The sequence below is a fragment of the Sinohyriopsis cumingii genome, unplaced genomic scaffold (assembly GCF_028554795.1).
Source record: "Sinohyriopsis cumingii isolate HCF-2022 unplaced genomic scaffold, ASM2855479v2 utg002530l, whole genome shotgun sequence".
Classification (NCBI taxonomy): domain Eukaryota; kingdom Metazoa; phylum Mollusca; class Bivalvia; order Unionida; family Unionidae; genus Sinohyriopsis; species Sinohyriopsis cumingii.
The window spans coordinates 402-288759 of NW_028316239.1; the positions used below are offsets into that span (position 1 = coordinate 402).

The following is a 288358-nucleotide window of genomic DNA, read 5'->3' on the forward strand; positions in this document are numbered from 1 at the left end:
ATTATTAGGATTTCTGTCTGTAATTCTTGGATTATTTTGGGATTTAACTCACCATATCGTAAGTATTTTTTCTTCTCATTTTCACTTTGTAATCTAGGGAAATAAATTTGCGAAATTTTACGAAGCTTGTTGTCTTTCCCTCTTTTCTGTTAGTTATTTTAAGACCATAGACTCGTAACATAATCGACAAAAACTTTCCAGAAGTCAAACCAAAATGGATGGCATCGATCATCAATGGCAAGCCGATTTAGCTGACGTTTCTCATTTGGTAGAGTACAATCGTGGTTACCAATATATGTTGTGTCAGCTTGGGTCGTTCCTTTCATTTCTAAAACAAGTTTCGAATTCGTACGAGTTTTAAAGCTTGTTTTGAAACAAAGCTTACATCACCCTTATACGATGGCAAACAAAGTAACCGAATTTCTGATTCAAACTTTTGAAAAAAGAATTGAAAAAGAGGTACATGCATTTTTCACTACCAAGAATCCAGAACGAAAGGCAATGTCGTGGAATGTTTTCAAGGAACTGTAAAAGAACGTATGTAGAAATATTTTACAAATCAACACACTTCCAAGTATATCAACGTGTTACCACATTTCGACAAAAACTACAACCAATCGAACCATCTGATGTGCACCTGAAGATGTGACTCCTGAAAATGAAGAGATGGCGTTTTATCGATTGTTTGGAACCTCACCTACTGGCCCACTAAACGGAAGAATGAACGGTGAAGTCTTAAAGGAACCTTTAGATGCCTGAGTTACAATGACTGACCAAAGAACATGATGTGTACGATATGGAAAGCATTTTCGATCGAAGGGCAATGAAACCGGCTTAAACAAGATCACCTCGTTTGCTCGACTGCCTAAAAATGTTGTTGTAGTAGGGGTTTAACGCCATTTTTCAGCACACGATAGGCTATACATGACGGCCAGTATTAATGGTGGAGGAAGAACCCGGTAAAACTCCGGAAAGAACCACCGACCCACGAGAAGCTACTGGCAAGCTTTCTCACATACCCACATTTGCTGAATCCGCGACTCGAACCCAAGCAGACAGAGGTGAGATGGCAGTGATCCGTAACGGAGGCCTAAAAATGTCGAAGTACGTTAACACTGAAGTTGTTGTTTATAAGCATTTTTCGAGGAATTTATACAAAAAGCTACAATGGAATTTGGATGGACAAGGCACGAAATAAAGAGAATAAACGCCATTTGAATGTATGTGTAATCAACTTGTCATAGGTGACACACGTAGCTACAAAAAAGTGACTTAGACTGCGTACATGAGCTATGTGACTTGAACAATAGAGTATCGACTGAATAACCTTAAATTTGAAGCTTCGTTTTGGTTCTTGCATGTGGGCCATTAAATCTTAGCATTATTTGGAAGCTTGCATTTCTATAAAGGTCAAGTATATATTAACTGATGTTTTCGCTGCAACCAAATAAATTAATTTTGACATATACCAATCTGACTATATATCCACTGCATCGTGTGTACATATGGTGTAGTGACAAAATGAAATAAACATTTAATTTTGATCATATGTTCAATAGAAACATCAAATTTCACCATATTTATGCATCTTTAAAAGACCTGACAAACAATTAATGAATTTTTGACAGAAGACACTTTTTAAAGATATACAATATTATACACATGTATATTTAAAACGTAGTCTTGCTTGCGCTCCTCCTTAACAATGGATAAACAAGACAAACTGTATTCTTAGCTCACGCCTTATGTCCCTCACCATATGGTCCCCACAATTCAAGTAAAAAGTATCACAGTCTTTTTTTCTCCTCTTTCTTTTTATATAAAAAAATTACATTAAAATGTTGCCTATCATTGGTATTATTTTTGTCTTTTTCCTGATCTTGTTTTGCGATGTTCTGAATATTGAGCTGAGGGTTCGTTAAGTACAGAAGCGCATGAAGGTAGTCAACCCACGACAACAAAAAACAGCTGACGGTAGTATTTTACTAACAGGGTCTACAATATAATAGAATGATGATAAAAATTATAATACAGCGTATCTTTCCTATTTGATGAATTACTTCTGTACACAGCTTCACGGTATCCTCTGCTGAATACTACAATGTTGAGTTGACAATAAAACGGGAAAAAATCTGAATGAAGTAGTTAATGAAAAAGTATTTGTTGAAAAGAGCGATATAATAATAATAATAATGACAACTTTGTATAGCGCCTAATCTTTAGAAGCTCTAAGCGCTTTACAACATTGGACAACACCTATAAGATAAAAAAACATCTAATGATATGATTTCAAAAACAAACACCATGAAACTAGAAAACATTAAAAAACATGCTGAGAATATTTAAGGTAGGAAACATTATTAGGTCTTTAAATTTGTTCTTGCAGTTGAAATAAGTAAGTTTTGAGAGCCCTCATGAATGTGATCATTGTGTCTTTGTGTCTAAGTTCAGTGGGCAATTCATTCCACGTTGCTGGGCCCTGGTATGCAAATACTTTTCTTTTTCTTTCTTTTTTCTATTTATTTTTAAATCGCAGTGTCCGAATCGCTCAGTGAATATATCCTGTATTCACTCTTGATAACACGTTACGTTCAAACTATTAATTTGACAGGCTTGTATGACAACCAGCTTCAGTAATGTGTAACAAAATATATACTGCTATTGCCAAGCTGAAAAACATGCATTAAAAGTCCAGAAGTATTGTTAAAGACTGAAACAGCTACGGTAAACATTGTGATCAACTCAAATGTTTATAACGTTTACTTGAATCTGGAGCACCTCCAGTACTGCTTCACAAACTGCAATTCCAAACCCCATGGAACCCAAAGGCTTCTTGATATCTCTCCGCATGATGTAATCCATAAAGAAAAAATTCATTTCTCATGGGCAGTGGCGATGGCAACGATAGTTCTGGCCATGTGACACATGATGACATATTCAAATCAACACATGATGACATACTCAAATCAACACATGATGACATATTCAAATCAACACATGATGACATATTCAAATCAACACATGATGACATACTCAAATCAACACATGATGACATATTCAAATCAACACATGATGACATACTCAAATCAACACATGATGACATACTCAAATCAACACATGATGACATATTCAAATCAACACATGATGCCATATTCAAATCAACACATGATGACATATTCAAATCAACACATGATGACATATTCAAATCAACACATGATGAAATATTCAAATCAACACATGATGACACCCCCTGCCAACCATAACCAAGACCTCATCTCAGTAAGTCAAACCAGTTTTCAGTAAGGTGTAACAAATTATCATGTGCTGCTACTATTAAGCTGGAAAACATGTATTTAACAGTCAAGTAGTGTGACCCAAGACTAATGCAGCATGGGTAAACATTGTGTTCAGCTCAAAAGTTTGTATGGTCTGTATGAAACTGAATTACCTCCAGTACAGTTTCCCAAATTGCAATTCCAAACCCTATGTAGCTGAATGGCTTCCTGATATCTCTCATCTTGACATAATCCTTAAAACAAAGAATTTGTGTGCGCCATGGCAACATCAGTCATGTGACATATTCAAATCAACACACAATGTCCACTAAACAAAATGTTTGCCCTTTCTGACTTTTCCCCCCAAAATCTGAATATTCTTTTGTACTCTTCTGTACTATTAAAACTTTTCAAGAGGTTTACTGTCCCTTCTGTCCCAACGTAACACTTGTTGGACACCATTTATAAGGAAGAAAAGCAACAGCTTGATCATGCAGACGATTTGCATCACAAGATGCATGGCAGCACAAAATACCTAAAACTAATCCAAAACTCTATGAAAAAGTTCAAACTGAGAAATATAAGGATTCGTTATCTTAGAGAATGAGGGACAGAATGACTGAAGCATGTTGGTAGGAATGTTTCTGGATGAAATAGATAAACAGACAGTCAGACAAACAGACAGATAGATAGGCAAATATAAATGAATGCACAGATATATAAACTGAGGTTATGAGAATGGAAAACAACCAGCTAAAAAATGGAAGGAAAGAGGAAGAGAAACAACTATACTGCTCCATAAATATCTAAATGGGCAAATAATGCGTAAACTGATTCATAGGTGCATATAAATCGAACTAAAATCACCCTGCACAAAATGTAGTCAAACAATATATGTACATAAATTTTTACATTGCTGAAACACTGGCTTCATGTATACGAACCATCAGCATTCTGAAACAATCTGAACTCTTCAAACAAATTTTCACAATCTGAATGAAGCCACTGATTACAAGAGTGACAAAGAAAAAAAAAAGCAAACTGGAACACAATTCAAGTGACCAGAATCACCAGACAAGAATGTAGTTCTCGAGTGGACTGACGATCCCCACTGCTTCCCTCACAATGGCCTTTACGCCTTTTCAAAAGAAACAATATATTAAAGGAAAGAAAAAGAACAAGTTCATTGTACTGTATGTCTGTATGTTGTGCATTTTATTTGGTACACTCACAGGTGTTAGTATAGATACTGAGTTTTGGTGTTCAGTTTGTAATGTGTTGTTCTACAAGATCCTGTTAAACCCCTCTCTTTTGGATATTCCAAGTTGCCCTGTACTACCTCATGTTAGCCAATAGCATTGGCGTCCCACCTTCATTATACTCTACTTCAACGGGTCTAATCCCTGTCCCTTGTGTTGTTTGGTGATATGCGAAATCTTGTGCTATGTTTTGTTGTTAGGCTATGTCAGTGCAAGGTGCATGATTTTATTTTAGTATGTTAATACTCCTTTAGTAGTTCTCTTCCTCATGCCCTGGTGATGCTAGCCATCTATTGTCTTGGAAATCAGTTTCTGCTGAACCTTTCACATTTGATCATACAATATATTTTTTGGTTTTGCCATATAAATTGTTATCTTGTGTATATGGCTTGTTGCTAACATCTTGCTACTGAACATTCGTATTTTATCCCAAATTTTCTTTATAACCATATCTCTTTCAGTTTTTGTTCATTTACAATTTATGATCATATGTTTCTTGGAGTATACTCCTCATTTAAAGAAATATTTTTGTTATTAATAATATAAAATAAGCTTTTGTCCTGAACTATGTCTAATCAAACAGCTTTTGTTGCTGATATTTTGAATTTTTTAATTCTTCTCTATACGAAGTATCAACATTCAGCTATTATTAATGTACAAAGTGTATTCACTACATTTTTTTGGCTGAAAACATGAGTAACAAATACATAAACTGCCATTTCTGGGGTGATTCTGGCAAGAATATAACAGAAAATCAGGGCTAAAGATTTACATTGTGCAAAGCATTTTCATTGAAAACAAAAATAGTTGTCAGATGTAGTCACCTAAACCTAATGGAAATATATACATCATTTATACATTGTTTCAAAACAAATATTAACTTTTGTAACTCTTATCAATGACTGTTATGCACACTGTGTTGAAATGCACAACTGAGGATAGATCGTTTTTGGCAATATGCATTGTACAAGCATTTTAACCTACATATTTACAATCCATGAATATAGGTTCCACAACTGAGAAGAAAACCATGCTAGGCAATTCAATTGTTAATTTCCTTTATTAAAAGTGACTGTGAACAAAAATCAAATACATACATAAGGAACAGAAATGGCCATATTGTATCTATATAAGTTTCGTATGGATCTGAGTATGGGCCGAAAATGATTCTTACAGTATCAACCCATTTATGAAAATCTGAGTGTTTGTGTTTGTATTTTTGGGCATGTTTAACATAGCTTTAACAATTTTCCAGTCATATCACTACAATGTCTGCAGTGTGACAGTCGATAGTAATGTCTAGTAGTGGGGCATCATGTCACAGACATGTAGCATCATGTCCCATCCAGTCACATTATCCTGACAACAGGCCGACCAGTCCTAACACTAACCTCTTAGCGATGCTGAGCATCAAGCGAGGCAGCTGCTAGCACCATTTTTTATAAGTCTCAGGTATGACTCAGCCGGGGTTGGAACCTGTGACCTCCTGCATTAGAGGTCGATGCTCTAACCACTAGGTTACTGGAACGCTCTATGAAAATCAGAACTCTTGCCATTTGTGTTTAAACTTTTATTGACACCTACTAAGGTACATGTGCCGTTATTACTAACTACATAAAATAAGATAAAATATGTCCAAAATATCCATTAAAGTATAAGTTTATGATAACTCAAATATGCTGATTAAAAATGACGTCTATAAAGAAGTAAAATATGGATAAATGCACAAATTAATATACATGTTTAAAAACTGGCAGTACTGCGCAAGAGTCAAAGAGGACTAGTGACAAATAATTCATATTTACTACTGTACAGTGTATAACTATGCATATATGATCAAAGATGGACAAATAATACATATTTACTACTGTGAAGTGTTTAACTATGCATATATGATCTAAGATGATTAGTGACAAATAATATATATTTACTACTGTGAAGTGTTTAACTATGCATATATGATCTAAGATGATTAGTGACAAATAATACATATTTACTACTCTGAAGTGTTTAACTAAGCATATATGATCTAAGATGGACAAATAATACATATTTACTACTGTGAAGTGTTTATGTGTATATATGATCAAAAATGATTAGTGACAAATAATACATATTTACTACTGTAAAGTGTTTAACTATGCATATATGATCTAAGATGGACAAATAATACATATTTACTACTGTAAAGTGTTTAACTATGCATATATGATCTAAGATGGACAAATAATACATATTTACTACTGTAAAGTGTTTAACTATGCATATATGATCTAAGATGGACAAATAATACATATTTACTACTGTAAAGTGTTTAACTATGCATATATGATCTAAAATGGACAAATAATACATATTTACTACTGTGAAGTGTTTATGTATATATGATCAAAGATGATTAGTGACAAATAATACATATTTACTACTGTAAAGTGTTTAACTATGCAAATATGATCAAAGATAATTAGTGACAAATAATACATATTTAATACTGTACAGTGTTTAACCATAGTGTTTAACCATGCATATATGATCAAAGATGATTAGTGACAAATAATACATATTTACTACTGTACAGTGTTTAACTATGCATATATTACATGCAAATATTTGAACACTAATAATAATCCACTTTACATATTTCTAATATACAAGTCCAAACTGGAGCCAAAGACAAAAACTAGATAAAGCCAGTGCATGTAGAAAAATTTCAATGTACAGGGCTTTCAGTGATACATAGACCCTGACACAGGTATTTTAACCAAATCTGCATTTTGTTTGCATTTCATTTGTTCTTCATTTACATCTGAAATGCAATTGAAATTTAATTTCTGTGCATATTATTTGCAACTGCATCTTGTTTCATCTCATCATTATTTCATTTATGGTCTCAGAAATGAAAAATGAGTTATTTAATGTTTCTATTCATCACTTCCTCTTGATTCCATTCGTTTGGAACAAGATGGAAATGTGTTTATCAAAGTCAGATATTACATTTTCAAAACTGTAAAAGGGAGGAAAGTATTACTTTGGTATGCTGTCTTCATTAAAAGTGTTTTTTAATAAAATAGCAAATATATAAAATAAAAATGAGAGCATCAAATGCATGATAATTAAAAGTCTTATCACAATGGATAAAGAGCTGTTTATTTATCAGTGAAAGTAATCAGTCCTGGTTTATCATGTGAAAGAGCTTTTAACCATTGAAATTAGGCAGTAGCCTGAAAAAAATTTATTTTCAAATTCATTCAAGAAATTCATTTCCATTTCTTAAAATATATATACAAGATTTCATTTGCATACAATCTGCATTTTCATCTGCATTTAAAAAGTAGAGGAAAGATCACTCCTCATTTTGTAAGAATAATTGATATTTACTACTTCTTGGTGATGCCAGTGGAACACTGGCCAACCATACTACTAGCCATGTATGAAGCAATGTAGCTCTCTAAGTTCAAACAAACAAAACTTAGAATAACTGGCAGTTGTGACATGTTGAAATTCTTTATAGTTCTACTTAATTTTATTACACTGAAAGGCCTTAAGCCACCACTACAAGCATAATTAGTAGAATTACCAATAATGTAGTTTTCAGGTAGGTAATGACTACCAACATCTGTATTAGTGTTTCTTCAAAACAATAGAATGTTCAGTAGTTTTGATGTTTTAATTCTGCCTATAATTTATATTGCACTTCAATTAATACTGCACAGGATTTACTAAAAAATATCCCCTGGAATCCTAAAATATTGCACAATTTTGCCAGAATAACTATATACAAAATATATTCTAAACAAAAATTAAAAAGTACTTGGAACTTTAAATAACCAAGTTCCCTGCCTGTAGTCATAACACTCACATAATTACACATACCACTGACAAATGAAATGCAAGAAAATAAAATGAAATTAAATAATATATTAAGACCCAAAACTTCAAATTTTTTACTAATTATCATGATTTTGGCCTGTTCAGCATGATGATTACAGTGGTCTCCCTCTTGAACGGTCACCCCCTTATTGGTGGCCATCCACTTTTTATGAACAGAATCCCTTGACACTGACAAGTTTGTGCTCAAAATTACCCATCTAGAATGGCTATCCCTCTAATGCAACCAGCAGCCAGCATATTAGTACAAAATATAAAACGTTCCCCTCAAAAGTGGCCACATTTTATTTTAAATGTGTCCAGAACCAATAATTAATTCATATGGTAAGTTAAATAATCTGATTATCTCTACCGATACCCGTCTCCTGATGTCAGGTTTCTATTACTGAAAGAAGCATTGGCTATAGGACATGTAAGACCAAGATATTATACCATTATCTACAAAAGCCAATGTTTACAGGAAATGGGCTCAACATTGTTGTGATACAGTTCTGGACTTCACACAGCTGCTGAGTTCTTATCTTGGATGATTACAACCGACACAGTGGTCAAGATCATATCATGGTCAGCATAGGCTAAATATTGATTCTATGGATTAACAGACCTAGAGATATTAACCTTGCACTTATCAGGCTAGCAGACAAAATCCCCAAAAATCACATCAGTACATTTATCACTTCCTTTCTAAAGAAGGCATTTTGTCCACTTTACAAAAGTTTCATCTACATAATTAAATTGCAGTACTGTACATTAGCAGCATAGGAATAAATCATTACAAAACTTTAACATGTCATCACATAAACAAAGACTTATTAACTTAGAAAAAATTAAAATTATTCGACTCAATGACATTAGGGAAGGGGGGGATTTGCTGAACAGTTTTATGCTGAAAGCACTCGAATAAACAATGTCATAACTGATAAGGAGAAAATTCAGTAGGTGTGGGAAAATGGAGCAAATGGAAAGAGAATTTTTTATGAACCAAGATTTAAATGATGTTTTTGAATGGTTTTTCAATGTGCATGACAACAATACCTCACTCACAATTCATGCTTACATCAAGGATAAGAATTATTAATGTATGTTATGTTTGAATAATTAACACTACTTCGAAACGAAGAGGTGTGCTTTGATGTATGCAGCTTTCTTAATATGTACTTTATATATACTTCTCGAAACATTTTTAATCCCCCTCTGGAAAGGCCACCCATCTTATAAGGCAACACTCTCTGCATATTGTGGGTGGCCATGTAAGACGGGGAGCACTATACTAAAACTTTACCACAGTACTTGCTACAATAGCAGACATTAATTCACAGTTTTTCTTTAAATTCTATTACACTAATAGACGTGTTAGGTGCCAGGGAAATATCAGCATATACATAAGACTGTAAATCAACATTACTCACTGTAGTCATATTATCCTGTAATAAATTGATGCTAAGGAGGATTTCATTTTGTCCTTTTTTTTTTCTAAATACATCACCGTAAAAAGTAACTAAATACATCACTGTAAAAAGTAAATAAAAACAAACAGGCATGACATTAATTCAAAAGGAAAAGGAAACCATATAGACTTGATCACTTCTGTATTTTCATTTTAATATCCTGCCAGGTTTGTACTGCCTTGGTGCAAATTAGATTCTCATGATGTTTGCTTCCTCAAAATACTGTTGTGGTCCATTTACTGTGCATATGATCAATTTATGCCCATATCTGGAAGAAAAGTGATTTGAAATTATAGGTTGTCTAGGTAGCATTACAGCTACACAACTGATGACAGAAATGTGTTATGTTCAGTCTTTTAAAGATAAAACGTTTTGTGAAGACATAAAACTTATAATCAACTTAATCAGTATTGAATTTGTCTAGAAGAAGGTTTTCATGATAATTATAGATAACTGACCAAAAGGAGATTCATAAAGTTGTTTCACCCCAAAGTTTAATCTCAATAACAGGTCAAATAAATTGGTATGAATACAATAAGAATTTCATCCTGTTTGTGTTCCAAACAAAATGTTAGAGTGCAAAACACAAAATGATCTTGTAAATCCGTTAAACATCATTACATTTTCTTAAATCTAGGGCAACGTTTTTACAAATTAGTAATGGACCAAATTTATAATCTCTTGCATTCCTGGTCTAACCTGTAAGTCATACTTTTGCAAATACAGATTCCACACTAATTTTGCCAAAAGTACATCTGTGATGTAGGGTGTGAATGATATGGAGTCAATAATCATAAACTAATTGCTTTTATACTTCACACACTTAAGAAAGATATAAAATACTGAACAAACTTCACATCTGACATGATTTATGTTTGCAAAACTTTGTATGCCATCACCAGTCTACCACAAACTAAAAAATCAAAGTCCAAAAAGTTAAAAAGTTTACAACCAAAATTGAAAAATTTGTCCTAAAAGTTCTATTGCAAGTCCAAAAGTAAAAATTGTTCCTAATGAATTCCAGTTATGTTTGAATGAATTCCAGTACTGAATGTGCTAATAGTCTTGATGTATCACAATGATATAATCCAAAATGGCCTTGACTGAATTCACAATAATCACAAAATAGTGATTTAGTCTGAAAATATTGAGCACTTTTTAATTCCAGTGAATAATTTAAATAAATCCTCACAAATTAAAGACTGATTGCAACAATATGACATATTCTACTTTTGATGTTAAGACAGGAATGAGTAATTCTGATATAATCAACATTATTATAAAAACCTAGGTCACAATTTAAGAACCTGGATGAGGGTCAAAAGTTAATTTCCAGAACATTCTAAGACATGAACAATCTCATATAGATCCTCACAACTATGTCATCTTTAAGGACATTTTTATCAAACTGTAAACAGAATTTGTTTCTAGAAAATTCTAAGGTGAGAACCAAGGCTGTATCCAGAACTCACATCATTCTCACTAAATGGCTGTGATCTGGTATTAGGCCAAGTGTAACAAATGTGCAATACCTCTAGTGTGATCTAGAGTGTGGTGTTTATAATTTTCTTAATGCATGTCATCCATAATTTATTGGGTTTTTCCTGGTCACCAACTATAAATTCCTTGTATGAGTAAAGAAAAAGATCACATTCCTGGCCCTTAGCTAGCAATTTACCCTTAACTCCCTAAATACCCACACAGACCGTTCCTCAGTTATGCGTTTAGTATTTGATATTTTGGCAATTTAAACATTTCACCCACAGGAAAGGGTCGTGCAAGGAATGGCTGCCACAGATTTTTCATTGATACACTCATGAGCTTCTTTAGCAAATAACTGAGGCTATTTCCGAATTGTACCTGGGTGGTTGTTTTTGTGGAATATTCACAACTGCCTCTCGAATGTTCTCTTCTGATCTCAGGCATCCCTGGCAAGTGTTCGATAGTCTCAGCTGTTGCTTCTGTGGCTTTAGCCATCCTTACAAATGGTCCCAGTTTCTGTGGTTTTCTGCGGTTTCACGTGGGTTTGAGTATAGGTACAAACTTTTGTTCAAGACCCATTGAGGTCTTCTCATGCAATCTGTTTTGGCTTATCATGGTACACCCTTAACACTAATGCAGCTGGCTGTAACATCACGGATCAGTTCATTGTTCACAGGCAGCTCTTTTTTGTTGTGTCAGTCAGCAAACTCTGCTATGGTACAATTGACAGGTTTTGACATCATGCATATTACAAACTCTGCTATGGTACAATTGACAGGTTTTGACATCGTGCATATTACAAACTCTGCTATGGTACAATTGACAGGTTTTGACACCGTGCCTATTATCATGGTCATGATCCATCTGGAGACCACTCTAAAGAGATGATTAAGAAAACCATATTGTTCCTGGTTAACCTCTGCAAACATATTCCAAAATTTATCTCACCAGTGGTCAGCAACACACCTAGTCAATCAATTTTTGCAAGGCCAACAGTGTCAACCCACAAAAAATATCATGTTAGTTGTCCCTGATCAATTTATGCATGTTTACCTATCATTGTCACATAGCTCATGTCTGTGTGTGTGTGTGTGTGTGTGTGTGTGTGTGTGTGCTGGCTCCAGGAAAATATTCTTAGGGATGGTCAAGCATCACATCATTATCTTCCAGATCAAGGTTGTCAATGGCAGGGACTTAACTGATTGAGGAAAAGACCTCAGTGGTGGACAATGATGACATCTATGATGATGCAGGTGCTTCTGTGAAATCCTGAATACATCATAACAAGGTTGATCATCTACAAAAGTTGCAATCAAGCACTATCGATCCCAAATCAACTATAGCACAATCAGATTAAGGAACAGCTGAGTTTACTCAGATCCTGCAAGGCCAATAAGCAATGCACAAACCATGTTTGGAAACCTATCACCATGCTTGTATGCCTCAGGCTCCACTGATGCAGAGAAGTCAATGACAGTACATGTACAATCATTTCCCTTTAGTGATGCCATGTTGAATGTAAATTATTGTACAACTTATCACGATCCTTTCATACTGTGTGTGATGCAGCATGAAAACAATAACTGCAAATCCAGCATTCAATGGCCAAGTCCAAATTGCTGGAAATTGCATCTGATGTCAGCTGAAGATGCTTCATACTTCACGGTCTAACAAAAAAACAACTTGACAGTGACAGCTGCCGCATTAAGAAAGCTACCTGTGACACTGTGGAATAAATATCCTGGTGAAAAGCATAGCCCAGTATACAACCACCATGGGCCTGGAACATGGATATGCCATAACCAACCATCACCCAGAGGTTAACCTATAAACCACACAGATACTGCATGTTACTGACAATATCTCACATATAAAACATCAAGCAATATCCATGTGCATCAATGTGCTGACATGAATCTCATCCATGACTTTAATGCGAATACTGGAAGACCTAAAAAATAACTAGATGGATCATCAAAAGGCATTATGAGACCAAGATTGCATTTGGTGGTTGCTAGCATGGTATGATCTATCAATATATTTATGATTTTGGATCAAATCAATATTCAGGTAAAGCCAACAGACTACCATCCAGTGTTGGAACCTTGACATCACACAGCCTCCTAGTAGGGCATTTGTGCAAGATGAATTATAAGTTGTTCCCACAAAAACACTATTGCCACCAAGATTTATTTTGGAATCCATACATGCTCATATGCACTAGTGATAACATCATGAAAAATCCACAGCAAGGTAAAGAAGGCATCAATAGGTGGCAATAGAGTACCCAGCAGGAAGAAACTCACTTTGTACAATATTATACAACCAGGCAACATGTCTTTGCACTAATAAGATTGGCTGTACATTTGAATTTGTGCTGCTCATGTAAGCACTTCACATACATGTCGTTTGGCACTCAGCATTAAGAAGCTGTGTTATAAATGGTTGGACTGGTGCTAGACTTCACTATAAACCACCACAATGCAGACGTCATAGTGATATGACTAAAATTGCTAAAACTACATTACAAATCTAAATCTCACACACACGCACACAATACTAATGAACCTTGTGTGTGTGTGTGTGATTTGGATTTTTAACATATCTTTAACAATTTTTCAGTCATATCGCTATGATGCCTACAGTGTGGCAGTTTATACAATTGTGTAGCACTAGGGCATCATGCCACAGACATGTAGCATTATGTCCCACCCAGTCACATTATCCTGACACCAAGCCTACCAATCCTAACACTAACCTCTTAATGCTGAGCGCCAAGCAAGGCATGAGTTAGCACCATTTTTATAAGTCTTTGGTATGACTTGGCTGGGGACTGAACCCACGACCTCCTGCATCACTAGGCCACTGGAGCAGTTGGTAAATAAACTTTGCATGCCTTAACAAAAATATTGCGTGAAAGAAATGTAATGTCTTCAATGTGTATGTATTTATCTGTGTATGACTTGATGTTTCCATGGATTGTGTTGGAAACTGTTTTGTCAGGGAAAGATTTAGTGTGCAAATAGAAGTCATTACTACTGTACACGACACACTATGCCTATTTGGATCTGATAGCAAGGATACCAATCTTTCTGGTTATGTTAACTCTGGTAATGACAATGTCACATCTATGATACCAACAACTGAAGATGTCTGTGAAATTAGTGATTGCCAGGAAGCAATTGATTTTTATTCTTTAATTGAGAATGATAAGGAGTGCAGTGACGAAATTTATCAAATATTTTTTGTAATTCATGTTTATAAAATAACCCCTATTTTGCATTAATACAATTTTCAGTCAATAACACTGATTAATAAGCAAGTACATATAGTAGTATATCTATACTGATACTTGCAACAGACGGTAAAACCTGTTTACTACGTCTCCACCAACATCAATATGGATACAAACATAAACATTTTTAAAAATAAACTATGAATCAGGATACAACATTTCTTGGTTAAACTGTTATAAAATCCAGTCCCATAAGAAATATTATAAACAATCTTTACAACAAGCCTCTTACTGTAATGCTAAACTGTACTGTTGTTGAATAATGACTGAAATAGGACCATTTAAGATCAAGGAGGGAAGTGATTTGCTGTTATAATCAAACATAATACTCCTGATTTGCAGTGTAAAGCCAAAGATAGCACAGGTTTCCATGAATATAGGGCTTATGTACTTTGTGCTCTGTATTTTCAAGAATGACTCAACTGGGATCACTTTTTAACCATTAAATCAAATGGTTTACTTCAAAATATAACTGAGGCATTTTACATCTGCTAAATTTTTCATCTCAAACACATTTTCGTGGTAAATACATGTATCTGTATTATTTCTAGTCTAAATGAAAGCTTCTTTACGCATTTTACTGTCGGTAAAAAATCAGTCCCATCTGAATCTTTCCAAAACTATAGTATTTTCATGTAAGTGTATTAGCAAGAAACTAAGTATCAGGATACAAATGGAATCTAGCAGAGAAATTCTAGAAATTATGCTTCTATGTGCGAATTTTTTATGGAATGACTATTATGGATATCATGAGAATGGATGGTGAGAACATGTACTCTAAACCATTTACACTTTTCAGTTCCCAATTTTCTTATAATGTACATATATGTACTAATGCATGGTTATCTGCCCCCCCCCCATAAAAATATTAAAATATGTAATCACTGCTTTAAATATTTTAAAAAAAATATATACATTATTAAACTTTGGCAATTGCAATTATGAAGCCCATAAATTCCTGCTCCCCCTACCTTTTTGTATAATTAAGGGGAAACAGGTAAACTAGTTTTCTAAGTCAAATGACATGTCAGGATATTGAATGTTAAATAACATGATGGCAGTTTGTAGATCTCAATAATTGTGTTACAGTGGGTTTTCCTGGATGTGGTCTTGAACTAAAGTAAAAAAGCAAAAATCATTGTTTTCTTATCATGTGTATTATGACCATGATATGTGACCTTTAGACACCAAAATGTTTAGGTTTCTTTTTCACCCTGAGTGTATGCCATCCAAAAAGTCTGGTCAAAGAAACTGCTCAGGAACAAACAACATTCTCCAAAACCCGATTTCTTAAAGCCACAATGACCTTGACCTTGGGCCTATCCACCCCTCCCCATCAATAAGCCTCAACCAAATCTTGAAGGCGAGCCCTCCACAAACTTTGATCAAGGTAGCTGGTCTAGAAGTAAAGTTATTATGCAAAAAAATATTTTTGTGTCATATTAACCTTGACCTTTGACCCCAAACCAGTAGGTTTCTTACTTACCAAACATACACGTCACTCATAAACTTTGGTGAAAATATACAGCTGATACCTGAAATTTGTGTGAAGAAACAATTCTTCTTTCTTCTGTCAATGTGACCTTGACCTGAGACCTTTTGACTGCCAAATAAGCAAATTCCTTACCGAGGAGCAAGCCATCTTCAAAATTTGCTCCAGGTCTGTGATGTAAAACTACAGCTATTGTATGCAAATAATTTATCTTTTCTGGGAGGTCAGTGTAACTGTGACCTTTGATCCCAAAATTGATAGACTTCTTCCTTACCCCAAATGTAAGCCACTCACAATTTAACAAAGTCTGGTATCCGTAGATGGTGAGAACTATATTGTGCAGAAATGAAATTTGTAACTGATATATAGATGGATGGATGTCATAACATAATAAATTACATCTTATGGCAGGCATATAAAACGGAAAAAAAATTTAGAACTGTGTTCATAGCACACAGACACCCAACCTGAAGCCTGAAAAAGACCTCAATGTTTATGGCATGCATACAGAGCAGAAAGGAGAGAAAACTAGAAATATGTTCATAGAACACATACACCCAACCTTAAGCTGAAAGAGACCTCAATGCTAAACCTAAGGTGTGACATACTGACATGGTAACATTATATGCCGTACCACTCATGTGGTGGGTGTTATGTACATTTAATTGATATTGTGTGCATGACCTTTGTCTGTGATGGAGGACAGAATTCTGGCCTACTTGACTATTGCCACTTTCCTTGAAGATGTTAACAGGAATTTAAGTTCAAGTCCAAGCCTTGATTATGATCTTAGAAGGTTCTGGAAGTGAAGTTGTTTACAATTTGATGTATTTTCCATTTAAGATGCTGGAGTTTCTTTCACCAAAAATTCTATCATGATATAGGTCAAGTTGGGATGTGTATAAAAAGAATTTTATCAACTAAGTCCTCATTTCTATTTTAAAATCAGTCTGTGGAGTAATTTACAGTTGTGTTCAGATAGAATTCTAGAGGAAGTATTTTAGTCATTCATTGATTTTACTGAAGTGCTCATTGACTGGATTAACACTAACTTGAGATTACTGCAAATTCATTTACTGACATGTTGGATTACATCATTGTAGCACATCAGGGAATTCAGGACCATTGGAATTCATTTGGGATATTCAATACTTTTGGACTTGTAATAGAACATTTAGGATTTTTTGGGACTTAATTCACACAATATTGTAAGTTCCTTTCAAATTTTTACTTTGTAACTTAGATAATTAAATTACTTATTGACTTTGCTAAACTTTACTGCTTTTGCTTCTTTCTATAACTTAGTTTAAGACAAAAAAGGATCACATTTATCCAGGTAATAATCACATCTCATTGTGAACAGTACTAACCCAGACCTACTACTATATAATGGATTAATGCTGTTTGCTAAAATCACAGATCCTGATATGCTAGTCACTAGATATGGATCTATTTTCTTTTTGTTACTGTTTGATGGAAATGATAACCAAGTTTAAAAGTTGTGATGACAAACCTTCAGAGTGTTGTCCCAGCTGCCAGTACAGAGAGCAGTGCCATCTGGTGAGACTCCCAGGCAGCTGACCCTGTTTTCATGTGCATATATTATAGTTACACGTTCTCCTTTTAATACATCCCAGATGTTCACTGTATAGTCATTATAGCCACCAAATAAAAGACGCCCTACAAAACAAAACAACAACAAAAAATGGTCAAACTGCAATTTGACAAACAGACTCCAGTCTTATAAGCATCGGTTATTGAATTGTCCTGAATAATATCTGTGGCCCAATTATTATGTTACCTCAGACAATGTAATTATTTTTCAATACAATTTCAATCACATACAGTAGAACCTGTCTTGAACAACCACCCCTTCTGCCAAATAATAAAAGTTTCTCAAGACTGGTGGTCTCTCATTACAGGTCATAACATTATATATGAATAAATCCATACACTGAGAATCTGGTGTCCCAAGACAGGTGGTCTCTCTAGACAGGTTTAACTGTATGATATATTTTAAACCAATAAATAAAATATTTTTTGTAACACCATCAATTAAATATAAAGCAAAACATAATGTTACACACACAACAATATATATATATATATATATATATATATATATATATATATATATATATATATATATATATATATATATATATATATAAACACACATACACACCACAAACATTAAAATAACATGGCATATGGCATTTAAAGTGTTGGTATAATGCAAACTGATATACTAATACTATTGGTATAGTTGGTACATATATCTCAAATTGTGATCCACCCATGGCACAATAATACAAATATATAAACATTCTTTCAACTACAGGCCTATAGATCAGTGATGAATTTTTCTATACATTCATTAATCATAAATAACATATATGAAAATAACAATAAAAAAGGTATTAATAGTCCCTGTTTTCTAAATGAAATTAAAATGGTAAACAATTTCATCCAAATCCTTTCTTTTTTCCATTCCTCTCTCCCCTCTTGGGCATAAGGTTTAAAATAAGCAAACATATGGAGTGAGAGAGAAAAACATTGCATTGGATGAAAACATTAAAACTGAACTTGCACCAAGTAACCTACAGTAATCTGGTTCATTGTAATGGTATGTTTATGCTTTCCTTGGAATCTATCTACAGTGTTAATAATATCAATGATACAAAGTTGCAATAGCCAGTTGACACTAGGCCTACATGTTAAATTTGTCGGTTATGAGGCACACATACTATAGCGTATTTAATGTTTTGTTGAAGTTTCTTAAACCTATTATAATGTTCTAAAAATCGATTATTAATTATTAAATATAAAAGTGTCCAAATGGTACCCACCCTCTGGATTATCGTAGCTAGATATGGACAAAAATCCATGAAAATATGAACACTAGGGATTTTTGCTTGTGTCATATGATGATGTCTCTCAACCTATGAATGATGCTAAAGTTTAGTCAAACCATTCAAAGGAGGAGAGAGAGAGAGAAAATTGTAATGAAAAATTTATACATCTCGTGGCATATAATTGATACAGTGTACATATTACACATATAACCATTCCCTCAATAACTGGTGAACAACAGGGTCCAAAAACATCTACCAAATTATAAGTGAGGACACAAGTTACTGGGGGACCTAGAAAAACCTAGCAATGTGATGGAAATTGATGGGAGGCAAAAGTTGAAAAGAGAGTGGCAGGTTTACATTGTTGAATTCAGTAGTCGTCCTATTATATGGTCACCGCTGCTGCACCAGGATAGTGTCCATGAAAGATCGATGGCCTTTCCAGAGGGGGACTGTATTTGTGAGAAGGACAGTGTAAAGCTGGTATAGCATGCTCTGTTATAATCATGGTGTGGATCTTGAAATTTCATACATAAGTATTTTTGTCTTACACAAAAGAAAATTACTTTTTCTTCTTAAAATTTCAAAAAAGAACTCCAACTTCTACCCTTCTGCTCATGCATGAGCAAAATAACTAATGGAAAGAGATGTTTCTAAGACAACAAGGCATTAGGCTAATGGAAAATCTGTTGGAAGTCAATGTATTAGGATGTATTCAGAAATAGCCCCCAAAACATGTTTCCTACTCAAATTTCAGGCAAAAATGACAAAAACCTCCAGGGGTTAATGAGTTAAGCGGTGACTGCAATAACACGTGCACCCTTCATCAGATTAGGTGTATATATTCTTCAATGAAAATGAAGCCACATTCATCAACTAAGTCAGCACCAAACTTAAATAAAAACAATGGAATCTGATGGATTGTTGCATTTTCCAAAACAACTGCAACGCTTTTATCATCGTGTGAAAGTTTCCTTATGCAGGAAAAACGTTGACTCTTATGATTGCTACCAATGGTGGCACAAATGCAAATTAAATTTCCAATCTTTTGCAACCATAGATATCTTGCCATCAAGTTAAATGAAAGTGAGGCATCTTGCAAATATGTTTTTATACTTTTAAAATCATTCACATGTTTTCATTTCCATATGAACTCCCTCATTCTTTGGGTAGCCTTGGCAAGATGATGGCCATCTCCAGATGACTAAAATCTAGGCCAATCATGTACATTTAGTATGCACGGGTGACAATGAATATCACAGTAAATTATTTAGTGTTACATGTCTGACTGATATTTGAATTTTATAAAATGTGATTTATACTTGGATATATGGATTTTTTTATATATATTTACAATGCTTAACACACTGGACTGTACTTCACAAATGTAAATTGTCAATATAGAAGTGTATGCATCACTTTCTTCAACTAACTGACTAACAACATTGAAGAAATCATTAAAAACATTATTCCAGATGGCTTCTGTAGGCTTAACATCTACCACTAACCACAATGTGTATAGCTTCACTACTTTTTGAGTTGAATTGAATACACTGTAGTTTTATTCTTTTTGAGTTGAATTGGATACACCGTAGTTTTATTCTTTTTGAGTTGAATTGGATACACTGTAGTTTTATTCTTTTTGAGTTGAATTGGATACACTGTAGTTTTATTCTTTGCTCAAATTCGAAAAAGTTTTCCTTTCTCACTGTATTGTGGATTCAATGTATATGAGTGATGAGGTTTGCAGGTGAGTACACGGCGTATATACTCAAGTCACGCTATACATTAGACCATTTATATATAAACAGGATTCACGTATATGTACCAATTCATGGTTCTCTAAATAAAGTAAACTATTATATTATGTCTTCTCTGTTTTCACTACATGTGTATTTCTCATTTAATATGCATCAATATAAGATGGTAACTGTGCCGACGAAGCACATATTTTACTGTCCACATTTATTACCCCACCCACCCCTTACACAATTTTTTTTTGGGGGGGGCATTTTCTTCAGCTAACTGAATTGGTTGCATATAACACGGTTCAGTATATAATCCGGTCGGGTTTTATGGCTCCCAACTACCATGTTATAGCGGGGTCACACTATTTATTCCTTAAGCTCCTGTAAATTCAGTCATTAATATAATCAGGAAAGACTAGATATAATTTGTGTAGAAAACTGTGCCATACTACTGCATTTATGTCGCAAAAATATTGAAATTTTACATGAAATGATTTGGTGCATTATAAACATACAGATATACACCATAGCATTTTATCTTTATGAAGTCTGTATTCCAGAAACCTGGTATTTCAAATAAACTAGGTCATGTGGCATCGAATTTCAGTCTGACTTGGTAACATGTTTCTCCTTCTAGCCATATAAACAATCAACTAAACTTTGAAAAGGCATACACCAGTTTAATAGTAAGATTCGAACAAGTAAACATGTAAATCTGCAAAATTCTGGTGTGAAAAAGTCCAAAATGTTTTATATGTACATCATTATGGAGTTCATGCATAAGTACAATTTAGATACTGGTATATTCACATGTCTGTGTACACGGCCAAGTGCATGCATGCACATGCACACACACACACACACACACACACACACAGAGTCCAGGGACATCTAGACTTTTTAAAAAGGGGTTGTTTACTCGAGGATAAGGAGAATTTTCCATCAGTGGTGAGACCCGCAATCGAACTATACGTTTATAATTTGATCTGAAAAAATGGAACAGCTATAGCAGACCATCTCGCTCGATTTTGATGATGCACAGAAACATATACAATTGTATTTTAAGTCATAAGACAAAACAATACAGGTACACAACATTCAAAATCCAGCAACTGAATATCAGCAAAGAAGATAAAAATAGATCCCAAATGGTTCCTTCCCATCAAGTTTCCTTTTGCCAATCTTACTGCTTCTCTCTTTCTCTTTCCACACACACATACACATAAACACACAGGAATGGTCAGGAGCAAAAGATCTGTGCTACTCAGCATCAGCAAATAGTGAAATTATAAAGAAATTAAATCGATAATCACAAATGTAAGCAAACAGTTGAATTAGCAGTATTAAAAAACAAATTAATTTCAGGATTATTTTTAATCAAATTAAAATCTGTGGACAGATGATACTAGAAAAAAATACAGAAAGAAAGAAATAGTGCATGAGGAACAAACTCGCTGAAGGAAAAACAAAAAATAAAGCGTATTTATATATAAAAATCTAAAAAGACAAAAATTCTTTGTAGGTTCAAAGTGCTGACTAAAGATTTTTTAGTCATGCTGTATACCTCTCCACTACTTGCATGCCTTAAAACTGATACACAAATTATTATGTACTGATAGTTTGTTGCTGTGTGGGGCTCTTTTGGGTATGACCAATCCCTCGTAAGAATTGTTACCCCATTTTTAAACAAATATCTCATACACTTCTTTGCATTACAGGTAGAGACAAATTCATAACACTGCAATATAACCCATTCTTTAAATAAATATTTATTCAATAACTATACTGCAATTTTGTATTTTTGCTCTTTTATTGTCAGTTGGAGAACAAAATCTAGTCTTCAGCAGAGAATACTGTGAAGCTGTGTACTGAAGTAAGTAAACAAATTGGAAAGATTCATTGTATTATTATTTGTATCATCATGTCATTATGTTTTAGATCCCATTAGTAAAATAATATGTAAACTGCATGTTGTCGTTGTTGTTGATTTGCTTCATGTGCCTCTCTTACATTTAACTTAACCTCATCCAATGTATTGATAGTGTCAACTGCCTCAATGTATTGATAGTGTCAACTGCCTCAATGTATTGATAGTGTCAACTGCCTCAATGTATTGATAGTGTCAACTGCCTGGGGTTTCAAGTCTGGGACTAGAGGTATGAAGGTTGGGAGATAGTATTCCACCTTGTCGCAATGCAAACAGGTCCACCAACAATCGGTCAAACTGGGTACATATCTGAAAGAAAACCAAGGGATGAAAAGACCATTCTGTCTGTATTAATTGACTGTTCCAGGACAAAGCTTCAGGAGTCCTGGAATATGATGAACTTGTACGTGGATTTGTTGTTGACAACACCACTTTATAAATTCCCACATCAGGACACAAAGACCTTGGAACTTGGTTCCTCCTTGTCGTTGAGATAAGTCACGACTGTAGGACATGCTTGTTGTTTGAGATGAATCGCCACTGTAGAGTTGTCAGACAGAATGAGAACTCCCCTGCCACCAGTGAAAGACTTTTACAATGGATATCATCTCCAGAATTTATTGATATGAAGATGTCCTTCCAGGTGAGAGCATACAATGCTGGCTCCTTAAGGGATGATAGTAAGCGTTCTCTCCAGCTTTCTGTACTTGCATCGGTATACACTGTAATCTCTGGTAGATGTATACCTGCCGTGAGTCTAGTTATGTTGCCCTAATACCACAGATGGTGCCTCCATTATGTGCAGATGGTGAGAGGATGGTCCAGTGGGCAAACTTTAGGCCTCCATTCAAGCAGAAGAATCATTAACAATGGGCGCATAGGAAGGCAACTTAAGACCATGAGGTCTGCTGCCATGCTGAGCAACCCTAGTAGACGAAGAATTTCCCATGTGGATAGAATTCATCAAAAGTAAAGGTACTACCATGGTTTGTACTTCAATGAATGATCATGAGGGAGACAAAATATGTTGCTTGTGTATTGAACTCCATATCTAGGTGAACAAATGACTGAGATGGTACTAGATCATTCCTTGTTGATGAGAAGTCTGGATTGGTAACAAGAGATATCTTGACACACGTCAGTACTTGATTCATCAGATAAATGAAGCCCCAGGGGCCAATGCTTAGCCCCAGTGGGAGTGCCCTGAATTGTAAAGATGCTGTAGGCAAATCGCAGGAATGTCCTGGAAGAAGTGTAAATATGGACATGATGGATTGCACCATTTAAGTCCACAATAATGGTAAAGTCTCTCTCATGGATGGCATTCAAAATGTGCAGTGGTGTTTCCACTGAGAACCAAAGGGCATGGATGAATTGATCAAGGGCATGTAGGTCAATGACCAGACTCAGAGTGCCGTTTGCATTTGGGACCAAGAAAAGTCTTGAGCAAATGATAGGACCCTGTCAATGCTTTATCTGCTTTGGTCTGTGAGAGCTGTGCTTTTCACTGGATGAAGCTTTGATAGGACAGTTTCTGAGGTTTGTGTCCAATGAGTGGCACTAGGTTCCTTTCGATGATTTATAACTGAAAATGGTGGAGAGAACTTTAATCACTGCTGAACTGAAAACTGGTTTACATTATGCAGCAGTGGAAATATGGAATGGATGGAGAATGCTAATTACAGCCAGATGTTTATACCCTGATTTTGTTCACAAAGTATTTAAAGTATTCAAATGGTTTTGCACACGATTGATGATTATTCCAAATTATTTTAAATAACATCATGTTTTGATACAAGTTTAGTCAAATTGTTTCCATCAAATGCATGTGATTTTTAAATGAAAATTTTAAATATTTTAAAATTAATTATGCCTTTTTTGCTTTATATCAGAGTGATTATCCTCTAGAAAGGACATCCTTTTATATGCTATGGTTGTGAGAGAGAGAGGGAAATTAGTCTCCTCAGTGGCATGTTTGTAGACATTTTTAACCTAGTGTGAAACAGAAGGTTAGAGTATGAAGGCTGTGCTCTTAGCTTGTCCTTATGGTGGTCCTTCAGGAAGTGCAGGCAGAGATCACTACTTTGCATTCCGCCAATTGTAAATTTGTAGCTGCGCTTACGGCACTGGCCAAAGTGTGTTAAGCGGCTCTATTCACTACTCAGGCCATTCTTGACATCCATGCACATGCCCTGAGGTGGAAGAAGATAAGCCATATTCTGTCTTTTGGAAGATAGCCATAAAAGTGACAGTCCAACATCAAAGCCATGTCAACTATTTTGCATACTAACCACCAAGTGTCATCAAAGCCATCCAGTCCATACGTATGGAGTGTGGTTTTATCATCTCCAAAGCAGCGATACCAGTGTCAACTGCTGTTGTTTCCAAATGATAGACTGGTATATGACTGGTATATGGTAAGGTAGAACTTCTGATGAAGGCGAGTCAGAATGTCTGTAACTCTCCCAAACTGCAGAAGTAATTGAAGTTGGAGTCTTCCATTCCATTGTTAGTTCAAAAAATGTAGCTCTGGTCCAGGTTGTTGATGGAGTAGGAGGACAAATTTCTGGGGGTGTCAAAGGTGGAAAACATCTTCAATGGAGGTTCAGAAGGCTGAGTCTTCCCATGCTGATGGATAGTGTAGAATATATAACAGCACTGGATAACAGCAACATCATCTTGGTTGCATGGGGTGAGGCTAAGGTCCCCTGTAATGCTTGAGACTTAGCTGGTGACAAGTGATGAGGTCTGTCACTCGCTGAACTCTTAGAACATCCTGGACTAAAAACCGTGACTTTGAGACAGTCACCAAGACTTTCTTCTCATGGCAGAGTGTTGAGAAATTACGAAGCGACATCTGTTGAAGTGAGAGGAAGTATTCGTGGCATTGTGCCGAATGAGTGTCTTGAAGTGATATGAGGGTTAGACTGGTTCCTGCACATGTCTGCAAAAGCCAGGTCTGATGTACTGGAAGCTGGACTGTTTTAGCCTGTAGTATTGATGTTTTGATCCTTTGTGATCCCTAATATATGACCTAGGTCGGTAACAATGGAAATAGGCCATCCATGTGGGGAGGATATCATTAGGGTCATCTGTTGGGGTGGGTTATTGGATGTTTGATCTGTGTAACCTGTCCTATGTCTGTTGAGTGAGAGGGAACTTGGCTGTTGGTTAGCTCTGTCCCTTGCTGTTCCACAATAGGAATCAAGTCAAACCCCCTGGAGGTATGGTAGACGAAGTTGCCAAAATTGCTGAGGCATGACTGCCTGCACAAGTTACAACAATGAAGTTGGCATCCAGATGTTACAAATGCCTTGGAACAGAAACTCACCAATATGTACCCTTTAGTAATGATATTACACATATATTAGAAATTTTTATTAGCACTATAGACTTGCATGTATATATAAAAATTATAGCCTGTACTTAATGTAAAGCCTCGTACAAGTATCTAAATGTGTGCCGATGACAAAGTGTTACAAATTGTCAAGGCAGAACTTTTTCTGGATAGGAAGAGAAAAAGTTGCAAATATAGATGGAGTATACTTTCCTTAGAAGTAAGATACTCCTCCAACTTGTAATGGTATATCTTCCATGTGGATTCTAACTTCTGTGTGGTCTCTCGTGACAAGGGCATGTTTCTCAGCACAAGTGGAAGTAGTAACTCATGTATTCTAAGGTCTCACTGGACAGTTTCGTATTTTGACACCCCCCTAATTTTTAAGGTAGAAGGCATGAACCTAATTATCACAAGCCTAGCATTTATAAATTCACACATAAGCTAAATCTATAATGTGGTTAGATTTAATTTGAGTTAGGCTTGGAAATAGGTTGGCTTATTGGTGACTGCCTGTCACAGTTAGATTTGCATTGGAGATCAAATGCGCAACTTGGGCTGCAAATGAGTTGTCGACTTGGCTTACATATTTATGTGTGTCTGTTACAGAGGTAAATATCTAAAAATCTAGATGGTTGAGGGGTGATGAAAAGTATGCTGATTTGTTATCATACTAGTGAACTTTATTCATGCATAAGGCACATACTGATTCTTTTAGCTGCCTTGTCACAGAAAAATATTAAACATAGCTATTTCTTGTCAAAAATGAATGTAAAATTTAGGGGTTGGTGGCAGTGTTGGTTCAGTATAAAAACCACCAATTGCACCAGGAATTAACCTGATTACTGCAGTCAAAATCTCACATGTATGCTTTCTATAAAAATCATTAGTTTGTTTTTATTTGTATATTCAGTGTAAAATTATTCCCATTTTTCTGAAATTGGTCAATGTCCGATGAAAATTCACCAGATAAACTGTCCAGTGAGACCTTAAGAACCGGTGTCATTTTTTCAGTCTTGTCAAATGTGATTCACTGTGCCATAAATAATTTCCTTATTACCTGCATATCTTGAGTCTGACATAGTTAGGTATTCCAAACATACACTTCATATAGATTTGATAGCAAATAATCATAGTAGAAGAAGGGAGTTAACTCAACAGTTTTAATGCTACCAGGTATTGCTCCTGATCCATTCTCCTAATGAACAACAAAAGCCTTAAAAGTTTCATGCAATGTGGTTTAATTGAAGTATTTCACATAGTTATTCAGTTTATCAACATTTTCATTACAAACTTAGTATATTTTCCTAATTTTATGATGATTGCCTTAATTTAATGCTCTTGCATCCATATCTACTCATGATGTAATGTTTCAATACATATATTTCATCTTATTTACAGAAATTTAAGTTATAATGACCTATATATAAGAAGTTCAGGGTTTTATTTTATTGTAGGCCTCAAGGTGTATGGGAGCACACCTGCCGAAGTGATATTGCTAACAGCAGGACATCAACAATTTATTGGGAGTCAGACATGCCAATTGTTGTGGAGATTTCACAGGAACAAGTATATCTGCACCAGTTTCATTGAAGTTTTTGGTTAGTTATGTTAAATGGATGTCCCTTTTTACACTGTGTTTTTTCTCCTCCCCTTTTTTACTTTGCATGATTTTCTATTTGCTTTAGATTCAATTCTATGCAGGTGACAATCACTAGCAAAACAAACTTCTAAATAGCAGCAACTTCAAGAACATTATGTGCCGGCTAGTATGAAAATGATTTAAAGGTGACCTTCTTAGTGTTCTTAAAATACATTATCCATGCATATTGTTTTATCAACAGATGGGATAAATCTGGGTATAGAATTTCATTGTTTAAGTTTCCCAACTGATGTGGTTCAGTTTACAAAGATTGGTCCATACTTTTGATGTTACCTGATGAGTTGCCTCCCTTAAGTCTACCTTGGATTTCTCTATTCTAGAATAGATTTGACCTTCTTCATGAAATCAGTGAGAGAGTTCTGGTCAGTTTATATATGCAGTGCATCGTTATTATTCTTTCAAGTACTTAGCATGTTCATTCTGCAACTATTGTACATGAAATTCAGCTTGGCTTCTTTTACATCTTTTATTCACTACTATTTCAGATTGCATGAAGAGTTGTATTATTTGTGCTCTCATATATCTCTGATATCACCAGGCACTAACAAGACAGGGTGTATTAGCTATGAAAAATGAAGAAACTGACATATTATAAAGAAATTGTATGTTTCAGAGGGGAAAGTAATACATGAAGTATGAAGCTGTCTCACAGCTGTTACTTTGTTTGATAGCTTTTGGTCATCGATAAATTCAATAAATCATAGGAAACAAACAATTTTGAATTTTAAACTTCTTAAGGTTGCGTTTTATTTAGAATTGGCCAAAGTTTTGAAAATAAGAAGATTTTCCCTTAATCAGACTGCTATTTGAATTCTTAAAGTCTCACTGGATAGTTTCGTATTTTGACACCCACCCTAACTTTTAAGGTAGAAGGCATGAACCTAATTATCACAAGCCTAGCAGTTATAAATTCACACATAAGCTAAATCTATAATGTGGTTTAGATTTACTTTGAGTTAGGCTTGAAAATAGGTTGGCTTGTTGGTGACTGCCTGTCACAGTTAGATTTGCATTGGAGATCAAATGCGTAACTTGGGCTGCAAATGAGTTGTCGACTTGGCTTACACATTTATGTGTGTCTGTTACAGAGGTAAATATCTAAAAATCTAGATGGTTGAGGGGTGATGAAAAGTATGCTGATTTGTTATCATACTAGTGAACTTTATTCATGCATAAGGCACATACCGATTCTTTTAGCTGCCTTGTCGCAGAAAAATATTAAGCATAGCTATTTCTTGTCAAAAATGAATGTAAAATTTAGGGGTTGGTGGCAGTGTTGGTTCAGTATAAAAACCACCAGTTGCACCAGGAATTAACCTGATTACTGCAGTCAAAATCTCACATGTATGCTTTCTACAAAAATCATTAGTTTGTTTTTATTTGTATATTCAGTGTAAAATTATTCTCATTTTTCTGTAATTGGTCATTGTCCGATGAAAATTCACCAGATAAACTGTCCAGTGAGTCCTAATACTTTGCCACAAAGTCTTGCTCCTAAGGGGAGATCACTCTGCCCGACAGTCACATATGTCAGCAGACAACTTTTAGCTCCCTTTAGCTAAAAAATAGTGTCTGGGAGGGCTGCATTTGCGAGGTAGTAGTAGTTCTCCAAAGGCATTACGATTAGGTAACATATTTTAAGAAGAATCAAGATGTCACAAAACACAATCACAAAATGGAAAAAATATTACAAACAACAGTCATCATCAGAATGCCAATTTGTCTTAAAAAACAAAAGGGTATTTTGTGGTAATTTTGTACAGGAATTTTGTTGTCTAATTAAATGTTTATTTCATGGTTTCATTATACCATATGTATTGTCATGTTACAGTAAACAGTCATTTTCCTGATTGTCAAAATTATTGTATGTGCTCACTGAAGCGGAAATGTCAGTTTAGATGTAGTGAATGCTTGACCATTATGGAGATGCAAGGCACCAATGAATGATGATGCAATCCAATTTTTTTGTTTGTTACAATGTCCATATGTAACAACCAAAAGGATGTTCTAGTAAAAGGTTGTTCACATATACCTTTGTATATGGTGAAATTATGAATCTGGTTGCTGAATGTGGATGGCCTTCATTTTTACAATATAGCTCAAATGTTAGCAAAAAATGGCCATTTTACAGCCAAATGTGACATCGTGACCATGTGCCGATGACATCATATCAAATAATTTTTAAAAATCAATTGCAATTTTAAGTTTTTAAATGCTGATATATATTTTGATATGGTATTATCAGAACAATTACGTTTCTGAAAATTTGTGAATTTTTGGTCCAAGAAAAGAAACATTATAGTACCTTCCCATTTTTACCTTCTTCAATGCATGTTTTAGCCTTTGCTTAAATTGAAGGTAATGTCCAAGTATCCACAATGTGCCAGGAAATAGAGGGTATTTAAAGCATTATTATAACATGCCCTTGCTTCCATAAACATTAGTGAATAAAAGCACAGTTACAAATTGATAAACAAATGTTTCTAAACACAATATCTATAATTATGGATTAAATACCTACAGATTGCATGTTACATGCTAGGTACTTTGCATATAGTCTTAACTGAAATATACCAACAATTGCATTTAAAAATTTGCTTATATCATTGTGAGGAAAAATGTCTGTTGGTGCTATCATAGTTGTGATATTGGTTGTTTGACCTAAATAAAGATAAAATATGGTATTTTAAAACAATTCAATTCTTGAATTCTAAAATTAGAATAAGAGACTGATCCAGACAAGGAGCCAAGGAAAACCAAACAAAGGAATGAAACTTTAAATGAAACATTAAATCTTAATTTTTTACTAGAACATGTCGACTGGTCTAAACATGTCTTAGTAGAATTAAATAAGCTTGTGCTTTTTAATCAAAAGGCATTCAAAGTTTCCTTTACTTACAAATGACATGCTTTGTAAAAAGATATAATTGCAAGCAAAATACAATCACTCCAAATAAAACAAACTGTCTCTCAGTGTTGATTCCTGAGGTTTCTCTATATCAAATACGATTTTTAAACAATATCCTTTTAATTGTAAAATAGATTCTTTGGGAAAAAATACACAAATACTTTAGCAGCATGCAAAATATGTGGCTTCTACATGAAGTGATACTACCATAAAGCAGTATTTTTTGTGGATGCCAACTTTAGCAATTTCATCCCAAAGATGAATCTTACATTTTGGCCAGTAATACTTTAGTAACTGCAAATTTAGGGAGGATATAATATCTAAGATGATATATTTGTATGTGATTAACTTTTGTAATCTCCTTCTGAGATGCTGAAAGCTAAAGTTTTTCTATCAGATAAAAATACCTGCTTTATGGTATGTTATTTCAATCATAAATACCATGAGTACAAATTTATACTTGCCACTTATAGAAAAGTCTACTGCATTACAACCAAATATTATACTTTCTTTCTTGTAGCAGCTGACTTCCCTATCTGCCCTTAGATCAAAGAGTCGGCACTGCAATTAGAAGTTACAAGTGTGAACTAATCAAATGATTCAAGTGATCCTGATATTGTTTACTTGGCGTACTGACATGAGATAGCTAGATCTGAATGCATTTCACTTACATCCCCAAGTGTAGCAGTACAGTTCCTGAAATGGGTAATTTTACCACTGAAACAAAAAGAAAAATAGGAACACAAACAGAATGCTGAATGAATGAAATACCACTGAAACAAAAAGAAAAACAGGAACACAAACAGAATGCTGAATGAATGAAATACCACTGAAACAAAAAGAAAAATAGGAACACAAACAGAATGCTGAATAAATGAACACAAATGAAACACAGAATGAATGCAAATGAAATGCAAAACGAACACAGGATGATGAACGCAGAATGAAGAAAGAGTCCCTCAAAGAGACTGACGCTTTACTGGGACAACAAAACTTCCAGGTATTCAAGATAAAACCCTTTCTTTCTTTTTAACTGCTGAGCGTTGAAACCATCTGATATTCATGATAACAGGATTTTCAAATTAGCTGCTGTTGTGGACATATTGGATGTGATATTGGCACCATTTTCATTTAATTTCAAGCATACATCATTAGAAGTCTTTTAGTGAAAAGCTACAGGTCAATATGACCATTCATTCTGAGGAAGCAGCAACAGCAGGATATTCAAGACACTCATCATGAGAAGCCATACTGAAAGTATGATTGGCACCATTTTCATATAGTACAAAGTAGGTAAGTAGGTATCATATTGGTGAAAACCCCATGTTCCTACAGCTGCCCATTTCGAACGAGGAGAGATAACAATGTATTCATGACAGCCACCATGGTGGCAATATTGAGGGTAAATCTACATCAATTTCTTTAGGACCAAGTGGATACCATAACTTTTCTAATTAATACCCGATGTCAAAATGACTTTCCATTTAAGAGAAGTGAAAACAAGATTTTCAAGATGACTATGATGGTAGCCATATTGGACATCAAATCAGTACCATTTTAATTTAGGACCAACATTATAAGAAGTGAAAAACCCATGCTGATATGACTTTCCATTTTGAAGGAGTAACATAAGAAAGAAACTTTTAAGATGGCTGCCATGTTGCCCATGTTGGATATGAAATGCACACCATTTCCATTTAGGACCAACTAGATATCTTAGAAGTCTTCTGATCAAAGCAGGATGTTGATATGACCAGCAACCCAGACAGAGCAATAATAATTTTCAAGATGGCCATTGTGGCAGCCATCCTGGAGGTCATATTTGCACCATTTTCACTGACAAGCAACTGGACATAATAAGAAGTACTTTTTTTTAAAAAACCATGTTAATAAGACCATCATTTCAAGGTAAGTAATAATAACCTGATTTTCAAGATGGCCACTGTGGCAGCCATAACATACATATTGGCACCATTTTCATTTAGGACCAACTAGACATCATAAGAAGTTTTTCAGTAAAATACCATTTTGATATGATCATCCATTCAAGAAAAGTAGCTATAATAAGATTTTCCAGATGGCTAATTTGGTGGCAAATATTGGATCTTTAAGCATCAATATTTTCATTTTTGACCAGCTAGACCACTGGATGAATATGTTTGTAAAGTTTCATGGCAATTCTCCAAGTAGCTTAGAAGGAGGTGAAATAATAAACTTGTAGTAATGGATGGAAAGATGGACACAAAACTATCTGATAAGCCTTTTTGGTCTAGGACCAGTAGAGCAAAAACCAGGGCAAGAATGATGAATGAAAAATAAAAAATGAATTAAACATGAATGCTTTCATAAATGTATATGAAAATCATTTATTTTCAAGCTGCCTCTAAATTTCCACAGGTGAAGGGTCAATTTGTATATCAATTTTTCATCCCCTAACAAGCTATGACATTGTTCTTTTGACAGCAGACATAATTTTTTTTAACCCCACAGATCTAATTATCGCTAGTGACTTTACCTGTAGAATCTTTACTTGAATAAAACAAAAATATAAGAAAAAGAACTTGCAGGTAAATGCTCGACAACTATATTTTAATGCTTATTGTAGTTAAGGTTATATTTTAATGATCATATATTCAAAGCTGTCTTTTAGTTTTAAACATTTACTATTTCATTCAAACAAACATTTAATAAGAAAAGATATGAATCCTATAGTTATCTCCCATTAGACTTAGTCTTTAAAGCAGAAAAAACTACTTCCATTTCAAATGAGTAAATATGAAATGAAACAATGAACAAAAGTAATAAATGCAAATCCAAAGCCTAGTAAGAATAGCATATCTTATAGTAAATTATGTTTCTCTGAAAATACTTACTCAATCAAATTAACATTGCAAATTGTTTGAGGTACCTCCTGAATCTAGCCCGCCCACAAACCTGAAAATGTCTGTCTATACAAAATTCTTACTGATTGTCTCCCCTTATCCTACTAAGTGGCACTCCATATACTGGATATCGTCAGTTTTAACTTCTGCACTGTCTGAGACCAGATGCTTGCATTGTGGGGAGGGTTGGGAGGAATTTGTAGTAATGTGACTTGGTAAGGAAGAAATCCTGAATACAAGGACCTGAAATTGAATATTTCTTCCTCTAAGCAGACATATTTTGGGTCAGAAGGAAATATAGGGATGTGTAGATAGGTATCCTGAAAGTTGATGGAGACTGCCAAATTGGATGGGGGAAGAGCATTCCAGATTCAGGAGGTTGTCTCCATCCTGAAAGGTTTCTCAAGAAGAAAATGGTATAAATTTGGGAGAATGATTATAATGTTAAACATTCCACTTTTCTTAGTAACCAGGAAGATACAGGAATAGAAGGCAGATAACTGATTGTTCAGAACCCCTATTGACTGCTCCTTTCTGTAAAAGGGTGTGCACATCCTACTTCAGTTTTACCAGATTGGATTGATGAAGAAAGATGGGGGTCCTGGATAGAGGAAGTGATTCCTGAAACTGGAGTCACAGACCTGCCAACACTGATGAGACCGTCTCAGTAAGGCAGTTGATTTTTCTTCATAAGTTTGACCAGTTTTCAGCAAGGTGGAACAAAATATAAACTGCTATTCTAAAGCTGGAAAATGTATTTAAAAGTCTGGTATTCAAAACATGCAGCAAATGATAAACATTATGTTCAACTGAAAAGTTTGTAAAGTACACCTAGACCTTATTTACCATTAGTACGGTTGCACAAACTTCATTTCCAAACCCTATGCAGCTCAATCGCTTGTTGCTTTCTTTCAACTTCCGTAAATTCTTGAAAAAATTTCTATTTCACATGAAGGCAATCATATCTCCTGCAATGAGACATACTCACAAAGACGTGTGATGTCTAATAAAAGTAATTCTGTCCCTTCTTGCTTTTATTCACAAGAATCTGAAAATTCCTTTATCATTCTTCTGTGCTGATGACTAGCACTATTTAAGAGGCTTACTTTCCCTTTGGTCTTCAACATGCATCGCTTGCTGGACTCCATTTTTAAAAAATTCTATAACCGAACAGTTTGATTGTGCCAATGCTTCGCATGAAACATTATGTGTAGTTTAAAGCATCTGAGGTACTGCTTTAAAATTAGTTTGGTCCCCTGACTAACTCCAGGGAATCAATTATCTGCATTTTTCAGTAACAATCATTTTTCTGTAGATTTTGCTTTTCTTTTGTAGGCCCACAATTTATGGGTCATTTTTGTAAAAATGATGGCAAAATCGTAAGGGTTGGCAGGTCTAGAGTTGATAGACCTCGCTCATGATTGAAAGGACCCAACTATGATCCATGATACTTGACTTAAGTTCAGAAAAGTGGCCTCAGTGAGCACCGATGGGAATGTGTCTGGGAGAGTGATGTGCAGGAGGACAGAGGCCTCCTTGAAACCAGCCACCTTACAATGTGTGTTGGAAGCTACTGCCAAGGTGTTAAACTCAAAAACTAGATCTCCGTGTCAGTTGGGCTCCAAGAGACAGAAAAATGGGTTCCTGAAGGATGGGTGGGGAGACAGTCTTTGGGACTCTAGCCCACCTCTCTCAGCATACTAAAAGAAGAAACTGATTAGAGGTCAGCAGGTAAAACTATGGTTACGAGTAGTGTGATTTGTTCATGGCCTCAATATGTTTAATTGAAAAATTTACCCAGCGCGACTAGAAATACCCACCTTGGCTGACTTAAGGAATTGTACCCAGTAACTGGCAGAAGATACCAAAGGTCTCAATGTCAAGAAGGGAATCGACAAACCTAAATGTTGCAGAGTCAATGTTTTGGCCCATAGAAAACCTCTGAGAAAAATCCTCAACAAATGCAGAGTAAGGAAGGAGGAGGAGTCTGGTTATATTTGAGCCCACAAGGTCTTTTCCAAACTGGAAATGATCTTTATGCACTGTGTGCCAGACGATTTATGGTGCAAGGGAAGGTAAGAGGCAATAGATTTTGTCAGTCACCTCATCAAAGGACCATACCTCCTCTTCCATCTCCAACAGAGAAGAAGGAACAGGTGTAAAAGTATGCATCATTTGAGCTTCCTGTGCATCAAACTCATTAAAGCTCTTGAGATGCGAAAAAGTATCATCCTGATCTATCACACACTAAGTTGGAGAGTGTGCGGGCATCACAAAGTCCCTTAGCTGTCCCTCAATTAGAGCACTCTGCAACATGTCCCACATTTCAACACATGAATGGGGGCTAAAGGACTAGCATTTACAGTGTCTGTCATAGATGATGTGACAAATCTGGCAATCCAATTTGTTTCCACCTGGTGATGATGTGATGGCAAGACACAAGCAGCAGCACTGCCTCTTCTATGAGGACAGGGTCGAAAAGCCCAAGGGGGCATATAAGAAAAGGACTGTGAGGTGGAGAGCCACATATCCTGTAGGGATTCATTGGAATAGTAGGAAAAGGGGGGGGATACAGAATCGATCCCCTAGTCTGAGCCTGTTGGCTTGACTCTCAATGTTGCTCATAATGAAGTGGTGGAGGGGAAGATACAGGATCATCAAATGATGCATCACCGGAAAAGGTGTGGTGTTGTGGGGAGGGTGTGACTCACTACCTCTGAAGGGATGCAAGTGGTATATCACTTCCTCAATAGGAGGTAGAAACATGCTACAATAACAATGCATATACTATACTCCAAAGGAGGCAGCTACACGTTATGATATGAGCGGTTCATCTCCTTCAAAATGGGAGACAGGAACATGACAAAAGATGAGCATTTCCTCCACAATGGGAGGCAGCAACACACTATGGGATAAGTAGTGCATCTCCACTTTGAGGGGCAACAACACAACAAGAGATAAGTGGTAGCAGTACACGATGAGGTGGGCAGTGCATCTCCTCCAAAATGGGAGGTAGCAACAAGCTATGGAATGAGCAGGGCATCTCCATTGGAGGCAGCAACATGTTACTAGATGAGCAGCATATCTCCTTTTTTTGCAATAGGAGGAAGCAATGCATTGGGAGGAGTCTTCTGTTCAGAAGACTCAAAGAAGGTTCTTGCAGAGCCCTGCAACAGAAAAACGGGGAAATTCTGACTCTTAAGAGGGACAGCAAGGTTCTAGTTTTGTAGGTCATGATTTTCAAAATGCACATCTTTCACAATTTATTCCTTATGTCTTTTGAACATTTAGTGCAGTTTGGGTGAGTGTCCTAAGAGGACTTTTTGTGACTACACTTTCCCATAGAATGTGATGGCATTAATCTATGTGAATGAAAAATGACAATACTTAGTGTGACCCCACCAGAGCATGCTCCATTGTAACCCAAATTCAGATATAACATGGTCGTGGCGTGGCTATCAAAATTTCATATGCATATTTCTGATATGCAAAAAAAATGTTTTTTCTTCTTCATAGTGCGAAAAAAAAAAGAAGGAAAGTTTACTATCATTTTGAGGAAAATATCATACATGAATTCTAATATAAAATGATATAAAACATGTTCTGGCTACTGAAATTATGTAAGCATGTATTTTTCTTCAACATGAAACATTTTTTCTTCTTATAACTAAAACGCGTAGAAAAAAGATTATTCAGGCATCGCACTGAGCTTCGCCAATGTTGCAAATTGTGATTTTCTTTCTTATTGGCAACAAAATATATCATCTGGTAATTTGTTGGTGACAATAATTTAAGCTGTTTAAACTTAGTCTATACAATCTTGGGTTTGGAGTGGAGAAATTCAAATGCACCATGAAAGGAAGCCACAAACTTGGATATAAAATGCAATGGAATCTATTGTAACATAAATGGATCCCTTGTTCATACTGACAAAACACCTAAACATTGCATTGTTACATCATATTCCTCTTATGCTGATATTTGGCCTGAGTACATGTATACTGTTGATCCACTCAAACAGTCATGATATCTTACTAGCTACAATCGACCAACTTCTGATGACAGGAACAGGAATGGCAGGTCTGGAAATACTATGACGTATTGGAATTTTCTATTCTAGAACATTCCAAGATGATTACGAGACAAAATCTGTTACCAAAATTATAATAATGATGTGGTAAATATTAGGCAGGCTAAGTATTTTTATGGGAGAATTCCAATAACCATTACCCTGACCCAAATAAATATACTCATAGTGATCCTATTATTTAACCAAAACTCGTAGAAATAAATATCAGCTATGTAATATTAGTTTATAATTTGTTTACAAAAATAAAAGTGAATTGATTTTGGATAAGGTCAAACACAAAATACAGTTATAACTTATAATCATGGAGAATAAAACGTACATATGCAAATTAAATTAATGTAACTCAGCATGTGATGTTATACAACGAACAGATAGTGTAACACCATTATAGACAAATAATGGATAGGCCAGGTTGCAAATGCGGTTAAAAAGTGCTTCAACAGCCAAATTCTTCGATGAATCATGGCCCATGTCTGAACAATATAATGTCTTTGAAAATTATGAACTATCTACACTCGTTCTGTGCAAAACCTTACCAAGGACCAAGCAAGTTACACAAGTGGATTGCATCATACTGACAATTTTTCACTCTTGAGTTGGATATATCCACATCAAATGAATGGTGGGTTTTCCAGCACGAAAAAGAAAGCTAAACAATAGATAAGGGTAAGCAATTGCTGTTATTAAATTTTCATTTATTATGGTACTTACTACAGTACAAGTTTTAGTTGTTGTTGTTGTAGGGTTTAATGCCATTTTTCAGCACAAGATAGGCTATACATGGCGGCCAGCATAATTGGTGGAAGAAGAATCCTGGAAAACCCTGGTAAGAACCACTGACCAACGAGAAGCTACTGGCAGGCTTTCTCACGTACCCATGTTAGCCAAGCCTGAGACTCGAACTCACGCAGACAGAGGTGAGATGGCAGTGGTCCGTAACAGTGAGCGCTTTAGACCACTCGGCCACTCAGGGCCCCTACAATTTTTAGTACTTAGTTTTCTAAGGTGTTCCTAACAAGCATTCTGGATAAATTACCACAGGTGTTACACAGTAAATTTAATAGAACATGGACAAGATGTGATCAGTTGCCATCTGAAATTAAAACGTTTTGTGCATAAGACTGACACTATATTGGAATTTTACATTCCAGGACTTGGGCTCATTAAGATTTAATTTTCACCCCTTTCAAATAGTGTTTTATGTATTTTATTTAATTCCTTCTATGACTTATCTTTTCAAACAATAATTCACTGAGTAAATGAAAAATTACAGTTTTCTGCAAGTATTTTTTCTTCAATATTAAGTCTCTGTTGTCACTGATTAGCCTCACTTTTGCTGATCAGCAACTCTGAAATGAAATGTGGCAAACAACTGAACAAACCTTGAATATTTCATCAATCTTAATTGGTCTTACAAATATAAAACTAATACACAGGTTTCATTATACAACATACGCACTGTTGCATCATCAGATCCAGTGGCAAAAGCATCTCCACTTGGGTAGAATCGTACACTGTTGATGTCGGACTCATGACCTTCAAACACCTGTACACAGTCTCCAGTCCTCATGTCCCAAACCACGGCAGTCTTGTCACATCCCTTGAAGTAAACAAACAATTAAAATCAAGAGACTGAGAGTTTTCTTGAAAAGGAGACCTGTACCATCTTGCCTACAATAAAAGTATAAGACGGCACCAGAACATTCTATACAGAACTCTGTGTCTTCTGAATGATAAAAAGAACACGACCTACCTCTGCTTTTCACTCTTTGTGATACCTAACATTGTTTTAAGCCATAATTTTAAGTCTATTTAATATTGTAATAGTTGACTCATAAGGGAAGTAACTTTTCACTCTTTGTGATACCTAACATTGTTTTAAGCCATAATTTTAAGTCTATGTAATATTGTAATAGTTGACTCATAAGGGAAGTAACTTTTCACTCTTTGTGATACCTAACATTGTTTTAAGCCATAATTTTAAGTCTATGTAATATTGTAATAGTTGACTCATAAGGGAAGTAACTTTTCACTCTTTGTGATACCTAACATTGTTTTAAGCCATAATTTTAAGTCTATGTAATATTGTAATAGTTGACTCATAAGGGAAGTAACTTTTCACTCTTTGTGATACCTAACATTGTTTTAAGTCATAATTTTAAGCCTATGTAACATTATAATACCAGTAGTTGACTCGCAAGGGAAGTAACTCAAACATTATTTCCTTTCACTGGGTTGAAAAAAATTAATCAAGATTGATAGAGAAAAGTTTATTTTTTAAAGTGTGACTTATGTACCACAGACTTTTAGCATTGTAATCATTTTATCAATAAAAATGTCTCCTGCAGAATAAAATCTATGTGACAAGTCTGATTATAAAGTATGATTATAATTATACATTCACTACTGCAAACTGAGATCCAGTTCAACATTTTACTGAGTATTATATTCTTTATGGAGGAAGGATAAAAGAAAATCAATACAAACTCAACCTGCATCACCATAAACACTTTTATGTAATATTTAATGCAGCTAATGCAACAGTTATCAAAGTACTGAAAATATTGACAGCTTGGATCAGCAACCCCACTGCATGGCATACCTCGCCCGTTTTCCATGGTCACCAAGTTTTTTCATTTCTGACTAACTTTCCTCATTAAAGAATGTCATGAAGTATATACACCTCTACCTCGATAACTTGCACACATCAGGGTCCAAAAACACAGACTGCACTGTAAGCGAGGGTGCGAGTTACAGAGGGACCTAAAAAAAAAAGCACTAGACATCCATAAAAACCGCTGGGTTGGTGGGGGGGGGGGGGGCCAGGCTGTTTAATGGCTGAATCTTCGTTTTATTATTGAGACAGGCAAAATTGTCAGTAAAACACCTTTTCAGATGAAGTTGTTTGTTATTCTCTATAAATTACATTTATTTTCAAAATGTCCAACGTCTGAAAAATTGATAACATGATTGCAACTGGTTTCAACAACAAAACATGGTTCGTGAAAACATTTGTGTATTACATCACGGCTTTTTGTTTTGTTGATTAGTCTGGTTCCCATAATGATGTACAGTAGTATTTTGCAAAAGTAGGTTCTACGAAGCAGGGAACCAAGCCAACTAATGATGCACTACCAAACAAGATTCCTTTTTATCAAAAACACGCAACATTTATTTCAGGAGACAATCGTCTACATCAAACTAAAAAAAATTTATTTTTCGATCAGTGAAATACTGATGCCATGATTTCATTGCAAGTAATAGTGAAGCTTCTTATCATCCTTGAGGATATCTCTATGTGCGAATTCAGGAATTCTCTGGAACTTGTTTTTCCCACAATAATCCTTATCTGTGAAACGAAGCTCTTTATTTTACGAAGTACCGTATTTTCTGGCGTATAAGTCGATACTTTTTGACTTGAAAGTTTGGTCTTCGTCTTATACTCTGAATCGACTTATATATGGATTGTGTCATTGAAATTGCTTCGACTTATATATGGATTACAGTATCCGGTATGCTACTGACATTGCTCTATAATCGGCATAATCGAAAACAGGTCACATAGAAGTACAAATTCATGTTAAATTACTATGTCAATAAATTGTCATAAACTAATATGACTGCGTTTATATTTGTAAGTTTTGTCATTATTTATTTTGCATTCTGCGTGTTTTTTCTTACTTCTCAAACATAAAATAAAAGAAAACAATTTACCGTACTGGTAAAAACTTCACCGGAAAAAATGTAGTGAATTGTTTCCTAAATCCCAAGAATGATCACTGAATGCTGTATAAATTTTCTCAACAAGAAAAATATGATCTCCATTCCCACGAATGAAACTTACATGAGTCAACACCTGGCAATATTGGACCGTATATATAAGCATAAATTCACACCCAATTTAGGGATTCTTTCACTCCTGTATTTTGAGAAATAAATAAATATTATTAATTATGCAAAACTGTTTTTGTTTTTTGCTATTTCTTGTTGCGGAGTTTAAGTCTCTGCAGCCGTAACACAGATTGATGGCAAAAGGAAAAGATCAATGAGTAAAATGCTGCACTGGCAACATATAATTGTGATTGAGATTTTTTCCATTTGCTTTGTATTTATACGCAGTAGTCGGTACTTCAATGGTTATCAGTTTTCTATGAAGGTTCAGCAAAGCTTTTGTATTGGTATATATAAAAAAAACAAAAAACAACAGAAGGATTAGCCATTCAATTAATTGTATCTGTTCTATTCATGTCTTCAGAAGTTGGTCAGTTGTAGGTATTGTTCGGTAGCATGATTGACTGTATCACAGCATACAGTACTCAGCCCAGATGTCAGCATAAGCAGATTATGATGTAACAATGCACTGTAAAGATGGGGTTATCAATATGAACAAAGGATTGTTTGTGTAACAGATTGATTCCAATGCATTGCTTAGTCAAGTTTGTGGCTTCCTTTCATTCTCCCTTGTAATTTATCCAGTCCAAATCCATAATTATATGTACAAATTAAATAACTAAAAAGTCTTTCGCCAAAAAAATTGCCAGATGGGATATTTTTGTCGCCAATAAGGAAAAAATCACAATTTGCGACATTGGCGAAGCCCAGGACGATCCCTGGGTAAAGGTTATGGTAAAAATTGGAGTCCCAACATCAAAAGTTGCAGTCTCTTCTTTCTTACAGAATCAACACAGACATGAGAGAGAGAGAGAGAGAGAGAGTGAGAGATGAAAAAAAATGTCCGTGTACAAGATCATTCTTTTATTCAGGTCGGTTTTTATTTGTAGCTTTTGCAAAGAGAAAAAAGACGGTATTTTGAGTTACCTGACGATTGTGATAATCCTCATGTATTACAAGCCTACAATATTCCACTATCAATAAACACCTCTAAATCAACAATTCATTCTTGTTTTAATTATGATGTACATTGTCACAACAACCACATGGCTATACAGTGTTATTTACACGGTAATTAAACATGCTTAGCGCTTTGGCTGTAATTGAAACCAGACTGAGGGCAAGAATCGACAGAATAGGTCAAATCAGCGAGGCTGCCAGTAGGGAAATGAAGCTTTTTTTAGGGAAATGAAAATCTGTCAACATTTTATTGAAGTCATTGTACATACAAAATTTGTTATAAGGACAAGAGATCATACCCATTACTTTGTATTCGAACTCGCCGATAAAGATAATAGTGGGGTATATCATTGAATAGATTAGTAATAAAATGTTAATTATATCCAAGTCCAAACAGAACAAACACTTAAAAAATAGTATATATATATATATATATATATATATATATATATATATATATATATATATATATATGTACACAAATTGATTTAACGGAGTCCGTGACTTTCAAACTTACGATAGAAAATGACAAGTTTGTATAAGTTACGTTCGTAACTACAGGTAATAAAATGAACTACAACATGGATGTGCTTTCAATTATAATAAAACAAGCATGGACTGTTTATTCAGCTGTGTCAATTGACAACAAAATATAGCAGTTCAGAAGTAAAATCAGAAGCATGTTAGCATCGGTAATGCAATTTCACGATTGCCGGTAATATGGAATATCATACAACGATACCATCAATATTCATGCAACCGGAAGTTACTAGTATAAAATACAAAGCCAAGTTATTGACCTGGCCTCGTCTTATACTCCGAATCGACTTATATATGGACGAAGGATGGAAAATTTACAAAATTGGTCAATTCGACTTATACTCCACATCGACTTGTAGGCCAGAAAATACGGTACTCATTTTGCTTGGTTGCCTTGCTATCTTTAATCACAATTATGACTAAGTAGGTGAATTTAAGGTAGATTAATTAGATTACATACACAATAAAATTTATCTGTGTTTGACTGATCAACTGAAATGAGTTACCCGATGTACAACCAGAGCCACTGTTTCTTAAACATGTAGGATTTGCATGCCTTTTAACTTCTTTTTTTATTCCACTTCCTTTATTTGATTCAAAAGACATAAAAACCATGAATAATATAAAAGGAGCCTTAGTGCACCAATACAACAAATGCTTCTGCTAGTACAATATCAAAACACGGTGGGCACTTAATTAGGTTCTCAAAGAAATGCTCACGGTCATAGCTGTTACAGTAGATTGACACATTTTAAGTTTAATTACAAGAGGACACATTGCATTTATGATGATTACACTTAAAAGGAACTAAAAGATAGAACCAGATCACAAATTTCAACTGATAATTTTTAAAAATTTAATTGGTAAGTGACATTTTTATTTATGAAATGTCCTTGAATATCATTAATTGCGGTTTACTAATGTCATTTGAAAAGAAAATGTAACAAATTATTTTACATCTTATTGAAAGTTGATATTTCATAATGTTGATTAAAATGTCCAGGTCCTATCTATAATTTACGATGATAAAACGAGCGATACATCAAAGTTTCAGTTACCAATCTTGATCATGATTTTCTTCAAGTTCAACAAATTGTGATACATTTTTTAGCATTTTCTGGTTTAAAAAATGGGATCCATGCCTGACCCTGCGTTATAAGCAGGTTCGTGAGTTTTCAGGTCACGAGTTATCGAGGAAGTGGTGTATGACAAAAAAGTCAGTAAAATTATCTTTCTAAATATGTATTAACTATCAGTTTATTTATTTGGATTTACAATTTATTGCTGGCTGAGATGTAATTATAATCTCCTTACAGAAGTAAATGTTCAGTGACTGGTGCGCAATGTGTCATTCATTTGGAAAATTATGCAACTGGATTAATGACCGCCCTCCTCCTAGTAAAAAAAAAAACAAGCTGGCTGACTCTCTCTTTTTGGAGCAGTTTCCGAATCTCCTGGACTATGGAAATTCGATAGGTGGCAACGTGGTTATTCCTGGAGATTTCAACTTTCACTTTGTCTGTCCCGGAAACCAAAATACATCAAAACTCATAGATTCCATTAATGTTTTCAACCTGAAACAGTCAGTTAACCAACCCACCCATAAACACGATCACATTTTAGACTGGATTCTTCATAGACCTGATGATAACATTCTACGGTCCTCCCTGGTATCCCATGACCTTGCGACAGATCACCTCTGCATTATATGCCATCTTGACGTATCAGTCCCTAACCCTCCACCTTTATCTGCTACTTAGAGAAACCGCCGTATGATAAATAGAACCAAACTAATGCACGACATTCAAGCTAACTTAACAACTTGCTTACCTCCTACTGCAGAACAACTCGATAACTGCCTGTGTTCATTGCTCGACAAACATGCACCAGCTACCAAGTGCAGAGTATCAATTCAAAAGTGTTCTCCATGGTATAGCAGTGTTTGGGACCAGCTTCACACTGCTAAAAGAGACCGCCGTAAAGCTGAGAGGCTTTGGCTTTCCACCAGACTCACTATTCATAAGCAATTCATAAGCAAATCTATGAAGCCTCTAAGAAAAATGTCACAAATATAGTCCATGCAGCGTAATCAGCCCACTACACTACTAAGATCATGGAAAGTTCCAGCTGCAAAGAGCTTTTCGAGATTACTAACAAGCTAATGTCAAGGAACAAATCTACACCACTTCCAACTACCTTCTCTCCAGTTGACCTTCCAGACATGTTTGCAAATTTCTTCCGTGACAAAGTACAAACCATTAGAGATAAACTTGACACCACAATTTCAATTGACTCATCACCAAACAGTTGGGATACAGAATCTGAGCAGCAACAATTAGCAGCATTTGAACCTGTCTCTATGGATTTCGTACGTACAATCATGATGAAGAGTGCACCAAAGTCATGTGAACTTGATCCAATTCCAACATCACTGCTGCTTGAGTGCTTAGATCCAGTATTGCCTTCACTAACTGATGTTATTAATACCTCTCTCTCATCCGGGGAATTCCCATCATTTTTCAAAACTGCCATTGTAAAGCCTCTGCTGAATAAACCAACACTAGACCATAACGATTTAAAGAACTACCACCCAGTTTCTAATCTCCCATTCATATAAAAAATCTTAGAAAAGGTTGTTCTATCCCAACTTGTATCTCATCTAAATTCAAACAGTCTTTTTAGCAATGTACAATCTGCATATCGCACTTGCCACAGTACTGAACTACTCTTCTTAAAGTAGTTAATGACATTTTATCTGCGTTGGATAGCGGAAAGATTACAGTCCTCACCCTCTTTGATTTGTCTGCAACATTTGACACAATAGATCATGATATATTACTTCACCGTCTCCAGCATGTATTTGGCATTCATGATACAGCCTTACTGTGGTTCAAGTCCTATTTGATCAACAGGACACAGATTGTATCTGCAAATGGAATACACTCCAGCCCAGTTGATCTATGTTGTGGTGTTCCACAGGGGTCTGTTCTTGGACCTGTTCTATTCATTCTGTACACTCAGTCGCTCTCAAGTGTCATAGATCATCATCCAATGTCTCACCAATTGTACGCTGATGACACCCAAATATACAAATCTAGCCACCCAACTGAAGTTGATGCTACCATCCAAGGTGAAGAGAGGTGATTTCTGATGTGAAATCATGGATGATATGTAACAAGTTCCAGATGAATGATGATAAAACTGAGGCCATTCTGATCACAACATAAAGACTTTCTCATTCATGTCCTTTACCTCAAACAATAAATATCAGCAGCACCAACATTAAATTCACACAATCAGTATGAAACCTAGGTGTTACTCTGAACAGTACTCTCACATTGCACCAACATGTCATGAACATATGCAAGGCTGCATATCTTGAGCTGAGACGCATCAGCTCAATTCGCAAATATCTTTCAGTTGATGCCACTAAAACACTTGTGTGTTCATTAGTACTTTCAAGACTGGACTATTGTAAGTCAATTCTGTCTGGTTCATCTCAATATCTGCTCCAGAAACTTCAAAAAGTTAAAAACACAGCTGCTTGGATCATACTTAGAGTACCACAATCAGAGCATACGTCCTGGCTGCTCTGTACCCTAGACTGGCTATCCATTCATTTCAGAATCAAACACAAAATTTGTTCTCTGTGCTACGTTTCACTGTCAGACTCTAGTCCAACATATCTATCTGACCTCACCCATGTGTACACACCAGCAAGATACTTACGCTCCTCTTCTGACAATCGTATACTCATTATTCCCACTATGAAAACAATGTCATATGGACAGCGTTCTTTTGCATACCAGGGCCCAGCAACGTGGAATGAATTTCCCACTGAACTTAGACACAAAGACACAGTGATTACATTCAAGGGGGCTCTCAAAACTCACTTATTTCGACTGCAAGAACAAACTTAAAGACCTACTAATGTTTCCTACCATAAATATTCTCAGCATGTTTTTTAATGTTTTCTAATTTCATGGTGTTTGTTTTTGTAATCATAGCGTTATATGTTTTTTATCTTATAGGTGTTGTCTAATGTTGTAAAACACTTACAGCTTCTGAAGATTAAGCGCTATACAAAGTCCTCATTATTATTATTATTCATGAAAATTTCCAGCAAACAGAAAAATGAATGATAGTTAGTGCAGAGTATGAAGAATTAAAGTAAAATGCACTAAGCTGAAAATAATTTGATTTAAATTAAACAACAGATCAAAAGCAATTCTCCAAATAAATAAATATTCTTCACATACCATTAGATTCTGGACATTCTCATCTTTAATTTCAAATATAAAATAGTTATTGCAATGGAGATTAAGTGTGCTGGATCTTGCTTCCAAGCATGGGTCACATCATTTCATGAAAATATTGGCTAAGGACTTTGTAAGGACTTTATAAGGAAAATGTCTTGAATGTAAGGACCAAACATTGTCACAACTGAGCTGATTCTGTACCACCACACCTGGATTCTTTCAAGGTATTTCAATTGGTATATGGACTTCCATTTCCTGTTTCTAGTGAGTTCTTTGTTTATCATTCAATAAACAAAAAAATGTTAGTAATTGTCACAATGAAGCTGATATGACTTATGAAAAAATTACAAACATAAAAATGACTTTTAATGAATTTTCATTTTATTTAAATGTAAGCATTTTTCCAGCCTTACAAGAGTTTAATAAAAAGTAAGCAATTTCCCATATATAAAGACTAGTAAGAACCATGTCAAAGGTAAGAAATATCTGAGTTTGTCAACTTTACCAATCATGCGATGTATATGCCATCCTGAATATTTTATATTGTAAACAACTGTTTGTAACCTGTAGTTTAACACTATATTGATCAATAAATGACTTACAGCTAACAAATAAAAGAATCTTAATTTATTTATAGCATTTATTCATTTATTTTAAATGCAGTCTTTTCTTTTGCAAATATGATGAGACAACCATTCTTCAAAACCATTCAAAATTGCAGTTAATATATAAAAAACGGGGGGGGGGGGGGTTTAGGGAACTGGGCTGTTTAATGACTGAATCCTTATTTTACAATCACGTCGATAATAATTTTTAATAACATGCTTTTTTCTAATGAATTTGTTCATTATTCTGTTTAAATAACATTTATTTTCAATATATTCAACATATGAAAGATCGTTCCAACTGGTTTGAACAACCATCACATGTACACAAAAAATCTGTATATTACATCTCTGTCTTTTGTTTTCTTGATGAGTCTGGTTCCCGTAGTGGTGTTTAATAGTATCCTGCCAAATGGGGAGTCCAAAAGCAGGGAACTAGACTAACTGTTGATACACCACCAAACAAGATTCCTTTTTTCAAAAACACGTGACATTTATTTCATGACACGTCTATGTCGAAACTCATTTTTTTTATTGTTCAATTAGTACAATATTGAAGTAGTAATGAAATTTCTTATCATCCCTGAGGATATCTCTAAGTGCCAGTTCAAGAATTATCCGAAACTCGGTTGTCCACAATGGTCTGTGAAATCTAGCTCTTTATTTTAAAAAGTATTCATTTTGCTTGGCTGCCTTGTTATCTTTGATCACAGTTATGAAAGAGTCGATTAATTTAAGGTGGTTCATGTTACATACACAATAACATTTATAACAGTGTTCAATTGATCAAATGAAGTGAGTTCACCCCACATACGATCAAGGCCACTAGATTTTAAGTTAGTAGGATTTTCGTGCCTTTCAACTTTTCTTTTATTCTACCTCCTTTTTTTATTATTCAAAAGACATAATTAACGTGATAATACAAAGGAGGCCAGCTTTTAATTCAGTGCAACAATACAACATATACTTCCTCAAGTCAGTTATCAAAACAATGTCAGCACTTAATTAGGTTCTCAGAGAAATGCTCGCGGACATAGCTGTTACGGTGGATTGATGCTATTTACGTTTAATTACAAGAGGACACATTGCATTTATGACGATTACACTTAAAAGGAACAAAAAGAGAACTAGAACACAAATTTCAATTGCTAAAAAAATTATTCAATTTGTACTTATTTATTAAAGTACTGCCTCCACTCGGTGTAAGTGACATTTTCATTGTGATTATGTGACCCTCATACGGGTATCTAATTTGCGTCTTACTTAGATTGTATAACCTTTTCCTATAGAGAATTTAGTTAGTTGGGCATTTTGACACTAAAAGGTGTTTTGTTGTGACCAGTTGATTTTAAATTTTATTTTATGGAATTATTATTTCTTTTCCCAATAATATTTTAGTGCTCGTACAGAAATCTTGGACAAAGACAATTATTGAAATTTTATTCAGATTTCAAAAACCAGAATATTATTGTCTGTGGATCAACAAAGAACTGTTGACACGTTGATACTATACTGGCTATAGTACACATCATCACCTTCCAATTTGGATTTTCATCGGGACTTGAACTCAAATTCATTAGAACATTTTAATACTAGGACTTATTTTTAATTCTTAGGTTATTCTCAAATTATTTTTGGATTTGATTCTTAAAACCAAGTTCTTTTTTTCATTTTTACCGTGTCTTTCTAGGGAAATAAATTATTTGTTAAATTTTACAAAGCTTGTTGTCTTCACTCTTTTTCTGTAACTGTTTATTAGAGCCTAAACACTGTAACTATATATTTTATTTCTTGATTCGTTAAGGAAGCGTTTGCCTCAGATATCATATTTTCTGGCAAGTTAAATGAATTCATCTATTTTCAAAAGGTCTCATTGTTCCTGGGTAAGATTTGAAAGAAAGATCTCTACTTTTGATGACATTATAAAAAAGCTGCTGATTTCACTAAAGATTTCTAAAATGAAAAATAATGCTTGGGATTTAAAAAAATTCAAAAACATGGGGAATTTGAATTTAAAAAAAAGTTTTCTGAAATATTTAGCCAAAATTCATATATCCCAGATGAGACCCCAATTTTCTTTGTTACATGTTTAGGCTCTTACAAAACATAACAAGAAAAAAGTGAAGAAAAAATGCTTTGTAAAATTAAACAAATAATTTATTTCCCTACAAAAACAAGGTAAAAATGAATAAAAAGAACTTATGGTTTTACAAATCAAATCCAGAAATAATCAAAGAATTAAAACAATAGAAGTCCTAGTAATAAATAGTCTTAATGAAACTGAGTTTGAATCCCAATGAAATCCTAAATGGAAGGCCATGACATATGCAGTGGTCAGCATCTTACTGACGTGTCAACAGGTCTTTGTTGAATCACAGAAAAATAATACTCCAGTGTTTGAATTCTGTGTAAATTTGGATAACTGTCCTTGTCCAAGAATTAACTTACAGCACAAGTATTTCCTGGGGAAAATAATCTCTTGGAATCCAAATAATTTGAAGAAAACAAAATAATTAGCCTCAAAACTGGTCACAACATAAAACACTTGGACATCTCAAGTGTTACGGCAAGTAATGACTATTCTTTCTCAAAACATTAATAATAAAATCTAGCTACGATGCAAAACGGATGCCTGGATGTGGGTCAATCCCCTGGAAAACCTAATTAATACATGTTATTTATCATGTACTCCATGTATGGCCTCAATTTCACTTATTAATCTTACTCTGAGAAAGAATAAAAAAAATTGAAAAAAATTGTTTACATTAACTCTTACTGGTTCTAAATCAAGGTCAGGAACTAGGTCAGCATTAGATACAAAGTTTCTATTATTAGTTGTTTATGAAAACAGCTAGGTCAAACAGAACTGAACTGGATTTCTGGACAATGTCAAATCCAGTAAATAAAGTTACATTACAACAGCATGTAATGGAATAAAAAAAAAATTTTAAACCAACAAACGAACAAACAATTAAATTAAATCAACTATAAATTAAATCAAATATACACAACAAAAGAAAGAGAACTAATATCTAACTCTTTTTAAATAAGCAAATAGTTGAGTCTCTTTATGGTTACAAATGTCAACTACACTGTAAAACATAAAATCTACTGGTTGCAACAGCTCAGTCATCAGACTGACTTGCTGGCCAAACTGACTTAGCCTATTTCATGAGAAAACAAACCAGCTTAAGGGAATATATAAACCCCATGCCAACAAAGAACAGCAATTAAATGAGTAAAGTTAATTACAAAACTGGCAAGGTATAATGATGATACTGTAGACAAGAGAACATGTGGCCAACTGTTATTTCAATCACTTAGTTCAATTTTGAAGTAACATATTGACTAACTGCAAGACATGATAAAATTTTCTTCTTTCCACCTGTAACTGCTTCTGTCAGATGTCACAAATATTACAGCTATTCAATTTTACATATGCCATCCTATTACAATTTGTGTAGGATATACAAAAGGTCATCAAAATCTAACAGCAATATTGGCCAACAATGTACGAACCATCTTTTGTGATATGATCCTTATTTGTCCATTTATATCAAGTCCAGTCATCGCCAAATACTTATCTGATAAAAACATTTAAAATAAATAAATACTGTATAAATGATGTCTTACCCCTGAGACAAAAAGATTCCCTGTCTCACAAGGTGAGAGATCCAGACTCATTACATCACCAGCATGGCCGTGGAAACTCTGGATCAGCTGACTACTCTCAACATCCCATAATGCACAGGTACTATCTCCACTTCCCGTTAAAATCTAAGTGAAACAACCATATATATATATATATATATATATATATATATATATATATAAAATCTAAGTGAAACAACCATATATATATATATATATATATATATATATATATATATATATATATATATATATATATATATATATATATATATATATTCCCACGAAAAAGAACATATATTCCAATCTTCAATTCCAGTTTCTCATTTGCATCAATTCTTGTACATTTAAATAGCTGTTTCTCATTTACATCTTTTCTTATACATTAATACCTAAGAGGGACCCCATGTGGCTGAGTGGTCTAAGACATCCACCTCTACAGACCACTGACATCTCACTTCTGTTCATGTGGGTTTGAGTCTTAGTCACAGCCGAAGTGGGTATGTGAGAAAGTTTGCCAGTGGCTTCCCATGGGACAGTGGTTCTTCCCAGGGTTTTTCCAGGTTCTTCCTCCACCAAGTATACTGGCTAACATGTAGAGCGTATCATGTGCTAAAAAATGGTGTTAAACCCATAACAACAATCAATACCTGAGGACAAGTAAAACTACAGCAACTGTAATGGCTTGCAACCACAATTCTCTATATTTTATATTGCATATTCCTCCTATTCACCCCACCTCCCAACAGTAACCAGGCATCATAACACAAAATCTGTCACATATGGTGTCTATTCCTATGATGGAATATAAATTAAATAGAAAAATAAAAGTGAACATTCTTTTTAAGATCAGACCTTTTACCCTTCCAAGGGATACCAGGGATAGGAGCCAAGGATGACACTCTTGCTGATGGTTACTTCAAAAACAACATACCTAACTATAAAATTTGTTGAATTTCCACATTGCATTTAGGAGATTTTATAATAAACAGATCAACAAACAAATGGAGAGAGGGTATCATCATATTACCAATCAATATATAATATAATATTAATTTCTGACAAATATATATGAATTCACCTGACCTGGTGTATGTTTACCTATCCTTTCATTATATATCAAAGAAGAATTTCCATGTTTCTTTGTCAGTGAAACATTTGTATACACAAATCATCTTAATACACGATATTTCAATTATTATTGATACCACTAAAATCCTTATGCAGCTCCATACATGTACCTAGATTTACTAGCATTAAAAAAGATGTCCAAATGAGCCTAGAAATATCACTCACCTTGCTTACATAACCATGCTTGACCACTTCATCAAACATGTTTTATGTAGCATTATAAGAATATTCTTTGAAAACTACATCCCAAACTTTTATATGATGTTGATTTTATCTATTTTACTATAGCATATCTTGATTAAACAATAATTTAAAATATAATGGCAGAATTCTCTTGCTCAAAACTGAAGCACATCCAAGATCTTGATGATATAAACACCATCTACCAAGTTACCAAGAAATAATAGTCCCTTGATCTAGAAAGGTAACAAGCTCAGCTAATCAAATGCAAGGTTTCTCATTAATGTACACTGATCTCACTTATTACAGAACTTGTCGATGACAATATTAATAGAAGCTTATGGTGAAGCATAATCAAACTGGAGTTTGGTCTCTAGATTGGTAACAAGCTCATCCAATCATAATACAAGATTACTTGTTAATATGCGTAGGTCTTGCTCAGAATCAATCTAATCCAACATCTTGATAATATGAGACTATTTAGCATCCAAGATGTTGGATTAGTTTGATCAGAAATATTGCTACTAGATTGTTGACAAGCTCAGTCAATCAGATGCAAAGTAACATGATTGATATGCATAAATTTCACTCTGAATCATACTCAACTAGGACCTGATGACAGGCCTGTTTACCAAATCTGATCAAAATCATATATAAAATAAATTCTCTAGCATGGTCAAAAAAATATCCATGTGAAAGATTAAATGATTAACTAAGGACTGGACTTGTTCATAACAGAACTCATCCAACATCTTGATATTAGCTTATTTAGCTGGCATGATTACAACTGGGTCAGAAATACAATCTCTGAAGTGGCAAGAAGCTCAGCCAATAATACGCAAGATCACCTGCTAAAATGCGAAGATTTTTACTCATAAGAAAAAGCATAGATTGATGATATAAATGTAAAGTGTGATCTCTCTATAACATTGTGGCTGTGATGCATAGAACCCGACCTAATTATAGACAGAACCGTGTTATTACCAACCAAGTCAGTTTTATATTAAATTATAGCCAGGTGGAGTGGGGATGGGTTGGGGTGTAATAAATGAAGGCACAAACATACATGCTTTTGATTAAATGAAGATAAACAAGTCTGAAAAACACTAGTAACTAACATCTTACATTTGTGAAGTACAATCCATAATCCGTTAAGTACTGTACATGTAAAGAATAAATCCATGAATTCGAGTATAGATCACATGTTATAAACTTCCTGTATGGCTTACATCCATTAGAAAACACAAATAAAACATATATATATTTGGAAGTCTACTTTTGATCTGTATTCAACAATTCACTATAACTGTCACCAGAAACACGTGGCTATAGCTGTTTACATGCTACATGTGTATGTACTTAAATTGGCCTAGATTCTGGTCAGCTGGAGACAGCTATCATCTTGCTGAGGCTATCCAGGGGATGAGGCTATTCATAGGGAAATGAAAATGTGAACAAATTAAAAAGTTTAACAAACATCATTGCAAGATACACCATTTTCAATTAACCTGATGGCCATATATATATGATTTCAAAATATTCAAAATTTAAGCTGCCGTTGGTAGCAACCATAAGCATTATTTATTTTCCTGCAGAAATGAAACTTTCACAGCACAATTAACGTGTTCCAGTCACTTTGGAAAATGCATCAATTTATAATTTATTTAAACTTGGTGCTGGCTTTCTTTGATGAAAGGTTCTTTCTTTTTACTGAAGATGTAGTCGGCTTTCTTTTATGAAGAGTGTACATGTTATTGAAGTTACATTAAAAGACAGCTTTGGAGGACCAAACAAATATCAGTTTCTTATTGCAAGATCAAATAATTGTAGAACATTGTTGAGACTGAACTTTTTCATTTGCTTAGTACATGTATTTATGCAGAATGATTGGTGCTCTAAACATAATCAGTTTTCTTGAAGTTCCAGCAGAACTATTTTTTTGGGGGGGTACATTTTAAAAACAAAAGGAATCAGCCTTTGTTTGGTCGATTGTAACTGTTACTGTTCCTGCCTTCAAAGGTTGGTTGATTGTAGCTAGTCCCAGTAGCATGACTCCTGGATAGACCAACAAGTAGATCTCTGTTTTGTTTCTTTTTGGGGTTTTTTAAATAGGTTTTTTACTTTTCAGGTAGCAGAATGATGTTGCCTTGCATCAGAAATGTTTTATAAAAAATCCTATCATACGATGAATATACAGGTATTTTGTTCTGTCGGGGATTACTACAGAAAATGTGTGTTCTGAAGGTTTTATTTATGTGGGTGAAAAGAGGAGTTCACTACCATCTACATTCAGTGGTCAGTCTAAATAAATATATTAATTACCAGAGAGCAACCAATAGTCCAAGTCTGAAAGATCCAGTATGAGACAGTGCCTCCCCTAGTTGATCTCCACTACCAGAAATGTCAACAACAAAAATGCATCTCAAATCATACAATGCTCATACCAGATGTCAGAATAAGAGAATTATGATATAACATTATTAAGATGGTTTGTTAATATGAACAAAGAATTTGTATATGTAACAACAGATACAAATTCCAGTGCATTATATATCAAATTCATGGCTTCCTCTCATGGTGCCTCTGAATTTCTTCATTCCAAACCCACTTCAAATCTGGCTTCAAGTGTGGTAATAAACTTGCTACACAATTTGCTACAGGTTATTCCAGAAAAACTAAACCCTATTTAGTTGGTTCTGTGTACAGACCCTAATCATCACAGATTAATTGGTGTGAATACTTCAGACTCCAAATAGATCAAATTTCAAGAGAAGAAAATGAATTTCACATTCTAGATGATATAAACAGAGACCTTAGGTGAGGGTTATTATGGTTGGGGTGTGGTGCTCCCAAGATTTTATGTAAACTATTATGGAAGTCCCACCCAGGCTCGAGTTGGGTTGGAAGTTAAAATAGTGAAAGATAGATGTTAAGCTCTGAGCCCCCAGTCAGCAATGCCAATGGTTAAATGATTGAATATACAAAAAGTGAAGTTCAAAGAATAACAATTTAATGACAATTCAATAATCAAATGATTAAAATTTCCCAAGTACTCTCCTTCTGCTCGACCCTGTGATAGCCTATTCCATCAGTTGATTAATGGTGTTAGATAGCGATGTAATTTGGATTTTTAACGTAGCTTTAACAATTTTTCAGTCATATTGCTATGATGTCTGCAATGTGGCAGTTTATAGTGATGTCTAGCACTGGGGTATCATGCCACAGACATGTAGCATAATGTCCCACCCAGTCACATTATTCTGACACCAGGCCGACCAGTCCTAACACTAACCTCTTAATGCTGAGTGCCAAGCGAGGCAGCTTTTAGTACCATTTTTGTAAGTCTTTGGTATGACTCGGTCCGGGATCGAACCCACGACCTCCCACATCCAAGGCTGATGCTCTAACCACTAGGACACTGGAGCAGTAAGGTGCAGTATTCTTCTCATCTTTGTATTCTTCTCTCCTATTCCTGAAATTCTTTTTCTTCCTCCTGACTTCCTCCAAATTCCTTCTCCACCTAGACTTCTCTATACTCCTCCTCCTTGACTCCTTTTCCTCCTCCTCCTCGACAATCTCCCCTGACTAGACTTGTCGACTATGACTGTTCTGCTAGTCTCACTTCTGTCTCCCTCTTAGAGACTCGGGACCTACCTGAACTGGAAGTTTTGTCTCCCCAAAAGCTTCCTTTATGCAGCTTTGTATATCCTTAGAATCTCATCTCAAAGTTTTACTGCCAAATTACGAATGGCTTCCTCTGAGTAACCCAATCTTGCTCAGCAATCTTCCTAGGCAAGTCTAAATTTTTGCTTGCTAGTTAGAAGTTACAATTCGGATTGAAATTGTTATCACACCTTCCATCTCAATTCCGATGGGGTGTCATTGACCCAATCCAATCAAACTTAGCATACAATGTCCTTCTTGCTGTCTGTCCACGTGGAGACAGATTTATAACACGACCTGGTTCCTCAAGATTCCTCTGATCTTACGACAAAGCTGTAACACATAGGTGGGAAGTCGTGCTATCTAACGCCTGTGCCGATTCAAGATACCAGATGGTTAAATGATTGATCTTCTCTCTGGTCACAGTAACCTTGCATAAGAGATTAACTCTAGCCTGCAGCAATGTTCAGACATCAAAACATGGCTTGTAATAATACCTTAGTTTATACACGACTTACAAACTGGGGCTGAGCAAACGTGACAACTGCATTTAAGACCAGCTAAATATAGTAAGAAGTGCTTGAGTGCAAAATCACATGTCGTTATGATCATTCCTAAAAGTTATAAGATTTTCAAGATGGTCACCCATGTTATCACTCTGAAAATCTGAATGGCAACAATTTTATTCAGTACCAACTAGATATCACAAAAGTCTTTTAATAAAAACCATATGTCACAATAATTACATACCTATTCAGAAGAAGCAGCTATAACAAGATAACATGTCAATTATAGCAGCCAGATCAATACATTTTAGGACCAGTTAGACATCATAAGAAGTCTTTCTGTGAAAACCCCATCCAAGATGGCCACCATGCTGGCTATATATCGCATTATACTGGCATCTTTCCATTTAGTACAAACCATAAATAAGAAGTACTTTTGGTGAAAAGAGGAGAAGTAACAATATAAAAATTTGGTGGCCATGCTGAAGGTATGATTGGGACCATTTTCATTTAGTACCATGCCATCCCAAGTAAATATGACCCTCCCTTTAAGAGGGCAAGTGATAGCAAACTTTTCAAGATGTCCAAAATGGTGGCCATATTACATTGATACCATTTTCATTTAGGACTAATTGGTCATCATGTGAAGTCTTTTAGTGAAAACCCTAAACTGACATAACAATCCATCCAGGAAGAGTGTGTGTGTTTTTTTGATTTTTAATGCAGCTTTAACAATTTTTCAGGCATAATGCAATAATGTCTGCAGTTTATAGTGATGTCTAGCACTGGAACATCATGCTGCAGACATGTATCATGATGTCCCACCCAGTCACATTATCCTGACAACGGGCCGACCAGTCCTAACACTAACCTAATGCTGAGCGCCAGGCGAGGCAGCTGTTCGTACCATTTTTTTAAAGTATTTGGTATGACTTGGCTGGGATTTGAACCTTGGGTTGCTGATGTTTGAAAGAATTGGTTTTATTTAAGCATTCAATATGTACCAGTTCTGCAGACATCTATCTCAGTATGATTACCACATGGTTAAAATGCAAAATTATGCACTCATAGTGTATGCCTGATTTTATAACCAAAAATGTGTATGAAATGTCTGATATGAAAGCATATTTTACAAGTTCATGAGCTAGATCTGAATGCGTGCAGAATAATTCTGCCTAAAAATATGACGAAAACATAAACAAGAAACAAAATTTTTTATTTAGGATCAAATGAGATGAAAAGATCCCAGTACTGAGCAGATAACAATGAAAAAAATAAACATTATTCAAAAGACATACGTGTGAAGCAGTGAAATACATGTAAAGATTGCAGCATAACATGAAGGACCTGAAGCCAATTTTCAATAATATGTTTGTTATTATAAGAATACAAAAGAGCAAAAAATTACAAATTATACCCCCTTCCTGCCCAATCATTACATGCTATAATCATCAATTGTCATTACTGATAGGACATTGGTACATTTCACACCATGGTTACATACAATGACATTAAATAACAAGACTCGGACTTGAAATTAATATACATGTCATACATTATAGGGTTTCAACTATCTTCTCTGTATATTTTGATGAGGTAAAAAGTCCTGTTCACTTTGGACATGGGGCTCTAATGACAGAACTTATTTTTGGCCAAAAAGTACAGAAAAATTGTGGTACTGTGTCACAAATGCTAAGGGTAAACCTTTCTATATTATATTTGTTACATATCTGAATACTTTATAATGTGAATATGACATTTTCCATCGAAAGTATAGGTCATTGCAGAAAGAATAATTATTTTAAAACATAAGAAATTACATATTTTTTATTTGTAAAAGTAAAAGAATTAAAAAAAGAAGTAAAAGCTCAATTGTCAAAGCTAAATGGAACCTCAAAGAACATTAAGGTTCCCCTCAACATTTCATATTTTGCCCAAGGATGAATTTCTCAGTAACAAGTGAATTCAGACATCTGAACAACAGGATCACGTGTTATTTAAAATAGAACCCTAGAATGCTGGCACGAATTAGATTTGTTTAAACATTCAACATGTAACAATTGCTGCGGATGTCTGCTCAGTATGATTACCACAGGGTTTGAATGTGAAACTATGCACTCAGAGTGAATGGCATGATTTACAAAGCAACGGGTGTGGGTGTGATTTGGATTTTTAACAAGCTTTAAAAAAAATCAGTCATATTGCTACACTGTCTGCGGTGTGGCAGTTTATAGTGATGTCTAGATTATCAGAATGTAGAAGCCAAATATACAAGGAAGAGATATTGTATCAAACTCCAGAGCATAACCTCAGGGACCTACCATACATCATAAAAGGAATTTATTGAAAACCCCATGATGATATGACCATCCATTCAAATGGAGCTGACCAATGTGGCAACCATATTGTATTTCAGTTTACAAGTTTGCCACTGTAGCAGCCACATTAATGGTTCAATCAATACCGTTCAGTAAAAATCCCATGACTATATTACCATCCATTCCGGAAAAGTTTTGATACAAAATTATCGATCTAGCCAAATTGGTGGCCCTGTTAAAAGTCTGATTGGTATCATTTTTATTCATGACAAACTGCATCTTATAATAAGTCTATGAGCTCAAACCTTCGAACAATACAATCATCCATTCAAAAAAAGCAGCTATAACAAAATTTTCATGATCCACAACTGCAGCCATACTGGATGTCAGGCTGGCACCTTTTTATTTTGGAGCAAACAAACATCACAATAAGTATTGAAGTGAATATCATGTGTCAGTACAGTCATTTGTTAGGAAGAGCTAGTTCAGTAGTGATAAAAACAAATTTTTAAGCTGGCCACCATGCCAGTTTATTGGATGTGATAATGAAACCATCCTGATTTAGGTCCAGCTAGTCTTGATTATAAGTCTTTTAGAGAAAACCACATTTTGTTATAGACATCTGTTTAGGAAATGTAGTGATACGATGTTTTTTTATAGCAGCCATGGTGACCATGTCAGAGATCAGATTGGCACCAATTTTCATTTTGCACCAACCAGGCATTTGAAGTTGTTTAGTGAAAACACCATGTTGAATGAACAATCAGTCCACAAGCATCAGACGAAAATATTTTATAAATATATGATAGTTGGAAGGGAGGTCTGGGTTTTCTCTCAGGCAGTGTCTGAGGGGGCAATGAATTTATTTTTTTAGGAGCTCTGGGGAAATGGTAAACATCTTAAACTGCACTCCAGGCACCTCTTTAATTCATCTTAAGTTTTAACCAACAGTAAATACTTTCCTTTAAACCAACTGGGCAAAGTGGCCACCATGGACAGTGCACATTCTCTTCTCCCCCCAGTCTTAATACAGCCTGGGAAAACTTGTCACTAGCAACAACGTAGTTATTTCAAGATATTCAACATTATCAACATGGGGGCCATATTGGTTGTCTGAGGCCCACCATTTTCATTTTGGACCAATTTGAGATCAAACAAAGGCTTTAAGTGAAAACCCGATGTGAATGTAACCTTTTGATCTGGAGGAGTAGCAGTTTTTTGTTGATTTTCACAATGGGTACCATGGTGGATTAATTGCATATCCAAGAGCACCATTTTAATTTAGGATCATATAGATATTGGAATGAAAGTGCATGTACAGTTTTGTGGCAATCCTTCCATGTTTAGAAGGAATATCGATAATGTACTCATGTGACAGACAAAAGAAAGGGAGGGACAATAATATCATACAGGCTAGAGACAAAATTTGCAGTGCCCATTACTTTGCCTACATGCATCAACCAGCACACCCTCTCAAACTAAGCATGCATCCCCAAGAAATGATACAAAAGAGTTGTTAATACAAGCATTCATATGTAACAGACACACTTGCTTGATGTCCAAGTAATTGATTCTCTTTTATTTACAGTCAGTCTGGATTCCTTTGACAGAAATCAAATAATACACAAGTTACAAAAAATGTACCAAATACACATACATCATACGAGCATAGTACAGTGTGACCCTGCTATAGCGTACTCTGTTATAACACGAATTTGGATATAACACAGTTGTGGCGTGGCTCCCAAAATTTCATATACATGTACTTTTCTCATACACAAATGTTTTCTTTCTTTCTTACAAGTACGAAAAGTAAAGTGTAAAAAGTTTATTATCATTTTTGGGGAAGAGGTTGTGTATGAATTTTAATATTAGACAATCATGGCATGGATCTTGTAATTTCATATACAGGTATTTTTCTCACACTCGAAAAAAAAGCTTTTTCTTCTTTAAAGAATGGAAAACATGTAAAAAGTTTATTCAGGGATCACACGGGTTTGCCAATGTCAGATTGCAATTTATAGTCCTTACTGGTGATAGAATATCCCATCAGGCGATTTTTTCCTGACATTGACTGTTTAAACTTGTATATACAGTCTTAGGTTGGGAATGAAGAAATTCAAAGGTATCATGAAAGGAAGCTGCAAACTTGATATAAAATGCACTGGAATTTATCAGTTGTTAGATAAACAAATTCTTTGTTCATACTGACAAACCATCTTAACACTGCACTGTTATATTATAATCCATTTATTTTGACATCTGGCCTGAGTACTGTATGCTGTGAGATCTCTGCGTTTTTTTAAATAACATTTCTGGTAGTGGCAATCAACCGGGCGAGGTACTATCTCATAATGGATCTTTCGATGAAATAGTGTCAAATTATCTGCCGCTCACTAATAATTAATATACATGTATACATTTTGACTGACTTCTCTATATGGATGATAAGTAAAATTCCTCTTCTCTTCACTCATAGAATTAAATCTTCAGAACACTCATATTTTCTGTAGTAATCCCCGTCAGAACAGAACACCTGTGTATTCATTGTCTGATGGTCTTTTTTAACAAAATTTTTGGTGCATGTGTGGAAGGCAACATCATTCTGCCACCAAAAATGTTCAGAAAAAAAAATACCCCACCCCACCACAGGAGTTCTACTTGTTGGTCTATCATTACTACAGGGACTACCTATAAACAACCATCTTTTGAAGGCAGGAAAACTGCAAGAATTGACCATAAAATGGCTAATTTTAAAACGTACCCAGACAAAAAAAATAGTTTTGCTAAAACTTCAGAAAAAAACTGATCACTTTTGAAGCACCAATCATTCTGTATAAATATTAATGAATGAAAAAAGATTTAGTCTCAATGTTCTACAATTATTTCATGTTGCCGACGCAAAAGAAATCTATTTGTTCCTCCAAAACTGTTCTTATGTGGTAACTTCAATAACACATGCACCATTCATCAAAGAAAGCCGACTACAATCTTCAATAAAAACAAATAACCTTTCATCAAAGGAAGCCAGCTTGAAACTTAAAAGAAAAGCAATAGAGTACGACTGATTGTTGCATTTTCGAAAGTGACTGGAACACGTTTATTGTACCATGAAAGTCTTTACCAATGGCTGCATAAAATGCAAATCAAATTTACAATCTTCTGAAACCATAGATATATGGCCGTCAAATTACCTGAAGATGGGGTATCTTGCAATGTTTATTAAACTTTTTAATTTGTTCAAGGTTTTATTTGCCTCATCCCCTGGGTAGCCTTGGCAAGATGACACTGTCTCCAGCTGACCACAATATAGGCCACTTTAAATACATGTACATGTAGCATGTAAACAGCTACAGCCATGTGCTACTTGTGACAAATGTAGTGAATTGTTAAGTGGCAATCCAATATAGATCAAAACAAGGACTGCCATTTTTCTTATAAATACATGGTATTTGTGTTTGCCCGGGTGTACATATTCCAAGATTATACTTGGAATTTTGACTTAAAACCTTGGACATCCAAGGTTTTTCCATGGTTTTCCAAATTTAATCTGAAAATCCTGTTTGCTACGCTAATATAGAGCCTGCGATAATAAAGCATTGGACTGTATTTGTTATAAAAATTTGGAATGATGGTCCCAAATTCAAAGAACAGTTAGTTATAGAAATATAGCATTTTCAGGTTTAATGCTTTGTTTTCAGAAGTAAAGGATTCCAAACATGATTTGTAAATTTAAGGCTGCCAATAACAGTTCTGTTATATGCATACTGTTTGTTTTATTAATTAATCACATTTTATATTTTCAACCAATATTTTCTTTTTACTGGAATGATCCAAAAGAAATGGCAGAATATTAAAGAGGTAATGATAAACAAGCAAATTAGTGAAGTGTTAAAACCGTCATGAAACCAGTATACAGATGGAGGGATTTTCAAAATTAAATGGATAATTTGGATCTAAAGAAATCTTATTGGCATTCTTGATATTTGGACCTTTTAAAAAATTTATTTGTACGTGTTGAACAAATTAAAAATAAAATGTATTCTTATATTCTGTAATATCTGCTTCATTATTGTTGGTCTGATGTTTTATGCCAGGGAGGTGTCCAAGGAATCCTTGGATGATATGTCTGAGGACACCCCAGATGATATGTCCTAGGAATCCTCGGACAATATGTCCAAGAAATTTTTAGAATCTTTGAAAACCATGGACATGTCCAAGGATTCCTAGGAAGCCTCGGTGTACTGATTAAAAAAACCTTGGACACTGGTTTTAAAAAAATTTGTCCTTAGACTATTACCTCGGAAAGTCAGTAACCAATATTCCGAAGTTTTTCCGAGGAACATTTGTCTGAGGTTTCCTAGGAAACCTCGGAATATGTAAAGCCGGGTTCAAACAAAATGTGAGCCATAAATGAAGTTTATAATGTGATCTATACTTGATTTCATGGATTTATTATATACAAATAGAGTACTTAATGGATTATGGATTGTACTAAACAAATGTAGTTGTCAATATGCAAGTGTTTTTCTGACTAGTTTGTCTTCATTTAATCAAAAACACTTCTTTTGCGCCCGCTTTTATTACCACACACACACACCTGCTCACCATATTTTAGGAAAATGCATTATTCTCTTCAGCTAACTGACTTGGTTGGTTATAACAAAGTTCGGTCCATAACACGGACAGGTTCTATGGACCCCAAATACCGTGTTATAGTGGGTGGGGTTACACTGTAATTTGGATGTCAGTAAAAATCAGAGGACTTCTAGCATATGACTGTGATGACTTACAAATAATGTAAAACTCTACCTGTTGGTCAGAGGTAGTAAATGAACAACAGGAAAGATAGCTGGTGTGTGTGGCCACAGCCTTCTTCTTGCTGGCAATGTCTGACTCCTCTAATGTCACAGGGTATATAGTGCACTTGTTGTCCAAACCCCTGAAATCCAAAGTGGTTTCACAGTCAAAATGTGATTTTTTTAAGGCACTAAGATGTAATAAATCTGAGCATCTTTGATACTGGGTACTACAATTTTAACAGCTATTAAAACAATGAAATTCATAATAAAAAACAAGAAATATGATGTACCAGTACATGTTTTTTAAATACATTTCTACTGCTATACTGTCTACAATGTTTTGTTCAATATTACACACACAAATTAAAATTATATTAAGATTTTGGTATGTTTTGTTCCTAAGAAAATAATGATAAATATTTTGTATAATGGCCAGTACTGTACACCTAAACAAGAATCCAAACTTTGGTTGATATTGCTCACCCAGGGTAACTGATATATATCAACTTGTGAATTAAAACTATAGAGGGCAAAGAAAAAGCTTGGAGCAAGTTGTTACATTGTTTATTATTGTTGGTTTTTAACTTTCCTAGAATATACAGGGCCTGAAAATGTCACCTTTGACCCACTGGTATAGGAGCCGTAGAACCTACAAGGCCCAGGTCAAACCTGCCAACACTAACAAGATTCTCTCAGTATGACAGTTGATTTTTTCCATAAGTTTTAGTAAGGTATAACAAAATATCATATAATCCTGTTGTCAAGTTAGAAAAAAGAGTATTTAATCAAGTATTTGTTGTTATCTCTCAACCTGACATAATTCTTGGAATTTTTTTTTTCATTTCACAGCAATCATATCTCCTGCCAAATAACATACTCTAATCAACATGTGATGTCCAATAAACATAAGTGTGGCCCTTCCTGTATTTATCCAAAACAATCTGAATATTCCTTTTTATACTTCTGAACTGATTGTAAATCTTTTTTATGAGCTTTTTTTTATCCTTTGTCTTTAACATATATCTGTACTTGGATGCCATTTTTAAACAAATCTGTAATCAGCAGTTTGAGAAGATGCTTCATGGTCCTACCACAAACCACACACCCATTCTTGTATTTGGTGGATATCAAGGATATGTGTATGGAACCGTGTACCGAGGACATTTGTTCTGGCAATGTTAGAGCATAAAGATATACTGTTTGAGGCAGTAAATTAATAGCAAATGGCGATGTATCAAGGAGGGAACTGTATGATCAATTGTAAGGAATATGAAATTTAGCAATGCAAGCGAGGATGCACACGTTTACACAAATATTCTGTATAATCCATGTAAACTAAGGACGCACACTATTTGACAAAATCATGGAGACCGTGGACATTGGTACATTATAACCAACAAGGACATGTTTGCATATCTAGTCCAGTCTTAACAATCAATATGACCACTCAGGTGGCCTGGATGTTAGAGCAACCACCTCGGATGCGGGAGGTTGCGGGTTTGAACCAAGGTCGAGTTATAACAAAGACATGAAAATGGTACTAACAGCTGTCTTGCTAGGCGCTCAGCATTAAGAGGTTAGTGTTAGGACTAGTTGGCCTGAAAGAGTGTTAAAGATACGTTAAAATCTAATCCAAATCACATGCTAGTTTTAAGTAACTGTAACCTCCATAAGGGTTTCATCTACAACTGTTCTTTAGGGCAATTACATTATTATTTGAATATATATCTTGTTGTTATTGACCGATTGGTGAATTTATTGATTGACAGATTGTCCTGCAATCAGACTTTAATACAACATAACATGCTTCAGACTAATCTACCTCTTTGGAGATCATATTGTAATAAATTTGGAGTATGCGCATTTGGTTATAGCATGTCGTTTTAAGGAATTCTTAGATTTGTGTGATTACTTGTTTGATTATTGGAACTTGGTGCAATAGAAATATTCCTTAGCTTGGAATAATTAGCCAATTAGGAGCAAACGTCACGGAATGAAGTCTTAGTGAGTTTCCATGATGCCATGGTTGACTTTTAGTGAATTCAGGTCAAAACCGCATGAGTGTCCCTGGTGTAATATAGTCCCTATTAAAACCTAATGGTGTACATTGGTGGTGTGACTGCAGTGGCAGGGGGCCCCGAGTGGTCTAAAGTGCTCTCCGCTACGGATCACTGCCATCTCACCTCTGTCTGCATGGGTTTGAGTCTTGGATTCGGCTAATGTGGGTATGTGAGAAAGCTTGCCAGTAGCTTCTCGTGGGTCAGTGGTTCTTTCTGGGGTTTTCCCGGGTTCTTCCTCCACCATTAATACTGGCCGCTATGTATAGCCTATCTTGTACTGAAAAATGGCGTTAAACACCACCACCACTGCAGTGGCAGTATTTATGGTAGGAGACTGGTAAATTACACAAAGGAATAAACAAGAAGGGACTCTGCAGATACCGTTTATGTTATCATGGTGGCAAATGTGATGCAGCTGTACTGGCGAAATGTGCCTTGAAACCATGAATTGACTGGCCTAAAGGTGGTGCAGTAAAAATAGTTACCTGTGTTAGGGGGTAGTTGTATGGTTTCTATGGGTTGAACTGCTGATGGTATGGAAAGTTGATGAAGAGAAGCCCTGCAGATGTGCGGTTGATATATATTTGGCAAGTTTTGAGATCTGTGATCTTGCACTGATTAGCGAAAAATTAATGTATAGAATGGACACATCAGGCTTTCTAATTTACAACTGAAGTTGTATATAAGTCTTTGGAAATTTGGGGTAAACTTATGACTTCTAGTGGAATCGTGCCAGGGTTTGACACCGCTCGGTCAAGCAAATACCCCTGGCTTGTAACAATACTATCTGGCTGGATTTGAGCATTTACGGCAGGAAACTCACCTTACCGGCAATGACTATTTGCTTTTTGACAAAATAGAGTAATATCTTTGTTGCATAATATGCGTATAAATCTTCTCTCTTTCTCTATCTCTCTCTAGGGCATGTGCAGATGTAATGTTGGAAATAAGAGTGAATATTTGTGTTACCCATATTGTGTATTTCACAGAAACGTATTTTTCAAGTCACTTTGGCTGAATAAATCGATGATGCATACAACATCCTTTCTGGTGTAATCTGCATAGTGTTTTATCCCAACCTCAACACAAAGAATAATGATAACTAAAACATCAATAACAACAATAACAACTTATCTATGTTAACTGAACTGAAACCTCCTAAACAGCTTTAAAGTTCAGTAATTGCGAAGTGAAGAACAGAGTTCTATGAAAGTACACATATGTATAGAATTAGTGGATGGGGATAATTTTCTTATACCTTTTTACAAATATTTTATCCTGTTTTATTGTTTTGGAGCCATGAATGAACAAGAATATACTTTAATGGTACAACACTCTCTTGGTTCACCTTCCAAATCACTTAGTTTACACATTTGCTAATTCAAGGTACCACGTAAAGGTGTTTTGTATTGCTGATTGGAATGTTGAAACAGTTTTTTTTCCATGTCACCTTCTGTATAAAACATACTGAAAAAGACTAAATGAGTAAGAATATTACAGTCTAATGCAGCTCTAAATAAATATTCTGTTAAGTTATAAATACAAGTTGGTCCAGTAGAACATCCTGAGCATTTTGGCTATTTTTAAAAACCTCTTTAAATTTGGGAAAGCGATATCGATTGACCCCTTGCTTTTAAATGTTGTCTGTTGTTTTAATAAGACTTCGTTTACAACAGAACTATCGATACAAATATAATTCATATGTTCAGCAAAGTCATCAAATCACCAACTGAAGCAAGTATATACATTTAAAAGAACACTGAATGCATTCAACAGTTTATGATTGCTTGCATGTTTAGTTGCAGGTCTTAAAAACATATTGCTGTAATTAAATGTTTCAATTTGGGACTGATCATCTTGATGATAAATGTTTGACCTCTGTATAATATATTTATCTGTCTATATATTTACTGAAGTTCTGTGCATGTAACTTCCAAATTCGGTTAGTGATAATTCGATCTCACCGTAACATGATTTTTCACTTGATTCACATCTGTTCTCTCCTGTTTGAATACTAAGTAGGCAAATGATGAAACAGGGGCAGATGTAGCTCATCTAATAATCATAAAAAAAATTTTGCATATCAGGGATGTTTTTTCAATATCTTTACGTATGTAAAATCACGCTGCAAATAGGATGTTTTAACTTTACTGTTGGTTTGGATAATTAGCAATATTGGTACAACTCTACATTGAATTCATGCATATTTCCATTTGCATTTTGATGTACTTTTTTGTACATGTATATTTATTTACCTGTATCAGACGTGTATGGTATGAATGCATTGTGAGTTTTCCAACACTACTGTCTCACATGCATGAAATACTAATACAAAATAGAGAGGACTGTTATGTGTACTAGCCTATCTTCTTCTAGTTTAGCTAAGTAGTTGGTTTCTGATGCTTGGAGATAATGTTTTTTGCAATGTGTAATTTGATAGTGGAGAATTCTCTACAAGTTTTCCATCCAGCAATGGAGGACATGGTTTCGGGCGTGTGTATCACCAGCTTTATAAAAAAAGATACACTCCAAAATCATGAACAAGTACCAAGAGTGTAAACGGGGACCTTCCTAAAAATCATGATTAATCATAGGCTAAAATAATTGCGAAAAGCATGATTTTATAAATTTTCCAACAGAGGACATCCTTGGTTGGAGGTGTGTCCTCGGTAAGTTGGCGCGTAATCACAAATGTCCTCAGTTTACACCAAATACAAACACTAACACACAAACACACACACACACACTCAGTTTTATTTCATAAACTGTGGGTGTTAGGGTTAAAACATATATACAATAAAGTATTTAATATTACTCAAATGCACTCAAATGAATCTGAAAATCTCAAATTAATCTGAACATGTGCATGTTTTTATAAGTTTCCTATGACAGAAACAGACATGGGTCATCGGGTAGTAGTTTGTTCAGAACAGTTAAATAAGAAATTTAGATAATAGAAGAAGTCATATACCACCTTTTTGCTTTGTTTGGTATGTGTCAAAATGTATTAATAGACAATGCCAACCGAGGCAATGGAATGTAGAAAGCACAGTGGATTTCTGTAACAATATTTCATTCCTACAACATAACCATTACCTTCTCATTCTAACAAGAAAAAAACTTTATAAAAAAAAAAAAAGAATAAACCATACTGCTCCACCTTTCGCTTTTAATACAAATGTTTACCCTCAATCTTCCAAAAATATGTATTTAATTCTTATCCAGAATTACTTTATTATCAGTTTGATAAAATTACCCGTTATATTGACTGATCACAAAGTTAGAAAATTTGTCTAAGATCTTTGTTATACCATACCAATTTACAGTGTACATAGCAAGTCAGATCAAAATCTGTCAAAAAATATTCTCTCAAACATGTTCACAAGTTCAGACAAAGCAGATGCTGCATTACCTTATTAATATCTGAGACAATGCTGGAATCAAATATTTGTGTGAAATGATCTCCCTATTAGTCAGATTATGGTGAAGATTATGAAAACAGGGATAAGTATGTGTGTCTGATTTGGATTTTCAGCATTGATTTAACAATTTTCTAGTCATCACTACAATGTCTGCAGTGGGGCAGTTTATAGTGATGTCTAGCACTGGGGCATCATGCTGCAGACATGTGGCATCATGTCCCACCGAGTCACTTTATCCTGACACCAGGCTGACCAATCCTAATAGTAACTTTATAATGCTGAGTGCCAAACAAGGCAGCTGCTAATAACATTTTTATAATTCTTTGGTATGACCCAGCTGGGTTCGAACCAATGACCTCCCGCAACTGAGGTAGATGCTCTCACCACTTAGGCTACAAGAGTGGTCGGGAAAAGGGGGTGTAGAAATTTCAGAATTAATAATGTTCAAAATGGTCACTTAGAACTTCTGTTTTTAATATTTTCTATGTCATGTGGTTTAAACTATTTCTGAAAGTTGTGAAATACTACCTTTTTTTTACTTCATCATAGCAAGCGTATAACATAGTTATGGCAACCTCAAATAGACTTTACAGCTGAAAAACTGCAACTATTTCCATAGCAGGTATCATCTTTTCATACATTGTCACTGAATAAAGTATACCCGGTACACAAAAATGATCTTATTAGTAACAGACCTGGATATGTTGACTGAGTCACAATTTACTTCTGATTTGGCACCGCAAATAAAGTTTGTTTCTAAGTTGTTTTTTTTCAAGGGTCATGTGTGCATTATTTTGGCAATTCTGAATATCAATCTAATTTCTGGCATTTATGATCATCAAGTTGGTACCAAAACTAACTACACTTCATCCATTTTTTCAAAAAATTTCCAGCTATCTCTTTACAGGAAAAATGGATAGAAAGTCAACATTTTACTTTGATATTAATGCATTGTATTAAAAGGGATGGGGGAGTGAAATCAAGGCAAGGCAAAGTGACCTTAGCTCTTTTGGTATGTTTACAGAAAATGAAAGATTCAAAGGGCAACTATTTTCCCTGAATTGCCCCTCGGGTGGACACTGTAACATGTGCAGATGTTGCTTGAAACTTAAGTAAACAAATATCTTGATATAAGCTTACATACCCAATCAGATCAGATTTAATAACTACCCTCTAGAGTGTTAACAAGCTCATCCAGAGCATATGCGGGATCACATGCATGGATGTCACTCACAACTGAACTCATCCAAAATCTGGATGATATAAGCTTCCCTAATAAATCTGGATGATATAAACTTACCTATTAAATGTGATCAACACCAGATCAGGATTAAAACCTCTAACATCTGCAAAAGCTCAGTCAAAGCTGAAGCAAGATCACCTCATCAACATGCATGGATGTCGCTTATTTGTTTATAACTGAAATCTTCAAAGATCTCAATGACACAATCTTGCATAATAAATCTGATCAGAAATGTGACACAAGCACAGTCAAAGCAGATGTAAGATCACTTCATTAATATGCATGGATCTCACTCATAATCAAATCTGCCTGAGACAAAAACATGTGACAGAAAAGACTGGCTAGGTCAAGACAGATAAGGAGATCTGACCCCAAAAGAGGGAAGATTTTCATTGAGAAGATCTTTAGGATGCAAATGGATAAATATTACAATTGCTATTGAGCATATGTTTAATATCAACATCTCATTGTCTCGTCAAATCAGACCCTTCAGCAATTTCTGTTGCTATTCATAGTCGTCTTATATGTATCATGAGCAGTTTTAGCATTTCTTAGATCATTATTATATTATACTGGTGGTAGTCCTTATTGTTATTGATCTTAATATTTGTTGTCATGGTTAATCTGCTTTCCTAAGATGGTGTTTCTGCATGACACATTATGTCGTTCTTGCCAGTGTAACAGACTTTAAAATCAGCTTTACAGGAAGAGCAGAAAGCATATTCATGTCCCTTTGAACCTGACTATAATAAGTGAAACTTTCAACAATCACTGAATTTCATATAATGTTTTGGTTGCATGGACTTGGTGTTTTGGCACTGGCACACACAGACATCTCCACAAATTTTAAACACCAAAGTCAAACTAACCCACATTCATGCCACTTAAGCTCTTAGGAAGTCTAACTATAATCAATTAACATCTTTAATCTAGTCCAAATTACTTTTGATCATACTCTAATCTACCTTGACAATCTTAAACATCAAAGCAGAACATTCTATGTGGAAAGAAAGTAATGCTTATTGTTTTATGCTGAATAAGTTCTTTAGTAACCCAGCCATAGTCATTTAATATTTTAATCTATTTCGAATTACTTCTACTCCGTGACATACATCCACAGACAAACCTCAAACAATGAAGCCATCCAATCATGCTGACACTATAAAAGGATGAAATTAGCAATTATACTGTCATGTTGTTCTTAAGCTAGTTCTTAGTCACATGATCACAGTCACTATTATCAAAACTATACAACACTAAAACCAAAATATGAAGAAAAAACAAAGGAAAAATTTAATTTTTCATGAACAATTTTGTATAAGTAGGAGATTTCAGTGGAAGGGATGGAAGACACCCTCAAGTGCAAGAGGTTCACACATATGCTGAGATCTTCATGCTATAAGCTTACATAAAAAATCTGATCAAAATCTAATCAAAAATGACCTATGGAGTGTTCATGAGCTCAGTCACTATGATGCAAAATCACCTCATTAATATGCATGGATGTCAATCATAACCAAATCCAAACATGTTCTTGATGATGCAAACTTAAGTCCCAAGTCTGATCCAAATCTGGTCAGAAATTAACCCTCAAAACCATCAAGACAAGTTTTGATGGATGGATCAAAGATGCATAATGGTCAAGGTCCATGTCGTTAAGTTCACTTGGCATTTTGTCAGGTGAGCTAAATAACTACCAATTATGTGCTTGAAATCCTATATAGTGTTTAGAAAACAGGTAGTACCACTGTTTCAGGTGGTGAGATATCGCCAGAACTGAAGATACACCTTCATGCATGGTATCAAAATAGAGAGCAAAATCATAAGTTCTAAATCTGGCATCAAACATGTATACTTTTGATATATTGTACAATGTTACTGCATGCTGAGAAAGCAGGAATTTTCTTACCATCTTTTTGTATAATAATACAACTCTATGGTCTTCAAATAAGTAATAGAAAAGAGTAAGAAGCAACAAGCTTTGTAAAATTCAACAAATGGTTTCTTTCCCAAGAATACAGAGTGAAAAAATGTAAGAAGAACTTATAGTATTGAAAATTAAACCCCAAATAATCCTAGAATTACAGACACAAGCCCTAATGATTAAAGTTCTGAATAAACTTTAACAGAAATCCGTATTAAATCCAATGCTTGAAGTGCTGATGTGCATATGAAGGCCCATATTATGGTGATGTGCACACAGTTTCTTGTTAAATCACAATAACACAACCCAATATATCTTTATTTGAAATTTCACTATCAACTCAAGTCTCAATTTCCAAAAATGTTATTTCTGATGGGCACCTTATATTTCCAGTGAATAAATAATTTGAATAAATAAAGTTCCAGCCCAAATGAACAAATGGACATAAAACTTATACAACTCAAATGAATAATTTCTAGAAAAACAACATTATATACTCCTCTACTTGACCTTGGGTTACAAGCACTTTTTTTTACTATTACCTAATGGAAAATAACCTTCTAGAAGGTTCCTAATGTTTACAAATAAAATCTTAGTTATTATTAGAATATATAATGCAGTAAACACAATGTCCTTGACTCGGGCCAAGATAATAATCCTAATAGTTAACCCATACTCACAGGAAACTATTTGCTATCTATTACTAGTTTACAGAATTTCTTTTTGGACAAAGTAAAGTTCAACATACAATTTTCCATAGCATATAATGAAATATAAAAAAATAAAAATATAACGATGCAAATTAAATATACATACAGTAATAACAAAAAAGTGTCAGCAGTACCAGGTTTGGAGTTCGAGTTGGCATTTTTGATTGGCCATTATTACATACAAATCAGCCTGATAAAATTATCAAACTTCGAGAAAAATATATGAACTAAGCAATTCTCAGAGATCCTGGAAAAGTAACAAACATCTTGAAATAAAGAAAAGCAGTCCTGTGCATATCTTCATTTGAAACAGCCAATCATAAACAAAATCCAATAGCAATACATGCCTGAATTGCCTGGATCTGCTAAGAACTGATAAATAAATAACTTTTTCCCATAGCCCCATCTCAGCTGAGGCTTCTAAAACAATTACTAAATTGTTTAAAAAATCTACAACTATAATATGTAATGCAACACATTTCCTTATATATAATGCCAATCAATAATAATTGATCCAAGGACAGCTTTATGCATTCTATTTTAAGAAAAGAAGGAAGCACTGAAAACTTCTTCAATAGATATATTTTGCTGACAGTAAGTGCAATCATGTGCAGCACTAGATGTAAACACAATGAAAGCATTTACTTTGATGCATATTGATCATATTATTGTAACAACTTTCGTTTTTGGAGTGAAACATACATGCATGTAAACAGTAAACAATATTCATACAAGCCACCCAATTTGGTCTCGATTTTAAAAAAAAAATCTTTGCATTACTAGCAAATTTGTCAATTGAGTTAACAAATTTATTTTCTATGATTCTATGTTTTGTTTAGACAGCTCCTGTGGCCTAAATGGTTAGAGTGTCTACATCAGATGCAGGAATGCAGAAGGTCACAGGTACAAACCCTGGCTGAGTCATACCAAAGACATAAAAATAGTACTAGCAGCTGCCTTGCTTGGCACTCAGCATTACGAGGGTAATTTTTAGGGCTGGTTGGTCTAATGTCCTCCAATATATATAGTCGAACCTATCCTAATTTTCACCTGGTCACAATGGCCATTCCAATTTATTCCCATTGCAAAATCGCTATGTAAATGTCATGTAACCAGTCACCCATCTTCTACTGTGGGCAGCCATGTGTTTCTTAACCAAGCAGTGGTTTTACACCATCTTCAACAGTCACTGAAGCATATCAGCAACAACTGCTCCAAGTATACAAATTAACTTCTTTTGTTTGATGAGCAAGGTAATGGTATATATAAAGGAGGTATATTGAGAGTTAATGTTTAAACGTTTCGGATTTTTATTGTACTTGCCATAGCACAGAAAGCAATGAGTATAGCACCTTAAGCAAAAAAAACTGCATTGTGGAGTTGATTTTCTGAAAGCGGGGGCCCCTAAGGTGGCAGCCTCATTCGCCTTGCCCTAGGGCCAGGCCTAGTTATGAGCGACCTCAGCTATTAGTGACCACCAGTCATTTCCGACCACAATCGTAATGCACAAATCGATTTTATTAAATAAACACTCTGTCATGAGCGACCACCAGCTCAATGTGACCAGTGACCACGACGTCTTGGCAAAATATGCATTTTGACTCTGATTTGAATGATCACACTGCAAAAACGGGAATAAACTCCACCGAGTTTTACTTAATCTAATGACCGCTTATACAGAAAAAAAAAATTAAAAAAAAAAAAAAAAAAAAACAAAGCTGGCTGCCGGTATCTGAATTTTGTAGATATGCTTATAGTTTTGTAGATATGCTTATAGTTTTTTTATATGTTGTTGTAAAACGGACTGAAGTACCTGTAGAATACACGTAGCATGGTTCCCGGCCTTTTTGTAGCTACAAGTAGGACCCAGTATCCAGCTCTGTGAATGACCGTATAGAGAGAACTGAGACAGACACCAAAGACTTTTATGTAATCATTTGTAACGGCGATCGCTTGAATAGTAAGAAGGATGGTTCTGATAAAAAACTCGCACAAAAAGAATACAAAATAAAAAATTAAAAAATAGGATGCTGGCTACTGATGGTACAGTCCATAAACCAGGTTAGCAAATTGCCATTGTAGTGCCCAAATTAAGGTAGTGGTCACGTATATTGTTTGTCTTTATAGTTAATCCATATTGCCTGGAAGTGAACAAGGTCTTTATCTATTAAACCAGCAAGTGAGAATCGTCTACAGGATTTGACTGATATTGTTAAAGGCTTGTGGGTTTTTATTATATTCTGTATTCCTGATGTTACAGTGAACATTCCAGTCACCAAGCTGTCATCTATTCAAGTTGGTGCGACCAGGTTACACACTTTGTTTATAGAGTTAATCTTTGAATTAAGCTGTCGACTTTTGTCTCTGTGTAAATGATTCTGTTTCTGGATGAGGTAACTATTTCTTTTTATTTCATTAATCATTAGCTATGCAATGCATATGGCGGCCCCGAGTGGTCTAAAGCGCTCTCCGTTACAGATCACTGCCATCTTACCTCTGTCTGTGTGGGTTTGAGTCTAGGATTCGGCCAATGTGGGTATGTGAGAAAGCTTGCCAGTAGCTTCTCGTGGGTCGGTGGTTCTTCCTGGGGTTTTCCCTCCACCATTAATACTGGCCGTCATGCATAGCCTATCGTGTGCTGAAAAATGGCGTTAAACCCCACAACAACAACAAGCAATGCACATGTATAGATTTTTCATATTTTCCCAATGCCTAGTCAAAACCATCTTTACAGTTGATTTTTCAACTGAGCAGTACCTTGATAACAATGGAAGACGGTTCTAACTAGGCTTTGGGAAAATATGAAGAAAAAAAACATTGTTAGACAATGGTACCTGTAGGATAGGCCCAGTCATGTTCTATACAGGCAAAATCAGCAAAGTGTCATATATAACTATGAAATGGAAGCTAAAACAAGATAACATAGAAAACTTACCTGTATGTATCCAGGCATAGTGAAAATGATACAGCAATAATAAATGAATTTTCTATATCACACAGCAGACCTGCAGTTATTAATATAGTAATAGCAATGTTATGGAGTACCATTGCTACAGTGCACGTATGTACTAAAGTGTGTGAAGACAGCAAAGTGATAATACTGAAAAGTTAGAAACTTGCTCTTGATTATAGTGGAAATTTTAACTGAGGATTTCATGGATTTGGTGCCAATCATGTTATCAAGGAGAGATCACTCTATCTAAATGCCACCTAGGTGGGCAGACAACTTTTAGCTTTTTAACTAAAAGTTTTTAACCTGGGAGGGCTGGATTTTAGAAGCTGTAGTAGTTCTCCTAATGTATTATGATCTGGTAATGTTTGAAGAAAAAACAACAGCAACCAAAGTTGAAATTAATTTTTTTTTACAAATATTGTTATATTATTTTTTTAAATCCTCCAATTTTATTGCAAGTAATAGTGAAATTTCTGCTCATCCTTGAGCAAGCCTATGAATGCCAATTCGGGAATTCATTACAAAATCTGAAACTCCCTTCTCCATTGTGCAAATTTACATAAAATAAAAAAGATGTCAATATGGCCCATCAATTTCTAGGTCAATATAAAATATTTTTCAGCATCAGCATCAACTTGAAGCCAATTAGCTGAAACATCAAAACTTTCAAGCTCATAGCTGCCAACCCCCGAATAAAAAAATACTGACTTCTTGTCACAAAAATACTGATTTTCAGGAACAAATACTGATTTTTAAAATTTTAATGCATACGTAACTAATTACAACATATACAACCATCAGTAAATTAAGACAGTGCTTTACATAATTATTTAATGTCAAAGATGCATGTGTTGTACCATATTCCATTCGGGTGCCCATTCAGAAGGTGCAAGAGACTCAGACACATATTTTTTATAGTAGCCTTTTCCACACCTTATTTTTTCCAATCATTATCAATTTGAACGTATCAACTTTCATTGATGATCTCAATTCTGTGCGATTTTCTTATTGAACTGTTTTTGTTCTAGCATATGAGTAATCCTTTGCGATTTTACTGTCTGGAAAATGTGTGCGAAATAAATCACCAGCAACACTAGTAACTGAAAGAGGAAGGCTAATTTCCAAAAAAAATTGAATAAACTGAATTTTGATCAAATTACATCGAGGTTCTCTGTTAATTTTATACGTCATAAGTTCAGGTGGAGTTGTGTTTGATTAAGCAGCAAGCTGATGTTTATTAGCTTTTTCGTGTTCTTTATTTCATAGGTGCCCAATAGCGAAATCACGTTACACAATTTGCAAAACGTAGAGTTTTCTCCTTTACTAGATGGTTTCACAAATCTAAACAAGACGGCACAATTGTCCTTCTAGTTCTGTTTTCTTGTCTTTCCTGGAGAAAATTCTGAATAATCTGCTTTCCTATTCAACATGATTAGAAGTTGAATATTACGAAAATGAGATACAGCGACAGCGGTAACTTTTTGCAAAATCCAATATGGTGGATAGAGACAGGCATTGTAGCCTCGATTTTGAATGAACCAATCATATTGTAGAACTGTATTCCTATATACATGCGATACATTTATATCAGAATGGAACCGAGTGCCCGTTCTAAACTGGAAATTGCAAGGAAATTTTAAAATATTTTTACAAAAAATAAAAAACGTATTTTTTGCACACAAAAAATGTACACCCGTATTCAGGTCCAAAATATGGAACAAATACGGAAAAAATGGGACACTTGGCAGCTATGCAAGCTTCTATTCCTGTAAAAATAGTCATATAAAATTTTTTAACCTCAACATTTTATGTTTTCTGTTTGCCTTGTCTCTTGTCTCTGTTTTGTATCTGCATCTAAAATCCATACAATCCTTGCAATAAACTGATCTCAAATTCTTACAACACTGTCTGAACATAAACTCTGGGTGTTTAAAAAAGGTAACGTCAAAAATCTATGATTTCTACCACATATGAGTGTTTGTAATTGTGAAGGTAAAGTGAGGGACAAAAAAATGTCTTTTGAAACAGAATGTTTCTGCTGGCTATCACAAGTCATGGTAGATGTGAAAATGTGCAAAGCAAGAGTAACATATGAAGTGGTTTTTACTTACCCACAAGCAACAAATTTCCCTGTAGGTCCATAGGCACAGGCCATTACCCAGGTGGTTGGCATTGTAACAGCATGCTCCTATAAGAAAAAGCATGAGAAAATAATCCAAGAGAGTCAAATAAAGCTCCCAACTCTTTTTCCAATTCTATTTCATGAGTAACAATAAATACCATATATAAGTAGGTTTTTGTGATGGAAAAATCTCAGCAATTTAGCTATCTCACATAGAGACTGCAAAAAATTAAAGTCATCAAAATTGAACATTTTATGTGTTATAACAACCTCTCTAGATCTGCATATTAATTAAAACCTCCCATTTTTCAAACAAAATTTCTAAATCTTATGTCTCCAAAAATACCCACAATACATTAACTCCAAAAGAGCAAACAGGAACCCAGACCAGAGTACCATGAACAGCACAATTATACACCTGCTCAGTATTTAATAGTCCTCTACATTGGTACTTAACACACTATGCAGAAACCACTATTTTTTTAATTAAACTTATCAAGACTTAGACCTCTAATGCTTATACCTCAAAATCTACAAGTTTATTTATGACTCCATAATTAACAGCTCTCTTGCATTCCTTAATTACAAGCCATCCACACACTTTGGTCAAGGTACATAGTCTACAACAAAAAATATTAAGCAAACACTATTTTTCTTCTTTCAGTCAATGTGACCTTAACTTCTGACCTTTTGTCCCCAAAATCAATAAGTTTCTTTATTACCCAATGTGAAAGTCATCTATTAACTGTAGTGAAAGAACACGGTCTATACCTGAACGTTTTCTACACAAATCATTATTCTTTTTTCACTAACTGTAATCTTGACCTGTTTGATTCTGATCCCAAAATCAATAGACTTCTTTCTCACCCCTAAGTAAGCTAAGGGTTTGTGATGCAGAATTAATGTTTTTATGCTTAAACAATTTTTCTCTCATCAGTCGCAGTTTCCTTAACGTTTTACCTTCTGAACCCAATATCATTACTTCTTCCTTACTCCAAGTGCAAGCCAACTACAACATTTGATGTAGTAGATTAGTGCAAGGAAACCAGTTTTATTCTTTCAGTCACAGTGACACTGACCATTTATCTTCTGAACCTGAAATCAAAAAGCTTCTTCTTTACTTAGAATCCAAGCCATCAACAAAATTTGTGTAACTGTAGATGGTGGAGAATATGAGCTATTGTGCAGAAACCATTCTCTTCTTTCAGTCACAGCAACATTGCACACTGGCCTTATGACCTTCAAACTAAAAGACTTGTACCTTATCCCAGGTGCAAGTCATCCACACTGTTAACTACAGGTGTTTCTTTTTTATTTTATTTTGTGTTTTGCAGGTTTAACACTATATTTGAACACATGACTGGCCAGTATATTTGGCGGGGGAAGAACCTGGGAAGAATCATTGAGTTATGGGAAGCTACTTGCAAGCTTTATCACATAGCTATGTTGGCTGAGCCAGAGACTCTAACCCAAGCAGAGGTGAGATGTGAGTAATCAGGAGAGGCAAGTGTCTTAGATTAAATGAGCCCTCAGGGTCTCCTGTAGGTGGAAACTCAAGTCATGTTGCAGCAACTATTTTTCTACTTTCAATCATGGTGACCTTGACCTTTTACTTTTTAATTCTGAAATCAACAGGGTCCTTAATTACCCAAAGTGCAAGCCATCTGCAAAGTTTCGTAACTGTAGATGTGGACTGTTTGAGTCACTCTGCAGAAAAAAAATAAGTAGCACAGATGGACAAATCGACAGATGAACAGACAACATCATAACATAATATGTTCTTCCTTATAGAGTGTGTATAAAAATTAAATAAACTTGCAATCAAAAATAGGCATAAGGTAATCAGGCATCCAAGTGCAAACAGTGCAAACCCAGATCCAGTGCTGCACAAAACATCAGATCAGGGTCTAAGATGTTCACTCTAATTATGATTTGTCATGTTACTGTATTTTATCACTGCATTGTATCATTATTGGATTCAGTGCAACACCAGAAAGAACATTGATACCACATTCCAATTCAATGCAATACAAAGCACTAACAGAGTAGCATTCTTATATCTGTAAAACAGTATAACAGTGACATTTATCACAATTATACTGTTCAGAAAATGGTAATATTGTGATGCAACTTTAAGCTCGCAATAACGTCACTAATTATGCAATGATTTAAAGAAAACTGCATTAATCTTATCTTCCAGTACACACACATTTGTATTCATGTACTTGTGAGGACCTTGACATATGACTACATTTTGAGGACCTTAAGAAGGAATGAAAGTATATACGAGTAATTTGAAGGTAAGCTTAACTGCAATCCAGGCTATATCTGTACCACTTCCTTTTTGCCGTATATTTCTTTAAACATTATGAGGACTACTCTTACTTTACCATCATTGTGAGGACGTCATTGTGAGGACTAATTACACACAATCAGAGACCACCATCAACCTGAGAACCCGAATATTTTTTTTTCTCTTATTGTGCTTGTCTGGCAAAAACATGAAAAGATAATTTTATAAAAGCTTAGGAGCTTATTTATCTTCATTTAAACTACAGACAGACAGATATACAAGCTTAAATGTTCATATATTATAAAAATACAGTTTTAAGTTATTATGCCAAAAACAACACCTCAGGCACTGTTTTACAACTTCGTGACCTCTTTTACTGACACAATCGAAAATTACCATCCAGTTGGGAAATGAGAAATATCTATATAGCAAAAAAATGCATCAAGTCTAGACTGTGCACAATGTAAATTTAAAAATATCAAACCTATCTAAATTTTCAATTCATTATTAAAATTTTTAAAAAACGAGATTATAAAAATTTAGGTTGTCACCAAAGCAACCAAAATTTCACGAGTCAGTTTACCCATGGCAAATTCACTGGAACAGAACTTGCCTTTGGGAGATCTGCGCTTGGCCCATTATTTGACAACAATATATCACAGCTAAAGTTTAAAACTTAGGCAAATTTTATAGGGAAGTTAAGGAAATTGCGTTACATTCATTTTGCAATTAATTTGTTTTTCTTTTTTGTTTATGCCTTAAAAGCATATGCTGATAACTAATGTTATCAAAAAGAGTAAATGAAGATAAATATGTACGTGAGAAGAAAAGTAGGAGTTAGAATGCAGATATATGCATGTGTATATACATAGATAAATATATTATGGTTTGAGACAGCTAGAATTGAGAGAGAGAGAGAGAGAGAGAGAGAGAGAGAGAGGATTGAGAGAAGGTGGTGTTAGGTAAAAGACACTGACCTGAAACAATAAATATTTTTCTTTGAAAGGGTTCTTTTGATTTGCTTTTGGAAATGCTAAATTCCCTTTTCTACACCTAGATATGCTACCAGATTAATATGTACAATAATGATAGCTAGACTTTATGGAATGATTTTTTCAAAGGTAAATGATTTGAAAACATTCATTATCCATGTGCTTAACAATTATCACCTTGAAATTGGCAACATGCATTAAAACTATCTCTGACAAGCTGACTTTTGAGAAGGAGTTTAGAACACTTATTTTTATTGAAGACATTTACTTATTTTCCAAACAATATATAGTTATTGGCCTTCTGTTTTCATGTAAACAATCAGATAATAGATGATAAACACCGACTGGGGTGCTAGATGTTAGATTGATTGATCAGGCATTCAAAGAAATAGAAATGACTAATCATTATGGATAAGTGCTTTTTATGCATACCTGTAAAATAAATCTCACACGAATTACAGCAGTATTAACATATACATGTATCATCTAACTGCCTTCAAATAGGCGATATGCATCAAAATAATCTTTGAGAAGCAGATAATTTAGTCTGGAAGCTTGGCGTATAATGCAACTCGCAAACTTTCCATGGCTGGGTTAGGCCCTGAAGTCTGTGAATCCCGTGTGTATTGAAATGTAACCTGACAATTTAAAATATAAATATGTAGTACCTGTTTGTTAAGACAAGCTTCAAACATATAAATAATGATACTGCATTTTGATGATAATGAAGCATACTTTTGTTGAGTCTTGGAGATGAAATGGCAATTTTTACTATGCTGAAACAAGTTCAATTAAAAATATCTGCTCTAAATCATGTAATAATTATTGACAATTTTTTCCTGTGAATATAAAGTTTTATAAACCAGTAAACATATCATAATGACCTGAGCTTTGCATCAGTCAGTATTTGGTTTACTGATTCATGTAACTTTATATTCACAACAACAAAGGTCAATAATCGTATAACACAGTTAATATGAAGAAAAGAATTTAGCAATGCAATCAATTTTACATGTATTTTCTTCATGGTCTTATGAGAATTACTGATCCCTCTAAATCATCAAATGTCATATTTTATAAATTGCCCCTCCTTTATACTAACCATACTAACTTTCATGTAATGGTAATATAAAAAGACATTTTTACATGATTCCTATATGATTTTTTTGTTAATGACTTGCCTGATAAAGGTAAAGAAAACGAGGACTTGACTCTTGTAGTATCATACAAGCTGTTTCCTGTTCTATAAAGGAATTACTTCCCCCCAGTTATCTATTTGCTAAACAACACATGGGAAAAATATATTAAATCTTCATTAATTTTAAGCTGAAGAAGAATAAGAACTGTAGATCTGTTTATATAAATACATCATGTTATATCAACTGATTGACAACAATTTGAACTTCCTATGTTTTTCACATGTCTTTAACCTCTGATTCATGATTTAATCCACCTTGAACAGGAAATCCTGGGGTCTGAAAACCATAATTATTTACTGCATATATTATGTTTTTTACCCCTTCTGATGTGTTTGCATATATTATCCAAAATACTTACAAATGTCACAGTCCTTAAAATAATAATTTTAGTATCTCCTGTTCACCTTTCTGACTGCCAAGGAGGAAGCCAAAACATTGTTAGTGTATAGCAGTTGATTTTAAAACAGGTCTTCAATACAACAGAGAATAATGGAAAGATGACTGATGAATAGACAGACAGACAAACTGATAGATGGGTAGAAAGGTCTTTATATTTCAAAAATAACTATCCCCATCACTTTGTAGGGGAAGACATAGAAAGGGCAAGTGGAAGAGGGTGGGATGGCAAGCAGATGAACCTCACCTTTGCCAGGCAACTGTAAGTTCTATCGAGTGAAAAACTGAAAAGTTGACATTTTTATGAAAACAAAAATAATAAAAAAAATCTGATTGAACCCTTTCTGAAAATATTCTGGATACCATTGCTTATGGTCTTAAAACAACTGCCACTGCACATACCTTATTTGTAGTAAAAGCATCCCATACTAGCATCTTGCCATCCTGTTAAAACACAAAAATATGAATTTTTAAGTTTTAACTACAATAGGGAACCAAAAATAAAATATTATTTGGACACGTGTGAGGAGTACCAGAGACCAAGGCTGCAAACTAATTAGTTTTTTTTATGACAGCACTAGCTTTCATAATTACTTCCCATCCAACATGACTTTCATGTGGCTATATTACATCTTCACCATATGAGTGCCCAATACTATATTGATCATTGATGTACGTTAATATCGGAAAGAGCTTTGAGAAAGCTTTGTAGAAATGAAACTAAAAAGTCAACTCTCACCATCTAAACATTTGTCTATGCATATATCGGGCTATCATTCAATCTAATTAATACTGAACACTTCAAGGGGTATAATTCACTATCAATGCAGGTGGTATGCCTCAAAATCAGCAAATGAAAATGACAATATGTATGATGTCATCTTATTATAATTAATCATGTCAGACATCACCTCATCTCGTTAGCCAATGAAAATGATTTTTCAGTATTTGGGAAAGTCTCAATCTGGCATTACAACAAATGCTAACTTTTTAAACAGAAGTTTGTGTGGCAAAGCTCAAACAAGAGCTGTATGATACTCTGGTTCAACAAAACTAATTAAATACTTAGGTGTGAACCATTTTTCCAGTCATCTTCCAATAACATACTTTTAGGAAATATTGATAACAATAAAAATTCAATGATTTCTATTAAGATTTTTTCAGCAACATTTTTCAAAAGTAAATGCATTTAAATTTTAATTGACAGAACAAATCAGTATGAATGGTATAAGTTATCATTTGAAAGATTTTTCAATGATGTATGGGGAAAATAAAGTTAAAATAAAACAGGGGCCAGTTTTTATCAACAATGCCATGCTGAAAATTGTCCACAATGACTTGCAAAATAAGGCTGATTTTTTGCAAGAATTTTAGCATTTTGTCAAAAAACCAGGAAGTTATACAATACATGCAGAATGGATTTTGGATTACCCACTTAGAATGATGGATGCAGACACAGGGGGCAAGGGATTAAGTATCCACTATTTAACACATTCCATGTCGAACAAGCAAGCATTGATGCAATAATCAAAATGAACACACAAACAATATTTGCGACCACCCTATAATTATTACAAATGGTTCACAATACACAGGAAATAACTGGAATTTACAACATTTGAAGCCAAAACTTCTTCCACCTAAAGTTCATAGAGAAAGAAGCTCTTCCAGGGATACCTGTTTAAAGCAATTAAAAATATGAAGCCACATAGTATAGCAATTAAAAATATGAAGCCACATAGTATAGCAATTAAAAATATGAAGCCACATAGTATAGCAATTAAAAATATGAAGCCACATAGTATAGCAATTAAAAATATGAAGCCACATAGTATAGCAATTAAAAATATGAAGCCACATAGTATAGCAATTGACTCAATAAGAAATGGATTTTATACCCTTGGCCAACACATAGCTTAGCAATTTTGGCCGTTATACAAGGAATTATTTACAGATTATGCAGATAAATACAGTACAAGTTAAACAAATATAAAAACAAGTAAAAATAAGTTATAAGCACAAAGAGATTCAAATTTTATGATACTAAAGCTAAACTGACCTATAAACCTTTAGGCTACTTATTTTACAGTACAATACAACTGTATCTACTGCAGAGACTCATTTCACTACTATGTCTGTACAATAGCTGACATTTCCAATCAATGGAATACAGTAGTGAGTTATTATTAAACAGGTGGTGCAAGTAAGCTCACTAAAATTCGACAAAATCTTGATCAAACAATGCCTATTAATTGCTGTTCATGAGGGGGCATAAGTTTCCTACTGACATAGACTGAAGGGAGATAAATGCAATACGTGTAGATGCAACCACAATGAAGAGCTGGGTTCCATCCAAGTTATTTGTTTACAAATGATTACATTCAATTAATAAACTCACTGATCTGTTGATATTTGACAATGAGTTCTTCAATATAATCAAAATATTGTCCAAATTTTGTATTCCTTAATATTGATTTTTTCATTCCTAAAATGACTGGCCCAAGTCCTGATCCCATTTGCCCTATAAATATATCTACTCTGGGTGTGTGTGTTGTTTAGTTTTTCATTTACATACCTGAGATGAGCTGACAATTCGGCGTTTATCTGATGACCAATCCATGCAGAGTACTTTCCCCTGGTGACCCTTTAGGAGGCGTCTCTGTTTCATAGAAAAATTAGCAATGCAGTCCACCTTGCCAGCAACACAGCTCACTGAAATTGAGCACAAAATGAAACTAAAAATCTGTATTCCTTTGCTTCTGAAATATGTGGTCATGCACATCTGTAATACACAAAATCTGACTTTGTGCAGCTTACAAGTTCTTTGCCAACTGCAGTGTATTCATGGAGAAAAAAAAAAACCTAGTTAATTTTAAAAAATTGTGGATTAATTATTTTGTATTGGAAATGCAACTGTTTTGGAACATGTAGTATAAATCATATAACTGCAGGTCGAACAGATTCAAAACAAAGTATTAATGCAACAAATTTCCAATAACTGATATTAAATTGATCCAAACTGGTGCCATTTAGCACATTTTCAAATGCAATAACACTAAGGCAATCAGCAACAACATTTAAATGTCCACAGAATGTCCACAGTTCATTGTGCTTTCAAAATTATTGAAAAATCTTGGTCCTGACGAAAAACATATGTTGTGGGTTTTCAGTACATGTAGGCTTTATGGTGGCCAGTATAACATATAGAGGAAGAACCTGGGAATACCCCAGTAAGCACCACCAACCCATGGGATGCTATTGGCAAGCTTTCTCACATACCCACATTTATGGAAATAAATAAATTACTGTAGGACTGAGACAGATTGAAACAACCTGGTCTGTACCAAGTCCATCAAAAGGTTCCATACAAATTAGCAGAAACTATGGACAAACCACTTCGTACGATATTCAATAGCAGCTTTAGTACTGACAATTGGAAAATTGGTCAAATATCAACATTATTTGAAAAAGGTCAAACAGATTGTCGAGATCATATTTGATAATGTCTACATCATCTTGAGATTGGGTGTCTCTATAAATTTTTGTGTTAGCAGCAAATAAGAAAACTGCAGAAGTACACAGTTGGGCAAATGCTTAATAAAGATTGCAAACAGCATTGGGCACAGAAATGATCTGTATGGTATACCACTAGTAACACTACTCCATGTAGAGTAACTGCCATTGATATGAACTGGTTGTTTGTTTATTTTATTGCTAAGACAGTTCTGGATCCAAGTTTAATTAATAATACCATATGACTTGAGTTTACCAAGTAAATGTTTGTGAGGAACTTCACAGGTAAACGTTTGTTAGGATCTTCATAGAAAGCCTTCATTAAAACCATATATATCATGTGTATAATTCCACCACTGTCAAATATTTCTGTTCATTGATCAAGAACTCTCAATAGCTGGAGAGAAGTAGCTGTACTATTGATGAAAACGAAATGCCACTAAAAAGGTTATGTTTAATTCACAGTTGTTTTCTTGACTATTTTTTTCCATTAGTTTGCATATTCCAATGGTTGCACATGTAGAAAATACAAGACGAGTAGATGGAGGTCTATGATGGATCAATGTCATGACACAAGCCTCAAACTGTACTCGTTATTCTGTGTTTCGCTCACTCCTGATGTCGCCAGACATAATCTTTGATCTGAATTTGAAAACATTTTTTTTTACATGGACTAAACAGGTACCCTAAAGCTAGTTTTATTACCCGAGTAATTATGAATTGAGTACCCGGGTACCCGTTGACACCTTTAATGGAGATATAACAGAGACTTTTAAGATCTTGTCTAAAACTGATGATCAGACAGCATCAGTCGGCTTTTTAAGTTAACCCTAATACAACTACTCGTGGACAAAAACTAAAAGTTTAGAACAAACCTACGGAAACATTAAACCGATCAAGTAGCAGACCTAGGGAACTGTTTACCACAAATGGAGTCAACATGGAAGAACCTGGGAAAATCCCCGAAAGAACCACCAACCCACGAGAAGCTACTGGCAAGCTTTCTCACATACCCACATTAGCCGAATCAGAGACTCGAACCCACGCAGACAGAGGTGAGATGGCAGTGATCCATAACGGAGAGCGCTGTAGACCACTCGGCCACTCGAGGCCCTGTTGTGCATCTGGAGGTAGTGCCCTACTTCCGAGCTCAGTAGTGTCAAGGTCACTACAATAAGTATGGTGAGTTGCCTGGTGGAGTTTGCCATGTCTTGGTCAAAATATATTATAAAATTGACAGAATTTTAATATTTCCAGGTAGGAATAAAAAATTTCAAGGAAAAGAGATACTGAAATATTTATGAGAGTAATAAAGGACAAGAAGCTCTTAAGAGAAATCCTAGAGAGATATCAGGGTTCATGCACCTAGGCAAAGTGGGTGACAAAGTCGACTAAGAAATGGAAAATTTGGCCTTCCTTTTTCTGTTAGGAAAGTGAAAAATTTGTCCGTACATTCTGAAATGTTCCCAAGCCTTAGCCAGTTATTTCTAGGATTGAAAAGATACACCTGCACCCCATATCATATAATTCACAATACAGAGCCTGTGATATGATATATATCGATACACAAATGACCTTGAAGGTCTTTCCATCTTTGGAAGGTAGGCGGTGCCCGTTTATGTAAGCTAACATTCTGGTTGTATTTCCAGTATGCAGATTACAGATTGAGAAAAAGTTATCATATATTTATATGCATTCTCATTGATGACAAGAAAACAAAAATACTTTCTAACAGACTACATGTTGGTTGTCAATGAGTTTTATTCAACGTTTTAGGTCATTTAATGGTGACTCCATTCAGTGGCGTCACTCGGGTTGGTGTCACCCAGTGCGGTAACTCATGGTGTCACCCCCATGGTCCTCCTTCCGTAACAGACCATACAGAATCCTTAGTAATGTCATTTTGGTGTCACCCCCTCTGATGGTGTCACCCGGTGCAGTCCGCACCCCCCGCATCCCCCTAGCGACGCCACTGCTGTGCCTGCTAGTCATGTATTTAACTATGATCGGTTATCCGCTTATGAAATCCGACTAGACCGAGCAGTGTGTGCTCTGTAAAATTTGCAATTTTTCATTTTGGTGTCACCCCTCTGAGATGGTGTCACCCGGTGCGGTCCGCACCCCCCACCCCCCTAGCGATGCCACTGACTCCATTTAACTAACTTTAGCCAACAGACCCTTTGTTTTGCATCACATATTAAATGCTTTGAAAACATCATATTACCAATTTCATGTCTCACTTAAATTTGGAAGACATTACGATGTTATCTTCAAAACAGAATAAAGCAATTTCCTCTTGCAATGAAAATATCTAGAACAAATCCAGGCATGGGAATGAGGATGAATACCAATAAAATCTATCAAATTGTACTTCCTGCAGATGCTAAAGGCTGCTGTGGCTACAGGTACTGGTATCTGTTAATAAAGAAGGAAAACTATTGACAGCACTCAGTCCTATTCTGTATTTTTTTTTTAATTTATAAAAGGTGATGACTTCGAGCAGTTTGAAATCTGCCCCTTGCTATTTCTGTGCTAATTTTATTTATTCCATCAGCACTTTCATTTACTGAAAAAATATCTGTGCATAAAAAGAGAAGTTCCACATTTGTTCCCAACATACAGTTTACAGAGAGATGTTGCCAGGATTTTATCTTAAGTGGGACTTCACCCTTTATCACTGAAAAAAGGGGAGAGTAGAAACAAAGGAGGTGGGGGGGAGGAAACTGTAATAGTTCAATAATTACTAAACATTTCGATATCTGTCTCTTTTTCATCCTGCTCCATTTTTTAAGAGCTCAGCTGAAATCAAAATCTTTAAAAGATGTCACCTCTAGTTGCATAAGTATTAATCTGTTAATTATTTCTCAACACACTCTGTTCTTTATCTGTGCATGAATATTTTTCTGTGCTTCCTTCCACAGAGGCATATACATAACTAGATTTGTCAGCTTGAAGATACTGGGGAACTGATCTTTGTGCTGTTATTTACAATTTTCTGAGCACACAGATATCTTTTATATACATCCTCTCCAAAATAGGATTTTTCACTAACTTACTTTATTGACTAACATACCAGATTTCCGATCTGTACCATTATGCCATATTACGGTTTTTAGCCCATCAATGCCATAGTCTGCCTAGTGTGCAGCTAGAGCTACACAAATAAATACCTTTACTTTTTAATTTCAATTTTTTTCATCCTTATTTATTCAGTTTACCTTAACTGTGATATGGATATATGGTTTTGTAGCATAGTATCTGCAGGGATAAATTTATGGATAAAAACATGAAAATTGCATTCTACTTTTAAATTGTATGTATTTTAATTAGGCAAGGTATTCTGCCCTTTCTACATTTAATTTAAAAAAACTGCTGAAAGCAAACAAGAAAAACAGATATACTTTGCTAAGCACATTTTCATATATGGGACTTTTAACTAATTTGCAAGAGTTTTCATGCATCACTGTTCTCCATGTGCGCGAACTCGTACAAACTTTGCAGATTCACACAATTGCATACCCTGATGGCACCTCTGTTTTAAATACTTTACATATCAATGACTTTTGCACAAAGTTTTTCTGTTGCTTTACTAGTAGTTCCTGTCTGTCACACAAAGAATTCCAGATTGGTAGTTATTATTTAACCTGGACCAGAGCACGCAATAACCATCAATGAGATTTCAATGTAACACCATTAATGTTGCTTTCAAATCGACCAAAGTAGACATGATAACATTCAATGTAGAAACTGTGGTTATTAAATGATGAGTAAAGTACTTCATTATATATATGCAACATGACCGGAATGTCTCCTATATGCTGAACATGCTAGCAGTGTGGGTCAGGGTGGGGGTGGACATACCTTTTGGGGGTGACCTACCTGGGCCCTTTTAAGGCCCAATTCTACATCCAAGACCTTCAATAATTATTGATTTCTTAATTGCCAAAAGCCTATCCAAGCCTTGTATGTAAGCACATTTAGCAGACTTCACTGTGGTGTTTTGAAATCAAGGGGTAAATTTATGGGGCTATGTACCAATCTCTTTTTAAATTGAACATGCTATGAAAAAACCACAATGACCCATGACAAAAAATTACAGGAATAAGGCCTAGCATGTCTCCTCCTGGGTGCAAAACTAATAATGGGCCATGCACATTGCTAGGTTTACTGACATGTGACTGTTTGATGTTCATTTTAATATATGTGCTGATGGGTTGCTCAACCAAAGATGAGCATGCAAGACCCATGCAATATTGAGTTGCTGGATCATGTAAATTGATCGCAATGAATCCATGTGGAGTTCTCTATCCATGTGCAAAGAAGTTTTTAAACTTATTTATGTCCATGTAGCCGGGACTGATGGATATTAAGCAGTGTATGCAAAATATCTTTGTTGAAGATAACCAAAAAGCTATAGTTATATCTGATCACTTTGGGAATCTGAGCATACCAAACTGAGGTAGTTTTCACATAATTTTAAATAATGATAAAGTCTGACAAAGCCATATCTGAAATGTTTGTTATTTTATAAACTGTTCATTTGACTGATTATCGAAACATATGTTGATAAACACAACAAATCTGTTGACATTTCATAAGGTCATACAATGCCTGACAAAAAAGCAATAGTAAAAATGTGTACTATTGTTGTATGATGGTTTTGCCACAAAAATTAGAAAAAGAAAAATGTCAGATTTACTACATACACCATAATGAATGATTGGTACTTCGGAGACAAATTTCAAATTCACTGTTTCTCAAAGATGCATACAAAGCCTGACAAAATCTTAACTGAAATGTTTATTATTTTAAAATGTCTGGATCTGACAAACTAAAGTCAAAGGAAAACGTGACTCTGCACTCATAATGGACAGCCTTCCAGGCATTATCTTGTAATTTTATTCCAAACTCATTAATTTATGTAAATAACAGTAAAGTATGGTAAAATTTATGATCAACGACACTACATTCCACCTTATATAATTTATAATATCATATCTAATCAATTTAATCTAATAAAGAATGTTCAGTAATAATTACTGTTTGTTGTTTATTCTTTGAATTACAGTCCAAAATGTATTAATCATAATAAGATTGAAAACAAAAAAACTAAAAATGGTCGGAAGAACAGCTGCAAAGTCTCTTTTCCTCAAAAGTGAGCTGTCTTTAAGCACCTGCTCAGTTACTTGTGATTGTAACATGTGTTGACGTGAGTTAATTGAATTACTGTAGCACTTCACTACCGAATGCAGTAAATTTTAAATCAACAGTAAATATATTCCAATATTGTAACTTCAAAAACTTTCTATCCTTGTACTGAGATAAATAGATAATAAAATTGGAGGTGACACGGCCCGTAGTCAGATAAACAATGCAACAATACTTAGAGCAGGTTACTGCAAAAACTTTCGTACTGCGGTATGCCAAAATAAACCAAATTATATCCTTAATTAGCTTGAGAAATAAGAAAAGAAAATATTTCAGCTAAAAAGAAGATCAGTCATATCTCTATCATGCAATCACCAAAATATCAACTTTCATATCCTCCCAAATATTCCCCTTTCGAAAGACTACAACTTTTGTATTTTCCAGATATTTCATGAATTTCCGGATGGTGCAAATAAACTTGTAAATGTGTTCACAGTGTGTTTATTGTCAAGAACAACATCCTTATTAAAAAGTGGACAAAATTTCACTGTACATGGAAGACAAACCAAAAATGGATAATAAATTTTATTCAAAATTTCTTTAGCTAAATTTAAAATATAGATAAACAATTCTTTACATTGCATGATACAAAATCAAATAACAATAATTAAGAACTAACACTTATTTTATCACTTGTTTGTAAAGTTATGTGATTGTTCCATAAGTCAAACTGAAATAATTTTCTTGGTGCAGATTGCTTCATAAATTATTACATTTTTAAGAGACAAGCAACATTTCTATTATATATCAATTTCATACAAAGATATAATTACAGCAGTATAGAAATGTCTATCTTGTGAATTAAACTGCATTTATTAGCTTATCTAACTGTTATTAGAGAATGTTTTAAGAAGAATGCACAATGAAATGAAGAAAAAACAGAATATGCCTACGACATCAAATAGGAGAAAATTTGACAACTTTTATGGGAATTTGTTCTGCAGAACTATCCATAATTTATACAGGAAATCCATGATAGTCACCATGCCTCATCTGCACAGGATTCTAAAGAAAGAGAATTAGATGAATCATTATCCACCAACTGTGCGGAGGCTGGGATTCAGGTACAAACAGTAACTTACAGTCACTGATTACATGTATGATCAAAAATGGAAACATTCCAGGACTCACACAACTAATTAAATTTCCATAGTAAACTTATGCAAACATCATGATATTCAAAAATCAGTAACTTTAAATTTATGAATGCTCATGATTAAAGATGCATTCTAGATGACAGCTTCTGTGCAGAGAAAACCATATCAGCTGCTGCATTTTCTGGATATACTTACGTTTGAAACATGTGCTTTAAATTCCACACCAAACAGTCAAGTTCTAAGACTGTTAAAGGACTCAAATTCCATTAATAAAACAATGTGTTTGCTTTTCTTTAAGTTATCACATGGATGAGCTCTCAAAAGAGTAATTTTACTAAAATCTAACTTTTATTATCAACCAATCCTGGTCAGCCAAACCCATATATACTCTGATTAATCTTCATGCATTTCTAGACTGGTTTCCATTTTTCCTTACCATGATTAACCTGAGTAACCCAAGCTTGGTTCCCATGTATGATTCAAGTAGTTTATGGTTCATTTTTGGTGGGTTTCCAAATTTCAAACCAGTGGAGTGAGTCATGCTGTGTTTGCTAATTTATACAAGGCCAGAGGGTGTTTTCTTTGTTACTGACAAAAAAATAATTGTATGTGCCTCATACAGCTGTCTAAGATGAATTCTCCATTTAAATAATAATAGCATACTCATCAATTTTACATTATTTTTAATACGATGACTTGAACTTCTTTTCCTTAGCAAGGTAAGATCTAAATGAACTTAATGAACAAAGCATTGAAAGGTTAAATCATATATATATATACACACAAAATCAGAGCAATATACATTGCACAAGTGTCATGCAACATTCAGACATATTTAAATGCTTCTAGTTTATCATTGATTTGCTTGTCCAGATCCAACTGTTCTTCCAGGTTTTTTTTCCACAGATGTCCTTAAGCTATTTGATGTGCTGATGAATGTAAGGTTCCTGTGATGTTCAGCTTTTAACGCATGGTCATCAGCTAAACTGTTCATTGCTTCTTTATCATAAATTAGTGCTAATTTTTTTCTTTTTCAAATCCATGATTTCCTCATCCAATGCTTTTCTTTTCCTAGTTGTTGTCTCAGTCTCCTTTTTATTCTTCTCATCTTGAAGAAATGCTTCATACCTGCTGTATGCGCTGCTGGCACTGATAAGCAGCCTTGGGGTGATTTCAATTTTATTGATTCCACCAGCAGCTCTATGACGACAATAATGACCCTTTTGGCAATCAAAGATCTTTCTGCTACATTTATCTCTTCAACTTCTTTATTTAATGAGAGCCCCCTCTCAACAGTGGCTTGCCCATGTGATAAGAGAAGCAAGGTCTTCACAACTTGCCAAAGGTTGGAATATTGCTGCTGATGAGCAAGTCTGTCATAAAGAAAAGTGTCAATATGTTCTTTCTTTCCTGAAAAAGATCCAAGCGATCCATAGCTAATGGCAGAGTCAACAAATGCTGAATACTCATTAAGACCAGCATCACAACAACTGAACTTTCTCTTTCTGATTAACAAGTGCACGATTCTCTTCAATTCAGCCTCTGCTTGTGCTTTACTTTCTAAAATGGCAGCAGGGTCAAGGCATGGCATGTCTTTCACTAAACCATAGTGAAGTGGAGATTTTGTGAGGAATTTTCCAGCAAAACAAACAAGAATAATTTTGTATGCATCCTTAAATTCTAAGATTTGTAGTTCACTCATTTTTTTTGTGCCTTTTTTTAGTTCATTAATTATAGACTATGCTATAAAACCAACAGCAACCTTGTGTCTGGTTACACGATTTAATGAGTCAGTCACTTAAAATGTACCGGTAACCGTGTCTTTTGTTGTTTTGATTTCCTCAATCTTTTCTGGGCTAACAAACCTCATTAGAAGGCCTATGCTAATAGCATTTAGACCATGATAAGCAAATTGTAGCATCGGTGCATCAATTTGGTATTCTGTAAGGTAGGGTTCTACTTGCTTGGAAAGTGAAAGAAATAAATGCCAACTTAGGTGCCAAAAATTCATCCTTCAAAATGGCTTCTTTCACAATCTTAAAGGACTCAGTCATCCGGTCAGAAACACTTGATTTCATTACCTCACCAACATATTTTCTTAAGGTTCTACCAGACTTAAAGCCCTCTGAGCAAAGGTGGTGTTCTCTAACCACCTGTGTTTGCAGAACTGATGAGGAAAGGTGGAAGTACCAGTAACATTTACAAAATCTTCTCTTCCTGCAGGTGTGTCATGAAAAAGCTGGAAAAGGGATCTCAGAATTTTATCTCATTTCCAATTAACATCATTCATTGCTGTCTTGCATGCACCATGGACACTGTGAAGTGAACACCTTTCTGCATTCAACAATGTGACACCATGTTCAGTGGCCAAAGCAGTATCAATCTTCTTATAAAAAGCCCAATTAACATTTGGCCCATCAATAGATAACTGAATCATAGTGTTCAAATTCAGGTTTGCTGTCACAAATTCAAATGCTGAGACCATATCTGAGGCAGTACAATGACCAAGGAAGTTCGATGTTAAATACCTGGTCTTGACTGTGCCCTGATCCCAAAACTGAACATGGAAAAATCCATATATTAAGTTTAAAGGACATCGTTCATGCTCTCATCAAAGAGCAAAACAAACTCTTCTCATGTTAGCAGATCCTCCAAAAGAGATGTAAAATATGGAACCAATCCAAATGAAGCCAAATATGATGTTTTCCTGTCTGGGAGACTGAATGTTCTGGCAACTGCACTATCAGGAAACATGTACTGGAATACTTTTGTTATTCCGGAATTGGATGAAAAGCTGCAGTGTTTATCCATTGTATGCAATGTCCAAATAATTTCTGCTTTTAATATGTCTTCTTTTGCTACGTGACCTTGCACAGATGCTGAGGTAGCAGACACTACTGAACAGGATGGTTGAGAATTCGGATTTTGTGGTAACAGTATTTTTCCTGAATCAGGCTGTTGAAGCTAGAAAAAGAAAAGAAACAACTGAAATTTTACATTTATATATCATTAAGAATTTATTAAATATTATTTTATTGTAATTTAATTCTGCCTTTTTCATGGTATAATTTTTATACTGCTGGTACTTTCTACACATTCAATATACTGCAATGAATACCTTGTCAGAAGAGTTTCAACGCAACTATTTACTTTTGTAACTTGATTTAGTTTTATCATTATTAATTTGAATGAAGCCCACCGTAAAGTAATAAAAGGTAAACGCCTTGAATAATTATATATAAACTGTAAATTTGAAATTATGGGAGGTAAGCTTACTGTTACAGTCATGACACAGTTGTTTCCCTTTTAATACCCTTATACATATTTATGTCACAGATAACAATGATAAAGCAAAATTATGCAAAAGTAAAGAGCTGCTGTTGTGGGGTTTAACGCCATTTTAACCGGAAGAACCCAGGAAGAACCACCAACTCATGAGAGAAAGTAAAGAGTGTATATATATATATATATATATATATATATATATATATATATATATATATATATATATATATATATATATATCCTAGAAAATACAAGAATAGTGAGTATTTTGAAAAATTAAAACCTCTCACTAGTTTTTCTTTTTGCTCCCAGTATTTTCCTTTGCTCCGGTCAATAGTATGACTGGCTTCAAATTCAATGAGATTTCTGCAAAATTAGTTTTGACACTATAATTCAAACAAAGAGAAAGATAGACAGACAGACAGATAAGGTATATTTATACTCACAAGTCAAGACTTTCTTCAAGTCAAATGTGGATGATATGCTGTTTGCTGTACTCATCCGCTTCATGTTTAATTCCTTTTGTGCCTATTCCTAAGCCACTTCCACCCAATCTCATAATAATGAATGATTTTTTTTACACAATTTACATCTAGCAGAAAACACATCATCTTTTTCCATCCAAGGAGTGCACTGCAGTTTGGACAGCGAACTCATTTGAAAACATGTCTTGCTCACCAGTACTGCAAGCCAAGAAAAACTGGATGACTTTGTGCAAGTTGCTGATAACCCGGATGTACAACTGTAGTTGATTGCCAGTGCAGCTTACGTTTTTTTTCTTGATCGTGCAGTGCCGACTATTTTGTATAAAACTTAAATTTACCTTTTTACTGCTGATTCAGGTTGAAGAATTTTACAGTTTTCTTTTAATTTATAAGGTTTCTTATCAAACTTTTAGGTTTTTTATTTTAAGTTTTTAAGGCTCCCTACGAACCCTGCATATATATATATATATATATATATTTTTTTTTTAATTGTTTCACCACTAATTAGGGTACATCTTTTGTTTGCTTTTGTTTATGGACCTGAAGAAATTATTTGATGGCCTTTTGCTCTTTGTTCATACCATCAGGTAGATTATTATAACTGGAAAGTTGAAAAATATTTACAAGAGCATAATTTTAAAGATCACAGTTAAAGATGGGATAAATCTTTTGCCTGTATGCTGAGTTGTTTGTAGTAACCTTAAATAAATTAACTGTCCTTCAAATCAGCCTGCTAATATGCTTGTTTAGGAAAAATATTGTTACATGCTTTGACTGAAAAACCATATTAGATAAAGATATACTAAAGGAAATCATGAAACGGATGGCAAACACTCTACACTTGATTTTGTTTTATAGATTTTTTTGTTTTTAATTTCAGGTTTTACAGAAATGGACCACATCAGAGATATTTTGTTGAACGACAAGATGTTGTTGCTCAGAGGCATGCTTACTTGCACAAAATTAGATAATTTTGGGAACAGGGCAAACATATTTAGATAAGACTTGGCTCAACGATAACCATGTAGTTAAGGGTTAGTGGATTGTTGTTGTTGTCATTGTTGTAGTAGGTCTGGAAAAGCAATTTACAAATGTAAGACTTTTTTTCAGAATTTCAGACCTGCGTGGGAACCCTGAAATAAGTCTCAACATTATATTGATATTGTTATTGGAATATATTTTCTACGATTGCCAGTGAAAGATTATGCTGCTATATTTTCTATGATTGCCAATAAACCGGCCCGGCCCAAGGATCTGTGGGGCCCAAGGCAGCAAGCAATGAGCTCTGGGCTTCAAGCATAAAAACTGCATTGCAAGTTAGTGCAGGGCCCATGGCGGTTGCCTCATTCGTCTTGCCCTTGGGCCAGACCTGCCAATAAAAGATTTAAATTTATAATTTTCTTGTTGCTAAAAGATTGTTGTTGTTGTTGTGGGGTTTAATGCCATTTTCAGCACACGATAGGCTATGCATGGCGGCCAGTATTAATGGTGGAGGAAGAACCTGGGAAAACCCCAGAAAGAACCACCGACCGACGAGAAGCTACTGGCAAGCTTTCTCACATACCCACATTAGCCGAATCCTAGACTCGAACCCACGCAGACAGAGATGAGATGGCAGTAATCTGTAATGGAGAGCGCTTTAGACCACTCGGGGTCCCCAATAAAAGATTTACATTTATAATTTCCTTGTTGGGAATAAGCATGCCAATGTGTGCAAAGAATTGTCATCTTTGGTTAAAGAAGAGTACTTTCCTTAAAATAGCTTCATTTTGCTCATAAAAACAGAACGACCTATTATTCAAGCCTGTCCAACTCCTACCATGGTTTTGATGCACAACCCCTAACAAGGAGTTGCTACACCTAAGATGACTTTATTTATGCAACATAAGGACCCATAACAGTTTTGCCACCACCACCACCTTGATGTATTTATTCATGATGGAACTACAGTTTTGAATGTATATGGGTCCCGTTGTTGCATTGCTTATACATGGTGATGCAATTCCAAGTTATCAACAGCTGTGCCTAATTTTCCCCTGCCACAAAATTATGCCAATATTCTTTTTCTACATGTATGAAGTGTGGTATACTATTTAATTCATGCTTGTATGTAACTTGTCTGCATACATCTTCAATGTATATTTAAATTTATGTATTACTGCTAATCAACACAGACTGTTTAGTTTGAATCAATTGACTCGTCGTCACCATACAGTTGGGATACAGAATTTGAGCGGCAACCATTAGCAGCATTTGAATGTGTCTCTATGGATTTCGTACGTACAATCATGAAGAGTGCACCAAAGTTATGTGAACTTGATCCAATTCCAACATCACTGCTGCTTGAGTGCTTAGATCCAGTATTGCCTTCACTAACTGATGTTATTAATACCTCTCTCTCATCTGGAGAATTCCCATCATTTTTCAAAACTGCCATTGTAAAGCCTCTGCTGAAGAAACCAACACTAGACCATGAAGATTTAAAGAACTACCGCCCAGTTTCTAATCTCCCATTCATTTCAAAAATCTTAGAAAAGGTTGTTCTATCCCAGCTTGTATCTCATCTAAATTCAAACAGTCTTTTTAGCAATGTACAATCGCCTTTGCCACAGTACTGAAACTACTCTTCTAAAAGTAGTTAATTCTCTCTGCACTGGATAGCGGGAAGATTACAGTCCTGACACCCTCCTTGATTTGTCTACAGCATTTGACACAATAGACCATGATATATTACTTCACCGTCTCCAGCATGTATTTGGCATTCATGATACAGCCTTACTGTGGTTCAAGTCCTACTTGGTCAACAGAACACAAATTGTATCTGCAAATGGAATACACTCCAACCCAGTTGATCTATGTTGTGGTGTTCCACAGGGGTCTGTTCTTGGACCTGTTCTCTTCATTTTGTACACTCAGCCGCTCTTAAGTGTCATAGATCATCATCCAGTGTCTCACCAATCGTACACTGATGACACCCAAATATACAAATCTAGCCACCCAAATGAAGTTGATGCTGCCATCCAAGGTGTAGAGAGGTGCATTTCAGATGTGAAATCATGGATGACTTGTAACAAGCTGCAGATGAATGATGATAAAACTGAGCCATTCTGATTACAACATAAAGACTTTCTCATTCACATCCTTTACCTAAAACAATAAATATCAGCAACGCCAACATTAAATTCACACAATCAGTATGAAACCTAGGTGTTACTCTGGACAGTACTCTCACATTGCACCAACATGTCATGAACATATGCAAGGCTACATATCTTGAGCTGAGACGGATCAGCTCAATTCACAAATATCTTTCAGCTGATGCCACTAAAACACGTGTGTTCATTAGTACTTTCAAGACTGGACTATTGTAACTCAATTCTGTCTGGTTCATCTCAATATCTACTTCAGAAACTTCAAAACACAGCTGCTCGGATCATACTTAGAGTACCACGATCAGAGCACACCTCCTCGCTGCTCTGTACCTTACACTGGCTATCCATTTGATCCAGAATCAAACACAAAATTTGTTCTCTGTGCTACATTTCACTCTCGGACTCTAGTCCAACATACCTATATGACCTCACCCATGTGTACACACCAGCAAGATACTTACGCTCCTCTTCTAACAATCGTATACTCATTATTCCAAGTATGAAAACAAAGTCACATGGACAGCATTCTTTTGCATACCAGGGCCCAGCAACATGGAATGAATTGCCAACTGAACTTAGACACAAAGACACAGTGATCACATTCAAGAGGGCTCTCAAAACTCACTTATTTCAACAGCAAGAACAAGCTTAAAGACCTAATAATGTTTCCTACCTGAAATATTCTCAGCATGTTTTTTATTATTTTTTTAAAATGTTTTTCTAATTTCATGTTGTTTGTTTTTGTAATAATATTATTATGTTTCTTATCTTATAGGCACTTAGAGCTTCTAAAGATTAGGTGCTATACAAAGTCCTCATTATTATTATTATTATCATTATTATTACCCACTGGTGCAGCTGTTAGATTTAACCTTCCAGTTGATCATAATGAAAAATGCAGAAAGTATCTACTTCACAGAAAGTATTGTTAATGAATGCACAGTGGCTTGTATCCTTGCTTACAATTTAACTGTCAGTCATATACATAGTATTATTTTATACCATGTGTTTGACTGAAAGTTTAATTGTATGCTATGATATGAACCTCAGTGAATGAGAGTAGACAATTAAATTTTACATTGTGCTAAATGTCAATTTTAATAAATGGCATATCCAGTTAAAAATAAAAGGTACTTACAAAATACGTATGTTGCTCCTCTATCCCATTCTGTGTTTAACACCCACACAAAACACGAATCAAAATCCATGTGAATTCTTATTCACGTGACTGTAACTTGATTTCCCCTGCACTAGCAAATGGGTAAAACGATACTGACAATCTTGACCCGGTCTAATGCCAAACTGCCCTTGTAAAAGTCCATAGCAATTGATAATATACATTTGGACAATTTTTATGACAGTTATTGTACAGGTAACTCAAAAATCATGATTAAATAAACTTTGTTAGAACTATATTACAATTTTGTTTTAAATAAAATTTATTATATATCAGTAAATGTGCTTACATGAACCGTGTGACTTGTACTATAAACAGGTAGCAAACAGACTTAACATAAATAGTTTATCTTCAATTACAAATAAGTGATGACCATCGAAACAAAAGAATTCAGTGAGGAAACAACAACTTTCTCTGTACTCTCGATATGATTGCTTATGGCTGAAATTGAAACCAGCCTCATGTAAGATTTACGGACCAATAGTTTTCATATATGTTACAATAACATTGTTGTGCATCAACAGCTATACACTATGTTAATACACATAACTGAAATTCTATACCAATTTGTCCTACTTACATGCCTTAGGTAGTCTTACTTAATACTGACATTTGATATTTTAACAGTACAATCAATATATTTATTTCTGACAAACCTGTGTACAAATCATGTGACACTGATGGAACGGCAGTCATTAAACTTTATTACTGTTTAGTGATTCTTGTGAATTGTTATTTTTTAAGAGGATAGCACTCACATGTACCTAATTATACTAATATACTGCATTTCCAATTAAGGATTTTGTATAATCTAATTACATCTAATTAACATATGTGCATCTTGCATAGCATTTATGGAATAGAATTGGTAGTCATAGTAACTGATTCTGCTTTGCTTAAAATCAGATTTCGAAAGAATTTGAGTACTTTGAAGAGACCTTATAGCAACAGCAGCACCAGGTCATCAATAAGGACATCAAGTGCTTAGTTCAGAAGCGACTCTAAGTATGCTGGCATGCTACTGAGCGTACAGAAAGCCAAGAGGTGCATGAACAATAAATACTATATATTGCAAGTGAAAATAATGCAACAAAATATAAATCTTGGACTATATCAATGTTTTAAAGTACATACATGTATAATAACATCACAGACCCAACACAGCAAATAATCAGTACAACTGTACATAAATATTTCTGTTTTATTAAAGTACATCAAAATTACCATTGGTGGCAAAAAAGATCAAGAAAATTGGCAAATTAAGGAGTAAATTAATGAAGAAGCTGAATATAAAATAATACGAACAGATGTGGTGTAGCTAATTCCAGTACCAAACCTGTCAATCGCTGGCTCCCTAATATTTTATGAAATTTACATAGAGAAATAAATTTTGTTTCTCCATCCTTGTTACACGAGTTACTCTTTCTACCTTAATAAAGTTTAAATGCCAGTTTGATGGAACCTGAAATAATGATGTATCTTTTTGTTGTTTTGTACAAATTGCAAATGGTCACTAAAATCTGTAAAAAATATTTAAAAAAATGTTTCACATGAGAATATTAGTATATTCCTAATGTACTGCTTGAAGTTGTTACTTGATGGATAACAAGTTCATGATAAATGGACACATTTCATATACATGGACATCTTGACCATACAAATGCTGCTGCTGCTTTTAATCATTAAGTACTTGCAATAGATTTATGACATGATCCAGATAATAAAAGAAATCATCAGTTAAATATCTAATTTGTCAGTCCTCTTATGCGAGTTACAAGATAATGACAGAAATGATCTGATAAGCAGTATTTGGAAAAGGAAAACTGAAACTTATCTTCCAATTGTTATTTTACAGAAGATGGGTAGTCTTACAAAAATTTTACAATGTAAGACATATCACATGTTATTTATGATTTAGTGCTCAACCCAAAATATAAATATCAAAAACGAGGTCTTACACTATAGGACTAAGAACATGGGATAACAGACCACTGTTCCATAACAAATTTGATGTGAAAATGAAGCATTAAAATTTGGGGTATATTAGTCCTACGTGTAAGACCTCGACGTTGATATTTATGTTGTGGGCTTCAAGGTCTTACAGCCTTACTAAGGCACTGTGTAGCGTATTTTGATGTCAATCAGTATTTACCTTGACCCTCATTTGCGCTTCAGAGAACCCTAAATTTTTAATATGACCCCAAGTTTTAAAACCAAAATTTGTTTTTAACTCAGTCTGACCCCAATTTTGACACCAAGGTCATTTCTGACTCTCCGTCTTGCACCCCTAGGGGATACACTGCTGTCAACTAACATTGTTATGAAAGTCAAATTTTCAGGAATATTTCACACAATTGACAACTAAAATAACAACGCTTTTCTACAAAGTAAACTCATAATGTTTTAGTCGGACTTTACTTAATCTGATGTCTTTTCTCTAATAAATTCAAATTCTCACAAAATAAATGGACCTGTTTTCAAGTTTCGTTGGCCTACATTTCAGTTGGCCAGAAAGCAATGAAAGCAGGAAATGCCGAAATCGGGTTAAATTGAAATATTATTCTTTAACGAAATGAATAAAAATACATTATGCCTACTGGAACTGTAAGCAACGGTTCATTTCGTTCAAAAAACATCCCCAACATGAACCTACTTGAACTTACTTCAGCATACCTCGACTACCGTCGCATTGCAACAAATTCAAAGGTATGTCAATGAAATGTGAAAATGCATCCATTGCTAGTATCATATTTTCATTCCACCAGGATAAAGACAGCACAGTAGGTATGTTAACTACACATAAATTAGTGGATGTAATGTCATGTGATTTTGATTTTTAATGTAGCTTTAACAATTTTTCAGTCATAATGCTACAATGTCTGCAGGCAGTTTATAGTTATGTCCAGCACTGGGGCATCATGCCGCAGACATGTAGCATGATGTCCCACCCAGTCACATTATCCTGACACCAGGCTAACCAGTCCTAACATTAACCTCTTAATGCGAAACGCCAAGCGAGGCAGCTGTTAGCACCATTTTTGTAAGTCTTTGGTATGACTCGGCTGGGGACCCACGACCTCCCGCATCCGAGACAGATGCTCTTACCACTAGGCCACCGGAGCGGTCATAAATTAGTGAAAGTGTCGATATAGGCTGCCAAGTGTGTGAGATGTTCCTGAAACTTTGATTACTCATTCCGATGTCAACGACATCGGAACACGCTATACAAGGCCGTCATTTGGAATGTAAGACATAGCACTAAATCAAAAACATGTGAATTGTCTTACATTGTAGGACTAGGGGTATATGTCCCATGGGATTGGCTGAAGAACACATTCCGAGTCAGCAATAAATAGAAAAATGGATATAAAAATCAATTAAATCCAATTTTATTTTGGTTTTTTATCAGTATTCAAACATACAAATCTTAATACATCTATCTTCATGAGTAAAATGGTAAAACTGTGTATTTTTGGTTTTTGATTGTGCAACTGGTATCCATTTGAATTGAGAAATGAAGTATTTTTGATTTATATTAAATAACAAATTAAAATAGTACAACATTTTTAAAACACACTGAAAATATAAACATGCTAAATGATTACATTAGCCTAATGTCAGCCATATTGTGATCAATGTTGATTCTAACGGTGAAACAGGAAGCATCACCGTAAGTTAACCCGCCAAACCCCTTTAAAATCACAGGGTAAACATTATATACGTTACTCTTGTGGACGCACTTTCAACATCTTTCACTTTTGCTTTCTCCTCTTCGAGCCTCCGTTTCAATTCCTCAGCCTCTCTGTTCAGAGCATCCAAAGTGTCTTGATTATCAACTCGAAGAGCTTCGGTCGCAGCCATCTTTATTTTAGTATTTTTTGCTAGGGGAAGTTACTTTCAAACCAATATCATTTACCAAAAATAGACTCAATTCTATTTAAAAACATATCGCTTGTGAATTATTAAAATTCTATTACTTTTATTTACAGATCTCATAAAGCAATGTAAATGAGAATTAAGTGAAATAATTATAAGAAAATAGTAATACAGGAAACGGAAACACTTACGTATCCCTTCCAACCCTCAAACTGAAAATACAGGGAGTACTCAGTATCATTCTTTTCTGAGCTTAACTCCATAATGGGCAAGCCACTGGCAGGCTTTTCGTTTTTTGTACAGTACTCTCACAACATCTCGTCTGTTTGAACCCGTCTACCGATTTTAAAAATAGGAAGGTTGATTATTGAAAAATAAAGCTTTCTACGAAAAATGAAGAAGAAAAAAAATAAAATAAGGTCAATAACGTCAAACCGAAGCCACTAACTGACCGAGAGTTTCTCTAATTGGGTAAGTTTATTTTGTTACTCTATCTTTGTCGTTTGTGTTTTTCACAATTTGTGCGTGGTTTTGTTTACCCGCTGGACGTTTCATTGAGGTCGCACCCTCTCTGCTGCTATAAAATGTGTGCGTAATTAAATCATTATTATATAAATAATGGAATCTTATACTAGTAGAAATTAGAAAATATATTCCTATTCGTGACGCTCTCAAGCAAAAACTGCAAGAACGTCAAGAAGCACAAGTTGAATATGCAGAAGAAAAAGAACGATTTTTAAAACTGTTATAAAGGCTACTGAGAAAGTTGCGGAAGTTACTGAGAGTCATCTTCCAGCGTTAAAACAAACTGATAGCAAACTAAAAAGATAGCATAAAGAAACAAACAGACAAAAAAAATTTTAAGAGATCATCCAGCTGGAATAGCTGCTGCTGAACCTCCTGGTAGAGAGGAAGAAATACTTGAAGGTATTGGTGAAATAAAAAAAGATCTTACACCAAAATCTAAAGTAAGAAAAGAAAATATTGCATTGATTAATAAATTTAGAGAAGGTGTTATTAAAGATCTTACTAATAAAGAAATTATTACAGAGGAAATATTACCTAGTACTGCAGTGTTGGATTTTCTATGAACTTTTAAAGCCTGAGTATGCTGGTGTAAATGTTGATAATTTCTTTAATGGATTTATCATATATATTACAACAACAACAAAAAAAAAGGCTAGAAATGATGATCCGAAATATAGAGAATATATTGAAAAAGTAAATAACTTTATGCGGATTTACGTGAACAGCAATCTCAACCTGAGCCACAAAATCCTCAACCAAAAATTTCTGAGCCACACATTTTTAAAACAAAAAAAAAAATTCAAAAACAACTTCAAACACAATCTTTTAAACTACAGTCTCCTAAACCACACATTTTTCAACCACAATCTCTACAAATAATTAATATTAAGAATAAATTTACGACTAAGGGTTTAGGCCGTGTCGCGAAATCAAGATACAAAGAGGCAATAAATATTTCCGCACATGGATACCATCAAACATAAAAATATGCAAAACCTGAATATGCTGATTCTTGGAAAGAAGATGATTGGGTTAAAGATGTATATTCCATATTTACTAAAAAACTTGCTGAAGATAATGAAACTAAATTTAATAAATTTAAAGATGATGCATAAAGAGAAAAAGAAAAGAAGAAGATTCTCCTGGTTTTGTTGGAAGTGGTTTTTCTAATCAAGGAAACGACTGCACTACTTGTCCTGACAGTGTTCTTGCCGATGTTGACCGACTAGAAATTCTGATCGGAGGAAAACGCGCAGGAAACAATTCTCCAGAAAGTATTAATGAAATATCTGATATTTGTCGAAGATTATTTAGAGGCGGCGTTATGGATCGTAATGTTTATCATTCTTTCATTAATGACATTGTCGATGATTATTACTGCGACTGAAAACAATTAATTAATCATTAATCAGCATGTAATTTAAAAATGATTATACATCATGCTCAATGTGGGTCTGTAATAGTTAGGGTAGTAAACTCACGATTGCCAACTTACAAAGCGATTAATGGAAATGGACTTGCAAAACAATTAGGGCTGAAAGCTATTGAAAGCTATTCGCGATAAAGGTATAAGTGCTGTTGGTAATGTTGCCGAAAAGCATATTCAGCAATCAAAGAACGATTAGCCCGTTTAGTACGAAGAAAACCACAGCCATTAAAATTACCCATCACTGACGTTTTGCCTGCAAATATCAGCAAAATAATAAATCAAGCTGCAAATCAAAAACTAAGAGTTGGCTAAAATACCCCAGTCAGAAAAATAAAAAAAAAAGTATAACGGCAAGTTTAATAGCAGGAAGCGGTCTTCGTGTTAGATGATAATAATTTTAATAAAATTTTCAAGCGTATATCCGATCCAGCGGTTGATATAGACGCACCAATTCTTTAAGATGAATCTATACGTGAGTATCATTATTATTCTTACGATGCACGACAACCAAATCAGCGTGGCCGAATTTAGCTGCAAGTTCAAGATACAAGTAGATATTTCTTACCAGCTGAAGCGTTTATTGAAGTCGAAGGAGAAATTATAAAAGCAGATGATACTGCGTATGTAGCTGATGTTAGAATTGGTTTTGTTCATAATGGCATTATGCCGTTGTTTGACAGAGCACCCAATATTACCGACGGAATAAATATTGAAACAATTAAAAAAGACGCTGGTGTTGCTACAACGATATTGACCGACTAGAAATTCAGATATTCATAGGATTATTCAAGAGCAGCTGTTCCGTCAATGGTGTTTGCCAAAAACACTTCTGACTACTCTGATAACAGACAGTATACTATAAGACGACCAAAAAACAATGATGACACCGCTAAAGCTGCTGTGTGGCCGGTGGTTCATGGTGTTAATCCAGAATTTAAATTAGGATTTGCTGCACGTAAATCAATGTTAAAAGGTGATCGTAGAAGATTTTCATGCTTAATTCCACTATCACATATTTTTTGATTTTGTAGAAATGTCAGAAATGTTATTTTTGGGGCGAACAGACGATTGTACTTGTGAGAAAAGCTACTGATGATGATGCACTCTGGCATCCTATCGGTCATGCTGGTAAAGTACTAATTACAAAAAACTTTCATTGTGGATGCCAGTAAAGACCCCAACGCTTGCAGTAGAAGAAAAATTAATTACGTTTATGAATTCGGGTAGAAAAATCGTTGCTATCATGGTTGACAATGACAACAGATAGCGTTCACAGTAATGTTAATGGTTTATTTACATGGCATATAGCATCACAGCAAGGAGTTTCTGCACCACGACATATACGTATTGCTTTACAAGATGCTGCACGAGTAAACTCCCAAACACATAGCCATAGGATATTTGATAATTTAATGTTAGTGATGTTTCTTTAAGGATAAACGATAATCAAGAACCATCTGAAGATATATTGTTAAATTGTGATCTGAATGACGTAGCTCGTGCATATCATCGTTTAATGACGTTTATGGGACGTGATCAAAAAGATACCGGCTTACAAATGTCACAGTTAGATTTTACAAATCTGTATCCGATATATTACTTTTCAATGGAACATGTAGAATTATTTAAACAATCTTTTGTTGATATTCATTTTAAAGCTCTTGTAACACCGGGTGGTGTTAATTACAGAGCAATTACATTATACGCAGTGATAAAGCAATGATACTTGAAAGTGTTGGTGGACGAATGAGAGTTATTGACGCTCCAGTAGAAAAAATGCAATTAAATTGCTCTAGATATTTACAATGTCATATCATCATTTTATCGTTAGTCTGACTCCTGGTCAGATTAGAAAGCTTCAATCGAATTCAGCAAAGAACTATGGAATAAAAATATCGCTTAAAAAAGCATCAGATCACAGGTGGTCAAAATAAACTATCATTGTCAGACATTTCAATAGCGCCAAAACAATCAAAAACAGTCGTTAGGCTCAATCTTTCTGCCGGTGCGGTTAAAGACTCAATTAAAACAAGCGGTATATTTGCACTTCTTCAAGCTATACCAGCGTTAATTGCCGCTGCAGCCCCAGCTGTTGCAAAAACAGCTGCACTTGGTGCTGTTGGAACTACGGTTGGAATGGCATTAAAGAACGCAACAGGACAAGGATTTAAAGAAGGGGAAGGGGTCTAAGATTACCAGGAACTCCTTATCGATATGGAAAATGTCTGAGACTTCCTGGAAACTTTGTTAATCTTACCAATTACAAATTTTGATTTACTAAATTATTAAAGGTAGAAATTTAAGAGGTGTTTTTATGCGTGATCAATTACCAAAACAACCGAGCAATATTGAAACATGTATCATTAATCTTGATAATAGTTCTGGTCCTGGTACTAATTGGGTAGCATACGCAATTGATCCACGTGGAATTATCTATTTTGATTCGTATGGGTTGGCTCCCCCAAAAGGATTTATAAATTACGTAAACACAGTAAAACTCCCGTCTAGTATTCAACATTACCAACACAAACAATAACCGCCCCACGAATATGTGGCTGTGAAGTAATTTCTGTACTCGACACTCTGTCATCATCAACATTACCACCTCATAAAGTCTTGCGCGAATATACAAGTAGACGCGTCGTTTTAAACAGATCTTAAAGTATAATGGTATATATTTAGGGAACAACATTATCAGAACTGAGATCAATGATCGTTTATTAACCGCAGGTGATACAATGACTGGTTCTCTCAATATGACTAATAATAAAATTACTGGTCTTGAAGATCCAGAATCAAGCGATGACGCTGCAACAACAAAAATATGTCGATGACACAAACATTCCGATGATGAATTCGTTATATGACAATCAACGATGGAATGACCACATTTAGATCTGAACACTCTAATCATGCACAAGCGTTTACAAATTTTCGTTGAAACATAAATATAAACTTTAACGAATATTTTGGAAATCCACCCGACATCGACATTTAAACTCTATTATATAAAAACAATTACCAATCATGTAGTATATACGGTAACATCTGGATCAGCATTATGGTGACCACTCAATAAATCCCTTAAACATCGCGCTGAGGTTGCCTTGTTAAACAGGTTATCAGTACTTGGCACTACGACATTTACGATATCCACCACAATACCACGGCGTTATCCAATTAACGAGTTTACTGGATGTTATGTTATGTTGGATCAACACGATGAGGGAATATTCGTGGTCGAACCTAAAGAAAAGGGCAACCCCTTGTTGTATTATTGATGTCTTAAATTATTTGCTAAATTCCCACCTACTTAAAATATAATGAGCTCCCCAATCAACGTTCAACATTACAGATACAATTAAGCCGGTGAATGGCAAGCAAAACTAAAAAATATCGTTGACGAATATACAGTCAAAGTATAAAAATATCGCAGACGTGTAATTGCTGTTGCCATAATTGTATATTCTGCGTCTACTGTTATTGCCGGAACTGGAGTATTATTATCAACACTAACAATGACATCACCAGCAGCTGTAACAATTTGTGCTTCAGCGCAAAAAACAATTGCCGGTATTCTAAACAGCATCGCAAAAAAGTGTACTAACACAAAATTACATGATTATATAATAAAATTACATACAGCGACGTTATCGTACTCCAAAATTATCCTTGTTATTATCAACAAGCGTTGGTGATAGAAAACAATCAGATTTTGAGTTCTTGGAGATGATTAAAATTTACAAGGAAGTAATGACTTTGATAGAATCCATGCCTGATTGTTTTTAATACAACTCAGCCAAAAAACTACGAGGATACCAGTGAGCTCAATTAATCCAGCGAAAGAAATAGCGCTAGCACATTCACAAGTGTATTACAGCTGGCCAAATATCAGATCAAATTCATTTGGTGGATCGTCAGGAAATAATTTGCTTGTATTTGCACCAAAAAAAAAATAAGATGATAGAACTCGTGGCAAGTTGTCAGAATTCCTAAAGGTAATTCTCAGATTGAATAAATCAATGAATAATTCCAGCGCAGAAACAAATCTATAATAAGAAAAGAATAAAAAGTAGCTATCACCATTCAAGAACCAACTTTATCAGCTGCGATAGAAATAAATTCACAAGATTATGTTGTAGACACCTATCAATCATCGATGATAAGTGTGTTAGGATTATCAAGGACCACGAGAACCAAAACTTTCTAATTTCCTCACAGACAAGAAAATATTTATAAATCTTCCAGAGTATCGAAATGAATAACCATGGACTCATATAGGACGAATAAGAAGAGTTCCTTCTCATCCTGAAAATTATTTTACTACATCTGATGGTAAAAAAATAACTTCTTAAATTAGTCAGAACAATACATGATTTTGAAGACGAAACGCTTTATCCAGTTATCGGTGAATACAGATTTTTCAGCTATTTTTCTGACGATATTAAACCTGAATACACACGTGTACATGGTGACCTACGAAATTTATTTACTGATATCACGCAACACTATAATAACGATGTAAAACAACAAATCATCGAAACAATATAACATCTAAATCAAGTTATATCAAATCTTGAATATGTCAACTGGATTATTGTTGACGAGGGGATGTTTGATGAAGAATTAAGTGGAGAAACCACAAAAGGTATTAAATTTACTACTACACTGAAAAATATTTCTCGATCATTATAAAATTACCGAAACAGATCTGCTAAAATTTGTATTACCAGAATTTTGAACTGACAAACTAAAAAAGTCAGTCATTGATCTTATTAATGAAAACTTTCCGCAAATCGTCGAGTCACGGAGAAAAATAGCCCCACCATCAAATATACTCAAATATAACAATGATCCATACGATGGCGGCAGATATATTTCACCAGGACTTGTTAATATAACTTCAACAATCGCAGTCAATCTTGTATCTAATGCAATTGTTGGCAGCTATCAAATAGATCCTATACAATTTAGTTAGGCTCAGCAAGGATATATTTTATATACATTTACATGTTAAGTAACTCCTGGATATTTGAACGTACGAGAACTGACTAATCCGGTCTATTTGTGATATCATAATGTGCTAATAGCAAGGATACATTTCAAACTTACTGATCAATCAGGACAGTTACTTGATTTAACAAATAACAATTTGAATATTAATCTCTATGTAAATTCTTAACGATTTCATGGGTATATTCAAATTATCCAAAAAGTTGCACAAGTCAAGTTATTAATTTTTTATTTTTCAGGTAGATAAAGTCAAACGATAATTAACCATCTCGGTGAAATTTAGACTGGGAGTTAAAGGTGGGGGGGTCCGTTGTTCTTGCCAACGATGGTGTTCCATCTATCGTTTGTAAGGCACCAGTTTTATTCCTTCCATTCGATTTCAAGCGTGTTTGAAATGTTTGGACTCCAGATGTCCTTTTTATCTTGCTCCCACGAGTCCTCCCAACGTGGTTCCCAATACTCCTTTCAGCAAAGGTCATAACAATAGAGGCAAAATTCCTCCGCTTTGGACCAACCTCTTCTTCTTTTGACGAATGGGGATTTTCTTTTGAACCATTTGACGATGAACATGAAGATGTTTGACTCAGCGTTGTTTCTGTTGTTTAGATAAAGGTATCCTGCCTTTCAAGACATTCAAACAACATTCGCACACGGTATCGATGACATCTTTGGAGGCAGTTTGAATGAGGTTTTTTTCTTCCGCATGGGTGGAAAAACTTTGGACAGGACAGACAACATGTATCCATGTTTGACTAAACGAGAAGGCAGTCATTTCCTTTTCTTTCCTTTGAGTTTAGAAGAGGAATGTTTTCTGGAGGATGACATCTTTGCTTGTTGGTTCCGGGACACACACAAAATTCACTGACGTCGATGTTTTATCACACACCCTTTTATCTTTTATTTTTTACTTTTGCTTCGTCGAAAAGGTGACAATATGTTTTCCAAAATCGCGAAAGAAATCCTCCCCTTTAGTTACTCCTCTTTTTCTTTGGACTACTGTGTCTTTTCTGGGGTTAAGGTCCATGCATGACTAAGCGTTTCTTCGGATGACGAAACTACCCTTTTCTTTTTCCTTTTGGACAGGAGAATGACGGTAGTGACGGAGTGCACTTCTTTGAGGTGACATCTTTTGGCGTTCAGGATAACAAAAACACTGATTCCATCCTTTTGTCACAAGTCTTTTTTATACTGGAACGCGTCGCCACTGATTGTCTTTAAGTCGTATCAACTTGATGACAGGCATCACGCATCGTAGAGGGGTTCGTAACGGACTAAATCAAGACAGTTCTTGCTTGGACAAATCCAGTAAACTCTGTAACATACCCGATCTCTCTTGTACTTTGATTTTGTGAGCAGGTACTTTCTGAGCAGCTGCCACTGCAGCTAAAGAGGAGGAAATAGTCACCACTGGAGGTGAAGTTTGCGGAGACGCGGGTTTCCATTGTTTCATCAACTGAGGAAGAACGGGTGTCAAATTGGGTTTCGTAGGCGTCACCATTAACGGAGAAGTGGAAGAAGCTGAGGCTACAGGATACGTCGTTGTTGCAGGTCGTGGTTTGCAAATGTAAGTTTGCGTCCTGGCCGAAGTGTCTCTCTTACGGTTAGAAACTGTTTTCTGAGGGCTTTACTTTGTTGAAACAAATTTTGAGTAATGTAAATGACACTGGCATTACGAAGATGCCCTTTGCGCGTAAACCAATGTTTAATTTCTTCGTTTTCTCTTAACATGTCGAAAATGACCAGATGGGTTTGAGTGGGGTCAGACACGATTCCATCGTCTTCGTTAGGAATACCTTCCACAAGCACGATGGAATCGCCTTGACTTTCTCGCATGAGACTGTACGCCGATTGCCACTCTTTGTAACACCAGTAGTTAAGTGGGCCACTATACGTACAATGGAAATTAGCATTACGGAGACCCCTGTGCGAATATACGTACAATGGAAATTTAACATGGCGAAAAATCGTGGGTTAATATACGTACAAGGGGAATTAACATGGGAAAAAATTGTGGGCCGATATACGTACAAGGGGAATTTAACATGGGGAATAGAGTTTGGGGGTTGTTTAGGGACAAAGGGGAATTGAATATGGGATTTTTTTTTAAAAAAAAAAATTTTTTAAAAAGGTGTAGGCAATGGAAAGGCTATCTCTTTTCGAGAAATATGGCTGGCCCTGAAAAGGGCCTTTGGGTTTTCTTCTTCTTCTTCTGCTTCTAGTTTCTTCTTTTTCTCCACCAAGTTCTTATTTTATCTCCAACACTCTTTCTCTTCTTTTCTTTCTTTTTTTTCTCCTGCTCTTCTTTCTTCTTCTCTTCCTCCTCTTCTTTCTTCCTCTTTTCATTTTCTTCTTCTTTTTCAATTTTTTCATTCCATGCTCTCATCCTTATCCTTTCCTCTTCATCCTCCTTCTCCTCCTTTATTTCTTTCAACAGATCACTGATGATTACCTTCATTTTTCGTAAATTGTTTATCTCCATCTTCACTCGATGGGGACTATAAGAATAGTGATCCTCGTTTAGGTTAACCAACATTTGCTCTATCATTCCTAAATTGTCGAGGACGTTTTGCAATTTTTCCATTTTGTCCATTTGGTTAGAAGCCATCTTCTTTTTTTATTCTTTGCAGAATGGTTTGAACGACGAATACTGTGGGCTCTTATACGAAAAGCGCGGACGTGAAGGAAAACATCCCCCTACTTTTTCATTTCATATAATAAAACCCTAACTATACTCTCCACATTCGCTAAGAAACAATAAACAAAATCCATAATCTACTATCCACACAATCGTACGTGAGCGGTTACAAAACCCAAACTATACTCTCCACATACGCTTAGAAACAATAAACAAAATCCATAATCTACTATCCACACAATCTTACGTGAGCGGTTACAAAACCCAAACTATACTCTCCACATACGCTAAGAAACAATAAACAAAATCCATAATCTACTATCCACACAATCGTACGTGAGCAGTTACAAACACAAACACACAAACACATACCCTCGCACTATGAAAAAAGAGTTAGTGTTTATAATCACACTACTCTACCTACACACACACACACACACACACACACACACATTGGCAAATCGATAGTTATTTCTTTTCTAGAGTATTGGGTAGCCCTTAAAAGGGCTGTTTTTTTTTTTTAACTCCAGATGCACCTATCTAATGGTTGCACCTTGCTGGCCTGGCGCCACACACGCATCTTCTTCCCCAGTCTCATTTCACCTTTCTTCTGGGGAGCGCAGAGGGAGGATGATTCGCTTCAACACCCCAATCCTCTGTCTCGGGAATATTGTACGACATCCTCTCTTCTAGTTTCTTTTCCTCCTCTTCCCTCTGTCTTCTCTCCTCCTCTTCGTTCTTCATTCTTTCCTCTTCTACTATAGCCTCCGCGGCCAGTTCATTTAACAGGTGCCTGACATATTCCAGATGTATCTGGAGTTCAAGAAGTTTGCTTATTCTGCTATTCATTCTTGTGTTGAACAATCAACAAGGGTAGCTAGACTGCCCAGCGAGTTTCAATTTATAGTGAAAGCGCGGACGTGATGGAAAACATCCCCTAAAAACATAAAATTGATCTTACCTACATCATGACCAAAAAACAACAACGCGCGGACCTAAAAGAAACACTCACTCACTTTTTATGCTACCCATCACTATTTTAAATTTTTTTTATAAATCACTTCAATAGACTATCCACATACTCAAAGCAATCCAATCTAACCCCAAATTTACACCTCAAACACCAAAAAAAAGGCATCATTTTAATCTACTATCCATACCAACTTACTTAACCACTTACAAACACAAACACACAAACACATACCCTCACATTTTTTTAAAAAAGAGTTAGTGTTTATTTTCACACTACTCTACCTACACACATTGGCAAATGGATTGTTATTTCTTTTCTAGAGTATTGGGTAGCCCTGAAAAGGGCTGTTTTTTTGTTTGCTATGGCATTCTTTTTTAGTTTCTAAGAATGCGATGTCCTCTGATGATAGACTTTCTGGCGATAGGTCTGCTTCTTCGAAAAGAGAAGAAGAACTCTTTGGTGTCGATACGACAATCGACAAAGCCTCTGTCAGCCTCAGGTTGCTGCTGATGTTGTTGTTGTTGCTGCTGTTGCTGCTGTCTCTGAAGTCTGTACTTCTCCGTCCATTCTTCTTTCTCCCTGTTCATTTCTTCTCTGAAGAGCTCTTCTATCAGGTCTTCAGTGAATTTTAACATTCTCACATTCTCTATTTCTTCTGGCTTCGGTATCAGACTGTGTCTGACCCTATGCAAATTCACGTAGGCTTCGTTGAGTTTAGCTAGTTTTAGCACATCTTCTTAGGAGGATGAGTCGACAATGGATGGTTAGACTGGAAACAACCCCGGTTCTTAAAGTCAAAGCGCGGACGTGAAGGAAAACATCCCCCATACGGTTTTCGAGCCGCAACGTTCAGTGAGTGTCATGCGAGGGATAGTAAGAAATGAAAGAGCATCAATCCAACATTCTTATAGCTAAACAAACCACAAAGGCATTTTTCTTCAAAACACAACATTTTTTATTCAAAAATCACTTAACACTAAACAACAACTCTAACATTTTTAACAATAATCCAACATGATAACATCAAACAATTTTTTTCAAAACACAACATTTTTTATTCAAAAATCACTTAACACTAAACAACAACTCTAACATTTTTGACAATAATCCAACATCATAACATCAAACAATTTTTTTTTCAAAACACAAAATTTTTTCCACAGTCTCCTCACATTCCGTCTTTAAAGTTTCTCCACTAGGTAAAGAGGGATAACAGTCTTCCATGGTTTTTAGTAATCTAGGATGACTTCTCTCAAACTGTTGATTTCTATGGTATTATCGAATTCTGCATACAGGATGACGTTCACCGTTTCATCAGGGTCTCGGTCTTTAAACTGAATTTCCACACGAATCTGGCCGGATTTTATAGGGTGGAAATGTCCCTCGTCGCTGCCTTGGTCTGGAGTGAAATCGAAAGCCCACAAAGCGTAGCCTCCTGCATAATCCTCGTACGTAATACCGTGACTGGTATTGGTTCCTAACTGTCCGGTGGCTTCGTACAGGGACAAGTACGATCTCAAGTAATTCTTCTTGGTAAAGTCAGGTTCGAAAGGTCGGGTACACAAGGTCTTGCCATCGCGACTGACTTCGACTTTGGACACGCCAAAGTGTTGAAAGTAGAAAGGATTTTTTTCGGCAGCTCCGTTGAAGGCTGTATTCTCGACGATACCAACGATCAAACGTTTGGGTAACTGTCCTTGGAACAGATGATCTTCGATCATGGATCGCTGTCCCTTGGGAATGGTGAAGGTTTTCACTTCCACGCGTCGTATGGGATACTTGGCAGTCGTTCTGCTCAACGTCTGACTGATGTCGTTTCCCACTTTAGGTAACACTTCCACACGGCGTACGTAGAGTCTGGCTTCTAGGATTTTGGTTTTGTAACCGTCACTATCAGCCATCAAATGGAAAGCGGCACTGCTACGATTCAGTCTCAGGCGGACATCCACCCCGTTCAGCAAATACTTTTCTTGCAACATATATGTCCAAATGCAAACGATCCATCAGTTCTAAACTTGTGTCGGCTCCCGTGATTCTCTTTCTTCGTTCTACAAATCCATCATTGTTGTCTTTCTTTTCATCAGTTTCCAATATTTCAAACTTGGTAGGTTCGTCAGCTTCCCATACCACACAGGCATTGAGATGAGTGTTCTTGGCATCTATTCCGTACGTCAAGAGATTTTCCAGGTAGGCACGATAAGGGTAAGTATCCATGCTGCTACTGACCAGTTTGTTATTCAAGTACAAGTCCACTCCACTGAACAAGGAATGCATGAAATTGTTGACGGGAGCTACTGCTTCATCGTCTATAGCACCTCCAGTCTTATCTAGAATTTTGACTTTCAGGTACAAGTAACTGCTATTCAGATCGATGTAATCTTCGGGCTGTCCTTTGATTTCAAACTCGATGGGAGCGGAATCGGTCAGTGAGGAGACGGGGTGAAATTCCACCCACTGCGATTCTTGCATCGTCATCATCGTGGGGGGCATGGCAAACAGATCCAGTTCCGTCTTGGAACAAGCGCAAGATTCTCGGTGCATCATTTTTTTGTCTCTTTTCTCAATAATCGAAAACGTCTAAGTCTCGAACGGTTCTTCTTTTCTTGGCCTTTCTCGCTTGAAGTCTGGTGAAAGGGTGTTTTCTTCGTCGTCTCTTTCTGCCTTGTCCTTGCCAAATGCCTGACTCGGTAGCGTGCAGGGCATTTATAGGTGTTTCTCGTTGGCCTAAAATGTCTTTGCCCGTTTGCAGCAAGACATTTTTGCCTGCCCTCATGAAGGCTTCTTTAGGGTTTTGTTTGTCGATGATGACATTTTGGAGAAATTCTTTGCCTTGCGTCAGTACCGCATCTTTCAAGGCGTGCAATCCGCGTGTCACCATCGGTTTCAACACCGGGGCCACCGAACGAAAGGCCGATTTTAACATATCTCCTAAGCCGTGTCCTCGCTGTCGAGCAACCCCTCGGTACACTGGATACATGACTTACGAATCGTGAGAAAACCGTTTTCGAAAATGGAGTTTCACCGTGACTTTTCCTTTGGTGAATGGAATATTTTGTCCCAAATCTCCTTTTATAGTAATGTTGACCGTGTCCAAATACGACTTACTGACAGGCAAATAGTGAGGATGGACAAATTCGCGGTGGACGTGGTAAGTGTTTCCACCTTCCTCGTCAGTGTTCGTGGCAGAATCCACTTTGAAAGGAATGACACGCAGTAACGGTACGGAGGTGTGTCCCACCACGTTATACTCCACCACATCGGAGTACACAAACATCAAATTCAGTCCTTGGTTCAGTTCTACCGGGGCACGAAATAACTTGCTAAAAGACTCGTTGTCGTAAACGATGGGTAATTCGCTTTTCTTCATCATGCTCATTCTCAGGTTCATGTCTCCGCCCAACATGTCATACAATTCAGGACAAAATAAAATGGACAGGATTTTACTCCGTTCAAATTTCATTAAGAAGCGACGAGCTGTTTTGTGGTACTCCATGGTGACACTTTTGTTAACATGCTCCAAAGCTTTCAGAAACACGGCATTAAACCTGGAGGCTATGGTGCTGACCAAATGTTGACCACTAAAATAATAGCCTCGGGAAATGAACAAGTGATAGGTGGTGTACTTTTGTGTACGGGTTTTCTTGTCATATTTGACATTGCTATCCATCCACTGTTGCAATTGTTCGTCATGAACTTCCACATCAAAAAAATTTTGATTGGGAAGGACATTGAGGACTTGGGTCGGGTGAATCATTTCTACTAAAGCCACTTCCCAATGGGCTTCGTGATCTAAGGGGATGGCTTGAGGTAATTTGGCCGTGTAACAGCACAACGTGTTCTTGGGAAACACCTCCATGGAACTGTCACTGGGTAAGGTTAAGTAAAATTGGTTTTGGTGACTCATAATTCCAGAGTTCTGTGGCTGTCCGAGGGGTTAGTGGACGTCAGAGGCGTGTCTCCGCCCAAAATGGGGTTCTGGTTGTGGTTGGAGTGGTGACTGGCACTGGCACTGGACACAAGGTTCCCGGGGTTCCCGTTCGAGGTGAATTTCAGGGAGGGATTAGGAAGCAGGTAACCGATGCAACTGCTCAATAAAATGGTCCACAATTGTTTGTCTCCTTGTTGCAAACTCAAATTGGCGATGGCTGCCCCGATGACACAATACAGCACGAAGAATTTGGCAGAAAAAGACGATTTGCGTTTTAGGCACACGTTCTCCACACCACACCCACAAGGGTTGTTTTTGTAAATCTTGCACAGAAGAACTAGGGGAAGAAGGAGTGGTCGACGTAGCTGCGTCTGTGTGAAAAGGCATGATGATCACTTCTTTTTATAGTCGATGACTTGCGAAGCGTCGATCCATGAATCAAAACTGGGTGGATATCCTTTCCAACGTACTTTGACTTCTTTGACACGTCGTTTGCCCACTTTACGGGTTCTGCGTTCGAGAATGCTTTCGATGTCGTACACGTCGTCTTCTTTTTTGGTGACACGTTGTAACTCGGGCAAATAAAACGTTCCTTTGAGCACTTCTCCGTTCATGTCTTCCAATTTATAGACGGCAGGATGACGGCCATGCACTCGTCCAGTGACGCGAAACAATTCGGTCGTCCAGTTAGGTAAGTAACCTTTGTCAAAAGTGCGTTTGGTTTTGCCAATGCGCACCCAATCTCCTACGGCCAACTCTCCACTTTTCTTGGGGACAGCTCTCGTCGGGGACGTACCAAACAGGCGCTCAAACACCAACACTTCGTTGTCGGGAGTCACGTCTTGCGGGGCACGTCCAATGCTTCGATGGTAAGATTGGTTGTACGCTTGCACCAGGTGCGGTAAGATGTCGATGTACTTCAGAGTGTGGTGATGCGTAAAATATTTCCACATGCGTTCTTTCAAAGTGCGTTGAAGACGTTCCACGATGCTGGCTTTGGTTTCGGGATTCTCGGTGGTAAAAAAATGAATGTCACGTTTCTTTAATTCTTTTTGGAAAGCTTGGTTCAGAAATTCGGTGCCTTTGTCCGTTTCCCATCGAAGAGGGTGACGACCGCTTTGTTTCAGCACTCGTTGCAGGGCTCGCACTAACTCGCTGCTCGATTTGGAAGTCAAGGGTACGACCCAGGCAAATTTGGAAAAGACGTCGATGACACAAAACAAATATTTGTAGCCACGATTGTAGCTGGCCAAATGAGAGACATCGGCTAAATCGGCTTGCCATTGATGATCGATGCCTTCCACTCGGGTGCGACTTCTGGCAAACTTGCGTCGAATGGGTTTGTGTAAAGTGTAGGTAGCTTGTTCTTGTAACCATCGTTGCACTTGAGGTAAACGGAGACTTTTCAGTCGAGTTTTGGCAGCACGATACAATTTTTGAACTCCTGCGTAACCTGCAGGATGGGAGGGATCGTAGTAAATGCTGGCTAAGACTTTTTCCATTTTTTGTGTTGGTTGGTGTGTTAATAAGGCACCCACTCTTGGAGGATGCTACTCTTTTTCTCTTGGGGTATTTTCTTGGATTGCAATGCTTTGCGTGTGCGACCGGCAATAGGTGTTGAAGAGGAGGAGGATGTCTGAGCGGGGGATATCGGTTCTTGTTTCACTTCTGTCTTCACTTCTGTCTTCACTTTCTTTTTCTCTTGTGATGAAGAAGGGGTGGTCATCATCTTTTTAATGCATCCAATTCTGGAGGTAGGTGGTGTTGTTAACTTGCGTACTTTTTCTGGTGGAGTTTGAAACCCTTCTTCTTCTTCTTTTCCTTTTTCTGTCTTGGTCACTGGTACTGGTACTGGTACTGGTGATGGTGCTGGACTTTTCATCAAGGTCTTAAAATCTTTCAGAGTGGGTAGAGCTGTTTCGTCTAAAGCTTTCTGGTGAAAGAGTTGCAGTCGTTGCAAGAGTTGACCGTACTTTTGCGATTTTTCTGTTTCGGACAAATCTTGGCGATCCATCAAGGACTGCAGTTCGTGTTGTAACTGGAACATCTCGCTCAAATGGGGATTGGGAGGTAAATGCGGTGTGTGTTGTTCTTGCCACCGATGGTATTCCATCCATCGTTTGTAAGGCACTAAAGCTAGTTTTCGTCCTTCCATGGGGTTGTCAGCGGTCGATTCTGAGATCTTGGAACTTCCGAGGCCTTTTTATCTTGCTCCCACCAGTCCTCCCAACATGGTTCCCAAGACTCCTTTCAGTATGGGGCCTAACAAGAGAGGTAAAATACCTCCACGTTGCACTAACATCTTCTTTTTTTGACGAATGGGAATTTTCTTTTGAACCATTTGGCGAAGAACGTGACGATGTTTGCCTAAGCATTGTTTCTGGTGTTTGGACAAAGGGATCGTGCCTTTCAAAACGTTCAAACAACATTCGCACACGGTATCGATGACCTCTTTGGAGGCTGTTTGAATGAGTTTTTTTCGTAGGGGTGGAGAAGCTTTGGACAGGACAGATAACATGTCCCCATGTTTGGCTAAACGTGGTGGCAGTCCTTTCCTTTTCTTTCCTTGGGGTTTTCTGGAGGGTGACATCTTTGAGTCTTCAGGAGCACCAAAAAACACTGATACCCGACTTGGTCACAGGCCTTTTTTATACTGGAACGCGTCGCCACTGATTGTCTTTACATCGTATTAGTTTGAGGACAGGCATGACACGTCGTGCAGGGGTACGTAACGGACTAAATCGAGCCAGTTCTTGCTTGGACAAATCCAGTAAACTTTGTAACATGCCCGATCTTTCTTGAACTTTGATTTTGGGAGAAGGTACTTTGTGAGCAGCAGCCACTGCCGCTAAATTGGAAGGTCCTGCCACTGGGGAAGTTCTTTTGGGGGTCATCAACGGAGAAGTTCTTGGTGTGATCAACGTCTCCAAGTACTCTTCAGTTCTGGGTGTCATTAACGGAGAAGTGGACAAACGTGAAGCTGCCGGAGACGCAGTCACCGCCGTGGCAGGTCGTGGTTTGCGAGTGTAAGGTTGCGTCCTGGCCGAAGTGCCTCTCTTGCGACTAGTTTTCTGTGGACTTTTCTTTTTCTGGGGGCTTCTTTTCTTTTTCCGGGGTGGTGGTGGTGTCTGGTCAGAGGAGGGTCCTGCCACTGGAGAAGTTCGCCTTGGGGACCTGGTCTTTTTCTTCTTGGGGCTTCGTTGGACTTTTGTCTTGGGTATAACTTTGGGGGCATTAGGATCCCATCTTAAGAGTGAGCGAATGATGACCCCTCCTAGAGTACCGCTCCCTCCAGGTTTCAAAATGATTTGTTTTTTGGTTTGAGTGTCGATGCGGGGATCGGCCAGTTGGACCAAAGCGACTTTGTTTCGATCGAAAAAGCGTTTGGTTTGATGAGGAATCTGAATGATTCCTTGGAGTAATTGACGTGCCGTCACCGTGAACCATCGCAAGACTTCTTTGAGACTAGCTTCTAAGACACGAGCTCGTGTTTGTGGATCTTTTTCTCGACTGATGCCATACAAGGCACGAATCAATTTGACGGGAAGATGCGACTGAAGGGACGTCATGTTCGCACTGAGAGTGAGACAGACGAAAAAGGGTCTGAGCTTTTATAGATTTTTTTATGGGGAGTGAAATGAAGTCGAGGACGGAGACGTGTACAGGACAGGCCCTCCGTCTTGGCACCAGTGGTGAAACAAGTGGGTACGAAATCGCAAATCCTCGGGAGTCGTAGGTTTCAAATCGACGAGTAAATAGGCGTGTGGAGTTTGAGTGGCATCGTCGTACGCCTGAGTCAGCCAAGGCGTTCCTAACTGTTTGGCTAAGACTTGCACTTGCGATTTATCTCGAGGGCTTTTAAACAAGACCACGTAATGCGCATTGAGACTGATGGTGCGATGGGCTTTACTTTGTTGAAACAAATTTTGGGTGATGTAAACGACACTGGCATTACGGTGATGCCCTTTGCGCGTGAACCACAGTTTAATTTCTTCTTCGTCTTCTCCTAACATGTCGTCGAAAATGACCAAATGGGTTAGACGGGAGTCAGAGACGATGCCATCGTCTTCTTTAGGAATGCCTTCCACAAACACGATGGAATCGCCTTGACTTTCTCGCAAGAGGCTGTACGCCGATTGCCACTCTTTGTAACACCACACGATTCGTTGAGGGGGTCGATCGATCAAATGATGTTTATGTTCGATCAAACGTTTGACGAATTCGGTTTTGCCTGAACCGCTAGGTCCAGCAATGAGCATGTTAAAGGGATGGCGAAGATACAAAGCCTCCCAACTGGCACGATCTAAGTGTTCGTCGATGACTTTGACAGTAGAGGAAGAGGGAGCAGAGACAGCAGAGGTAGCCATGGTGTGAGAAATGTCACTTGTGACACGAAAAACAAACAAGACAAGAGTTTATATACTTTTTCAGAACACGTTTATTGAATGTTTTTTTCAAACATGAATACGAAAGACAAAAATACATAAAAGCCAAAGGCTTAAGTACAAGAATAAAAGGCACATGATAACCATGAACGTGGAATAAACACAAGTGTCTGTACAACATGTTTTGGGTAAAGTTCTAACCAGTTCTATAGTAGGGTAAGGTCACACAAGTGTCCTCCCGAAAGGGTCTTTCAGGCCTGTCCACGACAGTCCTGTCCTGGGTGACGGGTTCTTCTGGCACCGTCACTAACACAGGTTGAAAAGTAACTTTTTTCCTTGAATAACTCTCGTGCATACTGGGTCACCTCTTGTGTCCAAGCCTCAAAACCCTGGTCTCGGTGATGTCCAACATTTGACTCCTAACCAATCTGGTTTCTTCTTCGTCAAAGACATGGTAAGTTGCTTCAATGAACAATGAACTATCGATCTTGCCTAGGGTTCCTTTTTATATACAGACCAATACCGACGTGACCGTACGGTAAGGTGAAGTGATTGGGAAGTCGCACTCGCTTCTGGTATACAATTTGATAGACTTTTTCCAAGGGTGGACTGACGATGTGGTGAGTGGGTAAACGTACAATCTTGTTCGGTTGATAGGTGGTCACTTTAAAGTTTCCATCCTCTCCCGATTGCAAGGCTTCTTTCAATACCCCAAAGTTGACCACTCGACTGGTACGATGATTCAGAGTCAGTCCTTTCACTTTGCACGTGGTGTGCACTTCTCCTTGTTTGTCCCGGTATTCGTAGCCGTAATTTTTGGGACCACCACTGACGAAACTTAGAATCTTGTCGTCGGGATGCTCGTCTGTCCAGGCTCCTAAACGGTCTCCTTCGATGTCAGGGTGCTGTTGAATCGGGTGATGAATGTAAATGCAACTGTCCGTGTCAAAGTACAGGACGCGTTCTTCTAACAGTTCTAAAACTTCGTACAATTTTAACCGAGCATGAGCTGTCACGTAAGCCGCAATGATGACATTTCCAAAAGGGCCGTCTTGTACAAAGTCCAGATCTTCTTCGTAATTGACCAAGATCAAATCCTCTCGAACGACGTCCACGTGTTTCATGTATTTGGTTTTGTCGTGAATCATCTGGAAGTAGCGGGAAGGTTCTGTCAAATATTCCGTCTTGGGTACACACGGTCGTTGTGCCATTTTACCCCACAAGCAATTTAACATCACATTGGCAAACGATCGCCTGCCTTCGTTTTTTTCGATGTGGTCTAAAGAGATGCCTTCTTGTGCATAGTATTTCTCTTTGAATTGTATTTGGTCTTCGGGAGTGTGACACCAGGAAGGATAGCCGCTGGCTTCTTGTTTCAGTTTCAAAAAGGCATCCACGTAGTCGGCGAAAATGCCTTTCTGAGTAGGGTCACCCTTGGGGTACTGTTGTGTCTTGGGAAAGTGGCAAATTTCGTACACTTCTAACAGTTGGTATCCCATGTCCAGAGCTTTGAACAATTCCACGCTGACCCAGGTTCCCGTCAAGGCACGTTCCTCCTGGCTGTGATGGCAAGGTTGGTCCTGGTTGCACGTTTCGGCACAAGTACGGCACAATGGAAACATCAGTTTGCCTTGACAATGGTGAGGTAAGACGGGATGGTATAGGTTCGTGGGAGGCAAAACTTTACACTTGATCAAGCCTTCGTGTTGTCGAATGTTTTTCAGGTCGATGTGTTCCGTCAACAATTGCGGGTGCCCTACAGGAAAGCGACAATATTTGCACACGTAGGGATACAGCGAACACACGTCCAAGTATTTGATTTCTTCTCCTTTCTCTTCGTCGGCTTGGTACAGCAAACAGGTGGCATTGGTCCTTCCTCCGTACAAACTATCCCTCGGGTTCAGCGGGTCCATGAACTGGTAACTTTCCACGAGGCGTTTAAACTCGGGATCGGTTTTCAAACGGTGATCGTACTCGTGTTCCCACATTTCCACCACTTGGTATCCTTGCTGTTCTAACTTTAGGCGTCGCTGACAAGTGTCCTGGTACAAGTCTTCCATGGTTCGTTGCAAAAACTGATTTTTAGTGTCACGGTCAGGGTAACAGACGGGACATCCGTGAAATAAGCAACCGTTAAACTCGTACACGATCTTGGGGTTTTCTAAGTCCCAGCCATCGACCGAATACGTTCCGATGGTCTTTTCGCCTCCTCCGTTGCGGGCATGCTGAATCCATTTGTCTTCCTTGTCGCACAAGTAATGTAACCAACGTAGGGCTTTGACCGAGTATTGACGCTTGACATAGTGGGTCGTTTGAGGACTGATGACAGCCACGGTGTTTTCAGGCATGAATCGTTGGCGGTACACTAAGGAACACGCTTTGGCAATGGTGCAAGCTTCTTTCAAAGGATCGACCCCTCCGTGTTCCATGAACAGTTCTCGAAATTTTCCACAGCAACGCCGTAAAATGTCCACGTCGGAACGACAATACTTTAACATTTCTTCCTGAAAGTCGAAGGGGTCAGAGGCATGAGCCTGGTACCAAGCGTAGAAAGCTTCTCGTTGTTCGGTACGCATGTTGTCGGGATCGTAATAGTGAGCCTCAGGCAAATGGGGTAGAACGGCATGTTGATTGGCTTCCGTATTGAAAAAGTGTGGAAAGTACCCTTTAGCCATTTCTGTCATTCCAAACGTTTTAGGCATTCGACTCAAAGGCATGGCCAAGTAACTCATCGAATCTTTAAACTGCACTTGTCCCACTTGCATGAAAATGATTTTGGCTCCGTTCAAAATCACTTTAGGACGTTCGGTGCCATGTTCCGTATAGTACCTCAAAAGAAACTGTCCATCGTATCCGGAGAAATTGTGAGCCATCACCGTGGCATGACGATGACAATCTCCGTAACGTTCGATGTCCTCTTGGCTCCACGTCTTGTCGATGGGGTCTAAGACCCATCTGGCAAAATCGGCTAACGTTTTCGGTCCCCGAAAGATTTTTTCACGTCCTCCAGGAATCTTGCTGCAGTGAGGGCAATGACTGAAGATAGGTTCTTGAATGCACTTCTCGCACGCTCGATGAGCCACGCAGAAATTAGGAATGTGAATGCCGGTCTCTTGCATGCATTCGAAATCGAAAAAGATGAAATTGCCTTTCTTCTTGTGACCGTCCTCTTTCTCTGGTGGGGGTTGGTATTTTTGCACGTAACATTCGTGTTCCAAGTCCACGATGTGGTGACAAATGTGACATTTTTTCTTTCCTCGACGTACGTGTGCCTTGGCATTGTTGGTACGTATGCCTTGTCTACACGTAGGGCACAATCTCAGGAGTTGACAAGCACATTTCTTCTGTGAACCTTGTGTTTTCAAATGTTGTTGGTAACAGGTAGGGCTGACAAACGTGCGCAGACAAGTCGAACAAGGCACTGGTTCTTCGCTCAGACAGGGTGGAGAGGCCAAACATCCTGGGCATTTCCATCCACAATGCTTGTGTTGCTCTCGATTATTATAACCATAGTCACATTTCTCACAGTAATATCTGTATCCCAGGAATCCGGTGATACTGGTAATGGTATCGAAATGGTCATCGTGATGATAAACATGAATGTATTTTCCGTCCTTAAAGTCTTGGCCTCGAAACAACAGAGACCCGCGCATTTCTTGAGGGTGCACTTTGAAGGTGTAGCGTGGAGCTAGGGCATCTTGCAATTTTTGCATCTCAGGAATGCCACAGGGTGTGTCTTTGGACAGGCCAGCTTGTTGCAACAGGAGTTCTGCTTCGTTTGGTTGTTTGGCTCGATCGGATCGTTGAATAGTGTTCCAGGTTCTTTTCCATTCTGTCGTGTCGTTCTTGTTGGCATAGGTTCGTCCCACCACGATGGCACGGGCTAAACACATCTGGTCATGAGGATTGTGAATTTGGACAAGACTACGCTTAATGCTGCGAAGCTCGTTCACTAATAACATCTTTTTGCGTCCTGTCCCTTGAGGAAGAGAGACGTGGGCCATTTTCAGTGTGGCTTTACCATCGGTGATGTCAAACTGGTCATTAGATTGTTGTACGTGTTGAATCTTGTCCATGATTTTGAAAGGGGTTAGTTCTGTATGTCTGCTAAACTCGATCCAAACAGGGGATTTCAAACCGTCGTGATCTATGGATAGTGTCAAGCGATCGTCTTCTTTGGGTTGACATTGTCGCTTGAGTGCGGTGAGCAAAGAATCCCACATCTCGGTGATGAACCCTTCTGCTTTCTCCAAGGGTACGTCGTCCTTGAAATCTTTAAACTTCACCGTGTAGGTGTAAGCCGTGGTTCTAAATTTTCTAGAGGAGCGCTTTTCCGTCTCTCGAATGGAATAGTATTTTTCAGGGTTGACTAAGGGTGACGAACTTGGTTTAGAGGTTTCAAATTCTGGTTCACTCATGTCCTCTTCAAAATCACTGGCATGAATTTGTGCCAAGATTTCAGCCCTGGTACGAGGCGATAGATCACGTTTCTGCCTCTTACTTTCTTCTTCTTTCTTCTCGAATGAATGGGATCGTTTCATCTTGAGTGCAAAACGTCAAATGACTCAAGTTTAAACACCATAGACTAATTTATAGTCTTGGCAAACCAGCGTATATAAAAAGGGTGTGTGTCTTGTCCTTTCACTATTCATTTCACTCTCAAGCCGAGCACAACGATGGAAGAGACTACCCAGATGGAACGTTTCGTCAGAGCTTTGCGAGGGGTCATTAGAAAATTCTCTTCAGACCAGCCGACGGACTACTCTCCTTCCTTTCGAGATAAAAGTCAAGATACTTGCTATATCTGTCAGAAGAAAGGGCATTGGTCTTCAGAGTGTCCAGACCGTCAAAAAAGAACAAAAACAGGGACTAAAAGAGACAAAAGTCAAGATACCTGTTATTATTGTAAAGAAAAAGGACATTGGTCTCCAGATTGCCCAAAAAGGAAACAAGAGGAGTCAGAAGAAAAGAAGGATTCTTCAGAAGAAGAGAGGGATTCTTCGGAAGAAGAGAGGGATTCTTCAGAGGAAGAAGAGGAAGAAAGAAGACAATTCTATTTAAAAGAAGCAAAGAAACAGGAGAAGAAAAGAAGAAGGGAAGAAAATGAGGAAAAAACGGTGAAGAAATTCAAAAAACAGAGAGACTAAACAAGGAGAAAGAAGAAGTCAATGAACTTTTAATTAAAGTGTTCTGTGGTGAATTGTGAATTGGATTGTAAAAAAATGGATAAAAGAATACATGAATGATATAAGGTAAGTGTCTTTGAGTTTTGATTTTAAAATAAGAAGCTACACTCACGCACTCATACACAGACACGTACTATAAGGGTAAAATGGGTGGGGGTTTATTTTTGAGTTACTGACAAATTGAAATTGTATTTCTTTTCGAGAAATGTGGGTGGCCCTGAAAAGGGCCTTTTTATTTTGGTGTAGGGGTGAGTTTAACCAATCAACTTTAACTGCCTTAAGCCTTTGCCACGGCCAAGGCCTACTTCTGATGATTGGGTTGAAATCACTAAGGGTGGTACGACAGGCTTAGTCTCAGTGTTGGCGTGTTTAGCTCGGGAAGGTCGTATTCTCTTCGGTCGTGATAAAGAAGTCTGATACATTTGTTTCAGACTTCTTAACTCCGCTAAAATGTCCAACAGTACCGTAGCCGTTTGATTTTCACCCTCTTGTTTCTTTGCTGCTACTTCTTCTTGCTGTTGTTGCTGTTGTTTTTTTCTTACCTCTTCTTGTTGCTGTTGCTGTAGGAGAAAAGCTTGTTCCGCTTCCTTTTGTCTTTGCATAAATTTCTCCAATTCTTCTTTCTGTCTCTGTCTAAAATTCTCCACTTGCGGTAATGAAGAAGGTAACGAAGGTTCCGGAACAAATTCTTGCGAGGTAAGAAAATCCACAAAATCCCAATGTACCTCTTCTGAAAGTAAGTCCGGGTTCCCTTGGGCAGTCTCCCCTGCTGGTGCACCCCAATGGATCGTTTTCTGAGTTTCCGTCATGTTGAATCACTGTCGCATAGATTGACTGCACACAAGCGCTAACGAATCTATATAGACCACGTGACGTCACAGACTGCTCTCTTCGGATTGGATGCGAGCTGACTGAATTTTGTAACGCGTGTTCGGATTGGTGAATGAATTCAATCCGTTTCAATCCTTCCTGTACCTATAAATAAGCGCAGTTCACTGCATTGATTCACCTTCAAGATGTGGGCCGATGTGCAATCTTCTACGCTTGTGTCTTCCATGATGTTCCGGACGGACATGCTCATGTATGTCCGATCCAAGTGGACCGTTGTCCACAGGACAAACACCAGCCTGTGGATACGTAGGATCTACGTTGAAAGACAAGGATGCCTGAAAAGAGTGCTGATTTACGGACCAACAGTGAGACGTAGCCTAACGACAAGAAGAAGACCAATGCGGTACCATTTATGTTAATGAATACATTAACATAAACCCAAAGGCCCTTTTCAGGGCCAGCCATATTTCTCGAAAAGAGATAGCCTTTCCATTGCCTACCCCTTTTTAAAAAAAAATTTTTTTTAAAAAAAAAATCCCATATTCAATTCCCCTTTGTCCCTAAACAACCCCCAAACTCTATTCCCCATGTTAAATTCCCCTTGTACGTATATCGGCCCACAATTTTTTCCCGTGTTAATTCCCCTTGTACGTATATTAACCCACGATTTTTCGCCATGTTAAATTTCCATTGTACGTATATTCGCCCAGGTGTCTCCGTAATGCTAATTTCCATTGTACGTATAGTGGCCCACTTAACTACTAACACCACACGATTCGTTGAGGTGGACGATCGATCAAATGATGTTTATGTTCGATCAAACGTTTGACAAATTCGGTTTTGCCTGAACCACTAGGTCCAGCAATGAGCATGTTAAAGGGATGGCGAAGATACAAGGCCTCCCAAATGGCATGATCATAGCGTTCGTCGATCACTTTGAAAGTGGAGGAAGAGGGAGCAGAGACAGCAGAGGTAGCCATAGTGCAAGGAATGTCACTTGTGACACGAAGACAGACAAGACAAGAGTTTTTATACTTTTTTTAGGACACGTTTATTGATTTTATTAAAATAAAACACGAAGACAAAAAAAAAAAAAATACAAAAAAATAAAATACATAAAAGCCAAAGGGTTAAGTACAACGATAAAATACACATCAAAACGATCAAAGTGGAATATAAACAAGTCTCTGTACAACATGTTTTTGGTAACCAAGATATCCTAGGGACAATGTGTAAAGTTCTTACAGACTATGCATGGGGTAATATCACACAAATGTCCTCCCGAAATGGTTTTTCGGGAATGTCCATGACAGTCCTGTCCTGAAGGAAGCGGTTGTCCTCGGTGAAGGGTTGTTCTGGCACTGTCACTAATACAGGTTTCAAAGTGACTTTTTTTTTTAAGGACGTTTAAATGGAGGATCACAAATTTCGGGCATAATGGGCCGCTTCTTGGGTCCAAGCCTCAGAACCCCAATTTTTCCAGTCACGTACATCTGTCCAATGAGGGTGTAAATCATAAGCTTCACACACATCGTCATACACATCTGCGGTAACTAAAAGTTGTCGAATCATGTTTTTCCCGTAGAGGTCGAGAAGTATTCAAATGAAAACGCAAGGCTTTGAGCAGAATGAGTCTCTCGTGGACATTTAAAGGAACCACTTTCATGTTGTTGTTTTTTTGGGTGGTAAGTACTGTTCTTAAACATTATTATATCCCTCTGTTATTCCAGGATTGCATCATTTATCGTAATATTAACGTCGGCAGCAACTGTTGTGCAATTTTGTTAAGATTTTTGGTTGAAAAGTGAGTATCTATGTATGCATATTTTCATAGTACGATGATTATTTGTTGCTGTTATAGTAGAATTGTTTATTATATTTTGTTGTTAAATTTATTTGACAGCCATTATGAGCAATATTGTTGTAGTATTTGATATGAGATTTTAATGTTCATGTTTTAGCAATAATGGTTGTTATTATTAACAAATAAATAAATCTGAAATGGTATTAGTGTTTGTCTTTTCTTTGCTTATACTAGTTAGACATGATGTCTTTTCTTCTTTTTCTCTTTCTAACCCATCATACAAATTTATGTTGTTAATTTTTGTATAAATAACCTCTTAATTATTTTCCAATTCTGACTTGACTTTCATGGCAACCAAAACGCAATACCGGTGCCTACAACGCACAGAATATAACAAATGTCTTTTGAAAACATAAATTATAATCAACGCAGATAAAATACGCATACACACGTATTAACGATACTGAGTGTATGTGAAACAGGAAGAGTCAATAGTCGTCGCAAATAAAAATATTCATCCATCATAAATGAAATCGTGATTACTTAATTAAGGCATTACCATGACAAAGTTGGCGTGTACAAACCACACGCGGGTGACAATAACTCGTATTCAGTCTTGATACATTATAACAAATATATTATTACTTCCGTCTGATGTATTCCGGTAATGGTTAAAATAAAGGTTCATTCCCCGATTGGTTTCATGCGATGGTCGTCTGAGAGTTATGCGTTGGTACGTTACTGTCTTTTGAATGGATATGTGTAGTTTTTCAGTCTTCTTGTGATTCTGAAGCGATAAAAGACGCGTGAGAAAGGTCGAATCGAGCGGACGGTTGTGGTCACGCTTGCACTCCTTAGTCCCTGTGTTCATTTATAGTACCGATAAGGTGATTTCATGTTGTCAAAGATTTCGTCGTAATTTATTGATAAAACGTAAGACTCCTGTGATACACACATGCGATATTTTTCTTACTGCAGAAGAGCTGTTGCATTTTCTGCTCTGTGTTGTTAGCAGCACTCTCCATGGCTTACAGGAAGCTGTATGTAAACCATTGCCAAAAACTTAACCACAACTATCTCAGAGTACCCATCGGGAAAGCCATCTGTAGTGTTGAGTAAAACAGCTTTCATAAAGGGATCTGCGTCAAACACCGCAAACGAGTCCTCGCTGAGTATGACAGCAACACATAGTTAGTCTGGCGACTGTCGCGAGTACCCAGTAATGTTAAACCTCCCCTAGTGAATTTCATTCACTTTGTGCTTGATGAGAGCGTCTAACATTTTTCTCATGTACTTGCACTGCCTCTTTTCTGCATCGTGGAATATTGCTCTGTAAAGCAAACTGAGTTTTGATGTCATTCTGATACGTATGACGCCAAAGCACTTGTTTAATTTGCCAGTTCTTGAATATCCTTTACAATGTCCTCATCAAAAGCGCCACTAGCATCAGACGCAGTGGGCGAGTTATCATGTTTCTTTGAGGGCTACTCTTTCATGCACGATATTCTGCAGTTTCTTTTTAGTTTTATTTGCTTCAAAGATCTGCCCATGTTTGTTTCGTTCCATTTCTAAGGTTTGTGCTAAATTTACCAACTTACCAATGTGCTCTGTGTTTCGGAGAATTCGTACAATGCGTTTCTTTAATGAGATAGACCATTAATGAGAATGCTCAAGAGGGTACGTTCTCGTGTGGGCAAAATTGTAATTGGGATAGAGGCGAGGAAAGGTGGAATGGTGCCAAAGGGGATGGGGGACAAAAAAGGAAAAGTGGCAGTTTCATACTATTGATTTGTCTAGAACAGTGGTTCCCAAGCTTTTCAAGTAGAGGGCCATAACTACAATTTTTGGTAACTAAGCGGGCCACAACGTTATAAAATTATAAATGTTTATCAATGCGTATAAAAGTCGTGTAATATCATTCTTAAATATATTAACTTTCAGCAACCAAATTCTAAAACTTCAAAAGCAGACAGTGTCAGTCCTGCACTACAGTCATTTTCGGTTTTAAATCAAATCCGCAGATTAAGCAAACCGGTTTACCACTACGACTAGGCACAGACATACATTTATCCGTCCAATCTGCGTTGAATTCACGACAAGCAACGTCCTCACGTTTTCGCTTATTAGCATTGTTTATCCACGTTCATGCTTATCGGCTTTAAGGGTAAATTTTTATTTGAAAAATCTAATTTCAACACGAAACTGCATACTAAACAGTTGTAACAGACGACATCATGGCCTCTTGCGCACTCTGATTGGTCGACAAGGCTGGGAAAAGGGTATTTCCAAACGTTTCGTTCGCTAACTCAACGGGCGCATTCGTTAAGTATATCCGAGCACAACAACCACGCGCTGAGTGATTAATCGAACGCCGACGGAGCTCCGAGTGCTCGACCAAAATGACAGACTTCTTAGAAATAACATTCTAGATTCTAGAATACTGTAGACCGCGGATTATTGCAACTTTCGTCTAGTTATTATTTATTTATTTGAACGTCAATAAATTTTTGAAATTATTAAGATACATTATAGTAAATATAGAGGCCCCGCGAGCCACTTTCTGTGAGCTGACGGGCTACAAGTTGCCCGCGGGTCGTTGTTTGGGAACCTCTGGTCTAGAACTACGAAACACTTAAAAAAAGTAAGCTTAATATACAAATTTTGTGCGCAAAAGAAGCATGTTCATTTCTTACAGCGATACACAGTAAGTCAAAAATTAACTACGCTCGGTTGTGTACAGTTCGCAATGCTCAAGCTCAATCGTAAATGGACGTGAACGTGACCTGTGATGTTACCACATAATAACTGCAAAATAAATACAATGATTTCTCCCAGTAAAGTACATCCCACTACGCATGCGCCCCGCATCATATGAGCTGCCATTTTCTTTGGCGTATATTCAAGGTGTAAGTGTTGGTGTTGCTTAACATTATCTTGACGAAGTGTGACAAAAATGCGGTGTTTCGGGATTTTATTCACTTTGACTTCAATAGCATATGCTTTAGGAGAAGGTAAGCTTATGGTGAATACATCGAAGGCGCGTAACAATTAAGCAAGGACTTAATATCTTTCTGAAATTCAGCCTGCGTTTTGTCCTTCATTTGACCCAATTGTAATCATCGTCAGCTGATTTTCTGTAGCATTAGCATTAGCATACGGCATTAGCTTTGTGGTGATGGTAGAGAAGAAAGCCATGTGCAATTGCATACTGCCACTTTATAGACTTCTTAGTCCTAAAATGTAAGACGTGGACTTAATTATGCGATGTCAGTCATCGATTTAGTCATTATTTTACCCCTCCCCCCCCCCCAACAAACGTATTAAAATAATGAAAGGTCTAAATTATATATTTTGTTTAAATGCTTGAAACGTACTGATTTCGTTCATTAATTTCTACTGATTAATTTTACTGCGGACCGAGGTCTTAAACGAAGTCCTGTTGTATTTCAAACGAAACGTGAGTTCTAGTACTAAAACGGCGTCCATATTTGCTTGGACGAGTCAATTATTCCAACCACCGGAGTTCATCATCTTCGATAAGCTCCAAATTATTTCATAAATTTCAACAACTTTGTGAGTTGCAACCCCTTGAACCCATGTACTTAAACGGTAAGCTGCTTGACCGTTTAATTATGTCCATTTTTTTCTTTTGAGAAATATTAAAACTAGACACTGAAAATGGACTTGTCCAGTAACAAGAAAGGACAATGAGCTGTGTGATTGTTTACTTTAAAAACTCCCCTTTGAATTTAGGGACCTGCTAGCAACAGGTGGGTAAGAAATTGTAAATTAGTGAGTGAAATGACCAAGTTTTATATATTTGTAATAACCTTGATTAATTTTGTTTTTTCATCATTCTTTATCTAGGATCCAAAGAGGAAAAATTATTTGTTCTTTCAAAGCCTTAAAAACACCTTGAAAATTCAAAATATTGCCTGGGTACCTTGAAAAGCCTTGATTTATTTTTAAAACCACAAGGAAATAATAGTTTACATTTTACAGAATAAAATAAAAAGCAAAGGGGCAAAAAGCAAGAAGAAAAAAACAATCTCTAAATTTTTTCCACAACTGTCCACTGTGCAGTTGGACATTTTATACTTCGATTTTACAAAGCCCAGATGTAGCAGTGGTTTTAGTTTGCATCATTTGCTTTGACACGGCTGGCTGCTGATTCCATCTTTGCGTCTAGATGAAGAAAAATATAATAGTTTGGATTAGAAGAGCTTTCTTGTAGAGTTTTTCTAAATGCAAATTATGCCAGACGGTCACATGCAGCTGAAAAATTATGAAAATAGTTCAAAATCCAGTTCTATATTGGGATTGAATAGAAATAGGAAAAACGAATTTGCAATGAACATGATGAAACTAAAAATATAGAATACAGCTAAGCTGAGGGAATTTTTAATATATCTAGTGGTATGTTTAATATTAATGGGAAAGATATAAATGTTCATACTATTGACTTCATGTTTTATTGTGATTTTTTTAATAAAAAAATTGCAAGAAATGTTTCTTGTATGGAGTAAAAGTATTAACTTGTTTACATACAGTTACATTTATGTATTCTTTAAAATTAAGTTAATAATGCACATTGATAAACGTGATTTTGAACCTTGAAAATTTTGAATGAAATATGCTATTAAACCACATGCAAGTCCCTTTAGTGGTGGGAGCATAGAAACATTAAAAATGCACCAAAAATACTGAACTAACTTCATTTATATCATATATACCATAGTGTATATTGGTTGTGTGCGTATAATTCATATCTGTGAAATTTAATAATAGTTATATATATGTACTTTCTTTACTGCAAGTGATGCAACTCAAATTAACAACCACTCTGGCGGCCTGTTGGTTAGATCGTACGTCTTGGATGTGAGAGGTCATGGGTTTGAATCCCGGCCAAGTCATACCAAAAGACTTACAAAAATGATACTAACAGCTACCTCACTTGGCGCTCAGCATTAAGAGGTTAGTGTTAGGACTGGTCGGCCTGGTGTTAGGATAATGTGACTGGCTGGGACATCATGCTCCATGTCTGTAGCATGATGCCCCAATGATAGACATCACTATAAACTGTCACACTGCAGACATTGTAGCAATATGACTGACATTTTTAAAAAAATGTTACATTAAAAACCTAAATCACACAACACAGACACAACTCATATTGACAAAATGCTGGAAACTGCGCATCTTGGCAACTGTTTTGAAAATAAATAAATTTAATATTAGCAGCGTATATTGCAGTATATACACAAGTTTAATGCTTAACTCGTTCACCCCCAATACCACATGTAGGCATGATGAGGCTGTACCATACTTCCGAGCTCTGCAGCATCAAGGTCATTTAAGATACACCAACATGGGTGGTATTACTAAAATGCAGACAGATATAGCTCTGCAATGATACCAAATAATCTGGACATTTCTAGTTGCACTACAAAATACAGAGGGAGAAACCTGATTTTTTTTTCACCCAAAATTCACTTGTGGTCGGAATGTGATTTTGTGTCCGGATTTTAGATCTTTTGGCCTCAGATCTAATGTAGACCGGTCTGAACTGTACACACACAGGTGAACATTTGTAAAAACTAGGATACGGTGGCCATTTGGAATAAAGAGTGGTATCCATACGAAAATGATAGGTCCATTAAACAAAAAAATGAAAGAAATCCAACTTTTACCCTTCTGCTCATGCACAAGCAAAATAACCAATGGAAAATGATGTTTCTAATACAACTAGGCATTAGTCTCATGGAAAATCTGTTGAAAGTCAGTGTATTATTATGTATTCAGAAATAGCCTCCAAAATGTCTTTCCTACTTGCACTTCAGGCTAAAACGACTAAAACCTCCACAGATAAAATGGTCATTTGTTCAACACATTTTCCCACTCAGCAGAGGGTTGAAGCATAACTGGCAAGTCCTTGAATTTGCCGTCCGTCAAATGTGCATATGGAGGACTTGTGTATGTGATTTTCTGCATCCCAGGTTATAAAAAAAATTGCGTCCAAATATGCATGATTAAGCCTGTCAGGGACCTGACAGTATTATCATTGGTCGGTCATAAGCACGATCTAAAAGAACTTTGTTTTGTATCTTTTTTAATTATTTTTGCCTTTGCCATTTTCAATCAAATGCTGACAGTATAACAGAACAATGCAAGGCATAAAATTGAGCTGTTGGAAATGTTGCTTTATTGTGTGACAAAATATGCACAGAGATCTTGGAAATGCTTAATTACGCGTATTTGGATGCCAGTGTTTGACCTGGGACACAGAAAATCACTGATGTGAGAGTCCTCCGTACGCATGTAATAGGTGTGTGACAAAATTCAAAGACTTGCCAGTCCTGCTTCAGCCACCTGCTTTGTGGGAAAATGTGTTGATCAATTAGCTGTGCTGATATTTACAATGACAGAATTCAGTGACTGAAAGACCCCTTGATGTACATACATGTTGCCATTATAAGAGTACATCAAAAAGAACTTCAAAGGCTTTGACTGGCAGCCGGATGCGAAAATCTACTGATATTTACAGTGATTGAATTCAGTGTCAGAAAGACCCAGAGATGTACATGGGGTCATCTATAAAAAATAGTAGATCAAATAAACAACTTTAGCTTTCATTATTGTGTTCATTTCCGAATGTATTGGAATAAGTAGTGCACGAGAATCAAGACATGTTGAGACTTAGACAAAATGTCATTCGTAAATTTGGATAAGTATTTTGGGGTTAAACGGCAAACTTACAAAGATTATAACGAGATTAAGAAGAGTGCTAAAGCTGCTAGAATTGATAGTTCGGATAGGACAGTAGCTAAGTGTAAGAAAGTGTGTGATGCCTAGCCTAGTGTTTGGAATAAGTCCTTACTTGGATTGACAAAATTCAGGATCATTCTGATGGACGAACAAGAGCTATTTAAGAGGTACAATGACTGACCATATTTTTTTAAAAATGCCCCTCACCTTAGCCCGGTTAGTTCTAGTGTTGTAGCGAAAGTATTCATGAAGACATCAATAGCTAGGCTTAGTTTTGATATCAGTTTAGTTGACAAACTCTTGCCCGTTCACAAGCATATGTTTTGATGGCTGATTGACCATTAACCCTTTTCCGAGTAAGGTAGCAACTATCAATTTCCTGCATGATATCCTTTGATGATAAAACATACAAACATGTGTTTTAAGATCAGAATTGGTGATCTAGATATATATTAGTTGCCTCTTGTACACTATTTCGTCAATAAATTAGTTTGAAACTGTAAGTGAACCAGTAGGCCTGACGGGAAGTAATGGCGGACTTTGCTAAGTCTGGGATGTACCAGTTTATTAGATTGTTTTCATAAATCATTGGGCAAATATGTTTAGAAAAATATACAGATCATTGAAAGCAAAGCCACAATGTATTATTTTATTAAAGATTTAATTTTAAAATGCAACTTATTTAGGTCAGACATGTATGGGACAATTCTATGTTGTGGAATTCGCGAGATGCGCTTTACGGTCTAAGATGTTTTCCGACCTGACACATATTTTCAAAAATATGGGGAACAAACAGCAAATCAGATACTATTTAACCATTGCCTAAAATTACTGCAAGGACGCAGACAAATAAATAAATCTTAAATTTGCAATCCTGTCAATGGACTGTTTTACTGAAGCTATATTAAAGCTAGTGATTACATATCGAAAACCTATATCTAAAAAAAGATGCACTCATGTCTGTGTTGATTCTGTAGGCATGAAGGGACTGCACCTTTTGATGGTGGGACTCCCATTTTTACCAAAATGGGAGTCCTGGACTCTTAGTTTTAAAATCCTAGTGAGACCTCTGATGCATATAAAATATTAGTTTCTCATGAGAATCACTTTAAAATCATGTTTATTTTCCACATCTTTCTTGGGTTTGGTGATTATACGGTTCTAACATCCTGTTGCTACAAATGCTGTGACAGTTACAGGTCACATAATAACAGCGCAAGAAACTGACGTGCATGTGTTTTCCATTTGGGAGAGTTGTAATCTAGCTATTAAAGAAGTTAAACCAAACCTTAATTTTGTTTTAATCAACAAAACATAATATGGGTGTGTGTGTGTCAATGTATCTACTGGCAATTATTTTTAGACCGAACCTTTGTTTTTTTTTTTGTTAATGAGTAAAAGTAACATTTGTGTGCGTACATTTACAAACTGGTGACTATTTTTGTGCGTAAAATAGGAAAAGTCTGCGTATATGATGCATGATGCCTATATAGATAAAACAGTCATTGATAGCATTTATGACTTGAAATGTTGATTTTGCATATTTTGTACTGCAAATAATGAGCAATTTCCTTGCATGTATGATGTAATAAAATATGAAGAAGAAAATGAATCCATCTTGCTTTTAGTTCCACCAAAACATCCAGTAACTGTATTAACCACATCACTTGTTTAGAAAACAATATCAGCATGTGAAAACTTCTACAAGCAACAAACAAATACTGGGAAAAGAGTTAATAGAAGTATTTTGCCTGATTAGAAAGTCTTTTAATCAAAATGATCTAAAAATTCATTTTTGCAGTACAATCATGACAAGGGATAAACACAAGAAAAACTACGCATAATCACAAATTATAACATTGATGAATATCCTACTTTGATTAGAAAAATAAATGTAAATTAATATCAATGATTCCAAGCCCTTCTTGATTTGAACAATAGAGACTAATTACTTAACATGCAGCAGGAATAAAATCACAGAAGAACCTAATTTGGCTGACTAGAAACAGTATTTTTGTGACTTCACAATTAAACTAATAATGTAATAAGGTCACTGATGTAAACCCCTTGTTTTCATCTATAACTTGGCAACAGTCAAACTATAAATTTCTCCAATAAAAGAAAGAACACAAAATATTTAATATGACTAGATAAAACAGTCTTTTGCAATTGGACTAAATTGGAAGATGTCAGCTTATTTAGCCGTGTTAAAAACCAAAATTTACATTTTTCTAGAGAAACTTGTTTGTGTCCTACTTAAGTAAATCCATCAAAGTCCAAAGTGCAGAGTTCATTGTGTTTACAAAGGGGACATTAAAGCATAGTCATGTTCTTCTTCAGACATAGTAGCATATCAACATTCTCTGCACTGATTTCTGCCCTTTGGCTTGAAACACTATCTCCTGCAGTACAGTAAGACTCTTTCAGAAGGGACAGATGTTGCTGGTATGCAGAGCATCTCTCTTGCATAACTGGATAACACAGGAAACATGTTGATGATCTTGCCACCACTGTAATGCATTCTGGGCAAGAGGAATGTACTCCTGGTCCTTATAGCTCTATTTCTTCAGTTACTTTTCCAAGAACGGTCTTAGTATTTTTCTCCACTTTCACTCCAAAAAGGATGCAAGATCAACATTAATTATTTTTGGAGAAAAAGAACTTGCATCTGTTGGAGCAATGCAAGCATCAGCAGATGTAGATAAGACAGAAACAGAGTCAACTTGAGCTAATGTGGATGAGTCAGAAGCATCCTCATCTGTCTTTATTATTTTCATTTGGTGAGATGATATTCTCAGCTTAGAAGGCTGGTAATGCAGGAAGAGGTGGAACATCACTATCTGTTTAACTTTCTTTGGCTGAGTCTGTTTGTAAGTCGATGCAGACAGAGCCAAGTGGTTGAAGACTTCAAATCGATTGCTAGTCAGAAAAGGTAGGTTTTTGAACCTGGGGTCCAATCTTTTGCTGTCTGGAGGAAATCCTTGTTTCGTTCATATCTGATTGAAAGATCTTTCACAATAGTTGCTTTAATTCTTTACCTTCTGTTAACGCATATATGCGACCATAAAAATAGCCTTGTAACCCCAGAGACGCATATACAAGCTGCTAATAATACTCTCTCTTTCCCGGCTGGTGCATACATGCATTTCTGGCCATGGGTTGGGAAACCCCAGATACGCATATACACGTTTAATATTAAAGCTTTGCATTTGATGAAATTGCAAACATCCATTCTCTTTTATAATAATTAGCCAATGAAAATAGTCCTTACATGATGAACATATTCTGTTAGTAGTTTTACAGCATATAAGCGGGAAATTCTATTGAAAATGAGGTAAATGGTGACAGTAAAACAAATGTCAACATTCATGTATTCCGACGATGATTCTGATGGAAGTTTTGAAGGATTTGAAAGTGATGATATTGATTTTAACCACATTCAAGATGAAGGATTGGACATTAGTATAAGTCCTGTTTCGACACCTGACATTTCAGATTTATCTGAAATGTGAGACAATTAAATCTGGTCGGAACACGGTGAGACCGGTAAATGTGGACGAATTTACATCAGTTTCAGGGCCAGCATTTATTTTAGAAGAAAATGCAAAGGAAATAGGTTTCTTTTTACGAGCTTCAGGCAGTATAATAAAAATTACCAAATCTGCAGTAAAATAGTGGACATATTGGAGTGCAGAATGGTGAGAAAAGTAATCTATGTTTTAAACACGTATATTGAGATATATTTTTTTAATTATAAATATGTGAATATAAACATTGATTCCTATGGATTATATGTACTTGGTGGTGGAAATGAGTGGCACAGAACATTGGTAAGTGTTTAAAATTTTATTTTTCATTACATAGTTTGCATGGGACAAAATTGATGCAGAAAATGTAGATGGCATGTAAATAACTCAAGAAGTTCTCACTCAGGCAGCTGTTATGATGCTCTGGGGTTCAGCCTACAAACTGCTGATAGAAGGCAGGCTGCTAATCAGGCTTAGTAGCCAGGGCAGCAAGTACTTGCAGAAGGTAAAGAGTTAATGTATTTCACCTATGTTGAATCATGATTGGACAGTGCCATAAGTGGTAGTCAACAGTTGATTCTGCAGTGGAAGAATGATGTGGGTGTTTCTAGTATGCACAACACTGTTGTGATTGTTCATAGTGGTTTTAAAAACGTCAATACTTTGCTCACACTATGCACCACTTTGCTGGTTAGGGCAGCATATACAGCTGATTTTAGTTCCATTGGGTACAAACATCTTGAATGTGTGTTTAGTTAAGTTTAGGTGCTCAATTTTGTGTCTTGATTATTCCTGCAGCAATTGTTCTGTAGTGAAAAAAGCTGACAGTTCTTCTGATCCTGCCAAGATGTAACATTGATTTTCATGCCTTTCTTGGCAGCTAAATTTAAAGTGTATGCATAGCAACCAATATGTGGGTTACATACCGTTTATGATGCTGTGGCAGCGATGTTGAAGCATTGTCAGGATATTTATGTAACTAGAGATACCAGTGCATTGTTATATCCAAGTTTGCAGCTTCCTGTTATGGTGTCTTTGAATTTCTCCACTCCAAATCCAAGACTGTATATTGTTGTTGTTGTTGTAGGGCTTAACGCCATTTTTCAGCACAAGGTAGGCTATACATGGTGGCCAGTATTAATGGTGGAGGAAGAACCCGGAAAGAACCACCGACCCACGAGAAGCTACTGGCAAGCTTTCTCACATAACCACATTAGCCGAATCAGAGACTCGAACTGACGCAGACAGAGGTGAGATGGCAATGATCCGTAACGGTGAGCGCTTAAGACCACTCGGCCACTCGGGGCCCCCAAGACTGTATATAGTTTTTATCAGCCAAAAATGACCAAATTATCACCAACTGAATTTAAACACCGTTAAAACAATCAGTTGTAGGTACTTTCACATTCAATAGAAGATGGTTTTCTTTCCACAAGATAATTGCAGTTATAAGGATTAACTGTTAGTCATACTGGCTTCTTCCTGTTATCTAGCTTTTAGCAGTTGTGCAGATTGGCTATTGCTGACCAGAATATGAAAAGGGGCGTTTATCCTTGGGAGCATTTTGCTTACATTTTTTAATTGAAAATAAAACATGATCATCCAGTTCATTAAACACATTTACTAGTACTGGTGAAAATGATGTATGATACATGATGCCAAAATCAGAATTTAGTTAATATTAACATAATACCAGCAGTTGTGAACTTCATTAGTTCTATATTTTGTGTAATGAAACGTAGTCTTTTTAAGTTGCATAAAAAAATGCAATCCTAAGTTTTGATTGTTACCCCCCTGCTTGAATTCTCAATAACATCAAATACAATGTTTCGACAACCAATCATAGCATTAAAGAAAGCTAATTAAAACTTCAGAAAGTGTCAGATTTATCTGATTAAAAACCAACCATTTCATATTTTGAAAGAACGTATAACGGTCATGATTCACATCTCAATTTGGTTAATATTTTTCTCCTGAAAATAAGAAATGTATTTCAAATTCAGGCTATATCCCATCCCACATCTGTCTCTTCTCTCGGCATAAGATACCCCCCAGCTCTGTAACATAATAAGCAAATTGAATGGAAGTCTTTAAATTACTTAAATAAGGATAGTTCCTATTAGCTCCTGGCCACTGTTGCACTTCACCGTTTCAAAACAAACACTGTTGAATGAAAATTTATTTTTTTGGTCACAAATCCAAACACTGAAAGTGAGAGGTTATAAGTTTGTGAAAATGAACGTGGAGAAATGCATAGCTCTTAATTCCTGATATTATTGTGTAAAACTTTTCTGGTAGTATATAAAGCAAACAATATATATTATTTTTATTTAACAAGTTAATAGACAATTAGCTAAATGTAACGAGAAGTTTTATTGGTCCTAATTCAAGGCTGAAATAATTTATTTCTAAAAAAAATCAAGTGTTGTTTAAAGAACTAAAAATTTTCACCCCCCTGCACAGATTGGAAGTTAAACTTCTTAAATCAGAATTCTAGCATGTCATAGGAAATGCTGTGAAAACATAAAGGGCTTCTGTTTAATGAAGCCACTTTATTTGGGATACTATCTTGTAATGCAAGAGCTCAAAAGACATGAATGGATGAGGGTTAGATAACAGTGGTCCATCTGGAAATGCTAAACTTTGATACTATTGTTTTTAGTACCCATGTTTCAAAAGAACATTATGTTTTGTATGAAAATGTTTTTTTTTTTTTTAAAAATTGAACTTGTAATTTGGGTTGAGAAACACAATCAGGTTAAGTTGGGATATTTTCATGTAAAATTTGTTTCTAACAATTCTGTTCATCAAGCAAATGTTTACAAAAAACTATTACACTATAGTGTTACAACTGTAATGTCTGAAAGTAAGTAACAGATAAAAATAAGTTTTGTAAAATTCAACAAATGGTTTATATCCCTAAAACACAAAGTGTAAATTAAAAAGAAACTTGAATCTACAATACATGCATTGTGAATTAAATCCCAAAATAACCTGAACAAGGTCTATAACAAGTAAAAAAAAGTATTGATTATTCTGAATTAATTTCAATCTTTAATGTGCTGATGTACCAATGATTTTTAATGTGCCAGAAGACATTGTCTTGCTGTTTCACAATGATATAAAAAAGAATCTCTTTGAATGAACTGACAGTAATCACAAAATGAGTTTTAGAACAATAAGCAGTTTGCAATTCCATTGAATAATTTAAATAAATCCAGTGTCAAATTATAACAAATCAAATAAATTCCAAAATGACTGGTAATCAGATAGGTATGAATAATTTTGATGTAAAGAGCCTTATACAACTAAGGCACAACAAGAGGACCAGGATGTGGGTCATTTTCCATCATTTTCTTAAACAAGGATAGCTCTGATGACTTAAATTTTAACAAATGACCCAACAAATTTCAGGTAGACCATGTTTGTTTTTTCAAACAGAAAGACTAGTGTCCTGAACTTGTATCCAAGTAAATATGTTGCTTACAAATGATCATGATCTTAAAATCTAGTCATGGAGAAAAATGATCATTACAGTCTTCAATCATGGAAATAGTTTAACACACAATATAGATATACATAACAGTTTTTTTATATTAAAATGTGTATATTTTATGCAAAAATGAGACCCAGACCTGCCAACCCCGACAAGTCTGTCTCAGTAAGGCAGTTGATTTTTTTTCTGTACGATTCATAAGTTTTCAGGAAGGGTGTAACAGAATATTAAGTGCTGTTGTAAAGCTGGAATTATGTTGAACTGAAAAGTTTGTAATGTATGCATAGACTTTAGTTAGAACTAGTACAGTTGCACAAACCCTACTTCCAAACCCTATGCAGCTCAATGACTTGTTGCTACTCTCAACTTGACGTAATTCTTGGAAATTCTTTTCCATTTCACATGACGACAGCAATGATATCTCCTGCCACAAGAATACTCAAATTGGCATGTGATGTCCAGTAAACGTAATTGCGTCCTTTCCAGCTTTTATTCACAAGAATCTGAATACTCCTTTTTATTCTTCTGTGTTGATTTTTTAACACTTTTTAATAAGCTTATTTTCCCATTCATCTTAAACATGGAGGTATAATATTAAACAAATTCCAATAAAGCACTGGACGCCATTTAAAAAAATTATGTAATCAACAGTTTGATCATGCAGACACTTTGCATGAACAAATATTTGCAGTTTAAAGCATCTGGGGTACTACTGTTAAGTTTTTTACTAATTTTACTAGTTCTAAGATGAAATCCGGATACAAATAAAACCAAATATCCAGATTTTTCGGCAACGATCATTTCTTCGTAGTTTTTGCTAATGTCGTAAGTCCGTATTTTAAGGGTAATTTTCATAAGACAGCAAAATTGTAAGAGTTGGCAGTTCTGCAGATCATACATTTTTAACTTTTGATGTTACCCTTAGCTTTTATCACTAACCCGGCATCACCAATCAGAGTACCAGTATACATTTTTTAATGTGCTACATTTATCTTCAAAATAAGAAAATAGATATTTGCTGTTTTGCAGTTCATTTAGTATTTGACAAGAATAACCTGCTACGGTACAGTTCAGTTACTTTTTTCAAATCTCCACGCATTGTGGTGAGGAGTTTAATCCGATCCACTTTCGCTCATAGTTGATGCTCCAGTCTGTGACAAATACCCACAAATCACTACTGCATTTTAATAACTGGACAATAAACTAATTTCAAAAGTTTTGTATATTTAGAAAAGGTTGGTTGAGTACTTTTGCAATAATTTTATACATTTACTTTAATTAATCAAAGAAATTTAACAAACTTAAGCATATAATATCCCAGAATTGCAAGCATATTTTTAAGGTTGCAGCAAGCTTGTCATGTAAGATTGCAGCAAGCTTAGAATTAAAACCGTAGCAAGCTTTACTATTACTAGCTTGTGCAAGTTAGTAATGGGGAAGCTTGCGCGTGTTTGTCATGGAAGTTTGCAACAAACCTGACCTAGCTAGCTGCATCAGAATAACTGGTAAGGCATAGATAAAATTATTCTATACATGGTCAAATACTTCCATTTTTATAGCCCTTGATGTGCGAAAAGTATGTAATAGTCAATATTAAAATGAAAATGTTAATTTATGGTGAACATTTACCTCTTTGGCAAAGGCATTTCATTATTAGAAAATCACTTATCAAGCCCAAATAATATCAGTAAATGTTATTCAAGATCATCCTTTAATGACTTTTAGTTTTACCATCATTTTTTAAAGGCACATGTCAAACGAATGGCACTTAAGAGAGCTTTAAACAACAACAAAACAATTTGATGAAACTGATTAGGTACCTTAAGACATTTTGAAATAAAATAGCTGCCATCTTCTTTGAGAATGAAAAAAATTAAATGTAACAACCTCTGAACAATTGTTGAATTTGATATGCGAAAGGAAAGAAAGACCCTAAGAATAAGGAAAATGAGATTCACAATTTTATCTCATCACCCTATTGTTGATAATTGACAGCACTGCATCGATTACTGCAGTTTGGCAAGCACAGCAATACATAATAATGATCTTCAGAGTTGTCATTTCAATAATCGGGTGATACAACATTACAAAGTGATTTTTTTTTGACGTACTTAAATCGTAAAAGTAAAATAGAATTCTACCACCAATCTACAGTCCCGAAAACTGGCAAAATATAGCACACTCCTGAGTTTACTCACCAACATGGTAACTCCGTGACCTCAAATTATCTCTCGGGTTATATGATCAGTAACTGCAGAAATATTGCTTCAGCAGTCAATTAAATTTTCAGAATTAACGTGCTAAATTGTGATGGTTCAGCTTTGAAAATTGCGCGTATTTTTTTTTTTTAATGCGATGCTACAATGGTGGTTTTGTGTTCTTGCGCTTCAGATATGTTGTGCGTATGTTTAGAGTAAGTAAACCAGTTTGCTGACCATGAACAGGGGAAGTAACTGCCTTTAATGGTTTGATTTGATTGCTTTTTAAACAAGCAAAATTCACAAAGCTCAATTCTTTATTGAATGTTGGCAGATAGGGATGCATTTCTCACTTTCTCTCAAAGAAAAACAAATATTGTATATGTAATTTTTATTTAGTAAGTAACTGACAATTATTTTATTCTTCTGGCAGCATACTGTCATTGAAACAAATATATGACAATTCTTTTAAAAACGTAATGCCAGAAGATATATTACAAGAGTTGCTGAGACTATATTTGATGGTGCAGTCTGTAAATAGCATTTACAAGTACTTGACATCAAATATCCTGCTGTATTAAGTTAGTCTTTAAATAACTATGCAATCAGCAATTACTGTTTATTTTACAGGATTTTACTAAATGGAATTCTTCATTCAGTTTTCCATGTCTGTTCTACATTAAAGTTTATCCACTGTGCTGTTGCTTGATGAATGACTTCAGATGCACTCATTCATTCTTTGCAATTGTAAATAAATTCACAAAAGATGAAAAATGTGCATTTGTAGATGAAACCACATTGGTTCATGCATGTTTGATTCACATTTATACTGGGAAATTGTTTGATCATTTTGTAGCCATACCTCTTGAAAACATTGTTGGTCTGGGTTTATTTATTAATTTTTTAAAAGTTGAGCTTTATCATACTTAGATCTGACACTGATGAAGGTGATTGAACTAGTTATATAGTAAACATTGTATGGGATGACTTTGATAATATCTTGGTTTGTTTATTTGTAAGGACAAGCTTTTGTATAGTTTAAAACTGTTTTACTTGTAGATTGAAATATTTGTATTTTTAGGAATATACACAGATTAAAGACAACCAACAGTTATTTTATAATTATAATATGTCACTCACTTAAAGAATTTCTTTTACATGCCAAAAGCTAAATTGTTATCTGACCTGGCTGATATTTTAAGCAAGATGTATATTGTGGAAATAAATAACATTGCGTATTAAACAAGGACATGAAATCAGTTTAATTTGAAATATATATTAATAATGTTTCTATTTAAGTTCAGACAGAAATGCTGGAATAATACATGTTATGTATGTAGCAGCTAAGTACATCTGTTTAGCATTTATGCAAAAATTGAAAATGTATATACATATATTTAACTAGAGTGCAATATCAGATACTATGAATTAAAAACAATATACATTTAAATTTGACTTCTTTCTTACTGCACATGATGTACATTTATAGTCAGAATGTATATTCAACATTTCAACAGGTACAGCATGATCTTGTGTAGGAGCTGTAGCTAGCTGCCAACTTTCAACTGTCATGACTGACTAAATTAAACTGCAGGCTTGCATGTAGAATTTGAGATTTTACAATCTAGCAGACTTAATGAGAAAAATTCCTTCTGCAAGCTTGAATTTTAGTTTTTCCAAGCTTGCAGACTTGGAAATTTTTTTTTTGCAAGCTTGAACTTTGGATTTTGCGAGCTTGCTGCAAGCTTGCAGACTTGGAAAAATTTCCTTTGGACGCTTGTGGAAACTTGTGCGAGCACCCTTACTAGCTTGTGCAACTTCAACTAGCTTGTCATAAGCTTGCAGCAAGCTTGTGGTAAGCATACATTTTGGATTGGGATGTACTTGAGGAGAAGCATACCTTCTTGAGGTTCTCTTGAACAGCACTAGCACTACTTTATCCTACTGTTACAAAGGAAAATTAATCCTTTGAGATATGGACATTTCAATTCCAAATTGACAACTGCTTCTGTTTAAAAAAAAAAACAACCAAACCAAAAACGATTGGAATGTGCACCACATACATACTTACCTTAGCCATTAATGAGTAATGGCACAGTCCACAAAGCTAAGTCAGTGCAACTTTAATCAAATCAGAACAAGGTAATTGATTGGAGGCATACCCCCCCCCCCCCCAATGAAATGATTGCTCTCTGATACAGACATGACTTCAGCGGATGCTGAAAATGGTGGTCTGAGATCTGGGACCTGAAGTTTTCCCGGACAAAAGAAATAAACTTGGCAGAAGTTGGTCGGAACTCTAGCTTAAAAAAAAAATGAAAATTAAAAGTATTCCTCTTTAGTCTCAAGTTTTGTTTCTTATTGTGTAATGTCAAGAAGTATATGCAAAATTATGCACAAGCAATGTTACTTGAAGCCTACTGAAAGTTTTGCTATATACATGTTAGTCAGACTGGAACAAAAGTCTAAGAGCCAGTGCTTTTTCATCTCTGGATTTGGGTACCCTTCCACATAAGTATCAAAGTTGCAAGACCAGAAGTCAGATCTCTTTCAAAGGTTTTTCACCTTATTAGTAGGAAAGAGAATTCCCAAAGTCATCTTTTTGAAGGCTTGTTCAATGAGACTCGAGATGGCTGTTCTGATGGTTGGCAAAATGTGTTCACACACATTGCACAACTGGTCCTTTACCATTTGATTGATTTAGCCTCTGATTATAAAACTACAATGTGAACTGACTTGCAACATGTGACTCCACTCCAGTGAATATAACGTTTGATACAAGCCATGAATTTATTTAACTTCGGTTTTGCATCCAACAGTAGATCCAAACAGCTTCATGATTCCAAAAATGAAGAGAAATGTATCCCACATAAAAAAAAGAATAAGCCCCAAAATTATGCAAGGTATGATGAACACATATTCACGCATATAAACAACACTGGAAAACAAATTGGCCTTGTATGTTTGGGATACAGGAACATTATGTTCAACATGTTTGGAGCTCCCTGATTTTGCTGATACGTTCAGCACCTGATGCAAGGAACTTTTAGGTAGACCCAGTTTAGTTGCATGTAGAAAGTAAAAAACATTTAGCATGCCATTAACAAAAGTTTGATTGTTTGAAATTAATATAAATTTGACTTAACTCATTCGGCCCAGAGGGTTTTGTCGTTTTTGCCTGAAATGAGAGTAGGAAAGACATTTTGGGGGCTATTTCTGAATACATCGTAATCCATGAGACTAATGCCTGCTTGTATTAGAAACATAATTTTCCATTGGTTATTTTGCTTGCGCATGAGCAGAAGGGTAAAATGTTTTGTTTTTTTTTTACTTAATGGACCTATCATTTTCGTATGGAGACCGCTCTTTATTCCAAATGCCCGCCTTATCCTATTTTTTGCAAAGGTTCAACTGTCTGCAGTTCAGACTGGTCTGCCTTAGATCTGAGGCCAAAAGGTCTAAAATCCAGACACAAAATTGCATTCTGACCATGAGTGAATTTTGTGTTGAAAAAGAGGTTTTTCCCTCTGTATTTTGTAATGCAAATAGAACTTACAGATTATTTGGTATCATTGTAGAGCTATATCTGTCTGTTTTTTTGTAATACCACCCACGTTGGTGTATCTTAAATGACCTTGATGCTGCAGAGCTCGGAAATAGGGTACAGCCTCAACATGTCTAAAGGCAGGATTTTGGCTAAATGAGTTAATGCTGAAATAAATAATTAAAAATTAATTTGGAAAATTGTAAACTCAGAGATCTTTACAGGTTTTAATTTATAGCAGATTTAGGTCATTCTTCATGTCCATATATTTGTTTTATTTTCCATGACTGACAGGCTTTCTTCATTTGGCAGCCTCATTGTTCACACCATGTGAAAATATATTCCAGCCATGCAAGTTCTTTGTGCTTCTACTTATGTTTTGAAATTTCCAATAGTGAGTTTCAAAAATAATCACCAAAAGTTGTATTGACGTTAACTAAATTCTCCTTTTTTTATGCATCATGTGTCCAAATTTGTTAGCAATCTTCAGAATTAAAATATTAACAATCGGCTGGTTTTAAATCGACACCTGCAAAAACTGAAATATGAATAAGTTCATAAGTGGTAAAATAAATAATAGGTACTTGATTTTTTAGCTTCATGGAGGAAAACGAATGAAGGAAAGCAAATTTCCATTAGTGGGTGCAGACTGATAGTGCAAAGTCAAATGAGTGTGTTTGTTATCTACAGCACACTCTTGTTAAGAAATTAAGGAATCAGTGAATCAAGGGTAATTATAATTGATGTTTTGGCCCAAATCTGTGTGTATCTAACAGATGCACATATCTTAGTTTCTTTGTTCCAAATGGGTCATATTTAAATTTCACGTGTCAAAACCTGAGGGTGCATGTCTATTGAAAACCCTGTGACATGTCAGTCTATAATGTCAGCCTGCCCCTCCACTACTAATATGTGGGAGTGGTTTAAATCGCCTACTACAAATCATAGGGAATCGAAAAATCGCATGAGCTGTACTGTACATTTGCCTTTACATGTCCATTGCTAGGTCACTGATCAACACCACAAATGTTAACCACTGTATAGTATGTAAAGGTAAAAGTATGAAATTGACAATCCTATGGTGGCTTTTATGGCATCAGGATTTTTCTGTTTGTCAACTTGTGGAATAAAAACAATAAAGTCAGCGCGAAAACAATAAAACCTACTACAGCTGAAATAAAATATGTGATGGAATCTATTGGACATCCACTCATCTTGGGGGAAATCCACTACTAAAGTGTTCACTTGATACTTTGTCCCAGTGTCTGCATCCACTGGATTGAGTTGACAGTCTGTACCCCACGATGTATGTACGGTATATTGAGTCGACAGTCTGTAATCCTCGATGTATTTACTTTATAACCTCATACGCTTATTTTACTGTCCAGTCTATTGATCGGTAAGTGTGTAATGGTCTTCCAGAGACATTGTAAATTATTCTCAGTTGCACATTAGACTTTTAACGGTCATGAAACATGAAACATGATAGCAAATTCATACTGGTGAGTGATTGGCAAATATAATCCATGGTGACTTTGCATGCTCTATTGATGAAGTTTACATTTTTCATTGAGATACATTTTTCTTGCACTGTTCATTCTGCATTCATGAAACTTACTTGATGCTTTTATTTTGGGGAACAACTCACTGGCAAATCAAGATGATATGCACCAGCTTTTTAGTGCCAGTGGTTACATAACTTTCTTTGTTAGTCAACTGTACATTGGTTGCTTAATTAGCTGAAAACCCATTAAAATGATACTGCATAGTGAACGTTTTTGCCATGTTCATTATGATTCCTGTCTTGTCTGTTCTTGCAGATATCACTGATGTTAAAATTTTATTATTTGTTGAAATAATTCTGGTTGTTAGGTTTTAGAGTCCTGATACACTGGTGTACAATTTTGTACCAGTCTTCTGCATCAGAGATTAAATGTGCTCTTTATTATGGATTTTGATGTGCTGAATTCAAATATGACAAAACAACTGCTTGGCTACTGTTTCCAAGATATTTAAGTTTTTAGATTTTTTAATCGTAAATTGTAAACCTGGGTCTTTTCATGTGTTTATTGTTGCTTTACATGATAATATTTCACCTTCCTGTGTATGTATCACTTTAAAAAAAACAGCAAAGGGGTTATATAAATAAAATTATTATGAATCAAAAAAGGCAAACAACTATTATGTGTATATAAATACATAGTTTAGTCTTTATTAAGTGTCTGCTCTGCACTTCTTGGCTTGTCGCTTATGTATTCAGTAAATGGAGCATCTCTTGTCACTATCCAGCAAGAGTCTGCAAGCATTGATGGGCTCCATTTGCCCTGATAGTGTTTCTCCATTGTTGCTATGTCCTTTTGAAATCACTTAGTGCTCCACAGTTTGGTGGGAAAAAAATTAGATGAGATTGCAAGAAAGGCTTTTATTTGCCTTGAGGAGGTTTTCCACCAACTCCCTGTAATTGTATGCCTTTTTCTTTCTGAAAAAATATGTTGCCAGTAACTGGGTGGTCAACGGCATCATCTCAAAGTTCATGAATCTGAAGACCATTGAAGACAACTTCATCTTAGCTTCAATTAAAATGGCAATTTTTCATGAAGGTGCTTAAAAGCTGCAGCTTGTGTTTTGTCCATGGCCTTGATAATCTTCTTGATCAGACCCAGCTTGATTTGCAAGGGTGGTAACAAAATCTTACTTGATTCAACATGTGGATGCTGAATACTTTTCCTCCTAGGCTCCAATGACTGTCAGAGCAGCCATTCTCTCTTAATGTAGTGGGAATCTCTTGCACAACTATCCCCTTTTGCAAATAAAACAGCAGTACTTTGTGGATCCAGTCTTCAAACCAAGCAAGAGAGCAAGAACCATTAAATCGTAATAAAGCTGCCACTGATGTTGGTTGTAGTTTATGCACATCAAAAGTTGTTTCATGTTTTCATAGGTTTCCTTCATATGGACTGCATGACTAACTGGAATTGATGGCAAATCATTGCCATTATGCAGCAAAACACATTTAAGACTCATCTTTGAGTCGGTGAACAGTTTCCACTCATCTGGTTCATGAATGATTTTGAGGGATGCCATCACGCCATCTATGTTGTTGCAGGCTACAAGATCAACTTCCATGAAAGTAGAATGGGATAAGGTCCTTTTAATGGACATGGAACATGGAAAACCTAACATACCTGCCAGGAGATTCCACTGCTGTCGTTTGGAGCCCAACAGTTCTGCTTTGCTCTTCGTTTAAAATTGTAATTGGGACACAGTCCTATAATAGTAGATGTAATATTCTTTCTTTGTTTTGTTTGTAATGTTTTTAAGTGATTGTTTGCAATCACAACTTTAAAATAATCCTTACTGATTAAACTGATTTACTTGTCTTTTATTTTCAGAATTGACAATACTGCCACCCTTGAAGCAGTATTGGGTGATCAAGGGCAGCACATTGAACCTAACATGCAAACACAATGGAACACAAACATCTCAAGAGCATTCCTTGAGTTTCTGGAAGAGCAGCACACAAATTGTGACAGGCAATGGTGTCACAGTTAATACTTTTGCAGTTGCAGACACTCAAGATGTAACACGAACCATCCGCACTTTGGTCATAACCAAATCAGATGTCCAGTTTAGCGATGGTGTACCATACAAGTGCATTTTGGGTCAAAGTATAAGCAACTTTAAGGGAGAAGCACTTATTGAAGTCCGAGTATTAGAATGTAAGCAAGTGTTAGATGTATCTGCTGTACAAAGTTGTACAAAGATATCTGAACATCATAAAATGTATTCAGTTCCAGTTATCCAGGGTTGGGTAGGCAAGTGTGGCAATTTTTAGAATAGGGGATCATTTATTTTAAATTGAAGGGACAATTTAGATATAAAGTGTGATTTTTTTTTTTTAATGGACACTGAAATTTAGAACTTCATCTGTTATGAACTACTATTGAAAAGTAATGAAAATATGTGGAATACATTGGGGAATAAAGTTCATTGGAGAGATTTTAATATGTGGCAGGGAGAATACTCCCTCTTTTACTGTCTAGTTGAAGCTCTGTTAAATGCAGTTGTGCTTGATGCATAGAATGCAGAACATCAGATATGTATTTGCATTAGTATGCACGATAAATCACAGGAATCATTTGCTTCCTTGTGTTGAATTTGATAACATTATATAACATTTTTATTGTTAGTCATTGTTCCTAAGACAGAATTTATAAGTGAAATGGTGAGCCCCATGTACTTCGGGCAGGATCTCAATATCCAGCATTATAAATAATGTTATTTATTGTGTTGCCTGAAAAACATTTGAGACAATGGTATTGCTTTTCCTGTGTCAGTTTCATTGCATTTGATGAAGGCATCAGTATAAAATGTTTGCATTTAGCTCCGGTTGTTTGATAAAGAAATTCCAAGCTTCCAGGAAAATGGGGGAAAAAGTCGGGAATGAAAATAGGTTTGTTGACTAGGGAAAGCACTATTTTGTTTTTAAAAATTGGATTAAATTGGAGGGCAAACGGGGAATTTTCACATGACATTTTAGGTGGATCAGTTGCATAGAAAAATTTATTAAAAGTTTTAATTGAACTAATCACAAGTTTGATTTTTTTTTACTTAAATTGACAGAATATTTGGTAGTTGTATAGCTCTTCAGTCAGTTAATGTAGAATTGCCATGTATGTCACCTGTGTATATGCAATTATCATTCAGCATGGTGTTCAGGCAGCAAGTCTTAGTTTGGAAACTGCAGAAATGACTTTACGATGTTTTAAGTTTTGAAAGTTAACTCGTCTCGACATGAACTTGAGTCAATCAGAAGCTCACCTAATCTTTTGATACAGTTGTAGTCCCATTTCCCTGCCAACTTTGATCAATGATTGATTGCAACAACACAGCACAAGAAGGGGAGTCAACATAGCTCCTTGATGGAATCAGGTTGTGTAATGCCCCCCATGTCTATTAAAATAGACAAGTTACAGTAATAGCTCGAGTGCTATCGGATTATCAGCTTTCTGAAACATAGTATTGGATTGCTGCTTCAACTTGATAAGTGAGGGAACTTGTGGGACAGTTTCATTATGTTGTTCAAAACAAAGCCTGAAGTCATCAGAGAAATCAATTCTCCTTCTAGTGCTGCTGTGTGTGACAATTTGCTGGTGAAACAATGAAAATTAAAGCACCCACTTTTTGCTTCATTGACATTACCTCAAGCTTTGAATTTTCTTTTATTTAAAAAATAAAATTGATAACCACATGTATGCTTGCTGACTGGACCGGCTTAGTTTGGATCTGCTTTTTATATTTGGATTATGATACGTTGTGTGATCTAAAAGGCATGCTGAAGTTGAAGGCTTTCACTTTGACCAAGCCTCTCAAACTTAACATTTGGTGCATGTGAGCACCAGAACTATTTCCTTTGCAAGTGAACCCTGAACCAAAGTTGTTAATTGTGTATGCAGTAAGTTGGTGACTGACAGTCACAGTACTGAAATGGGGATAAAAGCAACTGAAGTGTTCTTTTTACATATGTAATATTAATACAGCTCGAAACGGGCAAGAAAATGTAACGTATAATATCAGCAGCAGCTGAAACATTTAGATGTATGGGTTAGCTTCCTAATCAGACGATGCCCCATTGTTTATTTTTTCAGCAACAATTATTTTCATTTTGTTTTATGTTGAAATACATCCAGAACTGCAATGTGTTGTATTTCTGGTCACTTTTGACACGATCCTAAGCACTATACAGCTTAGAGGTCATAATTTGATATTACCGAAAGTGAATCATTATTGCCCTAACAATGACTATTATTAAATGTTAATCAGTAAGAAAAAAAACATGTCCACACTATGAAGACTACCTATAATGTAAAACAAGTTAAAGAAGTTTCCAATGTAGCAACACCATAATATTCATGGGACATATATTCACATACGATTTAGCTGACATTCTTTGAAAAATGATTTGTTACTACCATAAGTACTGTAATAAAGTCCAATGATCTCTAGGGCATTTCAGGTTTTCAGCAATCTTCTGAAAATGAGGAAAGTATTTATCTACTTCTTTTTCCTGAAAAGAGGGTTCTAATTTAATATATATTATCAAAACAACGTGTATAAAGGGGCAGGGATAGTGTTTTGTGCTTTCCAAGTCTTCTTTTAATCTTCATTGTATTTCCCTTCTTTCTCTCTCTCCATCTGCCTTGGACATGAGGGTCATTAAGGTCCTCGTACTAAGACTTTATCAGCTGACTGATTTAATCTTGACTGACTTTTAACATCACCCGAGGGAATGGTGAGTGATGTTAAGAGATTGTCACAGATTTGGGACAGGTTTTAACAGCGGCTATCCCTCTTCACACTGATGTAGGTAGATTCTTTAATTCTCCACTAACCAGGCTTGTCCAGGATTTAAGATTTTTACTGAATCCCAAAATTACATTATGGCTGCATATCTGAGACAATTGGTTAACATCTCACCATTTCCTCAGTTGATGTTTACGGTAGAGATTAAATCATTCTGCTGATGAAGTCCTTAGAATGAGGATGAAAGATTCAGATTAGCTTTCTCTGTATTGTTTGTGTATGTGATTTAACATTTAAAAATATCAGATTTGAATAATTCTACTTAACAGTAAAGTTTTCACGTTAAGTAAATAGCTCAGGACAGTTGAGAGTTAAATTCCTTTGTAAATATTTTGTTGTTGTTGTTGTTGTTGTGGGGTTTAACGCCATTTTTCAGCACGATAGGCTATACATGGTGGCCAGTATTAATGGTGGAGGAAGAACCCGGAAAACCCCGGAAAGAACCACCGACCCACGAGAAGCTACTGGCAAGCCTTCTCACATGCCCACATTGGCTGTATCTTAGACTCGAACCGCCGCAGACAGAGGTGAGATGGCAGCGATCCGTAACGAAGAGCGCTTTAGACCACTCGGCCACTCGGGGCCCCCAAATATTTTGTTAATATGTGGTTGCAAGGATTGCTTGTTTTTTTTTTTTTCTTCTCCAAATTCTGATTTTTTTCCCATTTCACATCCTGATTTTCATTCCGCTTAAGGTGGCAGGTTTGTATTATAAGTTGGATCACAGTAGTAATGATTGAAACTTGTAAGGCTTTAGTCAGTTGATGTTGTAGATATGTAATATCCATTCAGACACATGAACATTATCATAAGTTTTTTTTTTTTATTGGCAAGAAAGGTTAAAATGCAACCTAATTTACCAAGATCACTTTGAATCAGCATTAAACATGCGGGGCACTTAAATACAGTCTTGACAATAAAGAAATTAATTTTCCTGACAATTTATTTTCGCAAGAAAAATAGTTTTCATTAGTATTGTACATAAAATTCTTTGTTGAGAGAGAAAGTAAGTTATTTTTTTAAATATTGGGATATTTAGGTCAAAGATAGTATTTGCCATGTTTCTTCTATTTTATACAAGAAAATACAACTTCAGATTTGGAACAAGAGAATCCACGGCATGTTATTTTATATAATGTATGTCATTTATCCAGGTGAGTGGTATCTGGACTGCTTGTTGATTGTGCACAATGTTCTACAAATTATGATACACTCACAGATGGTGAGACATGGGATGAAGGGGCAAAGGTGATTTGAGTAGGAAATGATATATATGAAACTTGGACAGTAATGCTTTACAGCACGTTTCTGTTTATGCCATTTATGTTTTTATGTCTTTTAAGTTAAATCTGCAGACTATGACATCCCTGCTGAAAATGAAAAGAAAAAAGACACAAACGTACCGGCAGAGGGGGAAAAGTTGATCATCGAATGTAATGCTAGTGGAATGAATCCAAGTGACACCAGCTTCACTGTCACCACAAAATGGCTGAAGGTTTCAGAAGGCAAAGAACAATATCTAGACAACAGTACAAAGTACACAATCTTTACAGAGAACAGGACGCTGGAAATTTCAAATCCAGGTGAGATTCAAACATGAAAGTTATTTGTTAAGACACTTGGGTGCTTTATTCAGCAATTCTGAAATATGTTACCAGATTTATTTTAAAAGAAATTTTGAAGAGAAGTTTCCCAAGTTGATCTAAGACTATCTCATACATTTCACCTAATAATAGAAAACTTTTGCTGTGACTTAATTTTTCCCCTTGCCGTCAATGGCGATATAGCCAGCAAGATTTAGAAAAAAAGTGTTTGATTGGCTGAAAGGAAGTCAACTGTACATACCATGAAGCAGTCATGTCAGTAACTAAGCTACAAATGTGCTAGAAACAAATGACTTTCAGAGCATGATTACTATATTCACTGCAATGCATCTACATGCTTTTTTCAAAACGAGAATAAATACAGCTTAGTGTAAATTGGATTTTTAGCTTGCAAAGCCAAATGTGTTTGTTATAATCCTATTGTCCATACACTGTCGTTATTTACGACTCAGAATCTGCTTTACCAATGCACATGATTTTACAGGGAGCATTCTGGTATTGAAGTTTTATAGATCAGTTCAGTGGATGCTGATTTGACATTGAATATGGCTGTCATTACTAAAAGTAGAAAAACCTTTAAACAGCTTCTCAAAAACCGCTGAACAGAATTCAATAAAATTTGAAGGAAAGCATCATGTCATGAAGTCCTTTTAAATTTATATAATGAAGTTGATCCACTATTAAGTATGGCCATCATTATAAAAAAAATAGAAAAATCTAAAAATAATTTTGTCTCAAAAACGAGAGATGCTGCCAGGGTGCAAGATTGATCAGATTTTGCAACATCTGTGTGAATTTGTATGCTTGGTGAGCATAGCTGCATGAAAACTCCTGCAAATTAGTTGAATGTCATACATATGAAAGTTTACTATGTGCAGTATGTAACTTTTATTTAACTGCTTATACTTAAAGTGCTCGTCTCAACATAAGTCACATCCATAGAGGTATCATAGCACTTGTGACCTGGAACACGCATTCAGTTGTAGTTTGAACCTTGCAACAAGGAAGTTTAAAACATGAGTGTTAAAAGTATGGGCAACCTAGAAAACCTGAAATGGCCGATTCCTAGTGTGGTTCATCAGATGACGATTTTGTTTGTTAAATTCTGCTAATAATAGTGATGATGATAATGATTTTAAAGTTATGAAATATATCAGAGCATTGGAGCTGTGAATATGTTAATGGAGATACAAATGAGTGATTTTGAGGCCAAAAATGGTCTTAAATACGAGTCTGATGTACATGCTGGGTGGGAAAAAATATATGGCATGCCAGTCAATCCCTTTTTCAACAATATTTTGAAAATGTAGGAAAAGTAGAATACCATGCCTAATTAAAATACAGACAGTTTAAAAGTAAAGTGCAATTTTCATTTCTTTGCTCAAAAAATTTTGACCTGAGGGATCTTGTACTTCCAGCTATATAACCCTCGAAATGTTAAGATATACTGAATAAATAAAAATCATATAATGAAATTAAAAAGTAAAAGTATTTATTTGATAAAACACCTTATTCTGAACAAGCCGATTATGACATTGATAAACTTAAAAACCCTAATGCAGCATTATCAAACAGAAGAGAAATCTGGCATAGTAGTCAGTAAAGAACTGATTAAGAAAGCGAAAATTTTGCAAAGCTTATGCTAGTAAAACTTTTTTCGGATCAGAAGTAACTAAAAGATTTGACCTGTGTAACCCTGCCAAACTTTATGATTTTGGTACGACTCTCATTAGGGATTCACAGATAAATGCTGCGTGCAAGAAATATCATGAATTCATCAATTCTCAATTGGCTTGATTCAGGAATAAAATAACTTTTATCCCGTTAAGTGCTAATCACTATATCTGCAGTGGCTACCAGTGCCATTAACGATCCAGTATTGCTAGTTGCAGTGTTATAGAACTAGATCCAGTTGTTACAGTTTGCCCTGTAACATGCATTTTAAAGTATTTGATCTATGTTGAAAACAGAAGTTTTACAAATTCTTGTGAAGACAAATAGATCCAACTGGAAATGTTAAAAAGAATGGCACATGTACATACAGCAACTGTAATTTTTTTTTAAACAAACATTGAATGAAGACAGCATTTTTTGAATGTAGGAATTTTTGAGACATTGAAAGATAAGCTGTATTGCAATTTGTTTAGGTTCATATTTTTTAGTGCATTGCCGACACCATTTATCGTTTACCATTTTACTTATCTTCTGGATTAATACCATTTCGTAATTAAGCTACCCTACTGTTACATGTATAGGCTCTAATAAATAGTAACAAAAGAAAGAGTGAAAACAACAAACTTTGAAAAATTTAACAAATTTATTTCCCTGGAAAAACTCTGTAAAAATGAAAAAGTAAGAACTTATGGGTTGTAAGAATTAAATCCCCCCCAAAAAGAGTAATTGACGAATTAAATACTAGAATTCCTAGTAATGAAATGTTTTAATGAATTAAAGTTCTAGTCCCGACGAAAAATCCAAAAATGGAAGGCGATGATGTATATACTGTAGTCAGTACAATGCTGCTGTTTACATTCCTTTGTGAACCACAGAAAATAATATTCCGGTAATCAAATTACGAATAAAATTTAAATAAATGGCTTTGTTCAAGAATTCTGTATGAACACTCAAATATTTCCAGGAAAAAGAATTAATCTTTTAGAATCCAAATAATTTGAATAAAAATTGACATCTAATTCCAAACTGCCATGACAGACACTCTACAGTGTAGGAGAAAAACCAAACTGAAAAATATCTCTATAGACAGCGGTATAAAACCTGACTACAGTGAGATTTCAGAAAACCCATAATTGCAAAATAGAGGCTGTTGCCATATAAAAAAATAACTTACCCCTAGTATGACCTTGATAAAAACCAATCATTTTACTCTCGAATAAGACCACTCCCAATGACTAGTGGTTATAGCATCTGTCTCGGATGCGGGAGGTTGTGGGTTCGATCCCCAGCCAAGACATACTAAAGACTGAACAAAAATGGTGCCAGCAGATGCCTAGCTTGTTAAAGCTATGTTAAAAATCCTGAATTACACACACACACACTCCAGAATATAAAAAAAATAGTTATTTACTTGTCTCAGTGATTTCTGAATTACAGTCGGGAACTAGGTCAGAAATGTTAACATTGTTTCGATTATTAGGTATTTATGAAAAGATTCAGGTAAAACTGAATTTTCTGGAAAATATCAAATCTTTAGTAAACAAAATTACATTACATTGACATGTAATGAGGTTAAAAATATTTTTTTTAAACTTAAAAACAGACAAATAAATTAAATTAAATATAAATCAAATCAAATATACATAACACTACAGTTAAATTGTTTCACCTCCAAGGAAAACAAATATATTTCACAAAAAGTGAAATAATAGATTGGAATGCACCAAAAATTAGCCTTGCATTCAGCCATCAAACATTGATCTACATTGTGCTTTATGCACAGTTTTCTGCAGGTTTTGCAATTGGTAATGTGCACATGGGCATGTATCATTGCTTACAGTTTACCTGTCCTATGTGTACTATATAATAATATTATTTTATAGTACATGTATTGCATAAATTGTAGGCAACAATATGAACCATGGCCCGAAGTTGTCTAAAGCACTCACCATTATGGATTAGTGCCATCTCACCTCTGTCTATGGGGGTTCAAGTCTCAGGATTGGCCAATGTGCTTATGTGAGAAAGCTTGTCAGTAGCTTCTCGTGGGTCGGTGGTTCTTTCCCGGGTTCTTCCTCAATTTATACTGGCCTCCATGTATAGCCTAACTTGTGCTGAAAAATGACATTAAACCCTGCAACAACAACAATAATAGAAGCCCTTGTGGGCATATGGCAGAGAGGATATGAAAGAACAAACTACTAGCTAAAAGCACATAGATATTGGGAAAATTAAGATCACCCCGCAGACTACAGTGCAGGAATACTGTAGACTGTAGACCTGCAAGCTGCCATTGCTGAAGCATTGTGAGTTTTCTTGTTGTACATAACCTGACTTCCTCAGTAGGAGATCAGTGACAGTGAAAGAGTATTTTCTGTCATGAGGAAAAATAAGACCGACTTAAGCGCTTTTTTAGGTGCTGAAACTTTGCAACAATTTTAGTCACCAAGATCAACCCCCCTGCAAGAAGACAACTGTTTAAAAAACAAATTTACCATAGCCCAGTTGAGGAAGTTCAATTCTGCCACAGCATATCATGACAAATAGCTTGAAGTTTGTGTATATTTGTAAATTTGAACATGTAATTTGTGATGAGGGGGAAAATCCTGGCAGAATCTCTGAAACAGATCAAGAGAATTTGACCTAATTTGAAACAACACATCCGGGCAGAAAGTTATTTCACTTTTGTTCAGTTATGAATTTAAAGATGGGCAACATCACAAACAAATTTGGCAGAAAGTGTGATGGTAATCTGGGCTTTCAGTTTTGTACAGATGATACTGATCAGCAGTCTTTGAAGCCTGCCATAACTTCAAATAGACATTTCTAAACTTTTTCTGCTCAGAAACCACTCTGCAGAATTTGACAAAATTTGATGGAAAGCACACCATAATAAATTACTTAAATTCATAGAAATTATGCCAGTCTTCCATCAGATATGGCCTCTACTGTGTAAAATATGGAAAAAAACTTCCATTGACTTAGTCTCAGAAAATGCTCAGCTAAATTGTTTAAAGATTTTTTTTTAATGATTTCTAAAATGCTTTTTGAAAGAATTTTGAGCAAATTTTGACAAAGTGTACAAGCTTGAAGGTCTTTCACATTATACAAATGATTCCTATCCACCTTCAGATATGACCACCATTGTTAAAGGTAGAAAAACAGCTATACAGCTCTCTCACGAAACTGATATACAGAGTTTAATTAATTTTGACATAAAAGCATCCTGGCATAGAGGCTTTCAGTATATGACAAATAGTATGATGTGTGATCGGATATGGATGCAGGTATAAAAGCCTGAGAAACCACAAAACAGTTGTTTTTATAACATATTCAATCAACATTACAGGAATACATTTCTAAAGAAACATCCAACATACACATACATTTTTAGTCAGCTCATCTTGCTTTTGGCTATTAGGCAGATGTTGGCCAGGTGAGTGATATTAAGCCCACTATGGCTGCGTGTTGTTGTATTCTTGGTTAAATGTGAAAGTCACAGCATATTTGTATGTATTCTGTTATTATGAAGTATGTGTTTGTTTTTTCAGTGAGGGAAGATGCAGGGGAGTACAGATGTGTGTTGGTCTTTAATAAGGACGATAAGGCTTCTAGCCAGGAGGTGCGCTCTCCACCATTTAATGTGAAAGGTTAGTGCTATTATGCCCCTCTTCTTCACAAAAGTTGCTATTTACTTATTGATCATGTTCATTTTTGTGAGTGTATTTGTGTTTGCATGTCTGCATGCAAAACTTTGCTTTTATTCTTGCTTGTAGTATGGTGTAAAAATCCTTTAATTTTATAGAACTACTTCATTTCTGGTTTCAAAAGATAGTAAATAAATTTGATATTAAACCTTTACATAACATTGATGAAAGTGCATATAGATAAATAAGCCTGCTTTCATCCTAGCAAAATAAATTTACAATACATTTCCCATGCACTACAATTTGCAATAGACATGGTGGCTGTGATTAATTGAAGTTGGTACCTTGGAGCAGACAGACAAAAGGGAGTAACATGTTCTTGAAGTTGTGAGAATGGATGATAGAGTATACAGTACAGGTTGTGCAGTTTTCTGTTTCTCCATGATTCACACTGGGAGTGGGTAGTGATTGAGTCTGTCCATCTGTCTCTCTCAATGCATCTTGATGTAGCTGACATGGCTTCACATAGAGAATATCTCTGCTCACTTAACAGAGTCACATCCACTGATCACTGCGGAATATAGGTAGTGTTGATATTGTGGACATGGTTTTCAATTGAATACCTCATGAATGTATCCAATAAAATTTTCAGAGAGATGTAGATTGGGGCACTGTGTTTTCTATCTTGATGCCTTTTTAAATTAATGGACATGTTTTTGTTGCCAACAAGGTTTTCACTAAACGACTTCTTGCATCTAGTTGCAGTACACTCGTCGTGTTTTACAGATCTCCCTCTCAGCAGACCTGCCAACTGTTAACGATTTTGCCATAACACTTGTGGAAATTACCCTTAAAATACGGACTTGCAGCATAAAAGCACAAATTAACGGAAAAATGATCATTTCTGACAAATTTGGAACATTTGTTCATCTGTGTTTGATTTGGATCTGGGTTTCTTATTAATTGGTCAAGAACTAGATTAACTTTACAGCAGCACATCAGACACTTTAAACTACACCTATTTGTTCATGTGAAGCATCTGCATGATCAAGCTGTTGATCATATAATTGTTTTTTTAATGGCGTCCTGCAAGCGTTACATGTTTCAAGACAAAAGGGAAAATAAGCCTTTTCAAAAGTGCTAATAATCAACACAGGAAAAATAAAAAGGATTATTCAGATTCTTGTGAATAAAAGATGAAGGGACACAATTATGTTTATTGGACATCACATGCCAATTTGAGTATGACTTGTGGCAGGAAATATGATTGCTGTTGCCATGTGAAATGGAAAAAGATTTTCCAGGAATTATGTCAAGTTGAGAGACAGCAAAGTCCACGCATACTTTACAAACTTTCCAGTTGAACATAATGTTTATCGTCGCTGCACATTCCGAATACTGAACTTTTAATTACATTTTCCAGCTTTAACAGTGTATGATATTTTGTTACACCATACTGAAAACTGGTCAGACTTATGGCAAAGAATCAACTGCCTGTTATAGAATGCACGTGGGTCAGAGAGCCTGTGTAAAAATTAGGTAAATGGTAAAAGTAAATATGTGCCTAGTTCCTGAGAAAATGTGTCATATGGACATGTATATTTGTGTCGCAAGTACTAAACAGGCTGGCCTAACAGTAGTTGCATGTTGGATAGCACTAAGTACATTTCATTGTGTGGAAACATGTTAAGCAAACAATTTAAAAGTGACTAGCAGAATGAAACCTGCTAATTCTTACGTGTGATTTCTTTTTTTTTATAATGCAGAACCTTGTATTAAAATCACTATAATCTGTGTATTTTGTGAAACACCAAAATTTCTCTGCATTTTTTGCATGGAAATCTTTAATCTCTTGCAATACACATATGTGATTGCAGTTTAGTGGGTGAGTCTTGAATATTAAATGGCATTAATCTGCACTATATACTGCATCTGAACGAACGGGTAAGTTCCACACGCTGCAGTGATGTCCATGTTTATGTAATTATATTGCTTTGACTTCGAACAGGAGCAATAAAACTCTCTGCACTATATACTGCATCTGAACGAACAGGTAAGTTCCACACGCTGCAGTGATGTCCATGTTTATGTAATTATATTGCTTTGACTTCGAACAGGTGCAATAAAACTCGATCCATTCACTACAAACCACAACGTGGGCCATTCATGATAACCACACTCTCCTATCTGGGACAGACACAACATAAAATGGATTAAGGTCTACCATGGGAATGTGGACTTCAGAAAAACATGATGCGTGTACTGTAGTCCTAATGAGAATAATGCCAATCTGATTTCCAGTATGGCTGCTGTATCAGCCAACTTGATATCTGGCTGGTCCTAAATCAAATTGTGTTGATCTGTCATGCAATATGGCTGCTATATCAGCCATTGTAAAATTCTTATCACAACTCTACATGAACAGAAAATCATATTAATGTAGGGTTTTCACCAGAAGTATTATGATGTCCAGTTGTTTTTCAGTGAAAATGGTGCTAATCTGACATCCAGTATTGTTGGCATCTTGAAAATCTTGTCATTACTGCTTGTGAATGGATGGCTATATCAACATGAGGTTTACACCAAAAGACATGTGATTTCTAGTTGGTCTTAAATGAAGACTATGCAAATCTGACATCCAATGGACACCACAGCAGCCATTTTGAAAATCAGTTATTGCTACTCCTGAATGGAGCAATATCCTGAAAGTATTGTTTGCATAGCCTTCTTATGATGCCTCGTTGGTTCTAAACAAAAATGGTAGCAGTCATTTATCCAATATGGCCGGCATGACCACTGATTTAAAAATCTTGCCATCATTACTACCTCCTGCATTGACTGATATTACTGCTACACAGCAGCCATATTAAAAATCTTATCTCTGCTCCCAAATGGATGGTTATATAAACGTGAGCTTTTCACTAAAATAATGTTGTCTCTACTTGTTTACAAATGGATGGCTATATCAACATGGATCTTCACCAGTAGATTTATGATGATACTTAGTTAGTCCTAAATGAACATGATGACAATCATACATCCAATATGGCTGCCATTATAATTGTCATAAAAATCTTGCTGTTACTAATTCCTTTGAATGAATGATCATTATGATGTAGGATTTTCACCAAAAGACTTCAAAATATCTACTTTGTCCTAAATGAAAATCTTACCAAGCTGACATCCAGAATGTCCACCTCAGCAGCTAATTTGAAAATCTAGTCACTACTGAAGAATATTGGAGATGTTTGAAATATGCAACAGTTAAAAGGAAGAAATGGTCTTAATTTCCTTTGAGGGACTCTTTTGATATTATTTTCACAGACAAATTCTATAATAAGTGAAATTGGTGCAAATTAATAAATACCTTGCATCTGTTTGGCTGAGCTTGTTATCTCTGGAGTCAGATTTCTTTTCCAGTTTCTGTACAGCTTGGTAAATCGGTTTATGTCATCAAGATTTTGGATGTTTTTGATTATGAGAAAGCAACTCTCCATATTAATTTGCCTTTATCTTTGGAACAAATTTCATCAAGCTACAGTAAAACGAATAAAATCAGCATGGCGAAGTTTGGTAGATCGTTAATCTGAGTAATGTTCTTAAAATACTATATAAGCCTGCTTAGTGACATGGTAAACTCTTAAGTTATAAAAGCAGGTGAGCAGTACCAGGCCCACATGGATCTAGTGTTTTTTTAATACATCTTGGTGATGAACAATGTGCACTCTACTTGCAGACTATTGGGCAATCATAGTTACAAACTTTAATCCAATTCAGTGCTATTTATAGTGTGGGATCAGCAAAATTGATGCAGGACAAGTTTGAAGTCAGCTGATCATTGTTCAACTTCAGACCTTCCATTCTGTAGTATTATCTGGTGGTATAAAGTGCCATAATCTTTGATGCTATTTTCCACCTTGCAACACTGTAGGAGAACAGTTATCTTGGGAAGATACAATAACTAGAATAATAAATACTGTAAGTGACAGTGAGGTCAGTGAAAATGATTGAAGATGAGTGATGAGATTATCCATTCTTGTGTGAAACTGCACATATTCAAAGTTTGGTAGAAATGTACACAAAGTTGCATATTGCATTTTCTTTTGGTGCCTTCTTTTTACTAGGAAATATAATAATTATTCTGTATGTTTGGGGCTTCGTCCTTGATTTTATCACAGTCATGGGAACTTGCCCCCAATTTTCAAAATGAACAGTTATCTCAGCCTTAATTTTTTAATAAATATCAACGTCTGAATTGCTAGCTTGTTTCAAGGCACTTTTTTGAGTTAGCCAGGAATTGCATTAATGTTACATGTACTTGTGAATACTAAAAGGTAATCTTTCATTTAAGCTGTCCCAAAAATTGAATTTCACGACAAAAACAAGAACTTGGTTCAAGAAGATACATTGGAGTTGCGATGCACGGCATCAGGATTTCCAAAACCTACCATTACTTGGAAGAAAGACGGCCAGGCTTTGAACCAGACTGAGAGAATTCATCCCAAGGAGGGACGACTGGTTATCTACAATCTGGGATTTGACGATAAGGGAGAATACGAGTGTGTAGCCAGTGATTTCAATCATACTGCTAGTGCTACAATGGTTGTCAGGGTCAAGGGTAAGTTGGATATTTTTAGTCAGTACATCATAATGATACTTAATGTTTGGGTAAATTGGGCAACTGTATACCTACATATTCTCCCCATAAACATAATTTCAAAAACAGTACAAACTAGAACAAAGGATTTGATTTTTTAATGACTATTTTTTGCATTAATTGATATTATTGACTGAAACGGGAATTGTTCCAAATTTGAACGTTAGTTTCCATACTTAAGGTTTTTTGGTAAGTAAACCAACATTGGCCTAAATTTAGACAAGATTAAACCCTAAATATTCTAAAGCAGATATAAAAACTTGAATTACTTTAAAAAGTAACAAATACTATTGTTGTACAAATTATTTGACAGGTTGCCCCACTAAACAAGAAAAACCAACACAGTGTGATGAAACATGAGGATCATTTTTTACTCTGCTATAATTATATAAAATAATAGAATCATCTGTTCAGCATTTCTATTTTTTCTTACAAATAGTGGTGTTTGAAGATTTAATTTCTGTATTTAAAAAAATCAGATCCTCTATTGCTTTGCCAAGACCAGACTGGCAGAGATCAAGTCCTAAACATAAACCCATTGGCTGTATTTAGGCTTCAGTCTGGAAATAATTTGGGTTTAAGGGGTTAAATAACTATTAAAGCACAGTGCAGTTGATGACAAAATCATTTACAGAATGTACAAAATGGTCATAAATTTTTAGGTAATGCTAAAAGCCCTGGTTTACACTTGCAACACCAACATAACAGCACTGGCATAACATGCAAAGACAAATGGATGAGTTAGATGTCTCTCTTGAGAATTCATATTGTATTGTCACTCCAGTTACTCAGTGTATGTTGTGTCACCTCCTAAATGTCTTGATATGTATCATATTGCAACCAGGCCAGCACTGCACAGCTTTAGCAGATAAGCTGGAAAGGCTGTGTCTGCCAGTCAACTATTTATTTTCCCCATTTGTAAGAAAGGGAGATAACTCTGAAAGTATTAATTTTTCAGACTTATATTATTGCATGCTTGCAATTGATTCAATTAGAAAAATAAGAAAAACTATAATTCTTTTGTTCCAAAAGTTTCTTTATAATTTATTACATGCTTCAGGTTTGTAAAAAATGCATGTTTAACTTGAAAAACGTCTGTGCATCCATATGAGGTATTTAGCTTATGATATTCAGTTAACACTTTACCTCATGCAGGTGCCATTGGACGCCTCTACTCCATTCACATACAAGTGCCTTTGGATGCCTCCTAACTGATTCGCATACAAGCGCTTTTGGATGCCTTTACCCAATTCGCATACAAGCGCCTTTTGACACGTGCTGTAAACATCAGCCATTTTGAGCGGGTTTTCATAGAGCCACCTTTGAGGAAAACCCCCTATTAGATAATGCATTCATTTCTGTGAATGACCATTACGTCAGATCATGTGGTCGCTGTTTATGCTCTGGTCAAAATCTGCTATTTAAAGTAACTGGGTTGTATTCTCCACTCTCCACAATGGATTTTGTTAAGTACTTATGGAGTTTTCACGATTAGAATCACAACTATGAAAGCTTCATTAACTTAGGTAAAGGCTCTGATATTGATGTAGGCAGCAATTAGTTTTTATAATTATCAAATTCAGATGACTTAGTGATGTAAACGCAGACAGAGAACTTGTAAATTTGAAGAATGAGAAATGGCAGCTACGGTTGGTCGCACAGCTTCACTGACTTGACGGTGATCGAGTTCTCTCAATATTTTAAAGCACATTCAAAATTCTTACATGAAAGATAATTACATAGCTATAACGATCAGACTTTACTATTAAATTTTTCCATAATAGATGTGTAGCAAAAATGTAAAATGGTTAAATTTGCTGTTAAACGTAACATACACTAAAGGGCCCTGAGTGGTCTAAAGCGCTCTGTTACGGAGCACTGCCATCTCACCTCTGTCTGCATGGGTTTGAGTCTCGGATTCAGCCAATGTGGGTATGTGAGATAGCTTGCCAGTAGCTTCTCATGGGTCGGTGTTTCATTCCGTGGTTTTCGTCCTCCACCATTAATCCTGGCCGCCATGTATAGCCTATCGTGTGCTGAAAAATGGCGTTAAACCCTACAACAACAACAACAACATACACTACACTGCTTAACAGTTAACAGGCAGGCTAATGTGTATGGAGTCGAGTAGGTAACAAGTATTCTTTTTATAGCACATTGCACTGGGTAACCTTGCTACATGTGTATCGAAGGGCTAAAATGCCATACAGTCTATGAGGTATAGGGTTAAGTAGGGGAAAGTGACTTGGAAATTTAGATTCAGAATTTTATAATAAAGTAGACCATTTCAAAATAAATTTCAAGTAATGTAGACAAAAGTTCTTATTAAATAAATGCCATTATTGGCTCATACATGTCATAGACCAGCATAGCTTATGGGATGGCCTGGTTGTCCCAAGTCGAGTGACTGTCCATCCATTTATACAAGTTTGTTTTCATTTCTCAATGCTATGGTCTTACTACTAAGTAACAGAAAAGAGCAAAAACCAAAAAGTTTTGTAAAATTCAACAAAATAATTTATTTTCTGTGAATTGCAAATTAAAAAAAATAATTTACTGTGTCATGAATTAAATCCCAAATAGTCCTGAAAGTTCTGTCACCGCTCCGGTGACCTAGTGGTTAGAGCGTCCGCCTCAGAAGTGGGAGGTCGTGGGTTCGAACCTTGGCCAAGTCATACCAAAGACTTACAGAAATGGTACTAACAGCTGCCTCGCTAGGCGCTCAGCATCAAGAGGTTAGTGTTAGGACTGGTCGGCCTGGTGTCAGGATAATGTGACTGGGTGGGACATCATACTTCGTGTCTGCGGCACGATGCCCCAGTGCTAGACATCACTATAAACTGCCACAGTGCAGACTTCATAGCGATATAACTGAAAAATTGTTAAAGCCATGATAAAAATCCTAATCACACACACACACCTAATAAGTTCTATCACAAGTCCAAAAGTATAGAGTATTCTGAATAAATTCCATTGGTGTTCCGAAAGAATTTCAATTTTGAATGTAATAGCTTGGAATGGTGTTGATGTGCTAACAGTCTGGATGTATTGTGATATAATTTAAAATGTCCTTGAATGAATTCCAAATGATTCCAAAAATAGTGATTTAGTCAAAAAATATTAATGAACACATTGAAATTCCAGTAAATAATTTTAATAAAATAAATCCTCTCAAATTTAAACTGAACACAACTGAAATTGATTCCTCTAAAGCCTGATACGATAGGAATAAAGAATTTCTGTTTACTTCTCCATTATAAAAAAGTCACAATATGTGGACCAGAATACGGGACAGAAGGGGTCAGAAGTTCATTTCTGTAATATTTTAAGTTGACGACAATATCAGGACTGTTACTAAAACTTTAGCAAAGAACATAGCAAATAGTCAGTACACCAGGAATTCCCAAAGGGAATACCAGTATTCTAAATTTAGACTTAAGCAAACATGTTAACTAAAAAATTATAATACTGTAATCTACCATTTAAAGCAACAATTAGCTATGTTATATGTTGCTTACAAAAATTAATACATTAGTCAGATGGGTCCAACTCTACCCTCAATTATGGACAATAATCAGTCACACAATATAAATTAAATATACATAATCACTACTAAACTAATTGGATTGCCAAGAAACTTTGCACACATTTATCCACGTTTTCTTTGTACTAAATGAAAATGGTGCTGATCCAATATGGCCATCATTGCAGCCATCTTGAAAATCTTTTCACAGCTTCTCTTTAATGCAAAGTTACATATTGATACGGTGTTTTCACCAGAAGACTTCTTATAATGTCTGGTAGGTTGTAAAAGAAAATGCTGCCAGCTGGATATTCAGTATGTCCACCACAGTGGCCATGATGAAAATCTTGATATTGTTACTTCACATGAATTGACCTTCATGTCAAATTGACAAGCTTCTTATGATTGGTTTGCTCGAAAGGAAAATAGTGCCATTGTGACATCCAGTATGTCTACCACAGCAGCCATAATGAAAATCTTGTTATTTGTACTCATCCTGAATATAAAGACATAGGATTTTCACCAGAAGTCTTTTTATGGTATCTAGTAGGTCTTGACTAAGTTGTGCCAATCTGATACTCAATATGGCCACACATTTGCCATCTTGAAAATCTTATCGCTACACCTTCAAGAAAGTCACATCCGCATAGGGTTTTCACCAGAAGGCTTTGTATGAAATCTAGTTAAAACTAATTGAAAATGAATTCCTGGAAATTCTTTTTCAAACAATTGAGACTCACCAAGGAACTTGTTTTCTGTCAAGTTCCTTCTATCTTGTGCTTGATATCTTTTTATTGGATTTTCTCCCATGTTTCAGACAAGCTAGCAGCTTTGTGGCCTTTCCTGGGTATTGTAGCAGAAGTGATTGTCCTTTGCATCATCATCTTCATCTATGAGAAGAAACGCAGCAAGCAGCTAGAGAGTGAAGAGGATGCCCCAGATGGGCAGTGAGTTATTTCTCAGAGTCCTATGCACAATCCAGCTTTTTAAATATGACACATAATAGTCTCCTTAAAAATGTCAGATCAAACACAGCATTGGGTACACAGAAATGAGTTTTGATAACCTGTAATCGGTTGTTGTCCATTTCAGATAATGGAGGTCAGACAGTATACTACAATGATCTGATTAAATTTAAGATTTTTAACTAGTTATCAGAAATACATTGAAATTGTAGTAAAGTTGTTTTTATCTTAGTTCAGAGAAAAATAACATGTTTCTGCAAAAATTTCTTCTGAAATGATCTAGTAGTTGAGAAATAAAATCAACTTGGAAATCATTATTTACTGTATTGCGGACTAACATATTCTATTTTGTTGAAATTGGTGCAAAATACTAATAATCATTCCAAATACTGTCATTTTGCTACTATATACAGACATGCTCACCCTTATGATTTGACCACAAGTATTACGGAAATCACTTATGGACTTTTGGAATAATAGCTGGAATTATGCCAATGTGATTTTTTCAGTAAAAATCAAGATATTATCATGTCTATGTTTGGTTTAATTCTGGGTTTCATATTTGAGTTAGTTGAGGTAAGAAGGGAATCGGAACAATCTGGTGCCAAGACATACCAAAGACTTATGAAAACAGTACTAACAGCTGCCTCGCTAGGCGCTTAGCATTAAGAGGTTAATGTTTCGGACTGCTCTGCCTGGTGTCAGGATAATGTGACTGGGTGGGACATGATACATGTCTGTGGCATGATGCCCCAGTGCTAGACATCACTATAAACTGCCACACTGCAGACATCATAGCAGTATGGCTGACAAATTGATAAAGTTACGTTAAAATACTAAATCACACACACTCCTTCAGATGTGAAACATGCCAAGTGTCACTTTATGTGTCTGATTGTTTCAGGTTATTCCACATACGTGTAAATTACAAACAAAGTGAAGATATTAGTTCTGATGTTTTAGAATAGCACCAGAACAGGTAATAAACTTGATAGGTGACTCTTAAGCACATAAGTGGGCATGAAATAATGCAACCATATTAGAAAAAATAGCAAGTGAAGTTGTTTCATGAACATTTATTACTGATACTGGGTTGTAAATTTACCTCTGACATTCATGGAGTGGATGGTTATAAAACTTACTTTTCTCTACCTGTGATTATCACAATTTAGGTATAACATTGTAACAAACATAACATGTACAAGTACTTGGTTGAACTAATAAAGAATACAATATTTCTTAGATATATTTTAACTTTAATATCCATTTAAAACAGACCAAAATACAGATGAAGTACAATGGTAACTTGTCATTTTACCTGTATTTGCACCTGTACAGGCAAATTTGTTACACATGAGTCTTGATGCTAATCTTTAAAAATAAAGTTTTGGCACCCACCATCATTTTTCATTAAGAGTTTGTGTATCTACTGTTTAAATTTATTGAAATACATGCAATTTAAAAACTATGCAGTTTTCATTTTTTTCTCAAACAATTCAGCACTTCAGCTTAAAATACTTTTTTTTTTCGAATTAAAAGAATCCAACAGCTTGAAGAAATTAACAGCTTGCTATTCATTTAAACTGAGGATCCATACATTAAAAAGTGGATGAAATGATGCCATGAATTTATATTGTCACTAATTTGAATAAACTTGGTCTTGTAATTCTTTTAAAGAATCTAAAGCGCTCTTCGTTACGGATCACTGCCATCTCACCTCTGTCTGCGGCGGTTCGAGTCTAAGATTCAGCCAATGTGGGCATGTGAGAAAGCTTGCCAGTAGCTTCTCGTGGGTGGGTGGTTCTTTCCGGGGTTTTCCGGGTTCTTCCTCCACCATTAATACTGGCCGCCATGTATAGCCTATCGTGCTGAAAAATGGCGTTAAACCCCACAACAACAACTTTTAAAGAATAGTTTATTGTATAAAATTAACCCTAGTTATGCCCCCAGTATGCTGTATTGTTGTGGGGTGGGGTGGGGTCCTGTAAATGTAACTATTGCCGTGTACATTGTCTAAACATTTTCATTACAGAAGGAAAATATTATCCCTATGAAACTTGGCACACGTATTGGACTAGTGGTCCAGATTTACCTTTCATTTACTATATTGTAAAAACAGTATTGTGTAGAGTGAATTTGTTGACTTGGTTTTGTTGAAATGGCAATGTGTTACAGATTATTATAGATCTTAAATTTCGTATAACCTTCAAACATTTTTAAAAATTTTTGTTTGCATTTGTGCTTTTATGTGGATGTTATTCTAATTACATAACCTGCTGCAGAAGTAAGTCATAATTATATCAAAATTGGAGTTTCTTGGAGTTCATTTGGCTCTTCAGCAGTATGATAATTGATGATGTAGTGATCAGACTTGTTTTGGGGGGCAAAATTTGGTGAGTCATTGGAACTAGATGGTCCCGGTTCAGCTGGGACAGAGGCTTTAGCCTCCCAGACTGAAAGATAACCATGTTGTCCTTGACCTTTCAAGAAAAATTAACATTTTACTTTAGACTCTCTGTCTCTGTCTTTCTCTCCTGCTGACCTTTTTTCTTCTTTTTTCACCTGATTGCAGCTGATGTACTGCTTGGTAAAGCATGTACTTTTCCTGACTTATTGAAGAAATGGTTTACTTTACCCTCATTGGTATTTACGTCCTCAGTTATGGAGCTAGGAATGCAGCAAAGCAGAATATTAAATTTTTTGCTACATATCTTGCAGTTCGTCTGTTCTTCCATCAACAATTTTATTTTAGCTTCCAATTAGTTGTGATATGAGAAACATATGACAGGTATCAAATTCTATTTACGATACACAGCCTGTGATATGATTTTTTATCAATACACATGTTAACTTGAGATGGTCTTTTTATCTTTGTGTCTGTCAGTGGCTGGTGGTGCGGTTTTATGTGTGTTGACATACTGGTTGTATTTTCTTTTAGCAAATTACAGACAGACATACATGACATCTTTATATACCATTCTCACTGATAATAAGATAATAAAAGTACTTTAAAACAGACTACCTGATAGCTTTCAGTGAGTTTTATTATGTTTTATGCCATTTAAGGTAGGCTTCATTTGATAGATACAATACTGACTTAAGCCACCATGACCTTTGTTTTGTCACTGCATGATAAACATAACCATGCCCCGAGTGGCCGAGTGGTCTAAAGCGCTGTCCGTTACAGATCACTGCCATCTCACCTCTGTCTGCGTGGGTTCGAGTCTCGGATTCAGCCTATGTGGGTATGTGAGAAAGCTTGCCAGTAGCTTCTCGTGGGTCGGTGGTTCTTTCCGGGGTTTTCCCGGGTTCTTCCTCCACCATTAATACTGGCCGCCATGTTTAGCCTATCGTGTGCTGAAAAATGGCGTTAAACCCTAAAACAACAACAACAACAACAACAATAAAAAAACAACTAAATATGATATTGATTACAGGTCAATTCATACAAACATATGCATCCTTCAAAATTAGAACTGTACATAGTGGATGTGTTTTTCAATTGGTAGAACTGTACTTAAAAGGACTGAAAGAGCATCTAATATGACTGCCTTCCCTGGACTTTAAAGTAGTTGACATGTCCTATACATCAAATCTTTTCAGCATAGCATGAATAGCATTTAAAAGCCACCTGATTGAAAGAAAGAAGTCAGCTATATAGCTAGTCCTTTCACATTTAGTGTTGTACAAAATTTATATAAAATTTATCTTTTCAGAGACAACCCTGGTGACAACAGAGCAGGAGTGAGGAGACGTAACTAAATCACAAATTGATCCTTGAAAAACAAGAATACACCATTTATACCAAGCTTGAGAAGATCATTTTCAACAGAAATCCATTGTATAATTGGTAACAGCATCAGCATCATCAACAGTTGAATAAAAAAGGGATCTAACTTGACAAGAATTGGCAAAACATGCTCACTGTCCCACTTATATTCAAGTACCTTAATATTGAACAGATTGAAATATTCAATAAAATGTGGATCAACAATGAACCAAATAATAGAAATGTTTTTAAAAATTGCACAAGATGTACAGATTTTAATTACAGTATGCATATATACTAGAGATGCATTTCTTTGGCTGAGTATTAATGTCTTGCCAGATATATCTTTTGATAGAAGAGAGATAATCCATTATATAAGGAAATTTTATGAATATATTGCATACTGCTCTCACAGGCATTCCACTGAATTAATTAATATAGTAGCTGTGTTCACTACTATAGTAATTCATATCTTTACGACTTGTCTGGAGTCACTTCTCTTTTTCTATGTTGATTGCATTAAGTTTATTGTTTCAGGCATTTGATGAATTCTAATTGGAGAATTAAATCATTAAGAACAGATATTGTGCCACAGAAAATGCTAAAATCTATTAGTCAAAGTGGCAGTTTTTTTATATTCTTATTTTTTTTAAATGTTGAACAATTTGTATATAATAATTGTTGAATTTTGCCCCAAATGTAAGTACCTCATAGTAAAAACAATTCATTGTTTTGGTTTTATTTATTTTAAGGTAGTATGCAGTTGGTTTAGTTTGGTTACTATTTTAATTTATTAAATGGATGCTGTTAGAGATTTTAGGTATTTTCGTCTGGAATAGTACTTTAAAATGTGAAGTAGGGAAATTTTAAGATATTGATAAATTTCTCCAGTATTGAATTGCTTGAAGGCTTTTGAGTGGGTTTGTGCATAGCATGCTCACATTTCTACATCCTAGTTGCAGGTCTGGAGAATAATTTTATTAGAAGATTATGATTGTTGTTGTCAAACACTTCTTCCATATTACACTGTATGTATCGTTTTTAAGACAACAGTGTATGTATGTGCTTTTGAATGTGAAATGATTTGTGAGAGTTTTCTATGTCCATTTTATAATAATGTATTTACCCATTGTAATATATTGTGCACATGAATATAAATCTGTCAGCTGTTATTAGAAATGTTGTGTAGAGCATTATTATGGCAGAATCCTCTGGAATACTTGTACACATTATTTGGGGCCATATGGAATGTTTACAGACATGTAGGTATTCATTTTCAGAATTTTACACGTACATACTATGTACAGTGTAAATGGTAATGGCTGTTTCTTTAGTTCTTTTTTTTTATTTTAGGCATGACTTTTCTTTTTATAGAAATTAGTATCTTGAACAGCCAAGAGAAATGTCTATTGTCAGTGTTCAGTCTCAATAGTATCTTCTGTACAATATCAAACAAAGAAAAGCTTTTATTGTAAGGGCAACTAGACGTTATGGTTTAAATATACAAGTATAATAAATATTACATTCATTTAATACCTAAAGGTGTTTTTAATCTTCCATTCACTGTATGACATAAATGAAAATAGTGCCAATCTGGAATCCAATATGGCCAACATGGTAGCCATCTTGAAAATCTTTTCACTGCTTCTCCTGAATGGAAATTCATATTGGTATGGGTTTTCGATTGATGAGGTTTAAAATATAGCAGAGCTTATATATAAACCATGTGGTTTATAGGCTTTTTTTTTTCAAGAGAAAGAAGACATTCTATATGAAGCAGTTTTATAAACTAGGTAAATCATTAGAAATTGGAAGGGAAATATGGATTATATTTCACACAGCAGTGATTTCATAAGCCCTACTGTTTATGGTATATAATTTGACTACACTCGGGTATTGCTGGTTAAATGTGTGCTCCAGGTAACTGGTCTACAGTCTGCCTGCACTCTACACTTGTAAGGCTGGGTTTTTACTAAACTGTAGATTTTTCAAAAATGAAAAACAGGATATGAAACAGTATATAAGGTATTTGTTTTAAAGCTGTATATGAAGGGGTAAAAAAATGAAAATTAAATAGATTACAGTTAGTTTGACTCATAAAGAATATCTAACTTTATAAATGGGATGTCACCTTTGACAGTTTTTGTCTTGTTGTGACAATCACTTTTTCATTGGTACATTTGGTGGTGTGGCATTGTGGATTTGTTGACATGGCCATCATCTGATTAAGATTACCTGCCTCATTTGTTTTATAGCTAGGCCATACCTCCAACCTACACAGGTATTACCAACTGGTTGTAAGACGGTCTTTGTAATGTTATTTCCAGAAAGTAAATAATTGATAACAAAAACATTGCATCTAGATTTATTTACGAATTGGTTCAGTAATAATTAGATAAAATCAAACACAAGTTTGGAGTACAGATGTACCTTTGAAAGTTGACCAGTATACCATATTGTATTTGTATGATGACATAAGGCCAGAGGTAGTGTACAGTTAGTACTTATAATTATTACAAATGCATGTAGCACAGGATTGTTAGAGTTTGTGGAATATAACTAATGTTACAAACGGGAAATTATCATTGTTTTATAACCCTCTGTCAATTTAGGAATTTTTATGTCATGGTACATTGATTTGCTTTGAATAATACTTGTATATTTGCATAATTATCCCTTAAGTTAATAAATAATTCATAACAGGTTTCTTTTTCGATATCATGTCCCATTCTTTTAATTTGTCAGAAGACTTGTTCAGAGAAATAGCATTATTTCCTCCAAAAGAAATATGACAAAAGCAAAAATTATTGAATTCTTTTCTTTAAAGATGCAGAAAGGTCCACAGACCTGCCAAAAATTATTCACAAAATGTACTTTGAAGGAGTTAGCTGTTGCATAAGGAGTTACCTCCTTTAAACCAGACCTGCCAACTCTTGTGATTTTGCTGTAAGTCTTACAAAAAATACCCTTAAAATATGGACTTGAGGCATACTAGCAAAAAATAAGGAAAAAAATTATGGTTGCTGAAAAATCCAGATAATTGGTCATCCATGTGTTATTTGGATCCGGGTTTCATCTTAGAATTAGTGAAATTAGTCAGGGAACCGGACTAACTTTACAGCAGCACCCCAGATGCTTTAAACTGCACCTATTTGTTCATGAGAAGGGTCTGCATGATCAAACTGTTGATTATATAATTTAAGATAAAAGAGAAAATGAGCTTCTAGAAAAGTGTTAATAATCAAGACAGGAAAAAAATGGACTATTTTAATTTGTTAATGATATACAGATAAGTGAAGTACACCAGACTTGAATGCCAGAGAAGTTTTTCCTGGGGCTGATTCTTTAGCACTTCACAAATTTGCCATTGTTAGTATTGATTAGTAGTCCAGATTTATTGTCAGATTTTTATTGACATGCAGTGATATATTAATTATGATTAATTTATCCATTTAGGTCAATTTCTGGGGCTGAAAACATTTCCTTTATATATTTTTGTCTCACCAAAACCTTGTTTATGTTGGGACCTAAAGCATTATACAAATGTGAAAAATATTTGGCATTTACAATGGCTTTAAAATGCAGAAGTTTTTTCAAGTTATCTGATAATGAAAGCTAAAAGCATTGGAAACGCCATATATATTTCAAGTTCATATGCTTTGATCAGTTAGTTTCTTATTACACAAGATTCCGGAAGAAAACACATTATATCCTCTCGCTCACTGCAGATAATGCATATGTACATGTTATTTTTTTAGTTTTGGTTGCTTCTGGATATATTTGTCATTTTCCACATCAAAAATATTACTGCTGAATTGAAGACACCGGTTCATTTATTAGTGCTATTTGCTAACTCGCTCATAAAGTAGATGCAGCGTCTATAGTCCTACACAAGAACATGAAATGATACCTGCACTATAGCTTATATACTTTAAATCATGTATATTATATAATTGAATATGCTAATAATGACAAATGTCTTTACTCCAAATGTAGTACTCATTACCATGCCTTCTATGCAAACTGTAGAGTATACTGCCTTATTTAGAGACTGCCTTATCATGAAGTTCATTATACCTATAATTTCACTACTACTTAATGAAATTGGAAGTGAAGGAGTGCTTTATATTTTCTTCAATCCTGTCATTCACCAACATGTGCCTGTCCAGTTATCCTGCATACTGTGTGGAATACTAGTTACAATTACAAGGGTAAATAGAACAAAGTGTCACAAAATAACACAATGCTCTGGTGGCCTAGTGGTTAGAGCATCCACCACAGACGTGGGAGGTTGTGGGTTCGAACCCCAGCCGAGTCATACCAGAGACTTGTAAAAATGGTACCAACAGCTGCCTCGCTAGGCGCTCAGCATTAAGATGTTAGTGTTAGGACTGGTCAGCCTGGTGTCAGAATAATGTGACTGGGTGGGACATCATGCTACATGTCTGCAGCATGTTGCCCAAGTGGTAGACATCACTTTAAGCTACCACACTGTAGACATCGTAATGATACGACTGGAAAATTGTTAAAGCTACATTAAAAATCTAAATCAACACACACACACTCACAAATCAACATCTGCAAACTGTCAGAATCTACTCAAAGATTAAAAAGAATGAAGTGTAACAAAATAATTTTTCAAAAAAATAGTTTAAGTGCAGTGGGTTGTTGTTGTTGTTGTGGGGTTTAACACCATTTTTCAGCACATGATAGGCTATACATGGCGGCCAGTATTAATGGTGGAGGAAGAACCTGGGAAAACACTGGAAAGAACCACCGACCCACGAGAAGCTACTGGCAAGCTTTCTCACATACCCACATTGGCTGAATCCTAGACTCGAACCGCCGCAGACAGAGGTGAGATGGCAGTGATCCGTAACGCAAGTGCAGTGGGTAAATTCTGGTTTGTTATTTCATAATGCTGCCCCCCCCCCCCCCCCCACCAAACAACAAATGAGTGGGATGCTTAAGTATCATGGTAAAAAATATAACGTATATAAATGCCTTCAGTTTGTCGCATGTAAAATAAACATTTTTTGACGGTACTTCAAAAAAACGTCTGTAGGAAGTTGCGTTTTAAACTATTTTGATTCTGACTGTGGAAGGTTGGTTAGGAAAATCACGTTGTGGGTTGTGTTAACAAAATGAGAAATCACTGGTGGGGTTGTCAGGATAAAAAAATGAACATATATTTGAAATCACATCTAATTCCATCCTAGTGGTATAACGTGAATTAAACATTGGGTCAGAAAATGATGCCAGTACACGTAAGTGCACGTAATTTGTATGAATTCGCGTAATTTTAAAGCAGTGATACGCGTTCCGCAAATTATGTCAATGTCCCAGATATGAAACCTGTATTTTACGCAGCATGCAATTTTTATTAAACTGTTAACTTTGAAAGTGCATTTTGCGACATAATTTGCGCTGCCAGTAGTGGTCTTACAACGGACACATGGTACTAATGGTATGGAAAAATGGGAACCAGCCTGGAAATGGGTGACCATAAAATAGAGTATATATGGGTTAGGCTGACCAGGATTGGTTAATAATGTTAATTGTAGGAAAAAGAATCTTTTGAGAGCTTATCCTAGTTGTAAGTGAAAAAAAACAGAGACATTGTTTTATTGATGGAATTTCAGTCCCTTAACAGTCTTGAGTTTGGAACACTCATTACAAAAATTAGCACCTGACTCTTTGGTGCAGAATTGAAAGCACACGTTTCAAACACGTGCAGGTCCAGAAAATGCCACAGCTCATATCCTTTCCTCTACACAGAAGCTGACATCCATGTTTTATCTATACTGATAAATATAGGTTTGGTGATGAACACTCAAAAATTTAAAGTTCTTGAATTTTTAATATCATGGTGTTTGTGTAGGTTTACTATGGGAACTGAATTAGTACCGTGAGTCCTATAGACAGCCACAGCAATACACAGTGTCTCCACATATGCAAGTGCAATTTACTTTACTGTAAATGCAATCACGTGGTTCTGTTCTATTTTTGGATAACAAGCAAATTTAATACATTTTGTAAACCACAGAGTGACTTTAAGTAGGATATTAAATGCATATTCAGATAGTCAACTGCTGCCAAGAAAGGGGGAGGGGGAACATTGTGTAGATTTAACTATGTTAGGTTGAGTGTTAAGCACTTTGGTTTATATCTGAGTGATGCATATATAAAATTTATACAATTTGCCATTTATAGAGTAATTACAGTAAGCAATATAATTTCTCTGTTGTGTTTTGAAACGATGATTCAGATATGATCACTCAGCTCTTTTCCACCATGCTTAATGTTGAAGACCTCTCATGACTTTGCATTCCTCTAATTTTTTTCAGTGGATGTTTTGAAAGTTCATATCTTGCATTTTAATGGACTTATTTCTACTTTAGTTTTAAACTATATGTCTTCAGTGGGGGGGTGGTGGATTTTAGGTAATTTTTGTCATTCAAAACTTTTTTCTGTAATAATACATGTACTTATAGATGGTCACCTTGACGTTTTACTCATTAATTGCATAATATGACAAGGCTGGTAATATATTTCAGCATTAAATTGAAGAGCAATAAATGGTGATATTAAAAAAGATGATTCTTTTTAGACAGCTTTTTTTAAAATATTCTTATTTTCTTAAATTAAGCTCAAATATTTAAATGTTGCCTGAAATGCGCCATTGTTCTTTAGGTGAAGATGAACTTGCAATATAAATGTAATATTCACAAATGTAATCTTTGACAAGCAGGACTGTGCACATTGCTTACTTGTGTATTGAACTAGGGCTATCAAGAAAATCAAGGGTGAATATAGGACACGGGGTACTAATGGTATGGAAAAATGGGAACCAGCCTGGAAATGGGTGGACATAAAATCGAGTATATGTGGGTTAGGCTGACTTGGATTGGTTAATAATGTAAGTTATGTTGTAGGAAAAAGAATCTTTTGAGAGCTTATCCTAGTTGTAAGTGAAAAAAATAGAGACATTGTTTTGTTGATGGAATTTCAGTCCTTTAACAGTCTTGAGTTTGGAACACTTATTACTAAAATTAGCACCTGACTCTTTGGTGCGGAATTGAAAGCATGTTTCAAACACATGCAGGTCCAGAAAATGCCGCGGCTCATATCCTTTCCTTTACATAGAAGCTGACATCCATGTTTCATCTATACTGATAAATATAGGTTTGATGATGAGCACTCCAAATTTTTAAGTTATTGAATTTTTAATATGGTGTTTGCGTAGGTTTACTATGGGAACTGAATTAGTACCGTGAGTCCTATATGCGACATCCATATAGCTGGATACTTCAGTTTGACGTGAATGGCTGTTAAACTAAATTGATTGGTTCATTGGGTCCTGGAAATAGAATTTTATGGACGTTTTAACCTTATTTTCGTCATGGAAGTTTTACAAATGCACGTTTCGAATAAGGGCCATATAGGAAACCAAAATGGCTGAATAACGGGGTTTGTCTTCAGACGTCGTTTTTAGTTGGCAAATACTGGCTGGTGATAGCTATGAAGAAAATGAATTTCATGTATATCGGTCTGTTGGACATTGGGAAAATGTCACTGGAAATACCAGTATGTGACTATGAGCCCCCCCCCCCATGTACATGTCACCAATATGAGTACATCAGAGGAACATGCTGCAATAGCTGGGCAGCAGAATAAAAGGCTCTGACTGGCAGTTGGGTGGGAAAATCAACTGATATTTACATTGATTGAATTCAGAGGCAGAAAGACCCAGAGACGTTCATGTGATCATTTATAACAGTAAATCAAATAAACAACTTTAGCTTATAATATTGTGTTCAATTCAGATTGTAGCGGAATAAGCATGGCATGTGACCTCAGAATCTTGACATGTTGAGACTTAGACTTGAATGAGTATTTTGGGGTTCAGCGGCAAACTGACGAAGATTGTAACAAGATTCAGGAGAGTGATAAAGTTGCTAGTGCTGATAGTTTGGATGGGACAGAGACCAAGTGTAAGAAAGGATAATGCCTAGCTGAGTGCTTTGAATAAGAGTTTCCTTGGATTGACAAAATTCAGATTCACTCTGATGGACAAACAAGAATTATGTCAGTGTTATAAAGAATGTAAAAATTAAACTCAATGGCAACCAATAGTTATTATAATTTGCATAGTTTTGTGGGAGGGGACTGCAACTTTTGCTAGTGTGACTCCTATTTTTACCAAAATGGGAGTCCTGGACTCCTAGATTTAAAATCCTAGTGAGACCTCTGGAAAACTTTTCTTTTCAGAACAGAGATATCCAAGAGGGAATACCCATGGGGCCATACCTATAAGATGTTGAAAATCGCACAATCATAAAGAACAGTAACTTGTTCAAACTAGTTATGCATATGTGTTTCAGACGGCAGGCAATGAAAGGAGTTCTCAGCGCAGAATAATATTCATACATAGAGGAGGAGAATATATTAAATTCAGAAACAATTAACAGATTAATGCTGATAGGGAACATCAGAGAATCCCCATACAACACAATTACATGTCTATAGTTGGCAGAACTCCTATGGCAACAAAAGAATAATGCGACAAACTTTTATATCATGCATATGTATTACTAAAGGAAGTACATGCTCTCTGTGTGCAAAAATTAAATGACATTAAGCATGAGACTGACTGATCTGCATAAAATCAAAGCAAGATGGATAAAATTTGTCCTGTTTTTGTTCGGTTCTAACTTCTTCCTATGTATATTTTGATGATGGTGATATTTATCTAATACACATCATTTTGAAGCAGTGTCATTAATGATGAAATTGATGAAAAAATACTTGATGTCAATCTGATATATGGATTCTTTACTACACTGCAGATCTCTTCATCCTGATTCTTTTTTACCATCTCCTTTAGTTTTACCATCTCCTTTAGTTTTACTGGTACCAGTGCTTTAAAAAAAATTGTAACTTCTATTTTCTTGCAATCTAAATATTTGTAGTCGTGTATTATTGTCAAAAAGTAAAATGTGCTTAGTTTTGTTGTAAAATCTAAAACTATTAATTAGCAAGGGACTAAAGTAAAAAGTGGGCCAACTTCATGTGTGCAGAAAATATTGCCATGTTACAGAGTGTTGTTACAAATGTATTTTGCAAAGTTGTATAACAAGCACTTGTATTGTCACCACATATTCCATTTAAATAATAATATAATTATTTCTGCATATTCATATCAGTATTTTCCCACTGGTATTTTCTGATCTGATGTTGTTCGTTTCTTGTGCAATTTTTACACATCATGAATTCTCACAGTATCATTTTAAAAACAATGTAATCTGCACCAAATTGAGTTGTTTGAGAAAAAAAAAACATTTTTCTAACTCAAAAATCACAGAAGTTACGAGTTCTGGCATTAAAGTCTCACATTAAATAGCATTTGAAGTAGCCATGATAGTAATTTAGGACTAATTTCACCTTTGGTATATTCAAATCTTGAATGTGATGGAGGAACATGGCTCCAAAATAAACACATCAGTTTTAGAACCTTTCATTGACTATGAATCAAGTATATAATCTTGAGTCCAACCGAATTGTTAGAAAATTTTTAATTCTTTTGATAACATTTTAATGATCTGTCAGATATGGAGTAAGCCTCTGGTCTTTCTGCCATCCCAACCAAGACCCCACCACAACCACATGACCATTCCCAATGACATCATATTAATAATTGCAATACAACTAGGGATGACATCTCTCTGAGTATTTTGATTTCAGTAGAGCCTTAACAGAGTGGAACAGTAAGAAAGAGTGACATATTTAAGTGTTAGGGAAATACTTAACAATGGCTATTCCTCCCACCACCACTTCCTCACTGGAGATCACACACACACACACACAACTTCTAAAATCCTGGCAGCATCCCTGCAGGGGAGATAACTTGATTTTTATTTGATTTTATTGGTCTCTGGTTATATCGTGGTATTTCTGTTACTTGAATATTATCTTACAGTGTGTCCATTCAGCATGGTTGAAAAAGGCTTACAATCATTGAGAGTTGTTGAAGGACTTGCATTACTACAGTTATGAAAGAACAAGAGCCATACTATAAATCATTGAAGAGAAAATAGAGTAAATATGGGTTTGACTGTCCCAGATTGGTTGATAATGAAAGTAAGATTTTAGTAAAATGAATCTTTTGAGAGCTTGTCCTACTTGTAACTGAAAAAAATGAGTGACATTGTTTTATTAACATAATTTCCATCCCATTACAGACTTGATTTTGGAAGACTCCTTACTGAAATCTGCAGCTGACTCTTTAGCGCAGTATTGAAAGCACACAGTTCAAATTTGTTTAGGCCCAGAAAATGTTGCAGCTGTTATGGTTTTCTTTTCACAAAAGCTGGCGTCATAGGTGTGTCTATACTGATAAAAATTTGATCATGAGCACTGAAAATTTTAAGTTATTGAATTTTAATATGGTGTTTGCAGAGGTTTACAGTGGGAACTGAATCAGTACAGCAAGTCCTGAATTCTTGAGTTTTGTACAGAAACATGGAATCCAAGCAGAATACATCCAGAAATGTAGAGGTTTTCAATCTTGGATTTAGTCTCCCCATTACATTTCACATTGATATGCATATTCACAAACATTTAGTATAGTAGTAGGAAAAGTAATTGACAAATTTAGATACATATTATAAACAAGACAAACTATATGTATGGGGGAGGACAAGATCAGAAGAACAGGCTGGAATGGAGAAGTTTAATAAAAACAATGAGTAGAAGTGTGCCTCTCTTTTGATGTGTGCAACATTATTTTCTCAGCTTCAGTAAGGGAAGACCATAAAGGGTGTACAATTAACTAAACCAGTGTGAATTTTGCTATTTAAAAGCTGTATCAAATCAGTTTTAACCTTCTGGTTATATCTGTGCTGGTCTATTTCTGTCCATTCTGGTGATTATGTCCTCCTAATCAGTATGGTTGGAAATAAATTTGGCAAATTTGGCAGTTTATGATTACCGGTATACACTCTACTTCTGCTTGAGAGATGTGAATAATTTTGTTTCTTGGTTTGTTGATTTTGGTTGTTGCTCAGTTCAAATGCATCATTGAAAATCATTGATGCATTCTCATACTTTGTTACAAATATTTATTACAGATGTGTATCTCCAGATATTGGTGAATATAGCTTGAATGAGTTATAACAGTTCTAGTTGGAACAATGGACATTGTTAGAGAAACTTTAAGTGAGCTAAAATGTAAACATTTCGGTGGCACATGATGCAGGATTGCTTAAGACTTCTCATCTGCTCGCCATGAAAAATCCATTTATACAAACTGATGATGACTTTTTGGTAACTGTCAGAAAGGCATAACTGACACTATTCCAAGGTCTACAAAAATTACTAGAGTCAAAATTTATAAACTCATACAGCTGTGGCAAAAATGATCGACTAGTATCTTTGCTGCTGTTGCCACAGTTGATTAATTAGTTGATTTAGTTTGGTTTGGTTTATATTTTTTGGTTTTTTTAAACAATATATTATGTGGAGGAAGAACCCCGAAAGACCACCAACCCAAATTGGTTGATCTGTAACAAAAACTCTCTGTGAGATGTGCAAGTGATGTAAAAGCAGGTACCTTAGTACACTTAGGAACATGGAGCCTCTGTTGGTTTGATGTTTATCTCCAACAGCCGAAGTCATTTAGACATGAGATCTTGGGTTTTGGTAAATCATTATGGCCTTTACACCATTTTCAGATGAGAATCTATATATGGCAGCCAGTTTTACTGCTGAAGAAAATCAAAGTATTTTTGAGACACTAAACACCACTTATGTAGAACCACTGACCTTCCACAAGTAACTGACAACATTTTTATTTACACATTGGAGGCAAGTAATCACATGACAAGCATCTTGTACCACTCGTCCATGGAAGCCCCTCAGGCCATAGGTATGTCTCATATGAAAGACTAGAAGTGGGAGATAGAACCTGTGACAACGGGATTGAAAGTGCAGAATATTACTGCTAGGCCATCAGTGATGATGATGCTGTTGACAATACAGTTAACTGCATTGACATTGATTTTACGAGTACTCTGGGAAAAATGATTCCTTGACTTTCATCCATTTTTAAAAAATCCAATTAATGATATAAAAATGTTTGACTTGCTATATTTCTTTTGTTTTTTTTAAACTTTATATTAGTCTTGCAACAAGGATAAAAATAAGACGTCGGTAACTGAAATATATGTTCTTACAAGAAATGATACAGTGTAAAAGTAGGCAGAAATAATGCAACCTCTCTTCCACAGGCATTAATGTTTTTATTCTGACAAATCATGAATTATAAGTTTACTAAAACATTTATTGAAAAAAATAATAACAAGGAATCATAGCATCTGACCACACAGTTAAAGCAATACAAGATTTAACTATTATTCTATCAAAAGCAGCATGCCTGAGAACAAAGAAAAATAGCAAAATATAGTGATCACTTTAGTAAACACACAGCTTAGTAAGGATACAAATTCATGATTTCTGTATTAGAAATCCCTGTTATAAAATCTGTATGAATGGACGTTAATTCAGTAGGTATTAATAAACTGATCAATTACATATACAGATAATAAGCCACCATGAAAATTTGTGGTTTCACAGTATAAGAGACATACATGGCTGACAAACAAACAAAATAACAAAAGATTGATTATAATGAATGAATACAAATAAAAATATGCAGTAGATTATATGATCTATAAGTATTCAGTAGATTACCTCCAGTCAGCTGTCATTTAAATCGCTTCTGTCCCCAACCCCATATTAAAATCACTTCTACTGCCCACTAACCCATAGTCAGAAATTATGTTTAAAAAATATGCTTCTGTAGTGAGCAGTGTTTTTCAAATAAAACATCTGACGGTGGATCATAATTTTTTAAAATTGCTTCTGTTGTGGGTTGGTTGAATTTGAAAGTGCCTCCCCACGGGGATACATGTTTTACTGGAAAAGCCCTAATGAAACAAGCATTACAGATTAAATATAAAGTAAGTAGAAACATTAAGGCTTAAAATCCTAGTGAAATGACAAGAATTTTTAATAAATGTAATGATACTGCAAAATTTAACTTTGTGATTATTGATAATTCAACAAATTTTAAGAGAAAATAAATTAGAATATGATGTTCAAAATGACAGTGGTCACTAGATCAAATGCTAAATGATCAATGTAAAACATTAGTGGAATAGATAAGGGAAACTACGAGTTCACACATGTTGTTATTACAAGAGCACATAACTCATTTTCTGTATAATCGAAGAGTGCAGTCCATTATTTCCTCCAAGAGATGGTCGCACTGCCATGATCTCACATCAGCAAACGAAATTTACAAAATTTTGTTTCAGAAAGTTTTGCAGTAATACTGCATGAGGTGAGCCCAGTGCTCTCTGTATGCTACCATTTAGAGTTGCCTATCTTCCTCTGTTTATATAAAAATGATTGCAAATGGTGATGTATAATGACTTACACAAATCACCTCCTTAGCCATCATTAAGGCGAATCACTAATTTTAGCATCACAAAATAAGCAAACTTTGCACCATTGTATAGTGTGTGTGTGTGTGTGTGTGTGTGTGTGTGTGTGTGTAGTTATCTAGATATAAAAGCTGAAGTATCAGTAATAGTATATGCCCAAAAGTTGATTGACTCAAAGGGTAGGCCACCATTTTTTTAAAATTCGTGCTGGGGTCTGACATTGAAGCAGTGTACGGCATAATTTCTAATGTGAACAAGGCCAAAAAGGTTGCAGGAAGTTGAAAAGGTTATGGGTGAGTCGTACCACAAAGTCGTTCACAAGCAACCAGGTGCATTGCGATAGCAATCTGGAATGTTCCATAGCTGATAAGGTAACTGAAAGATTTAAGAAGGGCTAGCACCAAGTATGAGACATGGCTTTTGCAAAAACAAGTTAGATTCACATATTAGCTGTCTTGTCTAATGCTTGTTAAAATTGGCATGTTTATGTTGCCTATATAAACATTTACATAAAATGTGCAATTAGAGACATATATAATGGCATGGAGAGAGCACTGTCGTTGGTATGTATGAAGCATTTTAGAACGACTGTGTCAGACGTATGCCATACAGTTCTTACCAAGAATCCAAATAATATGGCTACATTTTGATTGGCAGCATAGGTAGATGCCAGAAAGTAGTGAGCATTTCATCACTTTATTGTTGATTGTTGGCCTGGTCTGATACTGAAAGATATAATGGTGATAAGTAAGACAACAGACTCGATAACATTGATTGTTGACCTGGTCTGATACTGAAAGATATAATGGTGACAAGCAAGACAAAGAGACTCGATAACATTGATTGTTGGCCTGGTCTGATACCGAAAGATATAATGGTGACAAATACGACAACAGACTCGATAACATTGAGACACTATAAAGGCAGATGAATACTTTGCACGGTGAAGTTGGAAGACAAAAGAAGAAAGGAAATATGATACATGCAATGAATATTGAGCCATGCGAACATAAACATTTTACTTCTGTTTTTTGCAGATAATTTATAATTCCGAAGCCGATGTTGTAGGCAGGATTTTCTGGGGCAATAAAACCATTACATGTGGCATTATGATATGGCACTTCATTTGGTCCAGCCATACCAGAAGAAAGATCATGAAGAACTTGATCACCTTGTTTGAATGTGATGCTAACTGCTGCATTACTCGTGTATTTGTACCATAATATATTGGACGCAGAACTTGTACTGTGGTCATGGCTTATAGAAATGAAATTTATGATTGTGCTGACTACGTGTAGGTAGTTGCTCATGGCCTCTATGGTCTGATTATTAAGCTGATGTTGTGTAGTCGTGAAGAAGCTCCAGTTATCATTTGCCAATGCTACATTTGTATTTGTTGGAAAATTAGCAGGTGGAGCTGTAAGTGTTTGCAAATGTCCTTCAGCTTTATTCCATTAGTGCTAGTTTTGTCCAAGTACTCCACTTGTTTTCTTTAGTTGATGCATTAATGGGAGACTGTGAAAGAGCTTAAAGTATGCAGGAGTAAATCATGATTACACACCTATATTGCATAAAAAATTAGTGTTAGACTAGAGCACATCATATTTGATAGGTTGGGCAATGATAAAGGCAGTAATCTTCCATCAAGCTGATTAATAAGTTTTTGATTATGCTTAAATACTGTATTTGTCTGCAGTAATAACATGCTCTGATTCTTTCACAGATGCAATTTCTCTAATAGCTTCTTTAATGTTAGCAGGCGTAGGATAAATTTTCTTTAAGATCCCATTTTCCTTTGCACTTTTATTTGCTGATGCAGCACCCTTTAATAAAAAATCGAGGCCAGAGGACGCATTTTTCTTGTTATGCCATGCAACACTGCAGCCGTCCTATCAAATACCAATCAAAAAATCCTACGATCTTTTTGCACTTAATTCATGTTAGCTTCATTATACATGTCAAGTACATTATTTCTTCTTGTAATTGCTGATGCATATAAACTGTTACACACCTATCGCTTAAGTTAATGCTGTTTCCAGATTGTTATGTAAGAAATAGGGACTTATTGTACACTATACACATTATTAACTGAATAGTAAATTTGTTGTGAAAAATTTAACTGCCGTCAGAGATCTTGGCGGCATCTTTGGACTGGAGGTGTAAATAACGTGGCTAAGGCCATCTAGGGTGTAGTATGATCATTCAGCTGCTGAAATATTCATCAGCAAGTTGTTTACTTCACTGATGTTAACATGAAAATATCCGTCATGTTCTCCATCCTTTTGCAAAGTTTGTGACCGAGATCCTTATAGACTTCGCAGGCCGTTATTGATAGAAAAATCAATTTGATAGCAAGCCTTGGGTGTTATTCTTGTCTTAAGTGTATACTAATTTGGTTCGATAAAATGTTATCGCCAACCTGACCTCGCTTCGCCATCATTCGCTTAACTTCACTTGCAAGTTTGACAGGTATTATGATTAGTAAATTCATCAGTAGTAAGAGACATAAATGCATTGTTCTGGCTGCAAAATTTGAACGTTGTCGTCTTGCTTTAGTCAGGAGCACCATAGTCGCTCACGGCCGCATGAAAGTTGCTAAGTGTTTTGTATTTATCTTTGGGACGATTGGGGGTAGAAATAATCACTTTGTGGTACCTAAGTCTATTGTCGTATCTGTCATGATAATACCCATTAAGTTGGACCAAATGAATGAAGTCAATCTGTCCAATCTTAATTTCGTGTGTCTGATCTCTGGAAGAAATAATGCTTTCATAGCTTTAACTCATCCTAGGTCAAACGTGAGTCCCCGATGTGTGATCATACCCTCCAACTGAGTTCAGATCGACGATGCAAACAAGTATAGCAATACAAAGCTAGGTGCACATGAAGTTGCCAATGAATGTGTTAATCCCGACACCGGTACAACGGATCTCCAAGCCTAGGAGAAACTTTGGCGACCAGATGGAGCCTGACAACAGGTTTCATCAGGACCACCTTATTGTTAGTGTAGGATAATAAAAAAGAGAAGAGATGAGAATAACCTTCAGGCACGAGGGATGCGGTTAAGCCAAGGAGAAATCAGAAGCAGCCAAAGAGTAGACGAGAGGCTCGTGTGTGAACCATTGACCACTCTTCATCATTCCATAATGATCCGTCCCTTAAAATGAGACCTAAACCCGCTACCAGAAAGACGATTTGATTAAGTCTAAACAGTGGCAGATGACAATAGTGGGCCATGAGGTGCAAAATGAAATCATTGAGCCACATGACGTAGACGCCGGCTCCAACGCAGACTCAGCAAACAACAAATCGAAGTGGAAGCAGGTGAGGGGAGAAAAGAGGCGGAATACCACCCGATATAAAACGTCTATTGTACATGGGGTTAGAGTAGTTAATAGAAAACCAGAAACGACCGCAAATTTCATGAATTCATCAAAGTATATTGCCTGGAGATCGTTGAAAACTCGGAAGCCAAGATCTTAACAGTGTCAGTTCGGGGATCGCATTCCCAGCACTTACTACGTGACGACATGCAGAAACCACCCACTGTCAAGTCTGGTGGAGGCAGCGGAGCAGCTAGCCGAGATGCATGATTTGGAGGCGTTCCCAGCGCAACGGAAGGAGGAATCATGGACTGCTGAATAATGTGTGGTGGAGGAAGAATGCCACAATACATTTTGCCACCCACAATAACAGCCCCTTTTAAGAGCTTCTAACATCACGAGAAATGGGCGAGCAATATTGAGAAAGTAACAAACATCAAAACTTTACAAAACTCTACCAATGTTAACCCTATCAATTGGAAACCGAAAAAATAATTAGATAACCATAAACTTAACCCAACCTGGTAGAAAATTTACGAGATCTAAATTAAATAATTGTAATCTAAGAGTCTCTCTTTCTTCTATCCCAAATAAAACCCAGGGAGTAGAAAAACGTAACCCTCCATCATATGCTGAAGTCACTAAAAACCCAGAATCTACGTCACCAAAACTAACAACTCCCAAAGTAACACTATCAAAACAAAATCTAACACGAAAATTACCCCACCATCCCGCACAGCACGTATATACACAAAGCTTCAACATCCAAACCCACTGCAAATATAATAATCAACCTAAGACACACAAAACAAACAGGAAATCACACCCACCCTCTAATGCAAACACCAAAAAATCCCACTAAAAGTACAAAATTTGCAGCAATCAAACACCAGGACCATCTAAAGAAGTTGAAAGAACACCAAATATAACTACCTCCAGAAAAGTAGATATTCCACCCCCACCCCCACCCCCCCAAAAAAATGTTCCTGCAACAGCAGTCACTAAGCCAAGCACAGGAAGGGGAAAACAACCTATAATGGCCCACCCAAAAACAAAATAAAATACAGTACATGGAGATCCACCAAAGAAAAACAAAGTAGAACAAAAAGAGTACCTGCCGCGTGAGGAATTTAAAAACAACGTTAGACCAAATAAAACACATGGGGCCCACCCAGTAACAAAAAATAACAAGAATATGAACCCAGTCCAAACGCAGACCTAATAACACAAACATAATTATCTCAACAAAGACTAAACAATTTTACTCACTAGCAAAGAAACCATTTTTTTTTAAATAACAGCGAAAGAAGCATTTCCAGTGAACAAAAACAGGACACTTTCAACTAGTCCACACCAGGCAAAACTACAGAATAGTCAAGTGTGCCACCTCTAAACATGTAGTAAAATACTCGGAAATCAACTACATTGGATCATGCAGAGTGAGTGTCTCACGACACGACTCTTAAACAACTTCACAGCCAGTGAACCATTAGGAAAACAACCAGTGTTCATAAATAAGATCATGAAACTCAGAACTGAGACGGATACAGCACAAGTAGTCAAACAATTGAAAAGTAAGGAGCTAGAAATAGGTAAGGCACACCGACTGAATAACAAACAAGGGAAAAATTTAATAAAGTATTACTCCAGTTCCATATAGCACCCCTACTTGTAGTCCAGCTCTACAATGCTATTCGATATAAAGTGTCCGAATATTAAAACAAAAATTAGATTATAGACGCAAAGGTTAGGGACACTTCTACAACACTTCTAAACACCAACCCACATGTGATAGATGTGGGGGACCTCCTTCAGGGTAGATTTGAAGGCCGAAAATTCTTATTGCAGAGATCCCGATCGCCTCTACTCAGATGTACGCCCGTATAGGATCAAGGAAAATAACATTGTCTCATATATAGAACAACACGATGTTCCATATTTTGAAGCTAGGGAAAAGGAAATCAGTTTTAAACGTATTCAAGCTAGGAACGCTACTACATCTGTTCAATCCAGACACCAAATGAAAACCAAAATAGATACAAATTTAAATATGGTCTACATGATAGGAAACGCCAGGTAAAATAATTCCTGAAAGAATACAGAAGAGGGACACAAAAAACAAACTCCTAAAGAAATAAATAACACAACGAGAAATATACAGAGACCAAATTAAAAAGAAAATCTCAGATTCAAACCTAAACATCTCCCAATAAAATAATAAACATGTAACCACAAAATGCCAAGTAAAATAATTCCAGCAATAAATAATGAACAGGTACAAACAAAACAAAATACCAAGGAAATAAATCACACAACAAGAAATAAACCCACAGAAATAAGACAAACTCTGCTATAAACCAACCAAAAATGTAATCAAAGTAACAGTATAACCTCAAATCGACTGCTCGAATAGACGGTGTTATTAAACTAAAATTAGCCAAATGCCCGTCGATACCGAATACTCCATGATAAAATCTTTACTTCAGATTCGATTTTTGCCCAGGAATATTAAAGTATGAGGGCAACTAAAAATCAGAATCTAGTATTAAAACCTAAGACTGAAAATGAAAAAAAATTAATCATGATTGGAATATTTCAGTGGAATTACCCGGGAATTAATAAATGTAGCCCCGAATTAATTCATATAATACACCAGGAATAGAACAAGCCTGACATCATTTGTCTTCAGGAGGCTCACTTGAGTGGGCATACTAAACTCCCGGGATTTTCGTGTTATTTTAATAACATACCCCAAGAGAAAGAGAAGACAGAATGGCAAAGTTCTCCAGTGATGCGATCTCCAGTGAGTATCTCTACGGGGAATGACCATCTCAAGACCCAGAATCAAGATTGGAATATCAAATAATTAAAATAAACACTGGCAAGAGACAAATTACAGTAGCCAACCTATACGATCCTGGTGGGATAAAATAGCTCCAACTGAAAATTGCATGAATAAATTAGATAATTTGGGACATAATAAAATCCTATGGGGTTAATTTAACGGTGGGAGGAACCTACCTTGATTGGAGAGGGAGAAATGTCTAGAGGTGGAGCAATGATTCCTAATTGAACAATGGATCTCGTACTAAATTAACCCAGAAAATGGATCATAGACTGCAAATGTTTAATCACTTTACTCTCCAAGCATCCTGAACTAGCGGAATGGGAAGTTGATAATGAAAGAACAATATGAACAGTCTACTTTCCGATTATTGTCACTCTTCACATGAAATAAATCTAATTAAAACATACAGCACTCTAGATGGAGATATAGTAAGGCATACACTGAGACTTTTCGCTGTCTGTGTGATGCGATGAACACCGACAAGCTAGCTATACGACGACAACACAGAACATTTAAACCAGAACATATTGTAAACATTTTCTCCATAGCTGAAAGGTACATCGCTAAAATGGGAGGAGAAGGGCTCAAGGAACCGGCGTCTTGGTGGACTGATGATTGTAAAGAAGCCATTAAGGAAAAACAATTAAGGCCGTGAACAGATATAGGGGTACCAAAAGATCCCAAGACTTCCTTGTTTATAAAGAAAAAGGACAATTAGCAAAAGGCGCCATCCTTACCGCAAAACAAAAAACACGGAAAAACTTATGTTCTGCTCTAAAGGTAGTATAGATTAAAAATAAGAAAATAGGGAGTAAAACACCACCAGAACCCAAAACTTTTTTTTAGCTAATTTAAACAAAGAAAAAGAAAAAGGGCAGGCCATTTTGCAGGTAGAGAGAAACACAATTCACTCTACTTCGTCCCAAATGCACTGGAACCTAATCGAACGAAAGTTCCCCCATGCGTCATCTTAGCCCCATAAGCATAAAATTCAGGATGCACAGATTTAATACCGTGTTCCTTAATTTAGTAGGAGACCAAATATCACATACACATGAGCTCAAAAATGGAATTCCCCAGGGCAGTGTGCTTAGCCTCACTCTTTAATATTGTTATTAATAACAGTGAACAGTCAACAGACCACGGGGTTTCAGATTAGCTCCTGGTAAAGCTACCTGAGTTTTGTTCACCCCCCCCCCCGAAATAAAGAAAATAGTAAAAGGCCACCAAAAGTATACTCTAATAATACTCTAATCAAATTTGAAAAAAATGTCAAATTCCTGTGGTTGTTTTTTGACGGGCATTTTAAATGGGCAGACATATAGCTGAGCTAGTGAGAAGATGCGGGCAGAACATTAACCTCTTGGGGAACCTGAAATGAACCGATTGTGGGGCGGGTCAAGACACTCTTCTCACCTTATATATGGCATTTATTGTCTCAGTAATATATTATGCAAGTCTTCATTGCCTTGACTGCTTTTTTATTTCTTCTACGATTGGAGCTTCTGTACATATATTTAAATCCTCTTCTGCAGCTGGTATGACTGCAACCTCGTGGGGTTCTGGCCTATTAAGGATGATCTAAATATGTTCGTTTCATCGTGCTATCTTGTCCACTTCACCACATATGATGCTTCCATCCTTATCTTTCATTTTTAGCACATCGCTGATGTTGAACAATTTAGTATCTTAGTGATTATATACACTGTGTTCTGGTCTTGTCTTCCAGTTGCATCTTTCTCCCCCTCTGCTAGTCTTTTTAATGGGCATTCTTGTCTGCTTTTGCCATCAGTTTCATCTCTCTGCATGGTTCTTTGTATTTTCCATCAAGTTGATCTTTGATTCTCTTTGACCTAGTTGAGCTGATCTTCAACTTAATATCTTTCCTCCCCTCTATCTGTCTGAATCCACTCTTTCTTCTTTTTTTTTTTTTAATGTCAAGAATTTTTTCACCAGCTTTACTGACTTGGCTAATATCTCAATATTCATCTCATGCTCTTCACGAATTGAATGGAATCGGTCACAAAGTTCTAATTGAATGATTGCCTCATCGCTTCATCTTTCAGTCTAGCAGCGTGAATCTGTCTTCCCCTTTCCTGGCCTTTTCTGGTCTGACGCAGTTTCAATGCGATGCATGCTATCAACAGGTCGTGGTAATTTGCTACATCAGCGACTCTGTATGCCCTACCATTCCGTAGATAGCTTCTCAATTTCCATTTGATGAGGATATGGTCAATCTGACACTTGATTGCTTCATCTGGTGTTTGTCAATGTTTGTCTTGTGAATCTCCTTGTGTTGGAACAACGTTCCTCCACCAATCATATTGTTTTCTTCACAAAACTCACACAGCCGGAATCGGTTCACAATTAATACTTCCAGTTCAGTACCCACGAATGTAGTTCTAGTCTATTTTTAGAACATTTTTTTCCTCTCTCATTTTGGTGGTGATAGAAGAGTTTTATTTATGCATTTTTGGTAGGGATTTAAAGGTAACAGTTTATTGTTGATAATATGAGCTCAGGGTGTTGTTGTCTACGTGTATGTCGGCGACAGTGCACAGTGAGTAATAAGGCCTTGGTGATGATCCGGAAGTGAAATCTGTGTTCTGTTTACATGCTGCATCAGGTGGTAACAAGTAACACAACTGCACATTACATGCGTTGTGTTACCTACGGATTTCCCCACTACAGTTTTCCCTTCTGTACAATGTGTTCTTCATGGTGTCTTTAAGCACTTTCATTTTGCACATGGAATTAAGATAACTTTTTCTGTCTGCAGTGTCCATTGGCTCCTGCTAAACCTTTGCATAGGAATGATCACCCTTGGTATCTAGCAGTCCTTTGCAGTAGTCAGACTTCCTATTGCCTTGCTGTGTCCTGTACCTCAGATGGGCCTGTATCATATTTCCTCGTCTTGCGAGAATAAGTTTCCTGGTTTGGAATGCTTTTGATACAACTGATGGTAAGTGCAGTCTTTATCCATTGTATCCAGTGATAGCAGAGTCCTTGTTGAAAGTTTACCTCCCAAGTGTGTCACTTTTATTTTCAGTGATGATCCCAGGCTGTTATTGAGTTTGTGTATTGTTGAATGCACTCTTGCCTCAAAGTTTCTGGACTAGTTCACATTTTTAGGTAATGAAACACTGATTGATCTGTTCACTGCCTTACATTTCTGTGTGTTTGTGTTCAGTCGCAGTCTTTCTACAACATCACAGGAGAGTTTCATTTTCAGAACTTCTAACAGGATGTTCTTATCATTTTCTGTCATGTTGAGATGAGTCATTTGATGAGGGCCCTGGTATGCTGATCGCATCCACCAGCTGTTAGTACTTCCTCCCCCACAGACCTTGAATAATGCTGGCATTTGGAGCAGTCCCCTAAATAACAGCGCAGAGTGGCATCCAATACTTGGGGAAGTTTGACATTTAATTTTTGTAACATCACCACTATTGTCCTCCATCATTTGCTTGAAGATTAAACCGCAACGTGCTTTAATGTCTTGGCTGACAATTTTCTGTTTGAGCCTTTTTCTTCTTATGTTCTTATTCCTGGAAACATGTTTTCACTAAATATTGCAGAATTACACCATTTGAACTGTAAATGACCCAAATGGATGGGATCCGACAGTCTTTCTACTTTCCACATTGGATGCAGAATGGTGTAAGCAGCAGCCTGTGCATCTCCATCTGATGTTGCATGTCTAATGAGAATCTCTTGCAGCACAAACTTGTTTTTCATTTCTCTTGCCATTTCATACTCTGAATGTGGTGCAACTGGTGACAGATTTGCTGCGCAGTCAACATGGCCTCCTGGACATTTCACATCAACACCTTTCCCCTTCAGCCAGCCTCCAGTCCAACACAGCTTGTTTTCTATTGTAGTTCCTACAATGTATGGCTTCTCTGTAACAGTTTCGCAGGCAATTCCAACAGCTTGTGATGAACTTTGACCAGGTTTCTTTTCATGTCCAAAGCTAATGGCATTGTATCTTGCATCAAAAGCAACATTTATTTGCTCAGGATGCTGAACACCACGCATAACATTAACTTGTCTGACTAGTTTCGTCTTGTCTGTCATGTCCATTTCATTGAGCTCCTCAGTTGCTTTGCCTACAAGGTTGTTGGCCCTTTGCATAGATGTTCTGCTAGGTGGCTTAATGTCAGTGACTGCAAGCAAGTATCTAGCCCTGGTCCAAGCAAGTCCCCATTTTATTTCATTAGCAATTTGGAACTCTGGTCTGCCACATATGTTGACTTGATTGCCATGGCGATGAATGATATCATTCCACATTTCAACATTTTTTTTTCATACAGATCATACGTGTCCCATCGTGCACATTCAAATTTGTCTCTTTCAGGTCCAGTTTTGCTTTGGATGATGGTCGTAGAATTTTTGCAGACCCAGGTATGCCATTACAGTCTGGTGCCTGAACTGACTTGAGACCCCCATTTGTCGGCTTTGTCACTGCTATGAGACAGCACTTGTCTGCATCAGTTCTTCTGGTCACTGGAACAGATGCAGCACTGGAACTTGGTAGAGTATCATCAGTCAGATATGTGACTCCTTTGTTATGTGGAATATATCCAGGTTTAAAAAAGTTGTCTTCCTCTTCTTGTACCCTTTCATGGTTTCAGTTACAATAACTGCATGTAAAATACAAGAATTATCCTCTATCTTTCGCTTATATAACTAGGAGAAGGCATGCTAGCTTGGTTTCAGAGAACTTCACCAACTCTTCAATACTACTGGAAACCTAACATCTGAAGACTCCTCCCCTTCATGGGTGGAAATGATGTCATGTACTTGGTTAGACCTAGCTTGCGTATTTAGATGCTAACAGATTTCAGGTGTTACCTTTCATTGACAAGCTCTGGTTTAATTGCTTCACACCTGAGAAGGAAAACCATTGATGTTTATGAGAAAGGAATGGAGAAACTTTGCCATAGAACAAAATTTGTCAACTTCAGGTTTTAAATTTTCATTAAAATTTAAGTTAAATGTAAATTTTCATATCAAAATATGTATCATTTTTTTAAAATTGAATTTTATAAGAAAGTTAAACAGTCAAGTTTAATTTCTAGTAATTTCCAGATTGGTGTTAGAACTAAAAACTAATTACAGTTTATTTGAAGTGTTTATCTTGATTAGCAAAATCACAATTAAACTTTAAGTTTTGTGCATTTTTGAAATTCGGCCATGTGGAATTGGCTTGTGCTTGTATTACAGTGGTGTCAGCTAAAAGCCTGTAACTGTCCTATTCATGGATGAAATTCCTTAAAACTTTGCAGCAGTATTTAAGAGACATTGATTTGATCACGGATGGAAGTTTTGTCCATGGAGGTGAAATTGCCTAACCATGTCAGGAATCGGTTCACAATTAATATTTCCAGTTCAGTACCCACGAATGTAGTTCCAGTCTATTTTTAGAACATTTTTTCCTCTCTCATTTTGGTGGTGATAGAAGAGTTTTATTTATGCATTTTTGGTAGGGATTTAAAGGTAACTGTTTATTCTTGATAATATGAGCTCAGGGTGTTGTTGTCTGTGTGTATTTCGGCAACAGTGCACAATGAGTATTAAGGCCTTGGTGATATTCCGGAAGTGAAATCTGTGTTCTGTTTACATGCTGCTATGTTGACAGTCCAGCATCTAAAAAAAGAGCAGGTCAACCTTTGACGAGAACTTCACCGTGATGTCATCTTTGAAGGTATTTAGATTAACATATGATTTGTATTGATTGTCACACAGTGGAAAGGTCAGTACTGAGAAACAAATGAAGATAATATAGTAAAATTAATTGTGTCCTATGTCCAGCCGCTCACCGTTATCTTTGATGGTTCCGAAGCAATTTCTTCCCATCACTCATTTTGTTCCTCTATTGTTGTCCTTAACTCTGGCATTCCTGTCTCCAATAACCAGCAGTATATGAGTTTAACGTTCTCGATTACTGCCCGCAGCTGCTCATAGAAGTTGTCTTTATCTGTTTCTGATGTATCATATATTGGCACATAGCATACCATCGCTGTCATCTTGGTGTATTTGGAGTTAAACATAATGTTGAGGAGACCTGGTCCAAGCGGTTCCGCCTCCAACAATGCCCTTACCATCGTGTTGCTGATGATTAAAGCAACTCCTTCGGTTTGCTGATCATCTGATAATCCGGAAAATGGAATGGTGTGTCCTGATGCTAACTTCTTCTTCCCTGTTCCCGTCCATCTTGCTTCACTAATTCCAAGGAAGTCAAGATTGTATGTATCAAACTCCTTCACCATCTGAGCAAGGTTTGCAGTCTAGTACATTCTCGTATTTTATAGTATGCTACTGAAGTTTCTTCAGAATGCGAGAGTCCAAATATTAAAGATATCCTTCTCACTGAAAACGACAGAACAATGTCTGCACAGTTTGGTTGGATCTCATAATAGACTGACTTTATAATCGTTATGCATCAATTTTATAATCACCATATATCATAATATACCTGCCATTAAAAAAAAAGACAGAGGCGCAAAAATGTCATCTCTAGACAGGTCTCTGTGATACCTCGTCAGACACTTTCCAAAAGATCTACCAAGCATTTACATATAAATCCAAATTGTAAAGACCGAAAGGACAGGACCATACACAATCATGGCTCCTTCATTTGAATAAATGCTTTATAAGACAATTTTGTTTGCAGCACTAACCTGCTAAATGTTCGTCATTTTCGATGTGGATGAAATACATCTGACCGGTACAAGTAAGCCGATCAAATGATTCCACTTAAAATCACACGGAGATGTCTTCCTAAGATCATCTTGAGTAGACATTTGTTTTCATTTTGTTAATACAAATTGGGTTCTGCATTTATAGGTTTTCCCCAGTGATAAATGTACAGAAAGTAATACAATCTTATTGAGACTTCTTACCATCTGTCTTTTTCTGAATGATAACCAGAATCTGATCAAGACTGGTCACTCCCAAAGACCCGTCAATTTCATGTAATCATGTACCTCCAACAGTCAGTCACTTAATAAAGTTAACTATTTTAGATATCAGAGGGTCTATCAAATGCGATCGTTTCTCGTGGTTCCAGGTCGCCGAGTGGTGTAAGGCACTCGCCGTTACAGATCACTGACACCTTATGTCTGTCCTTATGGGTTCGAATCCACGGTTTGGCGAACGTGGGTATGTGATTAAGCTTGCCAGAAACTTTCCGCGGATTGGTGGTTTTTATCTGGATGTTCCCGTGTTCTTCCTATACAAATATACGGGCAACCATACATATCCTATCATTTGATGTAATATAGCGTTAAACCCATAACAACCAACCAGACATCATTTCTCTATACTAGCACATATAATATCTTTTAAATATCTAAAATCCTCAGCATTAAGAGATACTGTGATGCTCTACCATTGAACAAGTTTCGGTTATAATCTTTTTTGTTGCGTGCTCGAATGTTTCAGGACCCCACTGCCAAAGCAAGTATACCATTGATCCTTCTCTAAAAGGGTTCCAAAAATAAGTACATGTTTCACGGGGTAACCGACCCTAATTTGAAAACCGAACACTGTAGCAAATACGATTATAATCGAAAATTTGTCAATAATCTTGAAACCCCTGTATCTGTTACTACTACATGCTACTCTACAGTAGCGCGTTACCGATTCGGCCACTGTTCTACATTTTACACCTGGTTAAATAAAACCTAATATATAAAATATACCTTACACGCCGACAACGAACAGAATAGCCCCCTCCTTTCAAGCCAATATAAACCGAATCTATTTTATATTCCAGCAAACCCACCGATTTATAACATGAATTTAATTTATACTGGCTTGTGTGTGGTTCACGCACGAAAAGCTCGAGTCCAACCATATGAATTAAATCTAAAAACGCAAGATTTCTCTTGGGATTAGACATGCAAAATCGGCCCTGTTATTAGATTTCATTGATCCAGTCAGACTGGTTAAACACCGCATTTGTTAGAAAGGAATTCCATTCAGGTTTTCTTTATTTTTTTATAGCGAATATGGTAATGATTAATTTTTTTCAAGAGCTCGTCGCCAATACATTATTAACACCTTCTCCGATTAATAATGCGTCAGCTATAACTATCAGAAAAATCTCATCGTCATGCTTGTACAAATACAGTTTCACTTTACTGCTGATCATTCTACCGGAAATCGACGTCATCTCCATTCTAGCCTTAGTTATTGGATATTTGCTATTCAGGCAGTATACTTTAGACTCGTCAAGATCTATTGTTAATTTTTAGTACTTGTCATGACTAACATGATCTTGGAAACTGTTACATACTTTTGCGATTTTTACTGTTAGCACATCAAGCAGTTTGAAGATCTGACTTTTCTGTTTTGACTAAGGACAGTTTTAATATGTCTAAGCCCGACTTAAAACAAACACCAGATATTTCTCCGTCGAGCGCAACCATGAGCGGTTTATTTTTTATATTAATATTTCTTTTAATTGGCTATTTAGTCTTTTCTGTTATTGTTATTATACTCTTATCTTCTGTTATTTTATCAATAATCTTAGCAATATTCATGTCTTTATACTAATGTTATTAGATAAAACTTATTCTTGGTAGAAGATCCAGCTATTCTTGAAATTCACAGTTAATTCTCTCTAATTTACGGATCCTGCCTCAGCTAAATTTATTTTAGAATCAATTTTCTCTGGAACAACGTCAAATTCCTGGTATTTTTCTGGTATATTTTGTCATACTTGCTCAATTGAATTGGTAGATTATCTGTCACCATACTATCGATCACACAAAACTCTCTGATCAATTCGTCTATATCATACCAACTCCTCTCAGATATAACCTTATTTGATCAGTCTGTTTGTTGTAAGTATTTACTTCAGTTTAAATGCGAATGTTTTAGTATCAAAACGTAGTTCAATCTTTTTACCAGCATCTGTTAAAGTTACACCGATTCCTGAAATTTTTAGCAGAAACGGATTTAGTGTTGCTCCACCTGACGCGATACCCTCTCCTGTCAAAATATCAGGCAGATATGATATCGACTTTAAAATTCTTCCATAATAACGATAAGTTCGTCCTTACTTCAGCGTTATCAAGATCTTTATAAAAGTTTTTTCTTTTCTTCTTGTGTTGAGCTGCTACTTGTGCTTCGATATTTTCAATCTCGTATAATGCAGTATAAATCTCAGCATTAATATAAGAAAACTTTGAGTCAGGTGTTAGCGATGATACAAGAACAAAATTAGACAACTGTAATTCAGGTGTTAGCGAGGACACAAGTGTAAAATAAGAAAACTATGAGTCAGGTGTTAGCGATGACACAAGATAAAATAAGAAAACTATGAGTCAGGTGTTAGCGATGACACAAAATAAGAAAACTATGAGTCAGGTGTTAGCGATGACACAAGTATAAAATAAGAAAACTATGAGTCAGGTGTTAGCGATGACACAAGTATAAAATAAGAAAACTATGAGTCAGGTGTTAGCGATGACATAAGTATAAAAAAGGAAACTATGGGTCAGGTGTTAGCGATGACACAAGTATAAAATAAGAAAACTGTGAGTCAGGTGTTAGCGATGACACAAGTATAAAATAAGAAAACTGTGAGCCAGGTGTTAGCGATGTCACAAGTATAAAATAAGAAAACCGATGTCACAAGTATAAAATAAGAAAACAGCGAGTTAGGTGTTAGCGATGTCGCAAGTATAAAATAAGAAAATTGAGTCAGGTGGTAGCAATGACACAAGTATAAAATAAGAAAACTATGAGTCAGATGTTTGCGATGACACAAGGATAAAATAAGATCTTGTTAATCCTTTAGCATCAGATGTTTTACCATTTACTTTCAAAATAGTTTCAACATCGTTATAATCTAGCCAGTGTTCTCTGTGCAATCGTTGTTTAAAAAAATGCTCACTAATTTTAGGATTCTTAATACAAACTTCTTTTTATTGTTTGGTGCTTCTATGCATTCCAGATATTTTATGTTGAGCATCTTTTCTTTTGTCAGCAAACTTTCTTCTTTTTACACCTTTAACACGATAAATCGTCAAGTATAGTGTTATGATGAAGCTCCTCTATTTGTTTCTCTATTTCAGCTTTAGATTTATTCGAGCATTGATTAACAAATACATCATACTGTTCTTTCATCTGCTCAGGTCTCATTCCGCGAACCGACTGAAAATTTAACCAGTTTTCTGAAGCATTGTCGGATCTGTCGTCTTGTTTTAGACTGTACAGATCAGCAGCCGCATTTGCCTGAACTCGTTACTCCTTCTGAAGTTCGATATCCCAGATAATCACGATCAAAAACAACGTCATAACATTCTTTGCAAACGTCAACTATATCGCCTCTCTTTATTTCATCGTTTACACATAATCGTCCAACGAGAATATTTGAAAAGTCGTTAGTTGAGGATGAATGGTTCAGCATCTGTGCAAAATATTCTGAACCAGATGTACTTCTTTAATGATGCTACTGCGTCAAGTGTAAACTCATGTATAGTTGATCCAATGTAAACTCCAACAGCATTATATAATGTTGTAAAATTAGCATTATTATAAGATAATCGCCAGTTGAAAATACGTCCTACTCCTGGTGCTGCTCGACCTCACAGCTGTAACTTCCATGTGACAATTGCAGTTGGAAGTTGCATCTTAATCCAAAAATTCGTGTCAACACCAGTTGTTGCACACTCCATTGCAATACTGTTCCACAAGAAAGCATTATTAAGCGTGTTTCCCGGATAGCTTTGCAACAAACCCATGTCGACTGTTAGTAGCATCAACTAAATGTGGTATTAAACCAACATTGTTTCTGACTTTCTTTATTCCACCACCAACAGTAAGATAATCGGCGTAATTTTTATTGACAAGATCATTTCCGCTTGGTGGTACTGCAGACGATATCATTTTATTGTTCCCCACGTTATGACTGTACCTTCTGACTGCTTACCGGATTCAGCTGCTTGTTACTAACAGCTTGAGTTGGATCACTTCCTGCGAGCCGATAATCAACTTAAAAGTTTACAATTTTCTTGCCGGACATTTCGAGATCTCCAATCGTTATGTCACTGATTTCCTAACATAAAGATTAGATTGTATTGTTCTGGTTTCTGTTAATGTGCCCTAACCTTTTCAAACTAAAGTTCCAAACTTTGTGTAATAGCTCTTATTATTTATCATGTCTGATAAATTTTTTATAGCACTCATCACTGAATACAATAATAGTAAAAGAATCAGTAAATTCCACACGTAATTACATGATTGCTGAGTAAATTTAGTTTGCTAGACTAATAATGTCCGATCTTGTCTGGTAACGTAACATTTTGTGTAGACTATTATAGAATGATCATTATTAACTTTGCTACCGAAAACGTTATCAGACATCAACATAATTACAACTTGCCAGATTGCCATTACCTAATAGTTGGACGAACTGGCTCTAGAAAAGCGAACGTTGTTAGTGAATATGCTGCTCAACAATTTTCTGAACTATGATAGAGTTTATATTTAAATGATCAATCCGCAGCAGGATAAGTACGACTTGCTCAACGAATACTACGAAAAACTAAAAATTCATCTCGGTGCAAATGAAGATGTTTTTATTATAAGGCAACCGGAAGATGTTGTTCCTATTGTTGAACTCGATTCAGATGACGTAAGGTTATTGTATTTGATGATATTCAGCTGAGTAACAGCGAAATGGACAGGATTAGATCATATTTTTCATTGTCAGGGGATATACGATACAATGCAATTTATCTTGTGCAAAGTTTTTATAACGTCGATCATTTTATCAGGAGAAACAACGGCTGTTTTATACCATTTGCTGGATTTGACAATATCGACGTTCAGAATTTAGCACGTGGGCAATGTGAAGATTTGTCAAGAGATAGATTTTGTTGAGCTTTATCATAAAGCAACAAACGGAGGCAGACACAGTTTCTTTTTGTTGGATAAATTTGGAAGAGACTGTAGGCATTATGTTTCGCGATGGTATAGATAAGATCTTGCTTGACGATTAAAAATTAATCTAACATAATGCTATAAGATGGACGCTCAGAAAATTGATCTAAAGAAGTTTGTAGCGACAAGAGCCGCGTTTAAAGTAGACTAGAAATCAATGGAAATATTCAATAATAATGTAAGCACTGTAGGGGAAAATCTTATTCTGAAGCATTGTCGCCAATCATAATGCCAATATTTAATTACTGATACACGTTTTGGGGGCTGAATTTCCGTAAGCTCGTATGCCTCATTTCCGTACCCATTCGGTTCCTTTCGTAATGTGACGTCATAGTAGCGACCCCAGAATTTCGACTGATAATTGCTAGGGTTAATTTCATGTGAAAGACAATGCTGTGTTTTGTTGCTATCGTATGTTCTAGCACACTAAGGAAAGGATTTGGGTTATTGTCACAGAATAAGGCAAGAAATTACTTGGTTTTGCCTTAGAACGATTTCACCATTTCTCGTTATACATGCGTACAACGTTACCTAGGGCGAATAATTGTTTTTCCAGGTAAGCGACTGTACTGGCATGCATTTCGTCGAAAATTACTCGCGACGAGAGACATTAAAAGCACGATATGCACGGGTATTTTATCCTGACTGTTACTCACTCGCCTATGGATTTAAGGTAGATTCCGTTTCTAACCGAGACTGGTCGTTTTGGATCTTGTCAAGGAGTGAACGTTGTCCATTGTGTTCTCCAGCCATAGGGCTGTTCAGTGCTGTTTAGAGCTGACTGAAGATGTTCAGGGCTGTGTAGAGCTGTTTGAAGTTGTTCAGGTCAGTTTAGGGCTGACTGACTGTAGCTGTTTAGGTCTGACTGTAGCTGTTTAGTGCTACGTGCTGTCTATACGTATGTGTATACGTGTGTCTGTACACGTGGTAGAGCCACGAATGTAGACGTAGCCAATACAAGGGTGATGTATGCTGTCTGTACGTATGTGTATACGTACGTCTGTACATGTGGAAGATTCGTGAAAGGTGTGAGCGGCCGATAAAAGTGTGGACCAAATCAAGGACTCGGTGAAACTGTGTGGTTCATCAGTTTATGAATCATACGACTGTACAAGTGTCAAGAGGCATATGTTTGTTCCAACTGATGTTTCAATTGAGGACATTTTCAATTGCATGAGGTTATTTTGAATCTTATTTGTATTATAGGAGATTATGTGAAATCTCGCTTACATTGCATAAGATAGGAAATTAAGTGAATCTCACTTACAGTGCACAATATTATCTGAAACGTATTTGAATTCCTTAAGATTATTTGAATCTTTATCGTATTCCATACGTGAGATTATGTGAATCTCTCTTACATTCCATAATATTATTTGAAACTTATTTGCAGTCCATGAGGTTATTTGAATCTCACTTTCCATACGTAAGGTTACATGAATCATATTTTCGTTTATCAATTTGTGAATGTTTGTGTAGAGTGACTGGATCAATCGTATGTTGAGAACGTGAGGGAATCATCGTATTTGTTATTTATATATATTACACATTTTTATTAATTCATTTTATAAATTTTATCTTTCATCACATTGTGTTTGCGTTATTCATTTAATCCAAGAAACGCTCGGTTTCTATTGTTACAACTACATTTTTCCCCCAAACGTTAAATGCATAAAGAAAGCATGGATACGTTATTGCAAGCGGGTTGATTTCAAGTCACAAACCATACAGCACTCTGTGTCCATTACATTTCTTAACGGAAAGGTACGAGAATGATCCTGAAAACTGGCTGCTCAGCAGCAGGGAGGGCGAACCCTACTGTGTCATTTTGATTTTTGTTGTTGTTGTTGTAGGGTTTAACGCCATTTTTCAGCACAATATAGGCTATACATGGCGGCCAGTATTAATGGTGGAGGAAGAACCCAGGAAATCCCCGGAAAGAACCACCGACCCTCGAGAAACTACTGGCAAGCTTTCTCACATACCCACATTGGCCGGTCTCATTTTGATATCCATTTTGTAAAATCACTGCTTCTACGCTAATTTGTCCGCTACTGTGCTACGCTACTGTGTCTATACATTTATACAGACTGGTGGTTTATGAACTCAAGATAGTCATCCCGTCATGTCCACCATCCTTGCTGCTATGGGAAAACAAATTATTTAACCGTTAGTTTAATAAAATCCTATACTGCGAGATAAACGATGCGGTACCTGGCCCTGATGTTGTATAAATATTTCGCGCCGAGTATGTCCACTGGCTGACCGACCGTGAGAGCCAGTTACGTAAGTGCAGTCGCCCGCGTATGTTCTTGTTTATGTGTGTCAAACCAGGGGCGACGATTCCTCCAGTCTTAAAGTGATTTTTTTTTATTGTTGTGGTTGGTGTAATGAGTGATTGGGGGATAAGAAAATGTGGGTTACTGTCTCAACCAAACCTTTTATCGAGACCAGTGCGATACCTCGATCTGGGGTCATGTAAATTTATCGTAACAAATCAAAGTGGGGTCGCCTGAGCGTGTGTGAAAAAGTTTTTAAATTTGTTTATGTCCATGTCACCGGAATACCAAGTCCAATGCTTATTTCACAACGTGTGGGTATCGACCCCATTAAATACCGCCAGAATATTGCAGTTATTTGAGTATACCGCTGAGTAACATATATACTATCTGTTGTTGTTGCAGTTGTTTCAACAGATGAACCACTTACAAACATACCAAATTTCGTATAGTAACTCATGTTTATTGTATGCTGCTGGCAAAAGTTTGTGCACATGTTACATGATGAGCATAATGAACTATAAAACGGAACGAGTAATTAAAATAAACACAACTACGAGCTTCCGGAATGTCCTTACATGCTAATTGCAAGTACTGAATCTGGCAAACAAACATGTAAATGAACTTGCTACTCAATGCCATATTCAACTACGATCGGGTGTGTATCTATACTATCAATCCTCAGCAAAATACTAAAAAATGAACTTGGTGCTGGCGAAGACATATTTGTTATAAGAACACCCGAAGATCTTGTTCCTGTTACTGAGCTAGACTCGGACGAACACAAGATTATCGTTTTTGATGACATCCCTTTGAGCAATGCTGAAATGGACAAGATCTTACTTGTCATTATCAAGAAATCGAAGATGTACCTATAAAAAAAAAGTCGAGTAAGAATGTGCTAGACAACAACCAACCGCAGAAGAAACTGCAAGACTCTTTCAGCCTATCACTGAACCTTTACTTGGCAAGCAGCCCGGTGTTGATAAAGTATCACCGGAAGACCTAGAAACATTAAAATCACAAGGTTTGCGAGGAGTACTCGAGGAAGGACAAAGGAAAGTTGCCGAGGAGATTATTGAGCGAATCGGTGATCCTGATGCACGACAAGCTGAGGTTTTACAAAAAAAATGAAATTAAAGATTTGTTATTTAACAAGTAAACGTGAGAACAGCAAGAGAAAAACAAAAGATTCGTGAGGAAGTAAACAAAATATAGTTGAAAAATATAAAAACACCAGCTTCAGAAACATTGATGTTAAAGAATATTTTACCTTTGGCATTAAAAGCATAGATATCCGATTTGAAAATACACTAAGAATAAGATCATGGAACAAAGATAAAGAAGAATCTTTTTTTAAAAAAAAAATTGAATAATATAATACAAAAAGCAGATGAGGCAAGAAATAATTTTGATTCTGCAACGGAAATTAGTGATGCTGAAAAGATATTATTAAATATTCAGACAAGGTGTTATTGCTAAAATATTTATAGAAGTTTTTGATAAAGTTTTAAGACATGAAAAAGGTGTTAAAGCTCCGAAAAATTGAAACAATAGAAGAAAACGAATTAAATCAAATGAAAAAAAAAAAAAAACAAACAACAAAAACGAGCAGCAGAGTATATAGAATATGATAAATAATTTGAATCAGATTCTGAATATGATACTATGGAAGAAGCATCAGGAGAAGGATTAAAAGTCTCTAACTCGGACGCTGATATTATTGATCGACTGAAGTTGTTAATCTCATGGAAAGAAGCTGGAAACACTAGCACATAAATAGACAATGTAATAGTTGATATACTTGATCATCTTCGATCAAACGGATCTTTAACGACGGACGAGTATTAAGTGTTACACATCGATCTGATTTGCTACCACAAACCAGTTATTATGTTTTTTTTTAATCTGCGAATAAGAAATAAAAATCTCGTCAATGACACTGTTAGTCGACTCATCGAACATCGAACAGCGAAAACTTTTCCGTTTTTTGTAATCATATTATTGAACTTGATCCCAGGTTCCCAAAGCAATATGAGATCAGATTACTATCAGCTACTGCATGGCACTCTAAAGCAAATAACAAAACTAACATCAACGATGACTTTACATTCGGCATAAAAATTAATGGCGTTATCGAGTGGAAATCTTTTAAGATACCACAAGGCGCCTACAAAGTCATAGATATCAGCAAAATAACATATCAGCTGATAATTTTGAGATCGTTACGAACTACAACACGTTAGAGCAAGAATAACTCTAAAAACAAATTATTTATTGATCTTGGCAGAAAAAAAACCACAACAGGATCATTACTCGGATTTACCAAACAACAATATGAATTAGATCAGCAAAGTGGATCAACATCTGCGTTATTATGGTATGACGCGAGTCAGCCATCAACATCACATATGTAAATACAATCCTGATAAACTGTTCTATTGTAACTGGGTGATACACAGCACGGGGTATGCAAGGACAAAATATGTATTCGTTTAGTCCTGATGTTCCACCTGGTTCGTTAATGCAAGTAAATCCGAGATAAATAATATTCTGTTAGCTTCGAAAATCAAATATCTATCATGATGACACCTATCGATCAATCAGGTCGTCAGATTGATCTTTACAACGAAATTGTTACTTACTATCTGCATCTACGTGTCAGTAACTGACCATAGTGAGCTATAGCTCACCATAATTAGTTAACTAATGACATCCATTTTTATCAGATTATTTTTATGACAAGATGAAACAAAAAAAAGGCGTAGGTGTTTTAAAAAAATATATACTCAAAGATAATCAAAAATATACCTGGAATAGCTCACAAAGTAGCATTAATCTCAATAGACACTTTAAACGCTTTTGTAACTGGAGCCGCATCAGCAGCAGGAACAGTCGTCGGACAAAGATAGCTGATAAAATAAAAGGTGGAGTGCCAAGTGGTTCGGATATAAAACATGCCAAAAATACTGCCTGAGTTAGGAACGTTAGGTATAGCTGCAGCGTCAGGTGCAATATTAGGAACGACAAAAAAAACCTATATCCGGAGACGGTACAAAACAATTACTATAATTGGATTGCAGTTCAATTTTATCTGATTAGTGATTATAAACAATGCCGACAACACGAACATGAAAAACTCCTATGATAAAAATTAAAAATGAACCACAGAAACGAACCGCAACGTGATCAGGGACTGGTTTATAAGCCTGCTGACAGCACGGATAGCGGGAAGATTTTTTCCAAATCTGATAGGGATTATACGCTGAATGCAGGTATATCCAGTGCGAAGACGGACACGTGGAAGTCGGGGCCGATGACTGATGCTACCGTTAACCAGAAGATGAAATCGTCCGCATTAAATAATTTTGAAATTGCTGATAAACTTAAGGATGTCAGCGGATTTATCAGAGTAATTTTCAAAAGATGAGTTAGCTAAAAATAGATTTCGCAGATATGCAGAACATTTCACAGTACAACGATAACAAACGGTATCTTTGTAACGTCAGTGATGTCTTTAGCAAATACGCGTTAGTGTTCCTGTTCCTGAGAAAACTGGATTGATGATAACAAATGCTTTCAAAGATTTTAATGTTAAGGTGGAGCGAAAACTAAATAAAATCTGGACCTGCCATAGATCAGAATTTTTTAACAAGAGGTTCGAGCAGTTTCTAAGACAAAACAATATAAAAAATATGTTATAGGTAATGAAGGAAAGGGTGTTTTTGTCGAACGCATAAATCGTGCGATTAAAGAAAAGATTTACAAATATCTTACAGCAAACAGATTACAATAAAACTAAACACAAAACAATAGGAATCTCACCAAATTACTCCATTAAAACCCGATTCTTGCAAACGAGAACATGTATCGCAGACACAAGTTTAACGTTGGTGATTGTGTTAGAATTTCATTGTCGAAAAAAAAATTGAAAAATGTTTTACCCCGAAGAGGTCCGAGGAAGTACTTGTCGTTGATAAGGTTCCTTGTAACATACACACTAAAAGATCTTGCAAAGGAAGATGTTATAGGAAGTTTGATGAGTAAGAACTTCAACTAAAAACACAAAATATATTTGTTATCGAACGAGTGATAACAAAAACGTGGTAATAAAGTTTTTGTCAAATGGCGTGGTTATTTTGATAGTTTTAACAGTTGGATTCCAATCAGTGAAATCAAAGATCTTTGATTAGATTTCTAGCGATCAGATTAGATCGCCGTAGATCTCGTATTTTAGCAGAACATACTTGCATTGACAGATCTGCACAATGATATGGTGTTAAATCTGTCATCCATTTAAAAATATTTACAAAAAATAAAATCGAATTTTATATTTTTGACGACTATAAACTTCAAGTTGTTCCATACGTATAAACGGCTTAAGCATCTCTCAAAATATCTGATGCTCTGTGACAGTAAAATCAATTTTTTTATCCTTGTGGCAAGACGATACTTTACATTATATCGTGATTGCGCTACGACATAAAATTGTTCGTGCTTAGGTACAATATCTTGTTCATCGGCAGGTTGATCATCAGATAAAGGAAATATATATCTTTCAAGGTTAAATTGTGAATGTTATGCAGTTCGGAGTAAAGTAATTTTATTAATTAATTGATCTATAGTGGTCTGAGGTATACGTTATTCACAAGCAATATCAGCTCGAAGACTAGCAAGTCGTTGAAACATATCATGTTTTATATATAAACTTTTATATAAATGCCAGACGAAATAATGAGTATTGTCAGAGCTAAGATCTTAAATATAAATCTGCTGTTTGACGAGGTAAAAGTTTTTATGAGCAACAGAATAAAAATGGATCTCAAGTGCGTAAATCTTGTCGTTAGATACGACCATTATTCGACGTTTGATGTGCTGTTAACATATTTCGAGGTATCAGAGCTCGAGAAAGATAAAAAGATCTTTTTCAGATATGACAGGAACAATGCCATGAAATGGGCTCATTGTTGCTTGAGCAGAGAAAATTTTAGATATATCTTAAAGATAGATCTGTGATCAGCAGTGTTGTGTTAAATAGTTGATTAACATGGAATGGTTTGTTACTCAAGCTAATGTTGTGAACACATATCAACTTGAATAGACTATAAGAAACATGTTGCGCGGTGATGTTAATGAAATGGCGCACATCGAAGTAGAACGAGACAAAAATCTTATTTTGCTTAAGAACGTAGAAGTTGATCGCGTATTGAAATAAGATAAGATCTGGACCGAGTACGACAGAGAAGCGCTAAACAAATATGGAAATTGTTGTTTGTCCAACAGCGTTGTTACCGCTATATTAAAACGGTAAGTGAATATCGGAAAGAAGATTCTATTAAATGTTGTTATTGAGAAGGCTGATTGATATATTCCATTTTCAATGGGCGTTATTATCAGCGTTATCCCAGTATCTAAACATGCCGACAGAGTATCAAATTAGATTTGTCATTCTAACAATCTAAACTTTTCCGGAATGGTATTTCCCGTTTCTGAGTAACAAATTCCACAATTTGAGAAACAAAACATTTTAATTTTGCCAGGTAGGATTAATGTATTTGGAGTAGATGATGATACACACAATATTTTTCAAAGATACATTAACGATCGAGCCACATCAGGGCTCGCGAGATCCCAACAAACAACAATAAACTTGATGTTTTATAGAAACCACTACGTGTGGATTAAAAACTTTATCGGTTTGGTTGGTAGGCAGTATAACTAACAAAAATGAAATTGTTCTGCGTCAGAAAATAGCACGGCTGTAAGTCGTAGCTGGTATTAGATAGTAATCTCGAATATTGTTCTAACGTACAACGAATATCTATGCCAGATAAAGATTAAATCATTTAACAGGCTACGAACTACAGACACAAGATGAAAGTTCCTTTATAGCTTATACTATGACTTTGAGTTGATTCTGGTTCCGGTGCAAGGAGCAGATATAACCCTGCTAAATCATCGACAAGAAAGGTAAAATAACGTATTATATGTGGGGTCGCATATAAAGTTGTATGTGCTGTTGATAAACGTTTAACAAAACCCGTGAAACTTTACCGTGGCTCCAATCCCGCTCTGTGATTGATGAAAATCCTTATCAATGAGGTTGATGCCACCATAATGTTGCTCGGTAGAATAACAAAAATGAAACCGTTCACAGTAGAACAGAAAATTGAATTTCATTGTCATATTACAAGTAAGTATCGTAGTGCAGCTCATGACAAATGCAATCTAAAATATACCGCACCAGATTTCATCCCTGTTCGATGCTCATAATTTCCGTAGATTCTCATATTATCGTTGAAGCATTCGGCAACAAAGATATAATTAACCGCCTAAAATCACTAAAAACGATAAAAATAAAAGTCATCTCAAACAATATGGAAAAGAATATGTCAGTGACACTAGGCAAGTTGAGATTTATTGATAGTTTACAGTTCATGGCGGCATCGTTAGACAAATTCGTAAAAGGATGTGGAAAGTTTAATAATTTGACTGATCAATTTGGTGATAAAGCAAATTTACTTACAAGAAAAGGTATCTTTCGATACGAATATCTTGACGACTGAGTTAGATTTAATGAAACATGTTACCTAACTGGGACAAGTATTATTCCAGGTTAAATCTTGAAAGTGTGAGCAATGACGACTACGCTTACGCTCAGCAAATCTGGAATGAATTCGACTGTAGAAACTTTGTTTATTATCATGATCTGTATCTGATCGCAGATGTGTTGTTGCTCGCGGATATATTTGAACATTTTAAAAATGTCAACGCAGATAAATACGGACTTGACCCAGCATGCTACTATTTATCACAAGGATTAAGTTTATACGCTTTATTCAAGCACAGCAAAATAAAACTGGAATTACTGACGATGCTGACTTGTTTTGTTTCATAGAACGTGGAATCATAGGTGGAATAAGCGTTATAACAAAAAAAAAATATGCGATCGTGAATGACAAGTACACAAGCAACTATGAAAAGACATTGCCTTCGTGTTTTGTAGTTTTTTGCACGCAACTAATCTTTAGGGTTACGCAATGTCTGAGCCGATGACGTCTGGCGGATTTACGTGGATAAGCACGGATCAGTTTTTCAAAGAAAAGGATAACATTGTACCAGATGATATCGACTATTTTGTTGAGGTTCATCTTGACTACCCTTCGAAGCTATATGACGCTCAAAACAACAATCAATTTTGTCCAGAATCACTGTTGATCGACTATAGTTTGTTATCAGAGCAACAAGGTAATTACTCGTCTAGCAGTAGTGGTAAATCAGTTGTTTAAAAACTAGTTCCTAGTCTTCTAGACAAACGGATATATATATTGGGCACTATAAAAATATGAAACAGACACTTGATCATGATCTGGTACTAAAAAATGTTTATCGTGTGTTAACGTTTGATCAATCGCGTTGGATGAAAGATTATATCATTTTAAAACTAGACGAATAGGAGCTGCCGCAGCAGAATTTGAGAAAAACTTCTTTAAGCTCATGCATAATAGCGCCTTTGGAAAGACCATGGAAAATATACGAAAGCGAGTCAATATTAAAAGTGTTAATAACGCTGAACGTCGTAATAAACTTGTAGCATCTGACACCTTTGTTAATATGAAATTTTTTAATGAAAGTCTTGTCGCGATACATAAGAGAAAGACAAACTTAAAGTTAGATAAACCTGTTTATGTTGGTATGGCAGTACTTGAGATATCTACCGGTTTCATTTTACAATTTTGTTAAGGATGAGTGGCCTGATGCAGAGTTGCTATTAACAGATACTCGTTGATGTACAAGATAGAATCTGATGATATTTACAAAGAATTTTATGAACACCGTGACCTGTTTGATCTTTCGAGTTATCCAACAAATTGGGGATTTCACTGTGATGCCAATAAACAATAATAGGAAAATTTACAGATGAGGTTGCTACGAAAATTATAACGGAGTATTTTGAATTACGTAGTAAAATGTACTGTCTAAAATTATCTGGTAATAAGGTCAAGAAGCTAGCAAAGGGAATAAAAAGAAACGTTTTCGGTAAGGTAATAGGCTTTAACAATTATAATTCGGCGTTAGATGGCTTTAGTGGACATGTTGAAATGATGGCAATAAAGTAAAATTGTCACAAACGTGAGACTGGTATCATAATAAAATTTTGTCTTTGAAATTTCGATGATAAGAGATACTCTTCTGGGGGTCATGGAGTTGTGAATAATCATATTGTCCAATCCAAAGTAGGGTTTGGGGCCTGAAACCCCCCTGATAGTATACTACTTTTATGCTCTATCACAATTTACTGAATATATGTTGGAAACAATATATAACACAGCGTATTATATCAATGAAACAACGACATCAGGATTATTTATAATTTAATTTCATTGAAGCTATATATACTGATGAATTGATTATGTTTCATCACATGCTAATGAATACCAGCTGCAAACAATATAAATCAAACCGAAATATGCCATGGAAAAAATTCAAGGTTATGCACAATTTCTTTAAATGTGAACATCATATATTCGGCTGATTTTGAATGTTATATTTGATTAGTGAAAATTCATTTGACATCAATAAGTTAACTAAAATATATAACAAACATATTGACAACATGTTTAGAAGAGCGATTATTTTATTCTTTCAGTTGGGAGAGTGGATAAAGGCAAATAATTGTTTCATTTAGTAGTTATAATAAGATACAACATCCTGTTTGTTACCATTAAATATCCAGATTTTGACAACAGAAGAATCGTTGGAGGACCTAAATTTAATACCTTAGCTTTTTTAGGAGGTAATTTTATGATACGATTGTTTGAGTGTGTGTGTGTGTGTGTGTGTGTGTGTGTGTGAGAGAGAGATTAGGATTTTTAACGCAGCTTCGACAATTGTTCAGTCATATCGCTACAATGTCTGCATTGTGGAAGTTTAAAGTGATGTCTAGCACTGGGGCATCATGCCGCAGACATGTAGCATGATGTCCCACCCAGTCACATTATCCTGACACCAGTCCGACCAGTCCTAACACAAACCTCCTAATGCTGAGCGCCTAGCGAGGCAGCTGTTATTACCATTTTTGTAAGTCTTTGGTATGACTCGGCCTGGGATCGATCCCGCGACATCCCGCTTCCACGATTATTTGATCGAAACAATATAAAATAAAGTGAATAAGACATGTTTAAACCTAGAAGAAATCTACAGGACTCTAAAGAAAATGAAAGAAAAAGAAATACAAAGAAAAACAACTAATGACTTCAACGAAAACAGAACATATTCACTCTGTTATGTGAATGAAAGATTAAGAGAGAAAGACTTGGTTACTCAAAACGTAAATAAAATAGAGGAAACATATTTCTCTTTATTCTTCTACCCATAAAGATGCTGCTTTAGAGAAACCTATGTCACACATCCTTAATTATCTGTGCCAGCTTTCACATAGGCAGATACCGTATGAGTATGGTTATGTTTAAATTTCTTTGTAATTGGTGATATTATTTGTGTCGGGTATAAACATCTCTGAGACCAAGAGAACAAGTTTAAAAATTAAGATTCAATGGATAACATATATCGTATGAAAAACTTATAATCACTCACAAACATAAATGAAGCTCCACAGGGTGTTAACCTCTTAATCCAGCACATTCTTCTTTTACACATACATCAACTATAATGAATCCTTACGGAAAGCTTTTTGTTTTGTTTCATTCAAGACAAAATTTAACAGAGATACTAAATTACAGCCGTGACCAATTTTGGAATATTGCTGATTAGTTACATAACCATTTTTAATGGTAGTGATGATATTTATCAGATTAATGATTATAATTTCCCGACGCTTGGAGATTTATAGCTACCCGTATATGTGAGAAGAAAAAACACGGCAGTAAATAAATAATGAAAATCTTAGAAAGGTAATGGAACATTGACACATAAACTGTTCACAATTATTTTAGATGGAGTGAAAAATAGAACTCAACATGGCTTGCATTTGGTAAAAGATCATTGTCCGTTATATCCTTTTGTTGTTTCTCAATCATTTAGATTTACATTTACACTATACAAACAGTCTGAAGTGATAAAATCTGCTAGCCACGAATATAAGCTTGGGAATTTTACTTACAGTTCAAAACAATTACTTCTGATACAATTGTTAATTCTGTTAACGAAAAGTACTGGAATGAAATTTATTTCTTTTATGATTATATGACAAACGAAAGAATCATTGATATAGTAGTTTGTATGACTTTGATAAATATCATACTTTATTCACCAAGACGTAGCTTAAAAAGAGCATTGATACTCTGTAGACAGCGCAAATGATCCGGAAAATTATTTAAATCTTTACTAAATATGTTCTATTCAAGGGGATATAAAATGAATCAACAATTTACAGAAGCAAATTTCTTTTACTATAAGTAAACACAGACGAAATTTAGCCATATCAATACTAACAACCACTCTGCATATCAACATTACTCATTGCGTTGTTTATATGTATGCATAATAATATATTTCATAGCACAAGGCACACTTGCCTAATATATAACAATGAGTGCATACAAAGGGAAATGGATATAAATGCGCATAAAATGCGTCTTTATTTTGTGTGTAATGCTCAGGTAATCATTTAAAACCAAATCATATCTGTGATGATTTAAAACAATTATAATTTAAAAAAAAATGTTTAACGGGAAATACATCTTAACTTGATACATTAAAATGACGAATCGGTGTCAGATATGATCTTTGTAAAGTGTACCAGATGCAATAAGAATGATACAGTTGTACACTTTGGCTGTGTTATATGTTGCCTTAGAACTAAAATAAACAAGAAAAGCAAAGTGCAGGATATCAACAACAAATGATTTCACTTTATAACACAAAAAACAGACGAATGCGATCAATCATTATTTTATGAAATAATTATGTTGCAACTGCAACAAACTTGTTAATATGCTTGAATTGACCTTCGATGACATTTATACAATTTTAGATATCAATTGGTAAAATTATAACATATAGGTTTATACACTTTTGCATGTGATTCTCAACAAGTTAGAGGGAAATTAAATAAAATAGAATTAAGCTCAGTCTGGTAGTGGAGATATGACGATGTTTACTAATTTTGTTCAAATCAGTTGCAACGAACAAAATAGAAACTACCCATTCTTCATGGACAAGATATTTTCTATGTATCATTTAGTCCGCTTCATTAGAGACGACAGTGAAAATGTAATAGATTATAATGATATCTTATATAGATGGTTAGACTTTATTTTTAATCAATACCAAGAGCTAATACTTTGTTTCTGAAAGATGAATGTACCAGACTTGAAAATGCAAACAAACAACCAATCTAACCATGTTAGCATTCAGTGGTAGACATTAGGGAATAGCCGTGCATGACAGTGCAAAATAAAACTCTGTCATCAATGATCTGAAAATGTTAAATTTGTGGTTGTCTTTCAAGCCAAAGATAAATAGACTTGGGAAATATTTTCACTGAAAATGATATAATGCTAGTTTTAAATAGATACGAGATGGAACGTCAGACTGTTAATAAAGCTTGAAGGTTTTTTAAAAAAAATATACTAATTAATACCTTATCTTTTTCTATGATTTTTCTTCTGGAAAATAAAATATTCTTTATTTCTCTTACATACTTTTTAAATTCATCTCATTCTTAAAATGTTTGATCTGTTTTCTGAAGGCACAACTGTTCGTCAGTTTAAATAATATTGTTCAGTGTCACTGGTTACTCTGTGTCTCAAGCATATGTTATGACTCTATGGATTCAAACTAAATAACAGAAAAATGCGAAAACGAATTACGTTTTGTAAAATTCAACAAACAATTATTCTTAGAATACACAATTTTTTTTAAAAAGGAATTTACATCATTGTGAATTAAATCCTAAATAACCCTAAATGTATTATAAGAATTCCAAATCGAATGAATTTCACTAGTGTTCCAAATGAATTCCAATCTTGAAAGTACTGATATATTAGGACAGAATTGTTTAGTAAAAGTAATAAGATTGAAACTTTCTCTAAATTGTATTAAAAGTAATTTTTCATTAAATTACATTGAAAGTAATTTTCTATTAAAATATACTCAGATTAAATTCATTTATTTCGGTATTACAATTAAATACTATTTAATAAAGATTGCGCCCTTATGAGCAAAAAGGCAAACCTCTCTCGCAATATACATTTCCCTTATATCGTAAGTCATCAAAAAAACTATACTCGCTAAGTTGTGTAAGCTGCTGAATTAGCGGATTCCTAAAATTCTCTGAATGACTAAGGTATAAGCTCCACGCGCTGGTGTGGCAAAATTGTCTGTCTAATGACGTACATAGATCCTGACGGTAGTCTGTAAAAAAACTATGAAGCCTCACTTTTAGATTCTGGCAATTTCAGGAACTAGACGTATGACAATATTTGGCTTAGCCCTAAGAAACTGTGCATCAAAGCGAAGAGAACTGTTTGCCGAATCATTCCTTTCGTCGGAATCTCAAAGAGGCTTGTTTCGATACAGGTAAGATTGTTTTTTTATAATATAGGGAATTGTAGTGTTAAGATGTTAATTTAACATCGGTACGTTGCAACATAAGAGTAGTTTAATTATGTCTGCTCATATGTAAACCATTTGTTTGGAATTCATGTGACTTGATTTAATGTAGAGACAAAATACCGACTGTCTTTGATGATTTTACACTGGACAACAAATTTTTACAAAAGTCATGTTACTGAAATAAAATTAGTCAATTCTTATCAATTTTTATGTGCTGAACACGAATATGACAGTCAAATTGCAAAATTGGCTCTAGTTTTTTTGTAATCTGCAAGAAATTAATGTTGACATAACGAAATGCATTCCAATAGTAAAAGGTCAACTGTAATAGCCTACCTATAAAAAATCAAGTCATTGACTACATCTTAGATTTCTTCGCCTGTCTCTTGTACAGCTGTTCGGGAGCATCTCTGAGGAGTGTCCAGCAGTAGTCAGCCAGCATTGTAGTGGACCATTTTCCCTGGTATCTTTGTTCCATTGTTGCGATATCTTGATGAAAACGTTCGCCGTGTTCATCACTAACAATACCACAGTTGCTAGGAAAGAAATCCAAATGGGAATGAAGGAAGTGAATCTTTAGAGACATATTGCAGCCAAGTTTCTTATACTTCATCAACATGTCTTCTACTAGTTCCTTATAGTTTTCTGCCCTAACATTTCCGAGGAAGTTTGTAGAAACTAGGCGAAAAGCATTCCATGCTTGTTTCGCGTCACCTTCCAGCAAGTTGTTGAACCGGTCATCTTTGAAAAGCTCTCGAATCTGAGGACCCACAAAAACTCCCTCTTTAATCTTTGCTTCGCTGAGTCGAGGGAATTTTTCATGCAGGTATCGGAATGCTGGCAAAGTCCGGTCAATGGCTTTCACGAAGTTCTTCATCAAACCTAGTTTGATGTGAAGGGGTGGTAGCAAGATTTTCTGAGCCTCAACCAGAGCTGGGTGTTGGATATTCTTCTCTCCAATGGCTACATTCTGCCTGTGAGTCCATTCCTTCCTCATGTAGTGCATTTCCCTTGCTCGGCTATCCCACTCGCATAAGAAACACATGTATTTTGTATATCCTTGCTGCAGTCCCATTAAAAGGGCAACTACCTTCAAATCACCACAGAGGTGCCAGCTGTACTTGTTATACTCAATGGAATTCAGTAGCTGCCTTAAGTTATCGTATGTCTCTTTCATGTGGACAGCATACGCTACTGGAATAGATGGAAGAATGTTTCCATTGTGCAAAAGCACAGCCTTGAGACTCAGTTTCGAAGAGTCCACAAATAGTCTCCATTCTTGTGGGTCTTGAGTGATTTTTAAAGCATTCATGAGGCCCTCAATATCGGAACAGAATATCAGATTACTTTCCTTTCTGAAGAAAGGCTCCAATTGCTGGTGGCGCTTTCGATATGCAGTAATTGTGACATCTTCTTCTAGAAGATTCCATTGTTGGAGTCTTGATCCTAGCAATTCTGCCTTGTTCTTTGATAAGTCCAAATCACGAATCAGGTCATTTAGTTCTTCCTGTGTTATTCTGTGTGGGGTTGATGATGCACCACAGTGAAAATCTGGATCACTGCATGCTGATGGACCAGGAGAAGAACAGGTCGACTCACCTTTGTCTTCGTCAGATGAATCAAGAGAATATTCTGCTGGAGGTTCTGGAATAGGAAGTCCCTCACCATGTGGAACTGGTCTCAATGCAGACGGAATGTTTGGGTAGACTATTCTCGACTTCTTTCGCTTCGTTATTCCGCCGGAAAGAGGAGGAACCAAGCAGAAGTAACAGTCATTTAGGTGGTTGCTTGGCTCTCTCCACACCATTGGGACTGCAAACGGCATTGATGACCTTTTGCAATTCAACCACTGTGAAAGCTGTGTTGTACATGTAGCACAGCATATATGCGGAGCCCAAGGCTTGTCTTGGTCACCAACCTTGCATCCGAAGTAAAGATGATATGCCTTCTTCACTTGAGAATTGATACTTTTCTTCTGGTTGGCAAATGTCACTTCCCCACAAATATAGCAAAAATTGTCCGCGGTATTAACACACTTTCGAGGCATTACTGTTCTTTATTGTACGTAAATGGATAAAATAATAAGTTTTATGTAACAGTAGCTTGAACTGTCTCGCACAACGTCTAAAATATTTTAAATGCTGAACCTATCTGATTGGGCTTTATATAGTACACTGCTTACGTCAGCTTCAGCAGCCGCCTGGCATTAGTATAATAGGCCTACACATGTATAGTACACTGCTGACGTCAACTTACTTCAGCAGCCGCATGGCATTAGTATTGCATTGCATCAGAAAATGATGCAATCAACTGTGGATGATGTGAGCATGATGGTATTATGCAATGTTACATCATTATTCCGGATGTTGCTGCAGTCCTACTGGAGAAATTTACACAGTGAAACATAGAAAATGAGGTATATGAATATCTTCAAAACGAGAGCCAATACAAATTTTTCACGGTTATATTCGTGTTCGGCACACCAAAATACTACAGATTAGGGCCTTTTCAAGTCAGTAATGATTTCACTGTTGACCAGTGTTATTGTTCACGATGTATTCTGGTTCTGTTTACAGCATCAATACGGTTATGGTTATGGTTTTGTTTATAGCATTAACACGGTTCATTAATACGGTTCTGGTTCTGTTTACAGCTTTAATACGGTTATGGTTCTCTTTACCGCATTAATACGGTTCATTAATACATTTCTGGTTTTGTTTACAGTATTAATACGGTTATGGTTATTGTTCTGTTTACAGCATTACCACGGTTCATTAATACGGTTATGGTTCTGTTTACAACATTAGTACGGTTCTGGTTCTGGTTCTGTTTACAGCATTAATACGGTTATGGTTATTGTTCTGTTTACAGCATTAACACGGTTCATTAATACGGTTCTGGTTCCGTTTACAGCATTAATACGGTTCTGGTTCTGGTTCTCTTTACAGCATTAACACGGTTCTGCTTCTGTTTACAGCATTAATACGGTTCATCAATACGGTTCTGCTTCTGTTTACAGCATTAATACGGTTCTGGTTCTGTTTACAGCATTAATACGGTTCATCAATACGGTTCTGGTTCTGTTTACAGCATTAATACGGTTCTGGTTCTGGTTCTCTTTACAGCATTAACACGGTTCTGGTTCTGTTTACAGCATTAATACGGTTCTGGTTCTGTTTACAACATTAATACGGTTCATCAATACGGTTCTGGTTCTGTTTACAGCATTAATACGGTTCATTAATACGGTTCTGGTTCTGTTTACAGCTTCGATATAACTTTCCCAGGGACAATATGGAACGAACGGGACCTTGAGTTAATTATACCTTTAAATTTAACTTCATAGTTTAATTACAAATTTTAACTTCATACTCTTGTGAGGCATTATGTATATATTGTTTTGTAATTCACCAGTAATTGCAGAATCACAAATTCTCTTTCAACTCTTAACTTTAACAAATTCAGTACATGTTCAAGCTTGGAAGACATATGTTGTTGAAAAAGTTTGAGAACACAATAATGTTTAACCTCAAATCTGAAAAAAGGTCAATTGCTGGTTTATAAGTAAGTTTACGACACTAACGTGTAAAATGCTAGTAGATCGAGGATAGTCACCAAACATTCATAACAGATTAATGCAATGCAGTTTTTGTTAATCCAAATTACTACCTATGTCGATTTCTGCCGTAAAGTGGTCGAATTAGGTAAAATCACTTTGCATATTACTTACCAAACATACGTCAAAATAATTATGTGGACTTGTCTCAAGATTGATTAGAATAGATTATTTACTTCAAAGAAGATTTAGCGAATTTGTGAACAATGGTAATTTTATTTCGGTTCTAACAAAAACAAATTTAATTACGAGTTAAGTAATAATTTATTGTCACATAGTGAGTATCTAATATAACGGCATATTTCTCAGATGCATAACTCAATGTTTGTTTAAATATAAATTAATTTAGTATTATATTAACTTATTTATGCCACGTGTCAAAATAACTAACAAACAAACAAACAAAACAACTATGGAAGATGCACTGATTAACCTTTATTTAAAAAGAGGACAAAAATGATATTCAGATTTCTGAAAAATGGTTCGTCGATATTGATATTATTGGACGTTTGATAAGTTAGAATTAGTTGTAATCTTCCACCATCACCCAGAGTCCAAAATGCCCTCACTTTTATTTAAAGATAGTACTGTCTACAGTAAAATATCAGCTCACTCTGTGCTTATTTGTCCTGTGTATAGGGACAAACAGACTACGGTCGACTCTGGTCAGCACTGTCCAATGTCGTAGTGACCATGCCATTTTAACCTAAAAGTATACAAGCTTAGTTTTTACCTGAAAACACGAATAAATAAGAAATGATGTTTAACAATTAAATTTAGACATGCTTCGAGCAAGTCATTAGTAATAACAAAACAAAATACCATGCTATATTTCGGTATCTAACACACATAGTATGTAGTGTGAAAAATAGGTCCTTTTTAATTTCATGTTGTGACTAAATTAGAAAGGAATATATATATTATTTCAGCTTGATGTTTGTTATCAATCTATTATCATCAGTAATAAAAGAAAGTTCCAATGGTATGGCACACTGACACATATAAAATAATTTCATGTTTAACATCCAGTAAATTCCAGGTTTACAATCTCCACCCCACCAAAACAATCAAGATCAGTTACCACTTTCTAGGCCAATTAAGAAATTATTTATGTCGTTTTACTTCTAAAGTATGGCCAATATTTGAGAATTGTTTAACTATGTAGTGAAAGCATTGGGCTTCTATTTAGCTACGTGCTTCATTATGTTGTCAAATATGAAGACCTTATTCTAAAGTATAAGACTGGTCGTTGGTCCTTCCCTTCTTATTCTTTATATTAATAACATAATAGATAGTCTAAAATCTTGCTCCAATTATTTACAGATGATTTCTCATCAAAATGTAAATCATCTGACGCAATATTCGTATAAATTGTGCTAAATGCTAATCTTAAGAAACCTCAAACACATAGTGTGTTTTGCTTACTAAAGAGAAATTTAAGATCGAGCAGATCATGAATTATCTACCAAAAGATATAAATCGATTTGTTACACATAATCATCGTCGTGAAGTATCCTAGTATCAGACAGTACTTGGTGTATTAATATTGATTGTATAGTTCAATCTATTTCAATGCATATTGGGCACGTGCAGAAATTTAACTATTCTAAACATAATGTGAGCAAAAGTGATTTAGCTTATGTTCCCCTTATTGTAGAGTACGGTTCTGAAATTTGGTTATCATGCTTTATCGCCCGTTAGGAAAAACGTGACCAACTACAACTCGAAGATACTATATTAATCCCAGAAATATTCAAGTAGAGATTAATACTTTATTGATGAAGAATGGCCTACACTAGCAACGAGAAAAAAAGCATCAAAAACTTTTGCACATTTTGAAAACTATTCGCTAAAATGCGGAACCTATATAACGTACTTCCTTCGAACCTGTGTACAATATTGTTTAATTTTAAACCTATCTCTTTAAAACTCTCCTACCAGCAATGATCTGCTTCTTACAAATAAGAACAATTTAACCAGAATCCTTAATAAATGTGTTTTTCAGACCCAATATATTAAGCCAGCCGCTGTGTGTGAGCTGCTGTTTCATTACCATGAAACTATATATACATACAACATAGCCAATCCAAATTTATTTAAATAAAACGCCCCTTCCAGCTCTTGCTGACTTTCTTTTCTGACTAATATTTTTTTTTCCTTGTCTGAGTGCAGATTGTATAGTATCGATAGAAATTAACGTGTTCGGAAATTTGTACTCCTTAATACTACGTTGAATCTTTTGTACAAAAGGAAATTCAAAACTATATAATAACGACGAACAGATAACACATTTATGAGGTCACTGAGTCCTTCTAGAGCTAACTGAGATATGGATTTATCTATATGTCCGTTTTTATATTGCTCTTTAAATTTAATCAAAGCATAACCACCTTGATTGCAAAATGTTGAAGAACTTGTAGTTTGTAAAACTTGATTCCAATCCTTTGCCTATTTTGTTTCATCTTTGACAATACAATATGACTGAACTAACTATAAGGACACACGATGTATGTATGTATATATGTATGTATGTATGTATGTATGTATGTATGTATGTATGTATGTATGTATGTATGTATGTTTATGGATATTTAATTTCCATGGCCTGCTATTTTTAAAAATAGATAAATTTTATGCTATTGATAATATGACATTGTGTTTTTGACTTGACCTTGTCCAAAATGAAGTTCACTTTCTAATTGACCTGAATCATTGATTTTTGTTTAGTAAACAATGTGGTTTTTTTTTTCAATCTGAGTCTAGGACTTTGGTAATTCCACATGCATTGCTAGATCTACCTGTTGTGAACTACATTTTTATTTTATAATTTTAATAGTAAACAACTAATGATAAAATTAAGATTTTATTTCGTAAACATTATGAACCTTCCTACAGGAAATTTTCCATTAGGAAATAGCTTTTTTATATATCGAAAATGCTTATTATGACCTGAGGAAAGGTAGATAACACTATAATCTTGTTTATACAGAAATTAGGTTTTCGTGTTGTAAGGTATTAGCAGAATCAGTTGCATTTCTTTTGTGTCCATAAATTCAGCTTGAGTTAATTGTTTTCAAGTTATTTAATTCAAACGATAATCTTTGGAAATATAAAATGCTCAAAAATAAACATTCTTGGAAATATAGATAAGATTTATTGTACAATTTCATGTGAGGATCTATTAATGGACTGCAATATTGTGATCCAACAAAAATATGTTGGTACATCACCACTATACGGGCAATCACAAACATATCAACATTTCGAGCTCGGGTTTAATTTGAATTTCTCCTAGAACTTATTCAGAACTTGAATCATTATGACTTGTGTCGGTAATTCGAAGATTGATTAGGATTTGTTCCTTTTTATATTTTCACTATGTATTCTAGGGAAATACATTAACTGTTGAATTGTACAAAACCTGCTGCTTCTCACACTTTTATATTATTTATTTTAAGATCATAGAAGCATAATAATATAATTATATATTTTTGTGATGTTCCTCTAACTGGTTTCTCTAAGTGAATTGGCACACTGTCAGAAATACACCAAACAAAGATCTGCAAGAAAAACACCGGAACAAGGTTCAGATTGTCTTTTTAAAGTCTCTAACGGCCCGCCCGAGTCATCATGGCACTGTTTCACTGCAATGTAATCGAGTTCAGATTAAATATCAGACTACAGTTGGGTCTCACTTGTAAATTTGCCCAGAATCTACTCATTTTATGCAGATTCTGGACCAATCCAAAGACCCGATACAGCGCTCAGTTACTAAATTTTGTGTCTTCTATTGGCCGGAGTCATCGTGGGACTGGGACCACTGCAATGAGATCGAGTTCAGAGACAATATTGGAATCAATGATCTGAGGACCGGATCTCCAGTGGGGAACGTTTCACCTTTCTAATAAAATTTATAAAATCAAGTCCCGAATCCCAGTAACGCTAGAGAATTCCACATCATGGTGGAGGGGTTGGGGGTCCGTCACGTTGGAATACAGCACTCACTTACTAAATCTATATTAGGGAGTCCGAATAATCTCTGGGTGGTATCACTGCAAATGAAACATCATGGGAGACATTGATCTGAGGCCAGGTTCACGTTCATAGGTCAGTGCCGTATCTGTTATATTTCATGCAGTAACCAACAAACCCAATACAGCGCTAAGTGGCTGAATCTGTGGCTTCTATCAGGGCCCGGAAATCATGGATGGCACATCAAAGATGTACGCACGTGTTTAAACATCCACGCAAACCTCGACGAACCTTGATGTTTTGGTAAATTCATCGACAACACCAACTTGGCTGCGACACAGCGACATTGGCATGTGACAGAGACACCGATGCAGAAGTTTCCTCGACGAGAATGCTTGACGAGGTCAATGACGGATAATTCCAAGTTGGAGCGACTGAACAATCACGTCGATTGAACAAATATCTACGACCAGCACTTGATTGCTCTCGACGACGTTTAATTATGAATGTAAAATCATCGACGGTGTGGTGTGTGATTCCATATGAATCTGGTCGTGTCTTGTTCTAATATCCAAATTATATGAGCATTAAGGCGATGTTGAACATTATATTGCACGTTTATTTAATGGTACGGCAGCGATTTGTGAATTGCTGGTGATTCGTTGATGATTCGTGAATCACTGGTGCATCAATGGTGGTGATGATGCCCTTGATGATTCGCGTGTCCCATCGTCGAGATCATCGCGTGGATCGCGCCGCACAGTCCATCAATTTTATATTATGATTTTATCCTGACCGATGAAAAAATTCATTCATTTATTCCTGATTGCAGCTGCATTGGCACCGTCGTTGATTCGCAGTTGCTGTGCTCCGGATGAACGCCATGATCGCCATGTCCTTGCTCGTTCTTGCTAATTACTGGTTATCTCGTACAAATCCAAGATCGTGCATCTAGGTAGTGTTAATTGTCCCTGCCACGTGCAAGTTATTGTGTTAATTGGCTTGATCATCTTCATTTATAATAGGTGGGCAGCGCCACTTGTTCGAGGTCTGTCATTGTTGCGATAGCCACGATAACGTCGTTGAATATGAATTCACGCTGACCTCCACGAACAATAGTGTAATGAATGAGAGCAGTACTTTTGTCACTTGTATGTCGTTGTGCTGGTATCGATATCGATCTGTCTTGTGGTGGATTCGTGCAAGCACATGTGGTCTGGCAGCAAGTTTTGTATTGATGTGGTGTCTGTGGTTTCGTTTCTCCTAGGTTCCTCGGATGAATTTTTATTATTTTTCTGAGTCTAAGGTTGATTAATATAGCAACTGATGCATTTGTATGCAATTCCGTGATTACGTTTTCACATATGATACGTTGTTGCTATTCCAGATAATACCACCCATGGTTTTTGCAACTACAGGAGTTTTTTCGGTAATATTAATTATTATTACTTGATTTAACCGCTAGCGTGTCAATAACGATTCTTTGGCAACCAGAAGTACACCAACAATTACGGCAAGGAAATAATCAGCAATTCAGCATTATGTGACACGGTTACCCGATCTTTTAATTGAAATCACTGAGATTTGGTGGTGGTACATCATATATTGGTGCTTGCTTGGCAGCTCAGTCACTTGTAATCAATATAGTAGTTTCTGCGGCAAATGCAGCATCAATGCGGTCGCAAAACTTTAAAACATCGCTGTCTGAAAATTTCTCGATGTCCGCCGGTGACAACTTTTCGTTCGGTAAATTCTCGTGATCGTCTCTGAAAGCTTAGTTATACAATGTTTCACATGCGGCTCTGACTGCAGCATTTTCTTTCATTGTTTGTGTCAGGTTCTAAAATTGATAAAATTAGATGTCATCGTATACATGCTAATCAGTTTAATGGAGAATATCATAGATAGAGCTGCGATCACCGTGGAATTGATCGCGATTACCAACAACAATACAGTATCTGTGACTTGAGCATAGCACATGAATGATATTTCGTGATTCAGTCAATACAGCGTAAATGAGACTCGAGCTTCAGTTCTAATAGTCACAGCGGTATGTGGTCTCTCGCACAGATGTACGCGTGCTGATTCTTGTTGTTGTGCAATCAGAGCATGATTTTCTTTCAACGCATTATCGAATGAATATACGTCATTGCAATTAAACGTAACCGCGAATGATGACTGCTCAAGAAAATCATTTGAGACGGCGCTGAATTTCTGCGTGATCATCTACACATATATTTTACCGTGTCTCAAAGTAAACACGAATGAGCTCAGAGCGTTTCTGGCATTACGGACTGTACCGAGATTCCCATAGTCATCTATGATCAGCAACATTTTTGCGGGTTTCTCGATGACCGAGTTGTGTTTTCGTGCAATTGCAGAAAAAATTTCATCAAGATCAAGTCCATTTGGATCAATGTGGACTCGAGATCGAACGAGATCAAACGCAGTGGTAGTTGCAGTTCAGTCACGCATCCAAACGCGATTCACATATATCGTCGGGCAAATCACAATGATGTTCCGTGAAGCTGTTTTGAAAATATCGCTCGACAGTGACAAACACAATAACTGTCGTGCCGGATCGTCGGCGGCCAACAAAGATTCCACAATGTGGGGTAAATAAGCAAATATGCTTGGCATTTATTGATCCGGTTATATCAGTGGTGATTCATGAATCATTTTTGATATACATGCGATTCATGAATTGCTGAGTCATGGATTGCTTGGCCTTCAACGAACAAGGGAAACAGAACAGTAATGGTTCTATCTCGCGTGTGGAATTTGTTACTTTCCTAATACATGTATAAAACCCACCAAACCCCAAGTGAAGAAAGAGAATTCCGCATCGAGGGTCAGTCTTGAGAAACAACCATCAGCGACTGAATCTGAATGTTTTAAATGCGTCATTGATTAATAGATAATTGCTTGACGTCCTTGAGATATCCGAAGAAAATTTATAAATTCAACAAAACCCATATAAGTTTGAGAATTTTACATTACGTCGGTGACATCGCCGATGCAAAGTGATCATCTTGCCCTAGAAATTATATTTCTGACTGATGATGTAGATTTGTTTTTGCTGTTGATGCGATGATCGGGAAACAATAATGACCACGATATTCAGGAACGACTTTGTTATGTGTGACTGCTACTATGAGTGAATCTCACCGATTCTATGATATCGCATGTGACGTCTGGAAGTCCAAGCAGTAATGAAAATTGTCTTGTTACAATTAATTGTTGATATTAAGTAGCCTCATTCATCCATTATAAGAACGCATAGAGCTCCATAAACGCGATATATAGACTCAACCTGGAAGATATAATGATCAATATATCCTTCATTGAACAGGATGTTGTTGCGCTGGTCCATGTAACTGACGAGCTTGTAAGCGGTCGCTGTCTTCTTCGTGAATTTGTTTTTTATATGATATCGCAAGCACAGGCTGAGTGTCCAGTATTGTATTCCACTGAGCCTCTGATTTACCCATCCCACATGCAGATCCATCGATATAATCGACTTCAAGTCCGATACAACCAGGACTAGCTTCATGTTATGTTAGTGAACAATATTCTGATGTACCACAATTTACAAAATTACCTGCACGATCGCGCCAAAGATCAATTTGCATCAAAGTACGTATATGTGCGTCTGTGTCTGACAGCGGCATCATAACGCCGTGTTCATCTATGTAATTGTTGTTCGCGAATATTTGTCCGGCAAATTTAATATAGATGACAAAAACGGGAATATGTCATAGTCTATTCTGAACCGGCGCTGAAAGCTGATGTGAGATTGTGAACAGGCGCTGAAAGCTGATGCGTGATTATGCTAGTACGACTTGATGTTTCTGTTTTAGGTAAACCTGAGTCAATGCATGCATTCACATCAGCATGAAGTGTCTTACGGCAGTATCTTTCATAATAATGATATGAATCTGCAGAGTGTCCATCGGTGGTCATTATCATGACTTTGCTGCCTCCGGTGTCATAATATAAAACACCGTTGTTCGAATAATACCTTCGCTCATCAGATATACACTGTCATCTGCACCAGGGATTCGTTTAGGAATTTATTTATTTTATCAACTCCAGGATTATCTTGTCTTCGTCTTATCCGATTCAGTTGTGATTATCAGATAAACATACTACAAATTCTTGTAGTGTCATCGTAGTTGGAACTGTTGGTTGTGCAGGGTTAAACGCGCCATTGGTGGTGATCAGTTAGCCACGCTGTTGTCTCATGTATATACGGAATTCTTCCAAAATCTTCAAGAGGAACCTGTTAGGATATCTCACGGATTTACCTGTCTTATCATCTCCAGAGACGAGAGTTTTAACATCAGCACGACGATTGACCTGCTGATTACCAGTATCTGCAGCTCCAACTACGTCGCTGATCAGCTCAACGTAGCATCGGCTTGGCATGAAGGCAGTGAGACCATGATGACCAAGAACGGGAATATGCCATTTTTAAAAACATTCTGAACCGGCGCATGATCTCAGTCAACATCGATGCTATGTGTTCATCCAAGACATTTATTTGTACCGGCAGGAATTCACCAATTAATGTTAGGATCAACGCAATATCTGTAGATGATCGCGGCAAAGGAGCTGTAATCGTATTTCGAGTTAAATTCGGATGGTAATGGATCCTGCAGTGCCACATTCATGTCGTTGTGGATTGATATCAAAGTTCTAGATGTGATATTGGATCAAATATTTCACCGCAGAACCGAATTAGATTCGTCAGGTAATATATGCTGGAGTGTGATTCGAAAATTATCTTTCGTCCGAATACTACACAGTTATCCAAGTTAACACTCCGGCGCTGTAACGATATATTCTCATGATCTCGTTGTGGAAAGTAACGTTGTTCATTTGTGGATGCTGACTCAATGTCACCAGATCGGCAAGCGGATCCTCCATATGTTTATTTAATCGCCTCTGCAAGTTCTCACTAACGTTGAAACGATAATACATACACACGTTACTGAGCCGTATTTATCTCAGCGGTATTGCCACATTTATATTCATCTTTAAGTTCCTCTACGGCATCGATCCACGTTGTCGTAGCCGTGTTTATCTAATCAGGATTAGCCAATGAGTCAGTTTTAGTCCCGTCGGGGAAACGGAGGAAAGGACAAAAAGGCTATCTAAAAGAATACATTTCAAAAAGAACTTTTTTTTCTCCATTCCAAATCAGTTTATACTTATATTCTTCCCTATAATACTATCTCTGTTACTTATCGTACTACTTCGTGGCGGAATTTCATACAACCGGTAGACGTATGAGAGGCAGTGTTCCTTTAACAGTCGATGTTGTCAACAATGTGCCCATCTGCTATTGATTGGTTAGTATTTACCAAAGTTTCATGCTAGGAGAGCTTTTGCTGTCTTGATCCTGTTTATTATCCTGAGATCTGTCATGATTTTCAATTAAGAGATGGTGATGTTTTTACAGACTTGAGTATGGTTAAGGTATAAAATACTTACTTTTGTGGTGTTGTTCCACGTGATTTGCCATGTTCATCTATTTTCTTCCTGATTTGACTATATATTTCCTGTATACTATAACTGAATTCCCTGCCTTACTCTTGTAATTTTAATTTGTCTTCATTGTCAGCCTTTTTGGTTCCCTGATATGTCAATGTGGGATGGAATCCACATGAATTCTACTACTTGTTGACCTTTGTTGAGATTTGTACGTAGTAAATTGATTTCATATATGAAATTCGATCTACTTATTGAATTATCTCACTCTGTGGTTCTTAGAACACTTAAAGAGTCGCTCAAAATTAATGTGTTATGGAATTTGTTGTCAGTTATCCATTTGAGAGCTTCTATAATTGCCCAAAATTCGACATAATGCATTGAACAGTCATTTGGTAATCTATTTCCCAGTACTGTGTTTGTTTCTTGCATATAAACGGCACCGGCTGTTCTGTTTATTTCAGCGGATTTGGACCCATCTGTAAATATTTTGGTGTATCTTTTATATTTGTTCTCTATTGTATTAAGTATATATGATTTCAGGTTCAATGCTGCGAGGGCTTTATTCCCAAATGTTAAAGCTTGAAGATTGATTATTGGAGGCTTACATAACCATGGGGTTCGATCAAAGTACTTGATTTCTTCTGCTTGGATGTTAGGTAGTTCCAGTTCCTTTGTTAATTCATTTATTTTCTTCCCTCTTGGGTGTAAAGGGATATCTTGCTGCTGACTAAATGGTACATTACACTTCTCAATAATTTTCATTGTTGGATGTGATTTTCAATGAGTAGAGACTTTCGTTCCTGTCGTAATATGGCTTGCTTTCTGCGCATTTGTAGTGGTAGCTCTCCTGCAAGGATTTGTACTTCTTCTAGGGAGGTATTATTAAGAGCTCCAATGCATAGTTTCCATGTTTTAAATTGAAAGCTAACAAGTTTCTTTAGTAAGCTTTGGGTTGCTGAAGCATACACCTGACAGCCGTAGTCTAATTTCGATCTAAATAGACATCGGCATAGGGTCAGTGATGTTTCTTGGTCTGCTCCCCTTGATGTTCCTGTTATGTTTTTGAGGAGGGTCAGGTCACGACTGCATCTTTTTATGAGATCTTCAGTGTGTTGCTTCCATGTAAGGTTTTCATCATAGCACATACCCAAGAATCTGGCCAATCGCTCAAAACGAATTTGAATAGTGTTGTGGTATAATATTAGCTGGGTCCTTTTCTTTCTTGACTTTGGGGAGAAGATTACTCCTATTGTTTTATCTGGTGATATTTTGAAACCTTATTTGTCAGCCCGATTTCCAATTTTGTTCAGGTTATTTGTAGTTCGCTAAAAACTGTAACTTGATGGCTTGCCTGTTTTCCAGACACCCCTATCATCAACAAACTTGTAAAGTTCTATTTTGTTTTAATCTATTGATTGGTCTAATTCATTCATCATTCTACTGAATAATGTTGGGCTAATTACACTACCTTGTGCGGTTCCATTTTCTAATTGGTATACTTCCGAATATTCGTTTCCTATCCTTATTTTAATTTTACGATCAGTTAGAAAGTTTGTTATTTATTTATGCATTCGGCCTGATATTCCGTAATGACTTAATTTTGCGAAAGGACCCCTAAGCCAAATCAAATCATATGCTTTTTCCGAATCCAAAAATACATGTATTAAGTGTCTATCGCACTTGCGTTTCACATTAAAGGCAAGTTTGATATTTGATTTGAGTTGTATTAGCTGGTCAATTGTGGATCTTTTGTTACGGAATCTGCTTTGATTTTTGGATATTAATTTGTTACTCTCCAGATTGTATTTAAGTCTATTATTAATCATAATTTTCAGGAATTTACGTAAGTTATTAGGTAATGATATTGGTCTATAAAATTAACGTTTGTTGGGTCTTTGCCGGGTTTAGGTATGGGTGTTATTATTGCACGTGTCCAGTTATCTGGTTAAAATACTTGGCCTCAGTATAATTTCTGTGTTGTTATTTGGTTAAAATCCTTGGCCTCAGTATAAGTTCTGTGTTGTTATTTGGTTAAAATACTTGGCCTCAGTATAAGTTCTGTGTTGTTGGAATTTTTCCGCGTGTTTTTTGTTGCTACTCGTTCCTACAAAGTGTATTGCCAGTTGATTATCCTTGTCTTTAGTTGCAGCTGATCCTGCTATTTTTAAATTCTGCTTTAATTCTGTCAAATACTTGTTTTGCATTGCTTTTTTTGTTATGGGACGAGCAAATTTCAGTCCATGATTTCTTTTTAGCGTTTAGTATGGTGGTTTGTGTTAGTTGTTTCTTTTCTTTATAGATTTTGAAGTCCGTGCAAGCTTAGTACGTCTAAATTTATTAAGGGCTTTTTTCGTATCCTTAAGGGCTTGTTTTTTCATTCTAAGTTCCACCAAGGTATTAGTTGCTTGTTATTCACTCCTTCCGTTCTTCGTTTAGGGATGGTTAATGTTGCTATCCTAATTAGAGTGTCAGGGATGTTTTTGCTAAATACTTCGTTGTTCTCGTTTATAAGATCGCTTTCATTCGGATTTTCACAAACTGAATGGAAGATGTTCCAATCTGCTTTATCAAATCTCCATTTTGATATAGTATTTATATTTATTTTACTTGGGTTGACATATTAATAGTTACTATAATAGAAAAATGATCACTCCCAAGGGGAATGGTTTGGGCTACTTTCATTCGGTTAATTCTGCTTTTGTAGGTGAGCGAATTGTTAGGTCGATGGAAGACAGTGTCCCATTTTTGGAATTAAGTCTGGTTTATTCTCCATTATTAAATTTAATAAGGGGACATAGGATCCTGGGCAGGCATGGTCAGTTATGAGGATTTGCGCAGCATCGTCTTGTTCCCTTTTCCATTTATGTCCTTGTTCTTTGTTTGTACTTGATCCCATTTTAGTTATGTTCCTGTTCTTGTTACTATTGCTGTTGGTATTTATTTTAGGGTTTTCCTTTCTGTTTTCTTTACCGCTGGCATTGTTATTCCTATTTATTGTTACTATCGATATACTTGGCTTTGTTCTTGGTTGTTTCCTTGTTATTGCTTTTGCCATTGCAATTGCTATCATTTGATTTCAGGTTTGTGTTCGGTCCAATTTTGTCTTCTTTAGGGATCTTGGTGGAAACTTGCACTTCTGCAATTGTCAATATCTCGCCTCCCTTGGTTTGGCTGGATGGCGTTGAGCTGTTTGGTGTCTTCACACAAATTTGTTTCTTTCTTTTTTTATGTTTGTTAGCTGTTTTCCAGGTTTTTGTGCTTCATGATAAGGTAATTTATTTTGTTGTCATGATTTATGTTAGTTCCCATTCTCTTTGGGGTATTGGGCATTGCCATGACTTTGGATGGTGCTGAGCTAGGCAGTTGACGCATTTTTATCCTTTGTAGTTGAATGTTCCTTGGTGCTTTCTTCCATATGTTCAGCACCTTGGTCCAAAACTGCACTTCTTGGCATAATGTCCCCATCCTTTGTAATTGCTACAGAAGCTTGGTTTATTCATATAGTCTTATAATGGAAAAGAGTGGCCAGAAGGTCCTAATGTTGATAATAGGTGTGGTTTTGTTTCAAATGCCAATACTGATACATTAGTAGTATATGGGGATACATTACGGACAATGGGAATTAGCATTAAAAACACCCCTGGGTCAGATTACGGACAATGGAAATTTAACATGGCGAAAAATCGTGGGTCAGATTACGGACAAGGGGAATTAACATGGGAATAAATCGTGGGTCACTTTACGGACAAGGGGAATTTAACATGGCAATAAATCGTGGGACACTCTACGGACAAGCGGAATTTAACATGGGATTTTTTTTTTAAAAAAAAAAATTTTTTTTAAAAAAAGGGGTAGGCAATTCAAAGACTATCTCTTTTCGAGAAATATGGCTGGCCCTGAAAAGGGCCTTTGGGTTTTCTTCTTCTTCTTCTAATTTCTTCTTTTCCTCCACCAAGTTCTTATTTTATCTCCTACACTCTTCTTCTCTTTCTTTTTTTTCTTCTCCTCTTCTTTTTTCTTCTCTTCCTCCTCTTCTTTCTTCCTCTTTTCATTTTCTTCTTCTTTTTCAATTTTTTCATTCCATTCTCTCATCCTTATCCTTTCCTCTTCATCCTCCTTTTCCTCCTTTATTTCTTTCAACAGATCACTAATGATTACCTTCATTTTTCGTAAATTGTTTATCTCCATCTTCACTCTATGGGGACTATATGAGTAGTGATCCTCGTTTAGGTTAACCAACATTTGCTCAAACATTCCTAAATTGTCCATGACGTTTTGCAATTTTTCCATTTTGTTAAGGTGGTTTGAAGCCATCTTCTTTTTTTATTCTTTGCAGAATGGTTTGAACCACGAATACTGTGGGTTCTTATACAAAAAGCGCGGACGTGATGGAAAACATCCCCTAAAACATAAAATGGATCTTACCTAGATGATGACCCAACAACGCGCGAACGTGAAGGAAAACATCCCCACTTTTCTCATTTCATATAATCAAGCCCTAACTATACTCTCCAGATACTCTAAGAAACAATAAAGAAACCCATAATCTACTATTCACACAAACTTACTTCATCATTTACAAACACAAACACAAACACACAAACAAACAAACACATACCCTCACATTTTTTATAAGAGTTAGTGTTTATTTTCACACTACTCTACCTACACACATTGGCAAATCGATAGTTATTTCTTTTCTAGACTATTGGATAGCCCTGAAAAGGGCTGTTTTTTTTGAACTCCAGATGCACCTATCTAATGGTTGCACCTTCCAGGCCTGGCGCCACACACGCATCTTTGACTCCAGTCTCTTTTTACTTTTTGTCTTGAGAGTGCAGAGGCGGGATGATTCGCTTCATCACCCCAATCCTCTGTCTCGGGAATATTGAACGACATCCTCTCTTCTCTTTTCTTTTCCTCCTCTTCCCTCTGTCTTCTCTCCTCCTCTTCCTTCTTTATTCTTTCTTCTTCTATTATAGCCTCCGCAGCCAGTTCATTGACCAGGCGCCTTACATATTCCAGATGTATCTGGAGTTCAAGAAGTTTGCTTATTCTGCTACTATTCATTCTTGTGTTGATCAATCAACAAGGGTAGCTAGACTGCCCAGCGAGTTTCAATTTATATTGAAAGCGCGGACGTGATGGAAAACATCCCCCTAAAAACATAAAATTGATCTTACCTAGATCATGACCAAAAAACAACAACAACGCGCGGACCTAACAGAAACACTCACTCACTTTTTATGCTACCCATCACTATTTTAAAATTTTTTCATAAATCACTTCAATAGACTATTTACATATGCAAAGCAATCCAATCTAACCCCAAATATACACCTCAAACACCAAAAAAAACCATGATTTTAATCTACTATCCACACCAACTTACTTGAGCACTTACAAACACACACAAACACATACACTCTCACTATCAATAAAGAGTTAGTGTTTATATACACACTACTCTACCTACACACATTGGCAAATGGATCGTTATTTCTTTACTAGAGTATTGGGTAGCCCTGAAAAGGGCTGTTTTTTTTTGTTTTGCTATGGCATTCTTTTTTTAGTTTCTAAGAATGCGATGTCCTCTGAGGATAGACTTTCTGGCAATAGGTCTGCTTCTTCGGAAAGAGAAGAAGAATTCTTTGGTGTCGATACGACAATCGACAAAGCCTCTGTCAGCTTCAGGTTGCTGCTGCTGTTGCTGTTGTTGCTGCTGTTGCTGCTGTCTCTGAAGTCTGTACTTCTCTGTCCATTCTTCTTTTTCCCTGTTCATTTCTTCTCTGAAGAGCTCTTCTATCAGGTCTTCAGTGATTTTTAACATTCTCACGTTCTCTATTTCTTCTGGTTTCGGTATCAGACTGTGTCTGACCCTATGCAGATTCACGTAGGCTTCGTTGAGCTTAGCTAGTTTGGAGCACATCTTCTTAGGAGGATGAGTCGACAATGGATGGCTAGACTGGGAACAACCCTGTTCTTAAAGTTAAAGCGCGGACGTGAAGGAAAACATCCCCACACGGTTTTTGAGCCGCAACGTTCATGAGAGGGATAGTAAGAAATGAAAGAGCATCAATCCAACATTCTTCTAGCTAAACAAAAGACAAAGGCATTTTTTCTAAACACAACATTTTTATTCAAAAATCACTTAACACTAAACAACAACAACATTTTTAACAATAATCCAAAACTATAACATCAAACAATTTTTTTCAAATCACAAACATTTTTTCTTCAAATACTAACTACTTTGAACAGGGCTGACAACGTTGTGAATGAAATTGTGATTTCCACTGTTGGAAATCATTAGGCCATTGATGGACACTACGTTTCCTAGCTTGAGACAAAAGATAAGCATAATGGTCACAAAACCATCGATCTACTTTCACATCGTTTCTAGCAGAAGAACGAGGATCGAAATGAGTCACTAAATGTTCTAAGGAATAGCCCAGGCTGCGATGATGCAGAAAATACACACAGTACTGTCCACACACCAAGGAATCTGTGCCTTGTAATTTCACATTATTGAATCGGGTGGTTTGAGCATTTCTTCTCATAAAGTCGATGATATCGTCTTCCAAAGGGGGCAATCCGTACGAATCGAAATATTCCACACATCCTTCTTGAGGAAAGTAGACGGCTACCCAGTGGGTTCCTGGGAGATGACTTTAGTCCGTGTTGATCACGTAAGCTTGATGGTCTTTAGGTTTGCGATGAGGGAGTTCATCTTTAGCACAGACGACAGGATTCCAAGAAGCTGTATACGAACTGTGGTTCAAAAGGTAATAAAGTTCCCAGGTATCCATTGTTTTGTGTTTTTTCTTCTTCTTCACCACAGGTAATAATAAGTCGTCAATTCGATCCTGACTTTTTGCTTGAAAATGTCTGACGAATAAACGGTTATTCGTTCTGTTTCCTCACTCTGATTCAGGAGAGTTTCGATACGATGGATCTCTTGAGTGGTTAATGGTGGACAAGAATGTTCACGCAAGTCTTTATACCACTGGTGCAACACGTCTTTGTTCGAGATGAGACTCCAAGCTTCGTCCAGATACTCGTCCAATTTTTCTTCTTGACTCAACATCAGGCATTTATCGTGTTGAATTTGACTGGGATGATCGTTTTGACATCCATAGCAATTTTTCTTGATCAATTCTGTTATTTTGTCGACCAAGTGTTTGGCAAAACAGGAGACTAAATGGGCTTCTTGTTCTGGCCATCTCGACTTCATCATGATATCTTCTTCTCCTTCCACGGTCTCCTTACATTCCATCTCCAAAGTTTCTTCACTAGGTAAAGAGGGACAACAGTCTTCCATGGCTTTCTAGTAATCTAGGATGACTTCTCTCAAACTGTTGATTTCTATGGTATTATCGAATTCTGCATACAGGATGACGTTCACCGTTACATCAGGGTCTCGGTTTGCAAACTGAATTTCCACACGAATCTGGCCTGATTTTATAGGGTGGAAATGTCCCTCGTCGCTGCCTTGGTCTGGAGTGAAATCGAAAGCCCACAAAGCATAGCCTCCTACATAATCCTCGTACGTAATACCGTGACTGGTGTTGGTTCCTAACTGACCGGTGGCTTCGTACAGGGACAAGTACGATCTCAAGTAATTCTTCTTCTCAAAGTCAGGCTCAAAGGGTCGGGTACACAAGGTCTTGCCATCGCGACTGACTTCGATCTTGGACACGCCAAAGTGTTGAAAGTAGAAAGGATTTTTAGCCAAAGCTCCGTTGAAGGCTTCATTTTCGACGATACCAACGATCAAACGCTTGGGTAGCTGTCCTTGGAACAGATGATCTTCGATCATGGATCGTTGTCCCTTGGGAATGGTGAAGGTTTTCACTTCCACGCGTCGTATGGGATACTTGGCTGTCGTTCTGCTCAACGTTTGACTGATGTCGTTACCCACTTTAGGTAACACTTCCACACGACGTACGTAGAGCCTGGCTTCCTCGATGACAGTTTTGCAAACAGTATTACCTATCAAATGGAAAGCGGCACTGCTCCGATTCAGTCTCAGGCGGACATTGACCCCGTTTAGTAAATATTTCTCTTGCAACCACATGTCCAGATGTAAACGATCCATCAGTTCTAAACTCTGTCCATCTTTGATTCTCTTTCTTCGTTCTATAAATCCGTCATTGTTTTCTTTCTTTTCATCAGTTTCTAAATTTTCAAACTTTTCAGCTTCGTCAGCTTCCCATACCACACAGGCATTGAGATGAGTGTTCTTGGCGTCTATTCCGTACGTCAAGAGATTTTCCAGGTACGCTCGATAAGGGTAAGTATCCATGCTGCTGCTGACCAGTTTGTTGTTCAAGTACAAGTCCACTCCGCTAAACAAGGAATGCATGAAATTGTTGACGGGAGCTATTACCTCATCGCCATCTAGGGTCGAATTGTCCTCATCGACAAGTTTGACTTTCAAGTACAAGTAACTGCTATTCAGATCGATGTAATCTTCGGGCTGTCCTTTGATTTCAAACTCGATGGGAGCTGAGGCTGTCAATGAGGAGACGGGGTGAAATTCCACCCATTGGGATTCTTGCATGGTCATCATGGTGGGGGGCATGGCAAACAGATCCAGTTCCGTCTTGGAACAGGCGCAAGATTCTCGGTGCATCATTTTTTGTCTCTTTTCTCAATAATCGAAAACGTCTAAGTCTCGTACGGTTCTTCTTTTCTTGGCCTTTCTCGCTTGAAGTCTGGTGAAGGGGTGTTTTCTTCTTCGTCTCTTTCTGCCTTGTCCTTGCTGAATGCTTGACTCGGTATCGTGCAGGGCATTTATAGGTGTGTCTCGTCGGCCCAAAATGTCTTTACCCGTTTGCAGCAAGACATTTTTGCCTGCACTCATGAAGGCTTCTTTAGGGTTTTGTTTGTCGATGATGACATTTTGGAGAAATTCTTTGCCTTGCGTCAGTGCCGCATCTTTCAAGGCGTGCAATCCGCGTGTCACCATCGGTTTCAACACCGGGGCCACCGAACGAAAGGCCGATTTTAACATGTCTCCTAAACCGTGTCCTCGCTGTCGAGCCACCCCTCGGTACACTGGATACATGACTTACTTACGAATCGTGAGAGAACCGTTTTCGAAAATGGAGTTTCACCGTGACTTTTCCTTTGGTGAATGGAATATTTTGTCCCAAATCTCCTTTTATAGTAATGTTGACCGTGTCCAAATACGACTTGCTGACCGGCAAATAGTGAGGATGGACAAATTCGCGGTGGACGTGGTAAGTGTTTCCACCTTCCTCGTCAGCGTTTGCGGCAGAATCCACTTTGAAAGGAATGACACGCAGTAACGGTACGGAGGTGTGTCCCACCACGTTGTATTCCACCACATCGGAGTACACGAACATCAAATTCAGTCCTTGGTTCAGTTCTACCGGGGTACGAAAATACTTGGCAAAAGTATCGTTGTCAGAAATGACTAGTAATTCGCCTTTTTGTTGTTCTACTTTCTTCTTCATCTCCATGTCCCCGCCCAACATGTCAAACAATTCAGGACAAAATAAGAAAGACATGATTTTGGGCCCCTCAGGAAATTTTATCAGGAAGCGACGAGCTGTTTTGTGGTACTCCAGGGTGACACTTTTTTTGACACTTTCCAAAGCTTTCAGAAACACACCATTAAACCTGGTGGCTATGGTGCTGACCAAATGTTGACCACTAAAATAATAGCCTGGGGGAATGAACAAGTGATAGGTGGTCCACTTTGGATTTTGTGTGTTACGGGTTTTCTTGTCATATTTGCCATGGGTATCCAAGTACTGTTGCATTTGTTCGTCATGAACTTCCACATCAAATTTATTTTGATTGGGAAGGACATTGAGGACTTGGGTCGGGTGAATGATTTCTACTAAAGCCACTTCCCAATGGGCTTCGTGATCTAAGGGGATGGCTTGAGGTAATTTGGCCGTGTAACAGCACAACGTGTTGTTGGGAAACACCTCCATGGAACTGTCACTGGGTAAGGTTAAGTAAAATTGGTTTTGGTGACTCATAATTCCAGAGTTCTGTGGCTGTCCGAGGGAATATTAGTGGATGTCAGAGGTGTGTCTCCGCCCAAAATGGGGTTCTGATTGTGGTTGGAGTGGTGACTGGCACTGGCACTGGACACAACGTTCCCGTTCGAGGAGAATTTCAGGGAGGGATTGGGAAGTAGGTAACCGATGCAACTGCTCAATAAAATGGTCCACAATTGTTTGTCTCCTTGTTGCAAACTCAAATTGGCGATGGCTGCCCCGATGACACAATACACCACGAAGATTTGGCAGAAAAAGACGATTTGCGTTTTAGGCACACGTTCTCCACACCACACCCACAAGGGTTGTTTTTGTAAATCTTGCACAGAAGAACTAGGGGAAGAAGGACTGGTCGACGTAGCTGCGTCTGCTGCTGTGTGAAAGGGCATGATGGTCACTTCTTCTTTTTATAGTCGATGACTTGCGAAGCGTCGATCCAAGAATCGAAACTGGGTGGATATCCTTTCCAACGTACTTTGACTTCTTTGACACGTCGTTTGCCCACTTTACGGGTTCTGCGTTCCAGAATGCTTTCGATGTCGTACACGTCGTCTTCTTTTTTGGTGACACGTTGTAACTCGGGCAAATAAAACGTTCCTTTGAGTACTTCTCCGTTCATGTCTTCCAATTTATAGACGGCAGGATGACGGCCATGCACTCGTCCAGTGACGCGAAACAATTCGGTCGTCCAGTTAGGTAAGTAACCTTTGTCGAAAGTGCGTTTGGTTTTGCCAATGCGCACCCAATCTCCTACGGTCAACTCTCCACTTTTCTTGGGGACAGCCCTCGTCGGGGACGTACCAAACAGGCGCTCAAACACCAGCACTTCGTTCTCGGGAGTCACGTCTTGCGGGGCACGTCCGATGCTTCGATGGTAAGATTGGTTGTACGCTTGCACCAGGTGAGGTAAGATGTCGATGTACTTCAGAGTGTGGTGATGCGTAAAATATTTCCACATGCGTTCTTTCAAAGTGCGTTGAAAACGTTCCACGATGCTGGCTTTGGTTTCGGGATTCTCGGTGGTAAAAAAATGAATGTCACGTTTCTTTAATTCTTTTTGGAAAGCCTGGTTCAGAAATTCGGTGCCTTTGTCCGTTTGCCATCGAAGAGGGTGACGGCCGCTTTGTTTCAACACCCGTTGCAGGGCTCGCACTAACTCGCTGCTGGATTTGGAAGTCAAGGGCACGACCCAGGCAAATTTGGAAAAGACGTCGATGACACAAAACAAATATTTGTAGCCACGATTGTAGCTGGCTAAATGAGAGACATCGGCTAAATCGGCTTGCCATTGATGATCGATGCCTTCCACTCGGGTGCGACTTCTGGCAAACTTGCGTCGAATGGGTTTGTGTAAAGTGTAGGTAGCTTGTTCTTGTAACCATCGTTGCACTTGAGGTAAACGGAGACTTTTCAGTCGAGTTTTGGCAGTACGATACAATTTTTGAACTCCTGCGTAACCTGCAGGATGGGAGGGATCGTAGTAAATGCTGGCTAAGACTTTTTCCATTTTTTATTTTGTGTTGGTGTGTTAATAAGGCACCCACTCTTGGAAGAGGCTACTCTTTTTCTCTGGGGGTATTTTCTTGGATTGCAAGGCTTTGCGTGTGCGACCGGCAATAGGTGTCGAAGAGGAGGAGGATGTCTGAGCGGGGGATATAGGTTCTTGTTTCACTTCTGTCTTCACTTCTGTCTTCACTTTCTTTTTCTCTTGTGAGGAAGAAGGGGTGGCCATCATCTTTTTAATCCATCCAATTCTGGAGGTAGGTGGTGTTGTTAACTTGCGTACTTTTTCTGGTGGAGTTTGAAACCCTTCTTCTTCTTCTTCTTTTCCTTTTTCTGTCTTGGTCACGGGTACTGGTGGTACTGGTACTGGTACTGGTACTGGTGATGGTGCTGGAATTTTCATCAAGGTCTTAAAATCTTTCAGAGTGGGTAAAGCTGTTTCGTCTAAAGCTTTCTGGTGAAAGAGTTGCAGTCGTTGCAAGAGTTGACCATACTTTTGCGATTTTTCTGTTTCGGACAAATCTTGGCGATCCATCAAGGATTGCAATTCGTGTTGTAACTGGGACATCTCGCTCAAATTGGGATTGGGAGGTAAATGCGGGGTGCGTTGTTCTTGCCACCGATGGTATTCCATCCATCGTTTGTAAGGCACTAAAGCTAGTTTTCGTCCTTCCATGGGGTTGTCAGGGGTGAATTCTGAGATCTTGGGACTTCCGATGGCCTTTTTATCTTGCTCCCATCAGTCCTCCCAACATGGTTCCCAAGACTCCTTTCAGTATGGGGCCTAACAAGAGAGGTAAAATACCTCCACGTTGCACTAACATCTTCTTTTTTTGACGAATGGGAATTTTCTTTCGAACCATTTGGCGAAGAACGTGACGATGTTTGCTCAAGCATTGTTTCTGGTGTTTGGACAAAGGGATCGTGCCTTTCAAGACGTTCAAACAACATTCGCACACGGTATCGATGACCTCTTTGGAGGCCGTTTGAATGAGTTTTTTTCGTAGGGGTGGAGAAGCTTTGGACAGGACAGATAACAGGTCCCCATGTTTGGCTAAACGTGGTGGCAGTCCTTTCCTTTTCTTTCCTTGGGGTTTTCTGGAGGGTGACATCTTTGAGTCTTTAGGAGCACCTAAAAAACACTGATACCCTACTCGGTCACAGGCCTTTTTTATACTGGAACGCGTCGCCACTGATTGTCTTTACGTTTTATCAGTTTGAGGACAGGCATGACACGTCGTGCAGGGGTACGTAACGGACTAAATCGAGCCAGTTCTTGCTTGGACAAATCCAGTAAACTTTGTAACATGCCCGATCTTTCTTGAACTTTGATTTTGGGAGAAGGTACTTTGTGAGCAGCAGCCACTGCCACTAAATTGGAAGGTCCTGCCACTGGGGAAGTTCTTTTGGGGGTCATCAACGGAGAAGTTCTTGGTGTGATCAACGTCTCCAAGTACTCTTCAGTTCCTGGTGACATCAACGGAGAAGTGGACAAACGTGAGGCTGCCGGAGACGTTGTGGCAGGTCGTGGCTTGCGAGTGTAAGGTTGCGTCCTGGCCGAAGTGCCTCTCTTGCGACTAGTTTTCTTCTGTGGACTTTTCTTTTTTTGAGGACTTTTTCTCTGTTTCTTTTTCTTGGGGCTTCTTTTCTTTTTCCGGGGTGATGGTGGTGGTGTCTGGTAAGAGGAGGGTCCTGCCACTGGAGAAGTTCTTCTTGGGGACTTGGTCTTTTTCTTTTTCTTCTTGGGGCTTCGTTGGACTTTTGTCTTAGGGATAACTTTGGGGGCATTAGGATCCCATCTTAAGAGTGAGCGAATGATGACCCCTCCTAGAGTACCGCTCCCTCCAGGTTTCAAAATGATTTGTTTTTTGGTTTGAGTGTCGATGCGGGGATCGGCCAGTTGGACCAAAGCGACTTTGTTTCGATCGAAAAAGCGTTGGGTTTGATGAGGAATCTGAATGATTCCTTGGAGTAATTGACGTGCCGTCACCGTGAACCATCGTAAGACTTCTTTGAGACTAGCTTCTAAGACACGAGCTCGTGTTTGTGGATCTTTTTCTCGACTGATGCCATACAAGGCACGAATCAATTTGACGGGAAGATGCGACTGAAGGGACGTCATGTTCACACTGTGTGAGACAGACGAAAAAGGGTCTGAGGTTTTTATAGATTTTTTTCATGGGAGGAGTGAAATGAAGTCGAGGACGGAGACGTGTACAGGACAGGCCCTCCGTCTTGGCACCAGTGGTGAAACAAGTGGGTACGAAATCGCAAATCCTCGGGGGTCGTAGGTTTCAAATCGACGAGTAAATAGGCGTGTGGCGTTTGAGTGGCATCGTCGTACGCCTGAGTCAGCCAAGGCGTTCCTAACTGTTTGGCTAAGACTTGCACTTGCGATTTATCTCGAGGGCTTTTAAACAAAACCACGTAATGCGCATTGAGACTGATGGTGCGATGGGCTTTACTTTGTTGAAACAAATTTTGGGTGATGTAAACGACACTGGCATTACGGTGATGCCCTTTGCGCGTAAACCACAATTTAATTTCTTCTTCGTCTTCTCCTAACATGTCGTCGAAAATGACCAAATGGGTTAGACGGGAGTCAGAGACGATGCCATCGTCTTCTTTAGGAATGCCTTCCACAAACACGATGGAATCGCCTTGACTTTCACGCAAGAGGCTGTACGCCGATTGCCACTCTTTGTAACACCACACGATCCGTTGAGGGGGCCGATCGATCAAATGATGTTTATGTTCGATCAAACGTTTGACGAATTCGGTTTTGCCTGAACCGCTAGGTCCAGCAATGAGCATGTTAAAGGGATGGCGAAGATACAAAGCCTCCCAACTGGCACGATCTAAGTGTTCGTCGATGACTTTGACAGTAGAGGAAGAGGGAGCAGAGACAGCAGAGGTAGCCATGGTGTGAGAAATGTCACTTGTGACACGAAAACAAACAAGACAAGAGTTTATATACTTTTTCAGAACACGTTTATTGAATGTTTTTTTTCAAACATGAATACGAAAGACAAAAATACATAAAAGCCAAAGGCTTAAGTACAAGGATAAAAGGCACATGATAACGATGAACGTGGAATAAACACAAGTGTCTGTACAACAATCACATCTTTTGGGTAATGTTCTAACCAGTTCAACAGGGGGTAAGGTCACACAAGTGTCCTCCCGAAAGGGTCTTTCAGGTCTGTCCACGACAGTCCTGTCCTGGGTAACGGGTTCTTCTGGCACCGTCACTAACACGGGTTGAAAAGTAACTTTTTTCCTTGAACAACTCTCGTGCATACTGGGCCACTTCTTGGGTCCAAGCCTCAAAATCCCATTCTTTCCAGGCACGGACATCTGTCCAATGGGGATGTAAGTCACAAGCTACACACACATCGTCATACACGTCTTGGGTAGCTAAAAGTTGACGAATCTTTTTTTCCCGTAGAGGTCGAGAAGTATCCAGATGAAAACGCAAGGCTTTGAGCAAAAGGAGTTTTTCGTGACCATTTAAGGCCATGGAGGTGGTAAGTACTGATCGTAAAGAGTCCACAAAGAATCGGCTGGTAAACGAAATCCCAAAAAACAAGTCACTAAGACACACACCACTTGTCGTCCCAAATTGAATGGATACAGTTCTTGTAATAATTGATGGTAATGATCCACGGTTTGAATATGGTCATTGAGTTCCTTCCACGGAATCTGTTGGATGACATGTGACATAAACCGTGGCATGGCAGCCTGTTTTTATATTCTCTTTTTTTCGGATGCAATAGACGTACTTTCTAGCCAGAGATCTTCGTTCTCCAGTAGGGAATCTAAATCTTGCATACTGTAACCGAAACGTCAGAGTTCGTTTAGGTGTTTCCTCTTCCTCTAAGTAGATTCCACGTAAAATATGTTTGTAATCCTTTAACTTGTCTTCCTCAATGCGTTGCACTAGGTGAATCTCGAAGTAACCATAATTATGAACATGTCGATCATTAGCGACCTCAAAGTGTTGAACAATGTCTGACCATTGAAAGAATTTCTGACGAATCAGTTCTCTTATACCATTCAGGTACCAGTGGTTAAAGATCTGGTGACGTAACGGATGCAATTGTTCTTTACGTTTCACTTGTATTTTCACCAGCTCTCGGTAAATCCTTTCTCTCAACTCCTCAGGCAAAGCACGAATGTTCTCTAGCAAAGTATCCATGAATAGGTCATACTAAATCCTCTTTGGTCTGACACAAGAAATGTACTCTTTGCACAAACATGGTTTCACTTCAGTGTCAAATTTAAATCGTTGAGTCACTAATCTACACATGACAATTCGTTCAGAAGTTTCCTCTTTCACCAAGTTGACATTGTGTTCAAGATGTTGGTAATTCGTTAACTCTTCCTCTGGAATTCGATGCAATACGTTTACAATGTAGTAGATAGAATCGTCCATACCAAACCAATCCTTTTTATAACCAGGAGATCGTTGATCAATGTCTGTCCAATGGAACACTTTCAATTGAATCAGTCCTTGTATAGCCTGAAGGTACCAGTGGTTCAAACACCGGTAACGTATCGGATGCAATTGTTCTTTACGTTTCACTTGTATTTTGACCAGCTCTCGGTAAATGCGTTCTCTCAACTCCACAGGCAAAGCACAAATGTTCTCTTGTAAAGTATCCATGAACAGATGATTATGGTAAGAAGTTACTTCAATGTCTCGGTCCCACTAAAGGTAAGTAATGACAATTCGGTGACCATCGAGCATGTTCTACGTAGGCCGAATCTTGCGGTTCCCAGTGGTGAAGTGACACACCGCAACTGAAGCACTTGACTTTATCTCCTTCGCCCAAGTAGAAAAATCCGGCTCTGGCTAATTCTTCGGGGGTCGGTCCTCCCAGATACTTTGGCCATTTTCCTTTGAACGATTGAAGACGATTTTCAAAGTCGCAGTATTCCGACAAACGCACAGGAAACGAATATTCGTCTTTCACAGGTTCGTTTCGATGAGGGTTGGGTGACATGAACAGGAGTTTGCTCAGGGCTGGATGACATCCGTAGGGGGGTAGACGTGAAGGTGAACATTCCCCTTTAAAACGAAACCCAGTAAAATGTCCAAGAGGACGAGCAGCATCGCTTTCGCACCCCACAGGTTTGACACGCACAGCATCACTTTCCATGATAGGGGTAGGGGCACTAAAGTTCCCATGATGCTTTACGGCATCGCTCAGGTCACAACGTACAGCATCGGTCCCATCGCAAGGCTCACAATCGCACTCGTCTGCAAACTCCGTTACGCAATTACAATGGTAACCACATGGACAATCGCAGTTTCCTTCCGGACATTTTCCGTCGCAATGCATGGGTCTTATCCATCCAGTATTAGTCACACTAGAGGAAGATACAACTTTTTTACAATCCCCAAACTGAAACGATGTCTTTTTCAAAGTATTCATCTTGTTCGCTCGGTCTTGGTAGTCACAATGAACTATCGGTCTTGCCTAGGGTTCCTTTTTTTTATATACAGACCAATACCGGTGTGACCGTACGGTAAGGTGAAATGATTGGGAAGTCTCACTCGCTTCTGGTACACGATTTGATAGACTTTTTCCAAGGGTCGACTGACGATGTGGTGAGTGGGTAAACGTACAATTTTGTTCGGTTGGTAGGTGGTCACTTTAAAGTTTCCATCCTCTCCCGATTGCAAGGCTTCTTTCAATACCCCAAAGTTGACCACTCGACTGGTACGATAATTCAGAGTCAGTCCTTTCACTTTGCACGTCGTGTGCACTTCTCCTTGTTTGTCACGGTATTCGTAGCCGTAATTTTTGGGACCGCCACTGACGAAACTTAGAATCTTGTCGTCGGGATGCTCGTCTGTCCAGGCTCCTAAACGGTCTCCTTCGATGTCAGGGTGATGTTGAATCGGGTGATGAATGTAAATGCAACTGTCCGTGTCAAAGTACAGGACGCGTTCTTCTAACAGTTCTAAAGCTTCGTACAATTTTAAGCGAGCATGGGCTGTCACGTAAGCCGCAATGATGACATTTCCAAAAGGGTCGTCTTGTACAAAGTCCAGATCTTCTTCGTAATTGACCAAGATCAAATTCTCTCGAACGACGTCCACGTGTTTCATGTATTTGGTTTTGTCGTGAATCATCTGAAAGTAGCGGGAAGGTTCTGTCAAATATTCCGTCTTCGGTAAACACGGTCGTTGTGCCATTTTACCCCACAAGCAATTTAACATCACTTTGGCAAACGATCGCCTGCCTTCGTTTTTCTCGATGTGGTCTAAAGTGATGCCTTCTTGTTCGTAATATTTCTCTTTGAATTGTATTTGGTCTTCGGGAGTGTGACACCAGGAAGGATAGCCGCTGGCTTCTTGCTTCAGTTTCAAAAAGGCATCCACGTAGTCGGCGAAAATGCCTTTCTGCGTGGGGTCACCCTTGCGGTATTGTTGTGTCTTGGGAAAGTGGCAAATTTCGTACACTTCTAACAGTTGGTATCCCATGTCCAGAGCTTTGAACAATTCCACGCTGACCCAGGTTCCCGTCAAGGCCCGTTCTTCCTGGCTGTGCTGACAAGGTTGGTCTTGGTTGCACGTTTCGGCACAAGTACGGCACAATGGAAACATCAGTTTGCCTTGACAATGGTGAGGTAAGACGGGATGGTATAGGTTCGTGGGAGGCAAAACTTTACACTTGATCAAGCCTTCGTATTGTCGAATGTTTTTCAGGTCGATGTGTTCCGTGAACAATTGCGGGTGCCCTACAGGAAAGCGACAATATTTGCACACGTAGGGATACAGCGAACACACGTCCAAGTATTTGATTTCTTCTCCTTTCTCTTCGTCGACTTGGTACAGCAAACAGGTGGCATTGGTCCTTCCTCCGTACAAACTATCCCTCGGGTTCAGCGGGTCCATGAACTGGTAACTTTCCACGAGGCGTTTAAACTCGGGATCGGTTTTCATACGGTGATCGTACTCGTGTTCCCACATTTCCACCACTTGGTATCCTTGCTGTTCTAACTTTAGGCGTCGCTGACAAGTGTCCTGGTACAAGTCTTCCATGGTTCGTTGCAAAAACTGATTTTTAGTGTCACGGTCAGGGTAACAGACGGGACATCCGTGAAATAAGCAACCGTTAAACTCGTACACGATCTTGGGGTTTTCTAAGTCCCAGCCATCGACCGAATACGTTCCGATGGTCTTTTCGCCTCCTCCGTTGCGGGCATGTTGAATCCATTTGTCTTCCTTGTCGCACAAGTAATGTAACCAGCGTAGGGCTTTGACCGAGTATTGACGCTTGACATAGTGGGTCGTTTGAGGACTGATGACAGCCACGGTCTTTTCAGGCATGAATCGTTGTCGATACACTAAGGAACACGCTTTGGCAATGGTGCAAGCTTCTTTCAAAGGATCGACCCCTCCGTGTTCCATGAACAGTTCTCGAAATTTTCCACAGCAACGTCGTAAAATGTCCACGTCGGAACGACAATACTTTAGCATTTCTTCCTGAAAGTCGAAAGGGTCCGAGGCGTGAGCCTGGTACCAAGCGTAGAAAGCTTCTCGTTGTTCGGTACGCATGTTGTCGGGGTCGTAATAGTGAGCCTCAGGTAAATGGGGTAGAACGGCATGTTGATTGGCTTCCGTATTGAAAAAGTGTGGAAAGTACCCTTTAGCCATTTCTGTCATTCCAAACGTTTTAGGCATTCGACTCAAAGGCATGGCCAAATAGCTCATCGAATCTTTAAACTGCACTTGTCCCACTTGCATGAAAATGATTTTGGCTCCGTTCAAAGTCACTTTAGGACGCTCGGTACCTTGTTTCGTATAGTATCTGAGAAGAAACTGTCCATCGTATCCGGAGAAATTGTGAGCCATCACCGTGGCATGGCGATGACAATCTCCGTAACGTTCGATGTCCTCTTGGCTCCACGTCTTGTCGACGGGGTCTAAGACCCATTGGGCAAAATCGGCTAACGTGTTCGGTCCCCGAAATATTTTTTCACGCCCTCCGGGAATCTTGCTACAGTGAGGGCAATGACTGAAGATAGGTTCTTGAATGCACTTCTCGCACGCTCGATGAGCCACGCAGAAATTAGGAATGTGAATGCCGGTCTCTTGCATGCATTCGAAATCGAAAAAGATGAAATTGCCTTTCTTCTTGTGACCGTCCTCTTTCTCTGGTGGGGGTTGGTATTTTTGCACGTAACATTCGTGTTCCAAGTCCACGATGTGGTGACAAATGTGACATTTTTTCTTTCCTCGACATACGTGTGCCTTGGTACTATTGGTACGTATGCCTTGTCCACACGTAGGGCACAATCTCAGGAGTTGACAAGCACATTTCTGCTGTGAACCTTGCGTCTTCAGATGTTGTTGGTAACAGGCAGGGCTGACAAACGTGCGCAGACAAGTGGAACAAGGCACTGGTTCTTCGCTCAGACAGGGTGGAGAGGCCAAACATCCTGAGCATTTCCATCCACAATGTTTGTGTTGCTCTCGATTATTATAACCATAATCACATTTCTCACAATAATAACCGTATCCCAGGAATCCGGTGATACTGGTAATGGTATCGAAATGGTCATCGTGATGATAAACATGAATGTATTTTCCGTCCTTAAAATCTTGGCCTCGAAACAATAGAGGCCCGCGCATTTCTTGAGGGTGCACTTTCAAGGTGTATCGTGGAGCTAGGACATCTTGCAATTTTTGCATCTCAGGAATGCCACAGGGTGTGTCTTTGGACAGTCCGGCTTGTTGTAACAGGAGTTCTGCTTCGTTTCGTTGTTTGGCTCGGTCGGAACGTTGAATAGTGTCCCAGGTTCTTTTCCATTCTACCGTGTCGTTCTTGTTGGCATAGGTTCGTCCCACCACGATGGCACGGGCTAAACACATCTGGTCATGAGGGTTGTTAATTCGGACGAGACTCTTTTTGGTGTTGCGAAGGTCGTCCACCAATAACATCTTTTTGCGTCCGGTCCCTTGAGGAGGAGAGACGTGGGTCATGTCCAGTGTGGCTTTACCATCGGTGATGTCAAACTGGTCATTAGATTGTTGCACGTGTTGAATCTTGTCCATGACTTTGGAAGCAGTCAATTCTGCAGGGGTGCTAAACTCGATCCAAACAGGGGATTTCAAACCGTCGTGTTGTATGGAAAGTCTCAAGCGATCGTCTTCTTTGGGTTGACATTGTCGCTTGAGTGCAGTGAGCAAAGAATCCCACACCTCGGTGATGAACACTTCTGCTTTCTCTAACGGCACTTCAGCCTTGAAATCTTTAAACTTCACCGTGTATTTGTAAGCCGTGGTTCTAAATTTTCTAGAGGAGCGCTTTTCCGTCTCTCGAATGAAATAGTACTTTTCAGGGTTGACAAAGGGTGGTGAACTTGGTTTAGAGGGTTCGGATTCTGGTTCACTCATGTCCTCTTCAAAATCACTGGCATGAATTTGTGCCAAGATTTCAGCCCTGGTACGAGGCGATAGATCACGTTTCTGCCTCTTACTTTCTTCTTTCTTCTCGAATGAATGGGATCGTTTCATCTTGAAAGCAAAAAGTCAAATGACTCAAGTGTAAACACCATAAACTACTTTATAGTCATAGCAGACCAGCGTATATAAAAGGGTGCGTGTCTTGTCCTTTCACTATTCATTTCACTCTCAAGCCGAACACAACGATGGAAGAGACTGACCAGATGGAACGTTTCGTCAGAGCTTTGCGAGGGGTCATTAGAAAATTCTCTTCAGACCAGCCTACGGACTACTCTCCTTCCTTTAGAGATAAAAGTCAAGATACTTGCTATATCTGTCAGAAGAAAGGGCATTGGTCTTCAGAGTGTCCAGACCGTCAAAAAAGAAAAAAAACAGGGGATAAAAAAGACAAAAGTCAAGATACCTGTTATTATTGTCAAGAAAAAGGACATTGGTCTCCAGATTGCCCCAAAAAGAAACAAGAGGAGTCAGAAGAAAAGAGGAATTCTTCAGAAGAAGAGAGGGATTCTTCAGAGGAAGAAGAGGAAGAAAGAAGACAGGTGAAGAAAAAGAAACAGGAGAAAAAAAGAAGAAGGGAAGAAAGCGAGGAGGAAGAAGAAGAGGAAAAGAGTGTGACGGTGAAGAAATTCAAAAAACAGAGAGACTAAACAAGGAGAAAAGAAGAAGTCAATGAACTTTATATTAAAGTGTTGTGTTGTGAATTGTGAATTGGATTGTAAAAAATGGAGAAAAGAATAAATGAATGATATAAGGTAAGAGTCTTTGAGTTTTGATTTTAAAATAAGAAGCTACACTCACGCACTCATACACAGACACGTACTATAAGGGTAACATGGGTGAGTTTTTTTATGAGTTATTGGCAAATTGAAATTGTATTTCTTTTCGAGAAATGTGGGTGGCCCTGAAAAGGGCCTTTTTTCTTTATGGTGAGTTTAAGCAATCAATTTTAACTGCCTTAAGCCTTTGCCACGGCCAAGGCCTACTTCTGGACTGCGTAATGATGATAATGATTGGGTTGAAATCACTAAGGGTGGTACGGTAGGCTTAGTCACAGGGTTGGCGTGTTTGGCTCGGGAAGGTCGTATTCTCTTCGGTCGTGATAAAGAAGTCTGATACATTTGTTTCAGACTTCTTAACTCCGCTAAAATGTCCAACAGTATCGTGACGGTTTGACTTTCACCCTCTTGTTTCTTTGCTGCTACTTCTTCTTCTTGTTGTTTTTTTCTTACCTCTTCTTCTTGCTGTTGCTGTTGCTGTACGAGAAAAGCCTGTTCCGCTTCCTTTTGTCGTTGTATAAATTTCTCCAATTCTTCTTTCTGTCTCTGTCTAAAATTCTCCACTTGCGGTAATGAAGAAGGTAACGAAGGTTCCGGAACAAATTCTTGCGAGGAGAGAAAATCCACAAAATCCCAATTCACCTCTTCTGAAAGTAAGTCCGAGTTCCCTTGGGCAGTCTCCCCTGCTGGTGCACCCCACTGGATCGTTTTCTGAGTTTCCGTCATGTTGAATCACTATCGCATAGATTGACTGCACACAAGCGCTAGCGAATCTATATTGACTACGTGACGTCACAGACTGCTCTCTTCGGATTGGATGCGGGCTGACTGAATTCTGTAACGCGTGTTCGGATTGGTGAATGAACTCAATCCGTTTCAATCCTTCCTGTCCCTATAAATAAGCGCCGTTCAATGCATTGATTCACCTGTTCTCGTCGCTTCAAGATGTGGACTACAGTTGAGTCATCCACCCTTGTGTCTTCCATGATGTTTCGGACAGACTTGCTCATGTATGTCCGATCGAAGTGGACCGTTGTCCACAGGACAAACACCAGCCTGTGGATACGTAGGATCTACGTCGAAAGACAAGGATGCCTGAAAAGAGTGCTAATTTACGGGCCAACAGTGAGACGCAGCCTAAGGACAAGAAGAAGACCAATGCGGTGCCATTTATGTTAATGAATACATTAACATAAACCCAAAGGCCCTTTTCAGGGCCAGCCATATTTCTCGAAAAGAGATAGTCTTTGAATTGCCTACCCCTTTTTTTAAAAAATTTTTTTTTTTTTTAAAAAAAAAATCCCATGTTAAATTCCCCTTGTCCGTAGAGTGTCCCACGATTTATTGCCATGTTAAATTCCCCTTGTCCGTAAAGTGACCCACGATTTATTCCCATGTTAATTCCCCTTGTCCGTAATCTGACCCACGATTTTTCGCCATGTTAAATTTCCATTGTCCGTAATCTGACCCAGGGGTGTTTTTAATGCTAATTCCCATTGTCCGTAATGTATCCCCATATACTACTTACATTGGAAGTTGATCCGTTTTTGGTCTTTAGCCGATAAGCTTTGGATACCTTTGTTTCATAATACTCTAACTCTTCAAGGAGATGTTGGTAGTCAATTTTTTTGTAGATCCATTTAATTTTAGGACTTATTTAAAGGACAGTTGCGGTTTGGTTTGTTCACTTTCCCGTGACGATTGTGTCTTATGGTATTTTGGCTTAGGGCTTTCTTCTTGTGGGAAAGTTACTTTACAAACTCTTCGATTTCGCCTCACCTTGATCTTTATTGGACCCATTTTCTCTATTTGCGTGTATTTTGCAATTTGGTTGCTTGTGCTACAACAGATGATGATGTAGTCTGTGTTTGGTCTTATTATCTTTACTTCACCTCCTTGGATTTTAGTCAGGGTTGATTTAGTATTAATGTCACTTATCCTACTCAGTTGGGGTTCTTGCTTTTAATAGAGTTAGTTTCTTGGGGTGATACAGTGGTTTCGATTGTTCTTTGATTGAACTTCCAGTTTGTTTTGTTTGGACTGTTTTCATTCTTGTGGTTATTGGTTTTTCAGGTACTTCATTATAATTAATCCGTCTGTTTCCGATTGTTTCCCTTTTCCTGTTTCTTTTCTGGTTGTTGCAGATGTGCCTCTACCTGTGTTTTTCCCTTTTGTTGGTTGTTTTCCTTTTCTTTGATATTCTTTGTTAACTGGTTCCATCAAGGCGACTTTCTTTTGTGGGGAAAGTAGTCTATGGCAGTCTTTACTGCTTAATCCCAGGATTTCCTCCACTGTTGATGGTTCTGCTGATGTAGGGAGAGACAGTCTTGCAGGTTGACTGCAATTAAATTTTCCTTTCTCTTCTTTTGCCTCTCCTGTTTGGAGATACCATTGTTTGGGTTATCTGTGAGAAGAGTTTGTTTTTTGAGGTTCGTCAGCTTGCTGTGGACTAGTTTTCATTTTGTTCCTCTTGACTACCTCAACCTATGTGGGAGATTTGGTTTCCACAGGGGACGGTATATTAATGTGTATCGTTCGGTTTTCTCTCTGTTTTGGGGATTTGATCCTTTCAATTTTGGTTGGGGACTTGACCGTTACCACTTCACTGCTGTTTGAGACTTGGTATTCCTTCTCTAATTCTTGAGTGTGTTTCTGGTTGTTTACTGGATTCTGTTCTACTGTATTAGAGTCTTATGCTTTTATCCTGGGTATTATTTTATTAAGAAAAGGTTGTTCACTTTTCACAACTTCGATTTCTATCGTTGTTGTTTTATTGTTAGGTGAGTTACCCATCTTTGGGATATTTAACTTACCTCCCATATTTCCCTATTTTCCTTAACGGGCTAGAATGGTGAACAGCCCCCATATGGATTCTCTTGGGGTTGATGCATTGGTAGTGTGTCATCAAGGGTCCGGGTTTGTTCATGAGATGGGAAAAGAGTTACGTCAGACTCAGTTACTATTGGTGAGGAGATGTACCTTTTGGTATCCCCACTGGTGTTATTCTTGTTTATTTGGCATGGAGTGGGACCATTGCCGGGGTTTGGGTAATTGGTACACAATCGAGGGTTTTTATCAAAATTACAGCTCCTGAATCAGAGCCAGTTGGGGTTGTACTAAAGTGTCCCATAAAAAGTAGTGTTGTTTGGTTGAGAGTGATTAGATACTGATGTGAATGGCGTGAATGGGGAATAAAAGAGCATTGTTGAGGCTACTGCAACTCCAAAACATTTTCCTCATATTGCTATTTTGCCTAACAGCCCCTCTGTTTTGTTGCATCGTTACTTTGATATGGGGCCCTGTTGGATTGCTTTGTGACATGTTAATTTCTAAATTAGATTTTGGGGTCCTGTCACTCAGTTAATATGACTACGTGAGTTTGATAATACATTAAATCCTGATATTCTATTTAGTTCTTGCATTTCTCTCAAGTTAAGGAAGATCAATCGTGTAACCAGTCTTGGCTTCGTAAATAATTTAGTATGCATGCTATAAACCAGAGAGGAACGATAGAGATAAGTACATTCGATTATCACATGAACGTCTGTTGCTCGAGGCTCGATTCTGTTAATTCAAGGAAACCCACCAGAAGATACTTATGTGCTCTCTGTATTCTCTGTGTTTAAATTCATGATTGTAAATTATTAATTAAACAAGGTCAGAAAGCAGAAGGTTAAGAACATATATAGATATTAGAAATAGACATATAGATACATGTAATTTAATTACTCAGTTTTAGAGGCAACTGCTAGGTAGGAACACCAAAAAACTTAATATTATAGCTGAAATTGTTGTAATTGATGTTGTTGTTATCAAACCGATTAGCGCCAACAATTTTAGTTTTGGCGCGAATTCTTAAGATTAATGTCAGTCTCTGTATATTCTGCTATTAATTAATTAAGCAAGACAAGATAACTCAGTTATTATATTGCACAAACAATTAACAAATTGTCGTACCTTTAAAGCAGGATATGTGGTGAGGGATAGGATAGTTAGTTGGCACCGAAATTGTGAGGTGGGAGATTTCCAATCCTTAAACCTCTCATAGCTACAACAACATTATGCAGACCCACTTGATTAAAAACAGCGTAATCATTTTAGCGTTGTGAAATTAATGCATCATCAAAGCGTGGTCACAGTGGTTGCCATCTGCCATCTCATATTATATAGTTTTGAAAATTAAATTAATCCCGTGTAAGCAGCCAAATAATTATTTTCATCCGCTTAATATTTGATATTTATGATCTCTAATATTCGCTTTAAATTTACACTTTTGCTCACTTTACGTAATATTAGATCCAGTTGAGAATATATTGATTTTTTTGAATGATGAAATACATTGAAATAATTCTGTTTGGCTGTGATTAATAATACTGACAAGAGACATTGTTACATTCATTAGACTATGGTCTTGGCATAGCTGATTAAACCCAATTCACTTGGTTGCAAAATCGATTATTTTAATGTTCCTCAACAATGTCACTTGAATGTTAACAATAAACTTTGATACAAGTACTATCAGGATGTTTATGTCCAGACATAGATATTTTATATAATTAAAGCCAGAACCATTGATGTTTTTCCGTCAAAGAAACATAAACGAACAATATGTATCTTAATGTTTGTTAAAGAGATGCTTAGCTCTAGAAGTTGTAATTCCCAATGAAGGTCTGCCGTATCACTTTGTCAAGCAATCGCAATAATGGAAAAAGTACGGAAACATAGTGCCAAGGTTCTGAACATGACATAAAAATAGAGGAAGGTTGGGATAATTATCCTTGACACTTTGAAAACTCTTTTCGATGACAAAGAACGGATTGAACTTTGCTCTTATTTGGTCAAATTCCCTAACAAAACTAAGCACAGAACATAAAATACATTTCGGATTTAGACAGTAATTTCAATAACAACAAGTATGCTTTGTTAGAAATTAAACCAATGTTTTGTCAGTGTTCGAAGGTGCCGAAAGTTCTAGGATTAATTCCATTCCATTGTTTAGCAAATATATTAAATGTGTATTAAAATTATTATATACAATCAATTTGATCATTCTGGGTTATAATAGAGTCCGTAGCATATCCTAGACAGAACCTTGCTTAATCTAAACTTGATACGAAATGACTCACATATCATAAAGTCTTTGATCACACTAGAACTATTTTATCAGAAGATTACTGATATAATATTTACTGTCAGTCTCATTTGCCAAAAGAATTAGGAACCTCGAAAAGATACAAAACTAATACGATGTATTCATTACGGTAACACAATTTTTTTCGGGCAAACAACTTTGTTTCGCGCGATATCTTCGTACAACAAACAATATTAGATCTTGCTGAACACTTATTAAATTTAAAGAAGAAAGAAAACAAAAAAGAACAATGATGTGATGTGATTAGGATTTTTAACGTAGCTTTAACAATTTTTCAGTCATATCGCTACGATGTCTGCAATGTGGCAGTTTATAGTGATGTCTAGCAGTGGGGTGTCATGCCGTAGACATGGAGCATGATGTCCCACACAGTCACATTATTCTGACACCAGGCCAACCAGTCCTAACACTAACCTCTTAATGCTGAGCACCAAGCCATTTTTCTAAGTCTTTGGTTTGACTTGGTCGGGGATCGAACCAACGACCTCCCGCATCCGAGGCGGACGCTCTAACCACTAGGCCACCGGAGCGGTACCAAAAAAGAACAAGACAGTGCAGAAGAAGTAGAAACAGGGACCTTTTACCTATTAACTTTGATTGTTATATGAAGCACGAATGATTTAAAAGTAAAATAGTACGGAGAGTATTTAACAAACAAGATGAAGTTTTTTTCCTAACTGATTTGCCAATGCGTGTGAGGTCAAAACATTACATCAGTTACAACATCCATTCTATCTATGCGTTATGAAGAAAGAGCTAGTTTGCAAAACTATCAATTGTTAATAATTTAGATCAGATTCTTGTTTTTAATGTAAAATATATTTTATTGAAAACATTTGCCATTTTAATAAAATAACTTATTAAATTGTAATAGGCCTTTCTGTCAAATTCAATTATAGAATGAACAAATACACCTATCACACTAACATATCTCTACTTTTATTCTTTTAATTCTAAGATTTGATGCTAAATGAAGGCTCATATAATTTCCTTTGCATCTCTGCTTAGCAGCGTATTTCCTCATTCCGAGTAAAATGCATCAGTCATAATACGTTTGGGGCTTCTGCTTTATCGGTCCCATCTTTACACATATGATTTGAGCCAGTCGAGTTAATCTGCTTTGGCTATTCCTCCATTTCTTGTAATGAGAGTTACAGCTCAAAATTAACCATAGCGTTTTAGTAAATCGAAATATTCAGTACAAAAGTATATTACTGTACGCAGAATCTGATACTATCACATGAAGATGCCTTGGTTATGGCAAAACGCCTCATTATCTTTACAATTCCAATAGTAAAAACTAACATCATTGTGTCTATAATTCAGGATCATTTGTATATCATGTCACTCCGGTGGCCTAGTGGTTGCAGGAGGTCGCAGGTTCGAACCTCGGCTGAATCATAGCAAAGACTTATAAAAATGATACTAACAGCAGCCTTTCTAGGCGCTCAGCATTAAGAGGTTAGCGTTAGGACTCGTCGACCTGGTGTCAGGATAATGTGACTGGGTGGGACGTCATGCTACTTGTCTGCGGTATGATGCCTCCGTGATAGACATCACTATATACTGCCACACTGCAGGCATCGTAGCGATATGACTGAGAAAATGTTAAAGTTAAGTTAAAAAATCCAAATCATACACACGTCTATATCATATCTGTTTCTATCCTTTTGATGTATCAGGAGTAAGGCTTGATATTCTGATGAAGTACGCATTCAATCATGATGGAAGAAGTGTAATAAACGTTTCTTCCGATATGAAAACAACAACACCAAGCAAAAAAGAAAGGATTCAATCGTTTTATGTACAGTTTTATTCTTGTATCAAAATCACGTTGTAAGTGAAACGCCATTGGAATAATTCACTCTACTGTTTGAAATGGCACCAAAATGTTGAAGATGTTGCATGAAACAGTAAACGCCGTAATCAATGTTAAATTATCCATAGTTATTAATGTTGAATAATTAAATGCAAAAGAACCATTGAAACTCCCATATATAGCAATGATCAAATATTTTCAGGGTTAATCATTACTGCTAATATATTTAATTGTTCCAGGTTAACTCTTTTACGGTTAACCTATGTAACTATTCCAGATCAATGATTCTATAACTTATAAAACAGACATAACAACTACAGGACACGAGATAAGAATTAAGAGAGGCTGTGTCTTACCATATTTAGTGAGAAATGTAAGGTACAAAGGTGCAAAATTGTGTAGATACTTTCACAGCACATTTTATTGTGTTCAGCGATACACGTAACAATTAACATTGACGTATGGGTTAATCACGCAACAAATAGCTAGCCTGCGATAGTTAATCTTCCTGGTTAGGGGACAGGATTGATTTTTAATTAGGACCCGCTAAGATAACGGTCCGACATATTTGTTAACTTTGGTTTAGGTAAAGGGAAACGACAAAGTAAAGACAATCCAGAGAAAAGTTGTGGCATTAGAAATAAGTGTCATACAACGGCATTGTTTCAGAAATAATTATTAATAAAGGCGGATTAGAGAAAATTATTCTAGCTTCGATGAACGTGTTAAATCTGTTAGAGACAATTAATCCTTATTGTCTTGGCTAAACTAGGGTGTGTGTTTCACATACAAAATTGAAGGTTTTATTAAATTCCCTCGCGACAGTAGTTTTCTGTGGAAGGGGAAGCCTATTTTCGAGATCAGTAAAAGTGCTTGTATTGCTAAATTGTCCAAGGGACGGGTGTCTGGAATGCTGAGGACTCGGAAAGAGTGATTCGGCTTCATAGAAAAGAAAGCGAGTCTCGGAAAAGCTCACGTTATGATCTCAATCACATACACTGTGTTCATTGATGCAAGTTTCTATTTATTTGTTGAACATATTCGTTTTAAATTCATATTTCAATTTTACTTTGAGTTCGGAAGTTAATGGTTTGCATGCATTTGTCTCTATTGTTATTAGACTCGTGTATTTTATGGATATCAAGCCTTATTCCTGATACAAACTGTATGAATATGTGAATTGATCTGTCTGAAATGATATGTATCATGCATGCTAGTTATGTGTTTTACTACATCTGGAAATGTTATGTCAAGGAATTGCTAGTTAGCCAATAATGTAGTTAGGACAAGGCGTGAAGTCCATAAATTTATTTGTGTAATTAAGTTGTGTTTTTTTTTCAAGCAAGAAATCGGCGCATGGCGACCAAGATAGTCCATCTAGTGATTTATAGCAGACAGGGTCGCAGTAAAATTTATTAAGATGTCTATTTATGCCATGGTTCCAGTTAGGAATGCGGATAGAAGCTAGGAAAAGGACATTAACTTTATGATGATATGGTTGTGTGTTAATCGGGTTGCTAACTGACCATATTAACCTTAGTATGCTGAGTTATGATAAGATGATATCTGACATAACAAGAGTGGGAATATTGTTCGACGCTAGGAAAAAACTATGTAGTTCGTGTTTTATTTACTTAAAGAAAAAATTGCTCCATGTGTGTACCACGAAGTGGAAAAAGGGAGCAAAGAGCCATGATATGGTTGATGAGCAGGTAGAGTGGTGAGATAGAGAAAAGAGCAAAAGGAATACTGTGAATCAATCCTGTCACCGACATTCAATTCGAGAGTATCGGAATCAACCTGGTAGGAGTTGGATTCTGAGAAACGAGTTCGATTATTCACTCGATCATATGACGAAATTTGTTTTATCGACATAACAGCTAATTGCATTTCTTATAGTCATTTTGTAATTCTATTTTGTTATTCATCCTTAACTTGCAGTGTTTGTTACTTTTTATTTTTTATATTCTATGGATAACTGTATTTTGGACTAGACTTTGTCTAAAGTGAAGTTTGCTTTCTACCTGACCTGAGTCATTGATTTTAGTTTTGTAAACATGTTTATCTCAATATGAGTCCAGAAAATTGGAAATTCCCCATGAAATGCCGGGTCTACCTGTTGTTAAATACATTTTATATTATCAGATTTTTTTTTACAAATGCTAATTGTGACAGGAGTATAAAATCCTGTTTATTGTAAACAATTATTTTTTCGTGTTGTAAGATCTGAGCAGAATCAATTGTATTATATTTGTGTCCAGTATTTTATTTGGGATGGTATATATGTATTCAAATTATTCACTTCAAGGTGTTCTTCCCTGCAAATCCAAAGTGCTCAGAAATAACATTCTTGAGAATATAAACTTGGATTTTATGGTGAAATTCAAATAAGGATATATTGAATTGTATTATTGTGTTTCAACAAAAACTGTTGGAACACCACTATCACACAGGCCACCACAGGCATATCAACAATTCCAGCGTTCGAGTTATTTTAGCATGCTACTAAAGTTTGTTCAGAATATTAATCATTTGGACTTGTGTTTGAAATGCTATGATTATTTGTGATTTAATTCGCATTACCATAAGTTCATTATACAATTTTCACTTTGTATTCTAAGAAAAAATATTTGTTTTTGACTTTTACAGAATATGTTCGTTCTCACTCTTTTCTGTTACATATGTTAAGACCATAGAGTCGAAATAAGTTTCGATGAGAAAGTTTATCATTCAAATGTCATGGTCAGATTAATTTTGTTTATGTAATTGATTAAATTGCAATATTTCACAGTCGGGGGCTCGTGTGATTCTGTTGTATATTTCTGCTCAGATAGCTGTTTTTCAATCCATTAATTTTATATTTTATTTTACTAATTACTCGATCCGGGCAATACCACCGTGGTAGATCACATCCTAGATAACGTTAACCAAACAAAGGCGTCACATAACAAGTTTAAGGCTCTAACACAAGGTATATACATTAAATTCTAATTCTAATTTAACATATATATATATATATATATATATATATATATATATATATATATATATATATATATATATATATATATATATATATATATATATATATATATATATATATAAAGTATTTTTCTTATTTCCTGTTCTTGTTTTGCGTAGTTACATTAATAGGAAAAACGGTTTTACTGATCAACATATCGTTTAATCAAAACCTCGACATTATGCGATTTAGCAATCACATGCTTTGCAAATGGAAGAAGTATATTCATTTTGTAGAAGAATCAATACCGTGCATGTGTCCTATGTTGGACCTATACTCAGTATTACATGCACAAGTCAACGGGGATTTTATCGCCTGATACTTTTTTGTTAGAAAGTAGGTTGACGTTTCACTACTGTCAATACTGAACGCAAAGAAACTTAAAATCGATTCCATTTTTACCAAGTTAACGTGCTTTTCAATGGAAAGAGTCTGGGGGTAAACGACCAAAGCCTGACTGGAAATGATCATTAATTTGACATTATCGCAATAGCTGTATTTGCAGAAGGGGAAGAAGTAAAATATTGCCCCATAAACCTAGTCCCGTTTTTAAACACTTAATGGCTCCACGATATGAAAGCAGTGTTTGATAATGACGAAAAATACCACAACGATGACGATGCTGCTGTTGATGCTGACGATTACTTTGTCCAGTTTTTGCACTATTTATGTAAACTACTAATCCAAAGCCACGTGACAACAATAACTGTTTCCAGTACACAAATTAAATATTTCCTTTCATCTAGTCCAAACAACGTAACTTCCTTTATTATTATTATTATTATTATTATTATGTCAACAATCGTCAATTTGCATGTATTTTTTCCTATTCCGTGCCAGTGCGATTAACGACTGAATGACTGCATCGATGAAAAGAAGTTCCGAAATTTTCGGACAGACTTCATTGGGCAAAGTCTTTAAACACAATTTATTTGTTGATTGTTTGTGTTCCTATAAAGATGCGTTCTTCTTCACATAGTCTTTACATGTCCATAGGTATTAGCCTGTGGCATGTCAGTTATTTTCTTCGCCTTACATTATATATTACACATGGAAAGAAAGTAATCGAATCGATATAGTGCATTATGAGTCTTTTTTGCATCAAAACATCCATTTGACCCTCTTTTATATCATTAATATATAGTCCCTCTAATTGGTATGGATGTACAAGCATTGAAAATATAAAAAATCGTGTTCTTTTTTTATCTTAATAAACATCTTTTTTGTTCTCTCCTTTGAGCTATGTGCAAAGCATTCCTTAAAAAATGGTTTTTGGTATATTTGGATTTGAAATATTTGGTCAACAGTACCTAACAAATCAACAAAGTATTCAGTTATTTACCAGTGTCGCCAGACAAACTGGTTACTGTTTATATTGGTCAAACAATAATTCGGACTGGCGTACAAATGGTAATTGCCGTGGTCACATTCTAATAAAAACAAGACCAACATTAGTCGAAGCAGTGATTCCGCAAAAAGGCATCTACACACACAAACACACGCGCGCGCGCGTTTTGAATCACGAGTAATTCGTCTTTCTTGGTACTATTATCTCGCTGTTGTTGCGACTCAATTAGTTTTTCACATGGGTAACATTGATAATCACAATTTTTGTATTAAAAATGTTATTATGAAATATAATTGCTTGACAAACTTACTCTCTTCTGGTGAAAGACGCACACGCACTTCTAAACAATAGCTTTTTTACCGGTATAACGGTCATGCAATTATTGAAACTATATGCATGGATAATATTTTAGCCTCCAGCATATGCTTTCTGGGGTCAAGTACCACGTTCCTAATGAAACACACATTGATTACACCATTGAATAGTTTCTGAAATGATCTTTTTCCTCTTTGCTGAAAAACTGTTACACGGAAAAGCGTGTCCTTGTTGAATAACAGTCTTGGTTGAGCAAATGTTGCGGCAACATAATCAACTGGGAAGACAACGGTAGTGGATATGTCGGTCGGTGTATTCCATTTCGTCGTTGTGGAAACAATTTTTGAGTGCTTTCACATGAGTGGTATTGTCAGTGACCATTGTACATACTAATGCTGTAGTGCCAAGCTGACTCGATTGTGGTATTGACATATTAGGGTGGTCCCATCTTTCGAGTTCTATTTGGCCTTTAACAAGATTATATTTCAGTGTATACGATGGTTGGTTAGATGCAAATGCTCGCCGACAAGAGGCATAAAATCACTATCGATGTTAGCATTACTGGTCATCAGATTCCACGTCAATACCGCATTTAGACTCCACCACTTATATATAATGATTAATCTTAAACATATTCACCAAATTTGGTTAAGTACAACAGTAGAAAAATGTTGGGTCCTTCGAACTGAATTTCCTCTCTGACGACTAATGATACTGATAACGTATATATGAAACTCTGTTTAGCCTTATCGCATCTAGGGTAACTTGTCAAAGCTGATCAATCATTATGGAGATTATTTTAAAACATTGTCATTCCACCCCAGTCTCCTCTAGATCCGTTTATAATAAGCAAATGCCATTCAGACTCGCTCATCTTTAAGATTTGAGGTTTATGCGTATTAAAGGCATCCCCGAGAGCAGTGAAAATAAGGCGGCTGTTCGCTATACCAATCTTTCTCCCCCTCCCCTTCTCTGGTTAATACGCTCCAAAATAAATTATCCCAAACATGTGTATTACATGCACTGCCGAGTGCAGGTCTGATAACATCTCGGCGACCTTTTCCTTCAAGTATTGTTTGTTCTAGGTATTGGCAACATCGACGTAGTGTTTGTTACAAACACGGGTCGAAACAAACCGGCTGATGAACTCAGTCAAATCCACTTTTGTAGTAAACATTGTTGGGTACATACCCGTCGTCTGCCTCGTCCTTAGTAAATTGATCTTTCATTAATGTTAATAGGCATTTTATGTACCATCAATTTTAGTTTTTAAGTGATAATGTAAAATCAATAAGCGTTAGGGTATGGTAAACGCTCAAGTACATGCAATGCAACACTTTAACAACATGATGTCCGGTGATTATAACGGCATAGTTGAATAAAACAGCAGATGTTGGCGACCAGTCCGGGTTAAATAATCATCAGCTTCAAGCGGTAGTACAAGCTCGTATGAATCAAAATGCAATATATATTGAGGTATTACCACTTATGCGACCAATAAGTCCCAGGAACTGCTATCAAATCCAGATTGATGATGCCAGCTTCCCTTGATCGCGAAACCATGGATTTAAGGTCATCCTCGGAAATGTTTCGTTGACTTGATCATATCGAGTAAGTAAAAATTGGTCAATGGACGCATCATCGGCATGGCCTCAACCAAAAAAACCCACCTCTGCACGGGAACATCTGACTGACACGCCTGGATAATCGAATACCTTTTCCTTTTCGTCCAGACGTCAGGCTTTCACCCACCCCTTTTTCATAGCCACCATGGGTGTAGTTCTGCAGCCCCTAATACAATTGGAACATAACAAGTGGATGGCTCTAACACAATGCCATGTCGACGTATTACATCGAAGTGGATATTTAATTTGCTGAAAAAGCGTTTGTTCGTGGACATTGTCATTTTATTATAGACTTCATAAACGTCACATTAGTTTACCATTGTTACTATAGATCAATACCCAGCAGTATTGTCCGGAGTTAAGTAATCATATTCACCGCTTCCTTATAAGGTAATTAGGGGCCTGTGTTTAAAGAACGACTTTTGTCTACGTCAAAATAAACATGGGGATGAAAGCTTATGGTATCTTTCCAAAGTATTGTTTCTTTTTTTCTCATCCGTTTGAGGAAGAAATACAGATGGAGGCAAGAAATTTACACATAAATCCAGGTGACGTAGAAAATTTCATTGAAAATCAGAAAAAGCACGATGCGAAAGCGGGGACACAACGAGATGTAACAAATGTTCAGCCATGGCTACGGAAGGTCAAGACAGAGCCTAGGACAATATAAACTACCATCCACACCTACTATCACTATCTTAGTGAACTTTTTGTTTCTATGTGTAAGTGTGACGGCTAGATTTAGCTCTCATTAAACAAAAATTAAAAATAATTCCTAGTGTTACCACCACAAAAAATTTAAATTGCAAAGAAATAAAATGGAGAGAGAGAGAGAGAGAGAGAGAGAGAGATCGCACGTCACACTAAACTTTGATACAATGTATCAATTAGCAGGTTTAGGAATGTTCTGCTTCACATAAACGGTGCACGTTTTGTCACTCAGAATAACGAAGTTGCTGCTGAAATGCTGGACTTAAAAAATAGATTCACGAATCATTCCGTCAAGAAAACAACAGATAGGCCTATCACACCCTCAAAAGCCTGAGTGTCACCAAATCAAGTCATGCAGCCCATTGGACATTCAAAAATTTGATCAATCACGGCATACGACTCTAAACTAAATATAAATGTTTTTCGATTCAGATGCACACTACAGTTCCAAATCTACACCCCCACCCCCACATAAACTTTTATAGCTATGACAGCATATCTAAGGACAACCAAGTCGTCCATAATTAATTTTTGTGGCGCATTTCTTGATAATTGTACCTTCAGTCCATTAATGTAGTGAGTCTTATTTTCCTCATATAAATATTTTTTTTTTCTCGTATCTATATTGTTTTGTTTTTCTTCTCTAAATAACATTCCTTTCTCTTTTGCAAACTAAGTTTTGTTTATGCGCGTGTTTATTGTAGTAAAACTGCATATTAATGCGCGGTGCTCAGGATTCATTCGTAAATTGAGCATGATGTAAAATATGAAACAAAATAAATTAATTGCATTGTTTCAATTGTATGAATTATTTAATACAGCAGAACGATTAATATGCTTGTTATTAAGTATATAATAAAACGTTTATTGATCGAGTATTAAAAAATATTGGTCTCTCGTTCATGTGGCGTTGGAAGATCTCGCAAGCTCGGGCATCCTTTGCCACATTCACTCGGGACTAATTTTTTTCAATACTCAAAGAATAACCTATACTTATAAGTTAGTACTGTGATTCTTTTTATCCCTGTAATTCAGCACTGATTGCCTCAATTTCGTAACGGCCGACAGGGATTACAGCGACGCGTTATTCGGGATTATTCAAATCCGGTCATAAAAATCAATTTAAACCACCAAATGGTTTTGAAATAATATTACGTAAACTGTAATACACCCATTTGTTCCAATCGTCGAGTAACTCAATTTTTTTCCCTGGCAATAAATTCTGATTTCTGCTGTCATATTCATTTCGGCAAACACGGGCGCGTTCTCCAGAATTTTCTGGCCGGAATGCCCGTTAAAATATTGTGCTATTGTGGTCAATCCTGATTTATACTCGAATATTTGGCTAACTCCTTCTCGATTTTGTCGAGTGCTTCTTCACATGTTTCCGTCGCTAATTCTTTAATGGCGATTATGATGTGCCCTGATGTTTCTACTGCCCGTAGGGCTCATCGGATTTATTCCGGTATATCTGCGTCGAGCTGGCCTACATTGCATGGATGTCGCCGATGAGACGTTGTAGTGTCTGAGACGTATCTCCTGTTTCCTCAGCGACTTATTCAGTAGAGTAGCGTTTTGTTTGAATCACGCGACTAGATCTTCACGGGCTGATTGCAAATGTTGTTGGACTGCATTGGCTCCGGTACATTTCGCTGTCTGATTCTACCCTGTTGGACACAATTAACATACTAGTCACTTTGGGGATCTGCTAGTATCGGTGTGTCGGATGGATAAGTTAGGTATTTTTGTGTCTCTTCGGTGTTAGATTGTCACTCCAGCATCACATCGTCGTACAGTCGTACACGACCAGGTTGTTAATGTTCCATGTTTGTCCTCGATGGAGGGAGCTTCATCAACGTTGCTGGTAAAGTCAATGCTGTTTTCATACGACGCTATTTCAATGAGGGCTTCTTTGCAGTCTTACAGGACGTTATACCATTGAATTTCTTAACTGGTGAAAGATTTCCCCTTATATAAGCAACCCAACTGTACGTAAGCTAAAACAAATCGCACATCAGTATATAGTACGAATACCAAGTCGTGTGTTAAAGGCTGACATACTTGATTTATTAAGACCCATGCTTGCACTAATGAACCTGCTTCACCAAACGTCACAAACCCACCACAGGCTTTTAATACAAAATGAACGGTACAAGCATTGAAACAATTTGCACATAATATAGAAATACCAAGCGGTGCAAGGAAAGCTGACACACCTGAGATAAAAGACGCGTTTGAACAAAGAGAGAAATAAAAAACACACTTGTCCTATTAAAGATAACGAAAACGTCTTGTATCTGCTTTTGCAAATGAAACTGCTGATCGTGATCGTTACCAACGAGCACATCAATCACAAGTACCTGAATTCACATTTCACAAGCGAAGAGATGATTAAGAAAATCACATGGCAGTTATCTCATTCAAATACAAACCAGGCAAAGACGCTCGACAACTGGTAACAAATATGATCCCTGAAATCACATCAGTGTTACAAAACTTTGATCACTCTAGAGTTAAAGTAGATTTTTTCTGTAATACGCATATGGTTATGCCACTTAGTCGTGACAATGATGGATTTAAAATGATATCACCGCTCGTACCATCCTGAACCGTAACGACAACAGCACCATCAACCATTAAATCGGAAAGGTCAATGTAAAGATTCTCTAGGGGTCTAAATATACACCAATGCAGGATCAGAAAGAACCATCAAAAGTTGCGCACAGTTCGAGGTACATCACTCATCATATGAACCGTTTCGTGGTTTCAGTAACATACCAACACCAGAGTGGGTCCCGCGAAGGTCAGTGATAAACGTAAAGCATTTTGACAATCAATGTTTTGAATGGGCAATTGTGTCACCAATATATTTGGCCAGTGATATTAAATACATTACTAAAAAATACAAGACAAACTGAGACTGATTTTGTGTGGCGGAGTCAAATGCATTAATCAGAATCAATATCACACTACTTAATGGATAAAGAGTCTTGCTAGGTTGCCTAACCGAAAGAGCTAGCACATGGTTAAGAAGTAATCATGCAGACGTTGGATGCATATATTTAATACCCCGAAATTGCTCACCCACGATGACTTTTGCTGTGGCTGAATTAGTGAAATACCACAACGGACAATGAAACTAAAACCAGGTCAAACATTCTCAAATGCACTGCGATGCAACCAAAGATGAAAGTTCCTTATATCATGCCCGCTGTCTTTGCATGCCTCAACTTTCCAGCAGAAAGCTCTGCTTTCAAAGAAGCTAACGCGTCCAGCTCAACAGCTAAAGACCATTAAACAACACAACTCGCCGAGCAACAACCATGCGGATTTTGTTACGCAGCAATTAGGTGTTACGGTAAACTGAACCGACAATGTTGAATCTTGGTCGGGTTCAGTTGAGAGGGTTCAGTTGAGATGTTTCTTAAATCACTCTGTTCACCCGCTGACTTGATTATGACATTCGTGAATTTTCTGCAGCTACTCAGTGGTGGATCTGTGTCGAAGCGTTTACTTTCACCAATGCTAAAGTCCGTGATTACTGCCAAATCACTTGAGCGTAGAGTGGAGCCAGACGCAATACATGAAATCTAGAGTTGAGAATTTACCCAAACAAAGCAATAATTCATGTAGTATTTCATGACTTGCGTGAGTATGATAGCCCTATAAAATGTAAGAAAAAGTCGCAGTGTCAAACTCACTGATTAGCGTAATCCCACAACAGCATGAAAACGAACATGAAGTGTACGCTCGAACGATCAAAGTTTATCAATTCGTTACAATTCGTTACAATATAACAATTTGTCCTTGGGGGAGTCAGCGAGCAATCAAGCGGCAACAAACTTCGCAATTACATGTCGATACTATCCAACCAATATAGACCTGCTAACGAAAAAGGTGTGTATCCATACGAGTACATGAATGACTGGGGAAGGTTTACTGTAGCTCAGTTACCACCGATCGAAACATTTTATTCATCGCTGTCACGTGAAGCATTTCAGAAAAAAAAAAACTACGAGCACAGAAACAAAGGTTGGTCTATATGCCAACGCGAAAAACTTTAATGACTATCACAATCTGTATCAGAGCACCGACGTGTTGTTTCTCGCTGATGTGTTTGAAAACTGTCGTGACACTGCCGTGCATGTAAACAAGCTTGATCCTGCGTATTATTTCTCATCACCGGGAATGGACTCCGCGTTGTTGTTGCCAAACCAAAATCGAGTTGATATTGCTAACCGACATCGATATGCACCTGTTTATTGCGAAATCTTTTTGTGGTGGGATATCTATGATGAGTCACATATAATCGAGCGCCAAAAAACATATTACACCACTGCCAATAATAGTTCCATCAGTGATAATAATTAAGATAACCTCTATGGCTGGGCAATGATGAAACCTTTGTCGGTTGTTCTCCTTCACGTATCACACATAAACGATTACAACATCAACAGTGACCACGGATACTTCTTTGAAGTTTGATCTAGAATATTCAGAACATTTACAAGATGAACACAACTATTATCTCCTGGCACCAGTAGGTTTGGCGCTGCCTCGTACATGTTTGTTTCTGTATCAGTGTTTTATCGCTGAATGCAAAAATGTAGTACCAAGTCTAATGAAGAAACTCAATTATGTATTGCTCGTACGAAACACCCAGCAGCTGTATGTGCGATTGGGTATGCGTGTACTGCAACTGCACCAGCACTCATGCATGCTCATATATCCAGATGAATATACGTCTTAGAACTAAGGCTACCAATGAATTTGAGAAGTCTATTTTAAGCTTTTGAACAATTCTGTGTTTGGTCAAACCATGCAAAATTTGAGCAAACGAATTCGAGCCGACCTAGTCCGTGATAGTGAACAAGACAAACTTTGAATGCTCATCGTTGATCTTGTCTCTGTGTCTCGGAAGATCTTCCTCTCGCACTGGGAGTCTTTGGTCGACGTGATGACCTCAAAAACTGTAACGTGTTGATATGACCTAAATCTATTGTAGAAAACCTGACAAAATGGAAATACCAGCTGAAGAAACAGCAAAACAGACACCACCACTCCCTCCAAAAAAAACCATCACGTGCAAAATCTGTAGATGTAACATCGAAAACAATTTAAAGAAAATGTAAAAGACGGAGAAGGCATTGGTGAACTATATGACCCTAACGACTTCGCGGATCAACTGGAAACACTCGTCTGATCAATTCCAATGATGAGCTCTGAAAAGATTGAGATGGTACGTGAGCAAACACTTCGTGTGTTGTAGCAAATCAATACTGCGATGCAACATGTTGTGTAAATACAACCCAGACCGTTACCTCGATGATTAAAATCGAAACAGAGAAACCAGAATTTAGTGTGAATCACTCACACTTGAATTCAAACTTGCATCGCTGCGAGAGTATTACAGCTGGCTCACAACCGTATTTTGGTCTGCTCGGGAATAACTCAGTTGTTTTCAGCAGAAACTGGCACCACCTGGAATAATATGAAAGTTCTTGAAGGCGCGTACGACATTGAAATCGATCAATTAAGAAAGTTCACGAAAAATCACACTGGTGACCGGCAAAGAATGAAATTTCAGTACGTGATAATAACCCCACATTCAGTTCTGTAACTACAATATAATTTCAATTGCACGCAGTTGACAAAAAATAGTCATAAAAATTCAGTTTTATGTTGGCCTGACAATATTTCATACGATAAACAATTTTTATGTGTGGGATATCATGTCACGTCTGACATTGTAAAACTTACTTCATCGACGAAGATTAGTTTAAACTGGGACGCTGTCACGGGGTCAGGGGTAGATTGAAAAACGGGTTTGAAACGACAGACGTAGTTGTTCAGGGTTATATTCTGTTTGGTTTCTTGCCAATCGTGGAAACAAATGATTTAATATCGAATAAGCCTGCTGTACCTGTGTATGTTCCATGTCATAATAATCAACTGACACATATTCGAGTTACTCTTGTGGATCAAGACGGGCAAGATATTGAACTTCGTGGAGAAACATTTCCGATACAATTGTACATTATAGATCGACCTGACATGCAATATAATAATGACAGTCTTACGTGGATGTTTGAGGCCATGCTTGCTGCGAGCACGAGAAAACCAGATTACACGAAACTTTACGGAACTGGCCTTGGTGATTGTGTTTTTGGATTGTTTCCAGCCGAACCAAACGTGTTAGGGGCTTTGACCTAACGCCCTACACCCATTGATAAACAGGTTGCAATGAAATTCGTTGATAGTATCAACAATGCTGGTATGGATCGGATGAAACAGCCAGGACTTCAGCCGGCTTAATGGATCTAGATCGACATCGACGATTAGTGACTCGAGCACTAACAAAAATGGTTAAAACTACCATCGACAGAAAACAAACAAAGCCGTCAAGCAAAGGTATTAGACAGAATCAATAATGTTTAAACAATGGCTCAGTTCAAAGTTATATCTGATCCTGTATTTGACATGGACACGTCTGTGTTTGTTGATCGAAGTAAAAGATGATTTCAGTATCATGCATACCCAAATAGAGGCCCCGATCAATTAAAAATAAAATTACAAGTGCAAGTCACGTCTAAGTTTTTCTTTCCATGTGAGGCATTCTTAGAAGTTGAGGAAAATTGTGTGCAGTTTAATGGTTCCTATTATCCAGCAAATGCCAGTTGGATTTAACAACGGAATCATGGGGTTATTCAACGTTGATGTTGTATTATCGGACTCGCAAGATACAACGATGATTATGCAAGATTGGTTGGTCCAACTGTAATGTTTAATAAAGATACATATTGTGATGTGGATTTGCAACAGTACTTAATTAGGCGATCTCAAAATCATGCAATCAACGCTGCAGTAAGCGCATAGGCTTGGTCCTTGGCCCTATCGGCACTTTGCATGCAGTATTCGCACCGCGTAAGTGATATCTTCGTGGAGTCTCATTACAATTTTCGTTTGTAATTCTCCTCAAGACACATATTTGGGATTTGTAGAAATGTTCGAAAAATTATTTATGGCGGCAAACACACAGTTTTTAACATGTAAGAACGACACAAACTGTGCAGTTTGTTGTGGTGCAACTGCTGCTGATGGTAAAGTTATATTAGAAACATTAACATTGTGTTATCACCTTTATAGACTTAGATTCACATTTGTTATCATTTATACAATCTGGAACCTCTTCTACGCTGTTATTTCTCACACATACCACAGACGTGCACCCAGAAACGGCTATTATGCGACAGTTTACATCACAAATAAGCACTCAACATGGTCTTAAAACCCCAAAACACGTGTTTGTGGCGTTTCAGACTGTAAATCGAAACAATAACCTTGCACAGAATAAGATGGTAATTGACAACTTAGAAGTGACTGAGGTTAGTTACGGTTAAATGTTCATCAGGTACCTTTCGAAAAATGGACATGCATCAAAATATCCACACTAGTTTGCAAATTTATCTGCACGCCTTCACGACACTCTACTGATTTATTATATTTACACTGGAACATCTAGAGTCGTTTAGACAATCCGCTGTTGACATATTTTTGTACAGATTTGGTGATGCTGGTTGCGGTTATCTTTGTTATACTGTGATACTTTCCGACATAATAGGTGTTGGAGGGTGCTGGTGGCCGACTGAGGGTCCATGATGCAATTGTAGAAAATACATAACTGAACGTGTTGTTTGTTAAATAATGACCAATCACGAAGTGAATGTCTGCCTTAGTGTAAATCAGCTTGATAAAAAAGTCAATATAAAAACAACTGTGGGGTCACACTAAAACTTTCTCCGGTAAAATTAACTGGAAATGTCCCTGTGTGGCTGACCCAAACAAAACTCGATCAGTTTGATGCGGCCAAACAAAACAATACTTCATTGACATTAAAACTATCATCTGCAGAAGTGACACAAATGCAAAGAACTGGTGGAATATTTCAATTCATTGCAGCAATTCCAGCGTTGTTAGCAGCAACTGTTGCAGCAGCTGCAAAAGCTACAACTTTAGGATATGTTAGAACTGCGTCGATGGTGGCTCACATACGTAAAACCGGTAATATAAGATTGATTTGAAAATAGGGCCTGACATTATTTGGGTCGCATACGTGGTGACACATCACCATCGTTTTTATCTTGACTCGCAAGGACTTGCACCACCAGTTAAAGCTGCTATTTATTTAGCAAGACACGGGCGACAACCACTGTTTTATTCGAATATATCATTACCAGTTCGGCTGAATGGCTATCTGTTGAAGCGTTGCAATTATCTGAGTTTACCAGTCGTGTTGTTGTTGGTGTTGATCCAGGTGAGGTTGTTATGTTTGAATACAAAACTGGGAAATTTACAACGTCTATGTGGATATTCATGCTAATGTCAAGTTGAAAGGCGTTCCCACAAAGAACCTGGCTGAAATAACTGAAAACAAAATGAATCTGAGACGCTGGTGTGTCGGTTGCGTTTATCAAAAACTATGTTTTTAATCTAATATTGCTGTAAGACAATACGTTCATTAAAAAATCGCTGACGTGCCCGCACCTCCACGCGCAGGAAGTTCATTTACAGATTATGACCATCAAAGAAGAGGAAATAAATAGTTTAAAATAATAAATTGTCGAATTATATTTGATATCGTAAATCGTTTTAATAAATCTGAAACTAAATCTTAACAGCGTGCAACTCTGAATCGTATTTATTTAATGTAACTGGTTGCAATGGGGTCAAATAACACAGCAATTGTAAATAGACAGCTTGGTCAACGAGTAATAAAACGTTAAGAATCGGGCACAGGTCTTTTAGAAGCTTGTAGATATACAACATCAATATCAATGGCATCTAAAAATACAAATCGGCTTAAGACATTTCACATCTACCCATAAGGGCTACTTAACAGTCTTTATCATTAGATTTGTTTTATACGTGAAGGATTCTAATCACGGTGAAAAGATTGTGGAATTTATCGACGGAGTGTTGTATCAACTGACAGCGGATACAAACATTGATAACAAATTTGTCCCTCTGGCAGTTTTTATCTGCGTCAGAGTGGAATTACCCCACCCTTATATACTCTGAAATATAATGATGTTAATCATCAAATAACAATCGAAAGTTGGGTCCACCAAACATGCCAATAATAACTCCAAGTCATCTTGGAGTAATCGCTTAGTACATGAAAATACTCAGTTGTTGGCTGCAGCGCAAGGTGCAAAAATACAATTATGTTAAAATCAATGTTGACTCGGCTATCATCCACAGGTTGTGCATGTTGTTTAATTTAGCTTGTTTGCCACGCCATGGGGGATAGAGGGTACGGCTTTGAGCCAGGCCTCTAGAGGGTGTTAAAACCAAACCAAACTCCCATCACAACACTATTTTCAGAACAATCAATTTGAATTTGAATATAATTCATATTACTTTAAGTTCAGCTAATTTTTTTTTATAGTTTTGATAATTAAATTATGCGTTAGATTTTACAAAACATTATGGCTTTCTTCTTTCTGTTACTGTTTATGAAAAAGAGTCGTAACAACATTGAAGTGTCTTCCAAACCTTGCTGGAAAAACAGGATGAAAACCTCCATTAAAGTCAAAACAGTTGATTTTAACAAATTCTTTCAAGTCCATGTAATGTAGAGGCTAAATGATCGATGCGTGTGTAAGTTCGTGTATGGGATGAACAAACGGTGAAAGTATGATAGGCATTCACCACGTCGAAGAGAACAAGCGGGGTAGCATGCGGCCATATCAACAGATATAACTTCGTCCGGGCAATAATCGGCATTCTAAAGATCACCATGTCCAAATTTCACGCACGTATATTTAATTTGTACTTTTTAGGTTTTATCTCCATAATTGTATGTTATGCATCATTGTATTTTGGACTTGGCATTGTCCCAAAACAAGTTCACTGAGTATCTGACTAAGGACATTGATGAAGTTTTATTTTGTCAACAAATAGTACATAGTTTATATTTCTCTAGGAGTGTGGGTAAAATATTAGGATTATTATCAATAAAGGTAAACATGTTTGTTGGGATCTGCTTATATGATTTTGGAATTCCCACATAAATAACTCGTAGTACCTAACGTTTTTCATGTTCTTCATTATAACGTTAGCTATAGATTTTATTTTGACTTTTAGCCTGGCTTTACTTTTACGTCGATTTTTATTATATATTATTGGTTGCATCATAAATTATGCATTTTTGCGATAACATCAGAAGCAGAATCATTTATATTGTTGTGTTCAGTTTTTAATTTTGGATGGAATTATTTATTCAAAATTATTAATCAAATTTTATTCATTTTAAATACCAAATGTTTATCTATAATATTTTTGGGCTGTAATATTAATTTGGAATTATAATGAATTTAATCAATGACGTCTCGAATTATATTATTGTGATTGATTGAAAAACTGTTAGCACAGCATCACACTTCAGGCAACTGGTACATTATCACATCCAGGACTACGAGCATACCAACACCTTCACTGTTGGAACGCAATAAATAGAAAACATTACGTGGAAAATGTCCCCGTGTGGTTGACCCAAACACAAGTCGTTCTTCTTAATGCGGCCGAACATAATAACACCTTGGTGACATTAAAATTAGTATTGTCATAGGTAATACAAATGCACAATACCAATGGAATAGTAGCATTCCTTGAAGCAAATCCAGTGTTTTTAGCAGTAGCAGATATGGAGGTTGTAGAATATGCGGAGTTAGGGGCTGTCAGAAGTGCCTCAGGAATGCCATTGGAAAAAGCGGTGCGTTTTCGTACAACGTATAATGGACCTGGTAGAGTTATACAAAAGGAAATGACATTTGATTACTCGGAACAAATCGTCGAATACCATCGGGTAGAAGTCTTCTATTACCGATTCAACACGCAGAAGATCATCATGCCGATGATAACCAATCTTGATTTATTTGCAATGGCAAGATCTGTTAAGCATTTTCGTGGGGATTTTATGAGAGAAGAACATGCATTGATTGTGCCACGCAAACTTGAAACCGGTACTGTCGACCTGGAGTTGACAGCAGGACCTGACACTCATTGCGTTGCATATGTGGCAACACTTCAAAATCGTTTGTAATTTGACTCATATAGACTTGCATCCCAATTTGAATATTTTAATTATTTAATGGAGGCTCTTGCGATCTACGCGGACCACAACTATTGTGTTAATAGACGATACCAGTACAAAGTCAGTCGAATGGTACCATCTGTTGTTGAAGCGTGTGTACATTTGAACGTTCACAAACCCTCGCAAACACTTATTGATTTCAGACTGAATTAAGTTTAATATTATACAAATGTCTGTTTATATTTTATGGACGTTACTTAGCCTGACGGCAGGGTGCTGATGTAGTACAGATCCGATTTGCCAACAGAACGGACTTAACTTTGTTTACTGGTTTTTGTCTGTGTTGATTCTGGATAGCTTGGTATTTTCCAAGATCGAACTTGTAAACTTAAAATGTATAAAGTCGATTTTCAAGATATTATTGTCAAGATGAAATGTGATGTTGCACAAAATCTAACTTAAATAATTGAATACAGTGGAATCATAAACGCTATATTTTCAATAGCTTATATCAAAGCGTATTTGGAATTTCTTAATGCTATAATAAAATAATAAGTGAATGAACAAATCGCTAACGTTCCCGGGCGTATATTAACTTGAGAAAAAAAGAAGACAAAATGGGTATGATAAATGGCCAACTTATTTTAGTTCTGTCGGGGATAGCTTCACCTAAACCTTACAAGTTAAAGGTGAGCCAGTCTGGCTCATATTTATTCATCGCAGCCGGTTTTATTATCATGTTGGATGCAATGACAAGAGTGATATATAATATACATAGTGGTGAGTCATCAGTAACGCTTAGCACTAAAGGCGATACAATTAAGGAATCTTTCGTGTATAAAAAATTAGTGTCGTTGGATGTCGGTAATGAAATTCAGTTCAGTGGACTCAATGTTGACGGGTATTTAACCATAATTTACGTTTGTGTTTATGATTAGATATGTCATTTTATATAAGTGGTGCAATCTGACCGCAATGATGTCGATGCGGAAGTTAACTACGGGCGTTGGATCTCATGGTTGGTGATGTAAACATCAATTGTGATTTGTTCCAATTGTCGATGAATATCTGCCTCAAAACGGCGTTATCAGAGCATCGTATACACTCAAATATAATCTTCTTAAAAGCTAAATATAAATCAAACCTTGGAACCACCCTGATGTACCACTTTTGACTCAGGGTCAGCATGGAATCATCGCACAGTCGAAGGCCCAAATTGTAATGCACCACCAGGTGTAATAACACTCCGGGATTGTTTCTGTGACAGCGAAGTGGTATTCACTGTTGTATCCACCACGGTCACTTTCACCAGCGAATATATTACACCTACAGTGACTCATCTTAGACAAAAAGATCTCGACTGTTGTTCAACAAGAATGCACTTGTTCGGGCATCTATAACTGGGCAAAGACGATCACTGTTACTGTTGCACTTGCAAATGTTTACACCCTTGGGATAAATTTACTGAAATCCACCAACTAGCATTGCCCGCATCATTTGTCAACCATAAAGACTGTTGGCGGTAAGATACACGATGAAACTGTATGGAACCACGAAGTCATATCCGTCTAAGTTTGGGTTGTTATCTCTAAAGTAGTGGTGATTCGACATACCAATACCGCCAATGCAGAGATGTTGGTCAATATCAGTGAGGAATTCCAACTCAAGCTTTGTTTTGGACTGCAGCGCATGCCAAGCCATTCCTGCTGATGAAAAGTAATGCGCTGGATAGAGATTGTACACACGCTAGGCTCTCTCAAGAAACGTTTCGAAGACATCGATGTACTACTTCGAGTTTCTTTCCAAACAGAGATCAAAGTGATCACCATTGTTTAGACATTATGACAATTACCAGGCTTTGCCTGCAAGTTCATGGTCGTTGGGGGAAATGCTATCACGAGACAGCGATGAATAAAATTCCTCGAACATTTTTAATTGAGATTCGACAAACTTGTTCCATTCGCTCATGTACTCGTATTGGTACACTCTCGTTCAAGTTTTCAACTTTAACTTGTCATGGTTGGCAGTGCCCTTGCTATTAGCGATTTTCAACTTCTCCGGCGCTTTGTTACTGACTAGATTCTCTAAGCAAGAATTCATAAACACTAACAAGGAAATGAACAACAGCTAACACAACTTTTACTTCCTGTATTTCTCCATGCTCTCAGGATCACATCTATTGGCGCCTTTTGATGCTGCGGTGACTTCTTTCATGATCAGGTGGTCATCATTCCTCCTCAGGTTATGAAGCATCATAATGATCTATGTTATGTTTAGGTAAAATTTATTTATGTAGATTGTACCCTTGGGCGTGTGAGCGTTGCATGAGAAGCGTTACGACTATATGATCTTAAACTAAGTAACAGAAAAAGAGCGAAAGACAACATGCTTAGCAACATTCAAAAATAATTTATTTTCCTAGACAATAAAATGAAAATTCAAAAAGAACTTACAGTATGGTGAATTAAATCCCAAATATTTCTTAACGTTCAATCACAAGTCCATATATGTGAAGTTCTAATTGAATTCTAATGGTACTCCAAACAAATTCCGATATTGAGTGTGTTGATTTCCTGGTAGTCTTGAACGTGATAATGTGTCAATGGACTGGACTGGTGCGGTGTGTCACAATAATATAACCAAAATATCCTTGTCTGACTTCACTATAATTCCAAATGAAAGTTTTAGTCTAAAAATATTATTAAGACATTTGTAATTCCAATGAATAATAATATTAATAAATAAATCCACCCAAATTAAAAACTGAACAGAACAGCAAGCATGATTCTGCTTCAGATGTTAAGACAAGAATAAGTAATTTTTCACGTAAACAACATTATATAAAAAGCTTAGACAAACTAATAAGGCCAGTCTCCTTTATAAAACATTTAAAGTCGTCAACAAGTTTACGAATTTCCAAGTGAAAAACTGAATGCCCTAGACTTATATTCAAATAAAATGTTCAGCTCCATAGATAATGATCCGAATATTTAATCCACAATCTTATAAATATATTTGTTATGCATTATGTTTTCTACAAAATAAATGTCCCTGGTCAGGTACATACTTGACTTGAGTTAGGACAAGGTTACGTATAAATTACAGATGTATATTACATATAATCATTAAAAATATACATAAAGGAAATCTTTAACTTAGATTTTTAAAGAAAACAAAAATCGCTAATATCATGCTAATCGTTTCATGGTACTGATGACCTCATTTAAAGGAACACTACTGCATTCATTTTCAACATTTTTCGTATGCTCGATCGAAAAAGGCTGAAAATTGCGTTTAAATACGGTCAAACTTCAACGTTCGTAGGTCTTTCCTCTTCTAATAATAGAGCTTGCCGGCACATAATATGGTCACGTGAAAAATCAAACTGGTAAACTAAGGCGCACACGGCGCGAGTAAATTTTTATGCTTTCACATTCATTTCTTTGCTAACAAAAGAATACCTACTGTTATCGCCCATGGGATGAAAGAGTTTCAATACGTAATAATCTATTCTCATGATACTCGAGCCCTTTTGATACGCAGTTTTAGATCAGTAGGTAAGTAAGTAAATAGATGGAGGAGATCATCTCAAAGTTTTACCGATTAAAAAAGGTTTAGGGGAAGCCGGGGCTAGTTGATACTGGGGTAAGTTGATACAAGCGGTATTACTTACTTAGTTATTTTCAGGAAAGCTCTATCTTGTATCTATTTTTAAATGCATGCGAGATATCTACGCTGCATTTCCGGCAAGCCGTAAACCTCGTTGGTCATCGAGTTATCGGATGTTTTTAATTTGCGAGTTGCGTTGAAAACATTTTGAAGATTTCTTGCTAGCATTTTGCGAAAGCACGGTAAGCACGACAAATATCATTTTAATACTATTTTATGCATAGATGTTTCCGCTTTTAAACAGAAAAGTGTCGTTCAGTTCCTGCTCTTCCATGTAAAGTAACAAAGAAATTTAGCATGGCCTACTTATCGGGACTAATTGATACACATGTGTCGGGGCTAGTTGATACTGTATCAACTAGCCCCATATGCTTAAATGTGTACATTATTGCAGGGCCTACATGTGTACATTAAAGCATTTTATTAATTTATAGAAATAGGCCTATGTTTGATGTGCTTCAACGTGTTTGATGAATTTGATGTGATTTAATTTTCATATTCAGATTCAGATTCATACTCGAAATCCACCGTGTTCATATTCGTATTCATAATCATTCATATTCATATCCATTTATTTGTGTTAATTTATTTTATCTTGAGTGTTGCATAAATGTATGCCTAAT

General features: G+C 36.5%; 4 protein-coding genes across 5 annotated transcripts; 1 reads left to right on the forward strand and 3 right to left on the reverse strand.

The window, feature by feature from the left end:
• Positions 1 to 6089: 6089 nt before the first annotated feature.
• LOC149770176 (guanine nucleotide-binding protein subunit beta-5-like) lies at positions 6090 to 105325 on the reverse strand. The gene is made up of 10 exons (XM_089949278.1): positions 105027 to 105325; positions 85945 to 86081; positions 83772 to 83813; positions 78479 to 78555; positions 64066 to 64195; positions 51438 to 51581; positions 39009 to 39149; positions 31042 to 31138; positions 17653 to 17819; positions 6090 to 10138 (listed from the first exon to the last, which is right to left on the reverse strand). Exons 1-10 carry the CDS (start codon positions 105145 to 105147, stop codon positions 10127 to 10129), a joined length of 1068 nt encoding a protein of 355 aa, XP_089805404.1. The 5' UTR covers positions 105148 to 105325; the 3' UTR covers positions 6090 to 10126.
• On the reverse strand, positions 93115 to 99687 carry LOC149770177 (uncharacterized). Its single transcript, XM_089949279.1, has 2 exons — positions 96919 to 99687; positions 93115 to 96151 (listed from the first exon to the last, which is right to left on the reverse strand). The coding sequence occupies exon 2, from the start codon at positions 94887 to 94889 to the stop codon at positions 94221 to 94223; it is 669 nt and encodes a 222-aa protein (XP_089805405.1). The 5' UTR covers positions 94890 to 96151; positions 96919 to 99687; the 3' UTR covers positions 93115 to 94220.
• Positions 105326 to 134727: 29402 nt separating the features above from the next.
• LOC149770178 (neuroplastin-like) lies at positions 134728 to 180310 on the forward strand. Of its 2 annotated transcripts, XM_089949274.1 has the most exons (7): positions 134728 to 134885; positions 154797 to 155123; positions 159111 to 159350; positions 164597 to 164695; positions 169044 to 169310; positions 173690 to 173819; positions 177554 to 180310. In XM_089949274.1, the coding sequence occupies exons 1-7, from the start codon at positions 134828 to 134830 to the stop codon at positions 177597 to 177599; spliced, it is 1167 nt and encodes a 388-aa protein (XP_089805400.1). In that variant the 5' UTR covers positions 134728 to 134827; the 3' UTR covers positions 177600 to 180310. The 2 variants fall into 2 exon arrangements, with proteins under 2 accessions (XP_089805400.1, XP_089805401.1); XM_089949275.1 differs by lacking the exon at positions 154797 to 155123 and having other exon boundaries at positions 134737 to 134885.
• Positions 180311 to 203140: 22830 nt separating this feature from the next.
• Positions 203141 to 203554, reverse strand: LOC149770179 (protein CFDP2-like). Its single transcript, XM_089949276.1, has one exon. It carries the CDS (start codon positions 203552 to 203554, stop codon positions 203141 to 203143), a length of 414 nt encoding a protein of 137 aa, XP_089805402.1.
• Positions 203555 to 288358: the final 84804 nt, after the last annotated feature.

Bases quoted from the DNA above. Each gene is read 5' to 3' on its own strand.
- LOC149770177 (XM_089949279.1), bottom strand. From the start codon at position 94,889: ATGAGTGAACTACAAATCTTAGAATTTAAGGATGCATACAAAATTATT.
- LOC149770179 (XM_089949276.1), bottom strand. From the start codon at position 203,554: ATGGTGAAGGAGTTTGATACATACAATCTTGACTTCCTTGGAATTAGT.
- LOC149770176 (XM_089949278.1), bottom strand. From the start codon at position 105,147: ATGGCTGCGACCGAAGCTCTTCGAGTTGATAATCAAGACACTTTGGAT. The intron at 83,814-85,944 runs GTATGTAAATGA...GTGTTTTAACAG, and splicing joins GAATTGTCAGCTCATCTCAG to GATGGCAAGATGCTAGTATG. The intron at 31,139-39,008 runs GTGCGTATGTTG...TTCTAATTGCAG, and splicing joins CTGGATCTGATGATGCAACA to TGCCGACTCTTTGATCTAAG.
- LOC149770178 (XM_089949274.1), top strand. From the start codon at position 134,828: ATGCGGTGTTTCGGGATTTTATTCACTTTGACTTCAATAGCATATGCT. The intron at 169,311-173,689 runs GTAAGTTGGATA...CCCATGTTTCAG, and splicing joins AATGGTTGTCAGGGTCAAGG to ACAAGCTAGCAGCTTTGTGG. The intron at 173,820-177,553 runs GTGAGTTATTTC...TTATCTTTTCAG, and splicing joins GAGGATGCCCCAGATGGGCA to AGACAACCCTGGTGACAACA.